The following is a 218182-nucleotide window of genomic DNA, read 5'->3' as shown; positions in this document are numbered from 1 at the left end:
GGAGTATAGATGTTTTTATATGGGGCATTATTACTATTATTTTGTAGAAACAAACTCATATTTAGTCAGATCTCACAACATAACCAAATATATTTATGAAAAATCATGCATTGCAAAACATTCAAGAAAAACGTCCAAAGACATCTGTAAATAACTTCAAAAAAAAAACAATTATTTTAAAAAAGTAGTTATAGAAACTTAAAGCATATCGAATAAATTATGTCAAACATACATAGAACAACAGCGATTATCTGTCATAACGTTATATAATAATTTGAATCATAAAATAGTTGATAGTGACTTATAGATCATAAAACTAAATTGAAAAAAAAATATATATATAGTATACATACGTGAACAGTCGACATTAATGAATTTCAATCAAAAAATAATCAAAAGACAGCGTTTGAATACATTTATGAACATAAATAATTATTCATAAAAAAAAGGAACCAAAGTCCTTGCATTTCATCATTTTTAAATAAATAATAACTAAAACTCTATTCTATTTTCTAACTTAAAATATATATAATAAAAAATACTCCTTAAAATAATAATATGAAAAAACAAGTAAAATGAAATTTGTAAAATCTTGAGTTTTAGAAGTGCAAAAGGAAGACGTTTTTTATTACTCAAATGCACCTTTTTTATTTCATTAATAAAATTTCTTTGTTGATTGTTAAACCATAAATTAAAACATTTTACTATTATAATAAATAAATAATAGAATAGCGAAAATTATAAATTAGAATGTCCTATCTAAATTAAAATATGATCTGACTATCCTCTTCCAGTTTCCCAAATATTTACAATCATTAATCTTCATTATGCTATTATTCAATACAGTTATTAGAAAAAGCAAGATTTTTATTTCATGTTGAATATTGATTAAGATTTGTTAAATATTTTCAATTTTCTCATTTCTTGTAAATTTTATTTACACATATGTATATAACACTTATTCGTCCATGAAGACCTTGATTGTTTAACTCAATAAACAATTGTTATGAATGATTTTAATTAAAAATTTTATTGTGGAAATTACAATACAACGACTTAATTTTTGAATAGATACAATAAATGTCAAGCATAATATACGTAATAATATGTTATTCCTTTATGAACGACGATTCTGCGGATACAAATAATGTAATTATGTATATAAAATAAATTTTAAAATTATAGTTTGTCATCTATTTACATCATACTATAAAAATAAGATCTATATAAAATATTGGAAAATCCCATCGTTTTTATTTATATAATTATTATAATTATTATTATTAATATTATTGTAAATGTAAGTAAAAGGGTATAAACATTAAGAAAATTTTAATGCAATAAGGGCTTAATGCCAATAAAAATAATAATTTAATTTTCTAAAATTTTGTTCTAATGTTACATCGTCAAGATGAATATTTTGTTTTAATATTAATGGTAGAGCCACAAAAAGTTGAAATTATGTTTATTCAAAACAACAAATCATAACATTGCACATTATAAGATTATCATAATTTTACCCATTATGCTAAATTATTATGAGGCATTTTAATGTTATTTCAATAAAGAGGATTAGATTTACTTAGAAAATTAAATCAAATAAAATAAATATCAAACAAAAAAAAATAAAACTTACAGAAATGTAAGACTAACAAATCAAAGGTAGGACAGAAATTGAAAGTTTACATAAATAAAAAACTCAATTCTTGTATATAATTAAAAATTATTCATATCAGCTAGTAATATGGTTACAAAAATTAAATTATATAAATAATTATATTAAGGTAAAAAATAATTAATATTATTCATCTGTAATATTATTATTATTCATTATTAGATACAAATAAAATATTGACTAATAATTTAAACAATTAATAAGAATAATTTTAAAAAATAAGAAATTTGTCTTCTTTATTAAGAATTTCTAAATAAATACAAATATGATGAATAAAACATTATCTGTACTGAATTATAAAACCAAAATAACAAAGTGTTTTATTTATGACAAATGGAACATTCCATTCTTAAAAAAAAACAAAATCCGAGATTTTAAATTTACTTTTAAAAATCCGAATCTGATTGTCTTATGATGAGGTTCATTCAAAAATAAGAAAAATGTGGTATGGCGAATCGTTTTTTCGTCTCATAAAGTTTAAAAAAAAACAAGGAGAGAAAATTTTTCTTCTTTTTTGATAGACATAAGAATAAACTATTTAGTTTTTCAGTTATATCAATGTTTTATGAAAAAAGGCAAAGCGCGATTTTGATATTTTTTTAGAATAGAATAGCTTAAATGCAATTTTAAAAAAATTCACATAGTTTTCAACCAGCAAGTATTAGAAAAGGAATGATAATTTTTTGAGAACACACATAATTTTTTTTTATCTCGTAAGAATAAAATTAAAATGTTTTAATGCTTACTTTATCTGTTAATTTTGTTTATTATTTTAAAGTGAAAATGTTAAATTCATTCAACTGTAGACGGTTGTTAAGGAAATCACCAACGAAATCATGACAAATTTTTAATGTTTAGAAGTTTAATTAAATTAAGCTAATAAATATTTTCTAGATTACCATTAAATTTCCTGCAATTATTTCGTACGTTGTATTTTCAGAGAATTTAGGTAGAAGGGATTTTCAAAAATGACGCTTTCGCACTGGGATTTACCTACACGAAGTTACAGAAACGCGTATAACTTTAGAATCTCGGGGCTTTTCCACAAATTCTCCAAAATCTAATTCTTTCCACAAGTTCTTCCAGGAGTTGGAACCCTTGATGTCATTTAATATTTTCCTCGGGCTCAAAAGTGTTAAAATGCCCGAATAGAAGTTCTCACACATTTATGCAATGTGTGAAAGCACACTAGTTTTGCATTGGGATATTATAAAATGTCTCTGGGCATTAGGCATGTATTATTTTTGGTAACAAAAATCCGTTTAAAATTTTCGGTCGTTAATTTTTTACTTTTAATTAAGGAATAAATATGATTTTCTTTAATTCTTACATTTTCACATTTAAAATGTATAACAAGAAGTGTAGATCTTCAACATCAAAAAGTTGAATGTCGTACTTTAAAAGACTATTTCCGTTTTTGAACTATTATTTCAATATTTCATTTAATTATGTAGGTATGTCTTATTTTATTAAAACAATCGTGTTTTACTTTAACTTACTAAATTATCCAAGGGTGTTACAATTGTCAAATATATTTTGGATTTTCTCCTTTCTAGTTATTTTGAAAATTTCTATTCCATTATTTCATTATTATTTATCATTATTTCTAATGTAAAATCATTATTATTTTTATAAGGAATTTGTAATTAATTTAATTATTAAAAATTTAAAATTTGTAAACAAAATAAGCAAAATTTAAATAAATTCTATTAAAAGTGGGACACTTTGTACTCTGAATAGCCTTCTTAATGTTTTAAAATCAAAAATAAAGGAAAATCGATTTTTAATAATTAACAGTTTTATTATGAATACGAACTAAAAATAATAAAAAAATCTCTGCTGTAACCAAATTAAAAATTTAACCAAGTAAGAGCTATGCAAAAGCGTTACTTTTGTATGAATAATGATGATATCAATAAAATTACACAATTACTCTATAATGTTGGCAGAATAAATGAAACATGATAAGGCGTTTCATTGTGTGACAGCACTATTAAGTTAAAAACTATGGTCATCATTTTAAAAAAAGAATGCAACAATGTAATTTTTGTTCAATCATATTTAAATATGGCATTAAAGAATAAATTCAAAGTGAATTTGAGATGCGACACAAAAAATCATAAAACTTCATCACAATCACATCGCGTACAACATTGTATTCCAAGGAACAGTCCATCATAATTGACAACGAGGTATATTAACTACAATTTTAAAATACCAATCTAACAAAAAATAGCAAACACAACAAAAATACACCATACAAATAGATGTATCACTTTAATGCCAACAATGGACGTCGTGCAAAGTGTTGTGTTTGTTTATAGTATGTGTACTCAGATATGTGTAACGTTGTCGTATTCTCTTGCTAAAAATCATTTTTTATTTCCATTGGAACATTTACGTACGCTTGTACTTTTATAAATGTCGAGCACTGCGATCAGTGCAAAAATGCTTCTTTACAATGCTGTATGCTTGATGTTGTCGACCGTTTTTCATCCAAGGACATTGGGAATACACAATTTACTTGTACTAAGGCTAGTGCAATGATCAAAAATGTTTTAAATAAAAACGCACATAATATTTTTTCGAAATTCCATCTTGGTTATAAAAAATGATTATTTTTATATTAAATGTAGTCACTATATAATCATCATCATCATTTTTGTGTATTAAATTATATATTAATATTATTTATTTTAAAAATATTATAAATAAATTTCTATAATCATATTATTTATTTTTAATTTTTTTTTTAAATGCAAAATAATATGAAACATTTTTTTATATTACAAATACCTACCTACGTAAACCTTAACAATATAGAAGTACTCGTATGTATGTGCATATGTGTTTCATACATAAAATGAGCAAACCTACTCTTTAATTATGTTGGTCTGTTCATTTATTTTTGTGAAAACGAACAAAGAAAACGAAAGTGAAATAAGTAGAGCAACTATTAATTTTATGTCATGAGCATACAAGAGTTTCTTACAAAGACCAAGCAGGTTGTTACCGCCGAATTTGCAAAAGTAGCTAAACACAGCTCAATGTATATCTTTAGAGAAGGTCTTTTATATGTATTATATATAGAGTGAGTCCAAAGACTTGAAAACATACTTATATGAGTGTGAATGGGCTGTGTTAAGCTCAATAAAGTATGATAAGTTTTGTGGAAAATCTCTGTAGTATGAGCCTTGTACTGTACAAGAAATAATATTGAATCACAGAGAACGAGGAATGGGTGTGTTTTACTATATAGAAACACACATGTATACAATGTATAATGTGTAGAGATTAGATCTTTGTACTATGATGCCCTGGTATAAAAGTGAATGATGACGTGACGAAAACGTGACATGAAAGTCATTGCCCGATACGAAAATATACGTTTCATGCTCGTTTTTTCTTGATAGGAATTAAGAAAAGTTTACCAATCTAAACAAAATCAAACTGGTTTCATTGTTTTTTTTGCATCAAAAATTATTAATTTAGAGACTTGTTAAATTAAAAATAGATTATTATTATTTAGAATCATTTTAGACAATATAAAATATTGAATTTAGTTTTCTCGTTATTGTGATTTTTAAAAAATATCTATTACAAAGTTCAAACCTTCCTTAAAATTATTTAAATCTTTATTATTTATGTTTTACAACAAAAAAGATAAAACTAAGTATTAATAAATGTTACACTGTTTTTTACATTTTATTTTTTCATTAATAATTTTATCTTTTTGTTTCATTCACACTACCACTTACTTACATACATGACAGAAACTGCGTTATTGTTCGCCTTTTATGCGAACCTGTTAGTTGTAGTTGAATTTTACGCGCGAAAACAAGTAATAAAATATATAAATACATATACTTATATTATTTTAAAGTATGAAATTTTTATTGTGATTAGGTGATATAATATAGATGTGTCAAAGTATTAATTTACAAAATGAATAAAAATTAGACATATTTTTTGAGAAAATATCCTTTGATGTTTCTGACTAATAATAATATTCAACACGGTCTTAACTTTAATTTGTCACTTAGGATAAAATATTCATAGTCCCGAGTACTGTTAAAATACTTAAATTGTACTGTATTGTTGTACAGAGCATCACAACATTATCGATGCTCCTAAAAGAACTTCAGGAATGTTTTTCTTTCTTTCATTAAATTTCATTTACCGTCTTTTTGCTTTTTGTCAAATTTCGATATGAAGTTATACAACATAAATGGCACAGCCATAATAATTTTTCAAAATAAGTTAATACATATATAAATACATCTTTACCATCAACTATTTACATTTGATTTTGTAAAACTTTACGAGCGTTTCGTTCAATTCTATTCGTTGATAGATATTCACATATTTTTCATAGGTACTTTGCTGATTATTTATATTATAATAAATTTTAAATTAGCGTTAATATTTCGAAACGCAAAAACCGTACCAGGAAAACATGAATGTAAGGAGCAAAAACTTTAGAGCGAAACTGAGTATTATGTGATTAAACGATTATAAGTTATATTTTTATTTACATTTACAAAGAATTAAAATTACTAAATAAATTCAAATAATTTTTATTAACCTTAACTCATCTATTGTATAAGATATGTTAGAAAATGTGTGCAATATTTTTGATTAGGTACTAAATACTGAATAAAAAAAGAAAATGAAAAAACCGTTTAAAAATAAATTTTAGTTTCATAATAGTGTGAAATGTTCTATTTATACTGTATAGTGAATGTCAATCAATATTTATATTGATATTAACTTAATTTTCATTTTTTTAAAATTTTCTTTAAGAGAGTGATTATTTCATTGACAGAAAATTTGATGATTAAAACCAAAACATTTTTTTTACGTTATAAATCTTTATTTACTCAGTTCTTTTAGATGAATGTGCTAAAATTTGGAAATTTGCAAACAAAAACTCGCTTAACATAGATATAACTTAACAAAAAATTTTGTTCCTTCGTGAAAAAACATCCAACTTAAATTAAAGAAACCTTAGAGTAATCTGCATTATCAACATTATTTCATTTTTTGCAACTCTTACTTTATATGATCTATCATTTTTGAAATTGGATATCTAATTTAGTTCAATGAATCACAATTTTAAATGAAAAAGTATTAGGTATTGGGTTTTGAAGCAAAATCTAGATATGTGAAAGTCTTGCCTACAATATACCAAAACTAAAAAACCTCTATATAATAAATTAACGAAAAAATAATATTGAGTCTTCCTAATTCCGCCCCTTGAAATATAAAAAATATGTTGCGTTCTGTGTTCTCTTCCACCCAACAACAATCATTTCAACAACCTGCTTGCCTCTCTACAAGTGTGTATGCGCGTGTCGTACAACAAAATGTTCGGGACGACGATGTGCCTTTTTATTTCAAAACCAGCATTTTCGTTCCCTCTGTGAATTAGAGTAAGCGCGCACGTGTGAGTGTGTAAAACTCTCTCGTTATGCGATGAATGAACGAAGAACTCAGAAAAACATACCAAATCCGTTTTCACTATTCACAATTTTAGAAAACGCCTATTAACGTAGCCACGCGGTTGACTTCGATGCGGCCAAGCTTTCATAAATGCTAAAGAGTAAGCGACCTACTTTTAAATTAGGTCGCTTTTAAAATGCAACTGGAATTCTAGGAAGCATACATAAAATGTAGTGTATGTAATAAACAGGAAAGCATAAGTATACGAAGAGATAAAATAAGGGGCGTCATTTTTGTTCACTTTATGTTTGTTGTTGGTGTTTTACTTTTACATTCCCCATTCATAAAAATAATACAAACATATCTTGTTCATATAGAGCTCAATTCAATCATCTTTCATATATGCAGTTGCTTCCTCAAAGAGGCAAAACAATTTTTGCAGTGAAAAATAGCAGAGGACCTTTTTTAAATTATTTACTTATATTCTAGGTACTTAAATAAATTACGAGTGTATTTTGTGTAAATTACGCATTAACATGAAAAATGAGTAAATCATTTTGTAGACTTTGACAAAAGTTACTAAATTAAGAGGAGTTCCACCAGCTGTTAATACAATGGTTTTTTGGCTTTTTAACAAAAACAAACGTATAATTTTTTGATGTCTTACATGCATTTGATACCATGTGATGTTAAACACGGTATCTGCAATCTTTTGCAACTAAAAAAGAAATTAATGTCAGATTTTGTACATGAAATGATATTTTCTTTACCTTCTGTTGTACGATTGTACCAACTAAGCATATTGCCAATAAAATGAGAGTTGCCAACGCAATCATTGCATATCCGGGTAGATAAATTTCATTTATTACAACAAACAATAGCATAATTATTTGAAAATCATAGCAAAAAAATGCTACTGCATTCAGATTTGAATAAACTGTTTCCAAATCATGAAAAAATTGTAGTAGTGTTTGATGACGCTTGATGCAGTCCAATATTTTCTGATCTTGTTTTATGTAGCCGTTTACAGTTTCAAATCTATATTTTATTATTAGTTGTTCCAATTTTTCGAATTTGATGATTATTATTTCACATAAGCAAATTGCGACAATGATAAATAATTCAGTGGCAATTTGTAATGCAGAAAATCCCGATACAACTAGAATTGTTTGTACAATTTGATATCCAAGGTTTATTGCAAACCCAGTTACAGTTTTTTCGTCGACGTATGGCAAATAAATGCCATACGGTAAAGTAAATTCTTGATACAAAATAGATCCAAAAATCACATAAAGTACCACGTTAATCAGAGCAACTGCGTGAAGTGCTAATGTAAGGATCACAAGATTTTTCAAAACGTTTCGATATTTTAGTACTACTTGCCCCTCCTGAGTTATAGGTTGATGCTCACTGATTACAGCTATTGCCCTCACATACAATGATCGTAAGACTTTCTTAGATTTTACAAAGTGGTAGATAATGCATGAACCATGAATGAAAAAATTATAAGTAGCCAATGCTAAACACATTTCATCTAGTTTTCCCCAAACTTTGTACAAAGTGTAGCATCCGACAAACAGAAAAACAAACAAATCTAAGACGAGAAATTTGAAGCGATAATTTGGCTTCCAATTCAATCGATGAACATCCATTCCTCCAATTCCAGAAGCAAAGGACAACGCTCTTTCAATTTGTTCAATATCTATTTGTGCATTTCGATGTTTCAAAATTCGATTTTTAAGTCTATTTTTTGGGTCAACCTTAGTTATTTTCACATTGCTATTATGTATCTTATGTGTCTTTATTGTTTTTCTTATCGCCATTTTTTATTTTTACACAACCGAACAACAACAAGGCACTACAGCAACTAGCGAAAATTCATACTGTCTCCGAATTCATAACTTATTCATTTTTATACATGTTATAATTTAATGAGTTAAACGAAATACACTGCAAAGCTTACTAAATTACACTTCTAGATTAGGCGTATTTGTTGAATAATACAGGGTTCTTGTTTAATTCTTTTTTAATTTTTTAACAAATAAATTTTTATTTAAAAGTATACAAAAATAAGTAAAACTCGTCCGAAAAAAAAAGTATAAATTCAATTGGCTTGAAAGTTATATAGTATCTTAATCTATTATGTAAAAATTAAAACGTGTAAAAACATTAAGGAGTTACTTGAGGTATTGAAAATTTGGGCATTTGAAACTTGTTATTGTTATGTTTAAGAATTCACGGGAATAGCAGCAATTTTTTTTGCTGTTTTTAGGCAAAAAATAATTGATAAAAACTACATAAAATCTCAATATTTTTGCACAATGCTGACAAAAACTATAAAAAAAATACAATGTTGAGAATTGTCATGATATACAATGTTAAAAATGTACGGGTTTTTTTCGCGAAAAAGCTTAACTACAACTTTATTTAAGAATTTTTTTTTTGCCACAAAATTTTTTTTTGTATCTAAAAGTTATTTTATCTTGTTCTATGATCAAAATCCCCACGATACCTAAAATTTGAGCGAAAAATATTTATCCGTTAAAGAGATAGCAAGGACCTATATTTGGCTATTTTGGGGGCATTTTCGAGGTACCTTCATCTCATATCGTATAGAAAAATCATCTCAAATGCAAAGTGTTATATATCGTTGGAAAGAGGGCAAAATTTCTGACAAAATGACATCTATTTTGTTTTGATTTGGTCGAGTTCATGAGCCTTTATGCTTTAATAAGTGCGTTTTTTGACCATTTTTGAAGGTATTCAAAGGCTGTAGACAAATTTAATTGGTCAAAATGCAAAAAAATTGGTTTTAAAATGTTGTTGAGAAAATTTCATATAAAAATGTAGAACATTGTTTGTAGATAAAAGTTTAAAAAATAGAAGTTATAGTCGATTTAAGTTCGATTAATGTGCGAGTTCGATAACTTAAGATTAATTTTGTTTATTTCTCGACTTAATATTATTCTCAGAAGGTTATGATGTGTGAGAAACTTTTGTGAAATTTTCTCAACAAAATTTAAAACCATTTTTATCCCATTATGGCCCATTAAATTATCCGACAGGCTTTGAAATTTAGGGGTTTTCAAAGCCTGTTTTCAAAGGCTTCAAAGGTTTTCAAAGGCTTCAAAGGTTTTCAAAGGCCCAAAAACGTACTTTTTGAATCATAAAAGCTCAAAAGTTTTATCAAATTGTGCTGAAAATGATCTCATTTGATCAAAAATTTCATCCTCTTTCCAACGATATATAACACTTTGCATTTGAGATGATTTTTCCATACGATATGAGATGAAGGTACCTCGAAAATGCCCCCAAAATAGCCAAATATAGGTCCTTGCTATCTCTTTAACGGATCAATATTTTTCGCTCAAATTTTAGGTATCGTGGGGATTTTTATCATAGAACACGATAAAATAACTTTTAGACACAAAAAAAAATTTTGTGGCAAAAAAAAAATTCTTAAATAAAGTTGTAGTTAAGAAAATAAGATAAGAATTAAATACATATGTATAAGTTATTGTGATAGTTGTCTATATTAGATGAAACTGGATAAAATAAACTTGACATTTTGACTTTTACCAAATATTTTTAATAAAACTTTAGCAAAGAATCTGAAATGAAATGATACACTCAACTTGAATTTAAATTGTTTATAATTCTTTGCACAAGATACCACTACTGGTTCAACTATGTCTGCAAAAATATACGCATGCGCTTTTTTTTCGAAGATATCATATGTTTGCCGCTGTATAATTTGGTTATAGCACGTGTCTGTGATAATAAACGAAAACAAATTATATATTTCTTTCTTTTTGTTGATTATTCGGACTAAAATACGACAATCGATTACGGTTCAGTATGAACGAATGACTTTCTTCGAAATTCTATTGTCGTTCAACTTCCTTTTGCTGTTCTTTTTACCATACATACATTTTTACTTGGTATGGGCACAATACATTTTTCATTCCCGTTAAGAAAGTATAGAAGTGAAGACATAAATTTGTTCAGTGTAAGAAAAAAATTAAATTGATTTGAATAGAAAAACATCTAGTTTTTAAACATAAAGTGTCAATATTATTTATTTATAATTTTAAGAAACAGTTTAGTGTTTCATTTAAAAAGGAAAACAGATAATACTATTTTTAGGTCTAATTTTTAATTATTGATTTTTTGCGGTTAAATATACACTCTTATACCATGTGATATAAAGACGTGATCATACAATTAATGAGGAACTAAAACTGAAAATTAGTTGATCGATTTTATAAATTAGGCACTTTGTTAGGTTGTGTCTATGCTGGGTTTTTGAAGGAAAAAAGTTTTATTTACTTATTTTATTGCTATAAAAATATTATGATTTCATACCTAATTTTTTTTGTCCTATTTTTTTCTAAAAACTTTACAAAGAGTGACGCAATTTATTCAATACACATGTATTTATCGGTGTACATCCTTCAACCTACATATAGAATCACTTTGAAATCAGTTGTTGCCTATTGGATTTCTTTGTATACAGACACCCGATATAGCCGGCTTTCGAAAATCATATGATTTTCGTACATAGTACAGGGGGGGGGCACGACATTTTTTTTCGATAATATGTAATAAAATAACAATAATAAAATTCATTTTATTAATTTATACATGTGGTATATTTTAATTAAAAAAAATAAATGCTCGAAAATTAATAAAAAAATATATTAATGATAATGCTTTTAAGATACTTTTACAAACTATTTCAGTTGACTGCTAACAATCGTATACCCGTCTTTTTCACATGAAAACAGCTGTATTATCCAACAAATTCCTTGGTATAATTTTGAGCGCATGTGCAAGTCGAACACAGTAAAATTTGTCGGAGTAACCGACATTCTCCAATGATAGAAGTTGGTGACTTGGCTCTCAGACTTCTTAAACGCCGGTCACGGTTATACAACAATTAGGAAAATTAAAAAAAAAATAAAAACAAGAAAAAAATCAGATTGTGTCAAACAATAAGGTTATTCAAAGAAAAAAATAACAAATTAAATTTTAAAAACTGTAATAAAGAATAAAAAAAGCAAAACATATTGAAAGGAAACTCTGCAAAGTCTCTCAATAATAAGGCTTTTTGTGTCGTAGAGGAAGCTCGTCGCATATGAGATTTGACAACAGAACTATTCGATCCTTTCAATTGTGAACTGAAGAAAAATTGTTCAAAAAGACGGGTGCGGTCATACATTGTAAAACTATTTCTCCTCATAAGAACTGAAAACTTATTCATTATTCAAATTATTATTAACTGAATAAAAAAAGTGATCAAATTTAGGATACTCTAATTGTAATACACAAAACATTTTCTTCGATAACATCCTAGAAAATTCAAACAATTCTAAATAGCATCCAAAAGCTAAAATCCAATCAAGTGGTGGGTCTTAACTAAAATATCGATTTCTCATTTAATGCGGAGAAATACTAAAAATAAATAAAGCATAATTATATAACAGAACTGTAAAAAAGTACATATTTTTAAATAAGGTTAAACAACATAAAGGAAAAATACAAGAAAAATTATTCAACATAAAAAAAAAATATGGCCGATCAAGAAATAATTCAAGAGCCCATTGAAGAAAATGCATTTGTGCCTGCGGCTCAAAATGAAAATGCAGAATTTGTTAGCAATGAAGAGCCTAATAAAGATTTGGAAAATAAAAATGCTGATGAGCCTATTGAACAGCCCCAGAGTCTTGAGCCTGCAGAAGCACGAGACTCTGAAGGTGGAATGGCAAGTATTATCGGTCCACCTAGTCCTCTCACCGGATGTTATTTATTGATTGTCATTGGCGAACCGCATAATAGCGACCACAAGGATATAATTTTACAACGTTTGATAAAAGGTTTGTATTCTCCTCCAAATCCTATAATTTGCAATTAATAATCATTAAGACTATAGACACACAAATTTTTTTAAACTTTAAAACAATCACACATTTTTTGATTTTCGAATGCACTAAATTTCTTTCAAAAAAAGTCTTCTTTAAAGGGTCTTAAAAAAACCTTTGTAGATTTAAATTTTATTATTCAACCCTCATGCAATTATTATATTGTGTTTCTCTGTGCCTCAATAAAGCAAACGCGTTACCTACATACCCACCTCTCAAAAATAAAAAATATATATTTGGCATACGTGTGCGCAGGCAACATAGTTTTGAAGCTAGTACAAACTACGCCAATGTATCTCTATTAATGATCGTGTAGGCATGACGCAATATTTTTGTGCCATGTCGCCGCATTATCGGGGAGTCAGCCGCACTATTCTTGCATCAAGGTATCCCATTTTAAGTTTGTGTGCCAAAGAGTATTGACGTTTTATATACATATGATTATTATAAAATTTTAAAGCTGTTATAAACTCAAAATATTATTAAAATAAAATAAATATTCAAGTAAGGTAAATTCAAGTAATTAATACTCAATAATTACACGTCAAAAAAATTTTTGAGTACCCACATTCTTTTCTGGTACCCACGGTCAGTTACAGTAAATTTCAAGATGCTTATCTCATTTTAACTCAATCGTTATTAAACTTTGCTTATTAAAAATATTCGCTCTACAATCTAGCGGTTAAAGCTTTTGCTTTGCAATTCAATTTGTTACAGTTTGGACTTTAAGTCTGAACTCAAAAAAGTTTTATTGGGATTTTATATAAGCAATTTTTGAGCCAATTTTTTTTTTACTTTTTGTTTATGTTTATGACACATTTATACAACTTTATTTAATTAAATTTTCACGATAAAATTTTGTAAGTATGTACAAATATTAATTTAATCAAAACACAAAATAACAGTTCAAAAACATTGAGAAATTTAGACGAGGTGTGTTAATTTGTCAAATGCTTAAACTGGAATAAAGATAAAAAGTTTTTTAACTTTCAAAATATTATTTCAGAAAAATAAATTTATACACTGTAAAAACATAATATTTAGCAAGCAAGACACACGCAAAACACCATGAAAAAATTTAAATTAATTAGGTAATTTAATTTAAATTATTTAAATTTTAATTTTGAAAATTTGTAAAGAAAATTAAAAATTAAAAAAGAAAAAATTAAAAGAAAATTATTAAAAATAGTTTAACTTTTATTTGTGCAAATGCTCAAATTTCTTAAATATTTTTCTTTTTTCACCCAAAATAAAATAAAAATGAAAAATTTATACATTGAAAACCAAAAATAGGACGTAAAAAATGAAATTGACGGAGATATCACGGAGTGCAAAATTTTGAGCAGTTTTCTTAACTTTCTAAAAACCATTAACAATTAACAAAGCAAAATTTTGGTAAAATATTAGTTAAAATCATCAGAATTGAAGTTTAGAGCAACATATGACCTCGTTTTTTTGAGATGATTAGTTTTTTAAATCAATTGTACTACCCTTTTTAATAGACAATAGAAAATTGTTAAAAATTTAATATTCGACAAAAAAATATTCAGCTGTTTTTTAAATTTTTGTAATTCCATTTAAACAAAACATTTCATTTTCATTTATTTTTTGATTTGTTTATCGTTCTTAAATTGTTCAAAATAAGAAAAGTGAATTTTAACAAAAAAATACAGAAGTTTGAATAAATTTTGATGAAGTACATAATAGCTTATGTTGGTTGTTTAATTCATCTGTTATTCATTTTTAATCAAAAAAAACATACAAAAACATCGAACAAAAAAATTCTTCCAAAAATTTACAAAATTTTTAAATTTTTCATGGTATCTCGCGTGTGTTTGGCGGATTTTTGGTCGCTAGACACCAATTTTTTACAATGTAAGAATGAAGTCTTAAATATATAGTAACTACAATGATTGAGACAACAATTAAAATATGCAATATAAAAAATGTGCCAGATGTGTAAAAGGAAAGGAAAAAGAAAGGAAAAGGAAAGGTTAAAAGGAAAATACGACGTCGTACAAATTCTCTATAGTTAAGATATTTTGTCTCAGTTTTTCAGAAATACATATTTAAGCGCTTCAAAATTTTTTGTTTTGTTTTGTAACTTACAGGGTAAACATGTACAATTTTTCCCAAATTTTTATTTAAATTTGAGCTAAATTTTAAACAATTTTTCCTGAAAGGGGGGGGGGGTATATGTTGCAAAAAAGTACGTCGTAAATTAGGGGGGTCTTTAAATTCCGACGGTTTCCGATTATAGGGAGGGTGGGGGTCAAAAAATGTCCATTTTTATCCGACGCCGTAAATGGATGGAGCCATAGTGTATAGGTACTCTCAAAAAACAAGTCAAAAAAGCTAAAGCAACCGAGTTACTAGTGTTTTTTTCTACAAAACATATCAGTCTAATATGTGATCTATTTATCATATTATTCAAGTACTACATTGCAATTTTGTTTTTCTAAAGTTTTAAAGTAATTATTATTGTAATTATATATTTTACAAATTATAATAATATTTAAGCATTTACTTTTTTGTTATTATTGTATTTTATTTATACACCATTATTATGATTTTCTTTTATTAAATAACTATAATATTTTTAGGTCTTCTTTCTTGGGATCTCTCTGATAATCACGTTGATTTAGAAGAAGAATTGAGTACTCTTACTTGTCAAGCTATTGAAGGCGAAGAAGGCAAGCATGGTGAGTTATATTAATATAAATATGTATAATAAATTTAAAAAAAAAGTTTAACATGATCACGATTAGTGTGTTTATAAAATCCTATTGTAATGAAAACTACCGGTATTCAAATCAAATTTTAATTTGTTTCACTTTGAATTGGTATTGAGTGAAATTTTAAACAAAAACAAATATGAAGCATTAAACTTTGCAATTAGTAATCATGTCAATTTACATAATTGGCATTGACAAAACACATTCAAGAATACACATGGCTCCTATTATGATATTTTTTTTTTTGTAACTTTCTTACCGTCATTTGTCATGTTAATGATACAAAACAAAATTGTTTTAATTAAATATCCTTTATTAAAATATAGATAAAAAAAGAGTTCAAAATAAATATAATACTAATCAAAATTGATTCAATGCAAGAGCGTTAAACAAATTTAAAATCCTGATTTACATAGCTTGAAACAAAGAAATTGTGAATTTTGAAGATGAAAAGAACTCAAATTTTATTAATTTTAAGTAATGTTTAATGGGTGGAAATTGTACGAATTTTATTTATATTAAATAAATAAAAAATATTTATGATATTTCTGATTTGATCAATTTTCTGTATTACATATTTTGACCAATTTTCCAAACAAATTTATTAAATTTTATATATATTTTTTTTTAGGTGAACGCTTGATACAATTCGCTAGTGAAAATTTAGTCACAGAAATTTTAATTCATCCACAATTTAATACTTTCATACAGTGTATAAGAAACTTGTTAAGCAGTTTTACGCGTCATCGACACATTATTCATTCGGGATACACTTTTGCAGGGAATGGATCGTGGATATTACAGGTAAATTATATGAAGAATTTTTTCTGATTAAGCGTTTGTCATTATTTGTCAATAAAACTAATAAAACTAAATTTGACATTAATACACTAGGTATCGAGTATGCTACATAAAAACATAGTTCTGAATTTATGTCATAAACATATTTTGTATTTAATTTGTCGTTCATGCAGAAAATCGATTTTTTCCAAATATTATAAAACGTTTACTGTGAAGTTAGACACATAGATTTAAGTGTAACTCCTAGAATGTATTCTAGTATATTTATTTTTCTAGGATGGAACATTTTCGGTTTCCGACTTTGCAGAAGCATTTCAAGACTATGAAGTACAGCGTGTGTTGCGAGCATATCCAGATACCATTACAATGGACATTCATTGTACCGCAAACGGTCACTGGACAACAATATCAGATAAGAATTTCGCAAAAACCTGCAAAATCCGTATCAATCCCAACAATGTTTTAAATTCCGGAAGTGAAAAGCTAAACGCATTCATAAGTAGGTGTTAAATACATTTTTTACTTTTGTTTGAAACATGTTTAGTTTATATAAAATGAATTCGAAACTAATTTGGCCCTCTTCCAACTCAGACTACTTATCGCCAATGGTAATACCAACAGACATTACCGATCTTTTGGAAAGCTCTGATGTGGTCGGTAATATTAGATTTTCACACCCTACATTGTATGTCTTCCCTGGAGGTCAGGGTGATGCAGCACTTTTCGGTATAAATGGTTTTAATATGTTAGGTAAGTGGAATTGCACAGTTCAATCAAGTCGCTTAACTCACTTTATTTATTTTTTAGTTGATGGTGGCTTTAGTCGTAAATCATGCTTTTGGGACTTTGTGCGACATCTAGATCGATTAGATGCTGTTTTAATGACTAGAATAAATAATAGTAATATAAGTGGTTTAAATTCCGTAATTGAACGCAAATCTATGGCACATGTTTATCCACAAATTGGTCACTTCTTTACTAATATTCCTGATAAACTTTCAATTCCTAGTTCAGATAGTGTGTCCAATAACGATCCCCTTCTTATAGATTTGATCAAAGAAGGTCAAAAAACTATAACTAATTTGAAAACTCTTAATCTAAAAGCACAACATTGTTATCGTGATTCTGAGCCCATGAACCTATATCACAAAGTTGGTCATGGTACCCTTGATATGTATGTGATTAGTCCATCAAAAGATTCGAAAGAAGTTAAAGAATTCATTCAAAAATGGAATAATAATGATCCAAAACTATTTGCTACTAAAGATGCAAAAGAATTTATTTTTCCATTACAAAATATGATTTCTATCTGTGCTCTGCTTATCTGGACACCTGCAAATCCTGAGGATAATGTTACAAGAATCTTATTTCCGGGAAGTACACCACAGGCAAAAATATTTGAAGGGATGGACAAAGTAAAATCCTTAGAGTTCTTAAAAACTCCAGTATGCACTGTCAAATCTTTATCATCTAGTTCATCGACCATCATAATGGCAAAGAAGAACTACAAATCTAGTATTTCAGATAAAAATCATCTTGATTCCCCGAAGCCTATCAGCAAATTACTTGAATGTGACAGCAAAGGTAATGATGTAGATAATAAAGTAATTGAAAGTAAATCAAATGAAATTACGAAAGAGGACATAGCTCAAGAAACTAAAAAAGAACAAAACGTTTTAAAATCGGTACCTAATGCTACTAAAACGTCCAAATCACGAACAGAATTGAAACGTATTGAAAATAAAATTATTAAAAAAATCGATCCAAAAGACTCTGACGGAGAGTCTCAAGAAGAGAAAAAGAGTGATGAAGACAAAAAACCTGAGAAAAAAGTCGAAAAAAAAGAAGACTTAGACGCTAGAGTGACAAAATCTAAAACCAATCGACTCAAAACAGATAGCAAGGTTATGGCTCGTTCTCGTATTGATACAAAACCACCAAAAACGCTGAGCGAACGAAAACCTTTGAGAAAAGATGGAATTGACACAACCAAAGAAATAATTCGCTCGTCACCACCAACACCTAAAAAAAGTTCCACAAAATCTACAGAAGATACAAAACTCTCGAGCAGCGCTGCACCTCGTGAAGTAAAAAAAACAGTCACACGTACAATTCGCGCAAGTCCAAAAAATACTCCGGGTAAGAGTACAAAAGAAGCAAATAATCGCAAAGTACTTGAAAGTACCCAAAAACTTCCACATCATAAACGAGAAATTAATAAACAACCTAAAAATGATCGAAAACTTGCACCTCATTATGCTAAGGCGCTGTCACCCCAAACTGGTTCGCCTTCAAAAAAAATAAAATCTGAAAAAGATACAATTATCCGAAAGTCTAGAACAGACAAAAATGGAACAACGGATTCTAGTTTAGTGTCTACTCCAAGTGCAGATGAAGCATATAAACGAGTTACAGAACCATTAGAACAAGAAGTCAAATCAGAAGATTTAGAAGAACTTAAAGAAGAGCAAGAAGCCGTTCGAGAAATTGAGGCGGTATTCCAAAGAGAACAAATTAAAGATGTGAGTAAAAAATTGATAGCTGAAGATCATAGGGATATTCAAGATAGTGCTACTGAAGCCGACGAAGAAGACGAATATTTAATAATTGAAAAGGAAGATCAATATACAGAGGATTCTGTAAATGACGCTGAAAGCAGTGCAACAAAAGAAGAAGAAATACAGAAACTACAACGTGATTCCGAAGAGTCTGAAAAACGTCGTAAAGGTAGCTTAGAAGTAACAGAAGAAGAAAACGAAGAAGAAGCTTTGATTGACGAAGTTGAAAAAGATGATGGAAAATCAGAAAAAGTATGCATTTGATTTTTTGTTACTCTGTATATTTAGTTTTTGTGTATCCGTAGAAAATTATACACAGATTTTCATAAAAATATAAGGTCGTTTCAAATGAGAATTTTATTTTATTTATTATTTATTCATTAATATATTTTTTCACTAAATTAAACGTCGTGCTATTCCAGTGTCTAAAGCTCTTAAAGGGATTGACAATTTTATTTTATTATATTATTGTATTATTTTTATTGTATTATATATTTTATTGTATTTTTACATGAATTTTCTTCTCATTTTTCATAAAATCACTGAATTTATTTCTCTTATTTGTCAATTATAATTATTTTATTTTTCAGTTTTTTACTTGAAATGGTCTAAAATTAATTTTTGATTTTCAATCTCTAAGTAAATGATTAAAAAAACAACAAATGTATACTTGTTCCACAAACCTGGAAATTGTGTCAATCGGCCAAATTTTATTTAAAAGTACACTTACAACTTTATTATAAATTTTCTTTTTTGTCAGAAATTTTGTCTTCTTTCCAACGATATATAAAACTTTGACCTGATACGAAAAATCTAAAAATGAGGACCTACTTTCAAATAAAATTGGATCGGTTGCTGAAAGACGCAATTTCCGGGTTTATAGAACAGTGTGGAACAAAATTGTTTCTAGAAGTTAAATTTATTGATTTTGGACTTTCAAACCAGAGATAATAGGGTGTTTGAAAAGTACCCCGTGTTTGAATTTGTCCCATCAAAAATTATTTAATTCAAAAACAAAGATTCAAATTGTATTTTTAAACAAAACAGACGATCTCAATTGAGGGATTGAGGCAACCTAAAAATAATCCTTGTGTTTTTTAATTTTATAATGCGATTTCTTTCAGAAACTGGAGAAAATTTCAGTTTTTTTTAGAAACCTAAGATTAGCTCCAAAATTCTGACTCAAGGTTAAAATTTTTTACTTTACTTTTTTAGCATAAAATCCAAAAAACAGATGAACTGGAGGAAACAGATGATGACGGAAAAATAGTGGATTTACCAACAAATAACGAAAAGCCACAAGAGATAGAGCAAATAAAAGAAATATTGCAGGAGCAAGTCCAAGAAATAATAGTTTCTGCTAAAGAAATGGCTAAAACTAAACTGGAAGCACCTGAAGTTAAACCGGATGAAATATCATCTACTACTCCAGAGGAAAAAGTGACAAGTAAGAAAACTAGTGAAAAAGAAGATGATATTAATCAGCAAGCTGTAAGTCAGCCAGAAGAAAAGTTTTCAACAAACGTTGAATCTGGTGCTACTACTACTGCCCCCACTCTTCCAGAAGATGAACGATGTCCACTTGATGAAATAAAAGAAGATTTAGTAATAGAAGAAAAACATGTAAAAGAAAACACAAGAGAAAAGGAAATGCTTCAAAATACTCTTCATCGAACACATGAACCATTGGAACGCCAAAGTCCACCAAAACTTCCAATACAAAGTACTGTGTAAGTATTTTAATAAAAGTTTTGAGATTTCTTATAAAATTTGAGATAAATTTGAATTAAATATTTTTAGAGCACCGCACTTACGAGATATTGTTAAAACTCCAGATGAAGTTGCAGACCTACCAGTTCACGAAGAAGCCGATATGGATGTTTATGAAGAGGGACATAAATCAACAGAAAAAGAACTGAAAAAACTAAACAGCAAAGATTGTGATCAAATTGATATCAATGATGAAAAGACTGAAACTGTGAAGCTTGAAACTGATGTGTATGTTAAGCAAGAAGATTTTATAAATAAAGTTGGTGAGGCTGTGGAAGAACAAATATTGAAAACTGATACCGAAGTAAATAAATTAGCTACAGAAAATGAAAATGATGTCGCTTTAAGACAAAATTTTGAAAAACCCCCATCTAGTGTAGATAAAACCATACCAGGCTCTCGCAAATCATCAATTAATGATGACAATGCAAATTCTAACCAAACCTTATCAGACTCACGAAAAACGTTAATATGTTCAAGTAAGCCTTCTTCTCCTGATAAAGTTGAATCAACTTTGACAGTTGAAATAGAAAGTCGAGATCCTGATACACAAATTGTCGAATTACCTGTAAATCAGACAAATGAAGATACAAATAAAAAATCTCAAGAGTCAAGTAGAGCTTCTTCTCCAAAACCTGAAACAAAAACAAATGAAAAATTAAATTTGGCCACAGATACAGAAGACTCAAACAAAATTTCAAGTCCTGAGCCTCATGTCGAAGATCAAGCCGTATCAATCATACAAGAGCAAACAATAAAATTATCTAAAGACAATAGCAAAGTTGCTTCTCCAAGCCGTATAGATGGAAGTAAGGATACACAAAATGTACCAGAAAATATTACAAAAACAATTGAGGCTTTAGATTTTGAAGTATATCAAGAAAAATCCAACAAAACCATTTCTCCACAACCTGAAGAAAATGTGAGTAATATACATGACGAGCCAGAAGAAGTTTCTAGACCAAACATGAAAGACTATAAAGAAGAGCTCGAAATCACAAGTTATAAAACACATGAAGAAACGAAAGATAAACCTGAAGATTCAAACAAAGCTCCTTCTCCACAGCTTGAAGATATAAACAGAGCTTCTTCTCCTCAGCATGAAGAATCGAGCAAAGCTTCGTCTCTACAACTTGAAGACAGTGTAGATGATAAAGTAAACTTAAGTACAGAAACTAATTTACTAAAAGACTCGACTGAACTTCCAAGTCCTGTCCTTCAAGGTGAAGATAAAACAGAAAAACATACAACTGCAAGTTCTAAAACATGCGAAGAAACGAAAGATAAACCTGAAGATTCAAACAAAGCTTCTTCTCCACAGCCAGAAGATATAAACAGAGCTTCTTCTCCTCAGCATGAAGAATCGAGCAAAGCTTCGTCTCTACAACTTGAAGACAGTGTAGATGATAAAGTAAACTTAAGTACAGAAACTAATTTACTAAAAGACTCGACTGAAGTTCCAAGTCCTGTCCTTCAAGGTGAAGATAAAACAGAAAAACATACAACTGCAAGTTCTAAAACATTCGAAGAAACGAAAGATAAACCTGAAGATTCAAACAAAGCTTCTTCTCCACAGCCAGAAGATATAAACAGAGCTTCTTCTCCTCAGCATGAAGAATCGAGCAAAGCTTCGTCTCTACAACTTGAAGACAATGTAGATGAAAAAGTAAACTTAAGTACAGAAACTAATTTACTAAAAGACTCGACTGAAGTTTTAAATCCTGTCGTTCAATGTGAAGATAAAACAGAAAAACATACAACTGCAAGTTATAAAACACATGAAGAAACGAAAGATAAACCTGAAGATTCAAACAAAGCTCCTTCTCCACAGCTTGAAGATATAAACAGAGCTTCTTCTCCTCAGCATGAAGAATCGAGCAAAGCTTCGTCTCTACAACTTGAAGACAATGTAGATGAAAAAGTAAACTTAAGTACAGAAACTAATTTACTAAAAGACTCGACTGAAGTTCCAAGTCCTGTCCTTCAAGGTGAAGATAAAACAGAAAAACATACAACTGCAAGTTCCGAAACATTCGAAGAAAAGAAAGATAAATCTGAAGTTTCAAACAAAGCTACTTCTCCACAGCCAGAAGATATAAAAAGAGCTTCTTCTCCTCAGCATGAAGAATCGAGCAAAGCTTTGTCTCTACAACTTGAAGATAATGTAGATGAAAAAGTAAACTTAAGTACAGAAACTAATTTACTAAAAGACTCGACTGAAGTTCCAAGTCCTGTCCTTCAAGGTGAAGATAAAACAGAAAAACATACAACTGCAAGTTCCGAAACATTCGAAGAAAAGAAAGATAAATCTGAAGTTTCAAACAAAGCTACTTCTCCACAGCCAGAAGATATAAAAAGAGCTTCTTCTCCTCAGCATGAAGAATCGAGCAAAGCTTTGTCTCTACAACTTGAAGATAATGTAGATGAAAAAGTAAACTTAAGTACAGAAACTCATTTACTAAAAGACTCGTCTGAAATTTCAAGTCCTATCCTTAAAGGCGATGATAAAATAGATAAACATCCAACTGCATGTTCTGAAACATTTGAAGAAACGAAAGATAAATCTGAAGATTCAAACAAAGCTTTCTCTCCACAACGTGAAAAGGAAAACTTGACTACAGAAACTCATTTAATAAGGGACTCGGTTGAAATTCCAAGTTCTGAAACTCAAATAGAAGATGAAAAAGAAACAAGTATATTAGAAAGCTCGGAAACACATGAAGCAATAACGAAAAAATCTGAAGAACCATGTGAAGCAACTTCCCCAGAATCTGAAGAACCAAACGAAGTTTCTACTCCACAACCTGAAGAATCGAACCAAGCTTCTTTTACTCAACCTGTAGAAAATCTAACGGAAAAAATAAACTCGATTGAAATACCAAGTGCCGATACTCAAACAGGAGATGAAAAAGAAACAAGTATATTAGAAAGCTCGGAAACAGATGAAGTAATAATGAAAAAACCTGAAGAACCATGTGAAGCAACTTCCACAGAATCTGAAAGACTAAACGAAGTTTCTTTTTCACAACTTGGAGAATCAAGAAAAAACTCTTTTCAATCATCTGAAGAATTTAGAGATGATGAAATAGATAAACTTGAAATGAAAAAAGAGACAAGCAAAGCTTGTACGGAAAATGAATCTGGAAAAAACAAACAAGACATACCCGAAGAATCATTGCAAATCATTTCTCCACAAATTGAAGAAAACCAAGATCAAAACAAATCAAGTTTATTTTTAGAAAGAGATGTTAACCAAACACAAAGCAGTGAGTTTACTATTTGTCCTAAGACGCACATAGAAACTATTCAAATCATAAGTGAAATAAATGATGGAGTAGCAACTATTTTAGGTGTTACAATAGTCGATTCTAGTGACAAATCAACTGAAAAAATTCATTCAGAAGTTTCATCTCCTTCTTCAAACCTATCAACAGTAGAGCAACACTTGAAATCTGATACAGAACCTAATATTAAGTTGAGTAAAATGTCAACAGACACATGCATAAGTATGACTTCAGAACATATTGATGATATTATGGAATCAGAAAATATTGATGATATGATGGAATCGATAAAAAATTCCGCTCATCATGCAGTAGATTTTACTAAGGAAGATATAAAACAAATTGAAACTGAAATGAAAGAAGCAGGTGAAAAAATTATAGAATCGGTCAAAATAGAGGTAGCTTCAAAAGTAGCAGCTTCAGAAGTAAACAGCCAAACTTTTAAGAATGAAATGCAAAAGGTTGCAGATGAAGCTGATCAAGCTGTAAAAAAATTGGTAGAAAGTGTTCAAGCAGAAATTGTTGCATCAACTAACCTCATAAATGAACAATCACAATCTTTGGAAGAAGCAACAAAAAATAGTCTTAGTGAAAAAAAATCATTGACTCGGACTAATATTGAGGAACTGCGAGAAGAGCTTACGAACACAAAAAAAGAAATCGAAGATCTAGCAAAGCAAACCACTGTAGCTGCCGAAAAAATAAAGCAAAACATTTCATATGAAATTCAAAAAACTATTGAACATATTCAAGAGTCAACAGAAAAAAATATACAATTAGATAAAAATCTTACTCAAACTACTGTTGAAGTATCAAGCTCAATTGAACGAACTCAAAGTGATAATATTGACGAGCATACAGATGTTATAAGAGTAAATGATGATTTTGAACCAAAGATTAATACAATCATCATGAAAGAAGTTACAACTGAAATACGCGAAACTCACATTACCACTGTTGACTCTCCAATGAAAGAAAAATCCAAAATTGATGAAATAACAAAAGAGCATGACATTGTTGCTTCATCATTTCGAATTGAGGAAATAAAATACGATACAGGATTAGATGAGATTCAGGAACTAGAGGAAGAAGATCGTTGTTCTCCTTCTTCAAAACTCACAACATCATCATGTACAATAAGACCGCGTACTCCAGAGGAAGTCCAGAAAATTGTAGCAGAAGTCGCTGAAGTCCTAAAGTCTGATAAAGAACTGACTGATATTATTCCCGATTTTGATGAAGCAGAACTTGAACGACGTTTATCTCAAAAGTCAGATGACACCGGTTTAGGCCACCGAATGTTGCTTACAGCAAGTAGCGAAGATGGCGGAGGAGAAACTGAAATAAATACTCAAGAGACCACATTGGTGAATCAACCTCAAAGTCCAGAGCTATCTGGAAAATCATCTCCGGAAATACGAGTTGATTTAGCACCAGACATCGATCAAAACGATATGGAAATAAATGCTAAAAGTGAGCAAACTCCACTTTCTTCATTTGAAGAAAAAGAAAAACAAGAAGTTTCTGAAAAGTCTTTGGCCAAACATGACGCAACCACAATAGAAAAAGAACGTAATGATTCATTTACATTTGACCGAGAAGAGCCTGACAGACGTGAATCAACATATTCAACTTTCAGTGAGAAAGATATGACTCAAGATGAAAGTTCAATCGAAGAACAAAAATCTCCAAGCTCACCTCCCTTATCAACAGCAAGTCATATAAGTGACATAAAACAAGAAACTCAGAACGCAAATCAGCAAGTTCCTCCGATCCAAGAGACCTCCGATAAATTTCCCGTTTCACTTGATAATGAGATACAGCAACAACAGGAAAAAAAGAGCGGGTTCCCAAGTGGTACTACTGATGATCAATCTCCTGATTGTTATACAGATGAAAAGCCCTTGGATTCTATTATTGTTAGAGAATGTAGATCTAAATCAGTATCTGCTTTAGTTACAAATACGCCTTATAAACTTGAAAGGGAATTTTTGGATGATTCAATTAAACTACCAGTAGTAGAAGAGTCAATAAACTCTTCACATGAGAGTCTAGTTCGATCTACAATGTCTATAGTAAAGGAGTTTGCTGATCTTACGAAATTCCCCGTTAAAGATGAGGTCATGGATTCATCGCCTACCGAAATTTCAATTGAAAACATAACAGTCACACAAAAACATGATAGATCTCTTACTCCGGAGCCCGATAGCTCAGTATTTTCTGGTAAACAATCTCCAGATGTAAATAGTAAAAGTGCAGATGTTTCTTTAGAAAAAGGAAAATCAAACGAAGGCAGTGATAAATCATTTGGAACTTTAGAAAGAGATTCAATTGATGGGAGTCATACAACTGGAAACACAACCATTGAAAAGGATAGTTTATCACTAGATTCTTCAAAAACAGGATTCGATAACATAGAAGCTAATGTTAGCGTACCGATGCAAATATTTAATTCAACTATTGTAGAGCATACATCAGCTACAACTGGCTCTACGAATCAGGTTATTGATGATTTAAAAGATCGAAAGACTCCTCCGACAGCACCTATAAGTCCCAATATAAAAACGGATACTACACAAAATGAATCAATTGAAGAGTTGCATAAAGAATTGCAGTCAACAGTTTCTAGTATACATGGAAGCACTGAAAGTATTGCAAAGTCTATTCCGATGTCTACAGGTGGGCAAGGATCTGGAATAGAAACTCCAGAGTCATCTCCAAAACCAACAGCTCCATTTCCAAAGGGCTTGGACACCGTTAAGCCAGAAAATTATAAAATATCTTCAGAAATGGCCACGTCTGATATGACCCATACTTACACCTCTGATGAAACAATTCATGTTGAAAGTACTGATACCGTGGTTTCGATTACAAAAACACTTGAACCTACCACTACTTTACCTAAAAATGAGAACACAATTGTTTCAGAGAAAGCATCCACTGTACAAATTGTATTACAAGAAGAAAAGAGTATAACAGTTCACAAATCAAACATTACTGAAAATGACAGTGAAGATGAAGGTGCCTGCTCAGCAATGAGTACATCTCCACAGCCACCAGCATCACCTTATGCAACGAAATTCAACTTTGAAACAGAAATATCTAGTGATTGCACAGGTAATAAATTGAAATTTGATGACATTGATGAAAGTCAATATGAAATTCCACCCCAGTATGACACTGCTTTGACACTTTGTTCTCCAAATTTCAAACCAGATCCTATGAACACATCTTTTTATGGTTCTTTGCCAGAAGTCGAAAAACCAAAAACAGAAGAAACTCACGCAGCATTCTCTTCTCAATTCGTAGAAACAGTGTCTAGTCCAGTTGAAGTGGCGGAATTCAGACACACAACAAGTGATAAATATTTTGATGAGGCTGACTTGGATTTTGATAAAGTTATGACTAGTGATACAGAAAATAAAGATAGACACGAAAGTAAAGAAAAAGAAAAGAAGGCTGAAGAAACTTTAGCTTCTTGGGGTAAACCATTAGGATTACCATCTCCTGCTCTAACTCCAGCTGAAACGGAAAATCGAACAACACCAAAGAAGGAAAGAAAACAAATAGCAGCAAAAACAAAATTAAATAATGAAAAGAACCTACGCAAACGAGGAGAATCACCGGCTAGCAAGAAAAGACCTGCTCCAGTATATGTTGAACTTGCGTATGTACCACACCATGGAAACAGTTACTATTCACATGTTGAATATTTTCGCCGTATTCGCGCCAGATACTATGTCTTTTCTGGTACAGAGCCTAGTCGTGAAGTTTTCAACGCTTTGTTGGAAGCAAAACAAACTTGGGAAGATAAAGAATTAGGTAATGTTTATTTATTATTCCATAATATAATAAGTAATTAATTAATTAGTATTTTATTGAAATAATTGTCTATTAATAATACACAATTTAGAGGTTACTATCATCCCAACATATGACACAGATGTACTAGGATACTGGGTCTCAGAAAATGAAGAACTATTATCTAAGTATCACATTGACCTTTCACCTTCAGCGGCAAGATGTACCATAAATTTACAAGATCACGAGACATCATGTTCAGCTTATCGCTTGGAATTTTAAACTACAAGAGCCTTTTTGGAATGAATTCATCCAACAGAAATCTTTTAATTATTTATATACTGTATTATTTTTATTAGTTATCATGAAACTAGTTATAAATTCTTTAATCTTTAATTCATATAATATGAAAATAAGTTTTTTATATTCATATTACAAATTTAATTTACGCTAACACTTTTACATGAGCATAACTCATTATATACAAAAGAAAAGGTAATGAGATTGATAATTGGAGAATAATTAAATAAAAAGATGAATCTCATATAATCAGATATTGGCAAAAACACACATAATTACGTTTTTTAATAAAAACAGATTAGATATAGAATCTGTTTTTATTCAAAGACGTATTCTGCAATATTCTAACATTATATTTTCATACAAAAAAGGTTTCTAATATCTTCTTCATTTGCATGTACAGAAAAAGGAACGTCCCAATTTCATAAATAAGAACGCACAAACTTCTAACATTAAATAAGCTCTCGGTACTTGTACCAAGTTATATTAAAAAAGCTATTCAAAATATATCAGAAACCGTCTTAAACAAAAAGATTTTCATCAGAAAATCTGCAATTCTGATGTCTTTCGTTTTGTTTTATTGCTTTTCATAAAATAAATTGATCAAATTCACAAAATAAAAATATATTGAGCAGTATTCAGCCAAGTTTACGCAAAACCGACCATATTATCAAACGCTAAAAAGGAATTTAATCCTAACTTTTAACATTTATTGACTAACACAGAAGCATAAAGATCCGTCGTTTACAAATAATCCATATAAATTTAATTTTTTATTTATTTCAAAAACGTTAGAATATTGCATATTTATAGCATCGTTTTACAGATTAACATTCAACACAAACTTTAATGCCAAATATGGTATTCATGTGTGCTTTTAAAAATTTCATGTTAAAATAATATTAACTATCAATATTATTTTTAATGTATGAACAAATAATCATATTATAAAAGTTCAAGAACAGAAGCGAAAAAATAAAATATAAAGTTTTTATAGTCCTTAGATATTTTGTTTATATTTAAAACAAGTAAAACACAGCATTATTATATTTACATATTACACAATTCATAAAACTTATTCAGAACGAAAAATTGTAGTAACTAATTTTCATGGACCTACGAAAAATGAGCTAGAAAATTATTGTGTTTTTTTAAATACCACAAAGAATAACATATATCAACCAAATAATTCCTCAGTAACCAAATAAGGCATCAACCTTTATAAATCATTTATTTATAACTTTAATGCTTGAAACTCAAAACATACCTTTATTCAAAAAAAAAAAAAAAAAAAAAAAATAAAAATAAAATAAAATAAATAAAAAATATATTCTATTATTAGAATTATTTCTAAGAGAGTCATTAGTAAATGATATTCCAAAGAATTAATACACCTTACTAAAACAGTTAGTGCACTACCAATAACATAAAATGAATGAGCTTGTTTACATAAAACCTGATTGTTTTGTATAAATAGATATATTTGTTGAATTTGTAAAACAACTATACTATAAAGAATATTATGCTTTATGTTCAAACAAAAATTTAATAATGTTTCATTCTAAATTTTATATGAAATTTCGTGGAAATAATAAGTACGTTTGATTGAAGATTAAAGCAGGGATTCCATGATAATTATGAAAAAAAAATCAAAATGGTTTTTCAAAACTTTTAACAATTATTGTGTAAAAATGTAAAAACAGAATTTAAAGATATTTCTCAGTTATATGCATCGTTTATAACATTGTTATCACTTAATTTCAAACACAAAATTTTTGAAAAACGTAAACTTCAAACGCCGAACAAAAAGTTTTTGGGTGGATTAATTATTTGGTGTTTTAGTATTTTAGGAAAAGAAAACAAGTGAATACTTCTTGCAGTCAATATTAAAATGCTTTAATCAATTATAATTTTTTTTATATTGCGGCTACATTGCCGTCTTTTTTGTCCCACTCTTCTTCTTACCCCCCAAAAACTCACATGCAAGCAAAATCAATTAAAGAAAAAAACAAGAAATGTAGGCTTGGCCTCTGGCTACTTTTCAGAAAAGTTAATGTGCTGTATTTTATTGTTAAAACAATTGGAAATAAAAAAATTTTTTCATACATATATTTTAATATTGTTAAGTGACATAATTATTTCAAGCATTAATTCTCGTGGTTAATATTAATACCATGGAATCCCTGATAACATACTTTAATGATTACCGAAAAAGTTTTGATCAAAATATTCGAAGCTACGTCAGTTTAATTAATTAATGTATGAATTGTTGAAAAATAACATTATATAAATTAAATTTTTGTAGTATAGTATCAACATATTGCAAGCACAAGATCTTGCTTAACAAAAGAAAATACATATACCTAATTCAAAAAAATATTTATGATAAACTTTTAAATACTCTGCTAAATAAATTAGATGTTTAAAATCAATGTGAGTTATCTTTTTCTGAGGAAAAAAGTCTTTAAATGAAATACAGTGACAATTAAGCTATTTTGTTATACTAAATAATATACATATTTGAAAAAAGAAATTTTGTTATCATTTGGAGAAAAATAAGTTAATGTTCATAAATATAACGCTAATATTTTACTACAAATGTTATAAACTATTTCTTTAATTTATGTTTGTTATGTTTTTTCTAGAAAATTAGAAAAAAATCAAATTTGAAATAAAAAATAAATAAAATACTATGTATATTACCACATGCAAATTCTATAAAATAAAACTGTTTTTTTTATTATTTTAAAAGCAGAGAACTTATTTATGTTAGTGGACTTTTTAATTATGATACTATACATCGAAATGTTTTTAAATTGCAAAAAAATAATGTATATGATATATAATTATACTACATGATTAATATGTAGTAAAATATATAATTATTTTCATATATAGTTTCAAGTTAAAAGATTTCAATTTTAAAGATTAGGCCAAAATATTTGTTTAATGATTCTTGAAGATTGTTAATGTTGCAAAGTTGTCCCCTTTTTGTTTATAATACAAATAACTTCCACATAAGGATATATACACATAAAGCATCAAATTATTATAAACACTTATATTCAATAATTACTAAATTGCTTGTAATAAAACATTGCATAATAAATAAATAAATGTTCACGTTACCTTTTCGTATACAAAAAAAAAGAAACAGATCACAAGAAAATGTAACAATAATTATTAATTATTATAATTAACAATTATTAACAATTCTATTTAAAAATACATTTATGAATGAATGAAATTATTAAAACATGTTTAAAAAACTTAAGAAATGAAAATCTACGTCCTGCGATGACATACATATTATATATTCCAAAACAAATTATATAAATAAATATGTATTGAAAAACCAATAAACAAATGTTTTTTGAAAAATATTATGACTTCAATAATTACCAGTCCCCGCCCTAGATTAGACTAATCTGCTCAACGAAACAAATTAAAACATGTCTGAACCGGCTTCTTCAAAACAAATAGATGAACTTAAATAATTTTAAACAAAAAAAAAACCTAAAAGCTCTTTGAATTGGCATATTTTTTTGTGAAAAGTTAATTAGGTATGCTGATTGAAATAAAACCAAAGAAAAAAAATCGGTTTCAAAAAGAAATTTTTGTAAAAATGATTAAAATGCAATGTTTTTTTTAATTTTATTATAAAATATTTTTTTACATTTTTTGTGGTCTTCTCGATATTTTCAGTCATTTGCCAAAAAATAAAATGTCTTTGTGCACCGAAAACAATATATTTAGTATAGGAACATATACCTAAAAAAAAAGATAATCATCTTCTCATTTGAATAGTATATTGGCGGTACCCATCCATCAGAGTTGTACTCATTATCAGCAAAACTCAATTGACTTTTTTTCGTTTGTTCCTTCATACAAGAGGAAATATCAATTTAACTCATACGTCACTGTTTATACGTACATAAAACAGATGATTTTTGTTCGTTATTGCATGTATTTTTGAATCAGTATCTTTTAGACTCTTGAGTAGACAAAACAACAAAAAAACAAACCTGAAAATTGTATTAAAATAATAATAAAATAAATAATTGATAACTATCACTAAACATGTTTCGGACAGTAAATCGATTAAAAGTAGCTCAACAACATATTAATTTTCAGCTGCATAAAAACACAAATGTTTTACGTTATGTTTCTAGTAGCTCAATTTCTAAACGTGCGGCAGTTGGTGGTGTAAGTCGTTTTTACATGTTCATATTACTTTTTTAAGGGTAGTTAAAAACGGAATAATTCATCTTTCGTATTTCAAAATAAATTTCTTAAAAAATCTTGATAAGCATGACCGAGCTGACCTGTAAAATGAGGCTGAATTCAAATAATAATAAACAGACAGGTACAAATTTAGAGCAAGAAAAAGTGAACAGGAAAACACGATAGAACACTTTAAATTTATTTTTTTAATCGAATGGTTCAAAAAGCTAGCTTGAACTTCTTCACATAAAAAAAGATCAGTGATATTATTGTCCTATTTATTATAATCAAATTGATAAAGACAAACGAGTAACAAAATTTGTGACCTTAATAAAGCTGACCAATTTATTTTTTGATTTATTCATGTGACGTACATGTGACACAATAAATTACTTCGGAAAGAAATTACAATGAACTCTTGGTGATTAAAGTGCGTCATTTGTTTTGTTTAAGTGTTAATTTTTTAAAAATTTTCCTAATAACCTTTAAATCTCCTGTAAACGCCATATACCATAAAGGTCAAATTTATGATGCTCTTCAATGTTCTTCCTATTGCTAAATATTACATTACATCGTTAAGAAAATTGTAAATTGACAATTGTTATTAATTTACATAAACTTGTTATTTGCATTAAGACGAGAATTTTGTACATATATGCATGTTGTTTTTCAAATAAACAATTTGGAAAATCCAAAGTTTGACCGACATACCTACACATTCCAAAGATGATAAGATGTAAATATTATATTATATTATTAATGACTTACAGAAAGCAATTATATTCATAAACATGAATAAAATTCCAAATGAACTCAATAATAATGTCCATAACTTTTTAAAACGTTTTCTTTTAAAAAATATCTGTTTTTTTACAGTTAAAAAACCGTAAAACCGATAATTGTGGTCATAATTTGACAATTTATTTATTCTTTTGTTCCATTTTTTATCATTATTTATTTTAAAATGGACAATATTTATTTCAAATGATAATTTTTTTTGTTTGAATATTACTTTAAGCCAAATCAACGTAATATCCTAACTTCAGATCAAAGACGACAAGCAATGTTTACTGACCGTAGTCAATTAAAATACGCAAAACGTATTGTGGTGAAACTAGGAAGTGCAGTAATCACTCGCGAAGATAATGTTGGTTTAGCTCTAGGGCGATTAGCAAGTATTGTTGAACAAGTAAGACTTTAAATTAAAATAGTGTCTTAACCATACATTAATATATTTTAAATAAAAGGTTGCAGAATGTCAATTGGAAGGTCGGGAATGTATTATGGTAACAAGTGGAGCCGTGGCTTTTGGAAAACAAAAATTGGAACAAGAAGTCTTAATGTCAATGTCAATGCGAGAGACTTTATCCCCAAAAGATCACATGCAAGGAAATGTTATTGAACCACGAGCAGCGGCCGCTATTGGTCAATCTGGTAAGATGTTTACATTCTTGAGTAGCGACTATTTACATCTTAATTTTAACTCTATATGACATAGGTTTAATGTCTTTATATGATGCAATGTTTGCACAATATGGTGTGAAGGTAGCACAAGTCCTCGTAACTAAACCAGATTTTTACAATGAAGAAACACGAAAGCACCTTTTTAGTACATTATCAGAGTTAATTAGTCTAAATATTGTGCCAATCATAAATACTAATGATGCAGTCTCACCTCCTATGTTTGTCATGGATGAAGAAGTTGTTTTGTATGGACAAAAAAGGGTATGTGCTCCGACAAAATACGTGCATGTTGTAAATTTAAGGCGAAAAAGAAATATGTCTAGAGTGTTTCTCAAAGGCTAGTTTTTTCCACCTATTTCAGGGACTTAACATCAAAGATAATGACAGCCTAGCAGCTATGTTGGCATCTGAAGTCCAAGCCGACTTACTAATTTTAATGTCAGACGTTGATGGAATTTATAGTAAACCTCCTTGGGAAGATGGTGCTCGCCTTATGTCTGTATGTACATTGGACGATATCAATTCTATTAAATTTGGAGAAAAAGGAAAAGTTGGAACAGGAGGAATGGACTCAAAAGTCAAATCGGCAGCATGGGCTCTAGACCGTGGAGTAACTGGAATTATTTGCAATGGCGATCAAGAGGAAGCAATCAAAAAAATAATCAGTGGACGCAAGGTTGGAACATTTTTTACACAAAGTTCAGCAGGGGGATCAGCTACTGTGGAAGTTTTAGCTGAAAATGCTCGCGTTGGCGGTCGTATCGTGCAGAGTCTTCCTGCACATGAACGGGCCTCTTGTATTAACAATCTTGCTGATTTGCTATTGAGTAAAGAAAAATTTATTCTAGATGCAAATATGAAAGACTTAGAAGAAGCTCAAAAAAATGGCCTTGCAAAACCTCTTTTAGATCGTCTTGCGTTATCCTCTTCCAAATTGAAAACTCTTTCTACCGGTCTGCGACAAATTGCAGACACAAGCGAAAAGATTCTCGGACGAATAGTCCGTCGCACAAAACTTGCTGATGGCCTTGAGCTAAAACAAGTAACTGTACCTATAGGAGTGCTATTAATAATTTTTGAAAGTCGGCCAGATAGTTTGCCTCAAGTTGCAGCACTGTCAATTGCTTCTGGAAACGGTCTGTTACTAAAAGGTGGGAAAGAAGCTGCTCACAGCAATAAAGCATTAATGGAATTGGTAAAAGAAGCACTAGGTACAATAGGAGCGCCCAATGCAGTCTCTTTAGTTTCAACTCGTGAAGAAATCAGCGATTTATTGTCCATGGACAAACACATTGACCTCATAATTCCGAGAGGTTCTTCAGATTTAGTTCGCCAAATACAAGAAAAATCAAAACACATTCCAGTTCTAGGACACGCTGAAGGTGTTTGTCATGTTTATGTCGATAAAGATGCTGATTTAACAAAAGCTTTAAAAATTGTTCGTGATGCAAAATGTGACTATCCAGCAGGTATTTATATAAAACTTTATAATTCCACATAAATTTTGTCCATTATAATGTTCATTTTAAGCATGTAATGCAATGGAGACCCTACTCATTCACAAAGATCTCATGAAAGGTCCGTTTTTCAACCAAGTATGCTCAATGCTCCAACAAGAAGGTGTAAAAATTTACTCGGGGAAAAAACTTGTTGAGACGTTGACTTTTGGACCGCCTGCGGCAAAGACCATGAAACATGAATATGGAGCACTTGAATGCTGTATTGAAGTAGTTGATGACACAGAAGCAGCAATCAATCACATTCATCGTTTTGGAAGTAGTCATACAGATGTAATCATCACTGAAAATGGTAAGCATTTGAAAGGAGACAATAAATTTCACAAAATTGTTTTGTTACCAACATTTTTGCCGCCTATTTTTGTTATACATTACAGACTCGATTGCCAAACATTTTCAACAGCAAGTTGATAGTGCCTGTGTCTTCCATAATGTCAGTTCTAGGTAAATATCATACATACTATTTTATTAAAGGTTAAATCGAAATTTAAATCTTAATTTTGTAGATTTGCTGATGGCTTTCGTTTTGGACTTGGAGCTGAAGTAGGAATCTCAACGGCCCGCATTCACGCGCGTGGTCCAGTAGGAGTGGAAGGTCTTTTAACTACAAAATGGATACTTGATGGACATGATCACACAGCTGCCGAGTTTAATGATGGAACAAAACAATGGATACACGAACAACTTCCTATTGATCCTTAGATTAATCTATTGTCATTATATTTTCTTTAAGTTATTTCACGAAATCATAACACGCTTAAACCAAAGATCCAAATAATCGGGTTTCAATATATTTAAATACATAACTAATTATTTTTTTACTCATTTATATTTCTCAAAAAGTTTGTTGATAAATGTTTATTGTATACAATTTCATACTTTCATTTAGTTATATTAAATGTATGTCATAAATACATAATTTCTTGTGAAAAAAATACTAATTTGTTATTACATTAAGATGTGAGAGCTACGAACTGATGGAACACATCCAAAATGTGGGTGTCCAAATCGGATGTAAACAACAAACTTTCCAAGGTACTACTGTATTTTTGCACTTGTTCGTGATGCTAAGAGTAATAAAAAATCGTATTAGAATTAGAAAACTTTAAGGTTACAAAAAAACTTATTTAGGTAAAGAAAATTAAAAAATCTTACCATCAAAAATACTTGTTGAAGACGACCGATTGTCCATCGATACCAATCTATAAAAAATTTTAAATCTTATTTTGTAAAACAAATAATTTAACATTGTACAAAATAATACCTGTGTCAGGATCACGGCCATCCGTGTCACATTTAACCAAATGTTCTGTTAAGATCATGATAAAACGTTGAAAGATAATCAAAAAAAGTTTTTTTTGGTCAACATAAGCAGCATCGAGTTTTTCTTCGGCTCGTTCGAGCATCTAAACAAAAAAATTGAATTTAATTAAAAGTTTTTTTTTCACAATATGTACTCACATCTTCAGTTGGTTTCTCTCCACTATCTCCTATTTTTCGTTTTCGTCCTACACTTACTCCTCCACCATCTTCGTCAGTTTCGCTTGACGAAGATTCAGCAGTGTGAGCTAGTTTTTCTTTTGACTCTTGGAGCTCTTGTGCTACAAAAAAAAAATAATTTAATGGATAGATATAAGTAATGTTCGGAATATGTTGATATGGAAAAAGCCATGCATGTTTCCTGATTTCCAAAATTTCCATGAGCAAATTAGCTCAAAATAAACAATAATTTACATTTAATTTAAAATGTTGACATAGATTTACAATGCAATTGACAGAAAAACATTTGATTGTTATTTGATTGACATTATGTGGAAAGTTTTGTACATATTTTGAATATTTGCTGAATTGGATATTTACCTAGTTTAACAACATGCTTATTCATCTTTTTAATAGTTAAATGCAGAATTTCCCACAAATACATTTTTGTGAATTCCGGCCCCATCTTTTTTGAAAAGACCCATGTTGCAACTGTAGAACATTCGACAATTTGAGTCTTTAGCAACTTGTCAACAATAACTACCACCATTTGTTGGTGGTCATGAAATAGTTCAAATACATTATCCAAGATACATTGCTGAGCGCCATCAGAATCCGCTAACATCTTAAATACATAATGAAATTTTGAGATTGCCGCAAATGCGTGTGAGAAACTCTTTGATGCCAAGTTGAGAAGGGTCTGTACAAATACTTCAATCTTTAATGGGTTGAAAGATGAGTCACCAGTGTCCATATCACGCGATACTAAAAACATAGAAAAGACGTAAAGATTTTTGTACATGGTAACAAAAATAGTAATAAATATTTACATGGATTAGGAAGGTCCTCCAATTCACGCAAAACATCTTCGGCCGTACATTTTTGACGAATAGCGACCACAAGCTTATGAGCAGTTGCAGTACCTGGCAATGAGGCTGAAATAACAACAAATAAGAATTATGTGCCAATAAAAAAGAAAAATTATTTCGTGTTTTAATAATTTATAATGAAAAGTGAGATTTCGATTTGATCCATAAACTTTGTCTAAACAAAAATGTATTAATGTTCAGTGATGCTAGTGAATTTTGGTATAATTACTTTTTTTTCGTTGCATGTTGCATTTAAAAAGTTTTGCTTTCTATCTTGCGTTTATAATTTGTTTTGCATGAACAAGTAATCACAATCTGTAAATTAATTGGCTTAACGAAAAACTGAGATCTATAATATTTTTTATCTAATTTTTTTAATCGAAAGTTTTTCAGTACGTTATAGTTTTGTTTTAGCAAAGACAAAGATGAAATCCTTCTTGGATCAATCTTTAGTTTCTTGTAGTGCATGTAGATTTTTTATTAAGCTATTTATAATTGAAAAAATGTATGTAAATCCAATAAGTATCTAAATGTTAGGACAAAAATGTAATCAATGATTTTTGTTTATACCCATTATGACCATTTTATGATATCGACCGTGGGATTAATCTATTTTTTTGCCCTGATTTTACTGTCAAGCAGTTGACAGTTTATTGTAAATTTAGCTCTCTATTTTTTTCAATTAAATATTTTTTTGATATTTAAATTGAGAACAATGGTCATAGTTTTAACTCCAATTGAACGATTCTCGTGTAATTTGCTAAAATACTGACTATTAATTGATGATACGGTAGAATTAGAAAAAAACAAGACGCTCTTTAATGAATTGAGACAAAAGTTTTATTACAAAACTGATGGAAGGACATAAGAGGATGGAACTTAACAATCTCGATAATGTTAACATTAATTTTTTTCCTGTTAAAATATCATACGAAAATAATAATCTCTTGTAGGTGAGTCCTATTCAAAATAAAGCCCTTTTTTGTGTCCTTAAGTGGGTCACTATATATCAAAAAAAAAATGAACTTTTGTGGCGCAGACTTTTGATAAGTGCTTTTCATGTGCAAAATTTGACGTATCCACAAAATACCATTTGGCCATGCCCCGTCAAGGACTGGAAGCGATGCTGTGATATTTGGTTTTTAATTAGTATTAAGTAGTCTATTCATTGCGATATCTTTCTTTTTAAATAGCTGTGCATTTATTGGGTCCCTTTAAAAGTTTATAGAATTTTATATGTATAGCATATCCGCTTCATGTTAAATAATTCAATGGAATAAAATATTATTGTATTGTATTGTAAGATATCGATCAAACAATTAAAAAATCCAAATTTTCTAAAAGTTGTTTTTAGTTGGAAAAGTAACGTTTAACATGTCATTTGGAAGATATAATAATTTACAAGATGATTTCGCAGAAGAGGGACTTGGACGTTCCTCTCGTTTATCCGTAATTTCAGAAAAATCAAACGACGCTTTTGATCAGTGTATGAATGGAAATCGAGATAGCTTCAACGATGACTCAGTTTTTTCTTTGGAAGACGAAAGCCTTTTGGAACACGAGAGTTCCAAATCGTCTGATGTGGGAGGCCTACTATCTTTTCTTGAGCGACATTTCGTTGTTTGCACTTTGAAGGATGCCATTAACCAGCTCATCATTGCTAATAGTGGTGAGAAAAGTGTAATTTTGAGCTCTTTTGAAAAACGAAAACCAATGGCTGAGAGATTTAAAAATCCACGACGCGACAATCTTATCCAAGTTAAAACCATTGAACGAGTAGACAATGTAATGAAAAAGATGTTGATGGTAAAATTACGAAATGACACATCTCATTTACGAAAAATATTAACTGACACTTGTGGCGAAATAGATAAAAATGCAACTTTTACAACATTGAAATATTACGTCGATGAGGAAAGTCAAGCAGAGAATGAGGAAGAAAAATTGGTAGAAGACTATGTTAAAAATAAAAACTTGTTGGAGTTTCTAGGGAAGCGGTACAAAAACGATTTTGAAAAACACAAACAACTGTGTTTTGACCTTGATAGCAAAATCCACGAATTAGAAAACGAAATTCATGTAAGACATAATGAATTTATTCATATATATTAAATATATAATTCATTATTAAAATTTCTCATAATTATATATTTTAGGATATTGAATTAGAAAATCAAATAAAACTGCGTCTAGTGGAAAAGTGGGAGTCAAGTCGCCACGAACAAGCTCGTGTAATTCTCACACGAAAAGAGGAGGAACTCTGCAAAGGCTACGAGACTGTATTACAAAAACGTTCAAGTGAAATTGAAGTGATGCAAGAAGTAAAAACATTCGTACAAGCAAGTATCGATGCTTTAAATAAACAAATTGATTATTGGATTGAAAAACATGAAAAAGAGGTTCAGAAGCTGGATGCTGACATCAACTCATCTAATCACCGTATTTCTGAAATTAAATCCAAAACGGAAGAACTAAAATTGGTATTTGATGCGAGACAAATTGAAATAGATGCGTATATGATTGAAAGGCAGAAGAAATTAGCAATAAAAAACTTTGCTCAGCTTCAATGGAATAGCGCTATTAAAATTCAGGCATGGTGGCGTGGGGTCATGGTAAGAGCTGGACTCGGTCAATTTCGACGAAAAGGTAAAAAACCAAAAAAGCCCAAAAAGAATGCAGGAAAAGGGAAAAAGAAGTAATTTCTTGATATAATATTTTAGATAAAGTAATCAATTCCGAAATTTTTTACATTTTTTATATTTTAAATATTTTAATATTCATATTTTGGTAAAATAAATATTTGTACAGTCCAGTATTTTTTTTTTTCAAAGAATTGTATTCCAGGTTCGGAATTTTCATACGGAATTTTAGCAATTTTCTTTTAATTTCTGCTAAATTATTATATTATTTTTCAGATCATGTTTTATTATTTATAGCTCAAGTTTTAATTAGATATGTTTGGCGAAAATGTTACACCGTCAAATCTGTCGAATACAATAGATGGGAAATAAAACTATTTTTAAATTCAAAATGAATTATGTATTTTTTTTTTCACTATGCGATTTTTTTTACTTGATTTATATCAATTTTTTCAGTTAAATAAACAAACTCAATTTGCAACTACTTTCAATTTTTAAATTACTTTATAATATATTTAAAATAACATTTAATTTCTTTATAGCAGGTGGTACTAAACTGAGTTATTAACCGTTTTATGCAAAATTATCATGAAATGATAACAGTGAAAAAATGGTACAATCAAATTAATACCTATTTTTCTCCAAGTTGATTGCTGCCAAAAACTTAAAATGTGAAATGTGTTGTTAACCTACTATTTATCATTAACGTCATGCCAAATTAAATGATGAACAAAACTTCCTTTTCACTTTTTGTTGCGTTTTATTTAAAGTTATTATTAAAAATATTTTTTCAAGATACAAACTGTACGTAAGACACACGTAATAGAAGAATATTACAAATCATAACATTTACTAAGTTGGAATAAAAATCAAAGCTCTTAAATTTCCATTTAATACCTAACTTAAGAATTAAATAATAACTTTGTGAGCTCAGTAAAGCACAAAAAATTAAAGTGTCGATAAATTGCAAAGAAATTAATGAAAAATACATAAACCAAATCTGTATAAAAATATCTTGTACATAAATAACCTGACATAAAATAAAAAATCATTGTTTTTTATTGTAAATAAATAATATTTTTTATCCATGTATTATCTATTTATTTTTTATTTATAACATTTTTATGTAAAAAAATATATACATATTATATTTTAAATAATATTTTAAAGGAAGTATAAAAAAGTGCATTTTACATATTTAATTAATATTGAAAGTGTTCCATAGTATATTTCAAGATTTCTAACTGTCCATAGCTTTATTTGTAGATTTTGAAATGTTCGTTTTTGCATGAAATATTGAAAGGGTTAATTTCAATGAAAAGGGTCGTGAAAACTTAAAAAAATGTTACATTGAACAAAAATTCTAATGTGTTAAATAATTATTTATTTATTTCGATTGCAAACCTGAATTGGTGTTGCTTTTAAAAAAAACTTTCGACGGGGTCTACCGCACTCCATGATTTTTTTTTTTCATTTTATTTTATATGGTTGATGATAAATTATTAAAAAAATGTTTTCTCTAAACCATCACTATTTAGAAAAACCTAAATCATAAAGCATGTAAACTACGGAATTGCAGAAATAATACAGGTAATTTAGTTAAAACAATACATTTAATAATAAACAAAACTCCGTTCGCGAATGTATGAACAAGCACGTGATGTAAAGCTTTCCTTCTCCATGAAAAAGTTTTACATGGCGAGTTTCATTTATAGTGGTGTTTGCTTTTTGTTTTTTGTTGATTTTAGTATTTAACTTGCATTCAATCAAAAAGGTTGTATATGTTTAAAAGCATATTTCAAAGTACACATAAATTAAGAATATGATTGATGATCAAATTTAGTTTTAAATTTACTAAGTGTTGAAGCAGATGTTAAAAATTAAAATGTGGATTATTGTAAATGATAATAAAGACACAGTAAAGTATTGAAACTTAAATACAAAGAAAGCTATTGATAATTTTTTTTTATGATCGAATCATTAGAATGTAAAAAACAATATAATTTAAAGTTTCAATAAATATTTTTGTGCAAACAATCAAATTTAAAATGAATAAATTTTTGAAATACAATCTAGGCCTTTTAACTATAATAAAATTGGTGAGTAACCATTGTATCATTTCAAAATGATTAAATATTTTGATTGTATTAATTTTATTCTAATTAGGTAATCATATTATATCATTATAATACTGGTTTTGAAATACCAAATTGTTAATTGAATAATAAGGAAAAACTTTTATGTTATGGACTTTATGGTTAGAAAAAAAAAATAGATATACTTTTAGCAAAACAAATTTAAAAAACAGGAGTAAAAGATATTTATTTGAAATATTTTTTTTACAATTTTACAAGAACATCCTACACTCGGTGTATTCAAGAATTATTTGTTATTTGTTAAATTAAAAATCTAAAGGTTCTTTTTGTAAATTGTGTATTGTAGTATTATTCAATTTTTGAAAACCGTTTGTTGTCTTTTGTTTTATTCATTTACATGTAGTATGTAAAACATACATGTTTTCAATGCCATTAAAATAAATATTAAAATATATTACATGTTTTTTTTTATTATAATGTCTAACAAAAACAACTTAAATTTTCAAGACTGTGTATACAAATTTATTATTTTGGTTGAAAATAAGAGTTTTATATATGAGATTCGTTTACCTATATAACGAAAAGCTTTTAGCATATTACATATACCAAATATTACCAAAGATTTTTACAAGAAATAAAAACATAAGTAGTAAAATACACTTCTTTTTCATTTTCTGGGTCAAGGTTATGATGAGCAACAAAGCAGAAACAAACACATTCTTTGTAAAATTTATATTTATATATCAAATAAATCAAACAATTATCCATTAAAAATTAAGATATGTTCGAAAAATAATATTTAAAATCATATTTTGTTTGAATAAATTTCAGATATTGTTTGTTCAAAGCGAACACGCGTATAACGAAGTCATCTTTTCACCAAAACAACAAGAGAGATATTCAAGAAGAATAGTGTACTATAAACCAAAGAATGATAGACCCGAAACGAGTACTCAAGTGCCTTGGGAAGATGTTTTAAAAGAAACTGTTATCCTTACATTGAACAATAGTGAAAATAGTTCTGAGAGGTAAATTACTAAAAGATTAGTTTGCTCCACATGAAACTCAAAATTTGTGTAATGAAGACAAAAAACAAGTGATTCGAAAAATTTTACACAACACTTATGGCTTTCATTTGGAGTGGACTATTATAACATTCGAATTATAAATTTATTTTTATCATTATCAAACAGATCAAAATGGTATTCTGTCAAAAAAAGACAAAATCAGATTCTGAAAGCAACTTATAACGGCTTGTATGATCCAAATATTCCCAAGTTTGGCGATATTGTTCTGCTAGGGAAAGGAACACTTCAAAAGACAGACAATGATACATATTCATTCATCCAATCGAGTCACAATTGTAACAAGTTTTGTTTTGAAGATCAGCAAGAAAGGCCAAACGTTACAGCAGTTTGGACAGTTGAACGAATAAGACACCGTGATCCTGATCGTGGACACAGATACGAATTGAAATTTACAGTTGTCCCATTAAATGAAAATAAAACGAATGGAGCAGACACGGGATTAAGAATTAGTAAAAGCTATATAGTACGTGACGAGGACTATCCAAAATATTTTAGTCAGGAAACAACTAGCAGTACAACGCAAAATATCAATCAAGCGAGGTCGATGTCCATTTTACTGCCTCGTAGATCCAGTACACAGCGGATTGATGCGTCCACTAGACGTACAGTTTTTGATATGTTTGATTTTAGTCCAATCACAAATGCTTTTACAAATCCATTTTCAAACAAAATAAGACCTGAATTTAATATGTTCGACAATTTCATTGCTAAACCATCACAGATCCGCATGCCTCCTCCTAATGGATATCCTATCGTTCGAAGGCCTGTAAATAAAGTTCGATTTCCAGACCAACGTACACCCTTTAGTGGACATCAATCATCTGGGGTTCATATCTTTCTAAATGGAAATCACCCTCTAAAACCATCTCAAGTCACACAATCAGACAAAACGAGCGTTTATGATTTAGATAAAGTTTATGATTATAACAAGATGATGGAATACCAAGGCTCGATTAATGCAAAAAAAGTATTTCCTGACTTAGTTAAAGAAACAACGGAAGTAACGGATAATACTTTGGATTATCGAAATCCGCCTAGTCAACATCTAAATAAAGCTCCAAATGGCGGACAAAGTAAAACGGGTGAAGGGGCCTTTCAATATACAACAGTTTTCGGACCATCAGTGACTCAAACCCAAGTCCCTCAAATTGGACCTCAAGTGACAACAGGTCTTTTGTATCCAATGCATTCGATACCCTTTACAACTGTTCCTCATATTCCACTTGCACCTTGGATTTTTCCTTTTGGTCCTCATATTCCACCCCAAGCGCCATTTTCTCTTGCCCACCACCAACAACAAACTCCGCAAGCTAATTTAATTCCACACCCAAATGCTAATCATCTTTCGACATCGGCACTATCAAATGTGCAACATCACATTCCACCTTTTCAGCCACTTCATCATTCTATGACAAAGATAAGGCCTTTACCTCGCATTCCTACCAATCCTCCTCTAAAGAAAGAGGTGAATGTGCATATATTTAAAGAAAGTCCCAAAGAGCCGCAAACATACTCTGCCCCTGACCCGTTTTTCCCACAAACATCTACGAATCATCCATCTACGTCTACTTATAAGAGCGTCCTTCCATCACCTTATTCAACTGTGAGTTTGGAGTCAACAACTGGAGCCACTATATTTACAGACAAACAACAACATTTTACACATACTCCAGTTCATCTTACGGACGATGACGAATTTCAACCTATCAAACCTGTCGTCGAAACCACATTTGCCCCAACGCCACGAGTATTTCACGCAAGTAGTTTTAGCACACCAAAACCAGACTTTATAAATTCGCAAATTCCTCTTCCTGATCGTGATGAAAATAGAAAAACTCCGTCTTCTGATTCGAAATCTCAATTGAAAAAGACAAAAAATCGAATCTATGGAACAGGAGTAAATAATCTAGGGCGGGTGAAACCATTTAGGCCATCAACATTGTACTCAACGACGACTGTAACAAGTGTTGGAACAGTTGGTAGTTCAAAGTATCGTAACTCGTATAAGCCCACTGAAAAACCTATATTAAAGTGGATTCCTAAGAAATCCAGAAAGCCTCTTGTAGATGAAATTCCATCACTTTCTAGTTCAACTATTACAACAACAACTGTTAAAACTACAACTAATAAGCAAGAACCAGCAAAGCCCACTAATTTATCATTTATAGTTGAATCCACCACTTTAAGGCCTAAAACGGTGCAAGCGACAACGCAATTTACGAAAACTACAATAGCAAAATCAACTGTAAGTACCACAATAAAACCGATTCCTAGATTCAGAGGAAGGGGAAGATATTCATTAAAAAGGCGTGGAGATAACAAAACTGATTACGGATCTTTGGAAGATAGAATTACATCACAAGAGTCTAAGACCAGTATAAGCACATCTGTAAGCATTGAAACAAACAATAGAAGAAGATTACAACGGAAACGTGTTTCAAGATTCAATAATACATTATTGACAACGACTACGGAAAGTCCCAAAAGAGGTCAAACAGTATTGTATGTCACAAGTACACCAACGTTAGCACCCTTTCTTCCCACAACATCAGTAGAACCGTCCACTACAATAACGTCAGAAATAATAAGAGCAAATGTGCATCCACTCGATACAAAAATTGATGAGTTACATTTATTTAAAGCCACTGATGCTCATGATCAATCAGAAGTCCCGTCAAATATTAATGAACTGGATAACTTGGCTGTTTCCATTCTGGAACATGCACGTTCTCTGCATTCAGAGCAGAATTATAATCAAAACCGTAAAGAAAACAAAAAAACTATTAATAATTACCATAGAAACTCGAACAACGACGACAACAATAAACTACCATTAGAGACTTTTTTTCGGCAATAGGGGACATTCATAAATTATGTCGCGCACTACGAATAAAAGACGTTAATACGTCCAACATTAAAATATGCGAAAGTGCTTATTTGATAAATAATGTTGCGGATTACGTTCAAAAAGTAACGAGAAATAGAAAAAATAGAAAAGTGCGATAATATTGATAATGGTCCCCAAAATAGACTGACTTATACCTAAGTATGTATACAATTATGTTTTTTAATGAGTTGTTAAAAAAAAATAAAAATATAACACCATAGAATCATAAGTGACTCAAAAAATCTTATGTAATTGATTTAAAAATTTATAATACATTAAAAAAGTAGCACGTAAACCAAAAATAATGAAATGTAACTGTATCACTGTAATTTATTTTTACTTAACTGACTGCAATACGTTGAATTAAAAAATTAAATATAAATGTAATGGAGCAAACGTGAGATCTTTTTGTATATTAAAGTAAATATATTTTTTACGATGATTATGTTTTTCAATCGTATAATTCATAAAGTGTATAAAATAAGAATTATAAAAGTTATGAAATTCAGATATATTTTATTTTTTGACATTTTTTTAATATCTCAAAATACATATAGAGTAACATAGAGTTTTGTAAGTACTCACCGGCTCCTTCATGCATGTATTTGTAGTCTGGCTTTGGTTCTGGCGGTATTAATCTGGAATACGCTTCTGGCATCATTTCTTTAATACGCTGGTGATACGAAAGTCTTTAAATTAGAAGCGTGTAATACATTAGATATAGTTGGTTTCTTCTGTAGCAAAATTCAATTTTACCTTAAAGATTTGTGTAAAACTTCTTGAATAAATTTGGGACGTGGATGTTCTGGTTCTAAAAGCAAACAGCTATCCCAATCATCCCAAGACCATCTAAACTGGAAGTTACTTAAGTGATATGAGAACCAGTTAACAAAGCGGTCAAAACACGATGTGTTCATTGAATCAATTCGCATAAAAAGGATCTCAGTAGCTTGTGCTAGCACTTGAGGCATAGTCGATGGTTGAAGTTTACACAGTTCTATGAGAATCGAGCCATAACAAATATCCAAGTAGCGAGGCGTTGGCATATGGAATAGTTCCCCAAATATAACTTCTACAATACAATATTCCAGAGGAATTTTACTTTTGTAAGGGAAGTTGAGCAAATGAGCTGCACAATCTTTACGCTCTTTATGATGATTTTGAATGATCGAATGTAAATGTTCCTCGATTAAAAACCGCTCAATTGAATGAGCTCCTGGCAGTATAGGACCATCGGGACAATCAGTATAATCAAACATGCGATAAACAACCCATGGCATTGGATACGAGTAAGATTCATGGTGTGGCGGTGGAACAATTGCTGGCAAATTGTGTTGCAAAGCTTCACATAACACAGAGTCAAAGGTCAAGTATGGGCGAGGTATGTGCTTTTCTGCCCAATTATCTTGACGGAGTTTTCGTATTTGTGCCCACAAACAGTCCAAATACTCTTCTTGAGGATGCGGGGCGTCGACGGACCACACTCTTAATGCATTGTGATGCTTCTTTGTGCGTTTATTTAAGAAAACCTCAATGCGCACTAACAAATTTTCCAATGCAGCTTCTTTTTTTTCATATAAATCACGTCCGACCCACGGTAAAGTCGAAAGAACCGCAAACACATACCAATCCCGGCGAACTTGTGGTACTGTATCATCATTTGCCGTGTCAATCATATTGTCGAGAAGTTGCAACAGTGATGATGCCGAGATTACGTGACAATTCACTAAATCTGCAAGAAATCTCAAAGAAAATCGAGCGGCGTCCCACTTGCAGGATTTTAAGCTTTCTTTGAATGTTTTGACCATATGATCTACAAACTCTCCGCCAAAATTGTAATTCTTTGCGTTCAAAAGACCCACTAATGTTGTGTATATTGTGCATTTTTCTGGCATTTTAATAGCACAATCCGACAATATACGTAAAATTTTTGACCGGAACGTTCCTAAATCCGCTTCTAATACCGATACCAAGCCTTCCAAGTTGGATTCTAATGAAGATGTGCTTTTCTCCCCTACTCGCAGAATGAGCGACTCCAGGCGGTCCTCAATCTCCTGATTTTCCGATACTCGACGACGCTTACGACCGCGCTCTAAAAAAACAAAAAATAGTTTTCATTCATAGTTACACCGTCCATGAGTGTCGTTTAAAGGACCGCGCAAAAATCAGGTATGCATTGAAAATTCAACAAAATTACCATATCCATCGTCATCGTCATATGCCCGTCTTCGATTCATTATATTAATATCTTTTAATTTGGTATATCTTCTTTATTTTAGGCAAAATATTCACTTGATTTCATCGAATTGAATTTTACCACCGCGTAACTAATAAGGACAGTTAATATAGAAATTTGGCGTGGGCTTAGAAATTTCACATATTTTGACTTAGGGCACACAAATACTTAAATTTAGTATTTATTTAAAAGTGAAAACTGAATATTAAAGCGGATCATTGTAAATAAATAAATATTTTGCTAAGTATGGTTACAATAGTACCATCTCGTTTTGCCGGGTTAAAAATTGAAGATGACGATGATAATGAAGAGTTTCTACCAAAAAAATCAAACAAAAACCTAAACTGTAAACATAAATTGAAACAACAACAAACTTTGCCGGCAAATCAAAGTGGAAAAAATTCCAATAAGGTAAATAAATACTTAATGTTGAACGTAAAATGCAATTTGTTTTTTTTCTCCAAAAACAAACTCGGTAAAGAGCAAAAAAACAAATCAATACAAAAAGAAAAGGACTGATATGAACGATGAACATTGGAAACAGTGGCAAGAAAGGGATAAAGAGTTTGCTGACACAACGTACGAAAAAGATTTGGAACAAGCCTTACTTTTGTCAAAGCTTGATCTTGAGGAGAACTTGTGCACGGAAAAAAGTGATATTATAGAAAAGAAACATGAGAAATCAAAAGGAAAAGGAAGAAAATCACAACGGATGAATCTACATCAATTTAACCAAATGTTAGAAAACAAAACTGAGACAAAAGCTCCGTCTTTGGAAATAATTCAAGACAATGCACAAGGGAATTTCTTTGAAAACATCAATGAACAAGCCAGAAATATAGTGCGAAAAGAAGATATACAAAACATTGGTCAGACGCAAAAAAATAAAAGTAAGTTAGATCAGTTAGTCCAATTAGACTTTTTAAATTTCGTGGAGCTTAAATAAGTTTCATAACATAAATATATATTTACAGCTACTTCGACTACAAAACCAGTGTCAACCAATGAGATTCTCATTTCAAAAGATATAAATTTAAAGTCGCCTAATGAAATGGAAAAATTGAGAGAAGAAAATGCGAAGCTAAGTCAAGAGATGGAGGCGTTGAAACAAAAGTTGAAAAATGTCGCAGTAATTATAAAACACGCTGAGATAAAAGAAAAAGTCGATCTTTTGTTGGAAATTCAAGAACTGAAAAAGGTTCAAGAACAAATGTCCATTGAAATGTCAAGATTGTATATCGAATTGGAACAGGAAAAAAGTCGCGCTTCACAAGCAACGCAATATCACTCAGATTACAATCGACTAGAAAACAAAAGTTTGCGATCGGCTTTAAAATCTGTGCGATTTGATGAACGATCTTTTTTTAAGAACTAATAATAAATTCTCTTTAATCAAAATTATAAAAATATCCTACCATCACATTAGCCTTCTTTGGAGACCTTGGTCAAACCTAATCTAAGTAACCATTGAACCAATAAAAAAATGTCTTATGAAGATAATAGACAAATACGACCTTCAGGACATTATTTGAAACATTTAGTTTTTCCAAATCTAAGAAGAGCTTTTGAGAAAAAGTTTTCATATGTGTTCTCTCAAGATCTTAATTCAAGACAAATAATAAGAGGACTTGATTTATTAACACAAGAACTCTCAAATGTCAAAGATGAAGAAAATCATTTATTTTTAAAACCTTGTGTGAAACGCATTTTAATTCATACGTAAGATTGAATTCAAATGAATTTGTTTTTATTAAACATACTTTTTGTATTTCCAATTATTAGTCCACGACCTGTGTTTTCCAACTTCACAAAGTTATCTAAGGAAAAAGCTGCAGTCAGAATTCAAACTTTTTCAAGAGGTTATTTGGCTCGAGTTAATGCAGATGTAGTTGAAATGAGAACATTTTGGAAAGAAATGTGTTCCGAAAAACAACTGAAAAAGATGATGTAGACATATTGATATGTATTGTGTAGTTCTGTCCATTTCGATGATTTAAAAAGACACATTTAGAAAGTGTGCTGCTTAGCTATTTTTCTTATTAGCTCCGCACTTACGCTAGAATTACGGTGAGAAAATCGCAATAAATAGAATACACACTAAAAATCTTAAAATAAATAAATTTAAAATTTGTTTCTGTTTTTATATATTTAATAGTAATAACTTTGATATATTATAACTGCCACCAAATGTTTTTTTTTTATTTTTATTCTGTGTGTTGAGATATCCAATCGATATATTGGGAAACTTCAACAAATACACCTGGTTTTAAAGGTGTCCCACAAGGTACTACAAAAAAAATATTTGATGTAATAATTCAATTGACTGAACAATAATCTTACTTTGTCCCCATGATACAATTCCAACTAAAGTGAATTCATTATCTGTTTTTTGTGCTAGTGGACCACCACTATCCCCACTGCAGGAAGATGACGATCCTAATAAAGGTCCGGCACAAACATTTGTATCAGCATACGGTGAGTTTGTCCACAATCTTTTGCAAGTGGATTGCGAATGTATCGGCATGTTTGCTTTTTGCAAAATATTAGGATACACTCCAGGAATGCGAGAAATAGATCCCCAACCAGACAAAATTGCACGACCTTGTGGATAAGTATTTGGTTGAGGAAGATTAATCGGTTGTACGTAATCATTCATTTTCAATGGCTCATCAATTCTTACAACTGCAATATCATCTGGCCCTACTGATCCACCATAATTCTCATGAGTAATGAATTCAACAACGTTTCTTCGTTGTTCACGACCAGTTTCTTCCTTAAAATCATGCTCTCCTGCAACTACTTCCATGGGTTCGTCGAGTTTACAATGTGCAGCCGTTACAACCCATAATTCTGACAAAATTGAACCTCCACAAAAATGGCTATTCTCATTTCGTTGCAAGGAAACTTGATATGGAAACTCACTATAAAAAGTATAAACACATGAAAATGTTTTTTTTTGTAAAAACTTAATGATGTAGCTCACTTTGGTTTTGCATTGACACCCCTAAAAAGAGACATTTTATTATAACGTTTAAAAAAAATAGGTAATATAAAAAATTACCCGACAATTCGTTCTTGTCCATAAGAATGTGATAGTTCACTTGGTTCAGGGCTCGATAAAACCAGGGAAGATATTCCTAATAAGATAATTGAGATGAACAGTTTCATATTTTAATACTGATGCAATACTGATTACAAATTAAATTTTATTCTATTTAAATACTTTTTCTTGTAGAAACAATAAATATTATGCAAATAAATCATTTTAAAGGCCCCACAATTCTAAATCTATCAGTATCATAAACGTTAAACTTAAATAATTTAGAAACATATAAATGTTTAAGTTTTGATAAGACTTGGCATTGATTTGAATAAAAGAGCATTATAAACGTTATTTTATCACATTTCAAACAAACAAGAGAATATGTAGTTATAAATATGTCCATCATTTTGTAACTTTGTCCATCATTCTGTCATGTATGAGTCTTAAAGTTACTTGTAAAACTCTCAACAACAATCGTAAACGAGAATGAGTTGCATTCGTGTATATAATGAATGACTTGACCGCATTTCAATGTGTTTAATTCCGTGATTTTTCATAAATTTTTCGAGTTTTACCGAAGATTTTCATTAATTTTAACTTTTCATGTTACTCGCGAGACTCCCCTGAACATTTTAAAATTTTTCAAGATTTTCCGATTTTCCATGAATTTTCCGAATTTTCCCGAAAATTTTCATCAATTTTCATTTTTCATGTTACTCACGAAACTCCCCTGAACATTTTAAAATTTTCAAGATTTTCCGATTTTCCATGAATTTTCGGAGTTTTCCCGAAGTTTTCCACTAATTTTCATCGACAACAGTTTCCAACGGATGAACACTAATTTAAAACTCCAACGGATAATTTTTTTGAATATGCTGTCAAATCTGTCACTTGAAAAGAATTCGCCAAACCTGCTAATTCAAACAAAGTTAAAGTGGCACACCACACAGACGGACGGACGACATCACGAGCTTGTCACGAGCACAATACCGCATTTTTTTCAAAAAAATTGAATTGCGGTAAAAAAATAAACACATGATATAATTAATAAATGATTGTCTGCATTTTCTGAATTCTTATTTTTACCGCATTTCAATTTTTTTGAAAAAAATGCGGTATTGTGCTCGTGATGTCGTCCGTCCGTCCGTCCGTCCGTCCGTCTGTGTGGTGTGCCACTTTAACTTTGTTTGAATTAGCAGGTTTGGCGAATTCTTTTCAATTGACAGATTTGACAGCATATTTAAAAAAATTATCCGTTGGAAATTTAAATGAGTGTTCATCCGTTGGAAAATGTTGTCGATGAAAATTAGTGGAAAACTTCGGAAAAACTCGGAAAATTCATGGAAAATCGGAAAATCTTGAAAAATTTCAAAATTTTAAAATGTTCAGGGGAGTCTCGCGAGTAACATGGAAAGTGAAAATTGATGAAAATTTTCGGGAAAACTCGGAAAATTCATGGAAAATTGGAAAATCTTGAAAAATTTCAAAATTTTAAAATGTTCAGGGGAGTCTCGTGAGTAACATAAAAAGTGAAAATTGATGAAAATTTTCGGGAAAACTCGGAAAATTCATGGAAAATCGGAAAATCTTGAAAAATTTCAAAATTTTAAAATGTTCAGGGGAGTCTCGCGAGTAACATGGAAAGTGAAAAATGATGAAAATTTTCGGGAAAACTCGGAAAATTCATGGAAAATCGGAAAATCTTGAAAAATTTCAAAATTTTAAAATGTTCAGGGGAGTCTCGTGAGTAACATAAAAAGTGAAAATTGATGAAAATTTACGGGAAAACTCGGAAAATTCATGGAAAATCGGAAAATCTTGAAAAATTTCAAAATTTTAAAATGTTTAGGGGAGTCTCGCGAGCAACATGGAAAGTGAAAAATGATGAAAATTTTCGGGAAAACTCGGAAAATTCATGGAAAATCGGAAAATCTTGAAAAATTTCAAAATTTTAAAATGTTCAGGGGAGTCTCGCGAGTAACATGGAAAGTGAAAAATGATGAAAATTTACGGGAAAACTCGGAAAATTCATGGAAAATTGGAAAATCTTGAAAAATTTCAAAATTTTAAAATGTTCAGGGGAGTCTCGTGAGTAACATAAAAAGTGAAAATTGATGAAAATTTTCGGGAAAACTCGGAAAATTCATGGAAAATCGGAAAATCTTGAAAAATTTCAAAATTTTAAAATGTTCAGGGGAGTCTCGCGAGTAACATGGAAAGTGAAAAATGATGAAAATTTACGGGAAAACTCGGAAAATTCATGGAAAATCGGAAAATCTTGAAAAATTTTAAAATGTTCAGGGGAGTCTCGCGAGTAACATGGAAAGTGAAAAATGATGAAAATTTTCGGGAAAACTCGAAAAATTTATGAAAAATCATGGAATTGAACACATTGAAATGCGGTCAAGTCATTCGTTTTATACACGAATGCAATTCATTCTCGTTTTATATTTACCCACTGATTCGATCACTGAAATTTTTCTTGATATTTTTGTTGGACATAAGCTTTCTCGAAGAACAAAAACGATGGGATGAAAACGCGTTTGAAGATAGTTGTTGGGGATAGTTCTATAAAAGTTATAAAAAACGGCAAGCAAAAAAATTCTTTGAATTGAATTTTGTAGCTTTAATTCTTATTATTATTATAATTTTTTTTCAATATAAAATTAATTATAAAGTTGATTATTAAAAATATCATTCAAATCATCCTTTATCGGAATTCCCATTCAAAAATATTTATTTTCATAAATTTTTTTTATTTTAAAACCTAACATAAGCGCAAAGCAGAGCAGAAACGATAATTTTTGATGATAATCGATAAATTCTGAGCAAAAAATAAGCAATTTAATCAAGACAGGTATATTTGAACCAACTTCACAACTTCTCAAAAGGTTTTCATTGCATTAAGCCGAAATCTTTTCAGACTTTCCAGAGAGGTAACGAAATAAATGTACTGGTTAACTGAAATACTTAACAAGTATTTGAAAAATGTTGATGATGATTTTAGAGCATGTTCACCCTCTTACGACTAATCAAAGCTCATTAAAAAATTAAATAGAAGTATTGATGTTCTCGGAAGGCTTACCTGGTGGAAAATATAAATTTATTTTGAATGGCATAGAGAAAATATGAAAAATTAATTCAAATGCTTTTAATTAAATATAGATATAATAAACCATTTTTGTAAATTTTGTAGTATAATAATTAAATTAAAAATAATTATGATATATATCAAATAAATAATAGGTGGGTATATATGTATATATGTATAACTTCAAATGACAATAAACCAAAAGATTTTCCGCTTAACAAATTCCTTATGTTTGTCTTTTTTCTTTTTTATTATATTCGCATTAAAATGAAGAAAAATTCAACAAATAGGTATAATCCGTTAAAAACCACTTTACACAACTGTTTGGGAGGGGGAATTGATGATATTTAGTCATCAACAGAGTACGTACCTACATTTACTCATTTGAATAATGTCATTCTTCAATTTAAAAAAAGGAGGAAAGTAAATATAGAAGCGTAAAAAATATGATCAAGAAAGAATAATAGGCGAAGTTTATAATTTATTTTCTTCGTTTTAAAAGATTTATTACCCTCGAGTAGCTTGTGGTTTTATTTTCATCTTTTATGTCATAAATTATTAAAAAGGGAAATAACGAAATCCTTCTGTTTCTTTCGCAAAATATGTATTAATATAATGATTAGATAAAAGATACGACAAGTAAACATCAAATTTCAATATTTATTTCTATGTCTATCAATCTGACGAATATCCGCGAGTTGGCTTACTGTAATGGATCATCAAATAATTGGTCGGATTTTAACAATGGATATGCGAGTGAGTATGAATGGAAAAAAAAAATTTGTTCGTAAAAAATTCCATCATCGAGAACAGTGGTGTATTCTCAGAATCAATGATAACTTTTTCTTGTTCCATATCACTTAATTTGTAAACCTGTCCCTGAATCTTTCGTTTTGTATTTTTTTTACATCAAATGGGAGATACAAAAATGTATTGTCATCAAATGTTGTTATTTAATACTGCATGGAAAGGATTTACGTGTATAAATCTAAAAAATGGAAATAAAAAACAGCAAAATCATACACCAAATAAATGAATTCAGATCTATTTTCACTTCACTGAATCAAAAAAACATTCGAGTTTTGCAAATGTGGATTGCTGCAAGTCAATATTTTATTTTAGTGAGTATAGATTGTAAGTATCCTAAATTTAAAGTTTTGAAATTCGTTAAAATAAAAAATAAAATAAAAAATAAAATAAAACTAAAATAAAATAAAGCAAGCAAAAATGTTTAATAACTTTTAAAAGAGAAAACTTTTAAGCCAATAGTTTATTTCAAGACATTGATTATTTTTTTACATCAAATATTTTATTTTAATAGACACGTATTCAGTTTTAATTAATATCAACCCGAATATTTTCATCTTCATCCGACTCACTGTTACTTTCTTCTTGTTTTTTGCAAATGCTTGTATTATCATCACTATCATCTACATTGTATACAGTAATACCATTATCAAAAACTTTCTTTGATTTCCCTTCGAAATCTACGTGCATTACATAACTAGAGCCTTTGACGTCTTTTTCGTCAACAGTATCTTGGCTTGGACTACAACGATTGTCATTAGCTGATAAATTAATAACGTTCTCAAAGTTTTTTTCCATTTCTCTTGGCTTTGGGATAGAAAAAGCAGAGCCAGACCTCTTTGGAAAATCATTGTCAAAATATGATGTTATCCCGTTATTATTATTATTTATGTTAGCAACTGTTTTTAACGCTTGTGCTGCTAGTTCACGTTTACGTTCGAATATATGACCAGAGACTCGTAAATCAACGAAAAAGTTTGCAGGATCTAAACCATAATGTGGATAAAGAGAAGGGTACCATGCAGGTGTTACTTGAGGCAATACGTCTCCTGAAACACTCGGCACCGACGCTGGTGCTGGTGGTGTGTCTGATACTTCTACTTCTGGTGATGCTGACTTCAAATCTCGTTTTCTTTCATCTACACGGGAAGTTTTGACCTGAATTCCAACATTAGAATTGCCTGACTTTTTGTCTGGGCTAGAGCAACGCTGTAAGACTGTTGGATGTTTGCTTGTTAATTCTAACGGCCTTTCAGTATCATTTGAAATAGCAGAAATATAATCAACATCCTCATTTCTTAATTGATTCCAACCACGTTTGCGACCTATTTTGCGATTTGCTTGTAATATTTGCGACTGTTGCTGATGAGCTGTAGATTCGCGACTCACATTCATCAACTCTGCTTTTTTTGCCTGACTCAACGATCGCAACAACTCACTAAAATAGAACGTATGTTGACCAGCAATCGGTGAGTACATGTAGCTAGGAGTTGCAGCAATAAACTTGTTTACTAAATCTTGTCCTGGAAAACTTGGAGTATTCAAACGCATTCTTGGTATCGGACTTGTCATTTTTGCCATATTTTCTGCAATCAAGCAAAAAAAAAATAAATGATGGTATAAACATGAAGCTGCTGAACAGAAATAAAAAAGTTTCTTAATTATATTCAAGCATCAGAGAACATGAAATTGTTCATATTTTCCCTTATTGTCATATGTCCTGCATAAATGAATAAATTACAAAAACAAATATGTGTATGTATGTGCGAAAAAATAAAATGAGAATTTATGTTAAAACTACATAGGAAGAATTAATTATTTTGAAACACTTCTTTCTGATTAATCCATCTTTGTTATTTTTTCTTTTCTACAATTTTAGATAACTGAAATGCATCAAATTATTTATAATAGACGCAGTAAAAATATTTTTTAATTACATATCTGCATATTTGTCATTATATTCATCAGAACTGACAGTCAATCGAATGAAATTATATTCTGTAAGCAAAATATAAAAAAAAATAAACCCTTATGTGTGAAAACATGATAAAAACATTTTTACCAAAATAATAAAAAAATAACATTTATATTTGAGGGAGACAATGTATATCATCATGCTCGAAAAATATGAAACTTTTCATCATTAATAATTTTTCGTGGTATGACTTTTTTTGTACTGTGGTGCTGATAATAATGCGCTTATGTACGTTAGGTATCAAGTTTATTGTGGAAAATGAGAATCTTTTGTTATACACATTTATGATTCCGTAAGAGGAGTTCTGTATTGAACGATAAAAAAGCTATGGTTTAAAAAAAGATAATTATTTTTTTATTTTGACTAGACATAATTAATGTTTGTTTTCGCGATAGTCATCCATAATCGTCACAATTGAGTTTTGGATGGAATTTATGATTTTATATTATATGTATATGTGAATATGGAGCACATTGTTTCACATAAACAAAATTAAGATAATTAACATGATCGACTCAATTAACACAAACGACAATGAGCGACAATGAAGGGTTGAACCGATTAATTTGTGTGTTGATAAAATTTTCATATTATAATACTAAAAAACTTTTTCTCTTGCGAATTTCTTCAAATGTATACGATACCACACCATGTGGCGCGATGAATATAACGCAAACGTTTATGTCTTTATACAAAAAACAAATATTTAAATTAAAATAGAAACAACTCTTTAAAGAAATTTTGTATAATAAGACGTTCAATTCGTCTACAAACACTTACAACAATAAATTCTTTAATACCTACTTAGTTAAATTAACTCCACGAAAAGTATGTTTTTGTTGTTCATTTAGAAGGAAATAGAGGAAGGAAAACCCTGATTTTTCAATTAAAAAAGGATAAACTTTTATTTTACATTTCTGTTTTTCTTATAAAAAAGTTTTTTCTCAAATATTTACACAATTTTATTATTATTATTACCAGATAATTTTCGCAACATGTTCTTTTAAGTGCTTTTCTTCTTCTCTTTCACAAGACTTTCCTAAGTTATCAAACGTATTTACATGACGACATAAGCTGCTGCAATATTGCAGATGTTTTGATTCACATAAAAGTATAAAAGTGTACTCAGTAAAAATTTGTTGACAGATACGAAGTAGACGCCGATGATGATATGAAAAATATTGTAAAGATTCAGCGAAGCGTTTCTAATATAATTCGCAGGTAAATCCGCGTTATATGTTTAAACATTGTTTGACGTATGCTTACTTTTTGCTTTTTATGGAAAAAATGATATTATCATGATCACAATTTTATCTTTTGTGTAAAAGATGCAACTAGATATTTTATATCATTTTTTGTCTTTTAAAGTAAAACTTATTTATTTGCTCCTCATACCTTATCGTTGAGGTTTTTTTATCAAAAAAAGTAGATAAAAAAAAATCAACAACTTGTTAGACTGACATATCACATAGAATTAGAGGAAAATATTTTTTTGTATAGAAATTGAATTTACTCACAGTATTTTATTTCAAGTGTAATGAAAGAGTATAAGCCGATTATTTGCACTTGAAGAAGAAAATTTTAGAATGTGTTTACATTGTAGAATAAATCTTTGCTGCTTGTCAATTACACTAGTAGCAAAACAAAGACTTGAATGATACTCCTATCACTCAAAATGAATGTTTTAAATGGTTTTGCTTAGAAAGTATTTCAAAAGATGTTTAAAGTCTATCCTTATCGTAAAATAGTTTTTTGTTTGTTAGAAGCAACAAACAATAGAATTGTATTTTAGAACAAGAAAACCCCCCAAGGAGCAACACAATTGCCTTACTAAAACAATTGAAAGGATGTAAAATCATCTACATTTGGTGGAAATTTCTTCTTTAAATTTTTAGCAAAATCTTCTTTTCATATGTTATAAGATTAATATATTAAATATTTTATATATGGCTCATTTCACGAGGAATCACAGAAAATTACAAATTTGCCAAATCAAAAATCTATGAAACCTTCCATCTAGAGTATTAAAAAAAATAAACTTTTGTTCTAGCGAAATTTTCTAGCAATGGATTTTCCGAGTTTTTCTTCAGAATTCGATTTCACTGTAGAGTAAAATGTATGAAAATCGGGTATTTTTTGGGTAATATTTTTTTCTGAAATGAATATTTATCGAAAGTTATTCAATACCCAATACTGACAATAGTAATTTTTTGAAATGTATTTTTTATATTTTTCATTTACACTTTAGTTAAAGCCAAAACTTACATGAAAAAAATAGAGAAAGTAGTCGTCTAAAGAACGACATACTAAACCGCATTTCAATGTTGCATTTGTATCTTTGCTTTTGGTACTCCTCATTTCACATTTTCAAACTCCTCATTTAACATTTTCGAACTCCTCATTTCTCATTTTCGTACTCATCATTTCAGATTTTTGAACCCCTCATTTCAGATTTTCGAACTCCTCATTTCACATTTTCGAAATCCTCATTTCACATTTTCGAACTCCTCATTTCAAATTTTCGAACTCCTTATGACCCTTTCACAATTCCATACACCTCACAACCCAAGGAACTGCCCACTGACCTTCAGGGTCCTCAAATAACTAAGAATTACAAAAAAAAAAAATTTGGGGCACACCGGAACACACACACGACAAGTCGAGTTTAATACCGCATTTTTTCTTCGAAATGCGGTAAAAATACAAAGAAGAGAAAAAATTGTACAGAAAGCTAAAAAGGAACCGTAAAGATAAGAAAGAAATATTCCTCAAAAATTTTAGAAATTCTAGAATGATTCATTAAGATTTTAAGGTTTTCGATATACTTTTCTTTTCTCGATACATATTTGAAATGTTATGTATGTATTTACTAATTTACTTTATTTTTTCAATTTTATTTATTTTAAGACTTTTTTCATTTTTTTACACAACAAGCAATGTGCGTGTCACAAACATTGACGAATTTACTAAGTTACAAATTAGTATTTTTTTAAATCAAAATTTAAAAATTATTCAACAATGATGCTACTAGGTACTTATAACAGTATTTTTAAACAATTTTTCTTTTCATTAAAATTAACTTAATGACAAAATTATTTTAAAAACAACTAAAAAAATAATACAGGACTAAAACAACTAAAAAACTATTAAAACTAAACTTAAACTATTAAAACATTGAAAGTTGATAAATAAATGTTTTTCAAATGCTCTTTATTTTTATCGCATTTCGAAGAAAAATACGATATTATCCTTGAGATCAGCATGGCCTGATTACCCAAAAAGTTAAAATTGAACAAAGTCAGTCAGAAAGTAAAAAATCATATTTTCGAGTTTTCATTTCACCGCAGATTTTAGAACGTTCTCTTTACTCTGTCAAAGATATTCATTTAAAAATTCCTAAATTTAAAAAAAAAAAACAAATTTAAATATTTGAAATTAGGCTTCTGAAATACGATTAAGTTGAAAGTACTTGGTATGGGCGAATACTGATATCTTTAGTTTTACATCATAGGGACGAAACGCGATGTTTTTGAATTACCTTTATTGTCTTTAATTAGTTTTTATCAAACTTCACGACGGCATATTTATATTTTTTCTGTCTCCAAGACTAAATTTGTGGGAAACACATTTTAACAATGTGTGTTATAAAGAAACTTCAAAAGTCAATGTAATACATTTTTGAATAGCTATAATCTTCAATAAAATTTTTAAAAAACAATTAAAGAAAACGAACACTTTTCGAAATTTTCAGTCTTATTTTATTTTTATCACAACCTTAATAGTTTTTTAACACACAATTATCTCCGACGGCCAAACACAAATCAATTTCGCTGTATGTACACGAACATTACACTTTTGAAATATGATTTCGAATTGAAAAGCTCACAAAGTCATAAAAAATCATTTTAAACCATTTAGTTCATCACCCCTTTTTAACATTGATTTATTAAATGTTAGGATGGTTGACATCGAAAATATCGTCATACGTTATTCACTTATTTGTTGTATTATTTCGAAATATTTTATCACATGTGCACTACGTTGACAAAAGGGTTTCATATAATTTTAATTTGTAATTCATCATCGTCAAAATACATGCACTAAACTGTTTGATAATAAAACAGCAAATAAAGGGGAAACGAACACACATGTTACATGCACTTGTGGCTTGTTAAAAATTTGTTTCTAAGAGAAATTGTATTTGAAAAAACCTTTCATATATTTTTTCTTAACAAATTCTTTTGTCAAGTGTTTTTGATGTGATGATTAAACGAATCTTATGGGATTTGTGTTTTTACTAAATTAAAAAAGGGAGCAATTTAGCTTATTTTATATATTAAAATATGATTATTGTAAGGACACTAGTAAAAAATGCATAAAACACTCTTAAAAAACATACCTTGAGGAAAAGCAGCAATATTCATTATCGTTTCGTCACTATTTTTTTCTAATTGAAAAAAAAAAAATTTTCAGGTTCCTTTTCTACTGAGTCATGTTACTTTAAATTTCCTTTTTTCTCAGTTTTGATTTTTACCGCCCTAAATTTGATTATTCTTTCCACTTTTATGAAAAAAAAAACTACGTGTATCCTTGATGACAGTTTAAAATCAAATGAAATCTATTTTTTAAATTTTATTCTTGTACCAATGAGTGTCGTTTCGCGTGTACTTCATTCTACTTAGTGCTACGTAAGGTTTATTGTACATTATCGATGCTGAACGAAAATCCTTGTGTTATCCTCCAACAAACACATGCTGCTGCATCATATATTTTGTATAAATGTAGACGCGCGACAACGATGACAGAATGCTCGTGTGTACAATTTGTGGATGGAAATTCATTTGAATATGGGGTGGAAATAAAACATACAATAGTGTCGGTTTGATGTACGACAATATAATTGTGACGGTCTACTCATCGTAGATTGCGGTTGCTATGTTCGCATTTAATTCTCTATTTTAAAAAAAAGTAAAAAAAAAGAAGTGAGATACATAGCTTGAAGCATCATCAACATAGTGCATTAATTTTTTTTGAACAATATCATAAAACTCCTATGTAAGCGCTTTTGTAATTGTACAGACATTAATTAGACTAAGTTGAAGCAGTTTCGTAGATGATATATAAAAAAATTTTTGTATATCAAAAAAATTAAAAATTCGTGCGAAAACTTACTGAGAATCTAAATCTGATAAAAAATATTTGATTCCGTCGAAAAACTTTGAACCGCGAAAACAATTGTTGCATGAAATCTCCTTATTAATAACCACTTCTGATCAACCAGAGATTGTCCACTCGGCAAAATGGAATGAAGATATACAGATAATCAGTATTTATTGTATAGGTACAAGAAAATAATTGAAAAAATCTATAAACCAAAAAATCTTTTTTTTTTTAAATATGAATAAAGTGTAAACATTTTACTTCAGAATATCAAAAGTGTTAGTGTTTAAAAGTTTGAAAAGTTTTTTAGTTTTGATCCTAAAATTATTCACGAGAATATTCATGTTTAACCAAAAGAAGGATCAAAAATGAATATTTTTAATTTTAATATCGGAATTAATAAATTTTTTTTTTTCATATTGCATTGGTGCAAATCTAGAAATTTATCACTCAAAATTTTTTTTTGAGATGCTGAATTGACAAAAATAACGATTTTTTCTTTATGAACAACATAAACATACCTATTGTGTCTTCCAAAGATATTGGATTATACTACTTGTTTATTTTACAGATTAGCTTTCAATATTGTCTTATAAGTAGTATGTACATATACTCATCCTCTACCTGAAATGTTTACAATAAATAACTCCGAACAATATATGTGTTATGCATATTGCGCGAAAGATCCATCGGGAAATTTAAAAGCAGTTTTTGTTCAGGAAATTCTTTTGTTCCTTTATTAGATGTTATGTATGCAAAAAGTCCTTTTTCATTTAGTTTTCCAAAAATAACTAAAGAATCTATTGCTTTTTCAGTCAAATCAATCTACACACATGTTACTTCGTAATAAAATTATCTATAGACGATTTTATTTACCTCATTTCGAAGAAATAAAACCGTATTGTGCTACTCTGTACCCCCAAAATTTAAATAGATTATCAATATATTCGGAAAAACTTTTATTCTCTTGGAAAAACTGTTTCACATTTGGAACAAAATAGTAAATCAGTAACATCGAAATGCGATAAAGATAGTCGTTCTTCTGACGATAACTTTTTCTATATTTTTTGTATTTGATACGTGAAAATGATGGAAGGATGCATTTTATTGTTCTTAAATTTATTGTTACGACAGAAAACAGTAGAATGGATGAAGTTATTTAAAATTGAAACGGAGACAGAAACACAAAAAATAAAAATAAATGACAGTCGTCATGTAAAATGAGGAGGAAATACGTCTATTTCGGAAGTTTTAAATGCAATGTATTAATGTTGATACTATGTAAATATACTGGAAAATCATTTGTATTTTTTTTAAGTACAAATATATTTGTTTTATTCAAGTTTCTGTCTCGAAAGTGAATCTTGTTCTATTTGCAGGTCAAAGAAAAGTGATCAAAAGTTTACTTTTTTTAGTATGTTTACCAAAAAGTAATTCCACACTTGTACACATATATTAGTTAGATTTTGAAATACATTTTTTTTAATATTTTAGTTTTTTTAATTTTTACAGACAACAGTTTTTTAGTTTTCAAAGAACTTTAGCAATTAAAGTTTATTTAAAATTTCTATATCTTACATGGTTTTTATTTCATTATTTTAACTCGAAACAGAAAACGTTTTTAAAACATTCTTACATCTGGGATGAAAAATTTTTGTGACTCCTTGCAATTTATGAGAAAAATTTGACAAGTAAAGTGATTATTAAATATGAATGTATGTTGAAATACATGTACTTTTTTGCCAGGACTCAGCTTAAATCAAAATATTTCATCTATTTGATTGTAAGGCTTCTTCTTTAGATGATCCAATGCAAAATAAATTTTAGTGCAAAAACGGTTAAAGAGTATTATTAAAGGTTATCAAAGAATATTTTAAAAACTAAACTGTAGATAAAAAATGACATACCTATCATATCTGGAATATATGTGAAAAATATATGTGAAAAATATATGTGAATAAATATATTATGATTTTGGTTTTTTTTTTCTAATATTTTATATTTGTTATTAAAATGAAATATTAAAATGAAATATTTTTCTTTGAATTTCTATTTTTTGGTCAAAAGTTTGACTTTGTAATTATTTGTTTTATCTATACAATGTACATCAACAAAAGATATTTTCATTCTAAATTCTAATTCTGCAATCCATTCTAAAAAATACCAAAACTACGTTTTTTCATAAAACCGTAATATAACTGAAAACTGAATAGTTTATCGTGGTGTCCATAAAAAAAGAAGAAACTTTTCTTTTGTAATTTTTTTTTTTCTCCTTGTTTTTGAAAATTTTATGATAGTTTTAAAAAATTTTTATCGTAAAATATAGGCGAAATCCAAGTAGCGAAAGAAAAGGTCAAAATTTTAAGTTTATTATTTCGAAATTTTTGTTGACCAGGATTGTTTGTGGTCTAGAGTACATTTTTATCATGAAACTTAGTAGTTGGAAACGAGCCTTTCGGACAGAGAACCTGATAATGTGATATTTTTGTGTTTTTCAGAAATTATAAATTATGAAATTATGATAATAAAAATGAGGCAAAAATAAATGTTGCCAAAGCAAAAGTGTCTTATTTTAAATGGACGTCAAGATAAAACAATCAGATTTGGACTTTTATGAGTAAATTCAAAATCCGGGATTTTGGTATTTTTTAGAATGGAATGCTGATTATAGCACGTTAAAAAATCAAAAATTAATTTTTTTTTGCAAAAGTCAAAACAATTCAGCTTTTTCGATGAGTATTGTTATTTTCAATCATTAAATTCCAATCATTTGAAACAATATTTAGAAATATGACACATAAACTTCAAAATAAATACATATATCAGTTTACTTTTTTTAAGCAAAGTTATATCAAAAACTAAAAGAAAAATTCTGTATCTGTATGAATGTAAAGGCTCGAAGCCTGACGTCAAGTTTATTTTTTTAGAATAATCGTATGAATTAGTATCCAAATAAATTACTTTATAAATATTAAAGTGCAATAGATTTCAATGATATGATGATATTTTTTTTTTATTTTTCATATGATAGTTTTGTCAACAACTTCTTGTCAAACAATCATATAATTTACAATTCATTCTGACAACATGTCTGTCTTTGAATATGAATTTAAAGCTTGTAAAACAAATTAATGACTTTAAAATTTTTGATAAATATGGTTATGAAAATAAGTGACATATAACCACAAATTAAGAGGTCTATATAAAGAAACTCGCGCTTTAAATATCATTTAGAGGTGCGATTTTATAAAATGAAGATCGCTTTAAGTTTTCTGTTATTAATTACGTTTGCAATCATATGTGCTCATCCATTACGGGATGATGGCAAGTTTTGTGAATCACATTTAATTTATTGCTTTTTTATTTTATATATTTTTAGAGGGTCGAATCGTTGGAGGAACTACTGCATCTCCAGGCGAGATCCCATGGCAAGTTTCTTTACAATGGCCCTCAGGAACCCGTTAGTATGAAAATATTTGATAGAACGTATTCTCAATTAACCTATAACATTTTATAGATTACTGTGGCGGCAGTATTTTGAACACTAATTGGGTTATTACAGCAGCTCATTGCGAAGAACGACCAAATAACTGTAAAGTTGTTGCTGGAGCTCACGATGTCGAACGTAAGACAAATTAAAAATATGAATCTGTAAAAAGTTGAAACAAATGCTATATTTAAGGCCCAAGTGGTCGAGAGCAAATACGTAATGTGCGTGCTTTCTATGTTCATCCAAAGTATGGTGGCGGTGTAGGACCAAATGATATAGCATTAGTTAGAGTTACAAAACCATTCAAATTCAGTAGCACAGTTAGAGCTATTGGCCTACCACCTCCACGAACATACCCAACTGGACACGGACTGGCAAGTGGATGGGGTGATATGAGTCGTGATGCTAGTGGCCAATACGCAAGATTTTTGCAGAAAGTCTGGTTGCCAATTCATTCACAAGAAAAATGTGCACAACTGTGGCGTGGATCTTCTTTTGATGAGACAAATTTATGTGCGGCCCCTCTTGATGGATCAACAGGTGTGGAATCGGTTTCGTTTAATTGAATTTTATTTAAATGTTCAATTACTCTACCAATTTGAATAGATACATGTAATGCTGATAGTGGTGGACCACTGGTTCAAGGAAATACTTTAGTAGCTTTGGTTTCTTGGGGACCATCACCTTGTGCAAGACCAAACGCTCCCGGAGGTATGTTTTTATATGTATATTTGAGAGATTTTCACAAAAATAAAATTTTCTGATTTCACAGTATTTGTTTGGGTATCTTATTATTTGGACTGGATTGCTCAAACACAGCAACGTAACTAACGTTTAGAGCCCGTTATTGTTTCAAAACACAGGAATAAAGTTCTATTTATCAAATTCAAAAACCTAATTTGAAAATGTATCTAATTCACTTTTACTTTTATGAAAAGCAAAACACAACTAAATTTTTTTTTGATTTCGACCTACTTTAAAAAATAAATAAAAGAAATAAAGTGAAGAAAATATTTTTTTTCATATATTTTTATTAATACATATTCGCAAGATATGAATATCATTAGGACAATTAATATACGTATAAGATAAAAATATTTGGTATAAAAGCTAATAAAATCTATGTATTAGTTTTATATTGTACATCTACATCGGCTTTTACGAAAAATCAGAAAATTTATCTGTAGTAATATTTCCACTGCTACCGCTTCCTTCTTCTTGCAGTTCTTCCATGTTTCCACTGAATTTTTCGGGTTTTTGAAAACATTTCTGAACCAACGCATGTAACAATCCAAGAATAATAGCTCCAATACCATAGTATCTAAATAATAGACTACCACCAACTTTGCTGGATAAGTACCCACCTAAAAGACTCCCCAACGAAACACCAATTCCCTCAAAAACGGCTCCAGTCAATCCCTATAAATTATTTTTTATGTTTTAATGAATTTCAACACAGAAAATTTACTCGACTTGCAATACCTGCAATGTAGCTTCAGTTCCTGCAGGTGCTACGATACTTGCATAACTTGCCATTGTTGCATAAAATAGTCCGAAACAAAGTCCATTCAAAAATTCAATCGGTATAATGTACCAAGGATTCACAAGCAAAGAATAAAGTAAAAAGCGAATACCAAAAGCACATAATACCAAAGTCATTGTATGAATGTGTCCAATTTTCCGTAAGATCCATCCAGAGAGAATAAAAAAAGGCAATTCACCACCAAAACATTGAATCGCCATAATTATGCCTTGAAGTGTTTTCATGTAATCCATATAATCACATCCTTGTGCACGACCCAAGTCTTCCAAGTGCCAGAATAGCAAATTCCAAACTAATGCAGCACAAAATCCTACTGCAATGCACCACAAAAAAAACATTTGCACATTCGGAGTAAACACCTTACTGACATCTTTTAGAATATGACTGGATACCTTAGTTTGTTTGTGCTATAAATAGTTGTATCTCTTTAGTTTGTTAAGAAATAATATTAATAAAAAAGGAATGTACTTGTAGCTTAGACGATATCAACATATCAAAAAGAATCAGTATTAAAACCAGGTAAAATATTACAGTATAGTCTTTTTCTGCGTTTTTGGCAGATAATTTATCAATGAGGAAACCAGTAATAAGGGCCAGTGTTCCCCATCCTACAGCTCCCCATAATCTTTGGTTTCCATATAAATGAGGTTGATCTCCTAACATTTCGAAAGCTATAGCATCACCTACGGACACCACAACGGCCATGCCAGCCCATGAGATTATTAGTAGGAAGAACATGATCCAAAATTGATACAACCCATAAGCCTACAACAATTAAATATAAATCTTATTACAATTGCACAGTTGAACAATGAACGAAATAAAACCTCGCTGTCTGGAATTCCAGAAGAAATTATATCCGTCACATCTGAGTCGTTACAAGAAATTTTACAATTAAAGTCAAAAAATGTCCAATTGTGATTACACTGTAAATACGATAAGTTGTCATTCTTGAACTTTACTTGATCAATCCTCAAATGCAAACAGTTTGATACTGGTAAGATATGTTCTCTTGGTACATAAGCATCAAATTGGAACTCTTCTCGCATGGTAGCACTACAGTCTGCTTCAATACTCCAATATTTGCATAGTGTCTCCCAGTCGGATGCATTTACAAAGCATCTGGTTCTACAAAACATTTGACTGGTATCATTGATGCTTGTTATACGATTGAGTGCACATTGGTTATTGTCAAATGTGGAATTGCCATTTGTTAGGCAATATTTGAGGTTGGAAATATTTTCGTTGCAATCTAACTTAACATCAGTCTCTTTTACAATGGAGGGAATAAAAATGAAGGAGAAGAAACTAATTGCGGTAATAAACTGTAAAATGGAATATCGATATTGAGAGGTGGACCACTAAATAATTATGAAACCTACCTGAAATAATAGAAAAAACATTTTTTGCTTGTGAAACTTATCAGCGAGACCACAAAACAGGGGCTTAGATAGTAAGCCAACGATAGGTAAAACTGCATAAATCGTTCCTAAAACACTTGGACTAAAGCCCAATTGTTTGATGATAGTTGGCACAAAGGGAACAACCTGAATAAATAGTTTTATACTAAATACATATATAATAAATAATGCAATATATTTATTTCATACCGGCGCTGTCCCTGTAATTAAGAGAACAATCTATTTAAATACCTAATAAAATTTTTCTTATGAGTTGATTAATACCTGCATTCCATGTAAAGTAATGAGCCTTAAGTGGCAGCAATCTTTTATTTATTTGAAGGCTCATTTTTTTCTAAAGGATATTCTCAATACTGATTTTATAATTACACATCAACACATGTGCATTTGATTCAGGTTTCAATAATAAAAACAAAAGAATAAATCTTACAATATTTTTATTCTCGAATATATGTATAGTCAAAAACATTTGCTATGAAGCAGTTTATAGCTGATTAAGCAAAATAAATTGTTTTACAACACATATCGGATTGCAATATCAGCGATAATTGATAAAGTAAAGTCATTCAATTTACCGAATAACAAAAAATTGAATCAATCGTTTGTTGTACATGTATTTTTCAGATAGAATTAAGAACAACGCATCTATCACATTCCATTTTTAGGTTCATTTGTAAACAAAAGTTATCTTTTATTTTTATAAAACACTTCTATTTTTTTATTGAATAACGAAATTTTTATTTATTTAAGAAAAACAATTCAAAGCATACAAGAAGCAACTGTCAAAATTTGTTTTTGACTGTTTTAAACTCATTTACTTTCACCTCAATATCAATTGCACAAATGATATCTCGCACATAAACAGTTTTGGCGAAGCGGAAAAGTTTTCCTAGAAATATTATTTAAATAATGTTTTTTTTAGTTTTTTATACTACATACTTATGTATGTAACTAAGAAAAATAACGTTAAACCACTACAATACATTATTGGCGTTAAGATGTTTTAGTAAAAATGTACATAATAAAAAACATTATACAGTTAGAAAAACAGAAAAATAGAGATTTTCGTACAATAAGTTTTAATGTTAATTTTTTAATCAAATTGACTGTGTTTCTGCCCTGAATTAGAAATCCAAAATAAGACGAAACATTTTTAAAATTATGACCACTGCGGGGTTCACAGTCCAAGAAGAGCTCAACTTATTGCGTGAAGATCATTTCTTCTACCGCATTCTTACATCAGTTTCGGAATGAAACTTTCATTAAAATTCGTTAAACAGTGTCTTGTTTTTGTACTCTTCCAGCGTTATTAGAATGGTCAGTCAACAGAATACCAAAAATTAAAAGGTTTAAGGTAAAGATAAGATTAGAATCATCAATTTGGAAAGGATCGCCTAAATGTAGCTTATGTATATATTTATAGGTAATTAGAACATTTATAACATTTCTGTACTTTATTTAAATGATTAAACTTTTATCTAACAAAAAAAAGTAATGGTTTTAATGCATATAATATTATTGATCACACGTTGTTAGTATTATCTATTTTGCTCAATAACAGTTTTTTTTCACAGAGTTTTTTTACTTGTTTTTGATCTATCAATTCAGCTTTTCGAAGTATTTTTTTAATATCGTTGATGCGATCGTTCTTTACTGCTAATAAATACGCAGATTTAAGTTGATTTGTATATATGTAACACATAATCTTAGTTCCAATGTCTTTGACGTCGGAAATTAAGGCCACAAGCTCATTTTTTTTATTGTTCCCATAGTGTTGAAAACCAGTTTTCACAGCCAAGCAGAGAATTTCGTCAGAAAGCGCCGTAAGATTTGATTGGAGTGTATCTTTGGAATGTATACAGCGGATTAAACTTGAAATGTCTTTAATACGATCGTTAGCAGCCAAAAATTTCGCACTTATTCCATACACTTGAGTAGCATCGAGATTAAACTCTACGATTATCCTACATAAAAAAATCGAAAAAATGTGTTGATTAAACATAATAGGTTATTAAACATAAAATGTATTTTTTTTATTTTTTAAACAAAGCATACCTAAACGATAAGGTGAAACCAGCATCTATAGTTTTTCCTAGGACAATAATAAGAACAGCTAATATGAGTTTTTCACGACTACTATCGAAAAGTGTTGGAAGCTTCGTCTTTGCATCCGCACAAATCTATAATGATATGTAAAAATTATGGAACTTAAAAGCCAAAAGATTAAAGTTAAAGTAATTTAATTTATTCTTACTTTTGAAATGTATTCACATACATCGTAACCATCTAATTCACATTGAGCTAAAAATGCTGCAGTATCTAATTGCATTGATATGAGATTTAATAAGCAACTCAAAGTTTTCATATCTCTTTTCATGATCAACGAGTTTGTTTTTTCAACTTTGCAAGTTTTTATATTCTCCCAATGACTTGCGAGTTCGAATTCCTGTTCCAAATGTCTTTGTGCTTTTATCAACTGTTGTCGATTGTTCATCAAATCTCGATAACTCTTGCAGTTCATATTGTAAAATTTAATGCATGTCATACTCGCCCGAATTGGATCTTTAATTAAAACTTGAATGTCATACAATTCTTTCCAACTTGCTCGTTTCTCAAGATGCCTGCATAGGTGCAAAATATAATTCTTCCATAAAATGAGAGTTTCATCCAAGTCCATCATGTAATCAAAGATTATGTCAACGTTATTTTGCCTGAGACACGGATAGTAAATGCGATGTACAAAGGTATCTGGTTCAATTTTTTGTATCAGAATATAACGAAGAGCAGATACAATTTGATGATGCTTGATCAAATAATCAATAATATCCAAGTGAGTGCCATATGAATTGAGATAAAAGATAGATTCTTCAAAATATTTACATCTCATAATTTGATTTTTATACATGAATCCTTTTGCATCTTTGGGTAATGCTCGTGTTTCCCTGAACATTTTTCGTTCAGGCACAACATCCTCAAATATATTTTGTGTGATATTTTTTAGGTTCTTTAGGCGACTTGTAAAATTATAAGCAGGTTCAGTACCATCTAAATTTTCCTTTAGAGAAGATTTGTTATTTGTCACTGACCTAACTAGTGATGGATAATAACTATTCTCAAGAATGCTCAATATTTCGTTCAATAGGCCAGAAGTTTGAATAGGACGTTTAATTTGCTCCCATTCTTGCACTTGTTTTGCTGTTATTTGCTCATCTGATAAAACAACAGAAAATAAGGATCTTTGGCGATCTGTACTTACATCAACAATCTTAAAACAGTGTGCGAATTTCTCTCTAGCAGTCATAAAAGAACCAGCTTTTAAGCAAATGATACCCCAAGAAGCCATCACGCCAAGTGTCGAGAAATTATATTTTAAAGAAATCTCTAAAGCCAAACGCCATTGTTCAGCTCTGATTAAAGCATCTCGCAACTTCCGAATGCTGTGTAAGTTAATCGGCTCCATTGGCATCAAAGACTCGCATTTATTTTCTACGAGGGCCTGCATAATATCCGAATGGGCAATTATTTCATTGCACTCATCCGAAGCTCCACGCACTTTCGCGGCCAATGCTAGACAATGTATCATTTTTCCAACCAACTCGTAGTCCATTTCAGGATTCGCATGACCTGGCTCAACTGGACGAAAAAGGGCTTCCAATTTACTAGCATGATGTAATAGAAACTGTGCACATTCATGGTCAGACAGATATAAATCGCAAATGGAAAGACATAAATTCACGTTCGGCGCATATTCATAACTAAACTCCTCGCGTACAACATTATCATGTTTTTCGCTGCCTGTAAGTTGCCATTGGTTATCTATGGAGTAATCATTTATGGAACTTGTTTGCTTAGTTTCTTTTTCTATCTCCATTTGGTAAAAGCAATTATTGCAAGCTCGAACAAGAACATCACCGTACAATTCAGGAATTTTTACACGTTTTGTAGAACATGTATGACAAACAACTTTTCCACATCGACGACAATGATGACGACGGGTTAAAAGGGTAAATATTGCCTTGTTACAACTCATACAGATGCCAGCATCTTCATCCGTAACCCAAGACTCCTTTGGAGGAGCCTCTTTTGGCATTTGATGCACATTGGGAGAACGTGATGACTCGATACTAACACGTGATAAGATACTATAGCTAGCCGCAGAATACCGTTCCGATATCCGAATATCCAATGCTTTACTTGCATACAATCGCAACATAACATTGACACAATCCACCGTAATAAACTCACCTATATGGTTTGTGTCATAGTTTATCATAATGTAATCGCTACTTCCCGAGTTAGAAATGTCAACAAGATGAGTCAAATTGGTAATGCTCATGCTCCCGTTACTGTAATCACTCTCATGATTATCATGGCATAACCTACAAGTCTTTTCGTAAAGCAACGGTTTAATGGCGCTCAAAACTTTTGTCAAAATTTCAAATCTGGTATTCATTAAAAACTGTTCCAATATTAACAACGGGAACGTCTTTAAGTTCCACAAGTTTTGTCTCTCTAATTCGTTTAGACACTCGAAAATTCTTATTGAAATTTGATACTTTTGATATCGTTCCTTTTTCCTGGACGTTCTTTGCAAATAATCAACTACTAATTTTAATGTTTTCAACGTGTCGACTTCCGCTATTAAGGTTTCATACAGTTCTATAACATTTTCTGCTTTCATCGAATCAATTGCACCAAATAGAATTTTAAATGTTTTGTCATTGTTGTTCTTCAGAATAGACATTTCAAAGCTTCTCTTTATGTTTTCAATCATATTAGAATCGCTTATTTTATGCAACGGATGAAGTTCTATCCATTTTGGCAATACATTGTACAATTCATTACTATCTAGAATTTCTTGAAGCATTAAGTCCGTTTCATTAAAACTCTTCTGTCGGATATCTAACCAATTTACATCACCAAGTATCATCGCTATTTGTTCATAGACTTCTACTTCGATTATCCAATTTTTGATTTGTGCTATGTAGCTCGGTCGTAAACATTTGTCATGCGATTCAGATAACAAATCTTTTAGCAGTCTCTTAGCCAACACATTATCCTTAATTTTATGTAAGTGTTTATTAACGTATTCTGATTTCAAGTTGAAATTCACAATTTTGCAGAGATACCAGTAATCGTCTTCGTCGTCGGATGCATCTATCAATCGAGCAAGAAAAACATCCTTAATTTTTTCAAAATATATTTGATGGCGTTTGTATTGAATCTCCTTGATGCTTTCAATAGAGTGTATGCCTTCTTTAAAGTTTGTTGTGGATATAAGATATTTATGAAGCAAACGTAAGTCAATGTTGTCATAATTCAAGACGGTCATTATGCAATTATTGTTAAACAGTTTCGATAATATTTGAATTTGTGGCAGTATGGCTAAATCCCTAATGATGCTCATATTGAAATTTAAGTCTTTGTCGGTTGAGATTCCATGTAGTTCACGTATCAATTGGGCTGCCATTAAATTACTGCGTTCAATAAATGGCAAAAGATAACTACTTTCCATTTTTAAGCAGCTATCATTTGAATGATATTTAGCTATATCACAAACCTGTATAAATTGTAGTTATATTACTCAATAAGAAATAAGTTCACTTTAAATATTTACAATTTTTCTTACCTCTGTTTTCAAACAAGAGTCTAAATATCCCAAAAGGGCATGTTCTTCCAAATCAGTCATGGAAGTTTGTGTTACTATTGGACACAGGTTGTAGTTGATTAAGACATGTACTAAACTTTTTCCTAAACCCACTACTAACTCTTCAATCTCCGTTGGCGGTACTTTTTCAATATTTACAATTTCACCGATTACTGTATCCAAATTGAGCATTAACAATGCATCTGGACTAAAGTCAAATTCATTTGAATGGAAATCTAATAACTTTTTTGCTGTATTCAAATAACTAATTAATCGTTGAAAATAACTAACATCAAACTTGAATGTCTCAAAAATTTGATAACATTTATCTTCGAGCGCCTCTACTGAAGCGAATGAGCTTAAAGCATTCTTCTTTAGCTTCATAAATAACTCAATCTTTGCAATACGGTTGGTTATTTCTTTTTCCTTCAATGGATAAAATTCCTTTGTCAAAAACTCTTGTATTGTTATCTCCTTGTTACTATACACATGCTTATACGATTCAAGGTATTCAATTAAATTGTAACAGTAAGGGACATACCCATGTGATTGTAACTCATTTCGAGATATATTTTGTATTCGATCAAAATTTCGACTAACGTGTGTATAAATAAATCGATTTTGAGAAAAAGTACAGGGAAGGCTGATATTCAAATCTAATAAACTGACAATTTTTATACCATCAATTTCATATTGGTGCAAAAACTTGTATGTGGACTTGTGCTTTTCTAATATATCAAGTTCTTCTTGACGTTGGACAATCGGTGCTGCTGAACCGAATGTCACGATTTTTGAGGCTTCGAATTCATTTTCATAATTGTTTTGAAAATCCATATTTTTGTTTTTGAGAGCGTTTGATATGATGAGCTTTTGTTCCTCAAATTTTTCCATATAACAAACATAGTGATCTGCTGGCGTTCCAAAAAGATCGTATTTCTAAAAAAGAAGAAAGAAACGTAAGATAATTTGTTATTTCAGTTGATAAATTTAAGAAAAACAAACGCACTTTTATAACATTTTTCAATTCAATCGTATCCCCCCGAATCGCACACAAAGTTGCAAGTGTATCGGGATTCGATAGCATTTTGTTTAACATTTTACGAGGTCGTCCTCGTTCCGATGAGTAAGAACATTTCATGTCGAGCAATACATTTTCAGATCCATTTGTGGTTGAATATGAAGTTCTTTCGGAATCAACGCTGACCTTGCTTTTGCGTAATCTCTTTATGCGTCTTCGTGAGACGTGGAATTTATATCCTATTTCTTCTTCATCCGTACTAAGATCGTGTTCATTTATTATCTGGTGTGGCTTAATTAGAGAATCTAAGTGAATTGTGTGTATTCGAAAACTTCCTCCAATGAACTGCGATATACACTTGGTAATAATTGAAAGACGATATAACGCATCATTAGTATTGTCGAGAATTTTCATATGCCAATTTATATTGGCTTCGGTCTCTTCAATATATGCATGAGATCGCTTGATCCGCAATAAATATACTTTAATAAAGTTCAGGATTGCCCGTATGAATGACTCGCATGCCATAAATTCGGTATTGATTGACTGTCGATTAGATTTTTTGATTTGATATTTTTGTTCAAAATTTGATGACTCAACTATTGTTTCTCGATTGAAACAAATCAATTGGCTTTGCAGTGGATTTTCAATTAAATCTTCAAACCTTACAAAGAGCGTGGCAAACAGAATTTCGCAAAATCTCAACTGTTTACTCATCTCTTTGATATTCTTTGATATTTCCTTAATTTGAGTGATATTTTTGTCCAGCACTTGTTGATAGTTTTCTTGGCTTTCGTCTAGCAACATCAAATCCAATTGAATTTTTGTACACAATATGATAGAAAAGAATTCCAGCTCATCCTTTTTTGGCACTATTTGGAACGGATTGTATTCTTCTAGCATTAGACTCATTAAATTATGATGGGATATAACGATTGGCTTCAGTCTTTCATACATCTTGTAAGAAATATTAACGTTATCGAGCAGTTCATATAAAATTTTACGTTGTCTACTAATATGGAAAACGTTAACAAGTTTCACCGAAGAATTATTTTGCAAAAATTTTATGAGCAATTGTTCCCGTTTCATTTCGAGCAAATATAGCTTGATCATTTTATTTTTCTTTGGATCGTCTATCTCTTGTAGCAAAGGCTCTATCCAATTTAAAAAACTCTTCAGGTCTATATCTTCTTCTGTTTGACTATTAAAAGCATCTATTAATTTAATCACTCTTGCATATTGACTCAGTTCATGATCGTGATGCTGATACGATTTGTGATCTTTCAAAGTCATAAATTCGTGCAAAACATTTTGACTATTTAACGTCAGGTGATTGAACATATATATCTTTGGGTTGTCGCAAAGTTTTAGTTTCTGTTGGTACTCCAAGAATCGATCTAAGAGGTCATCTTTGCGGGAAAGCATCGAATATACGACAGCAGTTTCACAAATATTCGCTTCATTTAGTACAGGTAAAACTTGCAAACAAAGTCGTTCGTAGAATTCTGGAACAAGACTGAGATTCGCTAACACACAATAAACCTTTTCATATTCCCTGCTTTCCGACACATTTTCGACACCAGTAGAAACTGTATAATATTCCATTTCGTCAAAAATTTTTTCGTATGGTGCGTCATCCTTTATGATATTGACAAGATTAAAGCCAGGATATGGATGATCGTTCAGGCTATATCGTAAAAATCGGATAACATCGTCCGTCAATAATGAGTCAGATTGAATATCTGAAATAAAACCATTCACTTGTGTCTGTAGTCTTGCATTTGATAAAAATTGTTTCAACTCCTAAAATTGAAAAAAAAAAGTCTTATCAATATATGTCAATGTAAATGCTATAAATCTATCTGTCGATTATTCAAATTATTATTTTGTAAAATAAACTTTGATCGTCGTTGAAGGGCTTTTACCTTTTCAATTTCAGTTGATTTATTTGGCAACACATCCCAGTAATCTTTAAAACTATCCATTTTAGTAAAGCATTTTGAAAAAAAAAACAAACAAGTCTTGTGATGTAAATAAGAATGTGATATGTAAATAAGATTTGAATGACAGTTGAAATTCATAATAATTTAGAATAGAGTGTTGTTTTCAGAGTATTATATTACCCAACATATGTTTCAGTTCCGTTACTGGGATACAAGGGCTATTGCAAGTAATGCAAGTTTTTCAAATCAATCTACTACTTACCAAAATGTGGATAATTACTAGAGTATAGCATCAAGACAAATTTATTATTTTCAAAAATTAACAGCTTTAAGTGCAACCAGATATTCTTTTAATTGATGAAATTAAAAATCAATGCAGCAAATCAAGTGACACAAGACGTTTAGTCAGTTTGTGACAGGAGCTCGATAAAGTTTGAACGAATCGCGATGGCTGCACGTTTTATTAGAAAAATTGTAAGAAAATTCATTTTTATTCATCAAATTAATAGTTGTTCGTGCAAATCATTTCTTAAATTTCCTTATATTTCCATTCGAATATTGTGAAAAGTGAAAACAATAGTATAAAATTCTAATTTTCTTTTATCATCTTATTGTACACACTTGTAAACGTTTCAAGGAAAAATCTCTGAGAGTTATATAATTAAAAGTCGAGAAAATATGTATTATTTTAGGTCTACTAACTCAAATTCGTTGAAAAAAAATTAAACTTTAATTGATAAAAAACAACTGAAACAACTCTTACATAACTTCGTAAAAATGCAATAATATAAAAAAAAAATTAGTGAGGACTAATTTGCACACAAAATTAGTTTTTAACAGGAGTGAATGTAATTTTAAGACAAAACATTTGTGATGATCAATTTTTTCATATTGAAAATAAACTTATCATGAATATATATAATCATTTGGATAAGTCGTTACGTAATATTATTTATGTTGTTATCTGTACGCGTATATATTTAAATATTGTTTTGAAATGATATTTGCATAGTTTTAATTTTTTATTAAAATATTGATTCTGATTGTAGGCCTCAACACCAATCGGTGCTCGTAACTTTGCATCTGGTGGCGTTAAAAAAGTTACCTTGATTCCCGGAGACGGTATCGGACCAGAAATTTCAGCTGCCGTCCAGAAAATCTTTGCTGCTGCCAAGGTTCCCATTGAGTGGGAGAGTGTTGATGTAACGCCAGTGAGAAATCCCGACGGACGCTTTGGTATTCCACAATCTGCCATCGATTCAGTTAACCGTAACCAAATTGGTTTGAAAGGGCCACTCATGACACCAGTAGGAAAAGGTCATCGTTCTCTAAATTTGGCTTTGAGAAAAGAATTCGATTTGTATGCCAACGTTCGGCCATGTCGAAGTCTTGAAGGGTAAATAAAACTTCTTTTTTCACGTTGCACAAACTAAAATGTACTGAATTTAGATACAAAACGTTGTACGACGACGTTGATGTGGTGACTATTCGTGAAAACACGGAAGGTGAATATTCAGGTATTGAGCATGAGATTGTCGATGGTGTTGTGCAAAGCATCAAGTTGATCACAGAAGAAGCTTCAATGAGGGTTGCAGAGTTTGCTTTTCAATTTGCAAAATCCAACGGCCGAAAGAAGGTCACTGCTGTCCACAAAGCAAATATCATGTCCGTAAAACTTTTTCGTATTATTGGTATTTATTTTCAATCAATATTTTTTTAAAGGCGCATGTCGGACGGCCTCTTCTTAAGATGCTGCCGTGATACCGCCAAAAAACATCCTGAAATCAAATTCGAAGAGAAATATTTGGACACCGTTTGTTTGAATATGGTACAAGATCCCAGTCAATATGATGTCTTGGTATGTTTAAGCCAAACTTATTCATATTGCATAAATTTAATTTTTTTTTTCTCTAAAACTCTAAAGGTTATGCCTAACTTGTATGGTGATATTCTTTCGGATATGTGTGCTGGTCTCATTGGTGGATTGGGCCTTACACCTTCAGGAAATATTGGAATCAATGGTGCTCTTTTCGAATCTGTGCATGGAACAGCTCCCGATATCGCTGGCAAAGATTTAGCCAATCCAACTGCCCTTTTATTGTCGGCCTGCATGATGTTGCGACACATGGAGTTGAATACGCACGCTGACAAGATACAAGCTGCTTGTTTTGAAACAATTAAAGAAGGTAAATATATCACTGGTGATCTTGGTGGCAAAGGAAAATGTTCCGAATTTACAAATGCCATTTGTGAAAAAATTGCTTAAAATACATAATACATAAATTATTTAGAAAAAATAACAATATTTAAACAAAAAATAATATTTATTAAACAAACACCTAGAAAAGATTGCTCCCAAGTATTCTGCGGTATTGTTTTTTTTTGTTGATATGAAATGTTTTCTTCCTCTCCTTTTTGTTAAAAAATTACATTAAGACGTTTGCTGAAACATAAATGAAGATTCTCGTAAAAGAAGACAATACTTATATATTGATTGATTTCAGGAAATAAACTTATAAAAAATCTTATTGCAAAAAATGTTTATAAAAAAAAAAACAAAATATCAAATGCAAAGCGTTTGTAAACAATTAAATTTTATATAGGGAAATTAACTTAGCTTAAATAAAAAAATTAGTCATGTTTCAGTAAACAGTTGATAAGATAATGACTTAAAAATACTATTATGCAAGTATAAAAAAGTATTGTTGGAAATTCAAAAGTAAGATCATGTTAAATTAAAAATATCAATAAAGGAAATCTTAACAGACATAAAATGTATTTTACTTACAAAAATTTTCATCTAATCAATTATAGCAATCTAACATACGATAGAACATACAACAGTTCACTTATGTTGTTTGATTTAGAGTGTTGCAACTGTCGAAATGTTTTGAATTTCAAAGAACTTTGAAATATTACGAAGGAGGAGGGATTATCGAGTATCAGCAGTACAAAAATACCCTTTTTCAATGGAATTTATTTTTTTTATTTAATTTAATTTAATTACAATTTACAATTTATTGCCTTTCATTACAAAGTTACCCACAGTGGTATGAACTTCTCAAGTGGAGTAAGGCCGCTCCAAATTTTTTTCGAACAATTTTTGATCATTAATTAATGTTTTAGTTGTTTTTATGGTCTATATTGATATTTTATAATTTAAATTTGATATAAGAGTATTTCAAGTTAAAAATTTCAACAAAAATAATATTTCATAAAAAAACTGTCAAAAATTTTGAAACATAATTTTTTTGAAAAAATTTTTAGAGAAGAAAATTCATGTTTTATTTCGTTTTTCAATACAAAAATTCTTAAATATTAAAAATTTTTAAAAAATTTTTGAAAAATTCTTGAAAAACTATGAAAAAAGACCAAAAAACGGGCAATTTTGATGATATTTTCAACTTTTTTTTTATGTTGCCCCATTGGATTTTTGACTTTGAAAATGGGGCATGGGACAAAAAGTTCAAAAAAAATTTGGAGCGGCCTAACTACTATTGAAAAAATAAAATGTTTCGAAATTTGAGCACTAAACAGCGCGATGGCAAGGAAAAACAATTGAAACATCATTCCCATTGAATCCCATTGAAACATCATACTGATAACTCAGAATTTTGTGTGCAGAAGCAAGTGAGACTTAGTTGGGCTTAACTTACGCTCATCTGGCTGCGTTCAAAAGACGCGACAATTGATCATGAGAAGAGAGACAATAGAGACAATTTTATACAATAGAATTAGATAGTGTATTATTTATTAGTTTAAATACTTTTTTTTTGTCAAAAATTACTATACAATATACAAAAATTTGTGAAAATGAATTTTTTGTTTTTAGATATACAAAATCCCTCTTGGGAATTTTTAAAATAATTAGGAAGGAGGATATCTAAAACATTTTCAACAGTTGTATCCCTTATTTATTTATTATAATATTTAAATTTAGTATGGAATGAATAGTTGTGATTTTCTTTTTATATTATTTTTTATTATTATTTGATCTGATACATATGCACATAACTAGAAAAAAATAATTCCACTCTCTATGAAAAACTCTTTATATTTTTTTAACATCTTTTTCATACAATAATTTGCAATATATGTAGTATGTATTCAAATTACATTTGAAGGTAAATGTAGGAATACGATAGTTTAATTAAAAATTATCAATTAAAGTTTTAGAATTGCTAAACGGTTATTTTCTTAAAATTTTGATTACATTTTTTATTACTTAGGCCGCTCCAAATGAAACCCATTTTAATTTCGGAAAAAATTACCGATTGTTGCTGTATTTTCATAATTTTTCAAGAAAATTTTTGAATTTTTAGTATTTTGAGAAATAATTTTCTAAAAAATTATTGAATTTTTTTTTTCAAAAAAAAAAAATTTGACAATTATTTTTATGATATTAATTTTGTTCAATTTTAATTAAAATGTTTTTTAATCAATTTTAAATAATCAAATAAATGCAAAAAATCTTAAAACAACAAATATATTGATTAACGGTTAAAGATTTTTGGAAATTCGACATATTGCATGAAAAAAAGTATTTCAAAGTTTTTTATTTTTTTTTTTTGCCCCCTCCCCATTTTATTTCAAAAATTTTGGACAAAATTATTGAATTTCATTTGGAGCGCCCTTACTTTGATAAAATACATTATAAAAAGTATGACCTATATTTATGCATAAGTGAAAAATTAAATGATAATAATAAAATACCTGAAAATTTAATAAGAATCAATTCCCAGCAAAAACAAATACCTAATTTTGACATACATACTTTGATATTGATTATGTATTTTTTTTTTTTTTTTGTTAAATATTATTATATACTATTAATATATGTTTCATATTTTTATGTATATGTATTATATGATTTAAAAACTATAGAATATCATTATCACAGGTAATCTACAAATGATAAACATCGTTTGTATTCATATATTATATGTAATTATTTATCAAGTTTAACTATTTTATCTATTTTAATGTTAACACTCGACATTCTTGTTTACGATCTGTCATTCTTGAATTACAGAAAATTCACAAACAAAAACAAATTTTATAAAATTTTATTTAATTATGTACTTTTAAATAATGCAATCATTTTGTAATAATAATAAGCAATAAGAATGTGAACAAAATATTAGCATAATTAAATTTGTGAAAACCCATAACTGAAACGATCTCGCCTGGGTGAATAATTCAGAATAACGTATCATAATATTTATATAATCATTTTAACGTTTGAATCGTGAAATGGTTGTTGATACAATTTTTTTGAATTTAAAAATTATATTTGATTCCCTAAAACCATACAACAATAATAAAAAAAACAATAAGTACTTAGTACTCCTAATTTGTGTAAGTCCATTTTGTTACAATATTTTGCTTTACAATATAAATCACTCATTTTCTGATCCTCAACAATTAACAACTGCCTTAACTGCCTTACAATTAATCATTCAAAAATACATATTTATCTCCCTTAATTTAATAATTGAATTCAATTTCGATACAATTTATTAACTAATTGATGTTTGACATCCTTGTTTTTTATTTTCAATACTTAATATCCGTAATCATGTCTTTCGTAATTTCGATCCAAGATCATTCGGCCAATTAGAATTAGAAATGAATTTAATTACATATGCCACATATATATTTTTAATTCAAAAGTTTTTCTTTTTTATAAAACATTTAAATTGGAGCGACCTAAATTATATTTTGGCATTCACTTTTATTGGCTTTTTTAAGAGTAAGGTAAAAAAAAAATAAACAAAAATTTTAATAATGCGTACACCATTAATTTATCTTAATATAATGCTTCAATTTTAATGCTTAATATAAGTCATTTTCTAATGCGACTATTAGTATTTGTTTTTTTATAGACGCAATTTTTTTTATTCAGCTAAATTTATAAACTTAATTTCTAAATTTTTCAAATATATTTTTTTTTATACAACACTATTTGTTGAACAAAATCTTTACTATAAGTTGAATGCGAACACATAATTGTGATTTATCAATTGATTATTTACTTTGAATTCATAGTATACCTAATCTAGCGTATTTTTATTCATATCATACACTTTTAAATGAACTTTATTATTATTATTATTGATATTATTAAAACTGTTTTTTGAGTCGTCCAGCGACTCTTGATTTTTTTGCTCTCCTAAAAGCGTTGCCAATCGGGTGCTACGATCATGAATCAATAAAGATAATGTCTCCAAACTCTTTCGTACCTAAAAATAAATCAACAAAAAGTCACTGCATACAACTCATTAATTATTACACGAAGGACAATATAAAAAACAAAAATCTCTGTTTAACTATTTTTTTAATCTTCCAAAAATAAAATAGAAGTAAGTAATATTTGATTTTGTTATTGAATATTGAAAGAGTAAGAAAATTTCAACATTTTTACATTTTATTACCTATTATTTTTTCTATCTATCTATTTTTTTCTTTTGTTTAATTTTTCTTCTATACTTGCTTTTGAATAACATTTTTGATTATTGTATTTGCCTTATAAAAGTGTATTGAATAATTTATTTTGAACAATGATCAATGCCAACAATTTATTAATAACAACTTTTTAACAGAAACCAAAAGTATTTTAAATTTAGAATTACTGATCAGTTCTCTTTTTGACTTAGACTTGATAACACCCATTCAATACATAAACTATGGATGTTTGGAAAGGTAAAAATGCTGTTGTAACTGAAGCAGATTCAGCAATCGGAACACAGATTGTGTTTGATTTAGCCAATCGAGGAATAACTGTATACGCATTTGTTCGCACTACCTCTGGAGCTGATATAATTAATTTACTGCAAAGTCGAAATAAAGTTGAATTATGGAGAAAAGGAAAAATTTATCCAGTTTTTTGCGATGATATGAACAACAAAGATGCTTTACATGATGAATTTCAGTGGATTGGTAAAGAAATACATATTTGGGTAAATTGCGTTGGCGATTGGATACCTAAAACCTGTATGTAGTATATGCATATAGTTTTTCAATACAATATAAAAACAATTATTTTTCTGTTATTTCAGTAAATAATTATCTTTGTACAGTAACTATTGAAACTCTTCTAGAAAAAGAATTTCCGGGTTTGGCTCTCTGTACAAAAAGTATATCCAGATATATGAATGAACTGGATAAACATTGTTGCATATTTAATGTTACATGTTTATCAAAGGATACACTTAGATCTAATCCTTCTAGAGTTCAATCCGCAGAAAATGTTTTGAACTATTTATCTGGTCTTCTTTGTAGAGAAATCTCTAAAACACCGCTTCTATATCAAAACAAAATCAATATGAGAAATGTTGTGCCTTGCGAGGCAAAATGTGGATGGGGTTGTGCCAAATATTCATCGCCGAGGGAAGTTTCGGCAGCAATCCAGTGGGCACTTAATACATTAACTAAGTCTAAAGAGGTTGTAGTGTGCCACAAATATAAAAATATATATGCAGGATTGGTATCTATTTCAGGATGGCCTAAATATTGAAGATTTATTTAAATTCTAATATCTAACATCTTATATCTAAGAACATCTAATTTTGGTTTTGTGTTGTTTTCTTCAATATAAACGATATTTACTTTATTTATTGATCACTTACTCTTGCAATTTGTTCCAAATTTGTGTTCAGTACTATTTCCGCTTCGGAGACACTTTTTGCTTGTAACTGTCGTTGCCAATTTAGAATTTCAGCATATATATCCATGTCTTGATCATCTCCCTAGAAAGATAGAAAATGATATATGAAATGTACCAAAAAGTCGAAATATACTTTACCCATTTCAAATCTGGTGGATGTAAACTACTTTTTCTATATTCGATATCCTGAATTCTGTACATTAAAAATGCTGAGAAAAGTGTTAATAAAACGGCAAAAAATACGCCTAAATGCACAACTTGAATTTCAGACGGTATTAATTGAAAAATATAATGATGACTTTTAACATGCAGAGAAGATCTCGTTGTAGAAGGGGTACTTGTAGATGGCGACGGTGTTGACTTTGTTGTAGATGATTCATTCAAACTATTTTTCGTGTATTTTGTGAGAGCCTTCTTAATGTCAACCATCGAGGCACTCTTTTGCAAACGACTTGTTGGCAGAATTATATCTATAAAAATGTCAAACATAAAATCATGGGAAATATAGAAATTTTATATAATTTATATTAGGTGCACTCCATTCTAAAAAATACTAAAATCACGGTTTTGATTTTTCCCGATTTTTTCATAAAATCGTAATAGAACTGAAAAACTATTTATCGTGATGGTTTAGTTTATCGTGATGTCCATCAAAAATGAAGAACTTTTTTCAATACTTTTTGCATTAGCAAAATTTTTTTCTCCTTATTTTTTAAAATTTTATGATAGTTTTAAAATTTTTTTATCGCAAAATATGGAAAAAATCCGTGTAGCGAAAAAAAGGTCAAAATTTTAAGTCTATTATTTCAAATTTTTTGTTTATTAGGATTGTTTGTCGTCTCGAGTACATCAATTTTTAGGATGGTTATCATGATGTAAATTTAAAATCCAGGATTTCGGTATTTTTTAGAATGGAATGGTCCATTACTTTTTCGTAGATGAACTACAAAATAAAATTATCCAATTTTCAATTCTGTGTTTCTGCCTTAAATTAATTTAATTTTTTTAAAATTTGTTTGGTCTTCATTTTTTGTAAGAAAAAACCTAATCCTTTTTTGTGAATCATAACTTTTTACTCAAAATATGACTTTAAAACAACGATACTTTTTTTTAAAAATAAATTGTAAAATAAAAACTAAATTTTTAGCAAATGGAAAATAATTTGTGACAAATAATTGTTTAATTTAGAACACCCTAACTATTAATTTATATACCTGTAGAAAATTTAGATGGGAGTGCCAGCGGCAAATTCGTTGCCAGCAAAAGTCCCTCACTACTACTTTTAATACCTCTTTCATTACCACTAACGGAGCAACTACTTTCATCTTCCACCGAACATTCAGACATTTCTGCATCAGGAATTTTAATAGGTGTCTCTGTTTCTGGTTCAGATGGAATTAAAGGGTGCCACATACTTATCATTAGTCTAAAAGCAGCTTCTCTACTGATAAAACTTCCAAAAACATGTCTTTCGTCTGCCGTACAAACACATACGGCATTAGGAAAAATTTTTGCTGTTTTTTCACGAGAAATTTTTACCACGGTGGAAATTGGAATGAGTAACTGAACAGAGAATTATTTCAGAATAAAAAGTTTAGAAAATTTTACAATTTAACAAGCCTACCTTCGTTACGTAACCAAAAACATTTGAATAAAATGCAAAATAATTTTCGGTTATATAAAGATGACCTTGCAACAAAATGTCAGCTACTAATGCACATGAGAAATCTATTTAAAAAAGCAATTAATTATGTAGTTGTATGTATCCTTCTTCTCTACAAGAAAAAAACTTACAATTTATAACTTTTTCATCCTCGGAAATTTGTAGAAAATGTCGGTGAAATCTTTTCTGTCGACTACTACTGACTTCTTTCTTCTTTTTCTCCTTTTCTTGTTTCTCCGGTTTATCGGGTCTATCCTGACTATCATTTTTCACAGTCTTGTTTGGGTGTGGGCTAGAACTTCGAACTGTCGTGGCCGCCACTTGAGAAAATAACTGTGTTTTAGATGATCTGTAAAGACAAACGAAACATTTCATATTATTATGACTTATTTCAAATGTATTCAAATATGACGTTTGTTATCAGCGTGGTCAGATCTCCAGTTTTTTCCTGGAATCTCCCGGATTGTTGTAAACTATCCAGGAAATCTCCAGTCTCCAGGATTGTAGTCAAAATATCCGGGATTTTTATGGAAATTTTCAGAAAAGAAGACAGAAAAATTTAAATCTTTGATGAATTTTTAAAAAATTTTTTTTTCGTTTCAACATTTTTTGTATAATTTTAATTATTTGCTATTTTTGCAAACAAAAATCAAATTTGAACAATTTACGAATGATTTGATTATTTTTTTTTTTACAAAAAATGTAAAAAAAATATTTTTTTTTCTTGTTTTGATATTTTTGAAATCTTAAGTAATTTTATTGTATGAAAATTACCAAATTGTCAGATATTGAAAACCTTCTTGAAATTTTAAAATATTTACAACTCTTAAGATATTTCGAACAAAATTATCAAAAAATATTATTTTTAGATTTTGGTTTCACAATAGAGTTTTGCAGATAAAAATGTAAAAAAGTAGCAAAAAAATAATTAGCAAGTTTTTTTTTAACTTTTAGAAAAAAAATTCAAAATTTTTTAAAATTTTCTGTTTGTTCGCCAACGTTTAAAAAAGCAATGACTTTAAAAAAAATAACAAAATAAAAATTTTTTCATCAATTTTTGGATTGTTCAAAATTTTCATGGTGCTCCAAGGTTTTCTCCAGGATACCTTAAACACAAAACTGGCCACGCTGTTTGTTATCTAATCATGAATAGCAAATTTTACATAAATTAATATGCTTAATATGATATAAATTGATGATTTATATGAAGAATGATTTATTTAATTGGTAAAATTACAAAATTAGCGTGAAATCATTAGGTAAAAAATATAATGTACATAATATAATTTTAGAGTTACTATTACCTTGAATTTGAATTAAAACTTTTAGTTGACGATTTAATATGTTTTGATAAAAATGAATCATTTTTTGAAATTATATCACTTCCACTTGAGGGTGTTGGAGACCCCTCTCTGAGAATTACTGCTTCATTGCTACTGTCATCATATTTGAATGTTATTAGAGGTTTAGCAGATATATTTTGATCATACATATTCAATAAAAGAATAAAGCTATCAATCAATATTTTAAATTTCTTTTATTTTAAATATTTTACAAACGAATGCTCACAAAAAACTGCCCTATACAATCTATGACTTATTCGAAACTAAAGAAAAATTTCGACGAATGTGTGTGTACAATTAAATAATCTACTAAAAAATAAGAATTCAAGATAGCTGATGTTCATATTGGTAAAAACGTAAACGGTTATATAGAAACAAATAAAAGCATTCATTCAATCCATTTTTTTTAATTGATAAGAAATTCATATTTCTGACAATACAATAAAACACGAAATCGGTTAGAAAATGTTAAATTCACCACAATCTTAAATATGTTTGTGTAAATGTATATGTTAGTTACAAATGAAAAGATAAGATAAGGTTTTCAGTAACGATGTCATTTTCTTTTGATTAAAAATTCCATTTGTATCATTTTAAATTGTGTGTCTCAATTCAGTTTTAATAGTACATACAAAATAAAAATACATATTTAATATTATGAACAATGTTGATGATGATTTACTATCTAGAAAAACTAGGGGATTTTATTAAAGTTTTAAGAATCACTTTTTTTTAAACTTTAAGAACGTGATTTAAAAAATATTATTTATTTCAAATCGAATTATGATTCAATTTGTAACCATCCATAATTCTTGCTCAATTTTTGTATTTACAAAAGGCAATTTAAATATTTTTATTTATTTACCGAAAACTATTATCGTTAATACAAGTAAACACCTGAGATAAGAATATGTGTTAACTTTTGTTGAGAGAATTTTTCTTTATGAGAAACAGGACCAAGAAAAAAATTGAATTGTATTGATATCATATTAATTCGTCGGACACTACACTTTAGTATAGACTTATCAAAGTACAAATTATATTTCTCTATCATGTGATTAAATGGGCGACCTGTTATGTGGTTGTGCCCCAAACTGTATACTAGTCCTTATCGGCAAAATAAATACACGTTCGTTATAGAAGATGTTACAGAAACACATTTTAAAAACAAAACACACACAACGATGATCATTATTACTCATATGGAAATCTCTTTTACTTTCTTATCAACCAGCATCCAGTATAAAATAAATTGTTTGTATTTTAAAATGTGCCACATTGAAATTTAAACAGAAGTTATTCACGTCGTGATTTGCACACGACAAAATCAAAAAATAAATGAAATTAAAAAAAAAGTTAATAAATAAAACAAAGACTTTTGTACTGAGCATAACATAACAAACAAAATGGAGTACTCTATAAATGTGGACAAAGACAGGGGTGTATTTATAAACCATTCTGATAATGTTTGTTGGTTGGAGGAAGAAACAATGCAAATTAGGCGGTCACAAAAATTAGAAAATAATTCTAAATCTGAAATATTTTTTCGACCATGGGAGCGTTCTACAAATCAACAATCAAATGTTGCTGTGGTTCGACCATTTCACTTATATCCAAGTGTATTTTCATCACATTCACACAAAAAAATATTGAGAGAAGAGGAACAACAGAGCAATGGCAACAATAATTCAATCATAAGTGATCCAGAATTTGTCATTTTAAATCGACCTTTATTCTTGGAATCGACAAATGAATTAACAAAATGTAAGCAATCAAAGGATTTATCACGAAAAAGAAAATCGAAAGACATTCAGTTGACTTTTGAGTCCGAAAGCTCCAGCGACCTCATTATTTGTGAAAATGAAAATAATAAACAAGAAATGCCTTATTACAGTAATCATATCATCATGGTTGAAGGTGAGTCAGAGAAAAACGAAAGTAACAGTGAGCCTCTTGATTTGCGAACCATAAAACTTCCGTATGTCAGTTGTGCTGATTACCAAATATCAATAATACGCAGTTTAAGTCCTGTTCAAAATAAAATATTAGTACCTACAATAGAGGCAGTCAAAGAAAAGAAATCGAGAAAATTCAAAATAAAACGTAAAATATGCACAGCCTGTAATAGAACATATTTGAAAACAAGAAATTTGAGATGGCATTTCAAAAGTAAAAGACATTACATGCGTGTACTGAAATTAGGTATTGAAGATCCAGCAAATCAACCCAATACGTGGTATAAAATTAATGATCAAAATGCCACAATAAGCGAAAATTCTAGATAATCTGAATTCTAAGTATTCTTCATAATGTGTATTTGGTGATACTGAGTAGAGATCAAACTAATATTTAATAGATAGATTTTCAATTATATTCTTGAAAATAATTATTGTTAATCAATTAATTAAAAAAATTTCTATCTCTATATTTTGTTTTTTTTAGCATCTACATTTTTTACTCACCTTGTATTAGTTTTTAATGGTGAATCACTAGAACTACGTTCGATCACATCGGATAAAATGTTGTCAGTCACTAAATTTGACAAAATTGCGGTAGCTTGAACTGAATTTCCGAAATATGATGAGTGTACAAAGCTTGTGGATCTATTTAAAATTAAAAGAGACAGGAACCTATTAAAAAAAGTTTGAAATGAAAGGATACCTAATTTTGGCCGCTCGAAATTACTCAACATTTTTTCAAAATGTGGGGAGGGAGGCAAAAAAAGATTTGAAATATTTACTTGTTCACACAAATATTTAAACTCATTAATGAATATGTATTTTGTTGTTTTTTCATAAATAGATTGAGAATTTTTTAAAACTGATTTAATTTTTCATTAAAAAATGAAAACAAAAGTTTAGTGTAAAAATATCATTTTAAACCGAAAGTTAAAAATAATTACAATTTTTATTTATTTTTTTTTTTTTGAAAATTTATTTTAAAATAGATCATTTTGATAAAAATTTTACTTTTTTTTTCTAATTTGCTCCATTGGATTTTCGATTTTTGAAATTGGACAGGGGAAAACAAAAGTTCTTGTAGAGTAAAAAACAAAAATATTAGGTGTACACGACAAAATTTGGTAAAAATATAGCTCCTTAGAAGATTATCTGTGCATTTTTAAAGGTTATTTGTCCGATATATTATTTGTTAAGATTTCAATAGTTTCATCAATAAAAAAATTCTGTCACTTGTATAAGCATCATTTACCTAGATTTATAAATGAATTTTCGTCTTGTTTTAGCACTTTCCACTACTTCTTTGGAAATAATAAGATTGCTTTCGTTATTTCTGTAAACAACCATTAATGAGTGTAATATCAGACTGAAAGAATTATTATTTATTACAGTATCATTGTAATTATTTCCTATGTCATTGCTATCTGCAGAGAGCTCTTGTAGATGATATTATACACCAATTTGCTTTGGATTCATACATTAGTTTTTGTTTTGGTCAGCACTGCCTATTCAATTCGATTTTCAATATTAAAATCTTTGTATAAGCTTGTCATATCATAGGAATCCGAAGTGTAGAGAAATTTAAATTAAAAGAAATTCGCAATATCACTCAAATTTGACACTACTTATATAGGTCGTGCATTTTTCTTTCATTAAATGCTAATCAAATATGTTTTACATTAGTTTATGTATATTTATTTACAAATATATTATTTATGTAGGTGTAATTCGAGCTTCATAGTTATTAATTGTATTAAAACAGTAACTTTAATCCGAAACATATGAAGATCAAGTCGAAACTGAAAACCTGAAATAACTGTTTGACAAATGTTTTTTTGTTTTTACGTGTTTTATATACCTATTTTTATTTTTTTTTTATTATACTGTAGATATTCCTACACACTGCTAGTAATACGTAGATACATAATTTTTGCAGTAGTACTTTTCATGTATTTACGGTAAACGTAGTGTTGTGCTTGTACTTACTTTATATACATTTCATCAGACAATATTTGTGAAAAGCACCGTGAGTATTCATATTTTTACTCTCTTAAATTTCAATACACAAACATACAGTTATACAATTCCGTTTATATTTTTTGTTTGTTTGTATAAAATATTTATCTGTTTTAGTTATTTAATAAAATAGAGAATTAGCGATATCGCTGTGTACAGTAAAAAGGACGCAATTTCAATTCAAAAACTTTTAAACAGGGAAAATTGGAAAATAAAAATAAGACAAAAATTGCAAAATTACTCCTTAAAAAGTCAAAAATATTTTTTAACTTCTAAAATGCACTTTTTACCTTAATACTATTAAAAGCAGAAAAATGAATGCTCAATCACAAATGAGAAAAAAAAAACAAACCAAAAAGTATGAATCGAGAATATTAGAGAGGACAAATACAATTATTTTAAAAAATCTCATTAAATGTTAGAGTACGATAAGATGTAAAGAATGTAAAATTTTGATAAGAGTTTTTATTATTAGTTTTATATTCCAAAAAAAATCGAAATTTAAATACAATTTGAGTCCGCCAACATTAAAAAAAAGATAAAAATCTATATATTAATGAAGCTTTTGAAGCTGAATTTTTATGTTTTTTTTTTTTTTTTTTTTTTTTTTTTTTTTTTTTTTTTTTTTTTTTTTTTGAAAAAAATCTTGCATGAGTAAGTCAGTCAATATTTAGGGATGGTTGAGTAAAATTTCTTTGATTATATTTTGTGGAGTCTCCTGGTTTATTACATTTTGTTTGTTTGGAAGAAAACAGTTAGGAGGCATTTCTAACTCCATCAAGAGACACTGTAGTTTTCCTTTAAAAAGATATCAATCAAGTTTTATCAAGACCACTACACTCTAATAAATCGGCGCTTTACACATAAAAGTCCAAATCTGATTGTGTTATTGTGAGACCCATCAAAAAAAACCGTTGCTTTGACTACATTTTTTTCACCTCATAAATTTTATGAAAGATTTTTAACTTTTAAAAAGCACAAAAATATCAAATTTTTAGACTTTCTAACCAAACGGTTCGTTTCGAACCATATGTTTCATGATAAAAATTGAACAAAACGACGTGAACAAAAATTTTGAAATAAAACTCTTAAAATTTCGACCTTTTTCGCTATGTGAATATTGCCCATATTTCAAAATAAAATTATTTAAAAATTATAAAAAATTTTGAAAAACAAGAAGGAATAGTTTCTTCTTTTTTGATGAACTTTTATTGTTTATTTTTACCGCATTTCGAAGAATTTGTCACCCTTTTGTTTTTTTATTAACATCGTGTTATTTATTAAAATAAAAAAAACTCGTAAGGTATTATAGTATTCTGATATCTCATGATTAAACTATGTGGGAGTTCTCAGTAGAGGATATATTAGTAGAGATATTTTGTATTCATTGCTTGCTTTTGACAAACTTGGTAAAATATTGAGCAAAAAATACAGCTGTTAAAAACGACCGTGGACAATTCATTTTAGTGTAGCCTACGAAAGGAAATGTGCAATGGAAATATAAAGAGCACGGCGCAGAGGAACACCAATGTTTTTTTTTAAATCCAGACAAAATAGTCATATCATATTCATATTCAGCAAATACAAAAAACATAAAAGGAATTAACTATTTAACTATAAATTCACAAAGATTTTCTATTATTATATTTAAAATATTACTTTTCTGCAATCAAGTCGGTTTATTTTCAAATATTTTAGTGCGAATTTATGTCACCAATCAAAATACAATATTTCTTTTTACGTAAAAATTGACTTTTTGCCAAGTATTGTATGTATAAACGAGAAATTCTTTTTATTTTTTTAATTCTCTATATCGACCTTTATGAACACTTAAATCCAACACAGTTTTGTTAATTCGAAAGTATTTGTCACTAAATAAAATTTACAATATACTATTTGGCCTACCTGAGTGACTTATTGTTCTTTTTATTGTATGTAACTGTTTCTCTTTGCCTGTCTGCAATGGTTCCAAATCAACTCATGATAACGAAAGTATTTTAAAACTTCAGTTCTTTTAATTACACTAATATTTTGTTTTTATTTTATTTTTTAAATTGATTTTTAGCGTTAGTAATATTTTAAAATATAAGTTTATGGGCAATACTTGAGCCTCGTATGAATAACAGCGCATGATTTGATTTTTATAAAAATATGTGCTTGGAAATATTGGAAATCACAGTACAACAAATTATTTAAAAAATATCGCCAATCGAATATTTTATTCTAATTGAGAGGGCAATATTTTTATTTTTTGCGTTTTTATATTACTATTGATTATTTTGATTTTCAGTAAATATCTTTTTTTTACCAATTTTTAATGAAAAAAAAAAGTTTGAAGTCTACGAATGGCCGACTTAAAAAATTTCTTGATTTTCAAAATTTTTTAGAAAAATCATTCTATTTCATTACCTAACAATTATTCAAATTTAAATTAACTAAATGGTCTTTTAACTAATGGTCTTTTATTTAATTCTGTGTATATTCTTCCGTTGAACAAAACATGTTTGGTATTTTGCTTTTATTAATAATATAATTTACAAGCTTTATGTTTCAAAATTAAATCCCAAAAATATTTTGCACCATCTTTGGTGTTGTTTTCCTCGCGTTGCTTCAAGATTTTTTATAGCCTCTAAAAACTGATTTGTTGTGTACTCTTTTTTGATTATTTTACTCGACGGCTGCCAACAATCAGTAGTTATTGTATTTGTACTATTTGCTAAACGTATGGTTTCAATAATGAACTTCAGCATCGCTCGTCTGTGTGACTCAAAGGCAAGCGATTTTCCATACATGTAGTTTAATTCTTCAGTAAATTTGATGTCCGAAGCAGCAAAGTTAATGCAATAAAGAAACGATTTAAGCTTTGCATCAACCATGTCAACTTTCTTAATATTTGGAAGTAGAATTGAAATTAATTCATCTTGACTAGTAACATTCTTTTTCATTAACACGTTCAACAAGTCCGTTATTTCTTTAAAATTGCTCTCCTCAACTTCGTAGTAGTTTAAATAATATAGATTTTGCAATACAATTTGTCTATGGTGATAACAGCTATAGTCATGGACATGTTTTCGAATAAACTTTTCCGTTTTATACATTTCAAATTTAAGCAAGTCGGTCGCTCTTTCAAGTACCCATTGTCTATGTGACCACGCATGGTAGTTGCTAATATTTTTGTCGGCACATTCCTCGCATAACCCAAGCTCGATGCTCCAATCGATCGATTCAGAGCCTGAAATAGAAACTATCGAATAACAGTTGTTGTTCGCATTATACAAAAGAGAAAAAACGATAGCATGCAGAAAAAGAGCTTACTCACTTTGAAATAAATACAGCCATCGTCTATATGAAAATGCTTCACTTGATTTTGGCTTTTTAGACAAAACTAACGCAGAGAAATTGAACTCTCGCGTCTGATTTAGCTGATTTTTTTCCACTAACCACCTTCGCAAATTCCAATACGTCCCAACATCAGGATTGATCAAAACAGCAGTATTCAGATACTTGATGAATTCCTTGACATCCCAATATTGCTTTGAATGAAAAATGTTGCTTTTGTATTTCAAAACTTCTTTGTGGGCATACTCATATATGTATTTAATGCACCACGATTCCAAACCAAGGTTGTGATCCACATGAAGAACAGGTGATTTGTTATTCTGATTTGTTTCTACTGGAATCAGCTCAAATGAAAGCCTAGGAAATTTAAAATAATTAATGTGACCCTGAGCAAAAAGAGAAGAAAAAACTTACAAATCACGATCCTTTTGAATAACTTGATTGATTTCGCCAATGATTCGCTCGCAAAGTGAAAACTTGTCATGATCCATGTCTACATATATATTTTCAAACTTTCATTTGTTTTTTTTTATTCTACTTAAATATTTATTTATTTATGCTCTAAAATAAATAAAGTATTTCTAGTGGATTTGCCACCTAATAATTCAAGTTTTACGACAATACCTATACGTTAAATGTCTCACTAGCTGTACAGATTTCGATGACAGCAAAATAGCCTTAGAAAAAGTAAATACCTATTAAATTATATTTACTCCCTTGAAAAAACATGTCTTGGATCAGTCCGACAGAAAAAATTTTGAATGGTGTATCGATTATTAACACATTGGACGACAACACTCTCTTTTACAGTCTAATAGATTTGGCATATTCAAAAGTATTCGGAAATGAAAGAGAAAAGGAACAAAAGCTGGCTGAATTTCAAACAACAGAGATGGATAAAAAAGAAATGATTGTTTCAATTAAAACGTTGAGCTATATTTTAAGTAGATTAATGGTTGTAATAGGCACTCCTGATGTAATTCGTGAGGATTTGATAGTTCAGTTGAAAATGTCAGACGAAAAGGCAAAAGTGCTGACAAATTATTGGATGACAAAAACAAAGTCTTTATTAGAAAGCGTTGTTGCTGATAAAGAACTTCTTGATGTCCAGTGGGATTTAAAAGTAACAACAAGTTCATCTACGCATCAAAAGTCCAAATTTCCAGCTAGCGTCTTGAGACTAAAAACAGTTAATGAAAATAATAATTTGCATTTGAATATGGCAAATGAAGAGTTGAAAAATCTTTTCACAACGTTAGAATCGTTACAAAACGATTTGGATTTATTGAAATAAATTTTACGTATTTTATTCAACAGAAATGATAGACTTTCTTTTTGCATCCTCCGATGCAGTTTGTAAATTACTGTAATTTTGCGCCTTGACTGAATCAATAGATTCAACATTTGAAGCACTAAATAACAATTCCATTACTCCCCGCAATTCCATAAACTCTAACGAAAGTTTTTCTTCTTCCTGAATTCGATCTTTTAGTGCTATGAAATGTTGTTGTACATCTGAAGACATGCTATATATGCTATGTTCATAGACTTGCATAAAAGTTGTTGCTGCATCGAGGAGTGTTCTATTGAATCGATAGTCATTGAAGTATTTTTTAATGAAATTTAAATACCTCGCAAGTACATTTTGTGTTCGTCCCATCAGTGCTCTCTGCAAGCCCTTCCGATGAATGAGCTCTCGTATAATGGCAACACTTACATGAGGCGTTTTATTTGTCAAATGAGGTCTTAATGCAAATTCCAAAGCAGCAGAGTAATTATACTTCCTGAGATATTTGTCGTATTGCGGTTCAGCATTTTTAACGTGGTCTTTTATGACCTCATCTACTTTATCCAATACGTCAAAGCGTCTTTGTTGTTGCGTAAATTTAATATTGCTTTCATCATTTTCCGTATCATCCATGCGAAAAACAGACACTGTCCCATCAACCATTCCACCTGCAAGAACCTTATCATTTTTTGCCAAACCCAAGCTGAGAATCGAATTGGGAAAATCAATGCTGTGGACCACTTGGTATGTAGCAATGTCGTATATTTTACAATGTTTGTCCAGACTGGCTGACACAAGACGTTTCCCTTTGCTTGCCATGCGCAAACAGGTTACCGTCTTGTGATGTTGGTTAATGCTAGCGAGTAATTTTCCACCACCAAGCGCATCCCAAACTTTAATTTCAGTGCCACCGGCTGTAATGAAAATACCTCCCGTCGGAAGCATTAACATAGATTCCACGGGACTTCCATGCATTACCTCCATCACACTATTCGCAGTTCGAGTATCATACATTTTTACAATTTTATCATAGCCACCGCTCAATATGAGGTTTAGTGAAACAGGACTCACACATCCTGCTCTAATATAATCGCTATGTTCAGCAAAAGTATTAAGAGCTTTTTCTGATGGAATATCCCAAACTTTGACTGTTTTATCATCGGAATAACTTGCAATAGTGGTATCACTTGCAAAGAATGTGCGGTGAACAGGTGCTTTGTGTCCTTTGAACAAACGCAGAATATTCTTAGAGCTCACGTCAAAGAGACGCACTGTTGATTCTTCATCTCCAGCAACTAAGAGGCGATCGTCATATCGAAAATTTCCACCATATGCTTGTTGTTGAAACTTGGAGAAGTTTTTAATAACAAGTTTTGTGGTTGGGTTGTAAACTTGGACACGGACAGAACATGAAACTGCAAAATAGTTTTGCTCCGAGTGACAAAAATCAATATAATCGATGCCTGCAATTGCAAACAGAGAAATAAAAAAATGAAAAATATTTACGATAAACATTTTCATATTTACCTCCAAACTCTTTTATGTGATACGGTTTCCCCAATTTTTTCCAATAAATTGAATCAGGAGTGACTGGAACTGCAGTTTTATTGAAAGTCTGAACATTCGTTCTTTTAAACGAATTCATTTGTCTAAACTTCTTTTATTATTTATTTAAATAAAAAAAATAAAACGACCATGTGTCAGTCATGACTTCCGGCTTGAGGTGTTGCAATCGGCGGCAAACTTAATGCTAATTCAGATTTATCACTTTTGATTGTCTCAATTTGTGCCGGCTGGGTCTCGGGTCTGTCAATAATTTTCAATTGTGTATTCTGGGCTGAAAAATACATAAATATTTACAATTTACAAGCCAATACATATTTTTCTTAAATTTATTTACATTGGTAAAAATTCTTGTCCGTTATTATTCCATGGCTACGAAGGTTGTGGCCACTGCTACTGTCAGAGCGCTTAAAGGTCGGAAATTGATGCCGACGAAAGCGGCCTTGACTCTCGTAAGACTTTTTTATTCTTAAACATTTTCAGTCAATTTTCTACATCTTTTTCTCTTTCCAAAGACTCCAAACGCAGTAAACCGTGTGAAACAACTGCTAGAGGGAAAAAATCAATATGTAAGTATTTATCAAATGCCTGCATATTTGTTAATTACGTGATATCCTGATCTTTTTTACGTCAGATTGGATTGAAGGTCGGGGTAAGGCAACGAGGATGTAACGGTCTATCATACACTTTAAACTACGCAGAAACCAAAGGTTAGAACATTGTTACAGTATTACAAGAGAAATCCTATAATTTTCTCTTTAGATAAACTAGATGAGGAAGTGAAACAAGACGGAGTCACTATATTAATTGACAAAAAAGCCCAGCTGTCACTTCTTGGAACCGAAATGGATTATGTAGAGTCAAAGTTGTCCTCAGAATTTGTCTTTAATAATCCGAATATTAAGGGAACTTGTGGTTGTGGTGAATCGTTTAATATATAGCTGACTAAATGAAACCTTGATGTAAATTCAAAGATATGTAGTTGGATTAACGAATGTTTGAAAACATATTAAAATCTTTAAATATTTATTTATAAACAAATAGCTTAATAATAAATCATATGTAAATAAATACAAAATGTTTTTTTTTAAATTCAAAGCTAAATTTTATTTAACAAAAAAAAATGAATGATGTTTAATATTACACTTCATGTATGAACAAGCTCATATTGGTTGCGTACAATTTACATTTGTCATCGATTTAGCAGGCAATAACAAAAGATGAAAATATTCACATAAATCGTTTAAATAAATAAAAATATAAATTTCAATTACGTACACGATCAACAGTGTTTTAAATTAACTGTTTGTTTTACTCTCGGCAAGTTGTGTTGTCAAAAAAGTGAAGAAATAAAATTACGGGCAACTCCTACAAGAATGGCTACGTTTTCAAGTAATAGTGATGAGGAAAAAGCCATTGATTTGGCAGATTTGGGACAAGAGTTAGATCACGATGAGTTTGATGCCCCTACCACATTGAATGGAGGTAATATGCCTTTCAGAGTATAGAAATTTATGTACTTACAGTTTTAAAAATATTAATCCATTGTATTAGATCGTCAATTAATAGCTCCTCCAGAGACAGAATGGTACCATGGTCGATTAGATAGGTATAGTGCGGAGCAAAGATTGAGAACTAATAATGTTTTAGGCAGTTATTTAGGTATGTTTTATTTGTCATAAAGTTTACCACAATGTATGTGCCTACATACCTAATATTTTTTATACATTTATTAGTTCGCGAGAGCGACCGCAAACCTGGATCTTATGTACTAAGTTATTTGGGTCGTACAGGAATCAATCATTTTCGGTGAGTTCTTTATACAACTGATTTTCTTTATTTGTTTTTTTTTTTATAATGCAACATATTTTTTCAGAATAACTGCTGTTTGTGGTGATTTTTACATTGGTGGACGTCAATTTTTTTCTCTGAGTGATCTAATTGGTTATTACACATCTTGTAGTGACTTGCTTAAGCGCGAACGACTGATTTATCCTGTAGGACCACCAGAGCCTGTCAACGATAAGAAAAGAGTGGTAGCAATTTTGCCATACACAAAAATGCCTGATACAGATGAGCTGACATTCCAAAAGGGAGATATTTTCTTCGTTCACAATGACATGGGCGACGGATGGTTATGGGTAACGGCTCACCGAACTGGCGAACAAGGAATGATTTTTCGTGAGCTTGTGGAAGATTTAGATATCAGCATTGACCCTAACACGGTATTTTCATGGTTCCACCCGAATTGTACCAAAAACGAAGCCGTTGATATGCTTGTGAAAGCTGGTCCGGGCAGCTTCTTGGTGCGCCCTAGTGACAACAGTCCGGGAGACTACTCCCTTTTCTTTCATATTAACAATCAAATACAACGATTCCGAATCGAAAAGAAAGGTGTTCGGTACTTAATGGGTGGTCGAACCTTTGAGTGTTTGGACGCTGTTATCCATAGATATCGAAAAGAGCAAATTGTCGAAGGTTACACTTTGCAGCATCCAGTGCAAGCTGGAGCGGCACCGGATTTCCATGCACCTACGCCTCAATCGATTGCAGCCGAAAAGATTTATGCCACACTCCGAGAATGTCGTGACATGAACTTGTTAAACAAAAACAAGGGCATAAAACATAATGGACATCTGCAGAAAAAATCTGATAAGACTGCAAAATGGAAGAATCTATGGTTCGCCTTAATTGAAGAGGGGTGTGAAATGCATTTATGTTTTTATGACAATCCTAAGAAAACTAAGCCAAAAGGACTAATTGACTTGTCCTGTGCCTATCTATATCAGGTACATGAGTCACTCTTTGAAAGACCATTCTGCTTCCAAATTGTTGAACGTGCACTTCCATGTCTCGCCACAATTACTTATTTGTGTGCTGAAAACCAGGAAAATTATGTTGCTTGGATAAACGCTCTGAAGCCACACTGTGTCTCGCAGTTAAGTAAAGCACAGTCAAAGGTGCCAAAATTACGTGAATTGCGTTGTTTGAATTTGCAGGTGCTAGAGGCACATCGGTTACCATTTAAGCTAGTGCCACATCCTTATTGTGTCATATCTTTAAATCAGGTACGCGTCGGGAAAACTCGTGTCAAATCAACGCCAGATCCCGTGTGGGAGGAAGATTTTGTGTTAGAGTAAGTACATACATATTTCTATTGCTTTACTTATAATAATGTTACTGCTTTTATTAGTGATGTACCTCCAGATGCGGCCACGATAAACATCACAGTTTTAAGTCGCGGCAAACGAGGAAAAGACTCCGAAGTTGCAGAACTAACAATAGAGTTATCAAGCCTCAAAAATGGACAAGAAATTGAAGAATGGTATTCTCTTACGGGTTTGACTCCAATGGGAGAATGGGGCTCTCTTCGTCTTCGTATACGTTTCGTGGACGATTTGGTGATGCCCTGTGATGAGTATAGTCCTTTACAACAACTTCTTCTTGAACCAGAACTCACATCTGTTAAAGCTCTCTCTGAATTGTGTCACAATGATCGTGCACCACTCGCTACGTCTCTTCTTCGTATATTCAAACACGAAAAACGTGAGACAGAGTTAATACGAATACTTTGTTTACAGGAAGTTGCAAAGGAAAGTGAAACATCGACCCTTTTTCGTGGCGCTAGCTTAGCAACCACACTTATGGATTTATACATGAGAACCGAATGTTATGCATTTCTACATTCTGCTCTCTCAGATACCATTCAAAGATTGTTGGAGAGCAAACAGTCTGCAGAGCTAAATCCAACAAAAATGGATGTAAGCGATGATGCGTGTTCGAATGCCGAATTCCTGCTAATTGTACTTGATCAAATCACCCAATCAATTTTTACGTCACCAGAGTCATGTCCACGATCAGTCAGATTCATATGTCACTGTTTACAAAAAGCTGTTATAGCTAAATGGGTAAGTTAAATGAAAGTAAAGTCTGTTACGAAGAATTTAAAAGTATGAAAAATTTATAGCCAAACGAACGTCTAGTCAGAACAAGGGTCGTTTCAGGGTTTATTTTTCTCCGATTGCTTTGCCCCGCACTGTTAAATCCACGACAATTTAATTTGGTTAGCGAGACACCTCATCAAATGGCAACACGATCGCTCATTATGGTTGCTAAATGTCTCCAAAATTTGGCGAATTTGATCGAGTTTGGCGGAAAGGTAAATCATTATTACAATTACCTACAATTATCTACTGAGTTGAATATTTCTTTATTTACCTATGTATGAACATTTTTCAGGAACCCTACATGGAAGTTGTCAATCCATTTATACTAAAGAATAAAGAGCGAATGATTGTATTTCTCGATCAACTATCTAACGTGACGGATCCAAATCCTATTCCGGGTGGCATAATTTTAGAAACTCCAAAAGAAATTCAACAATATTCAGACACGGGTAAGACTAAACACCTAAAAAATTTATACATATATTTTTTTAAAATAAAATTATATCATTTATTTTTACAGGCCGTGAATTGGCGACATTACATCATATCTGTGTTTCATATTTGCCGGACTTGCAACAAATGTCTAAAGCGAACTCATCAATCAAAAAATTAGTGACAGTCACCGAAATGCTTTCAAAACACAAATTAAAATATCGCGAAATGATAAGTTAATCAGACACTTGACAGAACTAAAACTAGCTAACGTTGTTAATCACAATTATGATTATGATAATCGCATAAATTAATTTACTCAGCGTATACTTATACTGATTAGAATATATAACTATCATACTTTCATTAGATCAACGATTTCAATATAAATTCAGTCATAAGCAAATAACCACTTAGTATTTAATTAGGAGATAAAATACTAATTAACCAATCGAAGTCAATAATTCATAAACTATACATATGTTCTGCATTTTGCTATTTTATTTTTTTATGTTGTACCTACCTACGTATTTTCGTTTTCATAGAATCAAATATAGGTAATATGCTTAAACCATTTTAGATTTAAAAATATATGATTGTCTATAAAACCAAAATTATGATAAAGAATCTGACCTTGAATATTAAGAAATTAAAAAAAAATCATATTATTAGCCTAATTCTAATATTCAACTTCAACTCTTTAAAGTCACTAATAAATAAATTCAACAGTATGATTTGAAATTGTTTCCTTATATTTTCTCACGTCATTTTGAGTCATTTTATACTTATTTTTGATGAAAAATGAACATATGAATCATGTCCAAAATAATATTGAGACGGCCATAAATAGACAAGCAACAGCAACGTAGGGTGATTTGCGTTCTCCAATTCTTGCTAACTTCCAAAAGATTCCGAGTGTTCTACAAATTTATTGATATTTTAGCAGACCTCGGATATGTCAGTAAATCATAGCTTACCCAGTTTTGTGTCGATCAATAAAACTCGGAAACAACGATCTTAGATATGTACACGTACAAATCAGCATCAATATGACTGAACACAAACTTTGGAAATTGAAAATAGCACTCTAAAAATATAGAAAGAATAAATTTATGAATAAATTTTAATACCACATTCTTCACCATTTTAAAAGTTTTAGAGTATCTAATGATTTTTTGCGAAATTATTTTAATTTTTATCTGAGAAAAAGTAATGACTATTTGTACGTGGTTTGTTTATTTCTTGTACTAAAAAAACAGCTGATATTGACACTTTAAATTTTGACATCAAATGACAAGTCGGGAAATCGTTTTCAAGCAAAAAAGACTTATTTATTAAAGGTTTCCTATTTTATTTTCAACATAGCTGAAACTAAAGGTAAATACTACTTATGATAAAATTATTAATTTAGTAGCTGAATCAAAAATTCATTCCGAATTACGAAATTGAATTTCAAAGTGAGGTTATGTTTTGAAATACATATGCATGATTGTAGAACTTATTTAATAAATACTAATAAAAAAATGTCTTATACAATAAGTCCATGAGAGTGAAAAATAATTGCAAGATTGCTATACAATTTGCAAAAAATCACAATTAAAGTGTCGATAGAATTTCTTAGAAGGATTATTATTTAACTATGCAAAGGGTTAATCGATTACTCAAGCACACAACAAGTAAATTTGATTTTCTTGTTGGAGCAAAAAAACTCTTATCGACATGGTCTCCATTAGCAACGGTGTTTAATAGTCGGCCAGTGGTGAGACTGAACTTAATTCAGGAGAAGACGGGGCTTTTCGGAAATCCAAAATTAGCGTTACGCGACGGGTTTCTCCTTATGCAAGAAGACGCCATATTACGTACAGAAGTGTTGATGGAAGAGGCAATCTCAATGACTCGCAAACGAAAATCCGTCGAAATATTCGATGAAATATCGGATACTCTATGTAAAGTAGCAGATTTGGCAGAGTTTGTAAGAATAGCTCATCCAGAAGCACAAATTCGCATGGCAGCTGAAGACGCTTGTATCAGTATAAGTGGAATGGTAGAAAAACTCAACACACATAGAGAACTCTACAAGTCGTTAAAAACAGTTACTGATAATGGTGACAATTTTACGACTGATTTTATTGATGATCATGTAGCTGAGTTATTTTTATTTGATTTTGAGCAATGTGGTATACACTTAGAGGAGACTCAGCGCCGCAAAGTTGTCTATTTGAACAATTGTATACTACAATGCGGACAGAAATTCATGGCGGGCGCAGTTGAGCCACGAGCCGTTAGAAAAAGTATGTTACCTCAAAGGTTACATCAATTTTTTCCTCATGACGATGACAATTTGTACATTTCGGGCTTATTTTCTGATTCACATGATGCACAAGCAAGAGAGGCAGCGTACAAATTGTTCCTTTTCCCTACCATTGACCAAGAAAAGCTTCTTCATGAATTAATAACAACACGACATGAATTGGCAGTTACATGTGGCTTTAAAACATATGCTCATCGAGCTCTTAAAGCTAGTACCATGGAAACTCCGGAAAACGTTAATGCCTTTTTAGATGTTCTCAGTAAGGAACTAAAACCACGTGCTGCAAAAGAATTTGCACTTATGCATGAAATGAAAAAACGCGATACAGGTCATGACACTCCTTTAGCAGGATGGGATGTTCCATATTTCACTGCTATGCTCAAAAAACAACATTTGAAAGTCTCAGCTGCCGAATTCGCACCATACTTTAGTTTAGGAAGTTGTATGGAAGGATTAAATAATCTGTATAAAAGCTTATTTGGAATTTCGCTGGAACATCGAGACATGCTTCCCGGGGAAAGTTGGACAGCCGACGTCTACAAACTAGCAGTGGTCGACGAGAAAGACGGTCTTTTAGGATACATATACTGTGATTTCTTTGAACGTTCAGGAAAACCAAATCAGGACTGTCATTTTACCATAAGAGGGGGAAAGCAACTCCCAAATGGCGAATATCAGCTACCAATCGTTGTGGTAATGCTTAATTTGACTCTTCCCCGATGGTCAGACCCAAGTTTGTTGTCACCAGCAATGGTAGATAATTTGTTCCATGAAATGGGTCATGCGATGCACTCTATGTTGGCACGCACAAGATATCAACATGTCACTGGAACACGATGTAGTACCGACTTTGCAGAAGTTCCATCTGTTTTAATGGAGTACTTTGCCAGTGATCCACGAGTTTTAGGTTCATTTGCAAAGCATTATCAAACACAAGAACCCATGCCAAAGGAAATGATTGAAAGATTATGCGATTCAAAACAACTTTTCTCAGCGAGTGAAACCCAGTCTCAAGTATTTTATTCGGCACTCGATCAAGCATATCACGGACAGCCATTGAAAGCTGGACAAAACACGACGCAATTAATGAAAGAGGTACAGGCCAAATATTTTGGATTGCCGTATGTTGAACGAACAGCTTGGCAATTAAGATTTTCCCACCTTGTTGGTTATGGGGCAAAATATTACTCTTATTTAATATCCCGAGCGATCGCTTCATGCATTTGGAATGCTTACTTTGATGCAGATCCTTTTTCGAAAGATATGGGTGAAAAATATAGACGAGAATGCTTAGCATATGGAGGAGAAGTGCCCAGCCGCGAACTCGTTTCTAATTTTTTGCAAAAAGATATAACACCAGATAATCTGACGAAAAATCTAATTGAAGAAATTGATATAAACAATGATAAAATAAATTTTATTCATGAAAAGAGGAAATAAAAATCATGCAATAAACAAACAAATTGCAATTTAATTATTTATTTATTTTTATTATTTTTTTTTTCAAAAATATATTTACAAACGTGATTGAACTTAGTTTAGTTTTATATTTTAGTGTGAATCAATATGCCAGCACAGAGAAAGACGAAAAGTATTGACAAACGTATTCACTTAGGTAGATGGATAACGGGTCGTCACAATTTGTATCCCGGATTAAATCTTTCAAAATTTTTTGAAAGTTCAATAGAAAGCACACGAGATGGACCTTTTCCATATTTTTTGGACTACCCTCAGCCATTAAGTGATGCTTGTATTCCGTTGACACGAGAGTGGAAGGATATCGGGAGCGATATTGTCGAGCGATCTTCAGGATACTTCAAAGAACTTAATTTTGTAAAAGAGAAAATGATGTGTAACAAAAGTAAGTTTTTTTTTTATTACAACCTTTAAATATTTATAATCTGCCTTTTTGTTTCAGAGTTGTGTCGTCTGTGGAATGTTAGACTCAAACAAAGAGGTTTGTCAACAAATGGAGATGGCCCATTCAACATTTATCCCGTTGAATTACTGGAATATGCCAAGCTGTTAGAGCTTAATCCAGAGCCCGAATTTATTGGTGGTTATAATTGGTATCTTACAGGAGGCAGTCTGTCTGTAGTTAGAAATAATGATAAAAACTACATAGTAAGACCATTTGGAGAAGAATTAAACCATTTAGGTAATAAATTAATATCAATATTTTTATTAAGTACACAAACGATTTCCCTTAATTTCAAAAATTTGTAAAGAGTTGAATTTGTCATAAGGTAAATTCATTTCACTTGCTCCCAAATTCTCCATAAAAAGTTCTTCAATTTGATTAATGTTTTCAATTAACACTGAGACTACTTCTTCACAATTGAGCATATAACATCCTGAAATATTAAGTGATTTTAACGTTTTGCAACATTTCAAATACTTGCATAAATTTTCTGTGGTTAAGGCATAGCAATAACTAACATCTAACTTTTGTAGATTGCTTGAACTGACCAGACATTCTCCAGTAAACAAGGGATTTCCCATCAATGTTAATTGTTTTAAATTTTGTATCTTAGAAAGAAAGCACTTTATATCAGCATCTCGAATCTGACAATTTCCCAAATTCAATGTTTCCAAATTTTGAAACACACTCATTAAAACCATAAAATCACATTTTTCCAAAGGAACATAATTGAGAGTAAGACTTTTTAAAAGTTTGCACTTAATAGATATGGTTATGACTAACGATCTTTTGTACTCATTTTGCATCATGAGTCCTCCGGTAAATTTAAATGATATCAAATATGGTCCAGTTTTCTCTAAAACATCATTAATTTTCTCCAATGAAACATTTCTTATGGTACATTCAATTTTCTTTACTTTGCGGTAATGCACTTCAATAGCATCATTAAATATTGATGATGACTTTTGCAGGTTCATTATATCGAAAAGGGAGATAAATTTGAATAGATACAAAAGACAGTCTTGATCCAAAATTTGTATTTCCATCATAAATATGTAGGTATAGAATCTGCAATAAAAAAAATTCAGGATTGAATCTGTTAAATTCGTTTTTATTTTTCAAGTGAGAAATCTCCTCTCGAAACTATGCAACATACAACCGCATTTTTTTTATTCACATAAAAATGTTAAGAGATAATTAATATTTACTTATTTTATTTGGAATATCTCATTTCAGAAATCATACCAGTCAATAAGAAAGGAAAACATATGTCAATTAATAAAGCAACTAAAATAGATCTCAGTAAGGGAGGCCCAATTCATGAGGTTTCCACAAAAACTATTGGAAAAGATCTTATTGTGATGGTACGCTCTAAACGTAACATTGGCCTGTTGCAACAGTCTTCCGAGACAACTTTAAGTAATTTCGAATCGAAAGTGCCTTATGTAAGTTGTGACCTGACTTCTGAGGATAGGCATTTGGCAACGACGAATACAGATAAACAGTTTCGAGTTTACGATCTTAGTACGCAACAAACTCTAAACAAATTTGATCTGGATTATTTGTCATCACTTCTTTATGATAACTGGTCGTGTGTCAAACGCTTTCAGTCGAATAGTTATATCTACGCCGACCGGCGAAACCTTAGACCACTAGACATACGAACTAAAGTAATAGGATCTTATCTAAATGTAGGAGAATATGGAGAAATTTGTGATCATATAAGTTGCATTGCTCCTAGTCAGCGATATGAGCATCTCATTTATGTTGGATCATCGCATCGACTGTTCGCCATAGATTTAAGAAACTTTTCCGGAACAATAAATGAGCAAAATATGACACTTTCATGGACACATATGATGAATTTGCCTCCATGTATGGTAAAAACAACTGCAATAGACAATTCGGAAATCATTTTGGCATCTAGCAATTTGACTGGAGATGCAAGGATATTTCTCACAGACTTTAACAGCGAGTATAAAAATTTGTATCTTCCATTAAAGATACCAAGTATTATTGATTCACTCCAAGTAGCCAAAGACAATTTCATATGTCTCAATCCTGTATCATCAGTTAACCGACGAGTGCGTCTTTGTCAAACTGGTATGGATTTTATGACAAATAGTAGCGATAGAACTATTTCAATTATTAGTCAAAATAGCATTTGCGACGTATTTAAACAAAACGTTATGAGAGAAAAGATCGACGATATATCTATTGTGTGTGAAAAAATGAAGAACTGGGCAGAAATGGTAGATGACACAGAAATTCTACCAGAAACAAAAGAATTCGGAGCAACAGCAGTAATATACAAAAAAGACATGGTTAGAGTCCTCAAGTCAACACGACTTACAAGACCAAACAAGCTCGAAGAAGAAGTTGAAGCGGCAAAACCCAAGCAACGTCCCCGATGGCAACAAAGTATCACAAAACTGTCAAACTACAAAGACGCTCTAGTTGAGAGCATAATGGAAGTGTGGGATCTTCCGATAGACGATAAGGATTTGTTGGATCTTCCGAAGGATGAACCTGAACCACTAGATATCAAAATTCAGGCGTGGCTCGCTAAATCACAATCCAAGACCGACACTTATCTCGAATTCGACGAAAAGTGTCAAGAGCCTGGTATGGAACTTACTCTTGCAGACTCAAAAGATTCTAATGAAATCCAAACACCAACTCAACAAGATGCATGTCCCATTAAGACCCAAGTGACTCCGGCAAAGACAAAATCTAAAAAAAAGAAACATGTAATGGGATTCTAAGCTCAATCAGGTTTCAAAAATAAACAATACATTTCTCAAAAAATAAATTATTTAGATCTTTCTTTCTTAAAATATTGCCAGAAAATATTGACGAACGTCCAATGGGGGTCGTGGATTTATTGTATGAATTAACATGAAACTAATTGAGACGAATGAAAGTGATCAATTTGCCAACTGCTAATCCTGTGTCCATAACTAGGTTCTGAAAACCGGTCAGACAACACTAAATCTTTGAACACGATAGTGGAAGGTTATTTATTAAACAAAAAAAAGAGCAATTTTATTTTTAAAGAGACAAATTCATTGATAATCGGGTGATCAATGTGTTTCTTTTACGGACTACGGTAAAATTTCTGTGCCTGTGCGCGCCAGTGGTAGTTTAATATCGAACCAACCAAAGCAACAAAAAAAAAGAATAATGGCCTGCCTAAATACATTGAAGCAGGAAATAAAAACAATTCAAAGTGTATTCCCGAGAAAACCAAATGGCAGTAGTGTTATGTTTCAGGTGCTCAGTGCTAGTTTGGATGAGATAACTTGCAGATTTATCGGACTAAACGGCAAAAAACATGATATCCATGCAAATATTACGGTAAATGAAATGTTTTTTCTTAGTTTTTTTTTTTATTTTGATTTGTGTTATATTTGAATTACGGGGATCTCTTTTTTGTTATTTTTTTTATGACTGTGTTTGTGCTAAGTAGGTAGTTTTGTTAAAAATTCTGATCCACGAATATTTTCCTTCATTTATATTGTCCTTTGTATCGAGCATATAGTCTGCTACACTAAATGTGCTTATATATTTAGTACTTAACTACAGAGTTTTCAAAGTTGTTTTCAAGTTTTTATATTTTATTTATTTATTGGAAACTAAGAATTAGTACTCAAAATCAGAACTCAAACATTTAAGTAAGTTTGGATTTTGACTTAAATTATATTGATTTAAAAATCCAGACAGTCATCCTTACGTACCGAACATACATACGTAAATTTTAGCAATATACTAAAGAATAATTAGAATAAAGAGTATATATTTTTATAAAATTCATGAAGACGGACTTCATTCATCATTATTATATGAAGCTTAGGTACTCCTACTATTTATTATTGTTTAAAGTTTATCCAGAGAAAATTTGTATTACAATTCTTCTTCATGTCGTTCTGTATCAGGTATTGAGTCAATTGCAGAATATGTACATGGTATGTGCATGATGAAAAATACATATGTAGAAAGATATTTTTGCCTTTTGCTTTTGTGTATTTACATATTAAAAAGAAACATATTTAATAAAAATAAAAAAAAATCTCTTTTCTTACAAATGTGTAGGTATTGTTTTTGTTGATCCTTGTTGCCTCTACTTTTTTCATTTCATTGTTCATCAGGTATATACATATTTATCAGGGTAAAAAGTTGAAAATAGACTTTTTAAAAATTATTGTTTTTACCAAATTTTATTTGTAAAATTTGATTAACAGGTATCATTTGCTACCCATTAATATTTCATAATCTCCTTAAATTTTCGTTTTGAATAAGGTTCGGATGAAAATCAGAGTTTGCTCAAAATGATAAAATAATTTTTTTTCAAATAATTTTTATTAAATTTACTGTCAACGATGAGATCCAGGCAATCACTGATCTCAACATTGTAATATATCAACAACAACAAAAAAATTAATTTTATATTATTTTGAAAGGAAACGTACCCCTCAACTCCACCAGTCTGGTTCGCAGAAACGGAAGAAACCAGTGTAACAAATGCTGTGCAGATATTAAGTAATACGCATGGTCTTGATAATCATGTTATCAATCAGGTAAATAAATACTAAGTGCGATACATTTTTCAATATATCTAATCAAAATGGTAAACTTCTTAGGTTGACATATTATTAAGAGAGTTATGTAGGTTACATGGCCTTCAATTGCCTCCGGAATTAGAAAAACTCAAACATGCATTCCCATACCCTTTGCAAAATGGCTTTCATAATGGCTCGTCACAAGGTAACCAACGTCAAGAACAAATGGATGACATGGACTCGGATGACCCTGAGGAGATTGAAGTAGAGAGTGATCAAGATAGTGAGGCTGAAGAAGACTTACAGTTGGAGGTGGATGATGCTCACAACACAAGCAAGGTGCGTTTATTTGTTTTACACATTCATGCACAATTATACCTACATATTTTTAAAAACTATAGGATGATATGGAAGTAGAACATCTAGCTACACTTGAACGTTTACGTCAAACACAACGTCAAGATTATCTAAAGGTATTCATTAAAGTTCATTTTCGTGTTTTATCAGACTTTGATTCGAGTTATTTTCCACAGGGATCTGTTTACGGCTCTGTACAAGCAACTGATCGTCTTATGAAGGAGCTACGTGACATATATCGCTCAGATTCTTTCAAAAATAATATGTATTCAATAGAATTAGTTAATGATTCAATTTATGAGTGGAATGTCAAATTAATGTCTGTCGATCCGGACAGTCCATTACACAATGATCTGATGATGTTAAAGGAGAAGGAAGGGAAAGACAGTATCTCATTGAATATCATGTTTAAGGAAACTTACCCTTTTGAACCACCTTTCGTTCGTGTCGTCCATCCAATTATTACAGGTAGAGTTTCGTCCAATTATTACAATATCAAGAATCAATTGATTTTAATTGATTGCTTATTTCTAGGAGGCTATGTTTTAGTAGGGGGTGCAATTTGCATGGAATTACTAACAAAACAAGGATGGAGTTCTGCATATACAGTAGAAGCTGTAATAATGCAAATTGCAGCTACACTAGTCAAAGGAAAAGCGCGAATACAATTTGGTGCAACTAAGGTAAGCAATATCATTACATTCTCACTATCATAAACTGATTTCTCAAAATTCTTTCTAAATAGACACAATACAGTTTGGCAAGAGCACAGCAGAGCTTCAAAACACTTGTACAAATCCATGAAAAGAACGGTAAGGAAAAGTTACAGAATTAAATTCTTTTGAGAATTATGTATGTATATATTTATATTAAAAAAATAATTTAAATTTCAGGTTGGTTTACACCTCCAAAAGAAGATGGCTAAATAATTCGTCTTTGTAAGTCAAGTTGAATCCCCGTTAAGCAACAAAAAAATGTGTATATTATTAATTAAAAGATAAAATAAGGCAGACATTGTTTTTAAAAATATTAATTAGATAAAAATAAATAACAACCACAACTCTTTTACTGAAATAGAAAATAGAAATGAAAAAGCCACACACATACCTACATATTAAACAATTCAGATAAGGAATATTATCTGATAATAAAAGCAGTACTGTCCCTCATGAAGTAATGATTATCACATTCTAAAATTACTATCTCAACAATAAATTTCAAATGTACGTAATCAATATTAATTATTTTTAGTTCAAAAAACTTTAATTTAAACCTTATTACTTAAAACTTTATTACTATCAATTAATAAGGTGACTAAATTTAATATTTTAATTTTTTTTGTCATGAGGGGGGACGGATGGGTTTAATGAAAAAATAAATACATATTTCTGAATCTATTATTGGTATTTTCTATTTTTTTTTTTTTTTTTTTTTTTTACGTTAATAGTTGACTCTTAATATTCTATTAATTTTATTTTATGTTATTTTCAAATTTAAACTCTCCCTACTTACGTGACTTTAAAAAGAAATTTCGCCAACATTTCAAACATCTTATTAAAGCGATTTTTTTTGTATGATTGTGATTGTGAATAGTAATTTTTTCATGAGTTTTTAATTTAAAAAAAAAATATGTCAAAATGTTTAATTTTTTCCCCTGAGTTTTTTGACAAATCGAGTGGGCCGCGAGCAAAAAATAGATATATATAATTTATACGCCTAACTAACATTCATTATCTAGAAACTATTATAAACATCTCCTGTCAATGAAGTTTGAATACAACCAAAAATTAAACTGTTTCATGTGGTGTGTGCAATTATAATGTTGTATATTCATTTATGTTCAATATCATTTATACTTACTCTTGTAAACTATTTTTTCTATCTCTAATATTTGTAAATCCAAAATCCATAATATTTGTAACAATGATTAGTACAGACCAAACTTTATTTCGTATGTCTGTAAGCATTTCGACTTTCAATGTTTCGTGAAAGAGCGAGGTTACGAAAAATCAGAAAAGATATTCATAAGTGTTAATATAAAATAAATATTAATAAAAATGATTTCCAACTTAAATATAATGCATTAGATTAAAATAAATAAGATAAAATACTATACAATAAACAAATCTATGTTTTATTTACATTGAAAAATTATTTTGCATTATAAAATGGGACTTGAAAAAGATTTTGTTTGAAGTTAACTCGTGTTCTGTTTTATTGAAAACGTCCAAGTCGGTCATCCATTATGGTAAGTAGTTTGATTTAGAATGGAGAAAACTGAATAAAATCTTTCCACTGCCATTTCCTGTTATAAATCTATAAAAACTCGGAGGCCAAATACATTTTTCGATTTATTTTTATTTTTTATAGATATTAATTTTAACTATAATATACCTAATTTTGAATTCTATTTTACACAAAGTAAATATTTACAATCCTTTCATTCAAAAGTTAACATCATAATCCTTCATTTGTTCGTCCAATATCCAATATTTGTCCAAGAACCCAACATCAATGACTCTCTCTTTAAATGTCTTATATGGTGGTTTCAAATATTCACATGTAGCCTTGTATAAGGAACAGTCTTTATCGTAATTATCGATCCATATAAAAGAAATAACACCTAATGATAACCTTCGGACAACGTTTTGATTAATATATCGCTCTAAGCTTCGTATGTGGTCAGCCGATACAGGGTTTTGACAAGGCTCAGCTACAAGGATCAATAGGTTCTTACTGTTTTGAAATGATTTTTCAAAGTCCGCGAAGTCAGGATTGTGTTTACACAAAAAATACGTAGTCGCACCGACCCCGGTATATATTGATGTTTTCAAAGGATGCTGAAACATGTGTTTGCAAGTATCAATGACCATCTCTTTATAGTCAATTACCAATTGTTTCCAATAGTTTGCCCATTTTTCAACAATCGTTCCTTTGAATCGCTCTGGTAACTCGAAATTGAGCTTTTTACTGTACTTACTTGACCACATTCCCTGCACGATTTTTGGTGAAAATATATTTCTTATATTAGGAAGACTCATCCTAAGCAGCTACTTGGTGTTTTTTTTCCAAAATGTGGTCCTCAGTAGGTGTTATTCAATAGCAGCCCAACAGACTCAGGCGTTATCCATTAATGGCGTCAGATAAAAAGAGGTATTTTTTGCCCCCAGCCCTCGGTTACCGGAGTCGAAAACCTTTAAAAATTAACGAAAAGCTTACTTTATGAGATATTATTTGAACCAGACCCCCTTCATATCCCTCTCCCTCATATGCTCTTATACTCATGAAAAGCTCTCATGAATGAGCTCTGTATTTTGAAACTGAATTGAATTAAATAAGATATAAATTTTGTAAAAACACAATTTTTATAAATCAAAAAAATAGAGTATTTTTTAAGACGTCGTTTTTTTTTAATTTTGAAAATTTGAAATCTATAGTAATTTTTTGAACCCCTACCCCCTAACTTTTCAATATCGTTAATGGATGGCGCCTATGGTGAATTAGCAATGGTAATTTTCTGACAGCCACAAAAAAAGTATTAAATATTCGAAACGAGTTACAATTTTTTCCGGAAAATCAACTGAAATTTAGGTTCAAGCTGTAAAATCAGATTGCAAGTTGTATCTCATGTAAACACATATCGTGTTGTGTAAGTGTTGTTCAAAAGAATATACAAAATCGTCCAAAATGTACAAACATTAGAAATGGCGTCTGCAAGCATCGATATTTTTCTAAACTGTAAAGATAAGGAAAAAGCAAAAAATGCAAAAAATAAAGTGACGAAAATCACCTTCAGCATTTTTTTACACAAAATGCGAAGTTTTACTTCTAAATAATCATTCTTTGTCAATCATTTTGAATGAATGTGCTCTTTGAGCTCGCAAAAGACGATCTTGATGTATTGGTGTATGAAAAAGAGCATATATATTTAGAATTTGAGTAAATACTTCTGTCAAGCAATGAGAATTGAAAAAATTGTGTTTAAAAACAAAGTATTTTTTACTTGCTTTCAAAATATACCCAAATATTAGATTAAACATTCTAAATTCAAATACACATTCAATGTGTAAAATTAATTATATATGCTTAAATCGATCGATGTCTCGACTGCAAAATATTTGACTTTGGCGTTTCAATACTTTTGATGTTCTTAGAGGCCTTTTCTTATATTAGAATAGTTAAATTATTTTAGAGATTTTTTTGACCAATACCTTTTTTTGTATATACATATATAGAGATAAAAATGAGTTCTTTAACAAATATCAGCTATGTCGATGGTGATGTAGTGTGGGTGAGGCTTAGCAATAGTTGGTGGCCCGGCGAAGTAGTTGGAGAATCACGTATACCCGAAGGATTACTTTCATCATTAAAAAAACAACCTATTGCGATTGTCCGATTTTTCCAAGAAAGTACATTGTATGTATAAGTAAACCATTTTTTAAAAAACTGTTTTTGCAAACATTTATTTTTATTATTCAGCGAATATGTATATAGTATAGACAAAATTTGTCTTTACAATAACCAACGAAAACATACGTTCATCAAGAAAGGTTTGGAAGCTGTTCGAGCAAAGAAAAAATTTATGGCAACTTTTCCTGAAGATGTTGCAATAGCTGAGAAAATGGTAAACGGAGATCCTAACATAATTAATAGTGAGGAGTTTCAACCGACAAAAATCAAAAAAGAGACTTGGAGTGATATATTTATTGATCCAAATAGAAAACAAAAAAGTATGTTTTCCAAATGTTACCCAAAGTTATTTATGAATAATTTTTTTTTTCATATTCCAGTTCCTAAAAAAGACACTCCAAATCAAACAAATGTCCAAAAAAACATGGATCATGGAGTTCGAATTTTGGAACAATCTTCAGCAATTCCAATGACACCGGCATTACAATCTGGAAATCCATACAAATGTAGAGCTTGCTCCTTTTCAACAAATCGTATGAATGTTTTTATTCTTCATAACAAAACCCACACAAAGGAAGAGCTGGTATCACCAAAATCTACAGCAAAAAATGTTCTCAAACAGAAAACTTCTTCTAAAGCAGTAGTTCCTCTTAAACCACCACGTAATCTAGACAAAATCTTGCGGGAGCCTAAAAAACCTTCTGTAGTTGATGATTATAAAGAAGATTATTTGAATGAATCAGAAATAGAAGACAAGCCTACTGCGAAAAGAAAGCGACGAGGTAAAAATGTACCATCAACTCCAGCTAAAACAACAGGTTCTAAAACTCAAAAAGAAAAAACAAAAGATGAGAAAACAGAAAGACCAGATGATATTAAAATAAATACTGAAATCAAAAATAAACTTTTAGCAGACTGGAGCGATGATGAGCTTAGTCAAGAAGAGAAAAATCAATCTGATACGAAAGAAAGTAAACAAAAAGAAAGCTCGTCAGATAAAAACAATCAAACATTTGATAACTTGAAAGAAGATAGTGGAAAAAATATTCCAATAAAATGTCATAATATTCCGAAAAAACGGGATTTCGTTTTTTATGAATTAAGAGAAGATGAACGAAAAGAAGAAAAGAAAACGTCAAGAAAAGTAGATAAAACGAAATTCAATAAAAGCGAAAGTCAATCAATTAAAGAAAAGTTAAAAAATCACAAAGAGAAAGAAGAAAAATGTAATGAGCAAGATAAAACAGGAAAAAAGAATTTTAAAGAAGAGGGAAAATCATTGGAAGACAAACAAGAATCGAAAAAGAAGGAACATATTGGTTTGTTTGAAAGCCAATTGATTCAAAAAAGAGCTGAAGTAGAGCGCCGTAAAAAGGAGTTTGAGCAGAAACGTGTCGACGTCGAAAAGAAAAAACTAGAAGCTAAGAAAAAAACTAAAGGTGATTTTGATTTGTTGATGGAACAGTTAGAGGAAACTCCGCCACTCATTCGTATATCTCGTCGAAATAAAAATAAAATAGAAAGTCCATTAAAATCGGAGAAAAATGAAGACAAAACTAAATATTCGCGAAAAATGCCTCGACCTGCTGAAACATCCAGTCCTAGCGAGGTTGAAATAGGCGAAGATGAGGCATTAGAGCAAGAAATTAAAGAACTTCTCAAAGAAACGAGTGTTCCTGACATTGAAAAGGAAGTTGACAATAAAGACCGCAAATTACCGCCAAAAGAACGAGGCAAACGTATATTTAAAGAAACACAACAAGTCGATTCTCCATCAAAATTGATGACAGAATCAGAACTTTTGATTGCTGAAACTTTAACTCAATTGCCACAAACGGCCATACAATTCTCTCCAAAGAAAATTATTTCTCATGACAACGATATTGCTGAGAGTTTGATTAATTTGGGTACACCACCAAAACCGGTTGCTTCTGTTGATGGTTCATCTCTTAGTAATAGCAATAGCCCTATATTAAATCCTCGTAAGCGTCATTTGCGTGCTTTAGAAGAAAAAGGCATTGAAGAAGCAAAACCTGAAGCAAAACAAGACAGTTTATCAAAGCGACAAAGAAAAACAGAAACAAAAGACGTCGACAGAAATATTAAATTAGAGACACGATTGCCAAAGAAGCGAAAAGCGGAGTATCATAAAGAGTTTGAAAGCATTGTCAATAAAAATCAAAAGGTTGGGCATGAACAAAAAGCTCAAACTCAAGAAACCCTATTTGACATCAATAACATGGAAATTTTGTTTGACGACGAACCCATCGCCTCTAATATGAAATCCGTTTCAAAGCAAGAAAAACTTTCAACGTCTACAACCATGAATATTAACAAAAATGAATCACAGATTTTACAAATTAAACCAGACATACACATACAACACGCATCTAATACTAAACCGCAAAACACCGAGTTACGCCGTCTATCATTTCCTAATTCATTATCGAAGGAGCAGAAATTGCGACAAGAAGTGACTCCCACGCATCGAAAAGTCATGAAGTTAATTACACAAATCGACGGCACAAAAACTTTAATTGAAGAAGTCCAACCCAATTTGTCGAGAGCTTCTCCTACAACTTCTTTACTAATGCGAGCATCTAGCTCGTCGCCTTTAGCTAAATCTCACCGTTCCATGTCAAAATCACCGACAACTGGAACACCAAAGCCGCAAGTCATCGTTGGAAGAGCATCTAATAAAATTTTGATCACTAGTAAGGGATCATTAATGACAACAACCTCACCAGGTAAATTTTTTCAATATTTTTTATATTAGATATTGTTTATGCTATTGATTTGTATCGTCTTATAGTCACATCGACGACAGCTGGATCAAATATTCGGTCATCTAATAAGATTCAGGTTCAGTCAGAAATTATTATTCCATCAAATCGAGTTACCAGTCGAACAATCGAAAATACTCCAGGGACAACTGTTAGAACTGAAATGATTTATTCTTCCCAAAACAGATCGACTGATACATCAAAAGATAAGTTAAGCAAATCGAATGTAATCAAGCTTTCGCCACAACAACTCAAAGAAGCCGAAAGCCTAGGTTATGTAGAAGTACGAGGAAATGGAAAAGTATTAACAAAAGCAGGACTTAAAGAATATTTACCAAAAATTAATCCCAAATTTAAGCTGAAGCGCAAAGATTTTGACACTACTATTGGATCTTTAGAATCGACGAGTCATATTGAACGTATCAAACCTATTGATTCGTCTATGATTTGTAGTGATGCAGACAACTCACCCCAAAAAATTAAAGATTTAAAAGTTGTTGCTCCAAAAAAGTTAAAACCTATCTATAAAACGATAAATAACGAACCAATTGTCATTCCGGATGAAGAAACCGAGCCAAAAGCTCTACAAATGCTAGAGGAGAAAGGCGGTGCATCAATACAGGAATTTTTGGTAAAGCCTGTTATTAGTGAAAGCCCTTGTAATAGTGAAACTCCAGTAATATCAGTAGCAACAACACAAGCTTCAACAAAGGAGAATAATAACTTAGGAGATCAGAATTCACAAATACTTGCCGTTTCTGCAGAAAATTTTGGAGGTCCATCAAATGCGTTTTATTTGTGTTCAGTTGGAGATGATGGTTCATTTACACCAATGAATAATGAAGCATTGTATTTAGATTCATCAAATCAACTTGTGCCAATGGTGCCCGAGACTCAAGATAAAATTGAAGCAGATCAACAAAATGCAATTTCAGATGAAGCTAATGATAACGATGTAAGCGGTCAAAGTATAATTTTCAATACTGGTGACGGACAGCAGATAATTCTTGATCAACAAAGTCTCCTTGCTATGGCAGTATCTGGCGATGTCTCACAATTATTCACGCAAGATGGCCAACAATTAATATATCCAGGTTCGGCGCAGGACATTTTGAATGCTATTGCTGCAAGTCAAAATGAGATGGGAGACCAGCCTATAATAATCAATGATGATATTCTCACTACAGCATTTACTAACACAGATGTGTATCAGCAAGATCAACTGTTAACGGGCACATTAGGCGATCTTAGCATCAATCCCCCCGTGAAAGCTCATGTTTCCGAAACGAATACGGTATTAACACAATCTCCCATTATGTCAACAACAGAACAACCGACAAAAAATAACAGTAACATGGAAAAACAGCCGTCTGATCTGATTAAAAATCTTGATGAAAAGTTGGCGGAAATCGGAGTAACACCTCAACATCAAACAAATGTCCCAGTGTCACTGGAACTTCCAATCACAGTTACAAATCCAGCAATTGCACCGAAAACTACAACAAATCTTTTAGAAATTAACTCAATATATCCAGCGAGTGTATTAGGAGTTGCAGTATCATCGACATCCCCTGCTTTAGCTGGAATTTTATCGACCTCGAACGTCGAGAATCCTGTTCAACCAGATCACACATCGACCATACTTTTAATTTCAAACCCTGAAACACCTGACGAATTCGTTCCCGATACCCCAGAACCTGTTACTAACAATCCAAGCACACAAGATGGAGACGATACAAATTCCTCAGAAATTCCACTACAACCAAATATTGTCCCTGAATCGCTAACACATAATATCAACATGAATAACAATGATGGGTTTGCCTCTGAAACAATTAAAAATGAAGAATCCATTAGAGGCTCTACAAATGATGATATTTCAAGTTTGATAAACAACAATAGTAACGAAAAACCAGAATTGACTGCAATATCTTCAAAAAGCTGTGAATCCGATGACACGTTATCACAATTACATGCACCGGAAACATTGAATGAAAAACAAAATTTAGATGAATCATAGTAACAATTGATCGACTATACAAACTATGCTTTTAATATGTAATAAACTGCAAAAAATGTGCTTTAACCTATAAAATATTTAATAATTATTTCAAAAGTAAAATAAATCAACGCCAAAACACAAACTTTATCAAAAAAATAAAAAGTGGACAATAGATGTAAACTCTATGAATAGCATTAATATCTTAAATTTAATTTAGATTAGATGAATAGTCATGAATTCAGGTGTAGGTCCTTAGTTCAAAGAGCATCTGTTAAATTCAATTTAACTTACATTGGTTATGATTGTGGAAAAGAAACAACAAATATTTTTTTGAATGAGGAGAATTAAAAGAATTATTTTTGACAAAACGGCTTTGAACATAAAAATGTTAATGATTCTTAGTGGGCAAAAATTCATAAAATTAGAATATGTATTATCAGATTAATAAAAAAAAACTAATTAAACCGATTTTAGTGTTAAAAATAATCACTATTAAAGGTAGTCTTATAAATGTTTTTTAGAAGACAAATTTAATTGAAACAATATTAGGTATAATAAAAAAAAACGATTTAAAATAACATCAAATGTAAAAAATGTATTTTTTCTTTTTTTTTCTCCTTAAGTTTGGTATATAACATTAATAATATTATTAAGTGTCTTTATTGATATATATTATCGAATGTGTATGATATAAAAAATGAGTTAAAATAAAAGCATTTGGAACAAAAAAAACTTTGTGGAAGAAAAGCAGCTGATTATGTCGTTAACTATTGTTAATTTATGTTATGAAGTAATTTTTTGTTTTTTCGTGGAAAAGATATGTTTTAAAACTTTAACTGGATTTTTTGTTTTTGTTTTTTGTTTGTTTTTTGTTTTTTTATCATTTAATATTGTTGTAGAGTTATTTGGTGAATCGGTAGGTGGACTTGGTCCCAGAAATGTAAGTAATTCATTTTCTAATTTAGTTGTCTCCACTTTCTCCATCGTATTTGTAACTGAGTTCTCCATATGTCTTTCTGTAAAATTAAAATGTGATATTTCTCTTGGTGAAGAATGAGAAATATTTAGTGGAAAATATGCATAGTGAGGAATAACTTCAAATTCTTCGCTATTAAAATCATTATCTGCAGGTTCGTATGCAACTGCTTCATAGAGTTTCTTCCAGAAATTGAATAATCGTCCATCTTTGTAGTATTTCAAGTGGAAAAGAATTTTTAAGTTAGAAGGTATCTGACACTCTTCTCTTAAACAGGGAACAACTTTACGATTAGATCGCTCAATCCCAATGTGCTGAGCATATTTAGACATAAATATATCTGCTGTACTGTCAAGAAAATGCTTGGATATGATAATAATCACACGACGACATCGTTTTGCAATCAAAGTCATAGCAGCATCATGTTCAAATGGAATGCCTCCCAAAAAATCATTTTTAATACAAATATGCATTCCAGAGTTTTCAAGTGTTTCTTTGATAAGTTGAGCAAAATCTTCATCTTTTTCATCATACATTAAGAACGCATCGTATATAATCATTTTTAGTCCGTTATTTATACGATATCTGTCTAAACTTGTAATGATATAAGAGCCTTTTGGAGTTCGTTCCAACGATGTTTCGCTTGATGTTTTTAGCTTATAAGCATAGGCATCTTTTTTAAAGTGTTCCAATGCATCCTCATAAACATCATGTCGATCAATAGTCTTAAGAGTTTCCTGCAATTGCTCAAAATTACTGTTGACTAATTTCATCCATTGATTCAGGAGAATTTTCATGTAATTCTGATCTGAAGACTTTAGAATAAAATTTTTAAAAGTACTGTCTAGTGGTGCTAAGGCTAAAACTCCACGCCAATCTCTAAAATGGCCGGATTCAGCCAGCAAAATTTGCTCCTGGTTTAAAGTATACAAAACTAACAAAGAATTTTCTTGCTAGAAAATACAAAATTATCCTTAAAATGAGGTGTTTTGAATAAACACATGCATTCAAGACTCACCAAAGCTGACAATGGAACATCTTTAAACGATGTTTTGTTAAATCCATTGCTAGATACTATTTGTTTTTCCATTCTATTTATTAAGAACATGTATTAACATATGTTTTTATTTATTTACATGTAGGTATAAATACAACATATTTATTAATCATGTAAATAAATACTTGGTTATATAAATTGCACCCTTTAAAATGTGTTTTAGTCATATACGTATATACTGTGTTTGTGTTATTTGGCAGTACAATATTAAAAACTGCTGTAATTTGTTTGACATAACGTATTGATTTAATTACCTATTATTTATAGTAGTAGTATGAAAAGTACTAAAAATCCAGTCAATTGGTTCATGAGTGAGTTGGTGAATTACGTCTTCATCGAAACTTGATGACGAATATTTTTGTAATATGTGTCTCATAGTTCAAATTGAGCCACAATCACACTTTGATGAATCTGAGTAACCATTTGTGAAGAAAGTAATTATATCTTCCGCTGCAATATTTATTTGCTTTCAACTCTATATTTCAAAGAAAGATCGAATTCGCTTACAGCTCTTCGGCAATAAATTAATAAATGAAATAATAAATAAAACTGTAATAGCTTTTTGATTTGACGACCCACTTATGTCGACATTAAGCAACTCAAAACGAAAATGTATTTACATTTGTGTCTATCAACTGCACATGTAGGTTTAAGGGTAGGGATTTGAAAATAATAGATATACAATTATAAACCTTGTCAACAAGCAGTAAAGCCAAGTTACTTCCATTTGATTTTTTTAATATTGAATATCAATTTTTGAATATCTACTATTATTTAATATTAGAATAAGTAAGTATGCATTGCATTCATAAAAATGCTCAATATATTTTTATATTAAATTTCTTCCTTAGAATTAATAGAATTATTTTTTAGAAATATCATAAACATCCTTGATTAAACATTATACACATTCATAGTGTATTTATGAAGTATGTAATAATAAGATTTTGCCGAATTGAATGATTGACAATTAATTTATAAAATAGTAAACATGGCTTTTTGTTCTCAAACGACCGAAAGTGAATGTGTCTCTACGCCAAAAATCACACATCATGCACCAGATTCTTCGGGATCTGAAGAAGAAACACGCTCTGATTGTGAAAGGTGTTCCATTTGCCTTGGGAAATGCCGAAATAAATGTTTTACTGATAGTTGTTTACACTATTTTTGCTTCAATTGCTTATTAGAGTGGAGTAAAGTAAGTTTCTGAAAATTTGTTATTTCTCTCATTATTATTAAATATCACGTATATTATTTGCTAATAGATAAAAGCAGAATGTCCCCTATGTAAACAGTCATTTCAGTCGATTATTCATAATATAAAGTCCATGAAAGAATTTGATGAATATTTGGTGCAACCAACAAGGACAGCTTCTACGACCCCTTCGTTGGGGTTTCCATATCTTCCACACTTGCCATCAGATCCACACAGCAGAGTATTTCATAGAGTAAACTATTTCCTTCCTGATTCCCCGCAATACACTTACCGTGCAACAATGCAAGTTCGTCCACAACAAAGCGACCAAATTTATCAACTATTTATGCAATCGAATGATGCCACGGAGCGTTACAGTCGAGAATTCAGCAATGATTTGATTCCCTTTCGTCAAAATGCACAAGAATGGAGAGAATACATTTATAATCGTAGAATTTATGCATTGCCACTGGACGATATGACCGGTAGATCAAGAGAATGTAGTGTTGAATTTTACAGAGAAAACCCAGCACAAATATATCGACTGTTACCATGGGTTAATCGAGAGTTAGTAGTATTATTACGTGGAAACGCTTTTCAGATTCAAGTAGTGATGAATTATTTGACTGAATTATTGACTCTCCATGATATACGATCTACCGCTTTTCGAGCTTACTTTCAGAGATTTCTAGGGCACCGAACAGAACATTTCATACATGAACTATTAAACTTTTCAAGGTCGCCTTACGACATGATTGGTTATGATCGGTAAATACGTATTTATCAACAAAATATATAATAAAATGATATATAAATATATAATAAAATATATATAAAATAAAATAAGTAAGGCCGATCCAAATGATAATCAAAAATAAAGTACATTTTTTTTTGATACAAAATGACAAAATTTTTAACCGTTGATCAACAAGTTTGTTATTTTTTAATTATCTACTTTGAGATTTACAAATTAAAAAGTGACTACGGTTAAAAATTAAAAAATAAAAATTTCATAAAAAATAATTGTCTTAAAATTTTAAGAAACAAGTTCGGTAATTTTATGCAAATTTTTTTTAGAGAAGAAAATTCATATTAAAATATGATCTTCAATATAAAAAACGGTAACTTTTGATTAAAGTTTTCAACTTTTTTTTTTTATTTTGTCCCATTGGATTTTCGACTTTATCGGCTTTCGACTTATTTTTGAATTTCAATTGGAGCGACCTAAATACATAAAGTTAAATACTAATGAAAATACTAAATTTTTAGCCATGTGAGATACGCGCCATATTATCGCCCCGAAACGAGAAATCGACAAACAGACACAAATGAAAATGAAGAAGTTGTCATATCATCGGATAATGAATCTAATTCACCACAAGATCTTTCAAGTACTCCACAAGACTTGTCATATTCAAACAACAGGAGACGAAATAATCGTACTGAATTTACTATTTCTACTCGATTATCGTCTCATTCAACAGTTATTTTTAGAGGCAGTATTGAAGCATCTAATAATCAAAGTCAACAATCATCTGTCAATCCCGATGGTATGACTTTGTATATCACTGTTTTTTCACCTATGAATAATTCTTATTTCTTAGAAAACGTTATTTCAGATACAACTTCCGTGAATCCACCAGTTTCTGCAGAAAATTCTGAAGTTTCTGTTTTTGGTAATAATGGGACCGTTCAAATTATCCGTGATGTGCACAATGTCTCCGATACAAATAGCAGTGATTGTGAATTCGTATTGGAACGTAAGCCTCCCCATTTACGCACACCAGAAATGGTAAGTCTGAATTCTGAAAGCGATTCAGATGTTGTCTTCGTGAATGAAGAGAAACGTGAAGCACCTCCTGGCGTTTTTGAGCAGACAAACTATAATTCTGATACATCAGATTCAGATGATAATAAAAATTTAACAATGCTCCGTATGAAATGGAACGGTGCATTTAACACAGATGTAAAAGCGGGAGCATCTAAAGACCCGATGCCATCAACAAGTACGGGTGGTTTTACAGTTGGAAGACATCCAATTCGTTTGAAATTCCGAAAACGTGTCATTAAATCTATCTATGAGAGTACAAGTGAATCTGATTTAGATACAAACCATAATATTGCCCTAGATAAAACAATGATTCCATCAGTTCAATACAGTACAAACACAAGTGAAGATGAGGATCATATTGATGTTGTTGGTGCACAAGTGCCAGTTTTAAAAAGAAAACAATCTACTTTTACCACGGACTCATGTGATGCACAACCCAAAAAACGCCGTAAAACTACTAAGAAAAGAAAGTCAAGAATCATGACAAAAATCGAAACTAAAAAATTGAAAAAAGCTACTTACAAAGGAACACATTCGCCAAAATCTGAAACCGATACTACTTTGAGTAACGATGACAACAATGATGATTCTAGTTCAAACACAGATGATAAGAGTTCTGATGATTCTGTAGCATTAAGCAGTAGTACTTCAATAGAATAAGTTTTAAAAAATATTATCTATCTATGTTGTTTATGAATATCTCAAGTAGTATGTATCAAATACTTGGTTTCATGGAGATGCAAAATGATCTTATTTGTTTTATTCTTGTTTGATACTTCTTTTCCAAGACTTGAAGAAAATATTTATGTTAAATATTTTAGTTTTAAAGAATTATGTTAAATAAAAAAACGTTATATGTATATAATTATTCGTTTCGTAACCAAAAAATGGCTTTTGATGTAAATAATTTAGACATATCTTTATATTTTATATAACTTCCTCGAGAATCAAAAGATACCATAAATATAATGAAAAAACAAATGTATACTTTTCGTGGAAACTCGGGCAAACTACGATAAACAAAAAGCATGCAAATGTGGTACCTAATTCTAATTGTTTTATTTTATTTATATTTATGCATTTCTTCTACATCATTATTAGTTTCTGACAGTCATTGTTTTAAAATATCGTGAATTGCTTGTTCAACTGCATTTTCTCCTAATGATTTGTTGAAAAATAAGTCCTTTAAGGTGTGACGATCAGCTGTAGACTTCACTTGCGGCAATAACATTAATAAATGTCCAAGCTTTGTATTAGAATTTTTGTTCAACAAAGCAAGAGTCTGCTCACGAAGCAAAGCACACTGATGGTTAGATGTTAGGCCATAAAGATTTGGATTGAACAAAATCAACGTTTTCAAACAGGCTACTTCTTTAGAGTCAACACGTAGTCTTTGATATTCGTTAATAAGATTATAAAGGTTTTGTGCAAATGCTTTATATATGTCATTAGCTGTAAAAATGTATAAAAAAAATAATATGTACAATTGTAGATTCAAATTTATAATACTTACTAGAGTCCCCAAAGGGAATTCCCCATTGCGCAGCTGTGAGAACAAATAAGTCGGACCATGTTTCATCAATTAAAGTTTTTTTGTCGTTATAAGGGAGATTCCTGAATGACGGGATTGACTTGACCCATTTGAATGTTAAAAACAATAATTTAGTTGCCGATTCATGTGATATTTTAGACGAAAGAGGGAAAAATGAAGGTGCAGAAGTAGGATTATCATCCTTAACAGAAGTGTTTTGAGGTTCCTCTGTACTAGTAACTTCTACTATTTCGTCTTCAACTGATGATGTTGTATCTATAGAAAATATTTATAAGTACTACTTAAATAGGCTATAACGGCTTAAATTTAATTGTTAATGGTGGGTCAATAAATTTTAATAATAAATTTTTGATAAATTTTGCTGAATTTGAATGATCAAAAAATTATCATGAAAAGTTTTCTTAATTTAAAATTAAATTCAGTTCAATTTCTAGATTTATAACCTTAATTGCTTTATTAAAACTTCACTTTTCATAATTTATACTTATTTTTCAAGTTATGTGACGAGAAACCCAAAAGGCCATCATGATTGAACTGCAAGAGATGAAACAGTCAATGCAAAATGCATAATCAAATCAAGGAAGAAAAATATGATATGAATATTCAGCAATCAATAGTTTTTAATTTTTCCAACACTAACGAGTTCTCTTCACATTTCGTCGGATATTTACGTTTTTTACAAACGATACAGCACTTGGCATTTTAAATAGTTTTTCACAATGCTGCAAAAATGCTCTAAGATCTCTTATTATCGTTGGTTTTGTAAATTTTTCACAAATTAAAAATTTTTTGACAATTCTCTTTAATACATATTTTTTTATTTCATACTTTAGGTACAGTGTTAAATTTTAAGACTTTTGCAAAACCAATTGGTACTTGTATCATGATAACTTTTAATTACGTAATATTAAGTTGATTTATTATTTTAATTTTTTAGCTAGGTATATATTTCTGACATCAAAACTAACATTTAAAAACAAAAATTTTTTTTTACTATTTTTTGACATTATCGTTTTTACGGGAAATTTTTTTATGTACATAAATGTAGATCAAATTAAAAGAAGATCGTACTTGCAAAACATTGGTAACTTACCACTTGTTGTATAACTTATCAGAACAGTTGCCTCTTCTTTCTTTGTTTCAGGGTTGAAATAATTTTTTGCAAAACTGTAGTGGTCCATGGCTGGAACAGTAGGTATGTAATTTCTTGATAAATTTATGGGATCCCAGAGAGATCCTGAAGCATAAGCGGATGAAAACCGTGACACGTCGTAGTTAGTGAAACAAAAGTTGGGTGAAACAAAAGGAGTGAATGGAAGAAATAAATTTGGAGATGGAATTGTGATCTCAGGTAGCGGAAATAAATCCGACCCATAGGAATTTGAATGGAGTAAATTATGGGACGGACCACAATTTCGAGGCGCTCGCTCATGTTGAACTGCTAAGAAATTAAATTAACAATTAATTTTTTAAATTAAATGTGTTTTTTATGAGATAAGGCCGTTCCAAATGTTTTTTGATGTTTTCGTCTAAAAGATTTTAAAAAATCTTAAAACTTTGTCATTTTGTATGAAAAAGTATTTCAAAACTTTTTTTATTTTGTCCCATTGAATTTTCACCTTTTAAAATTGGCCATGCGACAAAATCATAGAAAAAAAATTTGGAGCGGCCTAAATTATTTTTTTATGAAATGACGATTAGCTATAGTTAGTATATACATAGTTAGGCAAGTGCAATTTCAAAAAATGTTTCTCATGTCCACCCACCTAACTTTTTCCGAAAATCCAAAGAGGGAATAAAGGAATTATGATAATGGTTTTGTAATATTTTAACCTTCAAAACATTAGAAAAATGATTAAAAATCATAAAAAATTTGTTAAAATCTATAATTTTTGTTATATTTTGCAATTTTTCAAAAAATAAGAATAATTTTCACAGAAATAAGTTTAAAAATAAATCGTTTGAAATTTGCCAAAATTTTTAAATTTCAAAACAGGCATTAGAAAATTTCTATATTTTTTTGTATCGAAAATTTGTCCAAATGTTTAAATAAAAGATTAAAGTACCTTGAATTAGCAAAGCAAATTCGAATTGTAGTATATGTTTGTTACATAAGTCCTTTTGTGTTCCGAGTCGATGTTCAGTTCTTCACTTAGACGTAACAAGGGCGCGGCAAATCGCCGCAGGCGCCAAAATAGAAAGGCGCAACTTCTGGGAGAAAAAGCAATTTTTTTTAATTCTGACAACATTTCCATGTTTTTAGGCCGGCGTTTCACAAAATGGGCCCTTTTTGTGCGGTAAAAACAAAGTAGTATATGGAACATATATTACAAATATTTTTAAAATACTATTTTAAATATTAAAACTCTTTAAAAATAGTGAAAAAGATGGAAAAATTATTGATATTATTATTATCCATTATCATTATTCATTACTCGGTGGGAGTAATGACCTTACTTTTTGAGGTCCAAAATAATGTGAAACATTTTTTGAAATTGCACTTGCCTTAGTTTTAAAAAAATAATTATTTGACTTTTACTTGTGAAGTAAAAAAAATATCTCATAATTGTCACATACAGGTTGTTAGTTCACACGATAAATAAACAGTAGAAGATCCCTTCAATGCTTTTTTATACTCATTCATTTTTTTTTACCGCATTTCAAATTTATTTTGAAGAACTTGTTTTTATGGCCATCAATAATGTTCGTCTAAAATTTTATGAGCAACGTGCACGAAAAGTAGAAATTCGTACAAAACTTCGGGAAAACTCGTGCACTGCTATTTCTATGAATTTATGAATCTATGAATATTTTCAATAAAAAATGGTTTAAAATTATCTAAAATGTCATAAAAAGAGTATTAACTACAAAGCACCCCTTTGATGAATTCTTAAATTTTTTTTTTAATTTTTCAAAGACAATTAGCATTTTGGTTGATTTTTTTTGTAAAATACGATATTTTCAGTCATTAATAGGTCAGTAAATAGGTCATTAATTAAAAATTTTCTCGAAAAATTTATGTTTTCATACACTTATTTGAATTTTGTATGCCCATTTTGGGAGATTATACTATATTTTAAAATTTTAATATTTTTCAGAAAATTTCAATATCGGAAACTAAGACATTTTGAAAAATGCGGCTAAGCTGTTAGTTTCAACGAATGCTTTTCAATCTTGTTTTTGTTTAGATATATGTACATAGAATATTCAATAGGAATTACATTGAATTTATAATACATCAAATATATTTAGTAGTGTAACTTTTGTACTTTTCTTTCAATTTCAGGGCATTCCATTCTATAAAATAGCAAACTAACTATTTGTATAAAACAGAAATATAACTAAAAAGTGAATAAACAGAAAAAAGAAAGAACTTTTGCTTTGCAGAACTTTCTCTCTCTCTCTCTGTTTTTCTAAATTTTATGATAGTTTAAAAAAAATATCCAAATTTTACAGCAAAATGTACGAAGCGTAGGTCAAAATTTAAAATTGTTTGTTTAAAAATTTCTATTCACAAATTATGTTTGTCGATCCGACATATTGTCGAAAAGGTTCTGCCTGGTCAGAAAGTTGAAAAATGTGTTTTTAGATTTTTTTTAGATTTTTCATTAAAATTGAAAAAATAGGTTATTTTTGAAGGACTTCACGATAATACAATGAGTTTTGGATTATTATAATTAATGTTAATATCTGAGATATTGGAATATTTTAGAATCAAATGCACATGCACCATATTTAATGTTTACTAAACATTGTTTAATCATCTCAACTGATATTGAATGTATATTCAATGTGGTGTATTTAAATATGTGAAAAAATTTAACTTCAGGTGACTTTTCACACCATTAACATCTAAATAAAATAAAAAACGTAACATTCACGTTTGTTTTTATTTATCGCATTTCCAAATTACCTATTTTGAAAAATGCTATCATATTTTCTGTAACGCCTGTAATAAAACTTAAGTGCACTTAAAGTTTATATTTGGATTCAAAAACTCAAAATACATCTTTATTTTTTAAAAAGTGTTACATATTTTTGGAAATGTGAAATAATATGTAATTTTCAATTAATCAAAATGATTTTTTAAGAATTTATATGTTTTAGATCACAAAACAAAAGTTGTAGAAAAATTTAAGTCCATAAATTGCTAAAATAATCGTCTGTAAACTTCATTTATGATGATTTTAACTAATTACTATTTCCAAAAATTTTACTTTAATGGTTTTGTGTCCGTCAATTTTTTTATGTTCTTTTTTGATTTTTAATTAGTTGTTTTATTCATCTGCTAACCTTTGCAAACATAAAATAAACAAAAAATATCGAAAAAAATATTTCCTACATAAATTTTAAAAATTTTTCAAATGTGTCACGCGGAATTTTTTGCTTGCGAGACACCAATTTTTTACAGTGTAAATATTTTATTTTTGGTTTTCTCTCGCATTTTTGAGATTGTTTTTATTCATATTATGTACATTCATATTATGCATGGAGCGCTTCGCAATAACAATTACAGTCTGATACAAGATTCTCAATTCAATCCTGGTAATTTTTAATATATTAATTTTTTGCATTTAGGTTAGGTTTGAGGATGCATCACCGCGATTCACAGACCTATTGCATTTTGCCATTTATTAAAAAAAAAATAAAAAAAAACGAAATTTAATCTTATGAATTCAATACGTTTTAAATTTAATGTAAGAAAAGTGTGAAAAACATTCTGAAATGGGTTAAAATATTCATTATTTACTTTAAAGAGATATAAGTATTATAGATTTTTTAAATGTTTATAAAAGAGTCGTGGGCATTAAACAATCAAGACAGTTTGAAAAGCTGTTTGTTTCACAATTGTTTCCTTTTTTGGTTAATAAATTAATTTATTATCAGTAAACATGAAATATAATCATCTACATATTGGAATATATTGGTTTGCGTTGTTTAAAAAAATCACCCTACTATTATTCTTACGCGATATGCATTAAGTGCTCAAATGTTTATTCAACAATATCAAGTTTTATCTATATTTACCTTCATGCCGCAAACACACATCTATTAAATACACTGAGAGCAATTAGTGTCTGTGTTTTTTGCAAGTTTCTGATTTATTTTTCAATTCAAGTTACAAGTGAAAAAAGAAAGAAATCACAAAAGTATAATGTATCTATTGAACACTATTGTGTGAAAAGTGGAAACTGTATAAACAATCAATGACTATCTTCAGGGAAGATAAGTGCAAAATGTCGTAAACATACCACTTATGTCTTCTTCACTGCTTTTATGAAGCATTTTAACGAGCATCGAAAAGTACTCGGTTCATTTATGATATAGATAAATTCAAATAAAAAGAATAAGGACATGCTTGACAATTTAAAATACAACCAAATTCTTTGTAACTTACCCTCACGTCTCATGTTAACTTGCAGACACTTGGCAAAACGACAAGCTTGACATTGGTTTCGTCTAGATACATCAACAATGCATTTACCACCCTCCTTACATGAATAATCTAGATTTCTGCGAATACTTCGTTTGAAGAAACCACGACAACCGTCACAAGATGGGACACCTATGATATTTAAAAACAGAGAAATAAATTGATTTGGAATTTGGTAAACGTTGGTATAATTTTTTTTTATTGAAACTTACCGTAATGTTTGCCAGAGGCACGGTCGCCACATACCTTACATAAAACTCCTGGTAATACCATTATGGACTCCATAAACTTAAAAGTTTTTCGTAAACTAAAAAAAGCTGCAAAAGATACTATCGATGCTTTATAAATGTATTTTTCAATTATTTCATTATATTATAGGTACATATTATAAAAATAAACGAGAATGAATTGCATTCGTGTATAAAACGAATGACTTGACCGCATTTCAATGTGTTCAATTCCATGAATTTTCATAAATTTTTCGAGTTTTCCCGAAGATATTTATCAATTTTCACTTTTCATGGTACTCACGAGACTCCCCTGAACATTTTAAAATTTTTCAAGATTTTCCGATTTTCTATGAATTTTCCGAGTTTTCCCGAAAATTTTCATCATTTTTTACTAGCCATGTTACTCGCAAGACTTCCCTGAACATTTTAAAATTTTGAAATTTTTAAAGATTTTTCATGGTACTCACGAGACCCCCCTGAACATTTTAAAATTTTTCAAGATTTTCCGATTTTCCATGAATTTTCCGAGTTTTCCCGAAAATTTTCATCATTTTTTACTTTCCATGTTACTCGCAAGACTTCCCTGAACATTTGAAAATTTTGAAATTTTTAAAGATTTTCCGATTTTCCATGAATTTTCCGAGTTTTCCCGAAAATTTTCATCAATTTTCACTTTATATGTTACTCGCCAGACTCCCCTGAACATTTTAAAATTTTGAAATTTTTAAAGATTTTCCGATTTTCCATGAATTTTCCGAGTTTTCCCGAAAATTTTCATCATTTTTCACTTTCCATGTTACTCGCGAGACTTCCCTGAACATTTTAAAATTTTGAAATTTTTCAAGATTTTCCGATTTTCCATGAATTTTCCGAGTTTTCCCGAAAATTTTCATCAATTTTCACTTTATATGTTACTCGCCAGACTCCCCTGAACATTTTAAAATTTTGAAATTTTTAAAGATTTTCCGATTTTCCATGAATTTTTCGAGTTTTCCCGAAGATATTCATCAATTTTTACTTTTCATGTTACTCGCGAGACTCCCCTGAACATTTTAAAATTTTGAAATTTTTCAAGATTTTCCGATTTTCCATGAATTTTCCGAGTTTTCCCGAAGTTTTCCACTAATTTTCATCGACAACATTTTCTAACGGATGAACACTCATTTAAATTTCCAACGGATAATTTTTTTAAATATGCTGTCAAATCTGTCAATTGAAAAGAATTCGCCAAACCTGCTAATTCAAACAAAGTTAAAGTGGCACACCACACAGACGGACGGACAGACAGACGGACGGACGGACGGACGACATCACGAGCACAATACCGCATTTTTTTCAAAAAAATTGAAATGCGGTAAAAACATTATTTGTAAGAAAATGTTTCATGAAAGTTTCTGATAATTAAATAAAAGGGGCACAGGTGACACACATACACACACACACACAACAAGTCGAGTTTAATACCGCATTTTTCTTCGAAATGCGGTAAAAAACATATCATTTTACTTATAATTAATTATTGTTTCTATTTTACAACTTTTTCATAATTCATTTCGAAAAATTTGAGAAAATATTATGAACATTTTTGAAAATTTTCAATACTGACTCACCGACGAGATAAGAACAGTTTTTTATAGTTGCCTATGCATTTTGATTCAAAAACTTACAAATTTTTAATGCCCTGAAAAAATATATATGTAATTTATTATACTGAAGAAAAACAGACGTTATTCGTGTGCCAACGTTTGACTAAAACAACCCGTCGTCATGCTTTTTAGCCACAAATTGACTTTTACCTTAAATATTAAAACTCAGATATTTAGTGATAAAATATTTATAATAGCAATCAATTCAGAAATCAAAAACTTAGAGTCCCCTTTATATGTTTGTATCATTAATGATAAAAACATTATTATAACATTACATTGATTTAGTAGTCAGTAAGTTAAAAAAAAAATATTTTTCTCGATAACCACAAAACATATGTGATTCTCCCAAATAACAATTAAACACTTGTTCAAACGGGAAATACCTATTATAAGTTACATCGAAAAGGTACCTAATAAAATGTTGTAACTGGAAATTATCTGATTATGATTACTATTGTGACTGCGGAAATTAAAATAAACACGAGAATGACCCTTTTATTTACTGCCCAACGTTGATGGTTCAACAGATACATTTTCGATGTTTAAAACATTGCCAAAGGGGGTGTGAAAGTTGACTTATTGAAGCGTGAAATTTTTGACACGTGCTTTCGACAAGCCAAAGATTGAGTAGCGCTTGATGACATTTTAAAAAGCTACCTTGTGCCCTTCTACTTTTGAGAATCATCTGTGGTTTAAAATTCCTTGAAATCATGTTATAAAAATATTTACCATTTTTTTTTTGTTATTTACATAAATTTAACATGGTTTTATCTGTTTGCAAAGTTTTGCTTATTCTGTATCTTTTTTATGAATAACGTTTTTTTTTATGAATAACACAATCAAATTATTGTCAAGTCATTTTTGAAATTCATTTTTTATGTTAATTTTATGTTTCATTGATATTCACCATTTATTGAATTGAAATTTGTTATCTAGGTTTAATTTAAAAAAAAAATAATAAAAACTTTTCTTACTTTTAACTTAACTTACTGGGAATTCGAAGAAAGGAGGCTATCAGAACATGTCAATAGTTTTGTACCAAACAGATCTTTGGCAAGAACTAGAGAGCTGATCAACATGAACTTTACTCAAATTAGAGTCATGGTTGCTTTCCTAACGGGACATGCTTGATTGAATAAATTAATCAGTAGAATGGACTATAGGAATTCAACAGATTGCAGAATCTGTCACTCAGCAGAAGAAACAGCAGATCACATTTTATGCGAATGGTATGATAGAACCCGAAGAATTTAGAGACTTCTCTCTGCACGGTCAGCACGGTTAAAGAAAAATATGGAACAGGTTAGGAATAAAGAAAACCCACAAAAAGCCCTTTTATGTGTGCTTAGGTGGGGCATCATCAACTTATCTTAATATTATTTTAATTTAAATCAAAATAATAATCAACTGATTCCCTGATACTAATATTTATAGTTTTTAGAAACCTACCTTTTCTTCCCGAATAATCACTTAATCAATTTGTACTTTCTCTATATTTCAATCCGATAATGACAATATTTAGAAAAATACTATTCGTTTCTTGTTTAATCGACACCATTTTTCAACCTTTTTCACTTTGAACGAATTTTCCAGCTTTTCAAAGCAGCCAACCAATGGTATGAAGGGGAGGAGTGTAACAAAATCCGAGCGAGAGAGAAGATAAAAAAGAGTGAGAAGGAGATAGTAAGCATTCGCTTTCAAAACTGCTTGGAGGAAAATGGTGCAAAAGTAAGAAGTAAGCGATTGAATATTAGTTATTTAAAAAAGCATTGCGAAAAATAATTCGAGCACATATAAAACGAGAAGGAATTGCATTCGTTTGCGAAACGATAATCAAATGACGACCGCATTTCAAGGTGTTCAATTTCATGAATTTTCCGAGTTTTCCCGAAAATTTTCATCAATTTTCACTTTTCATGTTACTCACAAGACTCCCCTTAATTTTAAAATTTTTCAAGATTTTCCGATTTTCCATGAATTTTCCGAGTTTTCCCGAAGTTTTCCACTAATTTTCATCGACAATATTATCCAACGGAAGAACACTAATTTAAAATTCCAACGGATAATTTTTTTTAATATGCTGTCAAAATATGCTAATTCAAATAAAATTAAAGTGGCACACGTCACAGACGGACGACATCACGAGCACAATACCGCATTTTTTTTTTCTAAAAAATTGAAATGCAGTAAAAACTTTAGGTGAATGGGAAACCTTTCTATTGAAAAAATGCTTTTTAGGGAAATACAAGATTTAAGTAATTTAAGGAAATTGGTTTTTGGGAATTTGTGCGGTTTGACAAAATTTTTTGTATTTTTTGTTTTTTACCAATACCTACCAATAAAAATTACTTTTTTATAAACATTTTCTACAACTTACTTTGTTATAGTCTAGATATGATGAAATTTTTCGCCCAAGGCACGCTCATCATCAGATTTTCATAGCCGTATAGAAAAAAGAGCTTTTAAATTTAGAGAAAAGTGCAATCACACGAAATCAAATATTTTTATTTGCAGGTTTTGCTACTGATTGTTGAATTTGGCTTTATTAATTTTCAATTTAAACATCTTAAAATTTGGAAGACTTTAAAATTTTATCCAAAATCAACACCTGTGTCCAACATCTCCCTTAAAAGGTAAGTAGCGTTTTTAGGCAACATACGCAAAATATTCCCAATATAAAAGTAATATGTAGGTATACTAATCTCCATTTGATTCCTTCGCACACCACGTAGTATTTGAAGAGCAGCGTGTTCTGCACGAATTGTTCCAAAATACGATGGAATCCGTAATCTTATATCATTCTCCAGATTCTCACTAACAATAAAAGGATAGATGTGAATCAAAGAAATTTGAATTAAATCTTGGCATTTTGACATTCGAAGATCTTCTACTAGGGACTCAAATAAACCTTGTACGGCAAATTGAGCTACTGCTAATGGAAGTTGTGTTTTAATACAACTTAGTCCAGCTACAGAAGTTAAAAGAACTATGTGCCCATACTTCAATTTTTTCATTTTTGGTAGAATTTGATCAAGTAACTAAAATAAAAAAAAAACAATAAAATAATATATACAAAATTATTGAGTTTATACTTACATAAAAGTGTGATACAATACTAACATCCATTGTTACTTGTATGGGTGGTGGTTCCGAAACCAAGCTTCTTGGACTGGGTACTCCACAACAGTGGAAATACATTGAAATGTCTCCAACATCTCTATCAATTGCATCTATAACATGCTCTACTTGATCCTTCGATGTAACATCACACGTGTAACCAAATGCTTCATGTCCCATTTTACGGATATCTTTCACTAATGTTTGGTTATCAATATGATTAATATCAAGGCAAACCGGAACTGTTCCTTGCTCAGCAAGCTTTATTGCTAATTCTCTCCCCACACCTCGGCTTGCACCAATTATTACTGCAATTTCACCTTTAAGCGATTTCAATTTAGGTGGCCTAATGAAATTCAGTATTGCTTGGAAAATTGAGGCGACTAAATAGGTGAGGAAGTATACTATGTCACACAATAGTATAAACATTGCGTATGATTTGAGGAAAAAAGAAATAGGACGTGTGCTACCTATTACTTTTAACCATCCTTGATTATTATCCTAAAAATAAATATAAAATAGTACAGTTTTTTATTTACTTCAATTCTCAGAATACTCACAGTTTTTTCACCTTGATTCATACTCGTTCTTTTATCAATTTTTTTTGTTTTATTATGTTTTTTAATCAGTCCAAATCAAACACAATGTTTAAATATGATTATTTATATAGCTGATAACTATTTATCACCGACCTTTTGTTTATTTTATCTGACGATTGTCAGAGACAATTTGATTGTCGTATATAAACGTTTAAATGTTACTTTTTGAAAATAATTATTTGATGATAAGCGGTTTAAAAACAATTCTTAATACGTTTGAGTTTATCACTTATTTTCTTGTAATTTCTACAATGAAACATTTAAAATCAGCAAGTCAGGGTAACTTGACTTATTTTCCGTTTTCAAAATAAGATTTTTAGACATTCTAGATTCTTCGGAAAACTCTTTTACAGTGTATTATTTATGAAATAATAATTAAAGTATCTAAAATTAAAATTTAAAATATGTTTTATTGCATTTGTAAAGTCTCATTTAAGTCGCATCCTTACAATTTGATTAATTTAATTTTGTATTTATTCACTGCATTGCAAAAAATATGTATCGAAAATTTATTGTACATTATGGAATGACCGAATATCGACAAGGAATAAGAAATTGTAAAACTGAAATCTTTCTTCTTAATTCATTTATTTATTCATAATAAAAATGTAATAAAACACCAGTACCTATTGTATATTTAAAATCGTAATTATATACATTTCTTTTATTACTAAATTATGTTCCAAAACATCTCTCATTATAAGTATTTTTTTTATAATTTAGCTTACGTCCATGGTAAGAAATTGCTAAAAAGTATTGTCCCAAAGAGTGCAAACCCAATGAAGTAACATAAAATCAGTCTTCGGGCCTCTGATTTGTCTAATAATATTATGTCTCGTATTTCTTCTAAACTATTAATACCGGTATCTTTGAAGTAATTTGCACAATACCAATACAAAAGAGGACTAGATGAAGCTAATAAACGAGTTGCCACTTGAATGTGCACAAAAAGTATGCAGAACATGGTGAGAAATAGACCATGTAGCATAAAAGGAAATATTTGTTTTTCGAATAGGGTTATTTTCTTTGTGATTTTGTTATCCAAAAGGCCTAAGTAAATACAATAACGTGTGTTCTGTGCGATATAGTTGAAGCAAAAATGCAAAAATATTCCCAAAATTGGCGCGGCAAGGAGGAAATTTGGCAGTTGTTTCAATTTGTAATAGTTAAGAAATCCAACATTCCAATAGTGATTTTGAATGTACGAATAAGACATTGGCAAATCGTTGTCACACCAAGGACTACTTCCATTTTGCCGAATCCCCGACAAAATAAATCCATGTTTTTGTGCGTATTGTATTATTGCAGGACTGTGATTTATATGGTGACGACTGCAATATAAATAGTAAAAATAAAGCTGCGTTATACCATACAAAATGAGAGCACATCCTACAACTAATATTGTTCGTACAATGATTGTCATTTTGTTTAGTTTCTTACTTAGTGATAAACATGATTTAAGCGCGAAATAAATAACATATCCTAAATTTATAAATCCATTTGATCGACAAACTAAACTCAAACTGAGCGGCATTACTAATCGCATGAATGATATTGTATTATCAGATGTTTCGAGCATTATTCTAAATGTGAGCCATGAATACAAGGTCTCTGAATAAGGTGCTGTGAAGAAAATTGATGCTGGATTTAAGCAAAATAGCAATGCCACAAGTTGTGCCCACTTTTTGTTGCCTGTCATTCGTAAACTTAACTCGGATAAGCATACGGCTGCTTTGACAAAAAAAAATATGTTTAGTAAGACAGCTACAACCAAACTAAAGTGGTAAACTGACACAATTGGACACATGGCATATAATAGTTTTGCTATGATTCCAACCGTCATTGGAAATAGTGGGTAGAATGCAAGAGTCTGTTCATAAGTGTACCCATGTGTTGCAATATGAAGGAAATATTGTGCATCCCAACGTGCAAGACCACCCAAGAGTGTGTCAATAATCCATTGCGCTTCAGGCATCCAAACGTTGACTGTGTCATCAAGTGGGCTGACAAAAACTTCGGGATCATGGTCAGGTATCAGTTTATTCGAAATTGTTTGTAGAACGATAATGCATAGTCGAGTTTTAATTGCAAAAAATATAATATCCTTCGTCATTTAGGAAGAGGGAGGAGATCTAAAATATTTTGTGCATTAATTGAGAGATAACAACATTTTTTAGATTAAATGAAGTATTTACTTACCTTGTTCATACACAAGCCATGTAAAGAGTTTTACGAAAAATTGATTTGTTTTGTTTTGTCTTAAATCCTAGTACATATTTGTTTTTGAGTGGTCGCCGATAGTTCACCAGTAGATATTTAACGTATGAATTTCGAAATAAGCTAAGCAGGATTCAAGTTTTCAAATATTCTAGATAAATATTTATTAGGTATTTAAAAAAATGCATACATGTTTATGTTTTTCACGATAACTTATCGATTTTATTTCAGTTGTTAAAGCCTGCTTATTAGTCAAAAGTTTTCTCAAATGAATTTTCTTCTAATTTACTGTCCTTTCCACACTCTTTTATTTAATTTTTTTATCATATGAAGTAGATATCTATATCAAATTTATTATAGTACATATTCTGAGAAATTAAAAACTTTATCAATGAAAATGTTTATTCTTAACAAGGTGTTGATTCTTAACATATTTTTAAACTTGTTGACTACATAATTCTTTAAGTACTTATTGCATATTTACAACACATTACAGCTCGGAAAAGATACCCTAATGAGTTCTTAATTTAGATTGAACATGCAAAAATCTAACAATTGTATAATTTCTAATAAAAAAAAAATAAATAAAGAAATATTAATTTATAAAGTCAATGTTACCACATCATCAGATGCATACTGCATAGCTAAGCTACATTTGAATCAGGTATCTGGTGTGTAATTTAGTCTTAAGTAAAACATTGACTCGTTCGGATGTTATAAAAATTTCTTAAAAGTAAAACATCTATGTATACAAAAATAAGTAATTTAACACAACCGATTAAAAAGATTTTTTTATTGTTTGTTTTTTTTTAATAAATAACAAGTGTTTATTTACTGCAAGTGTGATATCGAAATACACAAATTCCTATACATTAAAAAAAAAAATAAGGGGTTCCAAATATTCACATTCAAAGATTAAGTAAAAACAATGAGGGCGAGGGATTTGTGGGTGGAATCTGGAAGATTATTAATTTTTGCAAACACTTCGCCAACATTTCATCAATCAAATAAGTAAAAAAATACCACGTCGGTTCATATCAGCCATCTTGAATTCTTTTCTTAGCAAAACATACTTAAATATACAATCTTTTTACCTGTCTATGTTCATACATATAGGTATAAAATAACTGTTTAAAGAAAACTCTGTGTACGAATCATACGTAAATGTTTTTATAAATAACTTCTTCTACATCTAGGTACTTACATATTTATAATTTGTGAATATTTTATCAGTTTACAAGCAATTTTTCGTTGTGTCACACTTAAATAAAACTGGTTCCAATTAATTATTTGTTATGTAAAAAGAAATTGATGTTCTAGTAATGTGCCAGAAAAGAATTAATTAAGAAAACTATTGAAAACAAACAAACAAAAAAGTGATTTTCCATAAGAAAAAAAAACACACTTTAAATTAATTGTATTGAATATTTATGTAAAATAGTTGAAAGGTAAGGCTTGCTATATGACTATAAGATATTTAGTATAATGTGTGAAAAATACTTAACTGAAGTATGACAAATAATGATATTCAGCTTTCTTTTTATTATTATATGACGGTATTCAAATTTTTTTGAATGTTCAAAAATAGTAATGGATTTGAATATGTGCTTTGACGGGGTTTCATTCTTGTTACCAAACCAAATCTTCTGTTTTCAGCAAAAAATATTTTTTAATTTGAATGTGTACGTGTAATTCAAATTGAATTGCAAATAAATTACAGTTAAATCGACAACAGAAATAACACAAACCTAAATTTTTCTTATTTGAATTTAAGGTACATTTTAAAAACGTGTGACTATTTGCATTCATGTACTTATTATTAAATTTTTCACTATTCATTGAACTTTTTGAAGAAATGTTTAAAAAAATGATGTCATGTCATTCATAAACTGATAAATCAAAGTACATATTTGAAACTCATTTCTATTTCAACTCATGTATTGATTTTATTAAGATGTGAAAATTTTGTTAGTTATTACTTATTTAAATCTGTAAGAAGAACAACAACAATCTGTTTCAAAGACAATTTTAATTAATATGAGTCAAATTTACATAAATCATATAACTTGCGGAAAAGTGTGGGACCTCGTTTTATTTTAAAGAACAATTTTTTAGAAATCCACAATTTCAATTTATTAAATTATTTAAAAATGGATAACTTTGACATATTTTGAAGTTTTTAAGCATGGTAGAGTAAGTTTTACTAGACCCCTATATGGTCTAGAATGGCTCGCAGCGGGTTCTCTAAAGATTCCTATTGTACTTCATACTGTGAAATCGTAAGCTTTATCAATAAACGCCGAGGAATGGGTTTTACCTGTCAATATTGTCAGGGCAAGATTTTAATTTAAAACTGTTTTAATTAATGAAAGGAAAATCTCAACAAAAGCCTCTATTGCAAAAGATCTTAGTAAATACTAAATTTTAAGAACGATGTGAGTTAGAAAGAGATCTTGACCTTAGGCTCATCACTGTACTAAGCTGACTTTCTTAAGTTTTTAAGTATTTTGAATTTTTTTTTTTATTTTGAATAGGTTTTTCATTCCTTATTTATAATTTTTTACACAATTTCAAATGGTTTTCTATTGAAATTAGAAAAATAAAACTCAAAATTTGGGATTTTGATTGAAATTTCCTATTAGAGAATATGCCCAATCTTACAGTTGCTCTGAGATAGAATATTCACTGTATTTAAGCTTTTGTTTAATATTTAAAAAGTATAATATAAATATAATTATTAATTATTATTCATATAAAATGCTAGGAAATGTTTGGTTATTGATACAAAAATAATCATGGAGTGGTCTACTGGAGACTTAGTATGGTTTGATCATGGGCTTGGCCATCCATTGCCAGGTGAAATCCAAGAAGTACATCGTGCAGCAAAAATAATCGTGGTTCAAGCATTAATTAATGGAACGGTAAGTAGTTTTTATTTTTATATAAAAACATAGAAAATTCTTAAAATAAGTAAAGAAGAATAAATTTTTTATTCAACTGAAACTGTGCCATTTTGTATAAATATGATACCATAATACAATATATTAAGTTGTTCGTATTTAAACCGGTTGTGCCACACATTATTGAAACATTTTCTATTTTATACTTACACTACATTTTTGTTTTACATGAAAATTCCACTTTTCCTTTTTGAATTTGTACATGCATATGTATGTACCTATGTAAGATGAAATTTACGCATAGTTTGAGGATTTCTTCATAGAAATCAATGAATTTAAGCACCTGTATAGCCATCAAACATAGAAAAGAATGCATTTATATGAAAGTTGAACGCAGTTTATACTATCTAGTTTAAACTTGTTTGTCTACTATCTTTTCTTAATCATCCATTTTTAAAAAGAAATAGAAAATTTTCTAAACTAAGAGATTCATAGTTGGTTACAAATTGAAACGGTTTAGAAGCATTTACAATTGATCGTTCATAACACAAGCAATTAAATTTAAGCAATTTAATATAAGGAAATTTAGTTAATACTTAGTGAAAAGTTTTTACACAGTGTGCAGTATGAATTACACAGTGTGCAGTATGAAGGTTGATGTGCCTCATATTAAACAACTATGTAATCCGAATGTAATCAGGAAATAAAATCTGCAATTATTGTAAAAATTGTATTTCAAAAATACATAATTGCTACTACAAAAAATACTATACGCTTATATTTTTTCAAAATATCGGTAAATGATTTTAATGAAAGTGAAAAAACTCACAGTTAGTTTTCGTACCTCAATTGGCAAAGCCGTACATTATTTTATGAAGTAAAGAAGGAAAATCTTTGAAAACCGAAAACAAAACAGTTTTACTACAAAATAAATCCCGTGAAATTCAATATGATTCAATGCGTATAGTACGATTTTATTTTGAACCATGGCAAAAAGGTGGATCTCCTTCTCCATCTCCTTCAATTCTTATTTTATCACCTCGTATTAAACGTCGACAACGTATTCCTAAATGCGATATCACAAATAGCACTCAAAAGTGTTTGAATGATGAAGAGAAAGAAAAATCATTGAAATACAAAGTTCGTTCTAGAAATATACAGTATGTTAAGCGACTTACGTCTATTTGTAGTGACGTCCTAGCTAAAAATGTTTGTAACTTAATATATCTACTTAAAATTCAAATTTTTGAACTGAAACCTTTTTTCATTGCAGCCTCAAACATTCACGCTGAATTTTAATGAGAATAATCTTCAGCCTCGCCAAGATCTTGGGAAAAATGGAGTAGACGATATGACACAGCTTGATGATCTACACGAGGCGTCTTTACTTTGGAATCTTAAATTACGTTACAACAATGATATAATCTACACGTATGCAGGAAGTATCTTGATTGCTGTTAATCCATACAAAATGTTTCCAGAGGCGTACGGGATAGAAATGGCAAAAAAATATTCTGGCAAGCCATTAGGCACACTACCTCCACACTTATTTGCCATTGGAGCTGCTGCACATGCTGCACTTCCAACGCCACAAGCGGTAGTTATATCTGGAGAATCAGGATCTGGTAAAACTGAATCCACAAAATTAGTAATGCAGTATTTGGCTGCCGTTATACCTGGTGGTGGTTCTGCATCTACCGTGATAACTGAACAAATACTCGAAGCTTCTCCTTTGCTAGAAGCATTTGGTAATGCAAGAACTGTTAGAAACGATAATAGTTCTCGTTTTGGAAAATATTTGGAAGTTTATTTCAAATCTGGTGCTATCATTGGTGCCAAAATAACACAATATTTGTTAGAAAAATCAAGAATTGTTACACAAGCTCCCGGTGAACGAAACTATCATGTATTCTATGAGTTGCTTGGAGGATTATCTGAGCAAGATCGTGCAAAATATGGATTACTAGATTCCGAAAAATACTTCTACTTAAATCAAGGGGGAACGGACACTGCACCTGGTCGTGTTGATTGGACGTCGTTGCAAGGGGCTATGCAAGTTTTAGGTGTATCAGAAGTTGAGCGAGAAGGAATTGTGCGAGTTTTAGCTGCCGTTTTACATTTAGGGAATGTATATTTTCATCGTAGACAACTTCGACATGGACAAGAGGGAGTTGAATTAGGTTCAGATGCAGAAGTAAAATGGGCAGCGCATCTTTTACAAATTCCTTCAGAGGGAATTTTAAGAGCCCTGACTTCTAGAACAACGGAGACGCGAACTGAAAGATTATATACCCCATTAAGCATTGACCAAGCACTAGATGCACGGGATGCATTTGCAAAAGCTTTGTATTCTGGCCTCTTCAACTGGTGAGTTAAAATTTTATTTATTGGTACATTTATATTCAGTGCCGAATTAACGTTAATAAAATTATATCATATTGATATTAATTAGATATGAAATTTTGGTTTTAAATATGATTTTGATGTAAAATAAATATGATGCAGATATTTAAAGTAACTTTTAACACTTTATTTCAAAATTGCAATAATGTTCTAACTCGAAAAATTTAATAGATAAAAACTACCTATTCAATGTTCAAGAGCCTTAGACTCCATTTAAACATTCCAAAGGTAAATTCGGGACTGTTTATATTGTCAATTAATGTTATTTAATATTCAGTAAAAAACATAAATATCTAACAAAATATCTTACCTACAGGCTTGTGTCACGAATTAATTCAATTGTCCACAAAGGAGGTACACATGATGCACATCGAATATCCATACTTGATATTTTCGGTTTTGAAGATTTAACGGAAAACAGTTTCGAGCAGTTATGCATTAATTATGCAAATGAAAGTCTTCAGTTATATTTTAATAAGCACGTTTTCAAATTAGAACAAGCAGAATATGCACGTGAACGCCTTGAATGGAATCACCTAGGTTGGGAGGATAATATGCCCGTAATACATCTGTTAGCCAAAAAGCCAGTGGGTATATTTCACCTTCTTGATGATGAATCAAATTTTCCACGCGCGACTGATACAAGTTTTCTTGAAAAATGTCACTATAATCATGCACTTAATGATCTTTATTCAAGACCAAGAATTGGTGCACAAGAATTTGGAATACAACACTATGCTGGACAAGTTTGGTATTCTGTTGAAGGGTTTTTAGATAAAAATCGAGATGCATTAAGAATCGACGTGTTGGAATTGTTGAGTACGAGCAAACAAACTCTTGTTACTGAAATGACAAAACAGATGCGTGCTCAACGAGATTTTGGTAAAACGTTACCAAGAGGAACTAATGGTCGATTCGTCACAATGAAACCAAGAACCCCAACAGTGGCCGCTCGCTTCTCGGACTCGCTTCAACAACTTTTACAGTCCATGTCTAAGTGCAATCCATGGTTTGTTCGTTGCATAAAACCAAACAATGATAAGCAAGCTTTACGAATGGATATGCCGTGCGTCTTGCAACAATTACGATATTTAGGAATGCTTGATACAATAAAAATTCGACAATGTGGTTATCCAGTTCGACTTCGTTTCCAGCATTTTGTTGAACGTTATAGACACATGTTAAAGCAGCCAATTCCTAGAGGAACACCTTATAGAGACCTTTGTCGTTTTGTTTTGGACACTTTGCCGCACAGTAATATAGAAGGTCCAGATTTTCAACTAGGTGCTACTCGAGTATTTCTTCGAGAAACTGTTCATCGTATGTTGGAAAATAGCCGTGCGGAGCGTCTAAAAAATGCAGCTGTAATCATACAGAAGCATACACGAGGAATGATCGCACGAAAACGTTTGATACGTCAAAAACGTGGTGCAGTAACAATTCAATCTGCTTGGCGTACTTATAATCAACGTAAGAAATTTATTGCTTTGCGAAAAGCTACACTAAAGGCGCAAGCCATTCAACGTGGTCGAATTCAACGTAAACGGTTCGCAAAAATAAAAAATGATGCGAAGCGACGTAAAGATGCAGAACGTGTTAATAAGGAGCGACAGGCTCAACGTCTACTAAAAGAACAACAACAAGCAGCTGAACGAAATTCGGTCATTCATCTCGATGTACCGGCAGAGCTTGCATTCATTTTCTCAAAAATTGATGGATGGACACCAATACACGGTGATCGTCATCTCGTAAAAGTGGTTGGTACTGTACCTGGTCCGCCCCTCGTTGCTGGAAGTCTTCCTTCTGACATTGATCAGTTTACATTCGGCAAATTTAGTTCTGTGTATTGTAACGGTATCAAACTAGGAAATCGACGTGACCCTATTAGTACACCTTTTTTGTCAAGAGCGGCTGCACGAGATCAAGATTTTCAAGATTCTTTGGCAATTTTTAAGTTAATATTGAGATGGACTGGAGATACATCCTTAGATGGTGCTAAAGAAAAAACATTAGCAGATTACATTGTTCATAAAGGATTAGCATCCCGAGGACTAAGAGATGAGATACTAGTTCAACTATGTAATCAAGCGTATAAGGCAGAAAAGTCTTGTGGTTATAGAATTTGGCAATTGATGTTACATTGTCTCTCATCTTTTCAACCCGGAGCTGCTTTCCAAAAATATCTTTTGAAATTTGTTTCGGATACAGCACCAGAGTCAATGCGTGATCTGTTGCTAAAAAAACTATTGCGCCATGGGTCACAATCGCAAGTAATTAGCTCACGTGTTTATCCCCCATCTTGGTTGGAATGGCGCGCATCCTCGAAACTTTCAGATATTGCCTTAAGTCTTACATTGCCTGATGGCACCGTACAAACTGTTGCTGTAGATTCCTGGACAACTTGTGAGGAGGCAGGAGCATTAGCGATATCTACAACAGGAATAAATAATTTAGGTTGGACTGTTACTTTCGATGATGGCAACGCGATAACTGATTCATGTGGACTTGATTATGTACTGGACTTGATTACTGAGAAAGAACTTTGTCCTGCATTTCCCACTGTGCGAAGTGATTTGCTTCGTATTGTGCGCAAAACCTCATCAGCTACAATTAGTGACACTGAGCCTATTAGTCCAAAAAGACCACAAGTCCCACCACCAGAGCCCCCTTTTAAAAGAGGACTTAGTGAGCCTCCTGTTGTTCCGGAGCCTATTGTTATGAGTAGTAGCTCTAAAGTGGATAAACGTATAGAATACTCTCGACAAGCAGGTTTGCCTCGTAAAAACTCCCATGAAATTCTATCACGTAGTTCTGCATTGAATGATAGATATTTTGAACAAGAAAAGTCCCGATCTCGTTCACTAGATGACCTTTTATCTTCAGATGTACCCGAAGTAACACTACCATCAGAAACTCAACCACTACGAGAACTTGGACTTTCACAATCAAAACTTAATGAAAGGTATCACTCCACAGAGAGACTTGGTCCATTAACTCAACCCCCTCCTCGTTTCTTAAAAACTGGTAAACGATCGGCTGGATCACATTCTAGTAAATATGTTGAACGTTCAGAAATTACAGTTCGATCATCGGCCTTGTCTGATACGAGTGAAACTCCATCACTAGCAAGTCATGTTCGAAGAGTACGAGTACCTTCACAGGCATCTGATGTTGATCAGTTTTTAGATGATTTATTTAGTCCTGTACTTGATGGATCATTGGATGAACTTTCTGATGCCAGATCATTAGCTGCCAGCATTCGTGGTGGCACAATAAATGAATTTATTGAAGCGCCGTTATTAGACAAAAAATGTGACCAATTGATGAACTCTGTTTATTTATCTAGAAAAATTAAAGGAGGCGGAGAAGAAGATACCACAGAAAATAATAATACTATTACAGCCAAATTAGATCAGGAAGTCGCTTCAATAAACGAGGTTTCCTTAGATGAGTATATTACGGATTTATTCCAACCAATTTTTGTAAATGATTCATTAAAAAGATTAACTACTAAGGCAGAATTAGCAGAATCTATAAAAGGCGGAGGAACAAAAACAAATGTTTTCTCACCTAGTATTCAATCCACAACTCTCTTACAAATGAGTAATTTCAATGCAGATCAGATTATTCCTACCTTTAAAATACCACCAGGAGTTGATGCAGCCGAATATCAACAGCAAATGCAACGAGCCTTTTTAGAATCAGCTATGCAACAAAATATACAAATTCAGCAACAATTGGTGGCACAAAATCAAGCCTTGCAATCTTTACTTACACAACAAACATCAAATCCTACTTCACCAACAAATGTAGCACTTAATTTAAATAGTGGAAATATAAAAAAACAACATTTTACAAAGCAAAAATCGGAAAGCTTTACGGAAGCAGTTCGCACACGAAACATTTCTGAAAATACTGGAAGTAATTCCATGGTCATACCACCACCCCCTCCACCACTACCACCACCACTAGAAGCTATAAATCCTCTCGAAACTCGTCCTTTTCTTGATCCTTATGGTAGAGCAAAAACTGTTCGAATTGGAAAATGGCGTTGGCCTCCACCGCAAGGAAGTACGCCTGTAGATTTAAGTGAAGATTTTATGCATTTCAAATTGCGTGCAAACCAACGGCGATCAACTCCTCAATTAAATGTGACGACGGATTGTAGTAGTAATAGTTCTCCTGGTGTGGAATGGGAAGAGTTTGATCTTGAGCAGACAGTTACACTTTCAAAGGAAGGTAGTTTCAAAAAACAAACAGAGTCAATAGGGAAACAAATCACAAAACAATCAAAACGAAGTTTTGAGATAGGTGCAGAGAGACCATCACCATATAGTGTAGGCAAGTTGAAATTGAGTAACGAAATGCGCGAAAGATTAGAACTAGTGACTGCTGGACACTCTGTACGTAGTGTTAGCAATTCTGAGAAACCTGATCGAGTTCCAGTTAAATTAGAAGATTCCCGTAGAATAATGTTAGAAACACAATTATCTGGAATAAAGGGCAATAGTGAAAATCAATCTGGAGTAAAACAACAAATTCAACGTATGGAGTCCGCTAAGCAACCAGGAACTTCTTCTTGGCCAACAGTAAATATTTTACTATAAAAATGAGTTTGAATATTTATGTAAATATCTTGTTAATTTAGGTTCTTCCACCTGCCCCCCCTGGACCAGCTCCACCACCTCCAATTAGGCCCCCGAACAGCGTGCCACCTAATCCACCAAAGTTAAATCACAATGAAAAGCAACAAAGTAACTTAACACAAGAACTTCCTTCATTTGTGCAGCGGCAAGAACGTGACACTTTTGGGGCACGAGATCATTCGCATGAAGATTTATGGGATCGTGCAGAGGCTGCTAAACTTGATATAGTTTATGAAACAAGTGAGAAACATAAAAGTCTCTTTTTAATACTAATTTACTAATTTTTTATTTGAATTTAATGTAGGCTTAAAAAGAGATATAATTCATGATCGTGAAAGATCAAGATCCCGCAGTCGTTCTCGAGACAGAGAAATGTTTTGGGACAGATCTGAAGTTGAAGGTCCCCCTTCAGCTGGAAGCGATCGTGAAAAAGAGCGCGAAAAGCGTGAACGAGAGTACGAACGCACTCAAATCCAACGTGAGCGTGACGCAGAAAAGGTATATCAACCTGCAGCTCCAAAAAATACAGAAAAGGACAGGTCACGACGATCACCATCTGTTCAATCTTCAACACCAACTTTTAAAACACATATGGTTCAAAAAAACGCACAACGTAAAGCAGAGAATTTCAAAGTCGATAACTATGATACAGATAAGGTGGATCACATCAACGAACTACCAGCCCCCGTTGTACCAGCTCCTGTTCTTGCGCCACCTTCTTTAAAAAGTTCAGCCTCAGCCTGTTTTACGTATAACCGAGTTCCATGGAAATTACGTGTGCGGAAGGAAGTTTTTCGTCCAAACGAATCTATGGGCACACCAGCAGCCTTAGATGTTCTATTTGTACAAGTTGCATCTGATGTTTTTGATATAACATCAACATTGCGTATCAGCAGTCAAGAAAAACGTCAAGCAATAAATCTTTTGAATAGCCATAGTGTTTCTGCAGAGAATATGCGAGGACAAGTACGTGCCATCGTAAAACGTCACTTAATAGAAATGGCCCGTGGTTGGCCATTATATTTTGCACGACTATTTCCTATCAACGGATCACCTCAAATGACAGACGTTACTCTTTTGGCAGTGTCGCATAATGGTGTTTTTCTAGCTAGACGTGAGAAGGATGCAATAATTGTTCTAAAATCATTTTTATTTGGAGAGTTGCATACTATTAGCACTTTACCGAGACCCGCTGCTCTACAATTAGTATTGAAAAACGGTCATAAACTGACGTTACATGCTCCACGAGCTCAGGCCATTCAGAACATGGTTCAAAGCTTCTTACAGGAATACCGACAGGTGAGCCTATGTTGTTTATTAACTTTTCAAACCCTTTACTTTTGTAGACATTCTATTTTATTGTTTGTAAGTAAGTTAGATGTTTGTAATATGTTTGCCTCTTTGAACATATAACTATTTTGTTTAATTACCTTTTGAAAATACTACGTTCATTATTGCAAAAACGATTAAATTTAACTCTTTGACTTGTAGCATCGATTCGGGAGAAAAAAAATCGCGCTAATTTTCAAGATCTAAAAAAAATTATTTTTTAAAAGTTTTTTTAACAACAAAAAACTAGTGATCAGTTGTCGAGCCGACGAACTGGTGCGCATTTACATTTTAGATACATTTTTTCATTCAAGTTTTTAATACGAGTTCCGGTACGGACGGACGGACACGCAATCAAGCACAACAGCGCCTTGTAAATGCGCTAAAAAAACATAAAATTATCAATTTTCCGATATATTTTTTCCAATGAATCTTTTCTGTCAATATCCTAGGCATTAAGAAAGGAGGCATAAAGTCGATAAAAAGTAATATGTTAAATTAAGTCACTTCTTAAATTAATTAGGCTTTTCACATTTAAAATTTATCTCAAATTTAAACCAAATATACTCTTTGTTCATTCTTTGGAACACTTCGATCGTGTGATGAAACCACTGTATCAGCTTTTACCTCCTTTTTTCGGGTAAGCTTATAAGTTATAAATTCATAGTACAGTGTAGTATTATACACCTATAGAAAGATATTTTATTACATGTGGAATATAGAAAAAGTAAGAGAGTTAAAAAGTATGCTGTGCAACGGGACAAATACATGTTCAGTTTGAGTAACTCATTTCTCCAAGCGTACACTGTAGAAATATATTGATATACGTGGCTATTTTCTTGTAAAATTACGTTTGTTAAACAAATTTTTTTCAGTATCATTTTAATCGTTTTACGGTTCGGACTGGAATGAAATCAGTGCTTCAAAATGAGAAAATAAGAAAAAATTTCATAATTATTTCAATTCGTAACATTCTGTTTTGAGTAATATATTTTTCGCATGAACGTTAAGTCTCAACTAGAATAAGCGAAGAGAACGGTATTATTTGTAGCATTCATTTTATGATACATCAAAAGAGCTACGTATAATAATAATAAAAATAAATGTTCAAGTAATACTTTATTTGCTAGTAAATCGATAAATGCTGTTAAAACAACTAGAAATGCTGTTAAAACAACTTTACAGAAATTGGCCACGTTGAATTTTAAAATTTTTTGTTAATGTGTCGAATTTAAGCTGCTTATTATTGTTGTTATATACATATGATACATAACATTACAAGAATAAAAATAAAATAACAGTAAAACAAAGAAGAAACAAATCATTATCAAGATGATTATACAGTGATCTAATCTGAATGAAAATGAAATAACGGTACACACCGACATCGATGCCCAAAAGCACAGTTGAAGAAATAGGTAGCTCCATTGAGCGTAATCGCTCGGCAGGATCTACATTAAGAATAAGAGATCCATCGAATGTTTATAAATGCTACGACTCCATACTCACACCTAGTCCTATATCACCTCAAACATTGGCTAATCACCCTCAAGAGACAATTGAACAAAATTCTGAGAACCAAAGCTCTTCTAAGATAACTGAGACTGCAAAAAAATTTAAATATGAGTGTAAAAGTGTTGCTAGCGAAAACAGTTTACAACGCGCCGCGTCCCTCGACAGTCTTGTCAACAGCTCCGAACAGGAAACATCGGAAGAAGACGATGTTGAACGCCTATCTGATTCTGATTCCCTTCTTGAACTTACCCAAATAAACGAAGCAAATAATCATCATTTGCGACAAAGCGACTTAGATCAGTTGCAAAATGAAAACCCACAAAACGAAATATTTGCTACAGCGTACTTGGAACAGTCTCATAAAGCTTGTGATTTGAAAAATTGTGGCTTTAGGCGATCTGATAAAGAACAGCTCATAACGCCTACTTCTCTTAGAACTCTTGGTCCACATTTACTCCAGGCTTCAAATAATGGTACAACTACGAACAAATCTAACCGGCGCAATAGCATTGCAAGTGCAAACTCCATTGTAAAAATGGAAACAATTATAGAAGAACCAATTGAAGCAAAAGTGTCAGTTAAGGAAATACTTGCTCGTTTTGAGACGCTTCGCGAGGCAGCAGAGGTAAAAGTAATATTCAACCTATGATCCCATGTATTGAATAGTAATACATGATATCATAAGGAATAAATTGTGCAAAACAATTTTCAAATTTTTTAATTCCTTATATATTACATTATTTTTATGTTAAAATTTGTAGATAGGCCGTCAAAATGAAACCGCCATAATAAAATCTGAAAAAAGTGTGGAGTAAAAAAAAAAAATAAATAAAAAAGTTAAAAATTTTATCCAAAATTACCATATTTCGATCTATTTTTATAATATTTTAAGAAAATTAAATTTTTTTATTGAATAATTGAATGAAATTTATTTTGGATTGTTTTTTTTCTTTTAAAAAAATATTTTTTATAAAAATTACTGAAATTATTTTTCAAAAAAAAAAAAAAAATTGACAGTTATTGTTTATGATATTCATTTTTTTCAACTTTTAAGATGTTCTTAAATCAATTTTAAAAATACAAACCTAAATATACAATATAAAAAACCTCAAAACAACAGAAATATTTATCAATAGTCAAAAATTGTTTAAATTTTGGCATTTTGGTATGATTCCATTTTTTTAATTTTGGACAAAATGATTAAATTTCATTTGGAGCGGCCTAAGTGTGAATAAAATAACTGGAAACTCTCAGATAAAACTATTCAGTCTCCAACTATTTCAGTATATGTTTTTAAAGTTACATAAAGGTTATTGACCTGCAATGTGATGGGATATGTGAAATATATTTGTAATATTATTTTTTATGAAGCCACACTCTTTGCTCAGAACTATCATTATAAAATTTCTATTTTTTTTATTTTTATAAATATATTTACTTTTGTGGTAGCTAAATATAAATTAAACATTTATATTTTTTGTTTTCTTAATTTAGACACATACAACTACATTGTCTTCTGGTGCACGTGCAGCTGCTCAAACTCTAAATGTACCGATTGAACGTCTCGAAAAAAATCTTCAACACCATCATGGAAGTTCAACTGGTATCGAACAGCAAGATCAATTTGATTTTCATTATAGAAATGCAGAAGAAAATGAACAAAACGTAATGCGACGCGATAACAGCGATTCACCTATTAATGGTTATCCTGTACAGTATTGCAAAAACTCAGTGAGCCATCAAGATTCTATAATATCTACAAATGGTACTGTAATGCATCAAGATACTGATCCAGATGGAATTTTCACCAATCAAGCATCATCAGTAACCAAACATTCATTACTACAATTCGCACTTCAACATTTTCGCAACGAGTGAGTACCTTAAAACTTTAAATAAAAATTTAATATACTTTTTTAGTGATATGCATTATCTCCTCATAATCAGAAACCGTAGAAATTTTGTGAGTTCCGCCTCCCCTTTATTTACAATGTACACAGTAAACGAGAAGAATTGAAGGGCTGAAAGGATAAATCGCACATACGCACTTTTTGACAAAATTGAGTTAAGAATGAGAAAATATGCGGAAAGACGAGTACTTTTAGATACAAAAAGAAAATTTCAAAATTTGTTCGAAAATGTGTGTTTTATTGCAATATGCCAGATCGCACATATGCAAAGTGAAAGGATAAATCGCACATAGCCATACAAACGGGCTAAAAGCCAAATTTTCAAATTGCTCCAAATTACTTTTTTTCAACTTTTTTGCGTTCTTTATACTTTTTTTAGGCATAAAAAGTCATTTTGAACCAAACTTTTCAAGAAAACATTGAAATTAGAAGACCTTAAAAATCACATTTTTCGATGCATATGTGCGATTTATCCTTTTTTTCGATAAAAATTGCCCAAAACGCCTCCTTATTGTTGAGGTAGGAAATTTTTGAGCATGAAAATCGTTTTTATTGACCATTTTTCACTAAATATTAGCTCAAACATCAAGAAAATATGTAAAAATCAAATTTTACAGCTGAAAAACAGAAAAAAACTTAAAATCGTTTTTTCTCAGTTTGTCAAAAAGTGCGTATGTGCGATTTATCCTTTCAGCCCTTCAATTGCATTCGTTTTTTCATGAATTTTCACTTTTCATATTACTCGCGATATTTTCCTCTGGATATTTTTTCGGAAAATTTGTGTTCAGTGGACACTTTTCGTTGGAAAATTTGTGTCTAGTGGACACTTTTTTCGTCGGAAAATTTGTGTCCATTTGTCTCCACTTAAAAATTTTTCCGAAGTTTTCCACGAATTTTCACTTTCCACTTTGCTCACAAGACTCTTCTGAACATTTTAAAAATTTTCGATTTTCCGAGTTTTTCCGAAGTTTTTACGATTTTTATTCACACACATACTGATGATGTCAGGTTTATCTCCACCTCAGCCCATTCGATTTTGGGCTTATTGTGAATAATACACACACTTACATATTTTAATAACTTTGCAACGGTTAAATTTATTTAAATTTGCTTGCGAGTCGATTGCGAGTACTCGAATTCGAAAAGGACTTACTTTTGACATCACTAATCGTATGATTATTGATCGAATTAGCAAGATGACAAATTGGCACGACACACGGACGGACGGACGACATTACGAGCACAATACCGCATTTTTTTTTTTTTTTCAAAACAAATTCGACCTTTTGCTTTTTCAATAAATAAATTTCAATGAAAACTTACTGTAGAAAATAAAAAAACTCGATGTGGATTAAAAATCAATCTCAAAAGCTTTCCATATGCTTCAAAAATATTTTCCGAATTTTACTACGAATTGTAGTAAATGTTTGTTACATAGATCCTTTGTGAACTTAATTCGATGTTTAGCTCACGAAAAATGATTTTTTAAATAATTATATCTTAGCTGTCTAATTTATATTAAAGTTTTCGTTCATTGTGAATTGAAAAATTTTAATTTTTTACAAAAAATTTTAGGATATGAAAAAAAGAATACTTTTTTGCCCAAAAAATGTCATTTTTTTTGTTAAAGCCAGGTAGTTGTATGCCTAAATTTAAATACTTTGGAAAGTTTACTGTCGTTTAGCAGCTTACCGCCTTTGATTCTGACAATTTTTCGATGATTTCTCGGTAGGGTATCACAAAATTGGCCTTTTTGTGCACCAAAATGAAACATGTAGAGTACTTGCATTTGTTTCAATTTGCAGGTTTATTTGTTCTTTTAGGACTTTTACATTTTATTTAACTTTTTGACCAAAAGCATTTCATCAATGTTAGCAAAAATATACAATCAAGTGTGAAATTTTCAATTTTCATTATATGTATGAAAAAAAATAAATGAAAGTGAATTTTTATCAAGTTTTTGCAAAAAGATATTTGATCTTGGAACTTGTCTATTTACTACGGAAATTGTAAAAACTGGTTTGCACTTTCATTTTCACTATCCGATTACAAATATTGTTGATAATAGTCAAACAAATTATTAAATGTATCGTAAGAAATAAATTACTTTCGCAATGCATGGTTAATGACCTTCAACTCTATATTGACCGTCAAATCGCTAAACAGTATAAAGTTTCATATCAATATAGCTAATATAATACTATAACTATGAAAAGTTAGTCCGTTAATATTGTTTTCATATGAACGGTATTTAATGATCACTTTAGTTATTAATAGTGAAAGCGGAAACTAGTTTTTATTTATTAAAAGTTGAAGAAAATGTTTTTTTTTTTTAATTTATTTTATAGTATTTCACTTTTTCAGACAATTTAGATAATTATTTAATCCAGAAATTCTTTTTTCATCTCTTAAAAAATCCCTGATTTATTCCTATGCATATTTATTAATAAATATAAAGCATTTCTCGAGAACTCTGTTGAAAATTCTTTAAATCGGGTACAAAAATTTGGAATACGCCACTAAGCTTTCGATGCTTTTGATGGATGACGCTTTCCACAATCAATCAATAGTATTATATTTTTATTTAAATAATAAATACTTCTGAATGAGGGATTATCAGTGCATGCAATTATGATAAATCATTATTTATTTTCAGTGTAATCAGTGAAGAAATCTTTTACATTATTTGCTTTGTTTCACCTACTCTCGAAATGCATGTTTTATGTAATTTTTTTTAACAAAACTATAGTAAATATAGATACTTATAACATCATATAAATATTTATATAAAAATGAAACTTAATCTATATAAATTTTGCTACAGCATAACTGAAATTCTACTTTTTTGTACGCACCATCCCACAAACTCGGAAATCGCGTCTCTCATTACCTAATATCGTCTATTAATAATAAATAATAAAATAAAATAAACAAAATTAAAAAACCAAATACAATATTTATATTTTTGTTTAGTTTTGCTGAAGAATCAAAATCTGGACGATCTTCTGATAAACGTTCATCACGTACACCGCATGCCGATTTGGTTAAATGGCAAGGATTTCCTTTGCGAGCTCCTTTATTGCGGTTGCCTCCGGATATTGCACCTCTGGCAATTGAGTGTTTTGATTGCATTTTACGGTACAGCATGGATTTACCTATTGAAGGTGATATTACAGAAGTAAAATGTGTATACACAATTTTAATGGTAAGATCATTAAGATATTTAAAACAATGTGTATTTCAAGTCTACATTTTTGATTCGATTTAGCACTGTCATAAACACTTGGCATTACGAGATGAAGTATACTGCCAATTAATGAAACAAACAACTGCCAATCGTTCGCCTTTTCCAGAATCATCTCAGCGTGCTTGGCGTTTATTGAGCATTCTAGCTGCGTACTTTGGATGCTCTGATGCTTTACGTCCGTATCTTACAGAGCATTTAACTTCGGCAGCATCAGATCGACGTCGTTCGTGCCATGGGACTGCAGCAGTTTGCTTAGCAAATTTGAGAAAGACAGCACGTTGTGGCGGTCGCAAAAATGTTCCGAGTGTTGAAGAAGTAACAGCGGTATCAGCTGGAAGGTTTGTAATGGTCTCACTTTTCTCTTACAATAATAAACAAATGAATGTTATTTTACAGATCAGCACGTCGTCAAATTTATAGGTTACCTGGTGGGGCAGAGCGTGTTGTAAATACTCGTTGCTCAACTGTTGTATCCGATGTAATTGGTGAACTATGTTCTCTTCTTGGCATCGATACAGAAGCTGAACAACAAGAATTTTCTCTATACTGTATTGTCCAAGGAGACGCATTTACAATGCCACTTGCTGCTGATGAATACATTCTTGATGTAACAACAGAGTTACTAAAATCAGGACAGCCATTTTATTTGATTTTCTGCAGATCTGTTTGGCACTTTCCTCTTAAAAGGGATCCTGTTCCGACTCCCTTATACATTGAAGTGCTGTTTAATCAAGTTGCTCCCGATTATCTTGAAGGTTTACTCTTAGAACTACCAGGAAATGGTGCGCCAAGTCCTGATTTTGTGAGAGACATGGCTAGAATAGCGGCAATTTTACACCGTGCTGCTGATTTGAATCATGTTCCTGCTATGAAGGAGATCAAATTCTTATTACCAAAGCCAGCTTTGAGTCTTCGTGAACTGCGACCAGCTCAATGGGTGGCACTAGTTCAATCAGGTTAGCTAACAAAATTATTTTCTAATTAAACAAAAAATAACACAAATTTAAAAATTATTAATTACAGCATGGCCTACAATAGCTAGTTTGACAACGGTGGCTGTAAAAGCACAATTTTTAAACATTTTATCTACGTGGCCTCTGTTTGGCAGTAGTTTTTTTGCGATTAAACGTGTATGGGCTGATGACTCATCAACTGATGACCCCAATCAAATGTGGAAAGAATTAATTCTAGCACTAAATCGAAAAGGAGTACTTTTCTTAGATCCCAATACACATGAAACATTACAGAAATGGTCATATACTGAAGTTATATCGACAAGAAAGGTAAAAATCACATATTTATTATTATTTCATTTTTCGTTTTATTTTTCATTTTATTTCATATAAACCTCGAAAAACGAGGTTTTATACAATATATGCGGTTATCTAAGAATGCGATTTATTCCGATTTTTTATTCTATTATTATTATTTTTTTTGCAATTAACAGGTACGTTCAGAGGACGGTGCTCTATTCTTGGATATGAAAGTAGGTAATCTTCTACAGCAGCGTATAACTCGAGTTCAGACAGAGCAGGCACATGAAATATCTAGATTAGTAAGGCAGTACATCACAATGGCACAAGCACACCATCGGGATCGAAAGCGAGAATAAACAGTTTAATAATCTTATTGGGTTGCAATCTAGAATTATATAAATATATACATATCTATTTTTGCATAAATGCTTTTCGTTGTTACTCAATTAATAAATATGTATTGTTATGACATGAATATATACATCATATAGTTTTATACCGTCCTTTAAAATTTAAAACATTAAAACATTTTCGGACCCAAAAAAAAATAAAATAACCTTAAAAACATTACTGTCAATTCAAATAATTTTTTGCAGATCTCAAACATGTTTATACCTAACTTTCGTTGTAAATTTTAAAAACTCAAGCGATAAAAAAGTTAAATCTATTTTGACGTATTACTGTTATTTTAAACTAATTTCCAGTTTAATCAAAAATATCTCGCTTTTTTGTACTTTGTGTTAGATCCAAACACTTATGATTTATAATAATTACCTATGATGTATTATATCAAACTTACAGGAAACATTTAACCGTAAATATTTTTGTTTTTGATATAGAGGTAGAACAATCTTTTAATTCTTTTCTGGCTTCATGATGCGTTTTAATCAAGGAAAATGTTTGTTGATGTGTATTTTTCAGAGTTCAAATTCGTTTATGATGAGTTATCTTTTTGTCAGAGGAGTAGTAAAAGAATGCACAATTTACGTCCCCACATCTCATATACATTTTTACTGCATTTTGAATTTATTTTGAAAAATGTTTTCCATTGGAAAATCGTGAAAAAACGGGAAAAAACTGAAAAAACTTGTCTTACATAAATACATGTACAGAACTATTCAATTGGTTTTCAGTAGTAGTAGGGCAGATTATCACTGGCATACGTCTCAAATGTTAACATTTTTATAAAAATTAATACAAAAACAAAACAATCAGAAAATTTTTATTTAATGCCGCAGTATATTATTGAACATACGATGACTAATGAAGCAAGCTCACTAGAGACTCATTTAAACTCAATATCAGTGGTAGAGGTGTACGATTTAGCCAGTGAAATCGGTAGAGAATGTGAAAGAATCATCGAAGAATATGGAACAGCATCGGTATCAAACCTAATACCTAAAGTAATAAATGCCCTAGAAAAACTAGAAAAACTTGCATCACAAAATGAACGTGAAAATTCGTTGCTCGAAGATCTAAACAATAGAATTCAATGTTTGGAAACAGAAAAAAATGAAAAGGCCGAATATCGTAAACGTTTTGAAAAGGTACAGTTTCTTAAAACATTGACATTCTTAAATATGATTCATATTATTTACATATGTTTTACACAAATACATACAAAATTCACACTTATTTTTAATTAAGTTTAACAAAGTTTTTAACTTTCATGATGTAAAAAATAATTACTATGTCAAATCAAATAAAAGAAAAAACTTTTAAGATCATTATGAAAAATAGAGAATGTCGATTTGACTAGTATAAATAAGTACCTAAGTCTATTTACACATTTCAGGAATTAGAATCTATCGAAGAGCAATGGCGAAGTGAGTCACGTGAGCTTTTGACGCTTGTCAACCGACTACAAGATGAAAATCGACGTATGCAGAAACAAATCGCCACAACTCCAACAGGTATAATTTCAGAGAGTCCGTCGATACCATCACCCAGTCACCAAACAAATGAGGCACAAATTGTTCAATCATTAACACTCCAACTTGAAAAGCACCGTGATGAATTAAAAACAAAGGATCGTGAAATTATCGAACAAAGTACAGAACTGGATCAACTAACGGTGCAGTTGGATCGGTTAAAAAATGCAGGACGTGAGTCACGTAAACGCCAAAAAATTCTTCAAATGCAAATACGAACATTGTGTGAAGAACGTGCTGATTTTTTGGCTCAAATGCAGGATCAACATCGAGAAATTGTTACTTTAAAGCAACGACTTGGAATTGCGGAGAAAGAAAATGAAGACTTAATTTGTGGAAAAGAGGAAGACGATAAGCCTAGATTTACGACAGCAGAATTAAAAGAGGTACTGTCTGAAAGAAATGAATTAAAACACAGAATCAATGACTTGGAAGAAGAATTAGCAGCATGTAAACCTTTTTCTGATAAAAACGAATCGGTAGCATTCATTCCTAATGAAGAAGAGGAGGATGGAGATCGCCCAGTGCAAGTATGTTTACGTGTAATCTTTTCAAACAAATTTTATAAAAATACATTTTAATTTCATTTTATTTTATTAAGGGCCCCCTGCCTTGTGACCCAGATGACGCCCCTTGGAAAAAAACAGATTCTGACACTGGAATAAGGAAATTGTATAAAATATACATTTTAAATTTTGCCAACATAAAATCATATAACATATTATTTTTTCTTGTAGCTTCAGAAAACTATTTTCTGAGGGAAGCACCGTTGGTTCCGGTGAATCGTTTTCCCGACGGTCTTTTTCACAATTGTCGAAAATGGCTTTGTCCTCTGGCTCTCATGGAGATATGAACATGTAAAACATTTATCAACTTATTAATATCTCATAATCACTATGAAAGTATTTGGAGCTGGAAGCCAAGTATTTTCATAGTAAGAAAATTCATGTTAGGTACTACACTAACGGTATAAACTTAACTAAAAACCATATACTTTGTTTTAGAAAAAAACGTTAGAGTTGAATATATTAATCAAATGAACATTGAAAAACTGTTACACAAATTTAAAAAAAACTGAACACTTATATATCTAGATTGAAATGTTTAACATTTTCAAAACTTTTGAATTAATTTTAATCTACTAGTCATATATCATATATCCTTCAATAAAGAACAATATAGATTACATTAATAATAATTATTTATATAAATATTCAAATGAGAATCAATACACATACAGTTTAATTTAAAAATATCCGTATTCAATATTATATATTTTGTTAGTCAATAATGTATGTATGTATTCAATCGTTCTCGCAATCGAAAATTTGTAAACATTAAAACATTATCAAAGAAACAAGAATATCACATTTCCTCGGAAACCTTATGTTAAGATTGAGCTTCCAATGCGAATTTTAAAACTATTTTTATTTTTTTTTTGCGCAGATGTAATAAATTTAAAAGACTAAAAATTAATAATGGAAAGTTTTGATTCAATATAAATAACATTATTCTACAATAAAATTAAAAATCAATTTTATTGTAAACACAGATCGATTATATTTTAAGGGAAACATTCATAGTTTTAGCTTGTTTCATCCTTCTTTTTATTTGATTTATAATAATTAAGTATCAAAATTCCACTAATGAAATGATACACTTATCAGAAATTGTTAAAAGAGGGTCGTTCCATTTTTAAGCGTCTTTCCGAAGATCAAAAAAAGAAATGAGAAATTCCATTCTAACAAATACCAAATCTTTTTTTCCTAACGTAAGTCTATTCAAAAAACGAAATATATATACCTATATTAATGATTTATGAATAAAAGAATGATTACATTATATTAATAAATGCAAAGTGCCAACAAATTTGTTTTATTTCACTCTTTCAAAAAGATCTTTTTAAGAATTAATATTTCCAAATGTTTTTTATTGTCAATGAATTAATTCCTTTTGAACGTAAAATACTTTAAATTTCTAAACAGGATATAAATGGTTTTTAACGTTGATGGCCGATATTCTCATTGGATAAATAATGCCATGCTTCATGAAAGACATCCGGTAAACGAACACAATCTCGCCATTGCCTTAACCTTCTTCCCTTGCTATTGGATCCAATGATTAGAGAACCTAAAAAGTCATTACTTTTTCCAATATCCTGCATACAACATATTTTTAATTATATATGTTTTTTTGACCAATGTGTAATATTACCTTGTCCCAGACAGTTATATATAATGATTGTTTATCCATCTCAATTGGTCTTGTTTCAAAAAGAAACTCTTCGTTGTAAATGGGATTAAGGGTTCGCCATTTAACAGACGTTTTGTATTTTTTACGATGTGATTCCGGTTTCATTTGACTGCAAATATAAAAGATATTGTATGATTTAAGATTTGTTCGAAGTTTTTTGGAGTCAGAAGGTAGTCCTAATAAATATAGCTTCTTGTAACTATGAAACAAAGTCATAAATTGCAATATAAATATGATTACAAATTAAAAAATCATAAACCTACATTTTAACAAAAGGATCTGATAACCCATTGGTATCCATTGGAATTAAGTTCTCACACTGTTTTATTATTACAACTAAAGAACGTTTCAAAGTGTTGTAAGATAAAGAAACAAATATTCGTCCATTTGGCCAAGATTCGGAGTCGCTTGCTTGCGAGCCGTGCAAATCTTCAGGTGATAGTGAAATCGACATTCGAGATGGTATAGGATGTGTCATCTAAAATTAAATTGAGTAAAACAATTGGAAAGTGAAGTTAATCGTACTGACATTAATTGAACAAAGACTAAATTTACAAGATCCTAAGAAATCATGCCCGTATTTATCATCATCATATACAATAATAAATAAAACCGATTCCGCTAATTCGTCTGGTTCGACACCAATCAAACTAAACTTCTCATTAAACTCTGGATTGATTGTTTTATGTACCACTTTTGTTTTCATCCATTTAGTATATTTGAATTTTGAATCACTTGTAATAATATTGGCTTTACAAAATGGATCCGCAAGGCATTGGTTATCCATAGGAAGAAGATCACGTGCCCTTAATATACTACAGTCCAAACAGTGCCTTGATTCATCGTAAATAATTGAAATTTCGAGCCATCCCAACATAGGATCACGACAGACTGAAAAAATACATATATATTTTATTATGTACTAGAATATCATTTAAAATTTAAATATTTCACAAACAAAGGCGGACTGGCCTTTTGGGAACATCATCCAATAAAACAGACAGTTTCCTAAGTATCTGCAAACGTTGAAATTTTTGCAACGAAGTCAAATTTAAGCAAACTACCGTTTTTTTAGGTCCGCCTCTGTTCCGCAAGAAATACCTTGATAAACACCTCCTACACTATCATTTCCCGAAAAAGACTCGGAAATAGAAAAGTTAGAAGACACAGAGCTACGTTTTAAATTTGTAGCAGAAATTACATTACATGCACCACGATGTCGAGCAAAAGAGTCCCAATCGATGTCAAGGTTATTAGATGATTTTTGTTGCTCATTTGAGCTTGTTTGTCTAATAAAATTAGATTTCTTTTTGTTATCTTCACAAACGTTTAACGTTCCATTTTGTAAATTTGAATTCTTGTCCTTATTAGCAATAACAACTTCATCCTCATCTACCGAAACACTACATTGTGGATTTTTCATAACTTCTTCATCAATATTAGCATCTTTACAAATATTAATATTTTTACGCTGTGGAACCTCATAACTATATTATATTTTATTTATTTGATAAATTCTATAACAATTGTCTGTATGTATAAATACGATACCTTGGAATTCCTTTGTAAAACCATGCTCCTGTTTTTTTCCATAGCTCGCGAGTTTCTGAACATATTTTACATAGCCAAACGACTCTAAAAAAAAATATGAATTAAAAAATCTATATTAAAAACGCATTAGATCAAAAATTTATGAAATTGAATATGCAATAAAAGTTCTTTGTATTCTTTGTATCTTTTCAAATTACAGATTTGACAGCATATTTAAAAAAAATTCGTTGGAATATTTATTGGCGCACAATTTTTTCCGTTCTCCTCGGAGCTTGTTTCATAATTTATAGTTAATTTATTTTTCGTTTTCCTCGAATCAGGCTTGTTTCATCCTTTATAGTTTGTCTTTTTTATTTTATTTTATTTTTTTTTTTGAAAATATAAAAATTATTTTAGAAGTTGAAAACTTCAAATTTTTTTTTTTTTATTTACATTTATTTTACTATTTTTTATGTAGAATAAAGGATCTATGCTAAATATATATATTTATTATTTTTTAGTACAAATATTTAATAAAAAGACACAGTATTTAAAAAAAAAACAAAAAATAAGGAATTTTAAACTTTTTTTTTATTTTTGATTATTCGGATTTTCTTATTTTTGAGTTTCATTTAGAGCGTTTTCAAATTAAAAAGGTCTTACCTTTTAGTTAGTGATCTCGTATTGAGATCAATACAACATTTTGAACACACAGGCTTTTTACAAATATCACACAAAAATTTAGATACGCCAACAAGAAGACCAAATGTTTGTCCACACATTCTACAATTTCTCGGTCCTGTTTCTACTGCACGTGATTTGATGTTTTCCATTCTTTCTACCAACTTGCCGACTCGTTGTCTTTCAGCCATTTCCAAAGCCTCATTACGTCTAATAACATTTTTAATTGTTTCTTGTTCCTTTGAACTAAGTGGCACATCAGGACGTCCTGCGAACCAACCTATTTTGAGTCTAAAATATTCATGCAATAGAATAAATAATTTGTTTATTGCTATTTACTCTTATTAAATATATTTATGGAATCTTTGAATGAAATATTAAAGAATAAAATTTGTATTCTTTTAATAAATACTATTTTAATCAAAAAAATTAAATTGTAGCTTTCTATTTTGTTTTACCGATTTTATATTTTTTTAAATTGACGGTATGTAGTGTTTTTTTTGTTCTAACAAAGCAGAGCCTGATAAAAAAGATTGTTGATAAAAGTATTTCCATGTCAAATTTATGTTAGTGCTAAACACCAGTGAACATTATAAAAAATTAATTGAAAAAACTAACAAAATCATATCAAAAATTTTGAATGTGCCCCGTCTTCCCCTATGTAGTGTTTTTTTTTTGTTCTAACAAAGCAGAGCCTGATAAAAAAGATTGTTTACGACTTGTTTTTGCATATCAATAAAAGAAAAGCTATTTAATTATTTTAAATAATTATTTTTCATTTGACTTATTTTCGCGGATAATAAAATGCACTACTGCAATTTTTCGTTATTTAAATAAAGAAAAACGCTCAAATTCAAATATACACAAAAGTGTTTGTTCTTGAACCTTTCAAAATATTTTTATAAATACGATATTAATAAAATCATTTTTAAATATAATACACTTCTTAAAACAAAAAAAAAATACAATGAATAACATATGTTATTTCATATTTGATGGATTTCTACTAAGTTTAATTAAATGTAACTTACTTTGCTCTTAAGGCCAGCTGTCTATCGGTAGGAATTGATGCACTGTCCATGATTTTTAGCAAGTTTTTATCAATTTATTGCTTATGTGCATGAAAAACAGTTTTATTCTAATATGATTTGTAAAAACATTATTTACATTAAATATTTTCCTGTTTAATATTATGCGCATAGTTTTTTTACAATACAGTATACAAAAAGTACTCGATTTATTATTTTTTTAATTTATAAATTGATTGAATTTAATTATTTTACGCATACATTTTATTGTTTTTTCTTTGCAAAGTTAATATCGTTATTTGTTTGAAAACATGGAAAAAATGAGTGCGAGTTAATATATATTTTTCATAAATTTAATCGTAAATAAATACCTATCCATCTAAATTGTTCAACGCCTGTTGCTTTACTGCTCTTGTTTTTGCTTAACACAACAATTGTATTCTAGAGTATTTTCTTAAAATTTTCTCTCATTTTCCTCATATATATATAGGCATAAGAGTTTGATAAACACATGTTTGTATGTGTACATACATTTTAATAAAAGGTAGGGTGCGCAGTAAAAATCGTTTTAAATTTCCGGTATAGTTTCAAATACATATTAAAAACATCTTTTTAAATTTTGCATTTTTCACGAAAATCGCTGAAAATCATTAATTTTTCTTTATTTAAAAGTTATGCTTTATTATAACTTTTACGAGCCTCTCTACACAATCAAAATCAAACATCAATATTCAAAGACATGATCGTCTATTTTACTTTTATTTGTAAACAGCGTTGCCACTTGGCAACGTAATTGATAAAAATCTGGAAAAATATGCAAAACGCAAATTCTCAACTGAAATACAAATAAATACAATTTTAAAATAAGTAAAAAAATATATTTGAATATATCATTGAATATTACAAGGTTTGATACTTTTCAAAGCAAGTATGTACTTGTATTTATCTAAGACATAGTTTGTTGACGTTTACCTTACCCTAACCTCCAAACAAAAATTTTTACTAAAATTATAAATACATGTATTTATTTATAAAATACACCAATTGTACTGTAGGAAAACATCAACGTGATATGACAGAAACTCGATACAGATACCCATAACAAAATTACTAAAATTTAAATTAAGTAAAACTGTGAATTTGTTTATGTTTTCAAAGTGATTGTACCACAGTAGAAAGACAACAGTAATTAAAAGTCACAAAGTTGAACAATAAAGTGCAAAAGTGTTTAAACAAATTACACAATTAACAAGTGAATAGTGAAATCAAAATTATTGAAAAATTGGTTATCAATAATGATTGTATAAATATAGCAGTTATTTGGAAGGATAGTACGCAATTTGAAGTAAAAATTTGTTGATCTTGAAACTATTACAAAAACCTTCATCTTTTCATTTTTTTAGCTGTACATCGACTATTGATGGATACATGAAAAATCAGGTGATTTTTAAGAATTAAAAAATCATAATGTAAATAACTATTTACCTTGATATTTTGAAGTTTTTTGGGAAGAAGTTTATTTAATTTTGCTGTTCGAGTACCAAAACTAATGAATGATTATCTTGTTTGTAAGTAAATATGGAAGAAAATTACGTGTATGTAATATCAAAAATAGGGAATCTATTTAGAATTATATTGTATACACGTAAATTCAGTTTGTGTTCAATATTTTACTAAAGGGTGTCCAAAGTTCACAAATGAGTAAAATTTGCAAAAAAAAAAATGTTGGTTATCAAGTTGGTTATTAAGTTATTGTCACATGTCAGTAACAAATAAATTATTATTAAATTTCTATTTTTTTTTAAAATTTGATGTTGTTCTGTTTATTGGTCATGCGTACTCATTTTTATGATTTCTTTTTTCGCTAAGTAATATTTTGCATATGTTAAATTAGTAATAATACCTGAAATATTATTTCTAGCTTAATCATCATCACAAAATAGTATGAATATTTTTTTAGCAATAATTCGTAAAACAAAATACTCTAATAAACATAATTTAGAAATCAGTTCCTAAAAACATTTGTTTTGTTTTTTTTTATCAAATTTTTTTATAGCTAATAACACAGTGAACTTTACCATTAAAAGTTTCATAAATAATGCCTGTTCGGCGTAGTCGTCAAGGGTCTAACTCATTTGCTGCAAAAATTATAACACGAGCAAACTATACTGCCTCTAATCAACAACATAACCAATCAGCAAATTTAGACAGAATTGATTCATTTCCTAATACATCTTATGACATTGTTTATAATAATAACAATCAAATAACAGCAGAGACCATATTGACACCAAAAGAGCAACAACAAATGCAAAAAAACGCTTACTTAAAATCATTAAATAAAGATCAGCTTAAGCTTGAATGTCGTAAAAGAGGACAAAAGACATCAGGAACAAAACTAAATTTGGTACTTATAAATTTATGTATTATATGATTAATATATTTATGTAATATATTAATTTATTCGCTACGTTCTATGTTTTCTTTTTATTTTCCACAATTAAAAAAATTATTTACATGTATGTTTATTTTTTTTTTAATTTTATTTGTTTTATGTTTAATAAACAACATTAGTGATGTAAAAAAATAGTGCATCATTTTTTTACATAAAATACGCAGTAGTTGTACACTTATCACTTTTTTTAAAAGTGACTAGATTTCCATACTCTAAATAACAGCGTCTTATACCTTGTTGACAAATGTGATAATCAGAATATGGAGGAACCAAAATATCGTCAAGTCTTTGCAGTATTTCCAAGTATTTTTTCAAAGCCTCCTTAATTTTTTTTCCTTTGAATAATGTCTTAGCATTCTCAAATGATGCATCAACCTTTGTCAAAAACTTCAGACGCTCTAATATATTGTTGGATATTCCACATTTGGGACATTTTACATCTACTTGCTCAATATTCGCATCTAGTATTATAACATTATGACAATGCTTAGCTTGACAACGAAGACGAATCAGATGGTTTGTCATTTGTTTAAATAAAGGCCAATTTTCATTGCAAGGTTGGCAACGACACTCAAACTTATATTGCTGTTTTAACAAATGCTGTCGATCCTCTCGAGGATTTTGTGTAAAAATTGGACCATAATTTTCCCCAATTTCTTCACCTGCCCTTAAAGGGCGAATCGAACGGACATATACTCGATGTCCATTAAAGTATCGTACCGTAGCTGGATCGCATGAGTGATTGAAAAGTGCCAGTACTGGATATATTGCTCCTCCAATAAATTCGGTACGACCAATATCATCCTTTTCATCTTTTTGTAACTCAAAAATTTCATGTGCATTGAATTGAAGAACTTGGATATTGTGCAGAATCAAATTTCCAATATATGCCCTATGTTCTTCAGATCCATCAAGATAACCCTTTTTAACGAGACAGTTTAGTAAGAACTTTGCCATCAGTGTTCTGTGAAACATTTCTTCTGGTGTGCGGCCTTCTTCATGTGTGACTAAAGAATATGCTTTCCTATAATCTCTAGATTGTAGAGCATCTACTTCTGCGTTGCTCATTTTACGTTCAAGATCTGGCCTAATTTCAAGAAAAAAACTTAATGGATAAACTGCCATCATTCTCATTGATAGGTGGCACGTAACAGATGCTTTGGATTTCCAAAACGTTTTTAAAATTCCGCACTCGAATTGATGAAAAGTTGCATTAGATTTACACTTATCACTACAAAATATAATATCAGCGCAACGATCACATGCAACCGGAGCTATTGGTCTTACATAGCACACTTGACAATGAGTTTGAGAATACTTTTCTAAAACAACAGAACAGAACGGAGTTTCACTTAATAAAAGTGTTCCAACATCCAAATCTTTTGTGCACACAGCATAGCGTCCTGTTCTTTCAGTATAATCAAATTTATAACCTGGATTGATATAATTATCCTCAGGCATCACTTTTTTTGTTTCGTCAGTCAGTACATTATTGCCAAATATATTTGCGAGACTATTTCGCCTTAAAAATTTTAAAAGCGCTTGAGAATCATCTAGAATTCCCTGTTTTTGTTTCATTGGTATTTTATTATTTTCAAGCACTAACTGATTTGTCATGAGGTAGAACTTCAAAGCAAGCATATAATTCCCTAAATGTAAGTAACATTTTGCCTTTCGATCAACTAACTTATAAACGGTTTCACGTGGAAAATTCCTCTCTGCTCTAGATATATCATCAATCGTCAATTTATATTCTTTCATGTGATACAAACAAGCTGATCGATTTCCTAGAACCACGGACACCTCTTGTAACTTTTCTCCAGGCGTAATCAAATAACTTTGATTGTAAAGTTGCAGTGCATTGGTCCAATTCGTATTTTTAAATTCTCGGTTTCCTTCATTTTTGAAGTTTAGTGCCTTTAATAAGTCTTTTCCATACTTTATATCCATAAATCGATTGACATCATCCGTTATTTCAATTTGGTCGGCTAGGGAAAATCTTTTGACCCGATTTTTTTCTACACTAAACTCATGAAAAAGATCTTTTGGCACACGTGCATGGATACTATGACAAATTTGCTCAAATGATTCTTCTGTGCTTATCATTTTTGTAATTAATATACGAAACTGATAGATCAATTTTATAATTATAGATTTTTTCAACTAACGAACTTCGCAATGTTCCCACTTAACTACATAACCTGACGAAAAATGTGTTTATATTTCTTTTTGATTTAGTTCCTAATAAAAATTTTCTCTGAGTTTTAATGTTTTAAAGATAAAAATAGACCTGAGAGAACATATGAATATTTTCTCGCCGACACAAATACATATATATATATATATATATATGTATGCTTTCAGCTCAATATACATTATGCGGTGAAAAGTAAACCATAGTAAATTATTATTATAACAAACGAGAATTCATCATAAGGAATTTGAGAATATAAGGAAGAAAGGTTCTTAATGAATCAAGGATGCTTTCTGATTTTATGGAAACAAATTCATATAGGTTTTTTATTTTTATATTAACTTTTTGTTCGTTTTATACAATTAATGAATTGAATACAAATGTTTCAAACAAACCAACCGTACATAATAGTTTGATAACGATAAATAAATAATCTTTGAAAAATTTGTAGCTGTGACTCGTAAGAAACTAAATTTTAACGCAAAACTAAAGTCACATCGAAGAGAACACATTAACGAAATTGAATAGATTTTTTCAGTTAAAATTACATAAAGTAGTTTTTATTCGTGTTACTAGGAGTCAATTTAAAATTTATTTTATTTCCATACTCTAAATACAAGGACCGGATTCGTTTTTGACAAATGTGCCACTTACTGAAGGGAGGCTTTATGTATTCATCCATACCTTTCATAATTCGCAAATATATTTCTAGCGCATCAAGAGTGTGATTTGATTTATATAGCTGACGCGCTGTGTTTAAATTAACGTCTATGGTTTTTATAAATTTTATTATTTCCACAACAGCTGTTTCGTGTCTACATACGGGACAACGAACAGTTGTTATAAATTCGTTAGATTTTAAAGTCTCACCACATCCACTGCATTTTATCAAAATTTGAGAATCGCGCATCTCATTCAGAAGAGGCCAATTATTCAAACATGCTTCGCATCTACATTCAAATTTATACTTCTCTTTCAATTGTAATTGCCTTTCATGTTTTGGTTCCTGTGTGAAAATCGGTCCATAGTTTTCACTGATTTGTTCACCGATTGCGATATTTCTAGTTGCTCGTATTATAACTTGGTTTCCATTGAAATATCTAACAGTTGCCGGGTTACATGAGTGATTAAATTGTGCAAGAAAGGGATATATGGCTGCGGCAATACAAATTGTTTTTCCTGGATCATTGTCGTTATCTTTTTGTAGCTCGAATACTTCATGTGCATTAAAATGCAATATTAGAATATTTTTATACAAAAGAAAAACAAAATAATCATCATAATCATCATTTTTTAAATATCCTCCTGTTTTGAGACAATGCAGTTGGAACTTCGCCATTAGCATAAATTCGAATAATTTCTCTTTGCTAAACTCTTTTTCATGCATTAATAAAGAGTATATTTGTTCAAAATTTTTATCAACACAACCTTTAGCAGTCTCTGTTAACCCCTCCAAGTTATGTCCATTGTAAATTAATGTGTTAATATCTTTTGATGTAATCATTCTGATTGATAAATGTGTAGCTAAATCCGATTTACATTTCCAAATGGAGGGTAATATTCCACACTCATAATGATGAAATGTTGCCATCTCTTTGCAAGACTCTGAGCAATACACAATATCGGGGCAATGATCACAAGAAAATTGCACAAATGTACGTTTCAAGCAATATTGACAATGCGTAAAATTATGTGCCTTTGTCAAAACATAAGCATATGGTTTTTCAATCAGAAGTATGTCTCCAGCTTCAATATTATTGCAACATACTGCATGTCTTCCTTCATTTTTATTGTATTCAATTTTAACAGAGTCATTAACCTGAAGCTCTAATTTGTTTTTACTGTCTATGATAGGTTTTGCATTCGTTGGATATTCATTAACAAAATTCATGCAATTGCGTCTTAAATATTTGCAAATGCTTCTTATTTCAAACAAAAGTGTAATTCGTTGCTCGTCTGATATTTTATCATGATTACAAATCAAGAATTCACTTAATTGAAAATCCGTTAAAGCTTCGCTGTATTTTTCAAGTTCTAGATAACACTTTGCTTTGCGGTGTACGAGTTTAAACAAATTCTCTTTTTGAGATAGAGGAATAGCAGTTTCAATGTCATTTACAGCCAATTGGTATTCTTTAAGTTTAAACAAAACGGCGGACCTATTGCCAAGAGCGATTGCCAATTCAGGAGTTCTTGCGGGCATGTATACTACACTTTTATTGTAAAAATCAAGTGCTGCATTCCATCTGCTTTGCTTGAATTCTATGTTTCCTTGATTTTTAAAGTCCATCCCATACTGAAAATTTTTGTTGAACTGTTTTGTTATAAATTGTTCAATATATTTTACACCTTCTAGTTTGTGTATTATTTCAAACTGTTTTTTCCTATTCATTTGTGCCTCTTTAAATAGTTCAAAAACATCATTTGATGTTTGGCGTCGAATATGCAAACATGCATTCTCAATTGTCTCATCTAATATTGGCATTTTGATTGTTTTTGTCTTTTCAAAAAACAACAATATTTTTATAATGAAAATGTTTTATGCAAAGAAAATTTACCTCATTACACGAGCAAGTTGTAACGCAGACTAATGATTTGTGTATAGCATCTTTTTAAGAAATGTTGTTGGTAGTTTAGCAACTCATGCTCATGTACTTACTCAAATGTAAATACAAAAAAAAAATTGCACATATTCGTTAGTAAAAGTTTGACAAAATTATTTATCTCCTATTTTCCTTTCTATCTCTTTACAATACGTGTATCGTTATTACTCTTACACTAGAGTTGATTAGTTCTCTGAACAAAATCATATTCAGATCTCTCTCTAAATTTAGCTTCATTCATCTACTGTTCTGAATTCTACATGATAGTTTCAGTTTGAATCGTTGTTCTCTTTACTACCTATTGTTACAATAGATCATACTTATTATACTTATTTTTGTTTTCTATTTTTATAATTTTAGTTATAAAAATTGTGTTTGAAGAACTTTTTATGATCAAGTAAAGTCTCGCTTTGTATCCACATTATTTCTTTTAGGAGACGTTTAGTTAATTTAATACAAGTTCGTCTCAAAAATATCTCTTAATTAGAAACTCTCATTATCTATATTATGTATTATTTGAGAATTTTATTTATTTAAATGTTGTTGTTTTGATGTGGTCCATCTTGCGATGATATAACGACTCATTGGATCAGGTATGCTTATATATCAACACTGTAGTTTACACTTATATTTTGATGCACAAATGATAGGGCATTTTTCTTAAAAACACTTAGTTCATCACAGTTTGTTCCATATTGTCGCGACATTTCATTATACATTCTAACACCTTTATACCACACTGAGTTTTGTTCTTGATGAGATCTCACAGATAATGGCCTCAGTCTTTCGTTACTTCTCAATTCATATGGTTGTAATTCACCAATTCTCTCGATATTGGCTGTGAGGTAATTCGGTAAAAGATGTAGGTAACCATTTTATTTCGTATGCATTTTATGAATATATCTACTAGACAATTATCTATTGTTAAACTTTGATCATATTTAAGAAACCTATTTTTAAACAAATAGTTCATTTGATAAGAGAATATTTTGCTCTCTTCTTCTAGTATTTTGTCTGTTCAAATAGTTTTTGTCACAAGTTTTAATACCATAAGATATTTAAATGTCAAATCTTGTACAGTTTAATAGCTATGTCTCTTTAAAATACCCAATGCATTCGATATAAAAGGATGATAATCAGTGTTATCCGCATATTCGAGGACACAAGCAGACCAAATTTAATTTTGGGTACTTAAATTTTGAAGATAATATTCGTTATTATTAATAACAAAAAAGTCAGAAAAGTGAATCTGTATTTGAAATACCTAAATTCTAACAACTCTAAAACATTTTCTTTCCTTTCGTATCGCATTAACAGTTGTTATGTTTGGTTTTTGGTTTGTGAATCTGATATAGATATGTGGAAATTTGAAAGTTTATGTTAAAAAGAATGAGAATGTTTAAAGTTAATAAAAAACAAATACCAATTAAAAGTCAATCCCTTTCCGTGTTTTGTCCACAGAGGAGGACATTTCAAAATTTGGAAAAATTAATTTTTCAATAACTTTAAGTTCAGCTATTAAAATAATTCAAGCTGTAATTGATAGCCAAGGCTTCAAGCTTTTCAACAAAAAAATATTTTTAAATTTTGGTCTTTGAAATTTAAGAGAAATTTCAAAACGCGCAAAAAATCGAAAAAATTTTGGCCCCGGAAAGGGATAGTAAAACGGATAAATTTTTATAATAAAACTATGAACAATTTTGGAAGTCATGTTCTGTGATAATTTGAGGTGTCGTATAATTAAATCAGGACTAACATTTACTTATTTATTTTTGTTTTATTTTTGTAATTGGATTAGTTAAACTAATAATTTTTTTTTATATTATATATTTTGCTTAATTTTTATTCAATTTATTTTTATCATTTAAATCTAACTAAACTTTAAATTTAATATGCCCATATATATACATATCACATTTTTTATTTACCTATTTATTTTATAGCTACAAAGATTGGGATACAATATGTCGTTGAATCATCAAGAAGATAATTATAAAAAGTACAAAAACACATCAAACAATTCAAATGGAACAGTTCCTTACAGTAATAGTAACATGAATAACAACAGTAAATATCGTAAAAAAGATCGTGAACGACTACGAATAGAACGAGAAAGCCTCAAAATATGGTCACGTCCAATAGATACATTTAAGTACTTTTTACTAGAATGTATTACACTGTCGAAGATTTATGGAAAAAAGTGAGTACATATTAATAAAAATTATTTCGTTTAAAATAATCTTGAAAAAGTTAGGCACAAGGCTTACAATATTTATGTTACTCAAAGCATAAGGCAAGTGCAATTCGAATATATATTATAGATATATTATATATTATAGAAATTTTCTAACAACTTTTTTGAAATTTAAAAATTTTTGGCAAATTTCAAACGATTCGAACTCTTTGAAAAAATAAAACAAAAATTATAGATTTCAACCCATTTTTTTATAATTTTTAGTCATTTTTCTAATGTTCTAAAGGTTAAAATCCTCCTTGGAATTTCGGAAAAAGTTAGGTGGGTAGACATGTGCAACATTTTTTGAAATTGCACTTGCCAAATTTGCAATTACCTATAAAAAAACAACAAACAATTATTTTACGAACACACAACTTCAATAACAGAATTTTGTTTGTATTATTTTTTTTAATAATTTTTATGAGTTATTTTATGACGTGTCAATAAGGAAAATGATACTTTTATTTTGTTGACAATATGATAAATTTGTAGTTTTGACAGCACGAAGAATATGAGGTTTGTTCATATCTTTTGTTGTTTGACATTTTTGCCTATTGATTTTTTCACATGAACATATTGCTCGTCTCTTGAATCTCCGATTTTGTTTCAAAATGAAAGCATGACTAAATAAATTTTTTGATTTAAAAGTAGTTCCAAATATTTTTCCGCACCTACCTTATGTCTGAAGAGAAAGGTTGCACAAATGGAAGTTTTTTTGAAGCTCTATCGTCCAATGATTTCTTTGCATTCAGTAAATTACAATAATAATTGGAAAATACGTGATGGACTCGGTTATTTCCTTCATTAAATATTTTCGTTTTATCGGCAATTATGTCTTCACTTTTGTTTTTAAGGTACAAAAGATCGCTAACAGTGCAGGACTGTAAAATATTATTAATACTATATGTAAGGCGTAGAGAACAGAGTGATGTAAAAATACTCTAAGGCCCCTCCAAATGAAAATCAAAAATAAAGTCTGATGCCGAGAAAAAAATAGAGAAAGTAGTTGTCTTAATAACGACATACTATACCGCATTTCGATGTTACATACCTACGCTTTTTTATACTTCTCATTTACAATTTCATACTCCTCATTTCAACATTCCGAACACCTGTAATCATCTTTAGACTTTCCCCATTGAAATGTATATATTTCACAATTTTGTTTTCCTTCAAATTTTCATAATTCCATACCCCTCACAACCCAAGGAACTACCCACAGACCTTCAGGGTCCTCAAATAAACTAAGTATAACTAATAAAAATTTTGGGGCACGCCGGAACACTCACACTGACACACACATGGATGACAAGTCGAGTTTAATATCGCATTTTTTCTTCGGATTGCGGTAAAAAGTTTAAAATTTTATTATGATGGTTTGTTTTTTTATAGCTTCTTTTTCTACGCCTTACATCTATAAAATACGTTGTTGTTGTTGTTCAGGTACAATATGAATATTTATTCAACTCACCTCTAATCCGAATTCTTGGATATCTCGAGTGATTCTAAGTAGTCTATCATCAATGTTCGACATCATCAATGTCGAATAGGTCATAGAATTACATTTACATTTTTGGGCGAAAATTTTGAGTTCATTTTGTAGTGTATTTATTTGAAGTCTCATTCCGTTTATTTCTGATTCATGTTTCAAGTTTGCATCTTTCATGCATAAGTCATGTAAATATTGCAATTCTTCGACTTTAGTTTCAAATTTTTTTCTAATTGTACTTATATCGCTTTCATTTTTGCGTCTAATTACTTCTATTTCTCTTTCATTCAATAACTCTGCACATATTAGTGATTCACTTTTTTCTTTATCTTTAGATAACAACAGTGATTTGTTTTCTAAAAGTATGTCATTTAAATTGTCGAGGTCATTTATCAGAGAGTTTGAACGATTACAAGAGGATACTTCATGAGTTGATTGTATTCCATTAATTGTATTGTCAATTAATTGATTTTTCGAATCTACTGCCATTAGATTATTTAATTTTTCGTATTTTAAAAGTTGATTTTCTAGTTCTTTAATTTTTCGATCTTTAAATTTTGTATTATTGTGATATTGTTCATTTAAATTTTCATTTGATAACGCTATTTTATTTACTTGCAATTGTAATTTTTCATTTTTTTGACTAATCTTTTCAAACTGGGTTTTCATCATTTCATCAATCAACATTTCTTTGAACTGAGCTTGTAACTTTATTGATTCTTCAAAGTCTTCAAATTGAAATTTGGATTTACTAACAATTTTATTGATATCAGCTAGTGACACATTTTGGTGCAGAACTTTTAACGCATTTTTTTCAGTTATTTTAGGACGAAACTCGGAAAGATTTTCTGCAATGTAATCTTTGCTTGGAACACATGTATTCTTTTTTAAATCTTCTATTCTTTCGTTAAAAAGTTCATTTTCTAATCTATTTGTATCATTTTTTATGAAACAATGATCTTTGTTGATTTCACTTATCGTTCTCTCAATAGCTTCCTTTTGCTTTTGACATAAATCTAGTTCTGTTTTACAGTACTGAATTTTATTTTGAAATTCTTCGTGCAAGTTAAATCCTTCAACAGTACTCGATTCCTTGCGATTTAATGTTTTCTTATCTTTAATATCAAAAAAGTGATTTGTAGTATCTTTATTCTGGTCTAATATCGTCTCTTCTTCATTATTTTTCTCGATTTCATTTGATTCCGTACTGGTTGTTTTATCAACATGAACAGTTTCAAATTTTTTTTTTGATTGTCTTATATGATCATTACTGTAATAATACTCAATTCTCTCCCTCAAAATTTGCATATCATGTTGTACTCTGACTAACCCATGCATTCGTTTTGTCCTTCTCTTTATGTCTTTGTTTTGTTGGTCAATTTTAATCATGCATTTATGAATAATCATCTCACAGTCGTTTAATTGAATCTGTTTTATACGAAGTAATTCTTTTGACTTTTGTAATTGTGCTTTCATAATTCGGTTTTCATTGATTTTGTGAAAACATTGTTTAATTTGTTCGTAAATTCGATTATCTTTTTCAGTTCTATGTATAAGAATTTGTTGCAAAATGTTTTTGAATTCTCTCCAATATTTCATTTTACCGGTTAATTTATCAATGTGTGATTCATTTTTTTCCCTATAAATATCCAATATAAATATAATATGAATTTAGAATAACTAAGGCAGCAAAAGCTATATAAAATTCAAAAGTTTTGACAAAAATAAAATAAAATAAAAAAAGTTGAAAATTTCATCAAAAATGACCGTTTTTGGTCTCTTTAAAAAATTTTACATTTGTTTTTCAATGATTTTCTTGTTTTTTTGATAAAATTACTTTTTTTTTATATTTTTGATAAAATTACTGAAATTAGGTATTAAAAAAATGACAGCTATTTTTTATGATATTCATTTTTTCAGCGTTGGGCAAGTGCAATTTCAAAAAATGTTCCACATGTCCACCCACCTAACTTTTTCCGAAATTCCAAGGAGGATTTTAACCTTCAAAACATTAGAAAATTGACTAAAAATCACCAAAAATTGGTTGAAATCTATAATTTTTTTTATATTTTGCAATTTTTCAAAGAAATTTGCCAAAAATTTGGTTGTAAGAAAATGTCTATACCTATTTTATTTTTGTTTCGAAAATTTGTCCAAATGTTAATACAACAGATGTCATTAAAATACTATTTTAAATATTACAGCTCTTAAAAAATAGTGAAAAGATAGAAAAATCATTGATATTATTGTTTTCCATTATCCCTTATTCATTATAAATACTTCCATCTCCTTACTTTTTGAGGTCCAAAATAATGTGAAACATTTTTTGGAATTGCACTTGCCTTATCTAAAATGTTCTTCAATCAATATTAAATAAATACCTATACAAATATCAATGACATCAATGATTTTTTTTAATAATTTTATGACGGGAAAAATATAACATATAAAAATAAATAAAATAATAAATATTACAGATATAAGCGATGAGCATTCTTGAATGCACACATTGATTAATGATCATTTTTTTTTTAAATTTTAGCATTTTGATATGAAAAAAAGTATTTAAAAATTTGTATTTAATTTGCTCCCCCCCTCCCATTTTTTAAATATTTTATTTGTTTTAAACATCTTCATTGTTTTTAAAAAAGCGAATATCTACAAAATCAATATGTATTTGCTAACCTCATATTTTTTTCCAGTATTTGACACAAGATATCATGTTTTTTTGCTAGTTGGTCTGCGATTGCATTTTCGGTTATTTTAATCATGTTCTTATTGTCCATTTCATTACACATTTTTTTATCTGTTTTATCTAATATCTGCCCTGTGCATTTTCTTTGTGTTTCAACTGTATTTTTTCTTTTTACCTTATTTGAGTAAATTTTTAGAAGATTTTTATATAATTATTGGAAATTATTACTACCTTTGGGCTATCTATAATTTCGTTTTTCGACCCTTCTTCATTAACATTGATTATCTGTTTTGCATCATGAATTTTGTTTTTTCCTCTAAAAATCTCGACTTCATTTTGTATCTTTTTATTATTTTCAAATTTTTGGTAAATGCTATCAGATGTTTCTTCTAAAAATATATCTGTAGCATTTATCTCTTTACTTTTACTGTGGATATCATTGTATAGTTCTGAAACCAAAGTGATTTGCGGATCATTTTTAAAAAAATATTGGTTTTCATCTCCTGATCCATTATTCTGCACTACTTCTGTCAAATATTTCACCTTTTTAGAAATATTTATGCACCAAGCGCGTGTATCAGTACAACTCTCATAGGTTTTCATTTGGTTCTCGCTCTTATTTTTATTTGAAGAAACATAAGTTGCTGTAAAAATATTTTGCGTTGAAAAAGCCATTTCTAGTTTTAGGTTTTTCCACGGGTCAAATATGAATAAAAAATATCAATAAAAGAGAAAAACAAAAAAAAAAATTATATAGACAAAAATTTTTTTAATTTTTTTAAATTCTAAAATGTCATGGCCTTCTTATTTTCTATTTACAGATTACTGGAACACAAAAAATGTATTGCTGTATTATTTTTTTTAACAACTCTAATAACGGTGTTTTATCACATTCCCGGAAAACATCAATCATATTTTGATTCCTTTCGAGAACATGCGTTTTTTGTAACGTATTGGGTTGGACTTGGAGTCCTTTCATCTGTAGGCTTAGGAACAGGTTTGCACACATTTTTGCTTTATTTGGGTCCACATATTGCCAGTGTTACTTTGGCAGCGTATGAATGTAATTCTTTAGACTTTCCCAAGCCGCCGTATCCCGACGAGTAAGTGTATATCATCCAGAATTTAACAAAACAATGTGTACATTAATGTTAAAATTTTACAGAATAATTTGTCCCGAGGCTATAGATGCGAATTTTATACCATCTTTGTGGAATATAATGTCAAAAGTTCGATTGGAGGCATTTTTGTGGGGAGCTGGCACTGCACTTGGTGAACTTCCTCCATATTTTATGGCAAAAGCAGCAAGACTTTCTGGGTATGATCCTGAAGATGATGAAGATTTGAAGAAATTCGATGAATTACAAAAGAAACGTGCTACAGGTGAAAACCTAACAATCCTAGACAGAGGAAAACTTTTTATGGAACAAATTGTGGAACGAATTGGATTTTGGGGAATTTTAGCTTGTGCTTCGGTAAGTTAATTTACTTAAATAATTCGATAATTTTATTTTGCTTTACAATATATTATGAAGTTGTTCCTACTTGAACTTTTGCAATTTCTCCTTTAAATTTAGTGATTGTCTCCCTGGAAAGTTTTAATTTTTCCTTCAAATCAGCTATTTCATTTTTAACTTTTGTTTTGCAATCAATAATACTCTCCAATGTCCTTACTTTCTTTTCTTCAACTAAAATTATAATATGATTTAGATAATTAATAAATTTAAAAATCATCTGTAAATAGGTTATTAAACTCTCACAATCAGTATCATGTTTCCATTCGACCGACGAGATCGGCGGAACATTTGTCAAATGCTGTTGCATAAGTTGAGTTGGCTCCTGAAACACAATTTCCTCATATTGTTCCGAAACCAAAACTTTTTTTGTATCTAAGGATGATACTTCTCCATCCACAATCGGTGATTGAAATAATTTTAATATGTGATAACTGTGTAAAAAAGAATAAAATGTATAACAAAGAAGACTTAACTTTTAAGAAGACATGTAATAAGCTTACATTGTAACTGGTCTCTCGTTCGGATCGTGAAAGTATATTTTAATGACTATTTCAAATTCACCCCAGCCTGTTTCGGTCACCTCATATGGTGGTTTTGTAATGATTCGGTTGGCGTTTGCATAGCTTTCGTGCAATTTAAAGTGTACCTTCTTAACATAAACACTCATATCTTCATTCAAATATGGTTTAACATATACCGTCCATTGATGTGTGTGACCATCAGTCTCTCGTTTCTTCCCAAATGACCTAGCAATATTTCCATACACCAACGGCTTTATAATGGTTATACCCTTAAATTGAGTAAAAGTAATAAAAATGTGACCATTATTGAATAATGCCATAGACCAATTATGCAAACCTTGACTCTTCCGCCAGAATCTGGTCCAAAATCAGTGTTCGTTGGAATGCTCATTTTTAGAAGACAGCAAATAAAGTTTCTAGAATAAAAAAACCTAACTCATTGATTTACTTAATAAAGCAAGTTTGGTTTTCGTGTTTTATAAACATACTTACTAGTTTGACGTTTTAATATAAATGAATACAGGGAATGAAGACTGGGTTAAATTTATCCGTTTTTTTTTTTTGTTTCAATATTTAATGATCATGCAATTTTCTCTCTATTTCAGATTCCTAATCCATTATTTGATCTGGCTGGTATTACTTGTGGACATTTCCTCGTGCCATTCGGGACGTTTTTTGGTGCCACTCTCATCGGCAAAGCTGTGATTAAAATGCATATACAAAAAATATTTGTTATTATTGCCTTTAACGAGCCATTGATTGAACGTGCCGTCAATGTTATGGGTAAAGTTCCAATGATAGGAAAAAAGCTTCAAGAGCCTTTTAAAGCATTTTTAACAGACCAAAAGACAAAATATCATCGCCGATCTAACACTAAATTGCCAGAATCACGGTCAAAACTAGCTAAAATGTTTGAAATCTTTGTTGTTGCTATGATCGTTTATTTTGTAGCTTCAATCATAAATTCTTTCGCCCAAAACTATCATAAGCGATTGCACAAAAAAGTAGGAAATTCTCATCGAAAAACTGCAAGGGATTAATAACTCATAAAATAATTAATAAATCAATAATCAATAATTACCAATACAGTTAGGATCAGGGAGATGTTTTATAAAAGAAATATCTAGTGCAAATAATGTGTTAAAAATTAAATAAACTGATTTAAAGGTTAAATTCAATTCATATAGTTGTAAGTAACAAATGGAATTTCAGACAAATGTATGTGTATACATATTCTTTTGTAATAAATATTACTACCGCCATCAGGTATTTTAAGTACCTACCTAAGTATATTTATAAAAAAACAGGTAGTAAATATGTATTACGGATAGATTAAACAGATTAAATATGTATTTTTTTTTTAGAATTTTATTGGTTTTAAAGTGATTTTAAATTACCTAATAGAAATACCTATATATGCTTTTGTGTTTGCCCTATATTTTGATCTGTAGAAAAAAAGCGGCGTGAAATGTTGTTTAAAATGAGTGCAAACACCGTGATTGCCACAAGAGTATGACTTTCCATTTAGATTAATCAGCATTATAAATGTTTTTATCGAAAAAATCCCAAAGATTATATTTTAGATATTTTAATGCTGTACAACTAAGAAATTCTTTACATAAACACATATGTAGCAATTTCAACTGTCTGTCTCAAATAATAAAAAATAAATAAAAAAGACATTGATTTTTTTCGTTAAATTTTTTTAAAAAATTATTATTAATGTGACTTTGTGCGCAAACAATCTTGGTATATCAGGAGAAATTAGTGCTTTTGAAAATTTGAAAAAACTTTGTCATTCCCTGACACAAGTATGTATTGCATATCAAAGTTAACACATATTTTAATCTAATAGAAATGTGTTATTTGTTTATTCTTAAATTAAACATCTTATTTAAATAATAAAAATATAATAATATAAACAAAAATTGTTGTTTTATTTTTACTGATCGACTAAAAAGTTAGTAATAGTGATAATAATAATAACTTTTTATTTTAATTTCTTAATACATACATATGGATAATTTCATGTTTCCTAGATAATTTTTCTGCTTTTAATCATTGAAAGCATTGAAATTCCAGAATTTTTTCTTTTTCGTCATTTATTTAATCATGCCTAAGCTTTTAATACATATATTTTGATTCATAGTATTTATTTAGACTCTCAAAAAAAAAATTTTTTTTTTCAATTTTTTTTTTTTTTTTTGATGTTGTGCCTTAATGTGAATGTATCGTTGAGTCGCTTCCATTGTTCCTCGATTGTGCCTATATCACAAGATTAATGGATTAAGTTTGACGCTGGCATCATTGGTACGTCGAAAATTGTTTTCAGGACTTTGTTTTGAAAAGTTTTAAGCTTCTTATTATGACACGCACACGATGCAATGTTACTAAAAAGTTACTTATTGCTGAACAAATTATAGGTTATTAAATATTTAACATAGTTATTATAAAATTTTATTTGATTTTTAAGTTATTCGAAGTTATGCATGCATTATAAATAGAGTCTTCATCAGTATCATTTTCAAAAACAATTAGACGCGCATGCTAAGCATACTAAATCATGTAATTCACAATTCTGGTTTTTATTGTTCAAGACGATGCACGATTAAGCCCCATTGGAAATAGTTATTATTTAAATATCCTAAAAATAAATTTAACAAAATTTTAGTTAAATACTGTATACTGTTACTATTTTTCAATTTCTTTTTGTAGATACTTCGATAACTCTTGAGAATACACAATTACCAACCTTTTTTTCAGCAAACTATTTTGAAATTTCTTTCTTTTTTTTTCTTATCTTCTTTTTTACTTAGTTGAGTTAGTTACTTATTTATTAAATAATTGAAATAAATAGATATAAATATTAAAGTATTTTGCTAATTCATCCTGATCAAATTAAGCCGACCAGCCATTATTGATTTCCAGGGACAATCATCATCCAATCGATTATAGAGATTTCTAGTGATGTTCATGGTTTTCGATGATGTAAAGAAACTTTCTTTAAATTGTCTGTAGTATATATAAAGATTGCCGAGAATAAATGTTAATAAATTTTCATAACGAGAAGCAAAAACTAATTGTTAAGATTGGAATATGCCTCTAAAAACAAAAAAAAAACACATTTTTTAGATATAGCATGGAAAACACTAAAGATTACATGTGTATTTGTATTTTTTAGACAAAGGTCCACAGTTAATTTTGTAGAACTAAAATATATAATATATCTAATAAGATAATCTTGGTCAATGGTCACACCATCACTCGTACTTTTTCTCAGTACTTGAAAAGTTCCATAAAACCGCATAACATAACAAAGCCGTAAAATGTCGTAAAATGTTTTAGTAAATTTTTGAAAAGTTTCTTGATTTTTTAAATCAATAATTATTAATCTAATTTAATTTTTCTATTTAAGAATGATACACTCTACTAAGCAAACCTTTAAAATAGTTTAAAATAACAAATTTGCTTAGGAAAAACTACGGAAGAAACTACAGTAAAAAAACTGAAAGCAAATGTATTTCAAAACCAATAAATATATATAATTTATTGGAACACCATATGATAGTCATGTAAACCACAGATAAGATTGAAACCTGTGTTTAGTTTACACGAATTCTTCTGGACACGACGCGTATTGAACAATTGTGTAAGTTCTGGATGTAGAAAAGAAAAATATTCTCTGACTTAAACTGCTGTCCAACTACATACTTAGCTTTTTTACCGACAATTAGAAAAGAAATAATCTAAATTTATCGCTGGTGGACTTTATTATAAAATGAAAATACGGACTTCTTCACAACGCAATATATGCAGTTGGCATTTCAAGTTTATTTGTTTATTCGTTATCCTCTTCATCATCATCATTTGAAACAATTCTGAAGTAACGTAACTCATACAAGTCCTTATCGTTGGAAACGACACGGATCCAATCACGCAAACTGTTCTTCTTCAAGTAGCGCTTAGTTAGGTACTTCAAATACCGTTTGGAAAAGTGTACATCGGAGTTTACGTAAACCTTGAACTTTTGCTTTTCAAAGGTAACATTACGACCCAAATTACCTGTCTTGCCATGAACTTTAAAGTGTTCACGAAGGTATTTTTCCTAAAAATGGGCAGAAAAAAAACGTGATATAAAAAGCTATATCCCATAACTAACTATATACTTACAAAGTCCGATACATCCATAATGTTGTCTTCAGCAATGTTGGTACAATCAACGCCAAATCGAAGATGTTCCTTCTTTTTCTTTTGCACTGCTTTTCCACGCAAAACATTTTTAGCAGCGTTGCCGGCTTTTACCGCTTGGGCAACTTTAGCCTTTGGTGGCTTAGCTACCTTTCCTGCAGCGGCCTTCTTTTCAAAAGTCTTTTTAGGTGCATCCTCCTTGACTTCTTCTTTTTTTGCTGGAGCAGCTGGTTTTGGTGCTATTTTTAAGTTCAAAGTTTACGAAAAGGTCATAAATAATAATAAAGATAAATATACCTGGAGCTACTTTCTTAGCTTCAACTGGCTTAGCTTTAGCAGTTTCTTTTTTCGCTGGAACAGCTTCTTTCTTGGCAGCAGCAGGTTTTGTTGCCTTGGCTGCATCGGCCTTTGGTTTCTTGTCTCCGGCCTCAGCCTTCTTTTTTTTATCCTACAATTGCAAATATATATATGTTATAAAATTATAAAATAAAGAAAAGAAAACCTTAACATCAAATAGAATTGATAGAAAGCTCGTACACACAATGCATTCATACACTTCCACGTGTTGTGGTTTTTACAACGAAATTTCAATCCAATAATTCAACATAGATATAGCATCTTACTCAGTCTGGGCATACACAAATCAATGAACCGTGGTCAGAAAACACATTTTCAGACTTTTCAAAAAGTTTTTTGTCTTCACCATTGTAAAAAATCGAATAAAATTGCACACTTACCACGGCTGGCATTTTAACTCGTCGAGAACTTGACAGAAAAGAAAGAGCCGTGACAAATAAACAGGGAGCTACACGATGCGGAAAATGACAGGTCCACATCCTGTTTGGAGCCACCAAAGCGGATGTGCGGTAAGAATTGGAACTAATTTTGGGTCGGCTGAAATTGATAAGCCACCAGATGGCGCTGCAGGCACCAGGTCCACATCCTGTTTAAAATTAGCTAAAAGAAAAAAAACATATTTGTAAGCTTTTTATTACATTTATTTCAATTCACAAATGGACGAATTAGAGAAACTTGAACACCTTTCGTTAGTGTCTAAAATATGTACAGAATTAGACAACCATCTAGGCTTAAATGACAAGGATCTTGGTATGTTTTTTCTATTTTTCACGATCAAACAAATTGTTTTTATTAACATCAATGTTTATGGATTTATTTCAGCTGAATTTATTATTGATCTAGCGGAGAAAAATCCATCTTTACCTGCTTTCAAAAAAGTTTTGCTAGAAAACGGAGCAGAGTTTAACGACTCATTCATTTCTAATTTACTTCGGATTATTCAGCTAATGAAACCATTAAAGACCAGCGGATCGTCTAAGTGCTTTGATGATTCAAAGACAGAAGATAAAACGACATTGTTAGCAATGAAATTTCCCGGATTAGCATTGCCAAATGAACCGCAAAAGCTCCTCGAGTCAGATGAAGAGAAACAATTAAAAGAAGAAAAGCCTCTAAGTGAGCTAATTGTGGATGATATGTTTGCCGAATTGGAGGCATTAGCACCAAGCAAGTCTAAAAACGAAGATGAAAAAAAATTGAAAGAAAAACAAAATTCATTGAAATCGCATGATCATTCGGAAAATCAAAGGAAACGCCGCAGTAGGTCTAGAGATTGCTCAAGAAGACATGTTTCCTCTAGGAACAGTAACAAAAACCGAAATAGAAGTTCATCTCGCGATAGGAATTACCGTAGAAGAAGTAGTTCTAGGGACAGGTCAAAAAAACGAAGAAGGCGTAGCAGAAGTAGATCAACGGATTATAGTCACAGAAGACAAAAGCGAGGTTCTTCTCGAAGCCCGAGGAAATCCTATGGACAAAAGGAAGAATTTAGCGATGACCCAGAGCCAGGAAAGATTTACAATGGAAAGGTTGCAAATATTGTGGCGTTCGGTGCATTTGTGCAGATTTTTGGATTGCGTAAACGATGGGAAGGACTTGTACATATATCACAACTAAGAGGAGAAGGTAGAGTCGCTAATGTATCAGATGTTGTTTCGAAAGGCGATAGTGTAAAAGTAAAGTGTATTTCACTAGCGGGAAATAAAGTATCGCTGTCTATGAAAGAGGTTGATCAAATATCTGGAGAGGATCTCAATCCTGCATCACATTCTCATTTGCAAGCAGAAAAAGAGTTCTCTAGTAGGAATCCAGACCGTCCAATAATAGGAACAGATATGCTTCAGCTTCAAGGAAACATGGAGGATGATGAGACTATGAAAAGAAAAAAGGTCACGAGAATTTCAAGTCCTGAACGATGGGAAATACAACAAATGATATCGTCGGGTGTAATAGATCGTACCGAACTGCCAGATTTTGATGAAGAAAATGGTTTATTACCCAAAGATGATGAAGACGAAGAGGATATTGAAATTGAAATTGTGGAAGATGAACCACCATTTTTGCAAGGACACGGAAGAGCATTGCATGATCTCTCTCCAGTTCGAATCATGAAAAATCCTGATGGATCACTTGCTCAAGCAGCTATGATGCAATCTGCACTTGCAAAAGAACGGAGAGAACAAAAGATGCTGCAAAGAGAACAAGAACAAGAGTCACTGCCATCAGGTTTGAATAAAAATTGGATTGATCCGTTACCTGAAGGTAAGTTATCTTTATATTAAGCAATTACATAAATATTTAATAATTTTTATTAAATATTCTTGTAGAGGACCGGTCTTTTGCAACAGTAGCACGCGGAACAACAGCAGGACCAGCGGATGTTCCAGAGTGGAAACGAGCAGTAATTGGTGGAAAAAAATCTTCTTTTGGCCGTAAAACAGATATGAGTATTGTCGAACAAAGGCAATCTCTTCCAATTTATAAGCTAAAAGATGACCTTATTAAAGCGGTGAACGACAATCAAATTTTGATTGTCATCGGAGAAACGGGATCCGGAAAAACAACACAAATAACACAATATCTTGCAGAGTGTGGATTTACAGCAAGAGGTCGTATTGGATGTACCCAACCGAGGCGTGTTGCTGCCATGAGTGTTGCTAAGAGGGTTGCTGAGGAGTACGGCTGTCGTTTAGGGCAAGAAGTTGGTTATACAATCCGTTTTGAGGACTGTACGTGTCCAGAGACTTTAATAAAATACATGACGGACGGTATGTTATTGCGAGAATGTCTGATGGATTTAGACTTGAAAAACTACTCTCTTATTATGCTTGATGAGGCGCATGAAAGAACAATTCACACCGACGTGCTTTTTGGTTTACTGAAACAAGCTGTGCAAAAGCGCCCCGAACTGAAAGTTATTGTTACATCCGCAACGTTAGACGCCGTGAAATTTTCTCAATATTTCTTTGAAGCTCCTATTTTTACAATACCTGGAAGAACGTTTCCCGTTGAGATCTTATATACGAAAGAGCCCGAAACGGATTACCTGGATGCCTCTTTAATAACTGTCATGCAAATACATTTGAGAGAACCACCAGGCGATATATTGCTATTCCTTACTGGCCAAGAGGAAATTGATACAGCATGTGAAATTTTGTATGAACGAATGAAATCTTTGGGGCCTGATGTGCCAGAATTAATCATATTGCCAGTTTACTCGGCACTCCCATCCGAAATGCAAACCCGTATTTTCGATCCTGCCCCACCCGGGAGTCGTAAAGTTGTGATTGCTACAAACATTGCAGAGACTTCACTTACCATAGATGGGATTTATTATGTGGTCGATCCAGGCTTTGTGAAACAAAAAGTGTACAATTCTAAAACAGGTATGGACTCTCTCCTGGTTACACCAATTTCACAAGCAGCTGCAAAACAGAGAGCAGGTCGAGCAGGACGAACTGGCCCTGGAAAATGCTATCGCTTATACACTGAGCGAGCATACAGAGACGAAATGATGCCAACTCCAGTACCAGAAATACAAAGAACCAATTTAGCTACAACAGTTTTACAACTTAAGACAATGGGTATCAATGATTTACTTCATTTTGATTTCATGGATGCTCCTCCAGTGGAGTCACTGATAATGGCTCTCGAGCAGCTGCATTCTCTGTCCGCACTGGATGACGAAGGCTTGTTAACACGTCTTGGTCGACGAATGGCAGAGTTCCCATTAGAGCCGACTTTGTCAAAAATGCTAATTATGTCTGTGGCTCTACAATGCTCGGACGAAGTGTTAACTATTGTTTCTATGTTAAGTGTTCAGAATGTATTTCATCGTCCCAAAGATAAACAAGCGTTAGCTGATCAAAAAAAGGCAAAATTCAACCAGCAGGAAGGAGATCACTTAACCCTACTGGCTGTTTACAACAGTTGGAAGAACAACAAATTCAGCACACCGTGGTGTTATGAGAATTTCGTGCAAAATAGGACGCTGAAAAGAGCTCAGGACGTAAGAAAACAATTGTTGGGGATCATGGATCGTCACAAGTTAGATGTTTTATCGTGTGGAAAGAATTCAGCAAAGGTTCAGAAGACCATTTGTTCTGGTTTTTTTAGAAATGCTGCTAAAAAAGACCCACAGGAAGGTTATCGAACGCTTGTTGACTCGCAAGTTGTCTACATACATCCGTCGTCGGCACTGTTTCATCGACAACCTGAATGGGTAGTGTACCATGAACTTGTACAAACAACAAAAGAATACATGAGAGAGGTTTGTTCAATAGATCCCAAATGGTTAGTAGAATTTGCACCTGCCTTTTTCAGATTCTCAGATCCTACTAAATTGAGCAAATTTAAGAAAAATCAACGATTGGAACCGCTGCACAACAAATACGAAGAACCTAATTCATGGCGAATATCACGTGTGAGACGACGTCGAAATTAGGTCATTTGTGCATTTTCATTTTTTTTTTTTTTTGCTAAATTTCACATGTTAATGATATATAAATATAAATATAAAGTATCACCAATCCGCAAATTTTATTTTTTTATTAAATGGGTAATTTTGTTTTAGCAACAATGTCCGTCATGTCCTGAATGATCTGACGACGGACGTCCATCAATCGTACGAATATGATTATGTGTTTCCTTTGCTATCTCCGCCAAGTCTCGTCGCATTGAATAAGCATCTTCACCGTCTGCATAGTATTTTGGCTCTATTTCCAGAATTCGAAATCCCAGTGAATTTGTGTACAAATTTAAGGCAGCTCGATTGCTTTTACGAACATGCAGAGATACGTACTGAGCATCGAAACACTCTACCATAGCTAGAGATGCTTGATTCATTAGCTTTTGTGCAAGACCAAGTCTGCGGTAAGATCTCTTCACTGCCAAAGACGTAATATGACCGTGCTTGCTCTCTTCACCTGGTTCTGGCTCCTCCATTTTTGCTAAAACATAGCCGACAATATTACCTTTGTCATCTTCTGCCACATAGCTCAATTGAGGCCATGTCAAACCATGATAAAAGTAATATTTCATCTGATAATTTTCTGGTAAACATAGCAAATTACAGTGTTGCATGTTCATCAAATCCTCAGGCTTAGCGCATCGTATATTCATGTTTGTGGTTTTCCTTGGGTTAGTACGTATTAATTTCTTTTCTATTCTCTTCTTTTGCGCGTAGGTCTTGCACTTCCAGACGATTCTTTGGTCGAATGAGTTGGTGTATCTTCATTAATTTGTCCCAAAACTTCTCGTACTAGTTTGAATCTCGATAAAAAGAGTTTCCAAACTAAACACCAACCTGAATGAAAAGAAGCAAAAATTTAGCAAAGAAAAAAACAAATTCTTAGTACATCAGTGTCTCACCGATGAAAACTACAGATAAAACGATAGTGATTGATAATCCGAATGACAAAATTGCTAGGAATAGCTCATTAAAATTCATTTGACTTTTTTTACGTGCAAATAAAGATTTAAAAAATGTGCTTGTTTGTTAACCAGAAAAATGTCAATTTTGACATTTAACTTTTCTTTTTTTTTTTTTTTTAATAAATTGATAGTTAAAAGCTGATGTTAAATTAGTTTTCAGCCCTTACCAATGACAAGTTAAACCTATTTACTATCTCGTTGAAGGAATCAGTATTTTCTTTTAAATGAATATTCAGTTCTATTTTAAGTTTTTAAAATACTTATTAAAATATAACGCTCTTCTCCACTCGTGAATATTGAAGAAATATTTCTTGCGCTAATTCAATAGGTTTTACAAAATAGTACTTCTCAAAATTTAAAAAATGTATCCTTTTATTTCTTTTCTGTTATATTTTTATTTAGAGTTTGAACTTCATAGGTAAGATTTGGTAGATTTGGTTTGACATAGTCATTTGCATTTTATCAAAAGATGTATATCATATACCTACAATTTAAATAATTTATTTCTTTAGATTTTGGTTTTCAACTTACTTCGGTTCAAATTTGAGGCTTCAACCGAGGAGTACTATTCTGCAGTGACAAATTTGGCTCATACAAAGATAATACGCAAAAACTACAAAAAGTGACGAACTTGTTATTCATTGAAAATAACTGGTAAAAATGAAGTTCCAATACAAGGAAGAGCATCCATTTGAAAAACGTCGTGCCGAGGGTGATAAAATTCGTAGAAAGTATCCAGATCGTGTGCCAGTAAGTTATTATTTACATTTCTAGTTTTCTTTGATGGTGAAATTCCATAAATTAAATGGCTGACTAACAAAGAAAAATTTTCTTAACTAAACTGTTTCTTTTTATACTAATACTAACTGTAAGCAACCACAAATCTATATGAATTATTATTTATTTCAAATATCATTAATTTAGTGGCACATCAATTTGTTTGTTTTCATATTAATTTTATTTTATTTTTGTTTGTGACAAACAAAGAAAGCAACTGATTCCAAGGTCATAAACTTAAGTAGATTTCTTTTTAATATTTTCCTGTATAAATATATGTACTTAATACATTCCAATAAAAAAGAATGTACTTACGTTTTATAAAAATAAGACATTCTAGTATATATGTAAATATTTGGGAGTATTAATAATTGTATGAAATTTTTTAGGTAATTGTTGAAAAAGCACCAAAGGCTCGTATAGGCGATTTAGACAAGAAAAAGTATTTAGTTCCTTCAGAGTTGACAGTTGGACAGTTCTATTTTCTGATCCGTAAACGTATTCATTTGAGACCTGAGGACGCACTATTTTTCTTTGTGAACAACGTAATTCCTCCAACATCAGCTACAATGGGATCTCTATACCAAGTAATTGTTTTTGTTGTTTAATAATTCTTATGTAAACAATCGTAATACATACATATGTATATCAAAATTTATAGGAACACCACGAAGAGGACTATTTCTTATATATTGCATATTCTGACGAAAATGTTTACGGAAAGAAGTAAATTCAGATTTGAAGAGGAATTCTATAGATTTGCCGTTGGATTGGGGACACACTTGCATATTAATAATGACTATAATTACATATTTTCCAAAATTATCCATGTGAAACCATTCGATAAAATGTCATTAGATTATCACTATTAGGTATTTGGCGAAAATGTATCAATATAAATAGAGTTTAATTACTATTTAATGTTTTTTTTCCAAATTACTTTTTATTTTGTTAATATTCTCTGTTTGAAAGGCAAATACACTTTTGAATTAAATATGATTTAAGAAACACATTTTAAATACATATAATGAATAAGTATCTATAAATACAATAAAATCAGTTAAAAAACCATTGTAGGTATATATACCTATATATATTTTTTTGTTTTAAACAATTTTAACCAAATGACAAAATAAAAAATGTAATTAGAGGTAGGACTAAATTATCAACTTGATCTGTTTTGGCTTCAACTATGGCATTTAGTAAGATAGCTAATCCTACACAAATTGTGTTTAAATAGTTTAATTGAATTATTCTGAGTTGCCAGAGACAATAAACAGATATAATTTGAAACATAATGCTTCCTAAAGTACCCTCAATAGTCTTTGAAGTATTGGACCATTTGTGTCTTCCAAAACGAACTCCCACAAAGCTTGCAGCCATATCACCTATACCAACTGATAAAACGCCAGAAAATAGCTTTAATAAATCAAATCCAGCCGAGTCCGTTATGTCACAGGGAACGGGATGGATCCACAAAGGCAACGAGCACCCGACCAGTAGATATATAGGGGTCAGTGCCACATAACCGACGTCTTTTTCATCGAGAAAAATTGAAACTGACGAGTTTAGAGCTTTTGCTAACGGAGGAAGATCAATAATGCGTACTGTCTCTAACAAACAAAAGACAGCTAGCATTAAAACAGATGATACATAAAGTAAAGAACACTGGTAAATCAAACCGGGTACGAATACTAAAATTATCAAAATATGGAAAATCTTTCGTACACTGGTTGATGATTGCAAATTTCCAATCGAAAAAACTGCAACTGTAATGACAGCAAGTAACATTAACATAATAAATGCCAACAAAACAGCTATCTGCACAAGAATAAAATTAAAATTAACTAGGTGTAAGAAAAAAAAAAATGCCACATGATTTACATACCCTTTCCATATCCTTTATGAAAAAACCTACAAATGAATATACTTGTGGCATGCCATGAGAGTCCGGAAGTGCAATCATTAAGCCGATGAAGGACAACAGTAAGGGATAAAAGAAAACACATTTTTGCAATAACGGAACAAAATGTATAGCAATAACCAGAAGCAAAATACCAATCAATCCAATTTGTAAAATTGGAGTCATAGATGCCATCTCAGTCGTTTGTGTTTGGGGTGATTTTCCGGTGTAGTAAATTGAAGGTAACTGCAAAAACGCATTGAAAAGAAATAAAGTAAGACCCTGTACTACGACAGCACCTTCACCCAAAGTAAAGCTTCGTGGTAAGCATTTCATTACACGATAGTATAGAGCCTGATATAAAATTGTAGTGCATAGACCACAAACTATACTGAAAACATAATTTTGTCTCATACAATTCCAAATTAAAAGTGCTGAAACTAAGCCAGGTGACAAATGCAACAGTCCATTTGAAATAAAGTTGAATCGGTCGGTGAACAGCGAGTAGTAAATAGCAAGAGTCTGCAGAAAGAGCCCAAAACTTATGATCGTTGTGATTTTATAGTCGAAAAATGTCTGCTTTTCCAACTTTCCCAAACTAATTATGTAGCACAAAGGTAGCAAAAATGAAAGCCATAATCCTTTTCCAGATTGCGGTCTGTAACGATAAAGCTCGTAAGAACGCATTAGCATTTTGAGGAAAACAATTGATTTGCCTGGTGATTATACCCAAATTCTTCAGATTCTGTGTCAGAAATATTTGATGGTGCTTTGATACCAACATTATTATTGTCATAGCCGTTATTTTAGAAAAAAAAATAATTTAAAAAAGACAAAAAAAAAAACAGTTATTGCTGTGAATTTTGAGGAAGGGAACATTGAGAACTTCTGGCTATGAATGTTGTAATCGGCATGTCAAACAGCACATTACTTCCATTATTTCCAATGTCACTTCCATTATTCCAGGCTGGATGTCTGTTTCTACACGCATACACGGTACGATGATGTCTGTACGTCGCTACAGAAACCCGTATGTGAGCATAGTGTTTGTACAGAATTTTTTTCTGTGAGCTGGGAAATGTACAAAACCATTTTCTGTGAGCTGGGTCACGTACCGACATTTGATTGTCACCTAGGGCTGGTCAGAAGTCGTTGTTTGACACCTGGGGCATGTTTCTTTTTTTTGCACTGGGATTTGTCGGAAATTATTTTTTTTGCATTGGGGCTGAGTGCCGTGAGTAGTTTGAGTGAAGACAACATCAATTTCATTCGTCTCATTCACAACAGCTGCCCGCCCCAGTGAGCATTGGCAGGATTTTTTTTGCATGCTGGGTCATCAGAAACTCGGATTTGTAAAGTATTCACTTTTGACATCACTACAAATTATCTCCAACATCAACAACAAAGCAAGTCGCGTAACATCCTCGTACTTTTGGCCATCAAAATCATACTAATTAATTAAGGTTCTGATCAAAATTAAGTTTTAAATAATAGTGTTAAGTGTATTGTGTCTGTGTAAAATGGAAACAAGTGTGGTCGAAGCAGATATGTGTTGTCAGACCTGTCTTGGCCCATCAGTATTTTTAACATCGAATCCAGTGAATTCGAACAACCTAATAGCACCAATAACAACGACTACAACAGAAGATATTGGAAAAGGAACCAACTGTCTTCTCTCACTTTTTTCAGTTCTAGATGATTTTGATGGATATACGCTTGGCGATTTGTTGCGTATTTGTTGCGATGTTGAGGTATGTACTATGTAGATTGGCACTTTCAAATTAAGTTACAAATAATATGTTTGTACAATTTGATCATATCGTCTGCCTTTTTTGTGTAAGTTCATCTAGCACATTGGCTGTTTTTGGCAGGTCAATAACCTACAAACAACGCGTTGCGCATTAGTCGTGACTTAATATACGCAACATTGTGCGTATAGTTTTGTGTCTGGTGACCTTGAGTATTAAATTTGCCATGTTTCACATGTAGCAGAGGTGTTCAAACGCACGTCATTTTCAAATACAAAGGAACTTACATTGTATTATTATTTATTTATATATATATTTTTTTTTTAATTTTAGATTAAAATGGGAGACCGGCTCAAGTATCTCTGTGAAGAATGTACGACGACATTGCTAATTATGTACAAATTCAGAGTCAAGGCAAAAGAAGCTCAGCGAATTTTGGAATTACATGATGCCCCTAGCAAAGGTCTAAATAATGTTCTGGTAGACGAAAATCCAACCAACTTTCTGACAGAAATGGCTGACCATACGAATACTGTGACTAATGAGATCGGGGACTTTTCATTGCAAACTATGCAATTGCTGCAACAATGTGGATCATTTTGTGGTGACTTAGAGTCCTTAAACGAAGAATCGCGTGGCACGGAAAATTCTCCACCTCCTAGCAGTACAGCTACAACAACTGTTGAGTCCGTTTCGTCACTGAACAACTCAGCAGAAAATTCTGGGGATGATGAGATAATAAACTATGTGTTACCAATAATTCGTCCAAAGAATTGTATAGATCATTCGGTAGAACAACAACCTCTGATTAGACTAAAAAGAAAATGTCGTCGAAGTGTAAAAGAAACTCCTATTAATTATAAATGCAAACAATGTGGAGCAGGGTTTTTCATACTTAAAAACTTAGTCTCGCATTTGACTCTGGTACATGGAATACAAGAGAAGTACCGTTGTCGTATATGTGACGAAGAAACTACGAAGTAAATATAAACATATCTTGTAGTTTTTTAATTATCAGTATTTTGTTAACCGCATATTCTTTTAACAGCATTGACGATTACTTGGATCATCAGAACAAACATGTGGTGATAAAGGAAGTTTCAAGCACAACTGAAAGTCCAATTGAAACCAACGTGAAACGTGTTGAAACAAAAAAACTCTTTAAGTGCGATCATTGTCCAAAAACTTTTATGTCCAAATCTTCATTACAGGCGCACATACGGGTCCACACAGGTTCACATTTTTAAATAGTTAATAAAAGTCGATAATTTTACTTTTTGTCACAGTAATCTTGAGTTAAACTAAAGTTCAAAAATCCGATCTGCAAGTTTGCAAAAATTTTTCTTACACAATTCTCCTACACATTTTAAATTTTATGGCAAATCATTATCAAATCAAATTATGTACCTTTATTAATTTTGTTTTAATTATGTACCTTTATTAATAACTTACAAAATCGGTTAAAAAAGCTGACAAAAAGTGAAATAAAAAAAATTATTCGGCAAATAAATAAAATATTTATATTTAAATAAAATTAGGAGAGCGTCCATTCCAGTGTAGCAAGTGCGAAAAACATTTCAAAACAGTAGGTGCTTTAGAGTTACATGAAAGACGTCACGCTGGTATTAAGCCCTATGTTTGTACATATTGTGGCAAAAGTTTTGTTGAAAGCAGTAATCTTAAGGTACACGTGAGATCACATACAAATGAAAAACCACATATATGCGTAAGTCATTAAATCTTTTAGTGAAATCTAAAATATAACAATCCATTGCTCTCCAGGTACATTGCGGACGTGGATTTTCCCGAGTTTTTTTATTACAAATACATACAAGAACTCATACAGGTAACATTCAAAAGTTTCAAGTTAAACGTCTGACTGTAGATATTAGACATTAATATAATTATTTAGAGTTAATTAATGCTTATTAAGTTTTGAATGATTCTATTTAATGATGAGTATGAGAATAATGAGAAACGAGTATGATGATGAGTCAAATGTTTTTACCGCATTAAAATTACCGCAAGAAAAAATGTGGTATTAAACTCGACTTGTCGTGTGTCAGTGTGTGTGTTCCGGTGTGCCCCAAAATTGTTTTTGTAATTCTCAGTTATTAGAGAATCCTGAAGGTCTGTTGGCAGTCCATTGGGTTGTGAGGAGTACGAAAATGTGAAGTGAGGAATAGAAATTGTGAATTGAGGAGTACGAAAAAGCGTAGGTATGCAACATCGAAATGCGGTATAGTATGTCGTTCTTTAGACGACTACTTTCACTATTTTTTTTTTATTTTTTTAAAAATTTAGGGGAACGTCCATATCAATGTAACATATGTAATAAAGCATTTTCCCAGCGAGGAGATTTAAAATCACACAAAAAAATACATACGAATGACAGGTAAGCAAAAAGCTATAATTTAGCAGAAATATTTCAAATGAACTTCTCTAAAGGATGAATAGGATACATTATGAGGGAATTTATAAAATTCCTTTTTATGATGGAGTGATTAAGTTTAATTATTTGACTTTTTGTCACAACAAATATTTAAATTTTTTCAGGTTTTTTAAAATTTGTTTAAGTTTTTAAAATAATATTAATAATATATTTTATTGTCGTGTTCTTAATCATTTGTATAATTTTAATTTGAAAATGTTTACATTAATGAGAGTAAAATCTCTACAAAAACCTTTCTTGAGTGTTTAAATTTTTAGCCATATCTTTAAAGATGGTTGTGTTATTAAATATAATTTATATCATATTTTAGTTTCAAATCCTTATTAACTAATCACAATATACCAAAAAAAATTAAGATTTTCCTTTTTACAACCTGAATGTGTGACAAAAAGTCTAATATGATAAATTTTAACCACAAACTCAAATAAATATTCATTATGATTGTATGCCTCTATTCTCGGGAAAATCAAGTGAAACATTTTTGCTTCTTAATATGCTTTTCTTTTTTCTAATAAATTGTAATTATTAAACTAGACCCTTTATATGTGAGCTTTGTGGAAAAAGATTCATAAAGAACAGTAGTTTGAATCAACATAAACGCAATCACAAAAGTTGTCTCGGAAAGATGATATTACCTGATAGTGCAGGCTCGATTTTTGACAACGTAACGCCATTACCAGTGTTTGAAAGTGTATACCAACATAGACAATAGGAAAAGCTCAAAGATTGCTATATTGATTTATTTTAACACATCAATGAGTGCTACCTTCAGTTCAATAATCCTCTAGATTTTAGAATATATATATTTAAATTAAAATAGTACAATGCCAGTTCTGCAATGTTACAGGGGCGGACTGGTCATTGGGAGCACCGTGAAAATTCCAGGTGGGTCGGTCCTATTTTAGACATAAATAAGCCGATTTTCTGAAATTTTAATATAAAAATGTTAAAATCTTTGAAAACCGGTCAATATCGGGCCAATATTTCCGGTAACTTTTTTCCTTCCCAGTCCTCCTCTGGTAATGTTTAGTAAACAAAATCCTCGTTTTACCAATTACCATATTATTAATACATATAATGTTTCCCTTTCATATAAAAAAAATATTTTATTTAAAAAGTAAATAATACTATAAAATGAGTACATACTAGATAAATACATAAAGTATGAAAACGGATTCCAAGAATGAACACAAATTTAGTTTTCATATACATCTTGTGGAACACGTTTAAAAACGGAACACGATAAATTAAAAATCAAAATGTTCCAAAATTGAAAAGAATAGCAAAGAAATTTTTTAATTTCTCCTGAACTTTATATTAATATTAGGGGAAAACGGGGTAAATTCGCACACGGGGCACCTTCGGACACCCCTATTATCTCCATGTTCCGGATCGAAAATCAAAAATCTAAGAATGCCAAAATGACGGCATTTTAAAGCCAATTAAACACTCTAAAACAAATTTTTAAAAATTTTCTTGAAATTGGAGAAAACTTGAAAAATGTGTTTTTGAGGGTCCTTTGTAAATTTTCGACTTTTCACTAAAATGGCCCGGAAAAATATAAAAGCTTCAAAGAAAAAATAATTTTGAATTGGAATCATAAGTATGGACTCTTATCTACTTATTCCAGGTAGAAATTTTAAATTAACTCCATAAATAAAAATTCTACGAACCAAAATGTGATTAAAACCGAAACGGGGCACCTTCGCACATTCATACAATTTTGCGAATTTTGGAAGTTTTTCATACAAAATACCTGAAAAATTACAATTTTTTCAATTGGCTGTAGCTTGAAGTCCGTTTGAAGGACAAAAAAAGTGCATATGGGTAAAAGTTAGGTATTTGACTGAACTTTCCAAAAATATAAAAAATTTTGATTTTTTCGTGTTCCATGTGACATTTAGAACCATTTTAAGTGACTGTTCGAAACTACCCCGTAAAAATCGAATTTGCCCCGTGTGACTTTTTTTGGAAAATCGTCTATATCGAGCATAAAAACAACAGTTAGAGAAAAGTTGACTAACAGTAAATTAAAGTTAGGATTCCAAGCTACAAAATGGCATCCAATTTTTTTTGAATATCTTCACTATTCAATGATTTCTATTCAATCGAAATTTGCTGTGCGAATTTACCCCGTTTTCCCCTATCTATTAATTCTAAATATTTATTCAAATTTACTAAAATATGAATCACTATTTTGTTTAAATTATTTCTTAGAATTTTTTACATCTGTATTTCTACATAAACAAGGATGAAGATGAATTAACGATTGTGATCTTAATCTAGAAGATAAGAAAATTTAGGATTTCAAAAAAAAAATAATAATAAGACTGAAACCATTGGCTGTTATTTTTAGGCATTTTTTTTATTATTATTATTAAATATTTATACAAAATTTTAAACCAAAATTCAAAATTAGTATTTCTTGGTGATTTTATCAGAATTCCAAACCAAATTTTTTCCAAATTATTTACAAGTATTTAGGCATCTATTTGTACAAAATTATCTGTGATTTTTAATAATTTTTGAAATTATTGAATGTATTTTAATTTATATTATTTTATTTTAGGCATATATGTATGTATTTTTGATAAAATTCACCAATTTTTTTATTTGAATATTAAATCAATGTATCACAGTCGTTTTATCGTCTTTAAAAATAATATTATTTTTTATAATACATAGTATTTTCAAAGTATCTAGAGTACTAAATTAAAAAATGGAAATCATAATATCATTTTAAAAGGCTTTTCATTTTAAATAAATACAAGCTCGCAAAAACCTCCGGGAACAAAAAAGCATCACACTTTTCTTTTTACAAATAAATTGATCCATGAACATAAAAAAAACATACTAAGGCAAGTGCAATTTAAAAAAAAATGTTTCACATTACCACCCAACTAACTTTTTCCAAAATTCCAAGGACGAAATAATAGAAATAATGATTTAGGTTATTTTAGTAATTCAATCATTTTAGTATTTTAATAGAAGCTCTTTAAAAATGCAAGAAATCATCAATATATTCATTTTTTTTATCAATTTATGCTCCCACATCCTTACTTTTTGAGGTCCAAAATGATATGAAACAGTTTTTGAAATTTTACTTGCCTAATAATATACTACTATAATTCAAACGAGTTCCTAAGCATAATTACCAGGTATATTTTATAGATTAGTTTATAAAATTATGTTTAACAATAAAATCTTAAATAAATGTTGTTAAATTATATAGGACTAAATTACAAAAACAAATTGTTAAAAAAAATATGTTAAAATAAAACGTAAGACTAACATTAAAATATTTTTTGCTAAAATTAGTGGTTCACTGGTCAAAACTGATCATTTTGTGGACCAGAAGTATAAAATTAAAAATTTTCAATTGTTCATAAATAACCATATCTAAAACGACATTAATGAATTATAAAACTTACTGTGAGGTTGCTGAACCATTAATATCAAACGAAATAATACTACTTCATAAAAATAAATACTAATAAAACAACTCAATTTTATTTTGACAAATAGCTTTAAGATGTATCACATAAATGCCTTTTTAAAAGCCCTTGCATTCAACATAACTTGTTCATCATTAATTGTTTAAATATTTTTTAAGGAAAGAACAATGAAAGAATTTCGTAAAAATGGCCCTAAAATAAATGTTTAGTATTATGTAGGAGTTATATATTTAAAATTATTGTACTGTGAAAAACGTTACATTAAAAATTAAAAACACTTAAATCTAATAAAATTTTTAACGTATGACAATTAAAAAAAAACATTAAACTGAAAAAGCAAAATGAAAATAAAAAATTATTATGACTAACAAATTCAAAAGGGAGTACGATTATTATTGTAATGTATGAGTAAAAATAATAACTGAAATAAAATACAGGCATAAACTTGAAATACAGCAAAAATGTATTTTTGTGCAATGTGAAATGTTCTTGATTTAAGGAAAGGAAATTGAAAAAAAAACATTGAAAATAATAAATCTATCAATAATTAAAAATAAAGATAAATTTTATTTAAAAAAAAAAAACAATTAAGTCATATTATACTTTTCGAAAGTATCGTTTATCTTTATAATGCCCGCGTGAATCACTACAATACTTTCTTTGATCACGTAAAATTCAGGGAATATGCAGGCTTGTATGATTTGAGTCAAAGATTTGAAAATCAAATTAAAAATCAAGTCTTGATTTGATTTTTTTGATGCCTCAAATCAAATCAAAAAAGATTTGATTTTTGATTTGATTTGCAAATAAATCAAAAAATTTTCAAAACTGAAATTTTTTGATTTGATTTGAAAATTGATTTAAATAAAAAAAAACGTCGACATTTAAACTTAATAAGTACAACCAACGTTATCATGGTTGGAATCGCACTTGTTTCATTTTTTTTTGTTTAACAATGTTAGTAAGTTGTTCTACTTAGTTTTAAGAAGCCAATGCAAAATAAACTTGACTGATGATACTCGACAACATATAAGTGAATGTATTTACATGTTCAGTACTGTTGTTCAATTTTCGACCATGATAAAATTTCTCTACGTGTAGTACGTAGTAGGTAGGTAATCCGATTAGAGACATGAAAAAGAATACATTTATGCATTTATTTTTAATATTTTTTTATTAATTATTGGCAATGATAATTATAATTGCACTATTATATTAATGAAGTATGTTCTATTTATGTGTAGATTTTTTTTTAATATAAAGTAGGTATATTATAATAGTAAGAAGAAAAAATAATTATCTCATGTTTCATCATCATCCTATCTTTTTATTATGCTTGTTCATATTTCTCGAAAATTTTTCAGCTATGATTACATTTTTTGCCCATTTTTTTTTTATCATTTTCACCAACTTTGACATCCTTTCGTAAGATTTATTTAGAAATATTTACTCACGTTGACTAATTTTTCGATGTTTTCAGGTTAACGTTTCACAATTGCACTCTTTTTGTGCGTTAAAAACAAAGTACTACAATAATACACTTACATATAAAAAAAAACTAAAAACCCAACGTATTGTAATGCAATTTTCAAAATATCTTTTAAAATCGAATAATTAGTTCTCGAGAAAACACTGTATGAAATTTTTGAGAGACTGTCTCAGTAAAACATATAATTTTTGTGACAAAACATGAAATAAAATTGGGTTAAGACAACTTAGGCAGTGTGACTTTTCTTAAACATTAAATCTACTGTGAATATGTGCTGTATTAGCTGTATTGTTTTCATCTAATGATTTTTCTATCATATATTTCAATTTATGGTAAATTTCTAAACCTTTGGCGTCCATAAGTTCTTTTATGTCATTTTTATTTGCTTCTCGAATATTAAAAATTTCTTTCTCTAGTTTTATTACCTTATTTCGAATATCATCAATTTCAGTGCAACAATGTAATATTTCTTCTCCTTCCCAATTTTTTTCAGAGCAACAAATTGGTTTTTTCTTAATTAAATTTGAGCTTTCTTTTGATTCCTTATTAAAAGATTGCGGTTGTTGTGAATATTTGCCACTACTATTATCTATAGGGTTTATAAATAATCTATTTATACAATTAATTCCATCAATGTTTGTTCCATTTTGTTCTGTATTCATTTTAGTAAACTTTATTTTTCGTAGTTTCAATTCTACTATTATCTCTTGCAATAACTCACAATCCCAAAAGTTTCCATCAATATATATTTCTTTAAGTTCTTCTAATTGGTATTGTATAATTTGTTTGTTAATTTTTTTTAACCCGCAACTTTCGATGTTCAATATTTGCAGGTTCTTTAAGACAGCTACATACTCTAAATCAAAACCACTCATATTATTATTTGAGATATCAAGTATCTGCAATTTTGTTAAATATCTAAATATTATAGGATCTATTGATATTAGTCCACATTCTCGAGCTTTCATATATGTTAACATATTCAAATGTACAAACAACTCAGGATTCAAATACCCAATTTTGTTGTTTGATATATCCAGATTCTCTAATTTTTTTAGTTTAGCAATTTGGGAAATATCTGTAAGACTGTTGTTTTTTACCAAAAGCGAATTCAAAATTGCACCATCATACACTTCAAACTTAGTAAGAATACTATCTTCGATTTCAAGTTTTTGAATTTCTTTTGATATTGTTATTTCTCTTATGTTATTTCCGGTCAAATGAAAATGTTTAATACATTGTTTTAAAATATTTGGCGGTATATAATACAAAAAATTATATGAAAAGTTAATTTCTTGTAAGTTGATATTTTTTTCAAATAAATTTTCAGATATAATATCAATTTGATTATTTTCAAGATTTAATAATATAATATTCACCAAACTAAAAAAAACTTTGTGATTCAAATCTTTTATCATATTATTATTTAAATAAAGATTTTTAAGCTTGTTCAATCCTTGAAATGCGTTTTCTGCTATGTATGAAATACTATTATATGATAAGTCTAATTCCGTCAAGATTACACATTCACTAAATATGTATGAACCCAATTTCGATAATTTATTTTTACTCATATCAATTGACATTAAATGTCTTGCTCCAGAAAATGTATAAATATAGATTTCTTCAATAGTGCTCTCTGAAACATTTAGATATTTTACAAATTTAAATGTTTGAAAAAGATTTCTAGGAACTTCCATAATATACGAATTGATGAAAATTAAATAAATAATTTCAAAAACTTCAATGTTTGTAGTATCGTACGCATATTTTTGTTTGAACTCTCCCATGACATTTTGAAAATAACATTTGTTCGTTAGGCCGTTAAGTTCATTGCATTTTAACACAACGTTTTGTTTTTTGTTTTCGAAACATTGAACACCATTAACTTCTGTCATATTTGTATTTGATTCTTCTAAGCGCATTTGAATGCCGCAATGTTTTATTTCGTCAATCAACTTTTTAAGCTCGCTGCATTCAAAATTATTTTTAGACAGTCCAATAACACTAGAATTTTCGAATTTATTCTTAATTACACCAAAATTAAGTTCATCTAAATTATTTCCATCAAGGAAAAGCATCTCAATCATTGTAAGGTGTGAGAATATTGTTAAATCTATATAGATTAAGTAATTTTCACTAAGGTCTACCACTTTAAGTCTATATAAACCTGCAAAGATTTTCGGAGGAAGTATTTCAATTTGACAATTAACTAAGTATAGTGATTCTAAGCTAACTATGTTTTTGAATGAATCATCATTTAATGATTTACCTATCGGATTAACAGATAAATCTAAGTATGTTACATCAGGTATAACATTTAAAATAGAAATTTCTGAAAGGCTATTATTTTTTATGTGTAATTTATTAATTTTTGTTCCTGGTTTGATTATTTTTAACGTTTTAATGGCATTTCCGTTGACTTGCAGTACTTCGATGTTATGGAAAATGTTCAAAGTTTTTAACCGATTCCTTTCCAATTGTAAATATTTTACATTAAAATATTCTGTACTAAATATAACTAAGTTATTGTTCGTTATGTTTAACATGGATAATTTACTTAAATATTGAAATTGTTTTCCATCTAATTTTTCTATATGATTGTATGACAAATCAATAAAATACAACATCTTATTAGTTAAAAATTGTTGATCATCAATTGCGATTAGCTGATTATTGTTTAACAACAGAATTTCCAAGTTTAGAAGAGTTTGAAACAAATTGGTACTCAAATTTTTTATACAATTCCACTGTAGATCAAGAATTTTTAAATTTTTAAGCCCGTACAACGCACTATCGCTTACGTTTTCTATTTGATTTGCTGACAGATTAAGTTTATGCAATTTGTAGCATTCACTAAATATTAAATCATTCAATATTATAAGTTTATTATAGGATAGGTCAAGATGTTCCAAATGAGATGCACTTTTAAAACTGTATTGAAAGATACCAATAATTCCATTCTGTTTTGCAATAACAGTTCGAATATTTTTAAAATATTGGAAAAGTCCTTTTGGAATCTCAGTAAATTCACAATTTACAAATTTCACTTTCGAAATTTTATCAGGATTTATTTTATAAGACCATTTAGTGTCTGGTTGAGGTTCATAATGCCACATTGTATTTTGATCGCCTTTTATTTCTGTAAATGTACATATTGTTGAACCAGGATTAAACGAGTTTTCATCACATTGCAAATGCTCATCGTAATATAAACCAAAGGTATTCACGAAACAGATTGGTCTACAAAAGATAAGAAGTGTCACCAGTAATTTCATCTTTTTGCAGTTCTTAATTAATTGTAAGACATTTCAGATGGATAGCAATATTGAGACTGAGCAATTATTTTGTGATTAACAAAAAAAGTGATATTTTATCAGGGAAGGACGGAAATTCGGATTTAATGTATCGTTGTATTTTTATTTTTGCAAAAGCTTATCAAAAAATAGGAACACTTTTTAAATAACACTGTCTAACAAATTTTTTCAACTTGCTTCAATAATTCTGATATTTATTATATGAAAATATATGTTGGAAAGTGTAACAAAACATTTGGAGGATAGAGTAATAACGGCTTTTTTGATAAAAATATTTATTTTTTTTCAACTTGTGAATTAGGTCATTAACTTTATTATGCATGAGTATCAGTCACTGAATGACACTGAAGCTCATTTTTACTCAGAAATAGAAAAAGTACATTTCCATTATATTTACTTGGTGACCTTCATGTACTCATGAAAATAATTCTTAGTTATCGTTAAAAATCGTGTGTTATCTACATCCGTATGTTGCGATAAGTTTGGCATTGAAAATTTTCAATGATTTATTTTAACTTAAATAACATTTCACTTGTACACTTTAGTTTTCTTTCAGATTTCGAGCATATAAGTTAGAAAACAAGAAATCAAAAGGTTTAAAAAGAAATGTTTTTTAAAAATATATATATTTGGTATGTGAAAATCTTTTATTAAGTTACACACACATTGATTGAAATTGTGATTTAGGCCAATTTGGTGGACCTGTAGAAATTTTACTTCAAATAAAATCAAAACCAAAAAAACAAATAAAATAGTATTTTATTAGAATCGGTAAAATCAAATGACAAACTGAAGATCTCCAGAAGAACCATAAAATTTTCAAATTTAAGTAGTTTTTGATATTTCGTGATGTTGTTCTGCGGGTTAAAGCATTTTAAATTATTAAAAAGACAACCGAGAAAAAAATTATCAAACCGACAAAAATAATAATCGCATTAATAGCTCACATTCATCTGAATACAAGCTGTTCTTTTATATTAATAAAGGATATTTCATTTTTCATTATATTCAGTGGCGGATTTACCAGTAGGCTGATGAGGCTGCAGCCTCAGGCCCCGAGACATCTGTAGAACAAAATTCTTTAAAATAGACCCCAAAGTTATTGAAAAAGGCCTAACAGACACTGATTATATTACAAATATCTAATGTATAAATTATACAAAAAAAATATATATATATATACCCTTCGGATTGAAAAGTGTTGAAATTAATCCCTTAAGTGATTAAATTAATCCCTTATTTCGCAAAAATCCCTTAATTTCATGGATTAAAAGGGATCAAAATAACCTCCTTTAATAGCCCCAAAAAATTAATCCCTTAAGGGTTAATTATCCCTTGAGTGATGAGTTTTCTAAGCGCCAAATTAAAGTTAACTAAATTCTCTAACACATCCATGAAAAAAATCCCGAGAACTTTTCATTTTTCTGATTGAAGTTTGTTATGATTTGGCCCCATCTCCCCCTATTCAGTGGCGGATTTACCAGTAGGCTGATAAGGCTGCAGCCTCACAAAAAGACATCTGTAGAACATTCTTTAATTTAACAAAAAATATAACCCCTTGAGTAATAAATTAATATCTTCGTCAGAATCATCCCCCTTAAGTGATCAAAATAACCTCCTTTGGAGTTGGTCACCAACAGCCCCAAAAAATTAATCCCTTTAAGCGGTTAATTTAATCCCTTGAGTGATTAATTTAATCCCTTAAGAGGTTAAAATAATCCCTTCAAGTGTTTAATTTAACCCCTTGAGTAATTAAATTAATACCTTTTGAAAAAGTATCGATGTCGTCAGAATCATCAAAAGGTATTAATTAAATCGCTCAAGGGATTAAATTAACCACTTAAAGGGATTAATTTTTTGGGGCTGTTGGTGACTAACTCCAAAGGAGGTTAAATTAATCCCTTAAGGGATTATTTTGATCACTTAAGGGGTTAATTTAATCCCTTAAGGTATTAAATGAATCCCTTTTACGAAATAAGGGATTATATAATTTTGAGAATGCGAAAAAGCTAAAATTAATTAATTTAATCACTAAAAACATTAAGTTGAAAATTCCAACATATGGAAATGTTATTTCTTCACTATAATAAGTTGCATTTCCTTGATGTAGAACAGTTTATTTCCCTCCGTCAGCATTATGTACATATACAAATCTCATTGGGCTAGCATCGACTAAATGGACCTAAAACATCTGACTCTAAAACTATAATATGATATAATGATAAAATTAATCTCTTGACTTTTCACACCGTATTATTATGATATTATTTAAATATACTATACTTAAATATTTATTTTTTTTACAGTATTGAAATTGTCAGCTTTATATTGTTCATAGAAATATCATGTGGTATCATGGCTAAATCCAACAAAGAAATTCATTGCGAAGAAGAGGCTTATTTCCCTCCGTCAGCATTATGTACATATACAAATCTCATTGAAGGCAGATAGCAATCGATTAAATGGAAATTATAAAAACTCAATAACTCTTACGTGAATTTGAAGAATACAGAACCGTCGGTGTGATTTTTGTAAAACAGCCTTCTGATCGAAAAATAATCACGAAGAAAATAACAAATTACACGATATATAAAAAATGCAGATTTTATTATTAAAACTAAAGAAATTTATAAAAACCAATACGAAGTTACTGAATTTGAAGAAGATAACAACCCAATATGCAAATTTTGAGAGCCTTTGATCGAAAAATAAGGAAGTAAATAACAAATTACACGATAATGAAGATGCAATGACTTAATGTCAAGTCAAAAAATTAAAACTGGAAAAAAAATTATAAAAACCAATCCGACAGTTACTGAATTTGAAGAAGAAGAACCTATTGCAAATTGTTAATTCTTCTCGAAAAATAATCACTTGAAGAAAATAACAAATTACACGATATCTGAAGATGCAGATGATTTTGCCAAGTCAACTTTATTAAAACTGGAAAGAAAATTTAAAAACCAATATCGACAACTGAATTTGAAGAAGAAAACCTGATATGCAAATTTAAAAAGCCTTACTCTGAAAAATAATCACGAAGAAAATAACAAATTACTTGATATCTGAAGATGCAGATGACTCTTTGCCAATTATAAAAAATACGACATTATTTTAAAATAAAAGAAAATTAATAAAAATATAACAGTTACTGAATTTGAAGAAGATTGAACCCAAAGATTTGCAAATTGTAAATACAGCCTTCTGATGTCGAAACCTTTCAATCACGAAGAAAATAACAAATTACACGATATCTGAAGATGCAGAAAAAGTTATTTTAAATTATAAAAAAATAGTTACTGATTGAAGAAGAAATGCACAGCCTTCTGACTCTATAATAAATAACAAATTACACGATATCTGAAGATGCAGATGACTCTTTGCCAAGTCAAATTATTAAAACTGGAAAAAAGATTATAAAAACCAATACGACAGTTTACTGAATTTGAAGAAGAAGAACAAATGCAGATTGTAAAACAGCCTTTGACTCTCGAAAAATAAACGAAGAAACATACAAATTACACGATATCTGAAGATGCAGATGACTCTTTGCCAAGTCAAAATTAAAACTTAAAGAAAATTATAAAAACCAATACGACAGTTACTGAATTTGAAGAAGAAGAACATGATATGCAAATTGTAAAACAGCCTTCTGACTCTCGAAAAATAATCACGAAGAAAATAACAAATTACACGATATCTGAAGATGCAGATGACTCTTTGCCAAGTCAAAATTAAAACTGGAAAAACCAAAGTTACTGAATTTGAAGAAGAAGAACCAATGCAAATTGTAAAACAGCCTTTGACAAATTTGAAGAAAATAACAAATTAACGATACTGAAGATGCAATGACTCTTTGCCAAGTCAAATTATTAAAACTGGAAAGAAAATTATAAAAACCAATACGACATTTACTGAATTTGAAGAAGAAGAACCTGATGTGCAAATTGTAAAACAGCCTTCTGACTCTCGAAAAATAATCACGAAGAAAATAACAAATTACACGATATCTGAAGATGCAGATGACTCTTTGAGTCAAATTATTAAAACTGGAAAGAAAATTATAAAAAACAATACGACAGTTACTGAATTTGAAGAAGAAGAACCCAATATGCAAATTGTAAAACAGCCTTCTGACTCTCGAAAAATAATCACGAAGAAAATAACAAATTACACGATATCTGAAGATGCAGATGACTCTTTGCCAAGTCAAATTATTAAAACTGGAAAGAAAATTATAAAAACCAATACGACAGTTACTGAATTTGAAGAAGAAAAACCCAATATGCAAATAGTAAAACAGTCTTCTGACTCTCGAAAAATAATCACGAAGAAAATCTGAAGATAACTTGCCAAAATTACTGGAAAGAAAATTATATCTGAAATGCAAATTGATGACTCGAAAAATAATCACGAAGAAAATCAAATTACACGATTTGAAGATGCCAGAACTTTGCCAAGTCAAAATTATTAAAACTGGAAAGAAAATTATAAAAACCAATACGACAGTTACTGAATTTGAAGAAGAAGAACCTGATGTGCAAATTGTAAAACAGCCTTCTGACTCTCGAAAAATAATCACGAAGAAAATAACAAATTACACAACATCTGAAAATGCAGATGACTCTTTGCCAAGTCAAACAATTAAAACTGGAAAGAAAATTATAAAAACCAATACGACAGTTACTGAATTTGAAGAAGAAGAACCTGATGTGCAAATTGTAAAACAGCCTTCTGACTCTCGAAAAATAATCACGAAGAAAATAACAAATTACACGATATCTGAAGATGCAGATGACTCTTTGCCAAGTCAAATTATTAAAACTGGAAAGAAAATTATAAAAACCAATACGACAGTTACTGAATTTGAAGAAGAAGAACCTGATGTGCAAATTGTAAAACAGCCTTCTGACTCTCGAAAAATAATCACGAAGAAAATAACAAATTACACGATATCTGAAGATGCAGATGACTCTTTGCCAAGTCAAACAATTAAAACTGGAAAGAAAATTATAAAAACCAATACGACAGTTACTGAATTTGAAGAAGAAGAACCCAATATGCAAATTGTAAAACAGCCTTCTGACTCTCGAAAAATAATCACGAAGAAAATAACAAATTACACGATATCTGAAGATGCAGATGACTCTTTGCCAAGTCAAAGTATTAAAACTGGAAAGAAAATTATAAAAACCAATACGACAGTTACTGAATTTGAAGAAGAAGAACCTGATGTGCAAATTGTAAAACAGCCTTCTGACTCTCGAAAAATAATCACGAAGAAAATAACAAATTACACGATATCTGAAGATGCAGATGACTCTTTGCCAAGTCAAAAAATTAAAACTGGAAAGAAAATTATAAAAACCAATACGACAGTTACTGAATTTGAAGAAGAAGAACCCAATATGCAAATTGTAAAACAGCCTTCTGACTCTCGAAAAATAATCACGAAGAAAATAACAAATTACACGATATCTGAAGATGCAGATGACTCTTTGCCAAGTCAAATTATTAAAACTGGAAAGAAAATTATAAAAACCAATACGACAGTTACTGAATTTGAAGAAGAAGAACCTGATGTGCAAATTGTAAAACAGCCTTCTGACTCTCGAAAAATAATCACGAAGAAAATAACAAATTACACGATATCTGAAGATGCAGATGACTCTTTGCCAAGTCAAAAAATTAACACTGGAAAGAAAATTATAAAAACCAATACGACAGTTACTGAATTTGAAGAAGAAGAACCTGATGTGCAAATTGTAAAACAGCCTTCTGACTCTCGAAAAATAATCACGAAGAAAATAACAAATTACACGATATCTGAAGATGCAGATGACTCTTTGTCAAGTCAAAAAATTAAAACTGGAAAAAAAATTATAAAAACCAATACGACAGTTACTGAATTTGAAGAAGAAGAACCTGATGTGCAAATTGTAAAACAGCCTTCTGACTCTCGAAAAATAATCACGAAGAAAATAACAAATTACACGATATCTGAAGATGCAGATAACTCCTTGCCAAGTCAAAAAATTAAAACTGGAAAAAAAATTATAAAAACCAATACGACAGTTACTGAATTTGAAGAAGAAGAACCTGATGTGCAAATTGTAAAACAGCCTTCTGACTCTCGAAAAATAATCACGAAGAAAATAACAAATTACACGATATCTGAAGATGCAGATGACTCTTTGCCAAGTCAAATTATTAAAACTGGAAAGAAAATTATAAAAACCAATACGACAGTTACTGAATTTGAAGAAGAAGAACCTGATGTGCAAATTGTAAAACAGCCTTCTGACTCTCGAAAAATAATCACGAAGAAAATAACAAATTACACGATATCTGAAGATGCAGATGACTCTTTGCCAAGTCAAATTATTAAAACTGGAAAGAAAATTATAAAAACCAATACGACAGTTACTGAATTTGAAGAAGAAGAACCTGATGTGCAAATTGTAAAACAGCCTTCTGACTCTCGAAAAATAATCACGAAGAAAATAACAAATTACACGATATCTGAAGATGCAGATGACTCTTTGCCAAGTCAAATTATTAAAACTGGAAAGAAAATTATAAAAACCAATACGACAGTTACTGAATTTGAAGAAGAAGAACCTGATGTGCAAATTGTAAAACAGCCTTCTGACTCTCGAAAAATAATCACGAAGAAAATAACAAATTACACGATATCTGAAGATGCAGATGACTCTTTGCCAAGTCAAATTATTAACACTGGAAAGAAAATTATAAAAACCAATACGACAGTTACTGAATTTGAAGAAGAAGAACCTGATGTGCAAATTGTAAAACAGCCTTCTGACTCTCGAAAAATAATCACGAAGAAAATAACAAATTACACGATATCTGAAGATGCAGATGACTCTTTGCCAAGTCAAATTATTAAAACTGGAAAGAAAATTATAAAAACCAATACGACAGTTACTGAATTTGAAGAAGAAGAACCCAATATGCAAATTGTAAAACAGCCTTCTGACTCTCGAAAAATAATCACGAAGAAAATAACAAATTACACGATATCTGAAGATGCAGATGACTCTTTGCCAAGTCAAATTATTAAAACTGGAAAGAAAATTATAAAAACCAATACGACAGTTACTGAATTTGAAGAAGAAGAACCTGATGTGCAAATTGTAAAACAGCCTTCTGACTCTCGAAAAATAATCACGAAGAAAATAACAAATTACACGATATCTGAAGATGCAGATGACTCTTTGCCAAGTCAAATTATTAAAACTGGAAAGAAAATTATAAAAACCAATACGACAGTTACTGAATTTGAAGAAGAAGAACCTGATGTGCAAATTGTAAAACAGCCTTCTGACTCTCGAAAAATAATCACGAAGAAAATAACAAATTACACGATATCTGAAGATGCAGATGACTCTTTGCCAAGTCAAATTATTAAAACTGGAAAGAAAATTATAAAAACCAATACGACAGTTACTGAATTTGAAGAAGAAGAACCTGATGTGCAAATTGTAAAACAGCCTTCTGACTCTCGAAAAATAATCACGAAGAAAATAACAAATTACACGATATCTGAAGATGCAGATGACTCTTTGCCAAGTCAAATTATTAAAACTGGAAAGAAAATTATAAAAACCAATACGACAGTTACTGAATTTGAAGAAGAAGAACCCAATATGCAAATTGTAAAACAGCCTTCTGACTCTCGAAAAATAATCACGAAGAAAATAACAAATTACACGATATCTGAAGATGCAGATGACTCTTTGCCAAGTCAAATTATTAAAACTGGAAAGAAAATTATAAAAACCAATACGACAGTTACTGAATTTGAAGAAGAAGAACCTGATGTGCAAATTGTAAAACAGCCTTCTGACTCTCGAAAAATAATCACGAAGAAAATAACAAATTACACGATATCTGAAGATGCAGATGACTCCTTGCCAAGTCAAAATATTAACACTGGAACGAAAATTATAAAAACCAATACGACAGTTACTGAATTTGAAGAAGAAGAACCTGATGTGCAAATTGTAAAACAGCCTTCTGACTCTCGAAAAATAATCACGAAGAAAATAACAAATTACACGATATCTGAAGATGCAGATGACTCTTTGCCAAGTCAAATTATTAAAACTGGAAAGAAAATTATAAAAACCAATACGACAGTTACTGAATTTGAAGAAGAAGAACCTGATGTGCAAATTGTAAAACAGCCTTCTGACTCTCGAAAAATAATCACGAAGAAAATAACAAATTACACGATATCTGAAGATGCAGATGACTCTTTGCCAAGTCAAAAAATTAACACTGGAAAGAAAATTATAAAAACCAATACGACAGTTACTGAATTTGAAGAAGAAGAACCCAATATGCAAATTGTAAAACAGCCTTCTGACTCTCGAAAAATAATCACGAAGAAAATAACAAATTACACGATATCTGAAGATGCAGATGACTCTTTGCCAAGTCAAATTATTAAAACTGGAAAGAAAATTATAAAAACCAATACGACAGTTACTGAATTTGAAGAAGAAGAACCTGATGTGCAAATTGTAAAACAGCCTTCTGACTCTCGAAAAATAATCACGAAGAAAATAACAAATTACACGATATCTGAAGATGCAGATGACTCCTTGCCAAGTCAAAAAATTAACACTGGAAAGAAAATTATAAAAACCAATACGACAGTTACTGAATTTGAAGAAGAAGAACCTGATGTGCAAATTGTAAAACAGCCTTCTGACTCTCGAAAAATAATCACGAAGAAAATAACAAATTACACGATATCTGAAGATGCAGATGACTCTTTGCCAAGTCAAATTATTAACACTGGAAAGAAAATTATAAAAACCAATACGACAGTTACTGAATTTGAAGAAGAAGAACCTGATGTGCAAATTGTAAAACAGCCTTCTGACTCTCGAAAAATAATCACGAAGAAAATAACAAATTACACGATATCTGAAGATGCAGATGACTCTTTGCCAAGTCAAATTATTAAAACTGGAAAGAAAATTATAAAAACCAATACGACAGTTACTGAATTTGAAGAAGAAGAACCTGATGTGCAAATTGTAAAACAGCCTTCTGACTCTCGAAAAATAATCACGAAGAAAATAACAAATTACACGATATCTGAAGATGCAGATGACTCTTTGCCAAGTCAAATTATTAAAACTGGAAAGAAAATTATAAAAACCAATACGACAGTTACTGAATTTGAAGAAGAAGAACCTGATGTGCAAATTGTAAAACAGCCTTCTGACTCTCGAAAAATAATCACGAAGAAAATAACAAATTACACGATATCTGAAGATGCAGATGACTCCTTGCCAAGTCAAATTATTAACACTGGAAAGAAAATTATAAAAACCAATACGACAGTTAC

The 218182-nt window shown here is 30.3% G+C and overlaps 39 protein-coding genes and 2 long non-coding RNA genes across 65 annotated transcripts; 19 read left to right on the top strand and 22 right to left on the bottom strand.

Moving 5' to 3' along the window:
• Positions 1–11092: 11092 nt before the first annotated feature.
• Positions 11093–29071, top strand: LOC134827787 (microtubule-associated protein futsch). 3 transcript variants are annotated; one of them, XM_063840608.1, is made up of 11 exons: positions 11093–11126; positions 11860–12993; positions 15642–15740; positions 16405–16577; positions 16851–17073; positions 17166–17324; positions 17382–19384; positions 20348–20862; positions 20933–27303; positions 27403–28008; positions 28100–29071. In XM_063840608.1, exons 2-11 carry the CDS (start codon positions 12690–12692, stop codon positions 28267–28269), a joined length of 10623 nt encoding a protein of 3540 aa, XP_063696678.1. In that variant the 5' UTR covers positions 11093–11126; positions 11860–12689; the 3' UTR covers positions 28270–29071. The 3 variants fall into 3 exon arrangements, with proteins under 3 accessions (XP_063696678.1, XP_063696675.1, XP_063696676.1); XM_063840605.1 differs by having other exon boundaries at positions 20933–28008; XM_063840606.1 differs by lacking the exon at positions 11093–11126 and adding an exon at positions 11212–11263 and having other exon boundaries at positions 12194–12993; positions 20933–28008.
• A 3223-nt stretch (positions 29072–32294) lies between these two features.
• LOC134827601 (delta-1-pyrroline-5-carboxylate synthase) lies at positions 32295–36302 on the top strand. The gene is made up of 8 exons (XM_063840320.1): positions 32295–32493; positions 33530–33700; positions 33759–33945; positions 34010–34236; positions 34337–35444; positions 35506–35784; positions 35870–35936; positions 35999–36302. Exons 1-8 carry the CDS (start codon positions 32368–32370, stop codon positions 36192–36194), a joined length of 2361 nt encoding a protein of 786 aa, XP_063696390.1. The 5' UTR covers positions 32295–32367; the 3' UTR covers positions 36195–36302.
• A 6-nt stretch (positions 36303–36308) lies between these two features.
• LOC134827600 (nuclear cap-binding protein subunit 1) lies at positions 36309–48884 on the bottom strand. Its single transcript, XM_063840319.1, has 9 exons — positions 48748–48884; positions 47307–48642; positions 47136–47239; positions 37802–37906; positions 37353–37736; positions 36954–37093; positions 36757–36898; positions 36648–36694; positions 36309–36559 (listed from the first exon to the last, which is right to left on the bottom strand). Exons 1-9 carry the CDS (start codon positions 48785–48787, stop codon positions 36446–36448), a joined length of 2412 nt encoding a protein of 803 aa, XP_063696389.1. The 5' UTR covers positions 48788–48884; the 3' UTR covers positions 36309–36445.
• A 114-nt stretch (positions 48885–48998) lies between these two features.
• On the top strand, positions 48999–50878 carry LOC134827169 (G kinase-anchoring protein 1-like). Of its 2 annotated transcripts, XR_010161752.1 has the most exons (4): positions 48999–49197; positions 49268–49676; positions 49761–50505; positions 50569–50878. XR_010161752.1 is itself a non-coding variant. In XM_063839740.1 (3 exons), exons 1-3 carry the CDS (start codon positions 49033–49035, stop codon positions 50159–50161), a joined length of 975 nt encoding a protein of 324 aa, XP_063695810.1. In that variant the 5' UTR covers positions 48999–49032; the 3' UTR covers positions 50162–50878. The 2 variants fall into 2 exon arrangements, 1 of the variants encoding a protein (XP_063695810.1); XM_063839740.1 differs by having other exon boundaries at positions 49761–50878.
• A 24-nt stretch (positions 50879–50902) lies between these two features.
• LOC134827170 (trypsin-like) lies at positions 50903–51987 on the bottom strand. Its single transcript, XM_063839741.1, has 4 exons — positions 51848–51987; positions 51770–51790; positions 51127–51707; positions 50903–51073 (listed from the first exon to the last, which is right to left on the bottom strand). The coding sequence occupies exons 1-4, from the start codon at positions 51952–51954 to the stop codon at positions 50991–50993; spliced, it is 792 nt and encodes a 263-aa protein (XP_063695811.1). The 5' UTR covers positions 51955–51987; the 3' UTR covers positions 50903–50990.
• Positions 51988–56246: 4259 nt separating this feature from the next.
• On the bottom strand, positions 56247–62286 carry LOC134826915 (uncharacterized). The gene is made up of 2 exons (XM_063839422.1): positions 62102–62286; positions 56247–57313 (listed from the first exon to the last, which is right to left on the bottom strand). The coding sequence occupies exons 1-2, from the start codon at positions 62124–62126 to the stop codon at positions 56256–56258; spliced, it is 1083 nt and encodes a 360-aa protein (XP_063695492.1). The 5' UTR covers positions 62127–62286; the 3' UTR covers positions 56247–56255.
• A 3771-nt stretch (positions 62287–66057) lies between these two features.
• LOC134828617 (trypsin-like) lies at positions 66058–67375 on the top strand. The gene is made up of 6 exons (XM_063841602.1): positions 66058–66186; positions 66242–66322; positions 66380–66487; positions 66545–66892; positions 66959–67063; positions 67125–67375. Exons 1-6 carry the CDS (start codon positions 66114–66116, stop codon positions 67181–67183), a joined length of 774 nt encoding a protein of 257 aa, XP_063697672.1. The 5' UTR covers positions 66058–66113; the 3' UTR covers positions 67184–67375.
• On the bottom strand, positions 67355–70003 carry LOC134828607 (major facilitator superfamily domain-containing protein 6-A). Its single transcript, XM_063841591.1, has 8 exons — positions 69892–70003; positions 69581–69669; positions 69506–69516; positions 69278–69442; positions 68723–69220; positions 68364–68660; positions 67835–68302; positions 67355–67771 (listed from the first exon to the last, which is right to left on the bottom strand). The coding sequence occupies exons 2-8, from the start codon at positions 69642–69644 to the stop codon at positions 67511–67513; spliced, it is 1764 nt and encodes a 587-aa protein (XP_063697661.1). The 5' UTR covers positions 69645–69669; positions 69892–70003; the 3' UTR covers positions 67355–67510.
• An 813-nt stretch (positions 70004–70816) lies between these two features.
• Positions 70817–77963, bottom strand: LOC134838394 (zinc finger FYVE domain-containing protein 26 homolog). The gene is made up of 6 exons (XM_063853914.1): positions 77907–77963; positions 75970–77784; positions 74946–75899; positions 71571–74876; positions 71372–71496; positions 70817–71280 (listed from the first exon to the last, which is right to left on the bottom strand). The coding sequence occupies exons 2-6, from the start codon at positions 77584–77586 to the stop codon at positions 70839–70841; spliced, it is 6444 nt and encodes a 2147-aa protein (XP_063709984.1). The 5' UTR covers positions 77587–77784; positions 77907–77963; the 3' UTR covers positions 70817–70838.
• A 190-nt stretch (positions 77964–78153) lies between these two features.
• Positions 78154–80622, top strand: LOC134836880 (probable isocitrate dehydrogenase [NAD] subunit alpha, mitochondrial). Its single transcript, XM_063852150.1, has 5 exons — positions 78154–78398; positions 78974–79320; positions 79374–79589; positions 79647–79782; positions 79849–80622. Exons 1-5 carry the CDS (start codon positions 78372–78374, stop codon positions 80188–80190), a joined length of 1068 nt encoding a protein of 355 aa, XP_063708220.1. The 5' UTR covers positions 78154–78371; the 3' UTR covers positions 80191–80622.
• Positions 80623–83120: 2498 nt separating this feature from the next.
• Positions 83121–92571, bottom strand: LOC134829078 (GRAM domain-containing protein 2B-like). 4 transcript variants are annotated; one of them, XM_063842074.1, is made up of 10 exons: positions 92180–92571; positions 91944–92059; positions 91807–91887; positions 91059–91199; positions 87385–87602; positions 87215–87318; positions 86805–87153; positions 85729–86060; positions 85553–85672; positions 83124–84166 (listed from the first exon to the last, which is right to left on the bottom strand). In XM_063842074.1, the coding sequence occupies exons 2-10, from the start codon at positions 91949–91951 to the stop codon at positions 83978–83980; spliced, it is 1542 nt and encodes a 513-aa protein (XP_063698144.1). In that variant the 5' UTR covers positions 91952–92059; positions 92180–92571; the 3' UTR covers positions 83124–83977. The 4 variants fall into 4 exon arrangements, with proteins under 4 accessions (XP_063698152.1, XP_063698144.1, XP_063698167.1 ...); XM_063842097.1 differs by having other exon boundaries at positions 84140–84191; positions 91944–92571; XM_063842090.1 differs by lacking the exon at positions 83124–84166 and adding an exon at positions 84559–84915 and having other exon boundaries at positions 91944–92571.
• Positions 84779–85536, top strand: LOC134829108 (uncharacterized). The gene is made up of 2 exons (XR_010161907.1): positions 84779–84917; positions 84983–85536. It is a non-coding gene; the product is annotated as an uncharacterized LOC134829108 (long non-coding RNA).
• Positions 92572–94907: 2336 nt separating the features above from the next.
• Positions 94908–96494, bottom strand: LOC134827619 (protein prenyltransferase alpha subunit repeat-containing protein 1). Of its 2 annotated transcripts, none has more exons than XM_063840351.1 (3): positions 96324–96494; positions 95890–96266; positions 94908–95814 (listed from the first exon to the last, which is right to left on the bottom strand). In XM_063840351.1, exons 1-3 carry the CDS (start codon positions 96398–96400, stop codon positions 95114–95116), a joined length of 1155 nt encoding a protein of 384 aa, XP_063696421.1. In that variant the 5' UTR covers positions 96401–96494; the 3' UTR covers positions 94908–95113. The 2 variants fall into 2 exon arrangements, with proteins under 2 accessions (XP_063696421.1, XP_063696422.1); XM_063840352.1 differs by having other exon boundaries at positions 94908–95802.
• Positions 96495–96603: 109 nt separating this feature from the next.
• LOC134827618 (U3 small nucleolar RNA-associated protein 15 homolog) lies at positions 96604–98942 on the bottom strand. Its single transcript, XM_063840350.1, has 2 exons — positions 98725–98942; positions 96604–98660 (listed from the first exon to the last, which is right to left on the bottom strand). The coding sequence occupies exons 1-2, from the start codon at positions 98840–98842 to the stop codon at positions 97216–97218; spliced, it is 1563 nt and encodes a 520-aa protein (XP_063696420.1). The 5' UTR covers positions 98843–98942; the 3' UTR covers positions 96604–97215.
• Positions 98943–99000: 58 nt separating this feature from the next.
• Positions 99001–99840, top strand: LOC134827621 (iron-sulfur cluster assembly 1 homolog, mitochondrial). Its single transcript, XM_063840353.1, has 4 exons — positions 99001–99212; positions 99276–99329; positions 99395–99470; positions 99523–99840. Exons 1-4 carry the CDS (start codon positions 99129–99131, stop codon positions 99699–99701), a joined length of 393 nt encoding a protein of 130 aa, XP_063696423.1. The 5' UTR covers positions 99001–99128; the 3' UTR covers positions 99702–99840.
• Positions 99841–99972: 132 nt separating this feature from the next.
• Positions 99973–103844, top strand: LOC134837088 (ras GTPase-activating protein 1). Its single transcript, XM_063852402.1, has 8 exons — positions 99973–100245; positions 100315–100422; positions 100497–100569; positions 100637–101896; positions 101954–102668; positions 102728–102919; positions 103000–103156; positions 103228–103844. Exons 1-8 carry the CDS (start codon positions 100137–100139, stop codon positions 103377–103379), a joined length of 2766 nt encoding a protein of 921 aa, XP_063708472.1. The 5' UTR covers positions 99973–100136; the 3' UTR covers positions 103380–103844.
• Positions 103845–104423: 579 nt separating this feature from the next.
• Positions 104424–110167, top strand: LOC134837090 (uncharacterized). 2 transcript variants are annotated; one of them, XM_063852404.1, is made up of 4 exons: positions 104424–104516; positions 107006–107311; positions 107369–107608; positions 108608–110167. In XM_063852404.1, the coding sequence occupies exons 2-4, from the start codon at positions 107017–107019 to the stop codon at positions 110134–110136; spliced, it is 2064 nt and encodes a 687-aa protein (XP_063708474.1). In that variant the 5' UTR covers positions 104424–104516; positions 107006–107016; the 3' UTR covers positions 110137–110167. The 2 variants fall into 2 exon arrangements, with proteins under 2 accessions (XP_063708474.1, XP_063708475.1); XM_063852405.1 differs by having other exon boundaries at positions 106993–107311.
• On the top strand, positions 104646–106904 carry LOC134837089 (mitochondrial intermediate peptidase). Its single transcript, XM_063852403.1, has one exon. The coding sequence runs from the start codon at positions 104779–104781 to the stop codon at positions 106888–106890; it is 2112 nt and encodes a 703-aa protein (XP_063708473.1). The 5' UTR covers positions 104646–104778; the 3' UTR covers positions 106891–106904.
• On the bottom strand, positions 107623–110272 carry LOC134837093 (uncharacterized). Of its 2 annotated transcripts, XR_010162335.1 has the most exons (4): positions 110167–110272; positions 110010–110104; positions 107890–108439; positions 107623–107804 (listed from the first exon to the last, which is right to left on the bottom strand). It is a non-coding gene; the product is annotated as an uncharacterized LOC134837093 (long non-coding RNA). The 2 variants fall into 2 exon arrangements; XR_010162334.1 differs by lacking the exon at positions 107623–107804 and having other exon boundaries at positions 107811–108439; positions 110167–110268.
• A 96-nt stretch (positions 110273–110368) lies between these two features.
• On the top strand, positions 110369–113341 carry LOC134837091 (ubiquitin-conjugating enzyme E2 Q2). Its single transcript, XM_063852406.1, has 8 exons — positions 110369–110728; positions 111832–111948; positions 112012–112269; positions 112332–112403; positions 112464–112755; positions 112822–112970; positions 113033–113099; positions 113181–113341. Exons 1-8 carry the CDS (start codon positions 110555–110557, stop codon positions 113210–113212), a joined length of 1161 nt encoding a protein of 386 aa, XP_063708476.1. The 5' UTR covers positions 110369–110554; the 3' UTR covers positions 113213–113341.
• Positions 113342–114470: 1129 nt separating this feature from the next.
• Positions 114471–115422, bottom strand: LOC134828197 (mitochondrial import inner membrane translocase subunit Tim29). Its single transcript, XM_063841214.1, has one exon. The coding sequence runs from the start codon at positions 115326–115328 to the stop codon at positions 114732–114734; it is 597 nt and encodes a 198-aa protein (XP_063697284.1). The 5' UTR covers positions 115329–115422; the 3' UTR covers positions 114471–114731.
• Positions 115423–115812: 390 nt separating this feature from the next.
• Positions 115813–121975, top strand: LOC134828185 (uncharacterized). 2 transcript variants are annotated; one of them, XM_063841192.1, is made up of 5 exons: positions 115813–115936; positions 116523–116703; positions 116767–117017; positions 117078–119444; positions 119510–121975. In XM_063841192.1, exons 2-5 carry the CDS (start codon positions 116531–116533, stop codon positions 121498–121500), a joined length of 4782 nt encoding a protein of 1593 aa, XP_063697262.1. In that variant the 5' UTR covers positions 115813–115936; positions 116523–116530; the 3' UTR covers positions 121501–121975. The 2 variants fall into 2 exon arrangements, with proteins under 2 accessions (XP_063697262.1, XP_063697270.1); XM_063841200.1 differs by lacking the exon at positions 115813–115936 and having other exon boundaries at positions 116300–116703.
• Positions 121976–122081: 106 nt separating this feature from the next.
• On the bottom strand, positions 122082–123612 carry LOC134837076 (myeloid differentiation primary response protein MyD88). The gene is made up of 2 exons (XM_063852389.1): positions 123477–123612; positions 122082–123411 (listed from the first exon to the last, which is right to left on the bottom strand). The coding sequence occupies exons 1-2, from the start codon at positions 123564–123566 to the stop codon at positions 122266–122268; spliced, it is 1236 nt and encodes a 411-aa protein (XP_063708459.1). The 5' UTR covers positions 123567–123612; the 3' UTR covers positions 122082–122265.
• A 558-nt stretch (positions 123613–124170) lies between these two features.
• LOC134838524 (E3 ubiquitin-protein ligase Topors) lies at positions 124171–127411 on the top strand. 3 transcript variants are annotated; one of them, XM_063854070.1, is made up of 6 exons: positions 124171–124304; positions 124389–124444; positions 124502–124713; positions 124781–125478; positions 125980–126260; positions 126315–127411. In XM_063854070.1, exons 3-6 carry the CDS (start codon positions 124507–124509, stop codon positions 127199–127201), a joined length of 2073 nt encoding a protein of 690 aa, XP_063710140.1. In that variant the 5' UTR covers positions 124171–124304; positions 124389–124444; positions 124502–124506; the 3' UTR covers positions 127202–127411. The 3 variants fall into 3 exon arrangements, with proteins under 3 accessions (XP_063710140.1, XP_063710141.1, XP_063710139.1); XM_063854071.1 differs by having other exon boundaries at positions 124389–124713; positions 126330–127411; XM_063854069.1 differs by having other exon boundaries at positions 124389–124713.
• A 172-nt stretch (positions 127412–127583) lies between these two features.
• On the bottom strand, positions 127584–133964 carry LOC134826939 (nuclear receptor subfamily 2 group E member 1-like). Its single transcript, XM_063839450.1, has 5 exons — positions 133740–133964; positions 133492–133659; positions 129187–129534; positions 128055–128348; positions 127584–127993 (listed from the first exon to the last, which is right to left on the bottom strand). The coding sequence occupies exons 1-5, from the start codon at positions 133810–133812 to the stop codon at positions 127653–127655; spliced, it is 1224 nt and encodes a 407-aa protein (XP_063695520.1). The 5' UTR covers positions 133813–133964; the 3' UTR covers positions 127584–127652.
• A 3928-nt stretch (positions 133965–137892) lies between these two features.
• Positions 137893–139225, bottom strand: LOC134835996 (17-beta-hydroxysteroid dehydrogenase 13-like). Of its 3 annotated transcripts, XM_063851099.1 has the most exons (4): positions 139084–139225; positions 138994–139024; positions 138503–138906; positions 137893–138444 (listed from the first exon to the last, which is right to left on the bottom strand). In XM_063851099.1, exons 1-4 carry the CDS (start codon positions 139102–139104, stop codon positions 137998–138000), a joined length of 903 nt encoding a protein of 300 aa, XP_063707169.1. In that variant the 5' UTR covers positions 139105–139225; the 3' UTR covers positions 137893–137997. The 3 variants fall into 3 exon arrangements, with proteins under 3 accessions (XP_063707169.1, XP_063707161.1, XP_063707177.1); XM_063851091.1 differs by having other exon boundaries at positions 138503–139024; XM_063851107.1 differs by lacking the exon at positions 138994–139024 and having other exon boundaries at positions 139095–139209.
• A 526-nt stretch (positions 139226–139751) lies between these two features.
• LOC134836788 (GPI mannosyltransferase 2) lies at positions 139752–141392 on the bottom strand. 2 transcript variants are annotated; one of them, XM_063852006.1, is made up of 2 exons: positions 141322–141392; positions 139752–141254 (listed from the first exon to the last, which is right to left on the bottom strand). In XM_063852006.1, exon 2 carries the CDS (start codon positions 141233–141235, stop codon positions 139847–139849), a length of 1389 nt encoding a protein of 462 aa, XP_063708076.1. In that variant the 5' UTR covers positions 141236–141254; positions 141322–141392; the 3' UTR covers positions 139752–139846. The 2 variants fall into 2 exon arrangements, with proteins under 2 accessions (XP_063708076.1, XP_063708077.1); XM_063852007.1 differs by lacking the exon at positions 141322–141392 and having other exon boundaries at positions 139752–140850; positions 140916–141036.
• A 1205-nt stretch (positions 141393–142597) lies between these two features.
• Positions 142598–161021, top strand: LOC134836877 (unconventional myosin-XV). Its single transcript, XM_063852147.1, has 12 exons — positions 142598–142787; positions 144104–144260; positions 145513–146606; positions 146959–151231; positions 151291–151528; positions 151593–152587; positions 155627–156006; positions 159016–159247; positions 159311–159627; positions 159686–160245; positions 160313–160572; positions 160737–161021. Exons 2-12 carry the CDS (start codon positions 144135–144137, stop codon positions 160899–160901), a joined length of 8640 nt encoding a protein of 2879 aa, XP_063708217.1. The 5' UTR covers positions 142598–142787; positions 144104–144134; the 3' UTR covers positions 160902–161021.
• A 716-nt stretch (positions 161022–161737) lies between these two features.
• LOC134834245 (RILP-like protein homolog) lies at positions 161738–164239 on the top strand. 2 transcript variants are annotated; one of them, XM_063848836.1, is made up of 4 exons: positions 161738–162092; positions 162341–163018; positions 163078–163148; positions 163214–164239. In XM_063848836.1, exons 1-4 carry the CDS (start codon positions 161775–161777, stop codon positions 163335–163337), a joined length of 1191 nt encoding a protein of 396 aa, XP_063704906.1. In that variant the 5' UTR covers positions 161738–161774; the 3' UTR covers positions 163338–164239. The 2 variants fall into 2 exon arrangements, with proteins under 2 accessions (XP_063704906.1, XP_063704914.1); XM_063848844.1 differs by having other exon boundaries at positions 162341–163006; positions 163214–164238.
• A 102-nt stretch (positions 164240–164341) lies between these two features.
• On the bottom strand, positions 164342–168470 carry LOC134827470 (rabphilin-3A). Of its 6 annotated transcripts, XM_063840126.1 has the most exons (10): positions 168340–168429; positions 168230–168244; positions 167972–168078; positions 166923–167231; positions 166281–166364; positions 165831–166216; positions 165259–165620; positions 164993–165207; positions 164691–164838; positions 164342–164634 (listed from the first exon to the last, which is right to left on the bottom strand). In XM_063840126.1, the coding sequence occupies exons 3-10, from the start codon at positions 168019–168021 to the stop codon at positions 164476–164478; spliced, it is 1713 nt and encodes a 570-aa protein (XP_063696196.1). In that variant the 5' UTR covers positions 168022–168078; positions 168230–168244; positions 168340–168429; the 3' UTR covers positions 164342–164475. The 6 variants fall into 6 exon arrangements, with proteins under 6 accessions (XP_063696196.1, XP_063696194.1, XP_063696195.1 ...); XM_063840124.1 differs by having other exon boundaries at positions 167972–168244; positions 168340–168470; XM_063840125.1 differs by lacking the exon at positions 168230–168244 and having other exon boundaries at positions 168340–168444.
• A 536-nt stretch (positions 168471–169006) lies between these two features.
• LOC134827472 (vacuole membrane protein 1) lies at positions 169007–185559 on the top strand. 4 transcript variants are annotated; one of them, XM_063840130.1, is made up of 7 exons: positions 169007–169313; positions 169372–169408; positions 170025–170375; positions 177164–177420; positions 182462–182743; positions 182806–183115; positions 184284–185559. In XM_063840130.1, exons 3-7 carry the CDS (start codon positions 170067–170069, stop codon positions 184716–184718), a joined length of 1593 nt encoding a protein of 530 aa, XP_063696200.1. In that variant the 5' UTR covers positions 169007–169313; positions 169372–169408; positions 170025–170066; the 3' UTR covers positions 184719–185559. The 4 variants fall into 4 exon arrangements, with proteins under 4 accessions (XP_063696200.1, XP_063696203.1, XP_063696202.1 ...); XM_063840133.1 differs by lacking the exon at positions 170025–170375 and having other exon boundaries at positions 169015–169313; XM_063840132.1 differs by lacking the exons at positions 169007–169313; positions 169372–169408 and adding an exon at positions 169426–169536.
• On the bottom strand, positions 170435–172550 carry LOC134827468 (SET and MYND domain-containing protein DDB_G0284059-like). The gene has a single exon (XM_063840122.1). It carries the CDS (start codon positions 172527–172529, stop codon positions 170571–170573), a length of 1959 nt encoding a protein of 652 aa, XP_063696192.1. The 5' UTR covers positions 172530–172550; the 3' UTR covers positions 170435–170570.
• On the bottom strand, positions 173151–175429 carry LOC134827469 (SET and MYND domain-containing protein 4-like). Its single transcript, XM_063840123.1, has one exon. It carries the CDS (start codon positions 175100–175102, stop codon positions 173162–173164), a length of 1941 nt encoding a protein of 646 aa, XP_063696193.1. The 5' UTR covers positions 175103–175429; the 3' UTR covers positions 173151–173161.
• On the bottom strand, positions 183125–184175 carry LOC134827473 (YEATS domain-containing protein 4). The gene is made up of 4 exons (XM_063840135.1): positions 184016–184175; positions 183658–183947; positions 183401–183588; positions 183125–183328 (listed from the first exon to the last, which is right to left on the bottom strand). The coding sequence occupies exons 1-4, from the start codon at positions 184067–184069 to the stop codon at positions 183168–183170; spliced, it is 693 nt and encodes a 230-aa protein (XP_063696205.1). The 5' UTR covers positions 184070–184175; the 3' UTR covers positions 183125–183167.
• A 1911-nt stretch (positions 185560–187470) lies between the features above and the next one.
• On the bottom strand, positions 187471–188731 carry LOC134827436 (large ribosomal subunit protein eL22-like). Its single transcript, XM_063840068.1, has 4 exons — positions 188604–188731; positions 188164–188314; positions 187849–188105; positions 187471–187783 (listed from the first exon to the last, which is right to left on the bottom strand). The coding sequence occupies exons 1-4, from the start codon at positions 188700–188702 to the stop codon at positions 187517–187519; spliced, it is 774 nt and encodes a 257-aa protein (XP_063696138.1). The 5' UTR covers positions 188703–188731; the 3' UTR covers positions 187471–187516.
• Positions 188732–188807: 76 nt separating this feature from the next.
• Positions 188808–192754, top strand: LOC134827421 (ATP-dependent RNA helicase DHX8). The gene is made up of 3 exons (XM_063840044.1): positions 188808–188973; positions 189046–190485; positions 190551–192754. Exons 1-3 carry the CDS (start codon positions 188880–188882, stop codon positions 192665–192667), a joined length of 3651 nt encoding a protein of 1216 aa, XP_063696114.1. The 5' UTR covers positions 188808–188879; the 3' UTR covers positions 192668–192754.
• LOC134827444 (N-alpha-acetyltransferase 10) lies at positions 192739–193973 on the bottom strand. Its single transcript, XM_063840081.1, has 2 exons — positions 193824–193973; positions 192739–193528 (listed from the first exon to the last, which is right to left on the bottom strand). The coding sequence occupies exon 2, from the start codon at positions 193342–193344 to the stop codon at positions 192793–192795; it is 552 nt and encodes a 183-aa protein (XP_063696151.1). The 5' UTR covers positions 193345–193528; positions 193824–193973; the 3' UTR covers positions 192739–192792.
• Positions 193974–194225: 252 nt separating this feature from the next.
• On the top strand, positions 194226–195349 carry LOC134827453 (gamma-aminobutyric acid receptor-associated protein). The gene is made up of 3 exons (XM_063840093.1): positions 194226–194406; positions 194823–195020; positions 195095–195349. The coding sequence occupies exons 1-3, from the start codon at positions 194317–194319 to the stop codon at positions 195161–195163; spliced, it is 357 nt and encodes a 118-aa protein (XP_063696163.1). The 5' UTR covers positions 194226–194316; the 3' UTR covers positions 195164–195349.
• A 140-nt stretch (positions 195350–195489) lies between these two features.
• Positions 195490–197233, bottom strand: LOC134827431 (dolichol kinase). Its single transcript, XM_063840055.1, has 3 exons — positions 197053–197233; positions 196322–196994; positions 195490–196254 (listed from the first exon to the last, which is right to left on the bottom strand). Exons 1-3 carry the CDS (start codon positions 197130–197132, stop codon positions 195550–195552), a joined length of 1458 nt encoding a protein of 485 aa, XP_063696125.1. The 5' UTR covers positions 197133–197233; the 3' UTR covers positions 195490–195549.
• A 496-nt stretch (positions 197234–197729) lies between these two features.
• On the top strand, positions 197730–202922 carry LOC134826968 (zinc finger protein ZFP2-like). Its single transcript, XM_063839483.1, has 8 exons — positions 197730–198087; positions 198418–199064; positions 199133–199317; positions 199623–199810; positions 199867–199930; positions 200389–200479; positions 201071–201227; positions 202754–202922. The coding sequence occupies exons 1-8, from the start codon at positions 197857–197859 to the stop codon at positions 202820–202822; spliced, it is 1632 nt and encodes a 543-aa protein (XP_063695553.1). The 5' UTR covers positions 197730–197856; the 3' UTR covers positions 202823–202922.
• Positions 202923–203235: 313 nt separating this feature from the next.
• On the bottom strand, positions 203236–207893 carry LOC134837486 (reticulon-4 receptor-like 1). The gene is made up of 4 exons (XM_063852866.1): positions 207881–207893; positions 207517–207815; positions 206202–206379; positions 203236–203243 (listed from the first exon to the last, which is right to left on the bottom strand). The coding sequence occupies exons 1-4, from the start codon at positions 207891–207893 to the stop codon at positions 203236–203238; spliced, it is 498 nt and encodes a 165-aa protein (XP_063708936.1).
• Positions 207894–218182: the final 10289 nt, after the last annotated feature.

This window comes from Culicoides brevitarsis, chromosome 1 (assembly GCF_036172545.1).
Source record: "Culicoides brevitarsis isolate CSIRO-B50_1 chromosome 1, AGI_CSIRO_Cbre_v1, whole genome shotgun sequence".
Taxonomy (NCBI): Eukaryota; Metazoa; Arthropoda; class Insecta; order Diptera; family Ceratopogonidae; genus Culicoides; species Culicoides brevitarsis.
Note: the sequence above shows the minus strand (reverse complement) of the source record. Positions and strands in the feature narration are given on the sequence as shown.

What these genes read in the sequence shown, in the direction of transcription:
- LOC134837089 (XM_063852403.1), top strand. Translation starts at nt 104,779, where the DNA reads ATGCAAAGGGTTAATCGATTACTCAAGCACACAACAAGTAAATTTGAT.
- LOC134827453 (XM_063840093.1), top strand. Translation starts at nt 194,317, where the DNA reads ATGAAGTTCCAATACAAGGAAGAGCATCCATTTGAAAAACGTCGTGCC. An exon ending in AGTATCCAGATCGTGTGCCA is followed by an intron (nt 194,407 to 194,822) that starts GTAAGTTATTAT and finishes GAAATTTTTTAG; the next exon opens with GTAATTGTTGAAAAAGCACC. An exon ending in CAATGGGATCTCTATACCAA is followed by an intron (nt 195,021 to 195,094) that starts GTAATTGTTTTT and finishes CAAAATTTATAG; the next exon opens with GAACACCACGAAGAGGACTA.
- LOC134837090 (XM_063852404.1), top strand. Translation starts at nt 107,017, where the DNA reads ATGCCAGCACAGAGAAAGACGAAAAGTATTGACAAACGTATTCACTTA. An exon ending in GAAAATGATGTGTAACAAAA is followed by an intron (nt 107,312 to 107,368) that starts GTAAGTTTTTTT and finishes TTTTTGTTTCAG; the next exon opens with AGTTGTGTCGTCTGTGGAAT. An exon ending in AGAAGAATTAAACCATTTAG is followed by an intron (nt 107,609 to 108,607) that starts GTAATAAATTAA and finishes ATCTCATTTCAG; the next exon opens with AAATCATACCAGTCAATAAG.
- LOC134827431 (XM_063840055.1), bottom strand. Translation starts at nt 197,132, where the DNA reads ATGACAATAATAATGTTGGTATCAAAGCACCATCAAATATTTCTGACA. An exon ending in AATTTGGGTATAATCACCAG is followed by an intron (nt 196,995 to 197,052) that starts GCAAATCAATTG and finishes TTATCGTTACAG; the next exon opens with ACCGCAATCTGGAAAAGGAT. An exon ending in TCATAAAGGATATGGAAAGG is followed by an intron (nt 196,255 to 196,321) that starts GTATGTAAATCA and finishes ATTCTTGTGCAG; the next exon opens with ATAGCTGTTTTGTTGGCATT.
- LOC134829078 (XM_063842074.1), bottom strand. An exon ending in TTTTTGGTTACGTAACGAAG is followed by an intron (nt 87,154 to 87,214) that starts GTAGGCTTGTTA and finishes TTCTCTGTTCAG; the next exon opens with TTACTCATTCCAATTTCCAC. An exon ending in CCCATCTAAATTTTCTACAG is followed by an intron (nt 86,061 to 86,804) that starts GTATATAAATTA and finishes ACATTTTTATAG; the next exon opens with ATATAATTCTGCCAACAAGT.
- LOC134826915 (XM_063839422.1), bottom strand. Translation starts at nt 62,126, where the DNA reads ATGAATATTGCTGCTTTTCCTCAAG. An exon ending in TATTGCTGCTTTTCCTCAAG is followed by an intron (nt 57,314 to 62,101) that starts GTATGTTTTTTA and finishes GCTTGATTGCAG; the next exon opens with AAAATATGGCAAAAATGACA.
- LOC134838394 (XM_063853914.1), bottom strand. Translation starts at nt 77,586, where the DNA reads ATGGAATATTATACAGTTTCTACTGGTGTCGAAAATGTGTCGGAAAGC. An exon ending in TATGTGAATACATTTCAAAA is followed by an intron (nt 71,497 to 71,570) that starts GTAAGAATAAAT and finishes ATATCATTATAG; the next exon opens with ATTTGTGCGGATGCAAAGAC. An exon ending in GGTTTCACCTTATCGTTTAG is followed by an intron (nt 71,281 to 71,371) that starts GTATGCTTTGTT and finishes TTTTTTATGTAG; the next exon opens with GATAATCGTAGAGTTTAATC.
- LOC134827619 (XM_063840351.1), bottom strand. Translation starts at nt 96,400, where the DNA reads ATGGATCATGACAAGTTTTCACTTTGCGAGCGAATCATTGGCGAAATC. An exon ending in ATTCAAAAGGATCGTGATTT is followed by an intron (nt 96,267 to 96,323) that starts GTAAGTTTTTTC and finishes TAAATTTCCTAG; the next exon opens with GCTTTCATTTGAGCTGATTC. An exon ending in ATGGCTGTATTTATTTCAAA is followed by an intron (nt 95,815 to 95,889) that starts GTGAGTAAGCTC and finishes GTTATTCGATAG; the next exon opens with TTTCTATTTCAGGCTCTGAA.
- LOC134827436 (XM_063840068.1), bottom strand. Translation starts at nt 188,702, where the DNA reads ATGTGGACCTGTCATTTTCCGCATCGTGTAGCTCCCTGTTTATTTGTC. An exon ending in AGCTAAGAAAGTAGCTCCAG is followed by an intron (nt 188,106 to 188,163) that starts GTATATTTATCT and finishes ACTTAAAAATAG; the next exon opens with CACCAAAACCAGCTGCTCCA. An exon ending in TTATGGATGTATCGGACTTT is followed by an intron (nt 187,784 to 187,848) that starts GTAAGTATATAG and finishes GCCCATTTTTAG; the next exon opens with GAAAAATACCTTCGTGAACA.
- LOC134828197 (XM_063841214.1), bottom strand. Translation starts at nt 115,328, where the DNA reads ATGAGTCTTCCTAATATAAGAAATATATTTTCACCAAAAATCGTGCAG.
- LOC134827468 (XM_063840122.1), bottom strand. Translation starts at nt 172,529, where the DNA reads ATGATAAGCACAGAAGAATCATTTGAGCAAATTTGTCATAGTATCCAT.
- LOC134826939 (XM_063839450.1), bottom strand. Translation starts at nt 133,812, where the DNA reads ATGGAGTCCATAATGGTATTACCAGGAGTTTTATGTAAGGTATGTGGC. An exon ending in TGCCTCTGGCAAACATTACG is followed by an intron (nt 133,660 to 133,739) that starts GTAAGTTTCAAT and finishes TAAATATCATAG; the next exon opens with GTGTCCCATCTTGTGACGGT. An exon ending in AATTCCCTTTGGGGACTCTA is followed by an intron (nt 127,994 to 128,054) that starts GTAAGTATTATA and finishes ACATTTTTACAG; the next exon opens with CTAATGACATATATAAAGCA.
- LOC134827472 (XM_063840130.1), top strand. Translation starts at nt 170,067, where the DNA reads ATGCCTGTTCGGCGTAGTCGTCAAGGGTCTAACTCATTTGCTGCAAAA. An exon ending in TCGAAGATTTATGGAAAAAA is followed by an intron (nt 177,421 to 182,461) that starts GTGAGTACATAT and finishes TTCTATTTACAG; the next exon opens with ATTACTGGAACACAAAAAAT. An exon ending in GAATTTTAGCTTGTGCTTCG is followed by an intron (nt 183,116 to 184,283) that starts GTAAGTTAATTT and finishes TCTCTATTTCAG; the next exon opens with ATTCCTAATCCATTATTTGA.
- LOC134837091 (XM_063852406.1), top strand. Translation starts at nt 110,555, where the DNA reads ATGGCCTGCCTAAATACATTGAAGCAGGAAATAAAAACAATTCAAAGT. An exon ending in ATATCCATGCAAATATTACG is followed by an intron (nt 110,729 to 111,831) that starts GTAAATGAAATG and finishes TTATTTTGAAAG; the next exon opens with GAAACGTACCCCTCAACTCC. An exon ending in TACAATTTGGTGCAACTAAG is followed by an intron (nt 112,971 to 113,032) that starts GTAAGCAATATC and finishes CTTTCTAAATAG; the next exon opens with ACACAATACAGTTTGGCAAG.
- LOC134828607 (XM_063841591.1), bottom strand. Translation starts at nt 69,644, where the DNA reads ATGAGCCTTCAAATAAATAAAAGATTGCTGCCACTTAAGGCTCATTAC. An exon ending in TGTTTTTTCTATTATTTCAG is followed by an intron (nt 69,221 to 69,277) that starts GTAGGTTTCATA and finishes TCCATTTTACAG; the next exon opens with TTTATTACCGCAATTAGTTT. An exon ending in TGATATCGTCTAAGCTACAA is followed by an intron (nt 68,303 to 68,363) that starts GTACATTCCTTT and finishes AACTATTTATAG; the next exon opens with CACAAACAAACTAAGGTATC.
- LOC134828617 (XM_063841602.1), top strand. Translation starts at nt 66,114, where the DNA reads ATGAAGATCGCTTTAAGTTTTCTGTTATTAATTACGTTTGCAATCATA. An exon ending in TCATCCATTACGGGATGATG is followed by an intron (nt 66,187 to 66,241) that starts GCAAGTTTTGTG and finishes ATATATTTTTAG; the next exon opens with AGGGTCGAATCGTTGGAGGA. An exon ending in AAGACCAAACGCTCCCGGAG is followed by an intron (nt 67,064 to 67,124) that starts GTATGTTTTTAT and finishes CTGATTTCACAG; the next exon opens with TATTTGTTTGGGTATCTTAT.
- LOC134836788 (XM_063852006.1), bottom strand. Translation starts at nt 141,235, where the DNA reads ATGACGAAGGATATTATATTTTTTGCAATTAAAACTCGACTATGCATT.
- LOC134827600 (XM_063840319.1), bottom strand. Translation starts at nt 48,787, where the DNA reads ATGAATCGAAGACGGGCATATGACGATGACGATGGATATG. An exon ending in GTTTTACACAAATCTTTAAG is followed by an intron (nt 47,240 to 47,306) that starts GTAAAATTGAAT and finishes TCTAATTTAAAG; the next exon opens with ACTTTCGTATCACCAGCGTA. An exon ending in GAGAGAAACCAACTGAAGAT is followed by an intron (nt 36,899 to 36,953) that starts GTGAGTACATAT and finishes TTTTTTGTTTAG; the next exon opens with ATGCTCGAACGAGCCGAAGA.
- LOC134836877 (XM_063852147.1), top strand. Translation starts at nt 144,135, where the DNA reads ATGGAGTGGTCTACTGGAGACTTAGTATGGTTTGATCATGGGCTTGGC. An exon ending in CTTCAACATTTTCGCAACGA is followed by an intron (nt 156,007 to 159,015) that starts GTGAGTACCTTA and finishes ATTTTTGTTTAG; the next exon opens with TTTTGCTGAAGAATCAAAAT. An exon ending in AAGTTATATCGACAAGAAAG is followed by an intron (nt 160,573 to 160,736) that starts GTAAAAATCACA and finishes TGCAATTAACAG; the next exon opens with GTACGTTCAGAGGACGGTGC.
- LOC134827469 (XM_063840123.1), bottom strand. Translation starts at nt 175,102, where the DNA reads ATGCCAATATTAGATGAGACAATTGAGAATGCATGTTTGCATATTCGA.
- LOC134827470 (XM_063840124.1), bottom strand. Translation starts at nt 168,021, where the DNA reads ATGGACAGTGCATCAATTCCTACCGATAGACAGCTGGCCTTAAGAGCA. An exon ending in ACGAGATCACTAACTAAAAG is followed by an intron (nt 166,365 to 166,922) that starts GTAAGACCTTTT and finishes ATTTTTTTTTAG; the next exon opens with AGTCGTTTGGCTATGTAAAA. An exon ending in TTAGTCTTTGTTCAATTAAT is followed by an intron (nt 165,208 to 165,258) that starts GTCAGTACGATT and finishes ATTTAATTTTAG; the next exon opens with ATGACACATCCTATACCATC.
- LOC134827621 (XM_063840353.1), top strand. Translation starts at nt 99,129, where the DNA reads ATGGCTACGAAGGTTGTGGCCACTGCTACTGTCAGAGCGCTTAAAGGT. An exon ending in CGAAAGCGGCCTTGACTCTC is followed by an intron (nt 99,213 to 99,275) that starts GTAAGACTTTTT and finishes CTCTTTCCAAAG; the next exon opens with ACTCCAAACGCAGTAAACCG. An exon ending in AAACTACGCAGAAACCAAAG is followed by an intron (nt 99,471 to 99,522) that starts GTTAGAACATTG and finishes TTTTCTCTTTAG; the next exon opens with ATAAACTAGATGAGGAAGTG.
- LOC134835996 (XM_063851091.1), bottom strand. Translation starts at nt 139,104, where the DNA reads ATGAATCAAGGTGAAAAAACT. An exon ending in TGAATCAAGGTGAAAAAACT is followed by an intron (nt 139,025 to 139,083) that starts GTGAGTATTCTG and finishes ATTTATTTTTAG; the next exon opens with GATAATAATCAAGGATGGTT. An exon ending in GTATTGTATCACACTTTTAT is followed by an intron (nt 138,445 to 138,502) that starts GTAAGTATAAAC and finishes TTTTTATTTTAG; the next exon opens with TTACTTGATCAAATTCTACC.
- LOC134837088 (XM_063852402.1), top strand. Translation starts at nt 100,137, where the DNA reads ATGGCTACGTTTTCAAGTAATAGTGATGAGGAAAAAGCCATTGATTTG. An exon ending in TGTTTTAGGCAGTTATTTAG is followed by an intron (nt 100,423 to 100,496) that starts GTATGTTTTATT and finishes TACATTTATTAG; the next exon opens with TTCGCGAGAGCGACCGCAAA. An exon ending in GAGGAAGATTTTGTGTTAGA is followed by an intron (nt 101,897 to 101,953) that starts GTAAGTACATAC and finishes TGCTTTTATTAG; the next exon opens with TGATGTACCTCCAGATGCGG.
- LOC134838524 (XM_063854070.1), top strand. Translation starts at nt 124,507, where the DNA reads ATGGCTTTTTGTTCTCAAACGACCGAAAGTGAATGTGTCTCTACGCCA. An exon ending in GCTTATTAGAGTGGAGTAAA is followed by an intron (nt 124,714 to 124,780) that starts GTAAGTTTCTGA and finishes ATTTGCTAATAG; the next exon opens with ATAAAAGCAGAATGTCCCCT. An exon ending in ATCATCTGTCAATCCCGATG is followed by an intron (nt 126,261 to 126,314) that starts GTATGACTTTGT and finishes CTTATTTCTTAG; the next exon opens with AAAACGTTATTTCAGATACA.
- LOC134827618 (XM_063840350.1), bottom strand. Translation starts at nt 98,842, where the DNA reads ATGAATTCGTTTAAAAGAACGAATGTTCAGACTTTCAATAAAACTGCA. An exon ending in TCACATAAAAGAGTTTGGAG is followed by an intron (nt 98,661 to 98,724) that starts GTAAATATGAAA and finishes TTGCAATTGCAG; the next exon opens with GCATCGATTATATTGATTTT.
- LOC134827473 (XM_063840135.1), bottom strand. Translation starts at nt 184,069, where the DNA reads ATGAGCATTCCAACGAACACTGATTTTGGACCAGATTCTGGCGGAAGA. An exon ending in AACGAGAGACCAGTTACAAT is followed by an intron (nt 183,589 to 183,657) that starts GTAAGCTTATTA and finishes TTTTTTACACAG; the next exon opens with TTATCACATATTAAAATTAT. An exon ending in ATGGAAACATGATACTGATT is followed by an intron (nt 183,329 to 183,400) that starts GTGAGAGTTTAA and finishes TTATAATTTTAG; the next exon opens with TTGAAGAAAAGAAAGTAAGG.
- LOC134827601 (XM_063840320.1), top strand. Translation starts at nt 32,368, where the DNA reads ATGTTTCGGACAGTAAATCGATTAAAAGTAGCTCAACAACATATTAAT. An exon ending in TTTTGTATGGACAAAAAAGG is followed by an intron (nt 34,237 to 34,336) that starts GTATGTGCTCCG and finishes CACCTATTTCAG; the next exon opens with GGACTTAACATCAAAGATAA. An exon ending in TGTAATCATCACTGAAAATG is followed by an intron (nt 35,785 to 35,869) that starts GTAAGCATTTGA and finishes TATACATTACAG; the next exon opens with ACTCGATTGCCAAACATTTT.
- LOC134834245 (XM_063848836.1), top strand. Translation starts at nt 161,775, where the DNA reads ATGCCGCAGTATATTATTGAACATACGATGACTAATGAAGCAAGCTCA. An exon ending in ATCGTAAACGTTTTGAAAAG is followed by an intron (nt 162,093 to 162,340) that starts GTACAGTTTCTT and finishes TACACATTTCAG; the next exon opens with GAATTAGAATCTATCGAAGA. An exon ending in CAGTGCAAGTATGTTTACGT is followed by an intron (nt 163,019 to 163,077) that starts GTAATCTTTTCA and finishes TATTTTATTAAG; the next exon opens with GGCCCCCTGCCTTGTGACCC.
- LOC134827421 (XM_063840044.1), top strand. Translation starts at nt 188,880, where the DNA reads ATGGACGAATTAGAGAAACTTGAACACCTTTCGTTAGTGTCTAAAATA. An exon ending in CTTAAATGACAAGGATCTTG is followed by an intron (nt 188,974 to 189,045) that starts GTATGTTTTTTC and finishes GATTTATTTCAG; the next exon opens with CTGAATTTATTATTGATCTA. An exon ending in GATTGATCCGTTACCTGAAG is followed by an intron (nt 190,486 to 190,550) that starts GTAAGTTATCTT and finishes ATATTCTTGTAG; the next exon opens with AGGACCGGTCTTTTGCAACA.
- LOC134837486 (XM_063852866.1), bottom strand. An exon ending in TAGATGAACTTAATTTTGGT is followed by an intron (nt 206,380 to 207,516) that starts GTAATTAAGAAT and finishes ACAAAATTGCAG; the next exon opens with ATACTTGATATCTCAAATAA.
- LOC134827169 (XM_063839740.1), top strand. Translation starts at nt 49,033, where the DNA reads ATGGTTACAATAGTACCATCTCGTTTTGCCGGGTTAAAAATTGAAGAT. An exon ending in GTGGAAAAAATTCCAATAAG is followed by an intron (nt 49,198 to 49,267) that starts GTAAATAAATAC and finishes AACTCGGTAAAG; the next exon opens with AGCAAAAAAACAAATCAATA. An exon ending in TCAGACGCAAAAAAATAAAA is followed by an intron (nt 49,677 to 49,760) that starts GTAAGTTAGATC and finishes ATATATTTACAG; the next exon opens with CTACTTCGACTACAAAACCA.
- LOC134827170 (XM_063839741.1), bottom strand. Translation starts at nt 51,954, where the DNA reads ATGAAACTGTTCATCTCAATTATCTTATTAGGAATATCTTCCCTGGTT. An exon ending in GGACAAGAACGAATTGTCGG is followed by an intron (nt 51,791 to 51,847) that starts GTAATTTTTTAT and finishes GTCTCTTTTTAG; the next exon opens with GGGTGTCAATGCAAAACCAA. An exon ending in AATTGTATCATGGGGACAAA is followed by an intron (nt 51,074 to 51,126) that starts GTAAGATTATTG and finishes TTTTTTTTGTAG; the next exon opens with TACCTTGTGGGACACCTTTA.
- LOC134827787 (XM_063840605.1), top strand. Translation starts at nt 12,690, where the DNA reads ATGGCCGATCAAGAAATAATTCAAGAGCCCATTGAAGAAAATGCATTT. An exon ending in TTTACAACGTTTGATAAAAG is followed by an intron (nt 12,994 to 15,641) that starts GTTTGTATTCTC and finishes TAATATTTTTAG; the next exon opens with GTCTTCTTTCTTGGGATCTC. An exon ending in TTGGGAAGATAAAGAATTAG is followed by an intron (nt 28,009 to 28,099) that starts GTAATGTTTATT and finishes TACACAATTTAG; the next exon opens with AGGTTACTATCATCCCAACA.
- LOC134827444 (XM_063840081.1), bottom strand. Translation starts at nt 193,344, where the DNA reads ATGAATATACGATGCGCTAAGCCTGAGGATTTGATGAACATGCAACAC.
- LOC134836880 (XM_063852150.1), top strand. Translation starts at nt 78,372, where the DNA reads ATGGCTGCACGTTTTATTAGAAAAATT. An exon ending in CACGTTTTATTAGAAAAATT is followed by an intron (nt 78,399 to 78,973) that starts GTAAGAAAATTC and finishes TTCTGATTGTAG; the next exon opens with GCCTCAACACCAATCGGTGC. An exon ending in CCAGTCAATATGATGTCTTG is followed by an intron (nt 79,783 to 79,848) that starts GTATGTTTAAGC and finishes AAAACTCTAAAG; the next exon opens with GTTATGCCTAACTTGTATGG.
- LOC134828185 (XM_063841192.1), top strand. Translation starts at nt 116,531, where the DNA reads ATGAGTTCTTTAACAAATATCAGCTATGTCGATGGTGATGTAGTGTGG. An exon ending in TTTTTCCAAGAAAGTACATT is followed by an intron (nt 116,704 to 116,766) that starts GTATGTATAAGT and finishes TTTATTATTCAG; the next exon opens with CGAATATGTATATAGTATAG. An exon ending in AATGACAACAACCTCACCAG is followed by an intron (nt 119,445 to 119,509) that starts GTAAATTTTTTC and finishes ATCGTCTTATAG; the next exon opens with TCACATCGACGACAGCTGGA.
- LOC134837076 (XM_063852389.1), bottom strand. Translation starts at nt 123,566, where the DNA reads ATGTTCTTAATAAATAGAATGGAAAAACAAATAGTATCTAGCAATGGA. An exon ending in ATGTTCCATTGTCAGCTTTG is followed by an intron (nt 123,412 to 123,476) that starts GTGAGTCTTGAA and finishes TGTATTTTCTAG; the next exon opens with CAAGAAAATTCTTTGTTAGT.
- LOC134826968 (XM_063839483.1), top strand. Translation starts at nt 197,857, where the DNA reads ATGGAAACAAGTGTGGTCGAAGCAGATATGTGTTGTCAGACCTGTCTT. An exon ending in TGTGACGAAGAAACTACGAA is followed by an intron (nt 199,065 to 199,132) that starts GTAAATATAAAC and finishes TTCTTTTAACAG; the next exon opens with CATTGACGATTACTTGGATC. An exon ending in ATGAAAAACCACATATATGC is followed by an intron (nt 199,811 to 199,866) that starts GTAAGTCATTAA and finishes ATTGCTCTCCAG; the next exon opens with GTACATTGCGGACGTGGATT.